This window comes from Patella vulgata, chromosome 1 (assembly GCF_932274485.2).
Source record: "Patella vulgata chromosome 1, xgPatVulg1.2, whole genome shotgun sequence".
NCBI classification, from domain to species: Eukaryota; Metazoa; Mollusca; class Gastropoda; family Patellidae; genus Patella; species Patella vulgata.
Window position 1 is genome coordinate 20,207,720 of NC_065879.2, and position 288,358 is coordinate 20,496,077.

A 288,358-nucleotide genomic window follows, 5' to 3' on the forward strand; every position below is an offset into this window, starting at 1 on the left:
AAATTGAACCATATGGTACGAAATTAATTCTACGGAATTATCTCTCTTATTATCTCTCTTCAAATCAAGTGTGAAACCTTGCTGTTTTATCACCATAATTAACCCACATGACACTTTCATGCGCCTAGAACATCGACAAGTATAAATTTCGTTATTATTATTATCATTATTAAATGACCCCCCCCCCCTCTCCCTCTCCCTCTCAACCATTTTGAACTGATTGCATTCTCTTGGTAATATTTCCTGTTCTTGTTGGGTCAACGCTATTCAAGGGTCTAAGGATACGCCATATCGAGTACAACTCACATATAATTTGGCGTGATTGTTCTTTGGACAACTGCGCATCGGTTGACTGACTTCGAATTCAAGATAGCTGTGAAAACTTTCAAAACTTCGTTTTACTTGTCCTTACTACGCTAGGATCTGGAAGAGTTGTTATATTACCCGCGTTCTGGTTACGGTGAGGGAATAGCCAATGAAACGGTCAGTTACGGCGATTTCTTGGCGTGCGATGAACGGAACTGTGGGTAAACCACTAGAAACTTCAACGCTAATTGATTAATCAACGTCTGACGTCATAGGGTCAAAAGCCGCTCGTACGACCTTCCAGTACAACCGGTCAGATCTTCATGTAGTGTAGGTCATCAAAAGTATAAAAAAAAACGAAACGAAATATAAATCTGTATTTTAATCAGATTGTGATTTAGGAGGGGTCACACTTGACCGATTACAATCTGAACGACAGACTAACCCTACCTGCAGAGAAGTGACTCTGACACAGTGAATAGCCATGATATCCATATGACGTTATCTAAACGTCACAGGTCATGAGGTCACATCAACAAACAAATGTAAACACCATCATTATGATTATTATCAACATTACAAGACATTACATTACATTGTAAACAATAACCTTATTGCAGCCTAAAGGACTGTATAATCCGTACAGAACGTGTTATCGCTTCTTCCAATGATTTTTCACAAAAATAACATCATCTACAACTCTAGATTTGACGTCGGCATATAGGCACTATTTTGTGCTTCGGTCGTGTCTATTTCAGATATACACAATCAATTCTGTTAATGTTTTTAGCGTGGGGATTGACTAAAAGTTAATTTATTTCAGTTCTAAACAAAAATTTAAAACTTTAACGCAATTTTAAAAAAATAGCCAAATTCTGGCTGGGATTACTGAGCAAAATGGCCATTCACTATATACATATGGTTGCTAAGTAATCCAGTTTTCTAATAACGGGTTTTATAATAAGTTATCACAATGTCAACCAAAATGGCCAGGGAAAGAGTCACAATTACAAAATTGGGGTCAGGTAAACTCACTCAATAGAAACGAAATGAAATTTGATTTAACGTCCTACTTTTCTACATCCACCGGGATAATAAAGACCGGCAGACCGGCATACACCATACAGTAAGCAATGAGGAACATTAATTCCCGGTCTGCAACACTATGGCCTATTTCGAATTCCAACTGTAATGGGTTCATTTCCTTGCACACCAGTTTGTCGTCCCATTCGTAAGACTAGACACCGTTCCTTGTCATGCCGTGGGTTGGATGACCGAATGGTTAGCGCGTGCGCGCTGTATTATAAGGTATGTCAGTGAGTCAACTGGCGTGGTTTCGATTCCCCGGTTGTACGTGACAAGAAGTAGGGTCGCCTGTCCAACCTCATGAGTTTTCTCCGTGTTCCGCCACTGCTAAAGACCCCTATGCGCAAGCGAATAATTTAAGTAAAATTGAACCATAAGTTAGTCCCCAAATGACCTACTTCGTGTCGAATGGACGTTAAACACCATTTCTCTTTCTCGGCCAACAGGTAGCGACCTCCTGGTTAGCGAGCCAAAGTCTTACTCACAGAGCCACCAGATCTCTCGTCGATTATACCCAGTATCCAAATAGCATCCGTTGGACGTCGAGGTGGGGGGGGGGGGGCTTTCTCATGATATATATAACGTATTGATGGAGATAGGAGTTTGCACTAAAGGGCATAGGCGCACGGACTCGATAAATGTTAGGGGGCAGAACCTGAAATGCCCCCAAAAAAATTCCGGTTACAGATGTCTAGGCCTCGCCCTCAAAGAAAATTTGACGGCCGCAAACGCGTTTTCTTGCTATTCCAGTCCCTGAATACAGCACTTGGTCTAATATAGCCAAACTTAGGTGGCCGACTCGAATTCTAAACAACCAATCAATCGTTTACAGTCCACGGAGAATACAGTAACTTCAGTGTGGTCCACTGCTTTAGGTGGCTCACCTGAATCCCAAACAACCAATCAATCGTCGCGGAGTATGGGGGGTCTCACGTTCCCCGAGAAAATTTTGAAAATTTAACCGCCGCAAATGCGTTTTTCTGCTGTTGTAGTCCGCTAGTTAGCACCTTTAAAGTTTTGAAAATTTAACCGCCGCAAATGCGTTTTTCTGCTGTTGTAGTCCGCTAGTTAGCACCTTTAAAGTTTCGAAATTGTAATTCCCTTTATAACAATATGAGTATCTCACAATTTTAGAAAAAAAAACTTCTAAAGCTTGCAGAATGCCACTGCCAGAATGGTTACCCTGTCACGAAAATTTTATCCCATCACTCCGATTCTCTATAAACTGCACTGGCTCCCAATTGTTGAAAGATGTAAAGTTAAAGTACTTTTTTTGAAATTGTCAATAATAAAGCCTCTGCATATCTAAACGAACTTGTATCGGTGAAACGTCCACTTGTATCAACTAGGTTTACAAAAGCGCGGTCTCTAGTTTACCGTCCCAAAAAAATCTAAAAATAAATTTTATGGTGATAGAATATATGGTCAATATGGAACCCTCCACCTCCTGAAATACGTTCAGAAACTAATATTGATGTTTTTAAATCCACAGTTAAAACAATCCTTTTTAAACGACATTTTATTCCTTCGGCCATGCACTAATATCTTGTTTATGTTACATTTAATTTTTAAAAATCTTTAAACGTACAATGAAATTTTCATCCATACATTAATTTGTGTTTTAAAAATTTACGGTTCATTGAATTTAATTTTTAAATATGCAATGTAATTGTTTTTAAAGGAATTTTTGTTTTTAATAATTATATTTTTATTATTATTATTATAAAGCGCGTTGAGATTTTATGCCATTTTTTATGCTGCTATGTAATGCGCTATATAAGAATAAACTATTATTATTATTATTCGAATCGTTTTGTAACCGAAATCACACTCTATGCCGACCTGAATTCCAAGCATCCTATCTGTGTGCAGAACGTGGACAATTTTTAATAGTCATGGTTCAATTTTATTTCAATAATTCGTTAGCCCGTAAGTGTCTTTAGAGGTCGAAGGAAACCGGAGGATCCAAAGAAAACAAACGAGGTTGTACAGGCGACTCTACTCCTTGTTACGTACAAGTGAGGAATCGAAACCACGTCATTTGACCCAATGACAGACCTTATGATCAAGCGCGCACGCGTTAACCATCCGGCCACCCAATCCCCCGGATAATAAAGTAACTTGGAAAATGAAATTAAAGTCCGAAATCCAACTGCTCTACTATCTTGACTATGAGAGAAACGTTGCCCGGCCTGTCAAAGGTTCTTTTACCCAATCCCCCGGATAATAAAGTAACTTGGAAAATGAAATTAAAGTCCGAAATCCAACTGCTCTACTATCTTGCCTATGAAAGAAACGTTGCCCGGCCTGTCAAAGGTTCTTTTACTTCCACGGCAATTTGTACACGACTGAACGACTAAACACTGTCCCTTGCCAGGGCCTCTGTGGGGGAAATCACATTGGTCAGCTATACTAAACTGCGCTGTTTGTATACAATTAGCTCCTCTTGAGAACAGACACTAAGCTAGTTGACCGAGATTTTAAGTTACATCGACGATTTTACTTTTAGTCGAAACCACATAGTATAGTTCGCGAATTTTGAGAAGTATTTATTTCGTTTCCATTTAACAAAATCGTAAAGGTTTATTTAGTCTGTGTATAACAGATGTGAACCGCATTACAACGCAGTATACCAATTGTTGGATATGGCGGCCATTTAGGGAATAGGTCTGTTCTCGAAGTAGATAGTTCTGTGAGCAGAAGGTGGACAATTTTTAAACGTCATCGTAGACTCGATTGTCTTTCCTAGCGAAAATTAGTGAGTCTTGCCACTGGTTGACGTAATCTATAGTAGTGAACTTTGATACCAATTATTTAATTCCAAGCCGTTTCTCACTTTGATATTAATTTATTTAGTAAAGAGAATGAGTTTCAGACGAGTTATTTGCCCCGGAGTCAGCCTTGCGAAAATTAGTGAGTATTGCTACTGGTTGACAGAATCTAGAGTAGTAAACTTTGATACCAATTATTTAATTCCAACCCATTTCTCACTTTGGTATTATTATATCTACTGAAAGAGATTGGGTTTCTGACCAGTTATTTGCCCCGGAAATTGAAATCAGACCAGTCACTTGATAATCTCCATTACCGAACATGGTGGCAACAGACTTTAGGGAGACAGATGGAGTTTAACCTCCACTTGGCACAGATCATTTTGGGACTAACATATGATTCAATAAATAATCTGCTTGTGCTTAGTGGTCTTTAGCAGTAGGAGGAAACCGGAGAACCTCGAGAAAACTCACCAGGTTGGACAGGCGACCCTACTCCTTGCCACATTCAAGGGGTAAATCGAAACCACGCCACTCGACCTGATAACAGATCTTATGATACAAAGCGCATGCATCAACCATTCAGCAACCCAACTCCCCTTACTGGGATAGGGCTAATGAAGACGGGTACATTCCACGAGAATAATTGCCTGGGCAGTGGCTCAACTGCCCATTGTTCATTACATCCAAAGAATTACATGTGCATGCTTTTCCTGCATCATTACCACAGGATGGGTGAGAGCAACGAGACTGGAAAACTGTTACAATCAGCATGCTCAATCCCTCCCGATCATAATGAAATTTAACGTTCTACTGTTCTGGATTGAACATGGGACCTTCTGATTAGGGAGACTTGGTGTGTTGCTGAGCCACCACAGCTCTCCTCCCCTACACAAACAAGTGGGGAACTATCTCTGTCAACATTGGACCTCATAGCCAGTGCCATTCAATCAAATAAGCCCCCACCTCAGCCCCCCACCCCTTAATATCAAAACTGGGACCTAGTATCTAGTGCCATACTAAAGACATTCAGCCCCACCTCAGCCCACTACACCACCCAAAACCACTGAATATAAACAAAGCCATGTTTCTATCAGACATAACATTTATTCTTTATCGTCTTTATGAAGTTTTCTGGAACCTCGTAATCTTCCTGTTCTTCTAGCAGCAATCAAACCAACCTAAAATACAACAATTAACATAAATTATCTCAAATAAATGCAAGCTATTTTTTACCCAACATGTTTTACAATTGACTCAGGCCATACAGGAAAAAAAATTCTGGTTCTGACAATCCTTTCAAAAAGATAGGTTGCCAGGCATCGAAATACACGCCCATAGCAGCTATATCGTCCGAGCAGTTGACAAGGGTTGTTGCATATTTATTCTTTTGTAGGTAATGGGTAAATGGGGGGCAATTACAAGACAATTTCATACAAATCGGATTATACTTTCCGTTGTTTGAGGGTTCACAAGGGTCTACAAACTGAAACAAGGGTCTTAATTCTAGAAGCAATTAACAAAAATTGCTGAAATTCAATAGGTTTTTTCGTTTCATTAATTTAAATGCTTATAAATTTCATACAGATCCAATAACTTTTGGCGGTTAGTGATGTATATACATTTCATGCAGATCAGATGATAACTTCTGGCATTAGAGCATTCAGAAGTTGCAACATAATGAAACAAGGGCAGAGATTAACAGAAATCATTGAAATTAAATAAGACTTCATTTCACTAAAGTAAACATATCAATTTTAAAACAATCAGATGATAAATGTAGTCTGCGGAGTGTTCACAAAAAATTGCGGACTGACGGCATATATGCCCACATGGCCATGTCAAAATCTAGCAAGTTTTTCATTTTAAGAAAAACACAAAATTATCACAAATGTATTATTTATTCAACATTTCAGAAAAACAAAAGAATTTGAAATAACGTCCGAATAATTCTGTGACATCAATCTACATTAACTCCTGTGAAAATGTCTTCAAATCCCCTGGTTTTATTATGTGGTATCAAAGTCTGCGCCCTCAATATCCCCGCAGAAAATATTTTCGGTCATTCTAACAGTCATATTTCTCGAGAAAGATAAGGCCCAATTATCAAGTAAATGAAATTAAATGGAGTTTAACGGTCTACTTTTCTGCACGGACTGGGCTAATAAAGACAGGCAATTATTAAAATAAGGGAGCCAACCCTTGCTAGAAATGTCAACCTACCTTTCTTCCTGGTGGAATATCACGTCTGACAGTGGATGGTTTACCAATATGTTGATGGTTACCACCTCCATGGGGATGTTCAACGGGCTGAAAAAACATAATCACCATATTATTCATAGTAAACTTGTGCCGTCTGTCTACAGTTAGCTCTGGTAGTCCACTAGTGAACAGACACTACGCTAGTTGACCAACATTATAAATATTAAAAAATTTAAAAAACACTGATAAAATAAACCGAATCTGTGCCAAACACCAGAAGGATTGCCTGATATTTGAATATTGTCTGAGTTGCCTTGATTATTATACACTAGCGGATGAGCTGGCGCTGCACAGGTTGTGCCAGGAACCGAAAATAGTATAACTCCAAAACCCGGAAGTGTCAGAGCTACACCAAATGTAAACCTTGATACAGCCCAAGTATAGCCGCCAGCCCTGAACAGACAAACGACAGTCACAATTTTTAATATAGATTGGCATACAATAAATGACACGAACATAAGATACCAAAATTCTGACAAACAGATGAGCTAATTTTATTTAAATATATAAAGGAAATGAGTTTTAACACTGTACAATTCTGCACCTACTGGGCTAATGATGAAAGGCATAGGAGGGAAATTGTTTGACCGGACACCTGTTCCAACTGTACAGGGTTCCTATACTGGGCCCTTATTCACGAAAACTTAAACTAAGTAACAAACAAAATTTTAAGAAATACTGCAACTTCATGGGATATATGCAAATTGATTTTACTGGTCAGCCAATCGAATTGCAGTATTTCTTAAAATTTTGATTGTATCTTAGTTTAACTTTTCGTGAATAAGGGCCCAGGGCTATACATACACACCAGTATGTATATGGGACCTCTTTTTCATCCCATCTGAAATACTAGACTGTTCTCTCCATAGGCATACGGAGAAATTTTTGACTGGGGGGGCGGTGGTGGTTGGTGCCCAAAAAATGTAGCTAGGTTCTTAGTATGTTACATAATAATAATAATAATAAATTAGCTGTTAAATTGGACACATTCAAGAACGCAATATTATATTATACAACTTTTACAAAGTACAATTGTGTTCCCAAATTTTCCCAGCATTTGGTGCCCAAAATGGGGGGGCGGCCGCCCCCCAGCCCAGACGCCTATGGTTCTCTCAGAGATGGTACCAATATGTACATGGGACCCCTTTTTCATCCCATCCGTAGGACTAAATTATTCCCTCTGAGAGATGGTACCTAATATGTACGCCAGACCTTTTTTATCCCATACGTGGGGCCTCTTTTTCATCCATCCAAATGACTACTGTTCCCCTCAGAGAGAGGGTATCAATATGTACAAGGGGGACCTCTTTTTCATCCCATCTGAATGACTAGACTGTTCCCTCCGAGACAGTAACAATATGTACATGGGACCTTTTTTATCCCATCCACAAGACTTGACTGTTCCCTCAGAGTGATGGTACCAATATGTACATGGGACTAACGATTTAGAAAACAGTGGAAAGGGGGGAAGGTCATAAGGGACTAACATATGTTTCAATTTTATTTCAAGAATTCTATTGCATGCAACACATTTTGTAACTGTTCAATCCGTTACTTACGTTCATAGCAACACCTCTAGTTCTAGGCCAGCTGTTTCTCTTGGCTTTATATTTATGATAAGCTCGTCCAGCTTTTAACATGGGTTTGTCAATTCGACCTCCCCCAGCAACAATACCTGTATAGAGAAAAAAGAAATGGGGTTTTATATCCACTCGATACAAACTGTCATTTTGGGACTAACAAGATTAAATTTTATTTACAGTGGAAGAAACGGGGATGATCCGGAGAAAACTCCCGAAGTTGGATAAGCGACCTCACGTACAAGCAGGAAATCAAAACATGACTTGACTCAATGACCGACTATAATCTAAAGCGCATGTGTTTAACAACTCGGCCACCCAACCACCCTTTTCAACACCCAAACACCCCTTCAATATCTGTAGACAAATGAAGACAGCCACAAGCCACACAGTGTGCAATGAGTGAAATTTTGCCCTGGACAGCTGTGATACCGCCTAATCTTATATCGAATTCCATGCCAACATGTACATGTGATATCGGTTTTTTTATCCAATCCGAATGACTAGACACACACTCTGTCCTGTAACATATCTTACAGGTCCTGTACTAAAACATCAATTACCACTCTATCCCACCTCTGTTTTAAGGCTATTTTTGAGACATTACCTACTATGTTGTTTTTTTTTTACTATGTGCTAATGGGAACGATCATTTGATTTGTCCGTGAACTAACAATACTCTAATAGCCTACCAACTTGACATTTATCACTTTCAGCATTTTTTGGAAGCAAGTATGTAATTCTCTCGTATTCCATAGTGTTACTCACCGACCATTGCTCTGCTGTTGGAATTAACTGTTTTTTTAGATCCGGATGGTAGTTTGACTCGGGATTTGTTTGTATCAGGGTTGTGTGACACGACGGTTGCGTAATTTCCAGATGCCTTTGCCAATCGTCCACGATCTCCTGGTTTCTGTTCTACAGCACAGACAACGGTACCTTCAGGCATGGCGCCAACAGGCAAAATGTTACCAATCTGAAGATTGGCTGAAAAACAAAATGGATAATGGATAATTCTAATAAACCTCTAATTTGTTAATGGGAGGCCAGAAAGGTTGTTGCATTGTGAATCTTTACAGAAATACAGTGTGGCTAATGAAGACGGGCATAGGACACAGTGTGCTAGGAGGAAAATTTTGCCTGGATAGTGGTGCCAAGGCCTACTAGTACATCAAATTACGCCAAGGGTTCTTTTATGTGCACGTCAATGTGTACATGGGACCTCAGGTTTTGTCCTATTTAGTTTAGTCACTTTACATATGTTTTTTCCGTCTATATTCAAAGATTCATAATGTAAGATTTAGATAAAGAGCTGACTGTTCTTGCTATATTTTTAAACAAAATATAATAAAAATGAATTTTTTTAAAATTTCAGTCACTTTATTCCGAGTTAAGTTACTGTATGAAATGTTTGCACTTTCTAATCCTCAAATTAGCTGTCACCATGAGTGCCACCACATTATCGATTAACATCGATACGACTTGCATTGTCTACTCCAATCAATATCTTAGCCATCCAATCGTCTAGAGAGTTGATTACGGCCTTGTCATGTGAATAAATGTCTAATCACTATATGATTAAAATTCTGATCTATTTTCCATTTAGTTTTTTTTTAATACTTTTGATGGCCTACACTACATGAAGATCTGACAAGTTGTACTCGAAGGTTGTCTCATGGGTCATACGCGTGGCTCTTGGCCCAATGACATCAGACATTGATTAATCAATCAGCACTGATGTTTCTAGTTGTTTATCCAGTTATGTACATGGCACGCAAAAGTTGCCGTAACTGACCGTTTCATCCTTCACGCCGGTAATATAACAACTCTTCCAGATCCTAGTGTAGTAAAGACAAGTAAAAAGAAATTTTGAACAATAAAAAACGAAATGAATAAGGATCTGTGTTTTAATCAGGTTGGTCTAATTTTCTGTCAAACATGCATTATGCAAGAGCTAAATCTGCTTATTACAAGTCTTTCTTTAGACTTTAGGCCTGAAATGTTATCTAAATTATCAATTAGACATTAATTAACTCATCCAGACCATAATAAACTCTCGATGTCAAGGCTAGCCTTCGATGTAGGCTGGATTAGATTCCTATATGCCGCGAACGGCCAAAGATAATTAAATCAGAAAAAGTGGATAATCGAGACTATGCTGTTTATATTAATGATTTTAGTAATGATAACCGAGACTATGCAAAAATTTCACCGGCTTCTTTCTCGGCTCATAGTGGATCAATTTCACTGAAATTTTCAGCAAATTACCTTTACACTATCTAGTTTAATTTTTAACTATTATAGCGAGAACTGCCATCTCTTTATCTTATCTCCCACAATGTATCTTTAAGAGCCTACCTTTCTTTCCACAATAGATATATTGTCCTGTGTACATGCCTTCAGCAGCAATAAATAGCTGGCTACTGAGACAGAACCTTCGGGGATCACGGAAAACAACTCTAGCTAATGGAGCTCCACGTCCTGAATCGTGGAGAATTTCCTGCAAAATATACAATAGTTCGCCTTTTTATTAATTTTTTTACAATCCACGTAGTTATCAAGTTTGGACAATCCCAGAAATAAGGGAAATTCTGTCTACACAGCGGCGCAGTGTGCTATGATGGAAATTTTACCCGGACAGTGGGACTATGGCTTACTCCTATATCAAATTCTAACTGCCAAGGGATCTTTTACGTATACTGCAATGTGTACAAGGGACCTCAGTTTGTTGTCCTTTGCCAACTGAAAGGGGAACCATGTCGGAAAATTCCGATAAACTTCCTCAGTCAACGAAGGGATCAAACATGGGATCTCCAGGTTATCAAACCAATGCCCTACTCACTCAACCACTGTGGCTCCCTTTTTTAGGTAAATCGCATTATAATATCTCTCCACCAAATAATAAAATATAATGTGCTTGAGGAAGCTTTAGAATAAAATCAGTGATTTTTACCCATAAAAATTATGTTCTGTTAATAAAAATGAACATACCTTAACAACACCCTTGATGTAGCCATTTCTTTCAGAATAGTCAACTGGTCTATGCATAGGCTTCCCCTTTCGTAATCGGGTAGAAGCGGTGAACACGCTTCCACGACCTTTTCTCTGGCCGCGAATTACACGAGGCATTTTGCTGTAAAACAAAGAGATGGATTTATTGTTTTAGTGCATAATTTCTCTAAGTCCTAAAGGGCCAAAATGAAAATGAATGGGGTTCAACATCCTGTTTTTCTTATAGCAGAGGTTCTTAAATTTGTGCGTTTCCCTATTTAGACTATTATTTTCTCACCAAAATGTTTCTTTACATTGTACTGGGAGTCACATGTTCCTGAAGCAATGACCGTGAATTTTACAACATCTAGACATTGCTAGACTGCTCTGTAATTCCCTAACTTTTAGCTACATTATCTCCCTTCAACGCAGACAGATCAGACGTTGTGACACAAACATACTCAAATCAAACATGGCAACCTCCAAGGAAACCTCGACATTGAACAAGGTACAACTCATTTATCACAGGTAGACATTTTAGAAAGAACAAGACTTGGTATGTGCAATGATTGAGGAATCTGATAGGCTCCCCGTCTAGGTCAGTAGCCAATCGAAATTAGTGCCGAAATATGCAGGGTATTATGTGAAGGGCTCGATAAGATGTACGGAGTTAAAAAGTGAGAAATTTTTGCACAAGGGAGACATTCCTCAGAACACCGGCCATGGTGAAATGACAAAATCTTGCGTTGATAAACGAGATAATGGTTTATTTTTAGGGACACTGACATGCACCGTGTGCTAGGGTTAGGGTTGGTCCCAAAATTCTGGCGTCATGTGCAATTCAAAGTGATTGACCCCGGCGACCAAGTTAAAGTGAGACCAAGCCTTCTATTAATGAAGGGAGTCAGGAACTGTTTAGCAGTAAAATTTACTGGAGAGTGAAAATGTTTTGACACAGAGTCAATAGATTAGGCCAGTTCCTCAAAGTACAGGACCAGTGCAACAACTACGACTCACGAGACTAACGTCAGTAACGACAACATTCACTTCTCAGAGCTGAACTACAGAGTTTGCCAAGCTCCATCCATGATGGGGATCCCAGTTATCACCACGAAGTTGTCTGTGGAAATTTCTAGAGATCCCTCTAACCTAATTTTGAACTAATAAAGAGACAGACATAACTAGCTACGTTATTTATTTTAAATGTCTACTTCTTCACAACAGAGTGGTCATGCTGTCGTATTTACGCCATTAGGGTATGGAACGTGCATTTATGAACCTAAAAACGAGACTAATTTGGGATTTTACACAGAAATCAGGCTCTTAGTGGACAGAGGATGAGATGAGCTTTATTTACTGACAGGTTTGAAAGGCGAGAAAGGAAGGATGTTGAAGATATCAATTGGATTTTATTTTGTTTTTATCGGGTCACGTCTCACCTCGGTGAAGTGTAAAGTAAAGAGGCCGGAAGTCACATTTACGTCAATGAACTAAAAATCAAAATCAGTATTTTGTTGATAAATCATGAAGTCCAGCCGCTTGAAGCTTCAAATAAAATAGAGGGTTAATCTTCGGAATATAGTGGTATTCATTATAATTCTAGACAAATTACAATTGGAAAATAAGTTTAGAATTTATTTTACGACAACCGTATTGTAAATATGGTGTTATCTCCCTTCAATTTAGTCGCGTTTCAACCAGACGCAATACAGACTCATCTTCGACTACCAGCTTTATACCGCAAGCGTAGTAATTAATTGAATGTTAACTTCGGTAGATTTTCTTTTGAAAATTCTCATTTTTGTATGCCATATTTTCGTATTTGCATAATGAATGATCTTTTACTGTTTGAATCTGTAAGATGAAAAGGTCAACCACTCTCATTAATTAGTGATCCCTTTTAGTTGCAATCATTTACATAAATGAGTAAATGTGTGCGTGTCTCTCTCTCTCTCTCTCCCTCCCCCCCTCCCTTTCGGAAATTCTGATAAGCGACGTAGCAAAGAATTCATTAAACGTATATCAGATCAAAAAGCAAAAGAAGCAACGATTCTTTAGAAAGAATAAAAGCCAAATAAAGAGGGGCAGTGAACTTTTATGGGGAGGCGGGGTGGGAGAGAGGGCTGCTCCCCCCGAATGGAGTGGGGTATGAGGGTCCTCACCCGGAAATTTTTGAAAATTGGATGGCCGCAAACGGGTTTTCCAGCCCAGAAAATCGTTCTCTAGCGAACTCTGAACAATGAACATGGTGACAAGACAAGGGCCACGGGAGTACAAAATAGGGCAGATAGATATCAGAACATAACCAATAATATCCAATGTATACATCATCTTTATTGTGTTTTCTTTATTTATTTTTTTTTATAAAAACAACTCTCACTGTGTAACTTTGTGAAGTCATAAAAATGTTTAACTGGTGTCGATGAACACAATTTGATTAAAACACACATCCTATTTCGTTTTGTTTTTTATACATGTAGTTCAAAATTTCTTTTGACTTGTCTTTACTATACAAGGATGTTGTTGTTTATTACAGAGTTAACGTCCAATACATTAAACATGATAATATGGACAGGTTGGTTTAATTGAATTATTAACACTTAAAGGGACAATAACACTCTTGCTGGCTTGACAGCTCCAGAAAATAAAAAATAGCCTTATTCTAACTACTAGATGTGTTAGTGTCCTACCTGTTGTGTAAATTATCCATTAAATCCTATTTTACTTGTCCAGAGGGTACAAAAATATTTTTAAATCCAAGTCACATTTGAAAAGCTTTACGTCAGGCTTTTCAAACCATTTAGTTGAATTTTTCTAATTTTTTAAATTAGGTGTGTTAAGATCAAATTTGTATCATCAATTAATTGGAATATTGTAAAATAGTACAATTTGTTGACCAGAATAAAGATTGGGACATATTATTCAGTTACAACAAGAGTGGTATTGAGCCTTTAAAGGATCTGGAAGAGTTGTTGTATAACCCGCGTCCTAGTTGATGCGAGGGATTAGCCAATGAAACGGTCTGTTGCAGCGAGTTCTTGGCGTGCAATGTACGGAACAGAGGGTAACCCACTAGAGACATCAACGTTGATTGGTTAATCAAATGTTTGACGTCATAGGGTCAAAAGCCACTCGTGTGACCTCTGACACTAGATCGGGGACCATCCTGCACATATGACAACATTTTGTGGGTTAGGGTTGTTCCAGGGTTAGGGTTAGCGCTAGCCCTGTTTCTATCTCGAGACTTTGGCGAAATCCGCAGGTCCTAACCCTTACCCAAACCCTAACCTACAAATACAATCCACATAATATGACGTCATAATATGTGCTAAAATGTGCAGGACCGTCGCCGATCTAGCCATAGAATATATAAAATAGACTATTTATATATTTCTGTGGATCTAGCGTAATACGTAGTAGACGCTATCGAAATTATAAAGAAACGAAACGAAATATAGATCTACGTATTTTATTTAGATTGCATTGAACCGTTATGATAATGAACTTCATTAACATTTGTAGGTGAATCGTCTACGGGTTCCCATCGTCTACCGCCTACTGTAGGTATTTTAGAACTGTGGTTGGCAACTTTTTTTTCGGCTGGCTACGGGTGTGCTAAAGACCCCTACGCGCAAGCGAATCTTTGAAATAAAATTGAACCATGTTTATAGTCCCGAAATGACCTAGTTCGTGTCGAGTGGACGTTAAACACATCTCGTTCTCTCATCGTGAACAGAGAGCAGGTTTTTAGGTTAACTATGGGCTTTCATTTAATTAACAACGGAAAACGTTGTTGTGTACGTTCCATTGGCCTCTACAAACGTTTTCCTTAAAAAACATGGGAAAATTTTGTTGCTTTTAATTTTATTTATTACAGGAATATGCTCTAAATTTGCACTTAAGTCTAAGTAGGACGTTAAACCCCATTTCATTTTATTTTTTGTACCTCTTCTGCTGAGGTTATTCTTGATTCGTGCTCTCTTTTTTTAAAACGTACATCATCTTGAAAAAATAAGGCACAGAAAAAAGTTTTAGATAGTTGGTTTCAACTCGATGAGAAGATTTTCAAATAATGAAAAAGAAATACGTATAATGCTGGTTGTCGACGATGCTTGTCTCGTCTGTCTCGCCATACCTACGGTCACGTGTTCAATTCTATTTATAAACGTGTTCTTTTGTCGAGCGGCGCACTGGCCTCCATATTTGTTCACACAAAACTAGTGTGAAAATTTTACTTGAATTTGTATGATGCCTAATGAATATAACCAAAATGGGAAGGGTCTAGAGCAGCAGGTCAGTATATCGAGCATCGACTCGACAAATATATTTTGTTAATTTTCCAGTAAAATGGTTACGTTAATAGTTTTTTTTCTGATCTTTTCGACGCTACCCGATTTGCTTTCGGCTTCAGTCTCGCAGTGGGTCTGCGGATTGAAAAACCACGAGGCCGACAGCCAGCCAGGCGAACTAACGACGAAGTAATGACCAAAATTTGACAAGAATTAGGATCGAAAAAAAGCATAATAATGTTGTTGGAATGATAGACATTCGCTGTTTTTTGTAATGTATTCTACCAGGTAGGGAAAAAAAAATATTTTCAAGAATGTGTTAAAAAAAATGAAACCGCTTTCTGTATCCTGGACTAGGCTAGCCTAGAGCCAGAGGTACATGATGAGTAAATCTATGCCTAAAAAATATAGCACTGTTCACGAATTAATGACAAAATTTTGACAACCATTAGGAACTAAAAATATCATAATAATGTTGTCACTATTTTTTGTATATTCTGGTAGAAAAAAAACACAAAAAAATATTTTCAAGAAGGTGGGTAGGAAAATGAAACCGCTTTCTGTAGCCTGAAAGTAGATCTATGCCAAAAAAATGTAGAACCAGTTCAGTTCACGGCTTTGAAATTTTTTTTATATTTTAAAGACATAGACAACTATATGATGACTATTATTTCAACTGTTGACATAGTAGTAGCCTACTCGTAGACCTGATGAATTTCATTTGCCTACAGGTAAAATTAAATGGGCGTTGCCACTGTAACCAACAAATTAAAAAAAAGGGGTGAATCATGGACTCTTAGTTATATTGAGGATTTACCATAGGTTTATTATTGTAGGGGAAACAAACAGAAATTTGTTTAATGGCATTTCGTAAATGAACAGAAATGAAATGGGGTTTTAAAAAATTGTCCTATCTTTCTACATTGACTGGTCTATTACATTAGCCTAATGAAGACAGGCATTTATGCGCCATGTATGCTTTTAGTTCGAGGGAGACTTTGCCTTGACGGCGGCACTGTGGCCTACTCTTATTTCGAATTCAAACTTTCAAGGGTTCATACCATCCGAATGACTATGCTTTGTCCCATTTCAGGAATTGAACTGGAAATACACAGGATTCAATTCTATAGAATACAAATTACAAATTAAAATAAGCAACTGTACAGTATTTCATGGAGTTGTGTTTAGCAGCAAATGGATGTCTCAGTATTCCATCAAGGGAATTTTTTTCTATGGTAGTGGATTTTAGGGGATTAATTGGCTTGTTACTGACCAAAATGTAATTTTAGGCCTTCAAGTTATACAGATCTATTAGAGAAATGTATCCACATTTAGTCGTAAAACTACAGATTGCTGGACACAACATAATTTTCTTTGCTATTTTCCATTGCCAGTGTTTTACCATGTCAGTTGGAGTGTCGCAAGACTACTTACTAAATATAAACCAATAGTAAACTATATACCACCATACATGTATCTCATTCGTGTGGAAAAACTAACATTTTTTGCATGTTTTCCACGAATGAACCCCGTTTTCCAAGCTAAACTCCATTTTCCACGATTAAACACCATTTTCTATGAATAAACTTGAGATAAAGGTTGCAACGATATCAAATTATTTTATCGCGATTAATCTCGATAACAGCTTTTGGAACTATCGCAATAAATAGCAGTATTGCGATTATGTATTTTATCATGATAATTCTCTTTTATTGCGATAATTTAATTTATATAATAATCACGATAATGGAATGTTCCTGACAATACACCATAAAAGTCACAATTTGTTTTCAACTTTTATTTTAACAATTCCAAATAAGTAGTTATAGTAGTAGTTTTTATAAACAAAATGTTATATTAACTCTTTCTGAGTATATAACTGTACGTTTGGTGTACATGTTAATATAAATCTATTTAGTTTTCTGTAAACTAAAACCTTTAGTCTTTATGAAGATACATGTATTAATCAACTGTTTGAAAATATCTGATTATTAATATATACAGAATTGCGTATTATTCACCAATGATTTGGGAATTTGAATATCCGATTATTCACACATAGAGAATTTCAATATCAGATTATTTACAGAGAATAGAATCAAATTATAATTTGGATTTCCGATCATTCACACAGAATCAAATTATTTGTGAATTTCAATAATGAAATAACATTAGCTACATTTGTTTGATAAACTAACTTAATCATCTCCATTTTCCCAAAAAATCGGAATGACCTGTATGTTTGATCCTTCCCTAGAATCTTGCGTGTTGGACATATTTATTACAATGTTAATGTCATTGGTTAAAAATAAAATTAATTCATAGACTGAAGCTATGATGATCCATGACGGCATGACAAGAAAGAAAATTGAAACATCCGGTGAGTTGAGCATTGACTAGATTGACCAGCCTCGAATATGTTAGCCTATTGGACAGTGTGATTGTACGTGTTTCCAATAAGCGTAGTTGTCTAAATACGAAAATATCAGCTAATATATACTTTCGATTGATATTGGTTTGTATGATTATAAAAATAAGCAACTAAAATTGTAAAACAAACCAAAACCACTTGAACGTATAAAAAATTATTCCAGTTGCTGAACACGAGCAGTCTGCACCATTAACTTTCAAACTCACTTGCCCTGCGGGCAAGTACAATGACAACGTTTACTTGCCCCAAAATTGAAATGGTCAATTGAAATAAAAAAGAACAAAACACATTTTTTATTAGATCATATATTTTGTTATTCATTAAGATAAAATGTTCAGCCTTTACAATCCTAAAGCTTCCAGTGATCGCATCTACAAATCGGTTATTTTTATTAGTTTTGATGCAGTAGGAACAGGTCATAGAAACAGAATCATTCTGAGACATTCTCCCTCTGGTTCACATTTAACCAGGGCCTCCCAATTAGCCAATGTTGTTTAAATTCACGTTTACGTGACACTGTTTCATACCTGCGCTTTGATTCTGCTATTACTTGAGCAACATCGTCACCGGATCCGCGTTTCTTATTATTCAATGTCTTGCCGGGCTGTGCCCCCTTCCACCCATCTTAACATCTTCCGACGACAAAGAGTGAAAGACAAACAACAGAAAACTGAAAAGTCAAGGAAAACCGTCAACAAAGGTCACATTTCCAAGGTCATAAATGTCAAAGCGGAAGTAGACAAGTATTAAATGGAATTGTCTCCCTTTGAGTAGAAACTGCGCTCCACCGCGTTTCCTCGATCTTTTACCAAACCCCAAACTTTAACAGTGTGAGCAACGGGGAAATGGATATTTTTAATTTTTTTTAGCGAAATTTTCACGTGTATTCTTCGTCAATGTACATTTGTATCTCATTCTATTAAAAAACAGTACTGTACCGGCGGGAAAGTCCCAATGAAAGTTTTACTTGTCCGCCGTAAATTTTACTTGTCCCGGGCAATTGGACAAGCACTAATGTCGCAGACTGCCCGAGTACGATTCGTTATAATATATGAGAAAAGAGATTGGATGATCAGTTATAACAGTTGCCTAGCATCTTCCGCCACACTGGAAATGAACTTGTCAGAGTTACTATCGATGAATGTTATTGATTTAAAATAACGTCTATTCTCCCGATAATCAGTGGTTTGGCGATTATTAGATTTATCGCGATAACTGAACAAATCTCCCAATATACCGGGGATGGCGATTATCTGATTTGGGGCGGGTACGATATTATAATTTAAAAAATAATCGCGATTATGCGGCATCCCCGGGGTATCGCTGCAACCTTACTTGAGATATTTTCAGAAAATGTCAATATCAGCTTTTATATATATGCCTGCATTAAAATGTGGTCATATATTGTTGTTGCCCCCAACCGTCGGATCTGGCGTCATTGCTTGTGGATGCTGTGGGCGTATGTTTCCTTGCCTGGCAAACTATCTTTATCACCTTTTAAACTTTTAGTCTTTCGACTCATTCTAGTCTATATTTTTGAGCAGAAAGACTAAACTTACGTCTGCTCACAGAGAAATGCGGAAATTGCTGATGTTGAAATCTACCTGTAGCAGGTAATGTTAACATTCGGGGTCGTTTTATGTAGAGCTAGGCGATACTTCGGTATTTCGATATAAAACCGTCACAAAAATAAACACCAAAAATACAGTCTTCAGAAAAATATAGAAAAACCGAACATACCGCGATATATCATGGTTTTGATTTTTCTGGGTGATGTTAAAACATACATTATGCAAGAGCTAAATCTTCCTATTGCAGGTCTTTCTTGAGGCTTGAAATGTTTTCTAAATTATTAATTTGACATTAATTAACTTATCCAGGCCATAATCAACTCTGGATGGCATCAGATTTCTCCGATATTAAATAGATTAGAATAGTTTAGCCATATTTTGATTTAAGATAAAAATGGAGGAGCGAGACTTGGCTTCGAACAACCAGTACGGTTGGGTGAAATTATTGCACATGTCTTGTCAAACCTTCAAAGGCTAATATCTTCATTCGCTATGGAGTAATTTGAATGAAATTTTCAAATTATCCATTTTACATTATCTATTTTCAAACTATTATAGCAAGAATGGCTAGCTATTTATCTAAATCTTACATAATGTATCTTTAACATAAATATTGAAAAAATGTTTTCCTCTTTATGTTTTTTACGATATTTTATTGCTTAATGACTAAATACTGTTATAATAAATAAATAGATAAACTCCCAAGTATTCATGCCAGGAAGTTTGCAAATGCTGATAAGTAGCTTTGTTTTCGTCACATGACTTCTCGCTCACTTATCCACCAGTTAGAATTATCCCTGTTTCTATTCAATTTCTATGCATCTTGACAAATTGATTATACTGATACTTTGATTTTACAAAGGAATCCTTGATTTTCAGATTGAAATAAATTTAGATAATGCCAATTATATATTGAGAGTTCCGGTAGATTGATTATCATGTCATGCATAGCAGTCTGTGATCCGAAAAATCGCAATTTGACTAAATCAATGGACACTTTTTGACAGTACTTATGTTTTATTGTTTAATTTAGTATCCTTGTATTGTAATCTTCATGTATATTGCATTTTCAAGAAGGTATATATGCTTGAATGAGAAAAAAAAGAGTTTGCAAGGGTAAATGAACAGCATCCAATCGTTCCCGTAGCTATAAAAATATGAACGGCAGAAAGAACACAAACTTTTTTAGGTTTTTGTGCCTCCTTCATATGTAAATATTTTTAATTTAAATAAAATATATTTTGAAAATTAAAATTGTAATAAACAACAACTTTAGCAAGTTTTCTTGGCTATATAGATCTATGTTTGAACCATCTTATTAAATTTTGTTTGTAAATTCGGTACTGTATTTTTGCTAAAAATAATATTGACTAGAAATAGTGATATTGACTAGAAAGTGTCGAGTGAATACTGCAGGAGTATTTCCAATTTTTTATGCATATTTATTTACAATTAAAAGGTGATAACTGAAAGTATTGACATTTTATAATCACTATCGCGATATGGTTCCAGGGATATCGCCCAACTCTAGTTCATGTTGACATACGGTCTGTCATTGAGTCAACTAGCGCGGCTTCGATTCCCCAGTTGTACGTGACAAGGAGTAGAGTCAAACCTCATGAGTTTTCTCCAGATCCTCTGGTTTCCTCCAATTCCTAAGGACCCCTACATGCAAGGAATTTGCTTAAATAAAATTGAACCATATGTTAATCCCAAAATGACCTAGTTTGTGTCGTGGATGTTAATCCCCATTTCTCTCTCTCTAATGACCAAGGTGGTCATGGTGATGGAAAAATAAATTGAATCCATTTTAAATATTTATCCCTGATTAAATTAGCTACACTGCATTGTTGGGTCCTACATGTATGTCCTGTTTGGACAAAAATTTTGATGTATGGCGATCTTGATAATATTGGTATTATGATTTTTCTGAAAGTGTAGCATATGTCAGACTATTTTAAACAATTTCCATTAAAACCCTCCAAGACTGGGGACAAGACTGGCATTTATCTCAAATTACTGTATGCCTACATATGCTATTTGAAACTAGAACAGAGGTGAGGAAAAATTTCTTTGGATCCATGAAATTATACCTGTTAAATGATCACATATCACATATAATTATATCCTTATCTTGGATCCAAAGTAGGCCCTACTTGTCCACACTCAGTGACCGCCCTAGACTCTTAAAACCTTTAGCCAAATTTTTAGCCAATTCAAAATTTTATTAGCCAATTCAGAAAGTTTTAGCCAAATATTTTATATCATTTTTATTCATATGTTTGTTAATTAAAAATGAAAATAAATGTGTGTGTGTGTTTGTTGTATTTTACGTCCGCTTCCACCGAGGTGATATCGCGGACAAAATAAATGTTTAATATGTACTTTTATTTTATGATCAGTAGTGGAATATCGCGTTTTATCAGTGAAATAAAAGTGTTATTCCACTGGCTAGTTGTTTTTACCTAAAATGATTGTAAAATCATAAAATAAATAGAACATTTGTCGTTTTGTCGTGAATAACATATTTTATTTCATCTCTAAGCAAGAAAACGTATATGTTTTCACTCATGCTACGCATTCGTGAAAATATAAGTTTTCTTGCTTCTCGATGAAATAAAATATGTTATTCACTCTAAAACGACAAATATCCTCTATATATAGTACACAAGAATATTATTTTATCTCCTTGTTCATGCAAAAGTTCACATTATTGAGAGAATGAATGCAGATAACAAAAAAATGTTTATAGGACGTACTTCACAGTCACATGATTTAATTTACTTCATCGTCATAACAGAAAAGACACGACGATTCTTTTTAAGACACCGCTGATTTGAAATTTATGTCCAGTCCATCCATTTTTATAAGCATGAGGTCATTGAGGGTTAGCTCGACGGTCTCGGTTAAAGGTCTAATTTTTGTCCACATGTTGATGAAGCCAACGAAGGACTTGCGTCCGAGATGACACGCTCACTCACGGAAGTAGATTCTGGACTAACAGTAGTCGTAGGAAGGAAAAAGGAATCTATCCTTATTTTGGGTTTACTAGTATTAGTTGTCATTAATGTGCGTTTTATTTATTTGCTGCGTAAGTAAAGAAAACTTGTAGTGAAGCGAATGTAAACAACGCAGTGCCACACAAAAGGGGCGTAACTGTGTTTTATAGTCTCCAGACTCGATCTTTCGGTCGTTTTAATGCGTAATATTGTAACATTGACTGATTTGCGACTTGTAAGATTGAGACTAGAGTAATTAATGTACTAAAAATAGACACTCCATCGAGTCGATCGAAAGAAGCGTTTGAGACGATTTCAAGTTTAATATTAGCAGATTTACGAAATAACACTCTCTAAAATTCATTCGCCAAATTTTTCGCCAGTATCATCACTTTATTCGCCAATAAAAATAATTGTCGCCATTGGCGAATTGGCGAATGTCTAGGGCGGTCACTGCACACTTAGTTAAGAGTTTTATAAAGAGTTGGCCATTCTTGCCATAATAATTCAAAAATAGACAATAAAGAAAGAAAATGTTGAAAATTTCAGTCAAATTACTTTGTTCTGAAAGGAATCGTCACTGTTGGAAGTTTGCACTAGAAATAGGCATCAATTGTGTCTATACCGTCTATGAGAATTGGCGATCGTTTGATTGATAGACGATAACTTACCCACATATTCTCGATTATCAAGTAACCTGCTCAATGGCTATCAAAGCCTAGCTTGGCAGGCCTTTCATCACCAGTTTCCGGTAGTGACATCAGTGACTAACAGTAAACTTTATCTTGGTCAGTCATTTATTGATTTAATTTTAAATGGACGACTGTTTAAATCCTAACTTTAACTGTATCCAAGCCATCCGTTGGTCTACAGAGTTCATATTGAGATTGTGTAAAGGGTTAATTAATAATTTCTATAACATCTGAAGCCTAAATAAAGACTTGCAATAGGCAGATTTAATTCTTGCATAATGTATGTTTAACATTGTTTACTCTACCAGTGCAAAAGACCCCTATGTGCAGCTAATTATTGAATCAAAGTGTTACATGTTAATGCCGAAATGACCTATTTGTTTACATTAAGAAGACCATTTTCATGCAAGTTTTATCACCAGGGTTGTCACCGAGTCGAGTAGCATTATTTTTGATATATCACGCTTGTATGTGACATGAAATAGGGTCGTCTGTCCAATCTCGTTTTTCTCTTGTTTCCTACCACTGGTAAAGACCTTTGATGAAATGAAATTGAACCATGTTATTGTTAGTCAGAAAATGACCTAGTTTGTGTCATGTCAATTGGGCGCCGAGGCCTCACTCTGTCTCTTATTTATACATGTATGAAATTAACATTTGATATTTTTTTGTAGTTTGCTGGTCTGGAAATCAACGGTGGTCGTCCGGGAGGAAGAGGACAAGGTAATTGGGGTGCACCACCACAATTTCCAGGACATAATAGTAAGTAAAGGACAAAACAAAAAATGGGGTTAAACCAGAATCTATTGACTAAATTTTTCTATCCTGTAGATATGCTAATGAAGATGGGGGCATTCCGCCATGATATACAGTGCGCCATGAGTGAAATTTTGCCCGGACAGCGGCACTAAGGCCTACTCGTGTCTTATATCAAATTCCAACTGCCAAGTGATCTTTTTTGTGCATGTCCGTGTGTACATGGGACCTCGTTTTTTTGTCCCATCTGAACGACTAGACAGCTATCCTTGTCAGGTCCTCTGTCCTGCACCACTGACAAGGGGAAAGCACACCGGAAAATCCTGATGAACTTTCTCTGCCAAGACCAGGATCGAAACCGCGACCTCCAGGCTAGCATCTTACCTACTTAGCCAGGAAATGTATTAGATTAATATAATTCGTTAATGATTATTTGTAGATGCCTACCGACCCAACAACAGATTTCCACCGGAGCAAATGATCTTTCTCCAACAAGGTGCTGTATAATTTATTATATTCACGCTACCATTTTATATTTTTTAGCAAAGTGCCAAGTATTAGAAATCATTTTAATAAAAAATTTTTTATTAAAATTGACTATTTAGAAAACTAGGGCCTTATTTAAAGGATGCAGCCATTTCATTGGATATGAGATAAAATCCTACAAAAATTTAAGATGTTGGCTAATGAAAGGGCTGAATTTCTAAAGCCTAGAGCAGACCAGCAATGGCCTGAGAAATCCTTTACTGTCCTGTCAATTTTAACACTATTTCATAACATCAAACTACTCTGTTTTCTTTACGTAGCCATTTACATACATAAGCCGTTTGAAAAAGCTGATTGATAAAAGAATTATTAAAATATAGGGATTTAGTGAAGTGGAACAATTTTTTCTAATGTTTAAACTTCATAGTTTTTTTAGCTGTTCTATTTTGACAGCTTTACTAAAATTTATTAATTTTGTATAATAAACTCCTTGGTATCGTATAAACTCTATATTGACCAGATCTTGTTTTGTGCGATTTTGATATCGCAGCCACATGAAGTTGACAATGAAAAATAATGAAAGCAGTATATAATACTAGGGCGTTTTTCTACCGATTGTCATTTGTGGGATCTAGAATCAGTATTTTGAAAGTTAGTCCTGATGCACCATTTTAGCACACAGTGGTTTAGTGGGTATGATGTTGGCCAAGAAAGTTCATCAGGATTTTCCTGCGTAGTTCCCTCTTGTCATTGGTGCAGGACAGAGGGCCTGGCAAGGGACTATGTATAGTCGTTCGGATGGGACAAAAAACCAAGGTCTCTTGTACACAGTGGTGTGCATGCAAAAGATCCCTTGGCAGCTGGAATTCGATACAAGAGTACACGTCCGTAGGCTGTAGAGCGCTGTCAGATCAAAATTTATCCCACAGCACACTGTATAGCATATGCTGGTCTTCATTAGCCCAGTAGGAGTAGGACATTTTGTGAAACCTAAAGATGGCTGTGTACCAAATACACCGGGAGCTGCATTAGTCAATGTTATTTCAGTTCATCATATCTTTGTAAATACAGAATTGAATTGAATCATTTTTGGACTGACATTCTTAAAGAGATTCAACTTTAACAATATTTTCTCTTGCAAGTGATTCCTTTGGCTTAAACGGGGCATCAGGACTATAATTACTAAATATTTTTATGTTTTCTTTTTCGTCAGTAATGTTGGTAAGTCAACCCTTCCATGTTTTCAGGTCCTCCTCAGAATGTTCAAAGATATGTTCCCCCTCACATGCGCAGTTCTGGAGGTCCTCCCCCACCCGGACCTCCCCAACAACCACCTATGTACAACCAAGGTCCCCCAGACAGTCACCGAGGAGGATGGGGTGGCAATGCAGGTAACATTGTTTTCTGTAAAAATAGGATGGGGTCAGTGATGACAATTTTTCTCATAGCATGAGGAAAATTGTGGTCGCTGAGCCCAATTCAATGCTTTATAATAATAATAATTTTTTATTACCTTACAGGAATTCTTAAACATAGACAAGAGATGGGAAATTTGATACAAAATAATAAATAGATATAAATGATTCATAATGCATGGATATATGTTAGCAAATCACAGCCTATTGCATTTCGTCAGATACTGCTTGATTTAGTGCTTTGGGGGATAAACGATGACTTTTTGTTTTGAATTTTGGCACTCTGTAGCGACCCCCTGAAGGTAGTAATTCATATTCGCTCTAAAGAAAATGCGTTTCATCAAAGGCTATTTTGTTGGCAACATTAAAGGACAATATTTGTGCCAGTCATTATCACATATGTGATAGAACTGGTTAAATACATTCCAAATATTATTTTATAACAGATCATTATCGTTTATCATATATATCACATATATGATAATGACTGGCACCAATATTGTCCTTTAAGTACAAATCTATTGAGTTGTGGTGTGCTGACCTTCTGAAATTTTGTTTGCCATGTTATTTACCAAAGTCAAGCTCCTTTTAGAATATGTTTGAACGAGAACTTTTAAAAATTTGAATTTTAAGTCTGTGACCCCCTCCATTAAAAGAAAAAAAAATAGATGAATTGATGCAGTATATTCCTTGCTACCAAACTTGAAGTAGATTCCTTTCGTGGACATAAGGCTTAAAACCTGAGTTTTGACACTCAAATTTAATTGGGTTTTTTGTTGATAGTGATATGAAGGACATTAACAAGCCTAAATCACTCTACAACTCGGGTATCATTTAGTTGTGTTTTAGCAGGAGTTTCTGTATAGTTTTTAAAAGCCATTGTTTATAACTGTTTAGTTTCTCAAAAGATGTTGAGTAATTAAGACTAATTAGTCAACAGGGCTGTCGGTAATTTTTCACGGTTGATTAACAGCACTGCTAATCAAAAAGACCAATTTTGCCAAATTTGATTAGCAAATTTAAAAATTGATTAGCAGTTTTTCATAAAACACCTAAATAACAAGATATTACTTGAATTCATAACAAATGATTAGATTTCATTCTTCTAATTTTTTTTTTAGCACTGCCACATATCGTTGTGACAGTTTGTGAATGTGATGTAGACTTTTGGTTAGGTCTTATTTCTGAAGCCACTACGTCATTGGTACTACTTGATTCCCTATTTCCAGCTTAATAGTCCCTATTCATAAAGTTATGTCCCTGTATTATATAATATAATAAATTGTGTCTTGGGTAGTTCGAGAAGAAAATGTCAAACGAAAAATTCAGTTTTGTTTATAAAATTTTATTTTACATTTTATACACCTTGAAAGTGTTGAGAAAGCCTTGTAGTCTTCAAAATGTGGATAATCTTTTGTGTCAATATCTAAAATGACAGGCATATTCATGATTCACAGTTACCGCGAATCAAAAACGTTAGATTTTAATTTTTGATTAGCAACGGACAAAATATGTATCGCAAACCAAACACTCATTATCTTATCTAGACAGACCATTTTAAACTATGGGACAGTAGAAACCCAATGGTTTTCTATGATTCTCACCAGATTTGAATAGTTTTCCAACAATGGCTTAAAATTATACATTAAATACAGAAACTCCTGCTAAAACAACACAACTAGAGTTATAGTGCCACACACCACATATATAACTCTTGATAATCTCAATATTTGCTATGGGTGTGTTTTTCATTTCCTGGCAATCTATTTTTGTTTTCTTTTGAGACTTTGTAGATTGACATTGTTAATACTGTAAAACAATTTGTCAGTCGGAACCTAATTGAGAATGTGGCCGGTTATTTAACATGGGCACGTTGGAACACAAGGTCTGTCTTTGAGTCAAGTGGCATGGTTTTGATTCACCACTTGACCGTGACAAGGAGTGGGGTCACCTGTTCAACCTCGTGGGTTTTCTCCGGGTTCTCCTGTTTCCTCTCACTGCTAAAGAACCATACACGCAAGCAGATTATTGAAATAAAATTGAACCGTATGTTATCCCCAAAATGACTTGTGTCGAGTGAACATTAAACCCCATTTCTCTGTCCCTCATTAGATGATCGAGACTATCTAGAAACGCAAATAATTAAAGACTTGTATATTTCTGTGATTTGTGACAAGTGACAAGTGCATTCTGAAGTATGTATATGGTCTTTCATCAAAAAGGATGTGGTAGCATAGGCTGCAATGATACAATATGCATCACGGTATAGACCTATTGATTATTGATTTTCAATTTCCAATAATTACTACCAGGGTTATGGCCCTTGATCACTTTGAAATATCTTGTGGACGACCGCTCTAGATGCTAAAGTTAATATAGGATTGGTCACTTGAAATTTATACACATAGTTTAAGGTCATGAGAGGAAGAAGCCTGTTGATTTTAATGATTTCCGATAACTGCCAGAGTTTTGACTCTTGATCACTCTGGAGGCCAAAGTTGATATCCGATTGACAGTGCTTAGGGTCATGAGGTGAAGAATCCAATTGATTTTCAGCGTTTTCTGACAATTACTGCCATAGATATGGCCCTTGATCTTGTGGACGCTTTAGAGGCTAAAGTTAATGTATGATTGACTTTATATTTAATACAGTGTTTAAGGTCACTAAACGATGAACCCTATCAATTTTCAACGATTTCCAATGATTATGGCAATTGATATTAAATGTTTTCTATGCTAAATATTAGAATAGGGCAGAACTAGAAACCAGATGGGTCATTGCTCGTAATTAGATTTTCGTGTGTAAATGTTTTCATTTCTGACAAAAGAAAGAAATATGCTACAACCCTTGTTGACTCCCCGGATGACTTAGCTGCTGTGGCTATGTGTTTTGTTGTATCTTTAATACAAAATATGGAGTATCGGAAGAAAACAGACAGTTAAATACGTCTGTAAGCGTGTTTATCGTACTATGAACAGTGGTATACTGTCATCACAGTATATCGTTGCATCCCTGGCAATGGCCAACATTCCTGGGTTTAAAGGTCAGATATGAAAATGAATATCGGTTAGTAATTTTTTTAACCGATTCACCTGTGGCCGGTTAACTGAGTAGCCATTTACATCTTTAATAAACTGCTTAAAGGAGCTATAGCTCTAACTCAGTATTTTCAATAATATTTGAAAACAAAAACACAAATTGAAATTCAATTTTAGCCCATGTTAATCAATATTGGTGTTCTTACCTTGTTAATATATGGGATCCGAATATAAATAATAATAATATGTCCATTTATATAGTGCCAAATCCACAAATCGGGCTCACTTTCAAAGTGTGTGATATATTTTGGACTAAAAATATAGACAAAACTAATTATGTCAAAAGTTTGGTTCAAATCCCTTTTCAAAATATTTTAATCACAAATTGCTACCCTATCCCAAGCTGTGAAAATCGATTTGAAGGAGCCTTGTATGTCACTTAACTTTATGGGACGGTCTATTTTTAGGTTGTATTTATCTTTACCAGCTGTCCATTTACCATAAATGTCGAAGCCTTGAATAAATTCTTGTATTATCCTCTGTGAACTTAATTTTTTGCTGTATATGTTTAAGTCTCTCACTGTTCTGACAATTGCCAACCATTCGATCACATATATCAAGCTCCCCCAACATCATTCGATCCGACACCAGCCATGAGTCTGCCAGTTGGTGATACCCTTACATTTTTGTCGTGTGTGCTCCTGGATTTCTTTCTGGGAAATTGTCCAGTAGGCTTAGGTGTCTCTACTTTCAATATATATATATGTCAAATATGCCATACTTTATTGGGAAATAACTACACTATAAATACTATTCGGGGGAATGCATCTTTAATTGATAACGAACGGTCTTTCTCCTCTGTTGTACAGGTGGCTATCCTGGAGGTTATCAGCCGCGTGGTGGTTACTCGGGTGGCTACAGCTCTGGACCCCCACGTAAGTTCCGTAGATATCTAGTTCTGTAGTAGTGAAGTCTTGATCGCTCCAGCCCAAATTGCAATGAATGTTACTCTGGATAAAAATCGTGCGATTTGCACCTACAGTGTCATGCCATACAGAGATTTCCATACGTCTAAGGATTGGTTGAGAGGAAATATGACCTTCACCTGCACTGTTTGACGCGACCGATTTCACTGAAAAGCTGGGAACTAACAATCATGCTAATTCTGCGACTCCGGGTGGATTTAGGCACTCTAGAAACAGGGGTTTCGAAAATAAGCTACAGAATTCCTGTTTCTGGGTTATCTATATGTTTATGTTACAAGGCTTAAGGGGATTTAGACATTTCCTAGATTAGCCAGTTACCATGGATACAATCAATGCTTATGTCCAAACCTATATTCATTGTAGTCAATGTGTGGACAGTTTGGTCTGAAGTGATCAAGACAAGTTATGTAGAGAATTATCTTCAATGCTTTTGTCTCTATTTTTCTGGGGCTTTGGGTGGCTGTATGGTGTAACGTGTCGCTGGAAGATTATGAGGTCTGTCGATAACCTGCTTGTCCATCCTTGTGGGTTTTCTCCAGGACCTCAGGTTTCCTCCCATGACTGTAAGATCCAAATAACACGCAAAAGATTACTGGGTCGCCTAGCCCCACCAAGAAAAATATACATAGAAATAGGTTTAACGTCCACTTGACACATACTATGTCATTTTGGGACTAACATATGGTTCAATTATATCCCAATTCGTTTACCCCTAGGCGACCTAGTAATCTTTTGCGTGTTATTTGGATCTTACAGTCTTGTCAGTGTGTGCTGTGATATGGTTTCGATACCTTTCTGTATGTGTCATGACAAGTTGGGACTGCTGTCTAACCTCATTCGCTTTCTCTTGGTTCTTCAATTTCTACGCGCTGTTGAATGTTCCCATACACTTTTAAAGCAAATTTTATTGTATAGTAATAGCTTAGTAGTAATGACATGCTGAATTACACCTGGAACGCGATCGTGACACACAGCAGAAAGTTTTTGCATTTCGTTTACCCAACGATTCACAATGCAACAATGTTTTTGGACTTGCCTGAAGACTCAGCTGCTGTGGGTTTATCATGTTGCATGGCAACTCAATCTTGTATGTGATGTCATTAACTATTGCAACATCACACATTGAAATTCTCTGTAATATCTTTGAAAACAATATAACGCTATGTTTATATATATATATATATATATATATATATATATATATATATATATATATATGTGTATGCTCACAGGACTAATTTAAAACTCATTTTACTATTGAAAAAAAAAATGTTGCCAATTGCATGGCTCTGATAACACTACCATAAATTTTAATTTTGAAGGTAGCTTAAATAAAATGCAACGTGGAAATATAATTTTTTTCATGAACACAAATTTTGTTGGGTTTATGATTTTTGCCTAAAATTAATGTTTGATCGTCCAGTACAGTTATCGCTGAAGAATTATAGTATGTGATGAACGTCACAAATTTTGGATGAAGATTTCCAATTACTGCCAATTCTTTAGTTACCTTGAAAAACGTTCTTGTGCAGTGACATTTGGTCACATGATAATTATTCCCTTTGTCGTAGAGGCTATTTATTAATATTTATGGACTTCTGTTGAAAGACTGCTTTTTTGGGTAGCAGATCTTTGTATGTTTTAGCTATGAATGGTTAAGAAGAGGTTGTTTTTAGCTATGAATGATAAATTAGTTTATAATTATAATAATAGAGGAGGTTATAGTAATTATGTTATTTTGTATTTTTTAGAAATGAACGGTAGAGGTTACAGGGGTTTGCCTAGAAAAATATTCATGCCGGACAGCAATCTTGGGGCAGGGGGTACTCGGGCGGGGAGGAGGGTTGGGTGCAGATCTGTCGCCCTTGGGAGAAAGTTATCTTTTTTTCTGATCAAAAAAGCGCTATTTCGTGACGTTTTGACGCAGTTTTGCCGTTTTATTAAATTAACTTTTTATGAAATCTCTGGTAATTTATAGTAAATGGAAATTGATTTGCCCATTTTTCGTTGAGAAATCCATACTATGAATGAAAATTATAGAGCTTTACCATGAGGAAATATTATGAATATCCAGTCTGATTTCTGAACATGTTTTCAATCATGACTTGCACTGCCAGAAGTAATGAATTCCGCGGAAAACATACGATACGAGGTCAGTTTGAGGTTAAAAGGAAAAAAATAAAGACAAACTTTGTCTTTATTTACAAGAAAATGGCATTAGGTGGAAATCTGCTTCCAGATATTTTTGCTGGGCAGAAAATATTGGTGCCACCCTATAACTTGTATAGCAGGCACATCCCTGAGGTTATAATAATTGTTATATTTTTTTTTAGAAATGAATGATAGAAGTTATAATAACTGTTATTTGATATTTTTTTTTTTAGAAATGAATGATAGAGGTTATAATAATTATAATAGGGGAGGTGGTAGAGGAGGTTATAATAACAGCTATGACAGCAGACGAGGCAGTGCTGGAGGTTACAGGTAAGTTATCAGACGATATTGGTTTTACTAACCTGGAGGTCCCATGTGTTATTCCACTTCGGGATGGAGAAGAGATGAGATCCCGTGTACACATTGACGTGCACGCTAAAGAATTCTTTGACATTTGGAATTCGAAATAAGAATAGACCGTAGCGATAAGAGGATACTGTCTTGTTTAATGCATGCAGGCTAGATTGTAAGGCCTGTCATTGAGTCAAGGGTCACCTGTCCAACCTTGTGGGTTTTCCGAATCCTCTGGTTTCCTCACACTGCTAAAGACACCTATATGGAAGTGAATTATTGCAATAAAATCCAACAATGTGTTAGTCCCGAGTTTGTGTTGAGTGGACGTTAAACCCCATTTCTCTCTGTCATTGAGTCAAATTTTGAGTGATTTTGAGTACCTGCTTGTACATGACAAAGAGTAAGCTGGCCTTTTCAACCTCTTGGATTGCCCCAGGGTCCTCCGGTTTTCTCACATTGCTAAAGACGACTTTTGCAAACGAATTATTGAAACAAAATTGAATTATAGGTTAGTCCCAAAATGACCTAATCTGAGAGATATACTGGTAATGAAAGGTACCATTTCTATTGGTGACAAAGTAAATTGGACCGAACTTGGGGTTAGGGTTAGGATTATAAGGGTTACGAGAGAGGTCATATAGACTATGCCTGTTCCTCAATCCCTTTCAATTTCTGAATAAAATATAGTTTTAAAAAAAAATGAAATAATAATTATATTCGGCAGCTATGTTGGATTCAACTTGGGTCCAGTTGTCTGCTGACCGTGTATCATTCAAAGCAGTTTGTAATCAAACAGTTGGAAATAAGAAAGAAAAGGCTATATTTCCACTGCCTGGGTAAAATTTCTCTCATAGCACACAACATTGTTTGCCCATCTTCATTAGCCTTTTAAAAATATTTTCAGTGATCGTGGTATGGGTAGATATGACAGACAAGGAAGTGCTCCTCCCCAACCACCAATGGGTGGAAGCAGATGGGACGCTTTAGCTGAAGAACCTGTAAGCCGTGAGAAGAAATGGGGTCACAACAGATGGGACAGTCGAGCCGACAGTGGTGACACCTGGTCTAACAGTGGATCTACAGTTATCGATTGGTCAACTCCCCTACCCAGAAACGAAAGATTAGAACAGTAAGTACATTTGATCTTTAAATTGTGAAGTTATAGCAAAATTTGAAATCTGTAATTGTCCATAGAGCAAACTTGCTAAGCTTCATCTCTACCTTAGTGAAGTTGACGAAGTCATAGACTTTACATATGCACACTTAGACGTGTGGTTGTATATTGTCATCGGCCCCATCCGTCTGTCGTCCACAAGTACTTGTAAACCTCTACAGACCATATTTATCATCTGACAACATCTTGTCAACATTCTTGAGGCAAAGTAGCCTATTTCATTTCAGCAAGTTCTTCTAAGAGTTATAGCCCTTGTGTGTGAACTTTTTGAATGATGAAATGACAAAATTATCATCTGATCTGTAGGACACTGATATATCAGTTTCTTGTATAAATGAGTAAAGATGCGTCAACCCATGTTAACTGCTTGAACAATTTATCTGCTGCAAGCATGTATTGTTAACTGGCAACCCATGTTTTCAAAGAGCATTGCACTGGAAACAAAAACAAGTCTCATATCAAGTGTATGGTTCAAAACCGTAAAACAAATAAAAAGAATTATTTGTGTGTAATATTTTTGTGTTTTTGTTTTTAGGGAATTATTTGGAGGTGGTAATACTGGTATAAATTTTGATAAATATGAAGACATACCAGTAGAGGCCAGTGGTGATAATCCACCTCAAAATATTGAAAACGTAAGTTTAATCTTTCAAATTGTTTGGGAATCTCTGAAGTTGTGAATCATTTTTATCAGATATAGTATGTTAAATTTCAACAATTAGTGTCTCAAAATTCAATTGTCAAAAAGAAAACCGGTCACAAATCCTTAGGACAAAATTTCCCTCATAGCATACTGCATGGTGTACTCCTGTCTTCATTAGCCCATTAAACACCATTTCATTTCTCCCACTCTGGTTTCCCATAACATTACTCCTATTCCTCTGGCTTCTCTTTAAGTTTTTTCATAACCATTAAATTTTATTGAATTCAGTTTGAAGATGCAAGTCTTGGAGAGATTATACGTAACAATATTGTACTGAGCAAATACCCGAAACCAACACCAGTACAGAAATATGCTATACCTATTGTATTAGGCAAGAGAGATTTAATGGCTTGTGCCCAGACAGGTAAGATGGTCGAATGGTTAGCATGTGTTTGTTGAATTATAAGGTGTGTCATTGAGTCAACTGGCGTGGTTTCGATTCCCTGGTTGTACGTGACAAGGAGTAGAGTCGCCTGTACTTGTGGGTTTTCTGCGGGTCCTCTGGTTTCCTCCCACTGCTAAAGACACCTGCGCACAAGCAAATTATTGAAATAAAATTGAACCATGTTAGTCCCAAAATGACCTAGATTGGGTTGGGTGGTCTAATAGTCCAACACATGGTTTAGATCATTAGGTCTGTCATTGAGTCAAATTGGGTGGTTTCAAGCCCCAGCTTGGAATTTGAAATAAAAGCGGGCAGTAGCTTTGTTGTCTGGGCAAATTTCCCCATAGTCTGTCTATATTAGCCCAGTCGGTGCCGAAAAGTAAGATGTTAAACCCCCATTTTATTTCTATTGCAACAAATTACTCATTTTTATATATTTTTTTGATTCAGGTTCGGGTAAAACTGCTGCTTTTCTGGTACCTATATTAAATTTACTGTACGAGACTGGACCAGGTGAGGCTCATGAGGCCGAACAAAGGCAATCACAAGTAAGTCATTTATACTCCACTAGCTGTGATAACCAGGATTGTTTTCAATTTAACGTAATAATCCATACTTGTCAATTTATCACTAATTATGTGCGCAGTTTTATCTCTATTTTAACATATTAGTCCATAACATAAACATCAATTTCATTACTAAAGACTATTAAGAATATCAAATCACTTTATTCTAATTGAAGTTATGAAGGTTTGAAGTTGACAAGTATCATTACTATGATATAAACTTCATATTTAGTCGTATATTGAAATGTTGTCCTATGTTGTCGCCTCTGTCCGGCGTCCATAATTGCTTGTAAACGCTCTAGAGGCTAAAGTTAATATCCGATTGACTTTAACTTTATACTAAGTGTTTAAGGTCACGAGGCGAAGAATCCTGTTGATTTTCAGTAATTACTGCCAGAGTTATGGCCCTTGATCACTTTGAAATATCTTGCGGCTTTAGAGACCATAGTTATCATCTGATTGATTTTATATTTATACACCGTGTTTAAGCCTATATATAATTGTTTTGATTGACTTCAGATTGATACAGAGTTTAAGGTCTTCAGATGAAGAAGTATAATGATTTTTGATAACTTGAACAGCTAAATCCATGATATATTGAATGTTTTGTAAAACAAATTCTAATGATTTTCTGTTAATTATTGAATGATTTGTTACTCTTAATCAGATTTTAGTGTATTATAAATGTTTCATTACCAACTAAAGTAAAAATATATGACAACTCTTGACTACCCGGACGATTTAGCTGCTGTGGACGTATGTTTCGTTGTCTGGAAACCTATCTTTAAAGGACGAGTAGGTTATAATCCATTCCATAAGGTTTTGAGGGCTACATGTGAATAGATGTCTAAATATTATAATTAACTTAACATTTGAAGCAGAAAAAAGATCTGCAATCGGCACATTTAGCTTTTACATAATGCATCATTAAAGATTTATGAAATATATTTTTCCCACTCAAGGGTAATATTTTAAAGATGCATTATGTAAGATATAAAGTTCTGGCTGTAATAGTTATATTAAATATGCATTATACAAGAAATAAAGAGATGACAGTTCTCTACATAATAGTTCCCAAATCGATAATGAAAATGAAATATCCTGGAAATTTCACTCAAATTACTTAATTCTGAGTGATGTTAGGGCTGTTTGGAGACTAACAGTCCAGATAGTTAAAATTCGTTGAAAATCAAGAGCATCCAATGGCATAAAGTTGATAATGACCTTGGCAAGTTAATAAATGTCTAATATAATAATTTATATAACATTTAAGGCCTAATGAAAGACTTGAAATCGGCAGATTTAGCTCTTGCATAATGTGTGTTTAATGTAAAAAAGATAGGTATGTTTTCAATATATTTTTAGGGAGGTCGATCATATGGAAGAAGAAAACAATACCCCAGTGCTTTAGTGTTAGCTCCGACCAGAGAATTGGCATCACAGATATATGATGAAGCAAGGAAGGTTCGTATAATAAGAAAGTTGTTGGGAGCCCCAGTGACTCCGTGACAAAGGGGCTTGCTCTTGCTCGCTTACCAATAGGTCTCTGGTTAATTCCTGGTCCTGGTATTGGCCGAGAAGGTTGCTTGAGACTTTCCAGCGTGGTTTCCCATTATCATTGCTTTGGGACTGAGTGTTTGTCGTTCGGATGGTATGGAAAACGATGTCCTGTATACACCCAACGCCCCCATCAAGAGTTTGTCCAGATTGCAGATGGCTCTGGCTTGTTTGACCATTTCAATTACAGTCAATGTTTTTTAAGGCGAGCGATCTCTCTCTCAAGTGCCTGCCGTGCACCTGAATGTCGACCAAGGGCAGGCATTTTCTCCCTCCCCTTATAACTGAAAATTGCTCCTTTACAAAGTCATTTGGGGTTTATTATCGTTTATGAAACCAGGAATGACTCCCCGACATGGAATTATTGATCTTCAGAACCATTTCTCATACACACAACTAATCACTCTCCTTAATATCAGATCGCTTTCTTTAATTTCTAAATCACTCTTAAACTGGAAGAACTTTTTTAGGGGAGCAATTTTTTTCAATTTGTTAATTAAGGGGAGCTTTTTTCGGTACTCCCCTAAAATACAAATAACGACGACTGCAATTACATCAAATGATTATAAGAATTTGTATTGAACTATTAAAATTGAAATTTATTTTAGATAATTATGTGTTTTATTTTATTAGTTTGCTTATCGATCAAGAGTTCGACCCTGTGTTGTATATGGTGGTGCTGATATCGGTGCCCAGATGAGAGATTTAGATCGAGGATGTCATTTATTGGTGGCTACTCCCGGTCGATTGGTCGATCTAATGGAACGAGGCAAAGTAGAAATGGAGCATTGTAGGTTGGTAAATCCCTGTATATTTTGAGGTAGTCGCGCTGTTTCAGTAAGATGCTGGCTCGTTAAATGGAGGTCCTGTATTTATTCCCGTGTTGATTGAAGGGAGCCACAGTGGCTAAGAGGCTGTCTTGCTAGCCTGGAGGTCGCGTGTTCGATCATTGCATTGGCCGAGAAAGTTCTTCAGAATTTTCCCGCGTGGTTTCACTCTTGTCAGTGGTGCATGACGGAGGGCCTAATAAGAACAGCTGTCGAGTCATTGAGACGAAAAACTGAGGTCCCATGTATACATTGGCATGCATGTAAAAGATCCCTTAGCAGTTGGATTTCGATATTAGAATAGGTGATAGTGTTGCTGCCCGGGCAAAATTTCCCTCATACACATTGTATGTTGTATGCCCGTCTTGATTTGCCCAGTCGGAGCAGAACAGTAGTACGTTAAACCTCATTTCATTTTGGCATGCATGTAAAATTTCCCTTGTAGCACATTGCGTCTTCATTAGCTCAATCGCTGGAGAAATATAGGACATTAAACTCCATTTCGTTTCATATCAAATTAAATTTTATTCATGTTTACAAAAGAATGGTCACGATATATTGTAACATCCCCATTTCATTTCAGATACCTGATGTTAGATGAAGCTGATAGAATGTTAGACATGGGTTTCGAACCTCAGATTCGAAGAATTGTAGAGAAAGACTCTATGCCTCCATGTGGTAAACGACAAACTCTCATGTTTTCAGCCACTTTCCCTAAAGAAATCCAGGTTCGATCATTTTGTCTTGTCTTGGGATAACTGATTTGAATTTTGTAATACAAACAAGGGTTGGGTTGCTTAATAGTTTTAACACTTGCGCTTTAAATTATACAGTCTGTCATTGAGTCAAGTGGCATGGTTTTGTTTTCTCGCCTGTACGTAACAAGGAGTAGTGACAATCGAACCTCGTGGGTTTTCTCCAGGTCTCCCCCTTTTATCCCACTGCTAAAGCCCCTACACAAACAAATTGGTGAAATATGAAGTAAAATTCACCTAATTCGTGTTGAGTGGACTCTCTCACACACATCATTGAGTATGACTTTGGCTAGCTATACTGGAGGTCCTGTGTTTTCGTTTCTGCATTGGCCGAGAAAGTTTATGGGGATTATTTGCCTGCGTGGTTCCTCCTTGTCAGTGGTGCAGGACTGAGGACCTGGCAAGAGACACTATATAGTCATTCGGATCGGACAGAAAACCAAGGTCCTGTGTACACATTGGCGTGCATGTAAAAGATCCCTTGGCAGTTGGAATTCCCTCATGCTACACTGTATGACGTATGCCTGTCATTAGCCCAGTTGAAGTAGAACGTTTAACTCCCATTTCATTTCTCTCATATCCCATTTCTTTCTATTGTTTTAGATTTTAGCTCGAGATTTTCTGGATAATTATATATTTTTGGCTGTTGGTCGTGTTGGTAGTACGAGTGAAAATATTACCCAGAAAGTTGTGTGGGTAGATGACAGTGAAAAAAGATCCTTCTTACTTGATTTGATCAACGCTGCAGGTAAGAATTTATTTACAACTCTTCTTTATCTACATAATAATAATAATGTACATTTATGATTGGACTCAATCCATCCATATTGCCTGGAAGATAATTTCTAATCCTAATAAGTAACAAAGAAATGGGTTTTTAGTTTGGATTTGAATACAGCTAATCTTCAATGGTATGTTACTCCAGACACTTGAAGGCTTTATCCCCATACAACCGATGTGGGCTTATTTTGTGAGTGAAGTGGACAATTTGGTTGATATTACTGAATGTGGTTCGTGAGGTAAGATGGGGAAAGATTTGGGCTTCTATAGGGAGGTGGGGGGGGGGGCTGTATCTTGTCAACTTCACTTATAACTTTGCTCAGAATAAAGTAATTTGACTGGCATTTTCAATCTATTTTTGAACTATTAAAGGAACAATGGTCAGTCATTTAAATAAATTTTACATAATGCATCTTTAATTTTCCTTATTCTAGGCCCAGAATCTTTGACCCTTGTATTTGTTGAAACTAAGAAAGGTGCTGACTCGTTAGAAGACTTTTTACAAAGAGAAGGATTCCCAGCAACAAGTATCCATGGTGATAGATCACAGAGAGAAAGAGAGGATGCTCTACGTGTATTTAGAAGTGGTGATCGACCAATCCTCGTTGCTACGGCCGTAAGTTCTCAAGATTTTTGGTTATAAATTTCATTAAAAGCAGTTGAAAGAAAGTAGCCCGTAGTGCCGTTGTCAAGGCAAAATTTTCCCCATATCACACTGTATCATGTGCACCTGTCTTAATTAGACCAGTTGGAACACAATTTTATTTCATTTTGAGTGAAGTCTGTATCACTACAGGCCCGGGATTGTAAAGTACAGTTTACCCTCTTATCTTCAATTGATGGCTTGATCTCACTTTAACTATCTTCAATTGATGGCTTGATCTCACTTTAACTCTGTACATCTTATCAAGGCCATCATGTAGTAGCCTGCTACTGTTCACAGGTCCGCCGTAAAGGTAATTGCAAAGCAGCGTATAAGCTTTGTCTAGATGTTGTAAAACTCATATGCTCTCATATACGTTTGTTAATCATTGTGTCTTGTGTAATTGTTTATATGTGGTTTACATTGATTTGATTTATTTACAGGTTGCTGCAAGAGGCTTAGATATCTCAAATGTACGTCACGTCATCAACTTTGATTTACCCAGTGATATCGAGGAATATGTTCATCGTATTGGACGTACTGGGCGAGTGGGAAATCTAGGTAATATATAGTTTGGATAATCAAGTCTTATGTAGTCTTCTGTTAATTTAAAGCATTAAAATGACTATTCTTGATAGTTTGTATTGTCAAGTCTTTATGTAGGCCTGCATGACATTTAAAACAATGACATGACTAATCCTGAACTAATAATGGTTACATGGTTTAAGGACTCAAAATGACCAAAGTATTGTTGAGATATGAAACCTCATTCAAGTCTAGGGACATAGCAACTAATTAACTTAATTAATACGTAGGCATTGAGTATGTGGTACATCAATATCAAGCCCATATAAAAACCCTTGGCAGTTACAAATTAACCGGGAGGGGGGTTGGGTGACCGAATGGTTAGCGTGCACAGGTTGTATCATAATGTCTGTCATTGAGTCAACTGACGTGGTTTCGATTCCCTGGTTGTACGTGACAGAGTAGAGTCGTCTGTCCAACCTTGTGGGTTTTCTTCGGGTCCTCTAGTTGCCTCCCACTGCTAAAAACCCTATGCGAAAGCGAATTGTTGAAATGAAAATTGAAGTATGTTAGACCCGAAATGATCTAGTCGGTGTCGAGCGGACGTTAATCCTCATATCTTTCTCTATAAATCAACCGAACAGTAGGACGTTAAACTCCCATTTCATTATAAATCAACCAAGTGCAGGTGAGACTCTGCAGTTCGGCCACTTCATTAACCTGCTTGGTTCAGAAAAATAGGTGGGCCCATGACATGTCACCAGAGTCGGTGCCTCTTGGAGGACCTGGCAAGGGAGACGAAGACCTGAGGTCACAAACCCTTGACAGTTGGAATTTGAAATAAGAGACGTAGGTCATAATTATATAATTTCCCTCATAGCACCCTGTTGCGTATGCTCGTCTTATTGGCCCAGTTGGAGCAAAACAGTAGAGCGTTAAATGTTAAACCCCATTTGATTTACTATTCGCAGGTTTGGCTACATCGTTTATAAATGAGAAAAACAAGAATATTGTTCGAGATTTATTGGATTTGTTAATGGAAGCTAATCAAGAAGTACCAGCTTGGTTAGAATCAATGGCCAATGATACGCGATCATCTACTACGTCCAAGAGAGGAGGCAGAAAGTAAGTTCAATACTACGTTACTTACGACTTATGTACACATTTCCACTCATTCTCGATCCCTGTGTTCGCTGTGAAAGTTCACTGGGATTTTCCAGCATAGTTGTCCCCCGCCTTTCGAAGAAAGCAGGGGACTATTAAAATGGGTTCGTCCGTCTGTCTGTCCGTCACACTTTTTGGGACACAATAACTCTCTTCCTAATTGAGCTAGAATGTTCAAACTTGGTGTATGTGTTTATTAGGTCAATGCCTTGATGGAGTTCGAAGATGAGCATTTTCCGCTTAGGGTAAGCAGAGATAAGCAATTTGATTGGTTGATGCTTTGGGACACGATAACTCTCTTCCTAATTGGGCTAGAATGTTCAAACTTGGTGTATGTGTTGATTAGGTCAATGCCTTGATGGAGTTCGAAGATGAGCATTTTCCGCTTAGGGTAAGCAGAGATAAGCAATTTGATTGGTTGATGCTTTGGGACACGATAACTTTTAATTGAGCTAGAATGTTCAAACTTGGTGTATGTGTTTATTAGGTCAATGCCTTGATGGAGTTCGAAGATGAGCATTTTCCGCTTAGGGTAAGCAGAGATAAGCAATTTGATTGGTTGATACTTTGGGGCACGATAACTCTCTTCCTAATTGAGCTAGAATGTTCAAACTTGGTGTATGTGTTGATTAGGTCAATGCCTTGATGGAGTTCGAAGATGAGCATTTTCCGCTTAGGGAAAGCAGAGATAAGCAATTTGATTAGATGAGCATTTTCCGCTTAGGGTAAGCAGAGATAAGCAATTTGATTGGTTGATACTTTGGGGCACGATAACTCTCTTCCTAATTGAGCTAGAATGTTCAAACTTGGTGTATGTGTTGATTAGGTCAATGCCTTGTTGGTTGATGCTTTAGGACAAGATAACTTTGATAGAGAGTGATGAAACTTAAGTGTATAGTTGATAATCAGTTTGATTGCTTGATACTTTAAAAAAAATAAATGTGCGATAAATTAATGTGTCATCTATTTATTTTGGTATTTTGGCGGGGGACATCAGCCTCACTGTTGGCTTGTTCATCCTTGTCCGTGGTGCAGGACCAAGGGCCTGGCAAGGGATAATGTAGTCAGTTGGTTTGTGTCCAGTCAACACCCCCCCCCCCCCTGCCTATGCCAAATCATTTTTGTGATGCACAATTCAGTTTGAAATGGCAGAATGTTGAACCCGATTTCCATTTTTTGATGGTTTACTTCATTCTTACAGATTTGGATCTGGTGGATTCGGAGCCAGAGATTACCGTCAACAAAACAAGGGACCAAAACCAGGCATGGGTATGGGAAATGGTGTGAAGAACCCAATGGGAGGAGGATACCCAGCTATAAACCCCTTTGCCAGCCAGTACGCTAATTACGGAGGATCTTACGGTGGTGCCTACAACAGTAATACACAGGGCACTGATTGGTGGGGCAACTAAAAGGTGGCAACCTTTGCCGTGACGATGGGGTTAAACGGATCACATCATCAGTGAATTAAAGGAAAGATTATTAATATTAAATGAAAGATTATTATAGAAAATAACCACCTTCCCATTTCTTGTTTAATGCTTTATGTTTTATGGTGCCTGGATTTTATTAGCATACAGTTGAAGGACCCAGAGTTTTGAGGTTTATTTTTTTTTTTGCTGTTTATATTTTATGGACTTTGATTGCGCGTAATTTCATTTATTGTCGATGTCTACATGCGAGGGACAATTCATTGAGTTATTTTATTACCATATACATATATATCATGTACATTGTTATTTTTGCGATCGATCGTTCGATGTAAAATACATCGAGCCTTTTCACGCGTATATATACATATATATATATATATACAAAAATCATTTCTATTTTATTATATTGATAATGTTGAATCTTAATATGAACCATAATATTCTCGACGAACAAAATACTGTAATACATGTATGCGAGGATCCAAGGCCGATGATTTTATATATGAAATTTGAAATCCTCCATTTTGTTTCCTCTGCGTATTATTTATATCATTTTACGTTCCTTTTTTTTCTAACGCTGCATAAAAACTATGTCTCGTATAAATAAATACAAACGTGTATATTATTTATGATATATTTAAATGATATTCAAATGTTTAAATATTTTTTTCTTGCAATATTTTGTCCCCATGTTTCATGTGCAATCGGTCAAATTTCACGTGTAATATGAAAACTTTGACGTATGTGTGTTGGTCAACGCATTGTGGTGACTAAGCGTGTACATTCGCATTAAATATGAAACTGGATGTACATGTCGGTCGTATGTAGACTACGCATGTACATTGAAATTGTATTAAATTTATGGATTGTAATGTTTATTTGAAAATTGAGTTATGTGCCAAATAATGACCCTGTTTGCATATATAACAGAGCCTGAATAACCAGACTGAACATTAGGGCGTGATGGGAAATGAGAGATTGCGTAATTCATTCCAAAATATTTGTACTAATTCGTAAATCTGTGTAACTTCTCACAGAAGTTTTTAAAATGTACTACTTCTGTGATAGCTGATTATTTTGGCAGGCGTTGAAGCCGTCTGCAATGTCTAGTCATGGTAAATGACGTTGAAATATATTGCAATCACAAACATCTCCTGTATCTTCTAACGCAAAAGATTGTGTCGAGATATATGATGGTGTTGGGTTTTACTCAGATAAATTATAATTCTAACTTACTCCAAGTTATAATTTTGTGTACAAATCAACTAATCTGTGCGATTTACTCCTTTAAAAATTGATATGTACAAATGTTAAAAAAAAATGAAAGGATATAATTTATTGTGCATTTTTAATATTGATGTGCACAAATGTAAAATATTCAAAATGGAGAAATTATATAATTTATGGTGCATTATCAACTTGTTTACACTGCCTGGGTTAAATCCAACTAACAAGTGATTGTAATGATATGATAGATCTGGTTAAAATTCCATTTAAATCTTAAGAAAAAATCCTCTGGGCTCCTCATCTGTTGCGTGTTTTCAGCTTGATTATAAGCTAAATAATTTACATTATTAATATGATCACCATCTTGGTTTAACCGTAGTCCCTATATGTATCCCTGTATCTCTCGACTCGAAACATATGTATGTATGCCTGGATAATTGTTCTGCCTTTGGCAATGTTATTTAACGCTTTATGGCCTGGGTTGCTAACACAGCCAATCAAAAGGGCTTGTTTGTTCCCACAGCCAATCAAATGGCCCAGTTTGCTAACACAGCCAATCGAAATACCTTGTTTGTATATCAGCAAATAGTGTTTAGACGATTCTGATTCAAGCATATCCTCCTGGCACCAGGTGGAGCTGTGTTAGATCAAATGAGATAACGATGTTACGGACCTCAGTTAGACCAAGATGCTTTATCTCGTGTGTAGATGTTATATTTAGAGTTAGCTTTGTGTCCCTATGCCGTCCTGTCATAAGATATTCTATGTAATATAATTGATGACGTGACCTGCCGTTAATACATAACGGCCCAACTGTCTCGTCAATTTTTGGTCTGAAATAAAATATTAATGAATATAGGAATTAAAAAAAAAAAATATGGATGCATTTTATCGACACTTAAATTTAAGTTAATTTCCTACAGAGGTCTGTCGATAATTTGCCTAGTTATTTTTATGCGTATCCTCGACAAATGCAACTTGCATTTATTGATTAGAAATGGAATACTGAATTAATACCCTGTTGAAAATTACATTAGCGGGATATTCCATTTAAAATTAGCCACGTGTACCGTATATGTATTTTTCTTAAATCTTCAACCAATTGTTTTTTTTTTCTTTTAAAAATTAAATATGAGAGACCCCTAATAATATAAATCATTTATATTGTGATCACTCTTTTTAAGCCTGACATGTCTGACCATTAATATTTTGATTATTCTTTTTGAAGACTGACATTGTCTAACCCTTACAGAGTATTTTTAAATGGAATATCCTTCACACATTCTTGTGTATTTTAAACATGATTGAACACAGGGTAAACTTTTATTGTGTATTATGGGACCAACAAATAAATTAAATCGTGGTTCCATTTTGGTTATGTTTATGTATTGTAGTCAAAAAATATAAGTGATGTAAAACTTAACCCTGTTGACTGTCCCAAGTGGGTGTTTGTGATCGGCATGTGAATGACGGAAATGTGGTGGTACGAAATTTGAAAATCTTAAATCAAGAACCATCACATTAGCACTTGTTGTTGCATGATAATTACTATCGCTCATATGTAGTATTAGAACAGAGTGTAACTAAAATTCTTAAGCATTGTTTAGGCCGCATAACATACAAATTATCCGTACAATTTAGTCATATTTAACTTGGGCCAATTGTCGATGAAAATTTTTGATTTTATTGTATTAGTTTTGTAATAATGAAGATATTTGGGTTTTGTTACGACAATTAATATAGTATTGAGTAATTTGAAGTGAAAACCAAAAAACGTTTAATGTTAATTATAGATATGATATACATGTATTGTGTAATTAAAATTAATAATGTATCGTTTAAAACAATTCTAGTCACTGTGTGTTCGGTCACTCATGGTGATTTCTCAATATTATTCATAAAATATGTATTAAATCGAAAAAAAGGAGTGCTAGTTGTCTGCCCTTGAACCTACTTGAATGTCACACTATTAATTTGGCCAGGAACAAAATCATTCTAAAACAAGAATAGATAAATAAATGAAAATTGAATCGAAGGCTGCATTGAAGTTGGTTCCCTTTCAAAGTGATGGGGGCAGACAGCTGCTCAGGTTTTTTCGAGTTGCATTTTAGTTTAGACTGTTTAAAAAAAAAGTCTTAATTATCTAACATGCTGCATTTTTTTATCCACAGTGAATCATTTTAACGGGGGTAACCAGACTTTTTGACATTCATCATTTTTTATCTTTATCAAGTGACCTTCTAAAGTTACATTGTTTTAAATCTGTTTGGTCGCTAGCGAGGATGTTGTTTGTCACTATTGACGACGGATGACGATTGTTCTAGCGACAGTATATGTATATTTTTTTATTTTACTCATTACCCAGGTAATGGGATTGGGTTATTATATATATTGTATCATTAATACATTAATTACATTTTGTCTTTCGAAGAGAAACAGAAAAGAATTTTTGTTTTTTTGTATGCATAAATGGTTTTGATTTATTTATAATTGAAACTTATTGAAATGAATCGGTTTAATATGTGAATGTCAAATTGTAAAATATCTCTCAAGAGTAAGTTTTAAAATAATACACCATGCAGCATTCTAGAATTTAATGATTAGTAAAATTGATTTATCTTAGACGTTTAATTTAAGGAATTATCATCCCAAGCCATGTAACCAAGCCAGTGCAACGAATTTTAAACTTAAATGAAGACAAAAGAGTTGGCAGTTTTAGTTTCGTATTTATCAAATATAATTCAATTTTATTTTTAAGATTAAGATTAAAATTTATTTAAGATTAATAATTAATAGGGCTAGAAAAAGACCCAAGGCCTTTTGAACTTATAGATGTACCTATATACTAACATTTTTTTTTTTTTTAAAAACATCTGTGTGGGGTTTGTTTTTTTTCTGTATGAAGATTAAATGCCATTCAGATGTAAATGGCTACCTGAAACCATCTTCATATTGTTATTGTAAAAGGCTGTATTTTGAAATATTTTCCCAAGATTGTTACACTAGTGAAAAAGGGGAAAATATGCTCTTAAATGCCGTGATTGTTGCTGCCCTTGAATAATGCGATTTTATTTTTTAAGATTACATGAAAGTCTCTTCAAAAATCTTATGGGGGACAGCTAATAAATTATGTTGTCCTTTATTCCATGACAATATGAAGGTGGTAAAAACCCTGTATTTACAGAATATAATTTAATTTAACTGATCTTCCATAAAAATAGATATAATGTACCCTGAACTCTGTATTATCAACCATTAAATGGAATTGTGTACTAATAGATCTGATTTATGCACATGCGTTATTGTTCATATCTTAATACTAAGAATTTGGATCAACACATTTCAATTCTAAATAGTAAGAATTTGGATTTTAATTCTAAATAGTACGAAATTGGATTTTTTTGTTTTGAATATTAAGATTTGAGTTGAATATACAGAGTCCATTAATTAAGGAAAAAAAACCTCTTTATTGATATATATATGTTGATCAAAACAGTTGGAGAGAATAGAATTGGTGAAAATAATATCAACCTCTAAATGTTCTTTTAATGGAATATTTCTGAGGTATTGACAATTTTTAGTTCTTGCCATCTAGGATGATTGATAAACATATTGTATTTGTGTTTTGTGAGCTCTTCCCATTAAAGCTAAAGCTGCAGAGTTCCCCTGCTGTGTGATCATTTCAAATTCAATGGATTAAATTTGCTCATAGGACAAATGATTAGGATATAATTTTAAATCACATTTTTTTTTGGAAACGTTCAAATAATGATTAGGATATAATTTTAGATTACATTTTTTTAAAACACAGTAAAAAAATTAATATTGATAAAATATTCAATTAAATTTTATTAACCACTTCAATAAACAAACACTGGAATTATTTTACTTTTGATTAAATCAAAAAAAAGACGGATTAACGCGCATATGTCAGTTTACGGTTGATGTTGAAATCCACGTGTGGTTGAACTCGGCCATTAAAACAAGTTTGATATAATACGTAAAACATTCCATACGCATTTTGTGCCAAGTCTTCATAATATCTTGTTTATAGTAATATCCCATTCTTCATCATTTTCATATAAACATATCGCAAAATAGTTGACAATTTCCGTGAAACTGTCATTAAGATTAATGCTGCCTTCAAATTACGAGTCTCCAATTTGAAAATATCATTCAAATTCTGTCCGGTTGTATTTTTTTCTTGTAAACTTGAAATTTTTTGATAACTTTCATATTCATATTTACATGAATTTGATTGGTCAATTAAAAAGGATAGAAAGGGTTGGGTGATAAATACAATCTTCTACTCGCCTTTTTTTTTGATATAAAAAATATCAACATTCGTCGATAAAGTAAAAAAAAAAAAAAAACTCGACAAAGCCTTGTTTTTTATTTCCATTATCTACTTGTGTTGATATTTTTTTTTATATAAAAAAAAGACTGGTAGGAGATTCTCTATTTATTGCACAGTTCAAACGTGTTTTTTTTACGATTTGGAAACCTGTTATTAAAAGGACAGGAGGATTGAACCTCGGCAGAAATAATCGGTGAAAATGCATAGAAATATAATACATAGTTTTTATTTTTATACGATGAATTAACGTAATTTTAATATTGTGCGTGGATTTGAAAGAATTCTTGTGATATTTTGAATCGGTGGTCAGGGCTCTTATCAGTCCAATGAACATCTTCTATTAAATTCTTAAACTATAAAATTGGATTTGAGCCAGATCGTGCTTTCTTCACAGCAAAAAATTAATAAAATTCTGTAATATTAAGTAGATTGTACGAAATGGAATCCAAGTAATTGTAAGTTGGATGTGCACAAAATGCAAAGGAATAATCATAATTTTTCATCTTTCCTGGTCAGGCTGTTAAATACATGATCAAGAAAATATGGTTAAACCAATCGCTGTGTTCAAAACGTGTCTTATATATGGTAAATACAAGTTTCTCACTTGGAAATAACGCACAAATTATGTTTGCTACCAGAAAATATAAGTATAGTGTTCAAATTTGGACACTCGTAATTATGGTTTATCAGAATTCGATTTGATCGCAGTTCTATGCACTATATTTTACAGTACATGTAGTTATTTTGAAAGCTAGAATACTCATTTGTCTGCATGAGCAATTTGGGTCCTTTATTTGTGTGTGAGTGTTGTGACATTGAATTCCTATTTATCGAATCAACAAAAGTGCTTTAAACAATTTTTTTTTTTTTTTTACGTATTGAATCTCTGTGTACTTAAAGTGATCTAAATGAAAACTAAACAGATATAGATTATTGTAGATATCCATTAAAATAAAAACAAAGAAATATTGTATAGAAGCTATTCAAAGTAAATGAAGGATTAACTCACCATTTTAGGTATACTCAGATGATATTTATCAAAATCATGTTAATTATAAACTCGGGGCAAAAATTTATCAGTATTTTTCTAGTCTTTATATTTTTTCTTATCGTAAATATTTAGTCTTTTTTCATACGAACCATTTGGTTTGTGGACATTAAAGTAAAACCACATTCAAAGGAAGAGGTTTATTAAGCAAGCCGTACGGTAGTGTCAATGCGGCATCCCAACACATTTCCCTCCATAATTGGATAAATTTGATGTATACAATGTCCTTAATTAAACAGAAACATGTTGTGAGAACTTTTTTATATATCGCTAGTTAGCATCGTCTGATGTCCTGCAGATGATCGTAAAATCAAAAGAAATATTTATATTCCTTCGCTCAATGTCACACACCAATACCGAGTGATTAGTCTATATAAAAATTTTTTTTTTTTTTTTTGTTTAAATCCACAAATAATGTTGAACTGTGATATTAACAAAGGATTATATACATATATATATATGTGTACATACATCTTGATACATGTGTATATATATATATCTTCTGTTCTGGTCTCATTGGCATTCTCGTCTTTTTTCTTTTTTTTTAAATTACACAGCTCTCACTTTTATGAGGGCTGTTTAAACTAAACTATCACTTAAAATCAGGGCTGTTTAAATTTAAACAACTATCACTTAAAATCAGGGATACTCTGCAAACATACTAATGGGATTTGCAATATTTTATATGGACATGCTCTAGTAATAGTTAAAAGGGGTTTGATTCTTATTTTAAAAAGATGGATGGGTATGGGGTAGATGACAGAATCTGGTCGCTGCTAAGTGCCACAACACAATATAAAAAGAGTTCACTCTCTTGGAACAGATTCTGAAATCTCTCCTATCTCTCTCATTTGTCCTGAACAAAGCATAACTAACTTTTAACCATTTTACATTCACTGTTTTCAAAATATGTATAGATTAATTTTCTTTAAGTCAGTTTGCATTATATGAAATGTTACAGAATCCTAAGTTCATTGTTATAATAATAATCCAAGTTGTCAAAACCACAATCTTGAATCTTTATAAAACGGGGGAAATTCATTAAATATCCAAGAACTCTTTTCCAAAATACTGAGTCCATTTCAGATTTTTGGTTAAAATGGCAAAATGATGGGTATACATCAATGCTTTAAATCAATACTTGATGCAAATATTATTTCATTCATCTGATACACCTTAAAAAAGAAAAAAAAAAAACCCAAACAAATGGTTTGAAAAGGGATCTGAATGAGCCTGTCATGTATTCTGAAAAAGATTTCTTGATATCTTACTAGAGCACGGGAGTGCCATAAATTAATTTTTTATTATTATGGGACGGCATTTGTATTTTTTCATATTAACTATTGTTTAGTTGTACAAATCGAACTACATACCTTGATGTGGCTTCTAATTGAACCGTATAAGTCTGCTTTCAAATATATGCCCAACCTCATAGCTTTCCTCCTACTGCTAAAGAAAATACCCTGAAGCACAAGCGAATTATTGAAATGAAATTTACTAAGTTAGCCCTGAAGTGACCTAGTTTATCTATTGCTTTCAGATATTATCAATTATTTGAGCTACAGAAAAATTGGCATAAATTATGTTAAATTAATCGGCCCTGTTTGATGTAGATATTTGTTTGGAGCAGGTCGGGTCAGTCTTAAAGAACCACATCATGGTATGACAGTTCATGTCAAAGTTCTAAAATAAAGATAACTGAAATTGGAGATTTGTGTTGTTTTGTTCAGGTTTGGGCGTGAAATGAAATGGGGTTTAACGCCCTACTACTACTACTGGGCCTACTACTACTGGGCTAAAGAAGACGGGCATACATTATACACTGTGCTATGATGGAAATTTGTCCCAGACAGCAGCGCTACAGCCTACTCTTATTATCCCGCTCCGAACAAAGTTAGGGATATTGAAATGGGGTCCATTCGTATCAATTTAGTTTTCAGAGCATATCTCATAAACCGTTATCTTTATGAAACTTTGTACACAAATCAACCTATTACAGTAGTTGCGCCTTTTGCTATTTAAGAATGTCTGGGATTTATATTTTTTTGTTTCCATGGAAACAAATTTAACTTAGTTTTTGGTGTAAAATTGTTTCCAGAGCATATCTCATGAACCGTTACCTTTTTTGAAACTTTGTACACACATCAAACTATTACAGTAGTTATGCCTAGCTTTTGGTGTACAATTTTGTTTCCCCCGAGCATATTTCGTAAACCATTCAAGATGTCTTTTTGAAGCTTTCCACACACATCAACCTATTACATTAGTTGTGCCTTTTGCAATTTAGGAACTTCTTGGATTTAGATTTTTTGTGTTTCCATGGAGATAAATTGACTTAGTTTTTGGTGTCCAATTTTGTTTCCGGAGTATATCTCATAAACCATTCAAGATATCTTCATGAAACTTTGTAGAAACATCAACCTGTGATGGTAACTGTGCCTTTTGCTAATTAGAAACTTCTTGGATTTGATCATTTTTGTTCCCATGGAAACAAATTTCTCTGTTGAATGATTTTTGAATTTTTACTACACATTTGACTTAGTTTTTGGTGTATAATTATTATTCTAGAGCACATCTCAGAAACTGTTCAAGATACCTTTATAACACTTTCACATACATCTACCTATTATTTTAATTTCCGATGACCGCCCTTCCCTCCTGATTTCGTTTCCGGAGAATATTTCATTATCTATTCAAAAAATCTATTTGAAACTTTGTACAAACATCGACCTATTATAAATAGTATTTTATTTTCTGATGTATAAGCTTATTGTTTAACACACAGCAGTTGATTGAGGTAGGCAAAGGTTGTGAAGACATTACAGGGAGCAGCGACCCTGCCTTGCCCAGCTACTGTGATCAGAGTATGAATCTTCTGACTAGTCCCCATGATATTTCGGTGGAGGTCGGGTGTTCGACCCTGCATTGGCCGAGAAAGTTCATCCAGATTTTTAGGCGTGGATCCCCTTTGTCAGTGATGTAGGATGGAGGGCCTGACAAGGACAGCTGTCTAGTCCTTCAGATGAGACAAAAAACCGAGGTCCCGTGTATACATTGGAATGCACGCAAAATATCCCTTGGCAGTTGGAATTCGATATAAGAGTAGGCGATAGTGCCGCTGCCCGGGCAAAATTTCCCTCATAGCACACTATGGTGTATGCCCGTCTTCATTAGCCCAGCATAGGAGCAGAACAGTAGGACGTGAAACCCCATTTCATTTCATTTCATTTGATATTCCGGGGGGTTGGACGGCTGAATGGTTAGCATGTGCGTGCTGCATCAGGAGGTCTGTCATTGAGTCAGCTGGCGTGGTTTCAAATCCCAGGTTGTATGTGACAAGGAGTAGGGTCGCCTGTCCAACCTCGTGGGTTTTCTCTGGTTTCCTCTCACTGCCAAAGACCCCTACGCGCAAGCAAATTATAGAAATAAAATTGAACCATGTGTTGGTCCCGAAATGACCTAGTTTGTGTCTAGTGGACTTAAACCCGATTTCTCTCTCTCCATTGATATTCCTAGAAGTTGATTTTCCTCATGTCTTCCAAACAAGCCAAAGGGTGCGGGATTGTGATGACTGGTCGTATTGAAACTGCCAAGGTTTCTTTTACGTGTACACAGGACCTTGGTTTGTTGTCACATCCAAATGACTACATGCTTTCCCTTGCCAGGCAAGGGAACAAACAACTTACTCACTGCGTGGGAGAAGGAGCTGGAGTTGTCTCTTCCTAAGTTTTGACAGATTAGTAAGTCTGGGGCAATAATCAATGAAGATATGGTCCGATACTTGTCAATTGAACTCAAGTTTCATCAAAATCAAATAAAATTGTGACAAGGAAGGCTCCTATACATATTTGCCATTTGAAATACAGGAATTCTAGCTATTTCATGATATGGGCAGCCATGAAACAACCTCTAATATACTTAAACAGGCATTATGTAAATGCTAAATCTGCTTATTGCAGTGCAGGGGTCTGTTTCACGAAATTTTAACTAAGATAAAATTCAAATTTTAGTAATTTGATTGGATAATATTAGATTGATTTTAGTGCTTAGCCAATCAAAATTAAAGTATCTACTAACATTTGGATTTTATCTTTAGTTAAGATTTCGAGAAACGGGGCCCAGGTCTTTCTTTAGACCTGAAATGTTATATAAACTATAATTAGACATTTATTAACATGAAAAAAAACTCTCAATGCCATCTTATCTGTCCAATTTTCATTAAATTTGAATCTGTTCAACATCTGTTGATGATAAAATGCAAAAATGGATAATCGAGACTTAATTATGGGGAGTGTGGTAACAACGACAATCAAGGCTACAAAGATTTTAAAATAAGTTTTTCTCAGGTTAGAGTGAAGGAATTTCACTGAAATTTTCAGCATATTCCAGGGGCGGATCCAGAGGGGGGGTTTGGGGGGTCCAAACCCCCCCCCCCTGCTCAGCTACATAAAAATTTTAAACTTTTTTTTGTGAGAAAAGTGTCATAATTGTGCTTTATCCTTTATCATCAGATGGTGCGACAGGATGGGCACTCAAAGCGCGAGATAATGATATATGTGATATCAAAATTAATCCTTTGCATCAATAATTATATTGAATCAAAATGTCATCGTATTAATTCATAATAAAAATTGACGTCAAACAGGATATATGTTGGATTTCTCTGTTTAAAAAGCTCCATGTGTATGTATATACGGCAAAATGACAATAGAGACCATTTATTTCTCAAAAAATTTCAAGCCCCTGTATTCTCTTTACATCAATCATTTAGTTTTTATATGCCCACATTGAAATGTGGTCGTATATTGTCGTCGCCCCTGTCCGTCGGTCCAGCGTCCACAATATACGACCACATTTCAATGTGGGCGTATAAAAACTAAATGATTGATGTAAAGAGAACACAGGGGCGGATCCAGGAATTTTTGCAGGAGGGGGTTTGCCAGGTTCCCGAGAAAATGTATCTCCCTCCTCCCCCCCCCCCTCGGCTTGAAATTTTTTGAGAAATAAATGGTCTCTATTTAGCTCTAGAGGCTAAAGTTAATATCCAATTGACTTTAAATTTATATACCGTGTTTAAGGCCATGAGACGAAGAAGCGATTTCGGATAATTACTGCCAGAGTTATGACCCTTGATCACTTCAAAAAATCTTGTGGACGCTCTAGAGGCTAAAGTTAATATCCGATTGACTTTAAATTTATACACAGTGTTTAAGGTCATGAGGCGAAGAAGCCTATTCATTTACAGCGATATCCGATTACTGCCTGAGTTAAGGCCCTTGATCACTTCAAAAATAATCTTGTGGACACTCTAGAGGCTAAAGTTATCATCCGATTGACTTCAGATTGATACACAGAGTTAAAGATCTTGATACGAACAAGTAAATTTTTATGACTTGAACAGCTAAATCCGTGATATTAAAAGTTTTGTATACTAAACATTAGCATGGGGCATAACTTTATAAAAACCAAACAAATTCTAATGGTTTTCTGATAATTACTTAATGAGTTGTTACTCTTAATCAGATTTTAATGTATTATAAATGTTTCATTACCGAAAAAAGTAAAAATATGCGACAACACTTGTTGACTGCCTGGACGATTTAGCTGCTGTGGGTGTATGTTTCGTTGCCTGGCAACCTATCTTTAGCTATTATAGTGAGAACTGTATCTAATCTTACATAATGCATCTTTAATTAGGCATTTATTAACATGACAAGACCATAATCAACCCCGAATGCCATCAGATGTCTCCAATTTTAAGTAGATTAGAATGAATGGTTCTGTCATTTAATGATTTAATTTAAAAAATGGAGAAGCGAGGCTAAGACTCAAATGACCAGTAGAGTGGTTATAATCAATGCACACATCGTCTTAATACTACAACCACTGATAACTTTGCTCAATATATTCATTTTGCATTATCTATTTTTGAAATATAATAGCAAGAACGACCAGCTCTTTATCAAAATCTTATACCCTGTTCAGATGCTTATTTTTAAACTAGTTCAAAATCTCCAGGCTTTTTAAGCCAAACCAGTTTAACTATTCTGACCTCTACGTATTTTTTATTCGGTTCTTGCACACATCTGCGTACTTTTTGTAACATTTTTCTGATATATAGAAAATATAAAATACTAGAATATGAAAAAACAGGGATTTACATGTATGTAAAATGCTCACATGTCGAATCAAAAATTTATCGATATTGAAATGGAAATTTTGCAGGTACACGCAACGGCATTATATTCTCAAATGGTATTACTTTAAAATACCTATGAATGGCATCCTCTCCCCACACAGAAATGAGAAACATAGGTTGCCAGGCAACAAAACATATGCCCACGAATGTAACTTACTGAGCATGTTTAAAGTGAAGACATGTCGCTAGTTGAGGTTTTTAAACTGGTTTATTTGCCCCACCTTTGCATTCAGATGACAAAGTTAAACTGGTTTAACGACCGCTGGTGTTTTTAAACCAGTCCAACTTAAACATGCCTTATGCAAGAAATTACACATAATTACTTCAGGGAATAAACCTATTTTACATGGGATACAACTCTTTATAGCATCTCTCGTCACTTTGAACCATTCAATGGAGTTACCACCCTTGAATCATGTCAAACCTCCGATTTTACATGGGAGATAACTCCCTTTGGAAATGAAATGAAATGAGTTTAACGTTCTACTGTTTTGCTCCTAAACTGGGCTAATGAAGACGGGCATACGACATACAGTGTGCTATGAGGGAAATTTTGCCCGGGCATCGGCGCTACGGCCTACTCTAATATCGAATTCCAACTGCCAAGGGATCTTTTACGTGCACGCCAATTTATACACGGGACCTCGTTTTTTTTTTGTCCCATCTGAACGACTAGACAGCTGTCCTTGTCAGGCCCGCGGTCGTGCATCACTGACAAGGGGAAATCACGTCGGAAAATCGGGATGAGCTTTCTCGCCCAATGCAGGGATCGAACACCCGACCTCCAGGCTAGCGAACTCCCTTTGGTATATAAGAGGCAGACCACCATTAATTTCCTCATTGACTTCAATGTTAATTCTGGCCTCTTTGCCCACCTCCAACTTTTCCCCAAATTTTCGTTGGGCTGAATGCTATTCACTACAGACAGAAGAAAAAATGGTCATGCCTTTGCACTAAAATTTGAGATACACAAACATGACGACTAAAAACATGACGAAGCATACCAAAAACAAACATGTAACTAGTTGTCGTACATATCACAGTAGCCAACCTGATAACCCTGTTATCCTTCCGCCTCAAAATCATGAATATTTACCAAAACCTGGCAGAAAATGTTAATTCAAACCCTCTTCGTCCATTCTAGACCAAAAAATCAACAAAAATGGGCATGCAAAAGGGGAGAAAAGAGACAGAGAGAGAATTGCTATAAATAAACAAACTACAATTTGTAGGTACCGAGATGGTGAAATTTAATAGTGGTCTGCCTCCATATCAGTAATTTTGGCATCATTCAATGGAATTACCTCCTTTATATCAAGTCAAACCGAAAGTTATACCATTTTGCATTATTCACTGTTGACAGGGGATTTTTGAATTATTTAGTTTTTTCCTAACACAATGATATGAATGCATAGTTCTGATAAATGCTGGTTAATTTTATCGAATGTTTTGATGATCTTCATAAAGTCAGGTGGATTTTCTGTTGATAGATGTGGACAAATTAGATCCATTTTGAAATCTGTGGTCAGGTGTGGCTTTAATTCATCAAATACTGTTGCAGGTGCAAAAACCTGAATGGAACTATTAGCAGATCTTGATCGTAAATCATGTATAGTATTAGACAATTCGTTCAGTGAAGAACTTCCAAAATCAATTACTTTAATTCTGTTAGACGTTACCAAATATCTAGGTGGCATATATGTTTTATAAAATACTAAATAATGGTCTGTGGGTTGTTTGGAAATTGCTACTTCATCGTTGGCTTCCAGGAGGGATGGAACAATGCCACCTTGATGCAAATATCCGTAGAATAATGTCATGAGCACATTGAAGACGATCCAAACACTCCATAACAACTTTCTTCCCTTCTTTGTTCCGAGAATTCCTGAAACTAGGACACAACCTACAGGAACAATTGGAATTAAAAATCTTGGTTCTTGATGTACAAAAATAGATAATAACAAAACAGGGGATATAAACACGATTGCCAGATACACAATCCTTATATCTGTCTTAAATTTCTCTCGAACAGCCGATAAAATCATGGAAATCACAGTGTAAAATATCGGCAGAATCAGAGGTCCTATTAATAATGGAAGATTCACCAAGATGTGCAGAAATCGGGAATGAAGTCCGTGTTTGGCTAAATTCTCACTTTTGGTATTGTATAACAGGAAATTGTACGGTGCAATGATTAAAGTAAAAAATAAATCTTTAAAACAATGGAACATCTGAATGAAATCATTGTTCATACATAATGATGACTCAGAAAAAATGTTTTTAATTGTATCCGGTCGATAATACTGCGTATCAACACCAACAAAGAAAGTGCAGGCAATTAGGACACCTAGTACTCCCATAATCGTAATTTTTAAAAGATGGTTGACGACAAATGGAAACGACATTGGCTTGATGAGTATTAAAAACCATAATGCTGCAGGTAAGAGAAGAAATAACAAGTATGTGGGTCTATTAAATATACCAACAGTTGTTAAGATTCCCATGAAAAAAACAGAACATTCTGATAATGGTTTCAAATGTGGATTTTGATCATTTTTGGATTTGCTTTCCTTACGTTTATTTTCTGGCACCACTGTGATTTTTAGAAGTACAATAAAAAATACGGCCAAGAGAACTGATTCCAATGAATTTGAAAAAGTTCTGGTCATGTACACGAGAGTAATGTACGAACTGGCATATATTTTCATTGCCAGGTTGGAATCGAACTCAAATGTTTTACTCATGACATGTACAGAATAATCAGTAATTAGAGACAGTACTGTCATCCAGATTCGTGGTAGTACCAACAGCCAATAGGAAGTGATGTTGATGTATGAATTGTCTTGGAGGTATTTTAACGCAACAAAAGGCAGTCCACCAATGATATATGGAAAAGAAATACTCCTCAGTGGCATGGTTGAATTAAACTCCCAAGCTCTAAATACATCTGTGTTCAGAATATCACCTAAAATTAGAAAATAATTTAGAATCTAAGCTGTCATAAATATCTGTGTTCAGAAAATCACTTGAAAGTAAATAAAATGAAATAGGGTTTAATGTCCTACTTAGTTGCAGCAACCAGCCTAATGAATGAAATGGGGTTTAATGTCCTACTTAGCTGCAGCAACCAGCCTAATGAATGAAATGGGGTTTAAATGTCCTACTACTGACTGGGCTAACGAAGATGGGCATGTGTCCTACAGTGTGCTACGGCTTACTCTTATATCGTATTCAAACTATCAAGGGTCCTTGATGGCGAGGCCCAAGATATATGACAGGAGGGTACCTGTCAGTGTGGTCTGTCGCAGCTGGCTCTATCTACATGTAGGGAAAGCAAGATCTTATTTTCTCACTGAAATGTCTTTACAGGCATTCACAGGGACTGACATGCCACCGTTTAGATGTAAAAAAAAATGCCCAATAAAATATATATGCAGGAAAGTATAAAAGTTTTGACAATTAAGACATGAAGCCAATACAACAGGCAGGTTCCTGAACGTACCGGTCGAGTATCGAGGATAAGAAGACTTATGTTCAGAACTAAACTAACGCAGAACATGGCCTTCAAGGTAATGTCACCATATAACAGTTTGGCATTTTCCCTTAGCCTTAGGCTTAACACTATTTGAAATTTCACTTCAGTTCAGCTTGCGTTAAAATTACGGTCCCCTAATAAATAAACTGATGACAAACAAACTGTGAAAATTAGTTCACCTGCTGCAATTTCGATAGTCTGAAAAAATTCATCAGGGTGGATATAACCAATCTGGGGTGAAAGCACCAACAGAAACCTCAAAATAATTAAAACAATTAACAAATTCCCCATGATTTCAGTCTGTGAAGAGGTTTAATTTTTTTCGGTGTGGTTGTTTACTTTATTTATTATTCAGAGTTATCCTCCGAGAATAGGGTCTACTCTCCAAACCGAACGGGCCGTGAACATTGGCAACACCATTCTTTTGGCTGTATTTCATTTTGAAGAGGTGTTTACAATATAATTTCTAGCATAAGCTAAAGTTTGCCTTTATTTCAAACCTCCTTGGGTTTTTCTTTTCTAAATAACCAAACAAGAATTTGAAACAGACACGTTGATTTGAGAGTATATATAGATGGCGTTGTTTTCTAATCTCACACAATAAAGCAAAAGTAAGAATCGCGAAAGTACAATTTGGCTGAAAGTGAATAATTAAAGATGTCCAAGTCGCTGAATTTGCGCAGTAAGGGCCAAACAGCGTCAGTTCAAATAAGCACATATAGAGATCAACACTTTAAGGTAAATATAATGGATGAAAAGACGTATGGGTATGGGATTAGCTACGAGAAGGTCGCTAAAAACCAAATAAAAACGTTGAGATATTTTTGATGAGTGATGCCATAGTAATTAGTATAGTTTCACCTGGCAATCTTAATTTCTTTATAAATGCATGTAACATCTTAAAAATAAGATAATTTTATACTATTGGGACTTATTAAACATAACCGTTCCAATGTTGCGACACAGCTTTTGCATAACTGCCAATATTATCGGTTAATAAGTTAATCAAACAGTGTAGCTACTGCCACCGGTACTACTGTACGTGCGTCGAATTACCCAATAACACCCAATAACTGCCCAATAACACCCAATAACTCCAAAATAACACCCAATAACACCAAAATAACAACCAATAACTACAAAATGTTGACTTTGGAAACACAAAATAACAATTTAGTTGAATCTAAGAAGCATCGCTGCTTTGTGTCCAAATCGGAGTTTCACGCTCACTCGTCTAAAGGGAGATAACTCGTATATGTGATTTTTGTTGACAAGAAATTAATAACACCCAATAACTGCCCAATAACACCCAATAACTGCCCAATAACACCAAATTGTTGACTTCGGAAATACAAAATAACAATTTAGTTGAATTTAAAAGCCTCGCAACATTGAGCCCAAATCAGAGTTTTACGCTCACTCTCCTGATTTTTGTTTACAAGAAATTAATGTATGCTTTCGTTGCAATTCGTTTTAATTATACATGGGCATCAAATATGGAATAACTATTTCAACCCCTCCATTGGTATCGTCAGGCGGTTGCAATAACAAAACGTTATTAGAGATGTCCCCGCTATAGTTTTTCATGAAATACAAATGAACTTCCAATAATTTAGCGCAAAAATGCGCTACCCGACGACATAACGATTAGTCTGTAAAGAAATTCTAATTAACTGCCAAACATTCTACGCACAAAGGCGCTACCTGACGAGATAACGAGATACTTGGCTGTTAATTTTAATTGCTTTACAAACCAATATTTTATTAAAACATACACATATTTAAAAATGTTTCATATGAAAATATTATAAAGATAATAAAATAATTAGTCTGTAAAGAAATTCTAATTAACTGCCAAACATTCTACGCACAAGGGCGCTACCTGACGAGGGCCAGGGTACCAAAAGATAGAGCGCCTCTAGTATTCCAAATTCCAACATAAAACCCTTTAAAATACATGATAATGAAAGAGACAAAAGGCTGATTATTCACAATTCTCGTATCATGAGCAATTCATCTCATAAAAAATTATTTTTAATTTGACCTTCAATACACCGATCTTCATCAAGAAAATAGAATAAGCTTTTTGAACGAGACAGTAGATTTAGAGACACGATTCTTGCAAGAGCTCATATTCAGGAGCAAGTGTTGACGAGGCACTATAATGAGACTATAATCGAGCGAAACAATAAATTCAGGTAATATTTTCACAATATCTATTTCGTCCATAGTCGATTGTTCGGAGAATTCTCAGACATTGTGGACCTAATCCAGGTTTTCAGATGTCGCAAGGTTGAAAACATTCATCATTAGGGCATGGGTATACATGTATACCCCAGAAAAGGGCAGGGTACCATTTGTATACCCTGGTACCCGGGTTCCGGTGCCCCTGCTTTCGTTGCAATGTAATGTATTGTAATTAGATATTGATTAATAGTTTATTAAAACAGTAATTATATGCATGAAACATATTATGGTAGATTATAGTGCAATAAACAATTTAATATTATAGCTATATTTATTTATTTATTTATAATTGCAAATTGTGTCGATTGTAACTTTCGGTCATCGACATCGTAACTTGTTTTGAAATAAATAAATTCTCATTCTCATGTTATCATAGTTTATTATGTTTGTTGGATGTGTGATTGTATGTGATTTGTTACCTTTTACAATGACAATTAACTAGTGAACGTTATCTATAGTATAGGTATACTATTTATGGCAGTGTATACAGGCGGATTGATAATCATAGCCGGCGTTTTGTAGTATCTACTTTCTCACAATCTGAATGGCACCAACGTTGACATACTTCACAATATAAGCTTTGAATATCGCGAGTTTCTTTCAAACATGATCCGCAAGGATACTCAACTTGGGGATTTTTCCTATCATGTATAATTAAAACGAATTGCAACGAAAGCAAACATTAATTTCTTGTAAACAAAAATCACATACACAAGTTATCTCCCTTTAGGCGAGTGAGCATAAAACTCTGATTTGGGCTCAACGTTGCAAGGCTTTTAAATTCAACTAAATTGTTATTTTGTATTTCCAAAGTCAACAATTTGGTGTTATTGGGCAGTTATTGAGCAGTTTTTGGGTGTTATTAATTTCTTGTCAACAAAAATCACATATACGAGTTATCTCCCTTCAGGCGAGTGAGCATGAAACTCCGATTTGGACACAAAGCAGCGATGCTTCTTAAATTCAACTAAATTGTTATTTTGTGTTTCCAAAGTCAACATTTTGTAGTTATTGGTTGTTATTTTGGAGTTATTGGGTGTTACTGGGCCGTTATTGGGTGTTGTTGGGCAGTTATTGGGTGTTATTGGACAGTTATTGGGTGTTATTGGGTAATTCGACGCGACCGTGCCTGGTCAGTGGTACATTCAATGATTCATAGTTGCGGTGCATTGCCATTACTCACATGTCTTTAATTGGGCATCTTGATTGGCTGTTCTACAATTTAGCCGTGCCTTCATGACATCAACGTGAGACCTCTTCTGTTCTGAAATGTTGGGCCAAGTTTGTAATGTTTCTATTTAAAAGATGATTTGTACCCGCGGCACAGGGTTATGGACAAAGAGTAGTTCTGCTCTGAACGTAAGTCTCATTACCTCACCCTGTATGTCAGGAACCGACCTATTGAATCCTTGTGGAAAATAAAATCGGCCCCAGTCAATTTTAAGGGCAACTTTTTACTGCTAAACGGTCGGGTGTCAGTCTCTGTGAATGCCTGAACAATGTAAAGGAACATTTTAGTGAGAAAATAAGACCTTGCTTACCTCGCTAGTGTCAGTATGTGCAACACAACATGCTGTTATAAATACGTCCCCTTCTGCTAAACGACTTGTTGGGCTCTACTATTTTTAAAAAAATTAACGACAAAATTTACCCTCAAACATTAAAGCTGAGTGAAGTGGTAGAAGTTGTGTTTTGTCATAAAGAAAATTTACCAATTTATAGAGCCACTTCTTCAATAACTCTGGTCTAAATGGATTACATGTTGTTAGGGCTGTTTCTAAAACCTGGATTAATGTTCAGCTGCTGTTACCTGATCAGAATAGAGGGGTGTGAAGTACTTAATTAGGGATTAGCCAATCAGTTGATTAATTACTCCTCGCCTCTTTTCTTGTAAATATCACTGTCAATAGCCTGTTGATTTTTCCTGCCAATTTTTCTACAAACAACACATTTATTACTAGTTGGAATTAATATTGTTTGGGCATTATGACCAAAATGTTTTGCCGTTATGACCAAAATGTATGGCCATTATATACGGCAGAACGCTGTAATGACCACAACCCTCGTCAGGTAGGATTATATGGTAACACGATTTACCCAAATCCACCCATTATTTCAACTCATATAATAATAATTTATGTCTACATTCATATTTGATTATATATACTGTTCTCTATGCTAAATTGGCATTTTTAATTTAAAATCGTAACGATTCTGTTTCAAAAATGTTCCTAAAAATGCAGTTTCCAAAGCAGCGATTTCGGGGTCTATAGATTTACCCAAAACAACCAGTATTTTGAATAAAACATTTTTATTGTTTTTTCTCTCTTTTTATATGCATGATGAATAATATTCTGTAAACCTTAGGCCCTACTCTTTTTTTTAATAGTTCCGGGAAAAAACCCTGAAATAAATGGGAGATCAAAGCAAGAAAGACTCTCATTGTTTTCGTTTGTCCCTTGGATACATATTTCAAACTTGCTTTGAAATCGAATTTTGAGAGGGAATTTTGACACAAAAACATTACAATTTTAATTTCAAAATGACAATTTAACATAAAGAACAGAACATGTATATTATCAAATATCGATAAATTATTGTGATATGAGTTAAATTATGGTGGAGTTGGTTACAACTTCCGTTGAGTGGATGTTGACCATCAATCTCATTTCTCTCGTTTATTTCTATACACAGGGAAGCCGAAACGATCAAGATCATCTCTTATTATTATCAACTACTCTGTATGTTGGTAATTTATCATTCTACACAACAGAAGAACAGATATTTGATTTATTTAGCCGAGCTGGTGACGTAAAGAGAGTTATAATGGGCCTAGATAAAGTCAGGAAAACACCATGTGGATTCTGCTTTGTTGAGTATCCTTTCAATGTTGACAAGTGATCAAATTTGGACGTGTCAGGTGCCTTTATAATGCAATTTGATTAAAACACAGATCCTATTTCGTTTCATTTTTTTATAGTTCAAAATTTCATTTTACTTGTCTTTTCTACACTAGGATCTGGAGGAGTTGTTATATAACCCGTGTTCAGGATGATGTGAGGGATTAGCCAATGAAACGGTTTGTTACAAAGAGTTTTTAGCACGGTACTATGGGTAACCCACTAGAAACATCACCGCTGATTAGTTAATCAAATGTCTGACATCATAGGGTTAAAAGCCGCTCATATAACCTTTGTACTTTAATCGGATTGTTTATAATGTTGACAAATCATCATCTGTTTGTCATCCATCCGGGGTGGGTGGGGGGTAGCAAGTGTGTTGGATCATCCGGTCTGTCATTGAGCCAAGTGGCACGGTGCCGATTCCCTGACAATGAGTAGACTCATCTGTCCAAACTCATAGATTTTCTCTGGGTATTCCGGTTCCCCCCACAGCTAAAGACCCCCTACTCACAAGCAAATTATTGCAATTAAATGAACCAAAATGACATACTTTGAGTCAAGTGGATGCTATACCGTATTCCTCTCTCTTTCTAAATTTGTCGTCCATCCACAATTTCTTGGAGTCTACAGGGATTTTGACAGACATCTTTCAGCTTTGCGGGGATGTTCAGTGGATCATATAAAAGGAAAAGCATTTAAAGTCCTCATGCTCCATTTGCATTTTCACTAAAATATCAAGTTTCTCACGGCTTAATACGCGATAAATACAAGGATGTAGCCAAGCCGGACGGCACTTTTTTTTGCCACTCAACACAAAGAAATAATCGAAGAAAGCCGCCCAGCCGTATTTAAACCCCTTCGTCCTTCTCTGTACACAAACTCAGCGCTCTGAATTTACCACGGCAAACGGCAAAGCCATGGTAAAAGCTGATGCAGACCATGTCTACCACGGCATAATTTATTTCTGTGTGCCGTAGTAGACCCTATCATCCCAAATTAGTTTAAAGAAAGAAGTATTGGTATTTTGTTTATTTATATTTTGAAGTTGTTTAGGTCTATTCATTTTACAGTTCTACGGTCTTTAAATTTGTATATTTGCCGTAAATGGGGCACCCAGACCAATGTTAAAGGTTTGGATGTCGTAAATGGTGTTGTAATTCGTGAGACACAAAAAAAACGTGTTTTAATTATCAATATCTACCTATTGTCATAATTCGTTGTACTCAAATAAAACACAAACACCATTTTAAGAATCGTATTAATTTTTAATCTCAAAGTAATCAATTTTAATTATGGTCACAAATTAGTAATAATTAATTAGCTCTTAAGTAGCATTAGTACAGCATTTCATGCTCTTAAGCAGTCATTTTGTGCAGTTAAACTCATAGAAATGTTGTTAGAAAGAAAAATAATCACGGACAAGACAATTTAATCAAATCCACTCAAACGTCATTTTGTGACTTAAAATTTGACCTTTGACCCTTGTCACCTTTGAACCACTCTTAAGCAAGGTTTGTTCAACTTTTGTCACTCTTAAGTGATATTTTTGGTTTCCTGATTTGGTTAGCTAGCTTTTAGGCTTTGTTTCAGTTATGGACTCTAAATTTTAATTATGGTCATTCATTAGTGACCTTTGACCTTAAGCAAAGTTTGTTCAACTTTTGTCGCTCTTAAGTGATATTTTTGGTTTCATGACTTGGTTAGCTAGCTTTTAGGCTTTGTTTCAGTTATGAACTTTAAATTTTAATTACGGTCACTAATTAGTGCTAATTAATTAAGCTCTTAAGTAGCATTAGCACAACATTGTATGCTCTTAAGTCATGCATTCTGTTTCTTAGTGTTATGTGTGAAACGCTTGCAAAAAAAATGTAGATGGACATTGAATTTTAACTCCCATTAAATATGGGAGGGTTAGGGGGAGTGCTCCCTGGTATATGCACAGGTTACAAAACTTAAGACTTGGCTTTCCAAAATGATCTAGGGGTAAAATATGTGTTGTAGACCTCAAACCTTTTGGACTCAATATTTTGATTAAATCTCACTGGGATCCCAGACTAATCTGATTAAATTTATTCCATACATTTCCGTTTATGTGTCAGACCCTCTAAACACTTTTAAGTTTTTTGATTATGCTTGATTGGCGCATGACATCACAGGGACTGCACGTCTTATCACTGTATACACACGAGGTGTTGATCGATGGCGCACTTCAATTAACCTGCAACAAACTAAACTTACCCAATCAACAATCTTAATCTCCTGACAACTAAAGTGTTAATTTGATTGATGAGATTAATAGAAGTTATTCTCATAAAAGTTATAATAAACAAAATGTAGATTACTAATGTATGGAAGTTAATGGACTATTCTCATTTTGATTTGTTCTAAATTATAGCACTGCTAGAGAAAATGTGAATATGTGTTGTTGATGTTTCGTTACGAAAAGAGTGCATTGCATGAGATAAATACGGATAAAACATATATTATTGTAGGTATAAAGTGAACTTACTCTAATATATTCTGATCAAATTGATACAGGATGATGGCTACAGGGACTGTCTTGGTTATGGCATTTATAAAACAAATTCCAAAGTTGAATTGCTCTTTTAAGCTGTGCCAATTTTTCGATTATTTCATATAAAAAAAATAAATTCTGTAGTTACAGGTTTTGTTTTATTAGGGGATTAAGTAATCAGTCAACCGTTAACGAATACACATCCCGAATTAACATTTCTAATATGCATTCGGTCACTGTGACTTCACTGGCGTTTGAGGAGAGTGTTTTCGATAATTGGCACATTCGTTTATTCACGACTTTGAGTGGGGATGGCTCATTGTGTATATAGTAACAACTGGCTATAAGTACATAGAATTCCCTTTGGCCATTTTATGAGCTCTTTAAATTTTTATTTTTGTTAACTTGTAAGATATTATTCACGAGAAGATGCAGAGAATGCTATAAGATACGTTAATGGTACGAGACTGGACGACAGAATTATAAGAACTGACTGGGATGCTGGATTTAAGGAAGGAAGACAATATGGTCGAGGCAAAAGTGGAGGGCAGGTAGGAGGTTATTTTATCTAAAGGGGGGGGGGGGGAGTTGAATGGCCGAATGGTTAGCATCCATGTGCGTGCTGTATCATAAGGTCTGTCATTGAGTCAACTGGCGTGGTTTTGATTCGCCAGTTGTCCAACCTTGTGTGTTTTCTCCAGGTCTTCCGGTTTCCTCCCACTGCTATAGACTCCTACGCGCAAGTGAATTATTGAATGCTTTGATGGAGTTCGATGATAAACATTGTCTGCTTAAGGTAAGCAGAGATAAGCAATCTGATTGGTTGATGCTTTGGGGCCCGATAACTTTGGTTTTAATTAGTGAGAGTGATGAAACTCCGAGTATAGATTCATAATATCATTACCGTGACTAAGTTCGATGATGAGAATTTTCTGCTTAGGCTAAGGAGCGATAAGCAATTTGATTGGTCAACACTTTGGAACATAACAACTCTGCTTTTAATTAAGGTAGAATGTTTAAACTTGATGTAGATGTTCATTAGGTGAATGTCTTGACTGAGTTCAATGATTAACATTTCGAGCTAAAGCTAAGCAGAGCTACATGTAAGCAATTTCATTAGTTGATGCTTTGTGACAAGATAACTTGATTCTATCTGATAGATATTGATGAAGCTTAGTACATGTATATAGTTGATAATCAGTTTGAATGCTTGATACTTTTGAAAAAAATAAATGTGCGATTAATTAATGTGTCATCTATTTATTTTGGGATTTCGATGGGGGACATTATTTTGTGAGGTTCAATACCCAACACAAGCATTATTTTGTGAGGTTAAATACCCCAGAACAGCATTATCTTATGAGGTTAAATACCCCCAAACCAGCATGAGACCAGAAAACGAAATGAAAGGAAATGGGGTTTACGTCTTACTGTTCTGCTCCGACTAGGCTAATGAAGATGGAAATTTTGCTCTGGCATCGGCACTATGGCCTACTCTTATATCGAATTCCAACTCCCAAGGGATCTTTTACGTGCATGCCAATGTATACGCGGGACCTCGTTTTTTTGTCCCACCCGAATGACTAGACAGCTGTCCTTGTCAGGCCCTCCGTACTGACAAGGGAAAGCCTTGTAGGAAAATCCAGATGAACTATTTTGGCCAATGCAGGGATCGAACACACCACCTCCAGGCTAGCGAGCCAGTGTCTTACCCACTTAGCTGCCGTGGCTCCCTGACCAGAAAACGAGCATGACGTTATCACAACTATCTTGGAATGTGATGTCCTCTCAAAAATCAAAGTCCGTCAATTGATGTGCAATTATCCAAGCTACAAGTTTGTTTAGTTTCATATCGATCATATACTTGAATAGACAGAGCCTAAGGCTTTATTCAAAGGGCATCCCTCCCTCCGACGCACCCCCGCCACATATTAACACCGAGATCCACTTGGAGGAGCACTTGGAGTGGGAGTTGCAGTGGCTCGGTATGTAACATGTTGTGTCATTAACTAAAAACAGAAGTCCCTTGCTCACATTGGCCGTTGTCCAGGCAAATTTTCTCCCATAGCACAATGTATGGCATATGCCCAATTGAATAAGCCCACAACCGTATGATGTTAAAACCCGTGTCATTTAAGCACTGGGACTCCAATTCCTGGTCCAAGAAGAAGTCATCGTCATATTTTCTAAACTCTTGATTGTTTCATCTGCTGTTATGTTTTACAGGTTCGTGATGAATACAGATCAGATTTTGATGAAGGAAGAGGAGGATACGGCAAGATCGTTTCAAATAAAATACGTACTCGAGATACGTGAAATTGGAAGATTCTGTATTATCAGTGTAAGACAGGATCGTGTTGAAGACATTTTAAAAATTCATTCATCGTGGACATGTGTTATTTGTGTATTTGTCATTGGTTCACATCAGGGCTCAGGTTTTAATCATGTTTGCCAGTCTTGACTGTTCGGCTGGAATATTTGTTTAATTTGTCTGTCAGTCTATTTAAATGTCATAAATTTATTTATTTTAAAGAATTGATGTTTAAATCACAATACACTATAACTCTGGTATCATTTAGTTGTACTGTTTTAGCAGGAGTTTCTGTTTTTATACGCCCACATTTTCATGTGGACGTATATAGTCGTCGCCACAATTTGTTTGTGGACAATCTACATGTCACAATTTTTATCCGATTTTGATGAAACTTGAAATATGGGTTTTTCTTGCAAAGATATTGGCATGTATCGGACAGCAGATTCATCGATTATGTCCCCTGATTGTACAAAAAAATCATGTTTTTAGCTTGTGGACACTCTGAGGTCACAATATTGATCTGATTAAGATGAAAGTTGAAATGTATGTTTTTAACCCAAAGATATTGGTTCTTTTCGATATTAGCGCATATCGGACTATAACTTCCTGGATTATGGCCCCTGATTGTACGAAAAATCATGTTTCTAGCTTGTGGACCCTATAGAGGTCACAGTTTTTATCCGATTTAAAATACCCTTCAAATATATCATCGTAACACCATAATGATGATTGAGTTCGAATTTTGTGAAAATCTGACCGAAACTGCTGGACAAAATGTCCGCGTATTGTACGCTGATAGTGTTTAAATAACATCAAATTAACATCAACCCATATTTAATTGAAACAGGTTTAATAAATATCAACATATAATATTAACAATTATATAAATAACATATTTAATAACAATAACATCTCTGGCAATAAGGGGGTACAGGAGTCCACTCATGGTCGAACCGAGCTGGGGCAACGCATGGCTAGACAGTAGAAATTTTTTGTTGCGAAACTGAAAAGTCAGCACCTGAGAGGAGCTGAAGGCCATGAGTCTGAGGCAGTTGTAAGTAGAACAACTGCGGAATCTGAGTAGGAGTAGTTCTCCTGTGAGAGTGACCTCTTTCACAATACATGATAACGCCAAGCAATATGAAAGTCAAGAAGTAAAAGTCGAGATGATCTACCACTGCTTCAGTGTAGCAGACGACAGGAACGAGAACGAAGCCAGAAATACGAACGAGTCTCTCGTGCCCTAATTGATAAAACTATGTAAGTACTAAGTGGTAACTCTACTATCCTTAGACATCATGAAGAGTAGACTGGGTCCTTAATTTGGTTATTTAAAATATAGTTAATAATAACTCAAACTTAAAGTATGTAATATCAAGGTTGTGGACCCTCTATAGAGGATCCGATTTTGATGAAACATAAAATATATGTTAAGATCTGAAAGATCTTGGTTCCTTTCAATATTCACACATATTGGTCATTGGACCGTAACTTCCTGGATCATGGCCCCTGATTGTAGGAAAATCGTGTTTTTAGTGTGTGAACCCTCTAGATGTCACAATTTTTATTCGATTTAAAAAAAACCATTTAATCGAACTGAAACTGCCTGATAAAATGGCCACTTCTTGTACGCAAATAGTGTAAAAGTATGTAATACCAAGTTTGTGGACCCGCTAGAGTTCACAATTTTTATCTGATTTTGATGAAACTTAAAAATATGTTTATATCCCGAAGATCTCGGTTCCTGTAGATATTCACACATATCAGACTGTAACTTTGTGGATTATGGACCCTGATTGTACAAAAAATCGCTTCTCTTTTTGAGCTTGTTCTCCGTCTGTCTCTTGCAATATGTGATCATATCTTGCATGGCAACCGCTTGTTAAACAACAGTAGGAACCCAATATTTTTTTATGAATATAAACGAATCTGAACAATTTGCTAACAGTGGTTTGAAACTAAACATTAGATACAGAAACTTCCAGTAAAACACACATCTACATGATACCCAAGTTATATTTAAGATGATAGTAATTGGCATTCTTTGAAACAAAATGTACCATAAATCTGATGTGAGAATTTGGCCAATAATTTGGCAATGAAAGCCCAAGTTCACACATTTTATCCCCATACAAACATTCATTTAAAATCTCAATAAAAGGAAATTTTATTAATACATGTATCTTTGTGTGATTTTTTTGGTGTGACGTTTTAAGCATCAACATTTTTATTTTCCCATGTTTTCATATGTTGTCGTTGCACCTGTCTGTCCAACAACAAATGGTTAGCACATACTCGCTATATCATAAGGTCTGTCATTGGGTCAACAGGTCACGATTTTTATCCGATAAGGTTATTTTATCTAATGGGGGGTTGGATAGCTCAATGGTTAGCACATGCGTGCTGTATCATAAGATCTATCATTGAGTCAACTGGCATGGTTTCGATTCTTTGGTTGTACGTGACAAATAATAGGGTCGACTGTGCCACCTCGTGGCTTTTCTCTGGGTCCTCCGGTTTCCTCCCACTGCCAAAGTCCCCTATGGGCAATTGAATTATTGAAATAAATTGGTTTGAAATAAACGGCCAGACAAAATGGCCCTCCTTGTACACAAATAGTGTAAAAGTATGCAATACCAAGATTGTGGATAGCATAGAAGTCACAATTGTTATCAGATTTTGATGAAACTTAAATTATACTCTTCAAAAAACGTAGGGGATATTGAAATGCAAATACCTATGCAGGTTGTGATCTGATAAATAGTCATGGACACTTGACATGCTTTGAGAGTGTGTTCACAGATGAAGAACTTATTGCCCCAACAGAACCACTGGGCTGCACTTGCAACACACAATAGCGCCATACATGTGGGAGGGGTTCATTGTCAAATTTGACACTTCAAGGAAGGGTTGATGAAAACTGCCGCGTGCTGGTTTATCTATCCATGTTTGCTTTCCTATCAGTTTTTGCGTAAGATTTACTGTTTAGCGTATCTTTGATTTAGTGTGTTACGTTTAATTTGATCGGGAGACGTGTTCGTCAACATCAACCGACAACACTGCAAGAATTGGCCGTGGCACTGCAAGAGAAGAGTGTCAGATTGCCTCAAATCGTGATTGGACGGTTGATTAGGAGCATGCCACGACGAATTGCTGAATGTCTGAGGATTGGTGGAGCAATTACCCATTATAAAGATAAAAATCAAAAATGTCCATTTTCACTTTTGATGGTGTATCTCTTTGCGGGTGAAATGGGGCCGTCAGATAAGCCGCCCATATGAACTGTTTATGTTCATGTGTAGGCAATTGGCTGGTTATTAACATACACTGGTTATCTCTAATAAAAACAGCAGTGCATTTCCGCAGTTTTGTATTGTTTCTGAATATCCCCTACTTTTTTTGAAGAGTATACATGTATCTGTTTATGTCCCAGAGATCTCGGTTCTTTTCGCTATTTGCGCATACCAGACCCTAACTTTTGGGTTTATGGCCCCTGATTGTACAATAAATCATGTTTTTTTGCTTACATATATTATATTACCATTCCACCACAATGAAGGTTGAATTCGAATTTCGAGAAAATCGAAATGAAACTGTTTTGTGTTTCTGGATCAAAGATGTTTCTCATAAACAGTGATTGAAAGTTGAGTAAATTCTTAACTTAAGGATACATTATAGGAGATTAGAAAAAGAGCTGGCAGTTTTCACTATAATAGTTAAAAACTAGATAATGTAAAGGGAATTCGCTGAAAGTTTCAGTCAATTTAATCCACTCTGAACCGAGAATTTAGCTATTGAATTTTAAGCCTAGCCTCGATCATCATTACTAAAGTCGGTACGATAAAAAATATAATCTCAATTATCCATTTTTTGATTTAATCATCGAATATCTGGTTTTAATCCAGTAAATATCGCAGGCTAGCGATGACATCGAGAGTGGATTATGGTCTGGATAAGTTAATTATAGACAGATTTAGCTCTGGCATAATGTATAGTCTGAGAATGCTTTGTGATTTCAGGGCCAGTTATATTGCCATGTCGCAGTTGGCTGTCCCAATAGACATGGATGTGGATAGGTATTTCATATATTTCCACGTAGAAGAGTTTATGGAGATAAACATACATTTTCCAAACAAAAAGTATAGCTGAACATTATTAAAAACGCACATAATCATTATATAACCTAATTCTATAAGAAAAGTCAAAATTAAAGATACACCAGATAAACACGCTATTAAAGATATTTAACTTGCATATGATTTTAAAAATAAGATTTTTTTTTATGCAGACGGGTAAATTGAAAAAAAAAAAAAAATAGAATAATATGTTGGGGGGGGAAAAAAACCTTTTGCCTTTTCGACTAATCAGAATCGAGGAAATTTCTGATTTGTGCTACAATATATGTTATGGGTGATATTAAACCGAACATTCCCAAACAATGGTCTACAATTTTAACTTATTAATTCTCAAACAAGGTGTACTCAGAATAGTCAAGCAATAACGGGGCATCTGTATACAAAGTCTCCGGATACGGTTATAGAATGAAATATTCCAATTTATGGTCTTAAAAAAAAGCGAAAACGAATACAAAATCATAAACAACCAGGATGGTTTAATTCAGAAATCAATAACGCTCGAAAAACGAGAAAAAATGATCATAACTACAATCTATGGCGAAACAAAACCAAAAATTTAATAAGTTCTAAGTCTAAATATATCAAAACTGCCATTCAAAAAACCTAACAATTTTTGTTTCTTTTCATTCATATGGTGTTTACTACCAGCCCTAAAATACATTAGTATCTGTTTTATAAAAATGTCTTGAAAAAATACTTTAAAAGGCCTGTAATCGTTCATGGTTCATCTGGCGCCGACGGGAATTGGCTTCCGCAGTTGTCCACGAGATTCCATTGGAGTATCGACGTGCTCAATGAAATGATCTAAACAAAACATATCCATTACTCTCAAATAGACATTATTTTAAATAAAATAATCCAAACAAAAATGAAAAATTCACCTAAAAGTGAGATTCGAACCACCAACCGCATGATTGACCCCGACCCACCCCCTCACCGAGTTGCTTATCCACTTATATACACTTATATACAATACCACATGGTACAAATGATGGCTATGGATATGATGAAAACGTATACAAGTCAAAAAATTTATTTCTCTAATTAAATTTGCAAAACAATGTACCACAAAAGCTTATTTTCAGCACTTTTCAATAAGCTCTATATTTTAAGTATGTTGCATTCCGGTCAATATTCTTACACCTATTCATAATACTATGTGCTTAGCTCTTCAAAACCATCCGAAGAAATTCTGCTTGCGACCATGAAAGAAAAAGTTACAATGTATATTTTTCTGTACTGCACTGACAATGTGAATATGGTGCCCTAAAAGAATTTCCCAAAAAATTGGTAGGGACTGATTTGTTTTTTTCAAATTGCACCATAGAATGCAACCTGGGAGATAAATACACATGTAAAAACCAAAATTCTACCCAGAAAATGACTATTTCCAGTACAGTCCTTTATAACGACATCAGGTTGTAAACACTTCAGCATGTCACTTCTTGGCCCTAGGGGGTGTCATACCATAAGTCTGATCAAAAACTTCCGCCCCCCCCCCCCATCCTAGCACCTATTGCGATTTTTGCCTGGTCTTCTCGCGGACAACTCTTAAATATCGTATAGCCCTTAAAGATAAATATATTCACTTTTAACTGCCTCAACAATCCAAATTCACCAGCCTGTCCCACGGAACTTATACATCCACACAAACCTTCCGGAAAGCTCAGATCATCAACACAAAATAAATTAATCTACCCCACGACCAGAACTCGTTTTGATGAACGAGCGTTTTAAGTACGGTACACATCTCCTTGTGAATGGAACAAACTGCCTTATGATGTAAAAGAACGCTCTAATATATCAGTTTTTAAATATAGATTAAAAACACATTTCTTCAGACGTGCATCGTTTGTAACTTACAATTAGTTTATACGTAAATGTGGATTCTGTGATAAATTTATCTCTATATTCGTTTACAAACTTATGAACAATAATAGGAAGTGGAAGCACCACAGAGCAGTATTACACATAGTCCGGTGGGTGAAGGTGGGGGTAATCGCCACCCGAGCTGTAAATTTACGAGACCATCTTTTTCTAGACCAGTTTTTTTGCGCAGATTCCGAATCTGGGTGGTGATCAGGCGTTTTCGGGGGCGTTTTCCAGATATGGGGGGGGGGGGTGTCCAATGTCTACAATTGGGGAAAATGTGATTATGTTGACATAAATGGTATAAATGATGATCATGTTATATATTAATAAAACATAAATTTCTAGAAATAACCATCTTTAAATAAGTGTTTGTGATGCCAATGGACAGCTGTTTTCTTTAGAGATGCACGGTCCTAGAAATTTATGTTTTATTAATATATAACATGATCATCATTTATTTATTTCCCCCGATTGTAGACAGTGGTCACCCTATATCTCGAACACGCCCCCTCAAACGCCTGATCACCACCCAGATTCAGAATCTACGAAAAAAAACAGGTGTAGAAAACTTGGTCTCATCATAAATTCACAGCTCGGGTGGCGATTCTCCCCCTTCAGCCACCGGACTAACACTAATATTATTTATTTAAATTGATATATGCTATAGTTTTTAACTAACTCCTTCCAAATTTGATGGGAATCATTGGGGGTCCTAATGAGAGGTCAAACCGTATGAACATCCAGCGTTCTTATATATTTCGTTCCAAAGTTATCCCCCTTTGGCCAAATCCGTGTGAGCTCGATAGTTTTTAACAGATAGGCCTACTCTTAAGTTTAGAAAGAAAGCATTGGGGTCATGAGAAGACGAACCCTGTCTATATTCAGCGTTATTCGACATCCCCCGCCACCCTTCCTTTGCATTGCCGAAAACCTTATGACCCTTTATAAAAGGCTACATATGGTTTTCAAATTTAGCGTGGAGCTATGGATATTCATATGGAGTTAAGCGATTGGTGTCAATGTTAACTCAGATGATATGAAATGGGGTGTAATTACGCCCGACTATTCTGTACCGACTGGGCTTATGCAGACGGGAGTTACGGCCGGCCTAGATCATATTTCTAATTCCAACTGATAGAAAACACACACAGAGCCTCCATCATTTTTATACGCCCACATTCTCATATGGACGTATATTGTCGTCGCCCATGTCCGTCCGTCCGTCCACAATTGTTTGTGAACACTCTACAGGTCAAAAATCTTATCCGATTTCAATGAAACTTGAAATATAGGTTAATCATCCTAAGATATCGGTTCCTTTCGATATTGGCATGTATCGGACTGTAACTTCATGGATTATGGTCCCTGATTGTACTAAAAGTCACGTTTTTAGCTTGTGAACACTGCAGAGGTTACAATTTTTATCCGATTTGTCGGTTTATAATCCACAGATCTGGAGGTTACAATCTTCATCTGATTTTGATTAAATCTGAAATGCATGTTTATAACCCAAATATCTTGGCTCCTTTCCATTTTCGTAACTTCCTGAATTATGGCCCCTGATTTAACGAAAAATCGCGTTTTTAGCTTGTGGTAGAGGTCACAATTATTATCCGATTTAAAACAAACGTTCAAATATATCACCGTTACACCGTAATGTTTGTTGAGTTCGAATTTCGTGAAAATCGGGCCAAAACTACCGGACAAAATGGCCGTCCCTCGTACGCAAATAGTGTAAACATCTGGTAATCAAGGTTGTGGACCCTCTAGAGGTCACAATTTTGATCGGATTTCGATGAAACTTGAAATACATGTTTATAACCCAAAGATATTGGCTCCTGTCGATATTCGCGCATATCGGATCGTAGCTTCCTGAGTTATGGCCCTTGATTGAACAAAAAATCACGTTTTTAGCTTGTGGTTCCTGTAGAGGTCACAATTTTTATCCGATTAAAAAAACCACGTGTGAATATATCACCATTACACACTAAGATCTTGGTTCCTTTTGATAATCGCGGATACCCGAACTTAACTACCTGGATTATGGCCCCTGATTGTTCGAAAAATCGCATTTTTAGCTTGCTGATTCTCTAGAGGTCACAATTTTTTTCCGATTTTAAAAACCGTTTAAATACATCACCATTCCACCATAATGAAGGTGAATTCTAATTTCGGGAAAATCGAAATGAAACTGCTTATAAAATGGCCGCTCTTTGTACGCAAATTGTGTAGAAGTGTGTAATACGAAGTTTGTGGACCCTCTAGAGGTCACAATTTTTATCCGATTTTGATGAAACTTAAAACATACCTTTATATCCCAAAGATATTTGCACTTTTGATATTTGCATATTTCAGACCATAACTTTCTGGATTATTGCCCTGATTGTACAAAAAATCGCGTTTGCTTTTAGCCTGTTCATTATCCATCTCTTGCAAAATGTGGGCATTCTGCCTGGCAGCCGCTGGTCTTAGTATACAACACATCTAAATTGACTCCCCCATATTGCAAATATAGGAATGTCAATTAATCTGACATATCAAATAATTATTTTAATATCGTCCGTATTCTAATTGATGTAATTATCAAAGATAACACTGGGAGATTTTAATATACTAGACAATTACACGGCAATTTAAAAAGCTATCTATTAAATGCTAAGGGGTGAGGTGACCAAATGGTTTAGTTTTCTGGATCTGCAGTTTGAGTTTGAGAACTGAATCCAACACAAATTAAAAATATGAACATAATTCCATCACGCAAAATGAAGTGCTGCACACATATATCCCCCCCCCCCCACACACACACCGGCTCGAACTCCTATGTTTTTCTCTGTCCGTTATATGTTACAGTTCAACTATCGAACAATTAATAATACAAAGAACAAAGATACAGAATATAGCCCTAATTACCCTTATTAATATCAAATTACTTGATTACCACGTAAGCTTATTTGGTGTATTTAACGTGTGATGAAATTTAGGCTTTTCATTTGAAACTGGACTTCCGAACAGACATGTCGACTCTATTTATTATTCTGTGGATGCTTCTACCATTCTATACGGAATCTATAGTATTTCCAGGACAAGGTAAACCATTTATTATCATTATATCATTCTATACGGTATCCATAGTAATCCCTAGACAAGGTAAACTATTTATTATTATTATACCATTCTATACGGAATCTATATTATTCCCTGGACAAGGTAAAACCCATTTATTGTTTTTTAGAATCCGATATTACTGCAGACGGGGCCCAGGACTGTATAATGAAATGTGCATAATAATTACTTCTCGCTCGGAATGTAACTTGTCGGTATAAGTCTAACGTTAGGTTACTAAACTTCTGGAAGATAGAAACTGCTACTTCTAGATCAGCAGCCCAGAGCATATTGGTCAAACGAACAAGGTATCAATAGCCAAGTACCGTAACATTTACTGTGTAACCTAACATATTCAGATATGGATGTCTGCCGGGGCCTGGTTGCTGCGTGCAGCCCTTGGAGCCCTAAACAAGGTTCCCAAAAAGTAAAGACTTGTCATGAAATCTAAGAATAATAAGAACCAGGCCTGAAATTTGAGAATAATAAAACCGGATTTGAAACCGGATTTTTTTTGCGTTTGTCGCACGTTTGGTTTGTTTTTTTGAATAACGTTTCAAATAATTCGAAATACAAATATTTCAGATGAAGGTCCCCTGATCGCCGTAACGGATTTTAAAGCATCCAAAATGGACATCTTTGACCCGTCTGGTGGAGTCAATGCTACTGTCATTGAAGAGATAAATTTAGAGTATGGACAAGCAGGTGCTTGTGGCATTGAGTTTAATTACAGAAGGAATATGATTTATTGGACTGATGTATACGATAAGAAAGTCTACAGGTAAAATAATACGCCAGGAAAGGGATGATGACCCAGGAAAGGGAGAATCGGTATATTCCTATTGCCTATGAATATATATCGCAATATCGTTGTGTTTTTTTTATAAAAATCTCTCGATAAAGTTCGTCCGTTCATGACCACAACGCTTCACAGAAAAAAAATCCATTAAAAATGATAACCTGTATTGCGTTTACAATGGCTGTGGTAAATTCGGAACGGAAGGTCGCGAAACACTGAATGGGGTTCATCCGCATGATTTTGAAAAATAACCGTTAAAACCATAGCCTCTATCGCGTTCACTGGGTGTTCGGAAAAGGAGACATGACCCTAGAACAGAAGATCGCTAAAAGCTGAATATCGATATAGTTTGTCCTCTAAAAAAAAGTCTCGGGTTCCTATTAAAATATGGACGGATGAAAATGTCTTACATTTCTTGGCATAACTTTTCTTCATTTGAGTTATGACTGGAAATTTTCTTTTAATTTTTCATGAAGTTTAAACTCTGGTGGTGGTGATCAAGAACAGAATATTATATTGGAAGGTGAACTGAGTTCACCGCAAGGTCTGGCGTATGATTGGATACATAATAATTTATACGTCAGTGACCTTGGACTAAATAAGATCTTGGTAATTAAACCAGAAACTGGAGCCCGGAAAACTTTATTATATGTATATGCAGTGGCCGATTTGGAATTGGATCCTAGAACAGGGTAACTATTTTATAGAAATCTGCAAAGTAACAAAACAACTAAAATACCCCTGCTATTCCTTGGGGATTGCCTGGCCGAATGGTACGTCATTGAATCAAGTGTCATGGACCTCTCTCTCTCTCTCTCTCTCTCTCTCTCTCTCTGTTTTTGAAAAAAATATTATAAGCACCAAAAGATTCAAAATGGGAACTTTTGTTAATCGTTTAACCGTTACAGCAACATCTCAAATACAAATACAAAAGGAGCAAACGACACATACATATTAAATCCAAACATTGATGTAAAAGGAAGAACATACGAAAGCCCGCCTCTTCTGTCAGGTTTGCCGGTATAATAGGGCGTGAGAATATCATATTAGTTTGGCTGAATCCATCCATTGTAATTTGTCAAAATGTTGATAAATTTGATTTTTACATTTTACTAGTTGGTTATATTGGATAGCTGGATGGGAAGATACAGCTATGTTGATGAAGTCAACATTGGACGGGCAGAACCAAGTTGTAATATCTTCTGACTTAGACAGACCAATGAGTTTATCTTTAGGTGAGATTCTGATTTGGAAATTCACATAAATGAAATCCAAGTACACGTAGTTTCTAATCCTGAATTCTATAAGTAGACCCAACTTCCCAAATCTAAGCCGTTTCATCTTCTGATTCTGAAATCCAAATCCCTGAACTGTATGTATATATATGCTGATTCTGAAATTTTTGCGATGCCGGGGACCACGGATTTAATCCTTGATTGCATGCCCACAAGACTCATGTACAAGGCCTGGTATTCAGATTATATTTGATAAAGAAAGACTTTTTAAATATTTAAAAACAGATGATATAAACTTTTTGTTTCAAATAGCTCTACAAGTGTAATACATATAGGGTGAGTGGTAGACAGATTCTGTATCTAATGTGTTGTATATTTTTATAGATTATGATGAACAGAAATTATATTGGACTGAAATATATCCTGTTAACCTTATTAAAAGCATTCGTGTCGATGGAGAAGGTCAAACTATAGTTCATCAACCAAGCTCAAGTTATCATTTTTCACCAATGTATATAACTGTAACAATGGTAGGACTCTTTAAGAATTATTATCGAAGGATTTTAAAGTTAATAAATATCGGAGCAGTGGCTGGTGCGACGCCGCCAGAAACTACAAAATGTACGTGCTAATAAATATTTTGACTTTCTTTAACCGTTTGACTTTGTTAATGAAGCATTATGTAATAGGTAAATCAGACTATCGCAGGTCTTTCTGTGGGCCGGACATGTTATATAAACTATTAATTAGACATTTATTAGCATGGAAAGACCTTAATCAAATCTCGATGCCATCTTATGTGTCGAAATTTCAATGGATTTGAACCCGATTTGCTGCTCAACGCTCATTGATGATTTCATCCAAAAATGGATATTCGAGACTTTTTGTTATCATACCAACTTTAGCATACAAATTATGACCGAGGCTAGGCCTAAAACTCAAACGCTAATATCTCGGTTCAGAGTGGAGCAATTTGAATGAAAATTTCAGCATATTCCATTTACATTATCTAGTTTTGAACTATTATAGCGAGAACTGTCAGCTCTTTATCTAATCTTCCGTAATGCTCCTTTAATTATTATTTCGACATTTATCAACAGGACAAGCCCGTGATCAACTCTCTAGAAAATCAGATGGCTGAGATATACAGTAGATTAAACAATATCTGTCATATTAAACATTCATTATGCAAGAGCAAAATCTGCTTATTACAATTCTTTCTTGAGGCCTGAAATGTTATCTAAATTATCAATTAAACATTAATTAACTTATCCAGACCATAATAAACTCTCGATGTCAAGGCTATCCTTCGATGTTGGCTGGATTAGATTCCTATATGCCGCTAACGGCTATTGATAATTAAATCAATAAAAGTGGATAATCGAGACTATGCTGTTTATATTAATGATTCTAGTAATGATGACCGAGACTATGCAAACATTTCACCCGCTTGTTTCTCGGCTCATAGTGGATCAATTTGACTGAAATTTTCAGCAAATTACCTTTACACTATCTAGTTTAATTTTTAACTATTATAGCGAGAACTGCCGTCTCTATATTTTATCTCACATAATGTATCTTTAATATGGACAATCGAGATTATCGTAGCAATAATACCGCGTGTATTAAATAGCTTTATTTACGCCCGCTTACACTGAAGTGGTATTGCTGACAATAATACCGAGACTACTAAAGCATAGCTCACATGTTTTGACACGGCCAGTCTCACTCTCCACACAAGTCTCGCTATCCAGCGGAAGACAACTCTGTTTGGGAGATTGGGCCAGTCTACGGTGCAGTACACACTCAAGTGACCCTTAAATCTTACGCACAGGTTTACTAAAATCCCCCCAGTAGACTGCCCGTATGGCGGGGTGTGAGCTAGACTTAACGCCATGTATTAACATAACTTCAAGAAATCATAACCTCGAATAAAGTAACTGAACTCAAATTTCAATATTTTCATAGCCTAATATAGCAAGAACGACCAGTCCATTATCTAAATCTAACATAATGCATCTTTAAGTATGGCTTTGTATGTTGAATAGTCAAAACGATTTGTTAATTTCCAGGACTATATCTACTGGACCCAAGGCTCAACACATAGAGTTCTCGGACGTTCGAAAAACAATGGCGGACAACCTACCAGGTACAAAAACTTAGAATCGCGTGGTGGGAGGAACATTCAGGAAAAGCCATTTTCGGGTATTCTTGCTATAGATCCACGAAAACAGAGAGAAAGTAAGAAACCTTCTTTTGATCATATTAAATGTAGTTTTGTCATACACTATAAATTTGATATCTTGTCATACATGCTGGACGCCATGTTGTATGAAAGGGTCTGTGTGGACACGCGATGCTGGGCATCATTCTGTACTAAAGGTTCTGTGTGAACATCATACTGTACCATAGTTTCTGTGAGGACAAATCATGCTGGGCATCATTTTGTATCATACGACGTAGGTTCTCTGTTGGCATACCATGCTGGACATCATTCTGTATCATATATTCTGTTTGGACACACCATGCTGGGCATCATCTGTATCATATGTTTTGTTTGGACACACCATGCTGGGCATCATTCTGTATCATATGTTTTGTGTGGACACACGATGTTGGGTATCATTCTGTATCAAAAGTTATATGTCAAATCCAATGTGTCTTTTTGCTAACATATTTGTTGTCCTTATGGTGATTGTCTAATAATGCGAATCCATCTCCATCGAAATTAAAAGCCTCACCTCAGTTTTTAGAACTAGACTACCTTTATTTCAGTTCAGTGTAGGCTAATCGCAGCTATTTACAGGATTTTTAAGTTGTTGTATATTGTAATTATATCTGTAATTGTTTTATAATAATAGGGCTGAGAAATAAAATTGTCTTTTTTTTATCACACATTTTGGCAGATAAAATATTCCAGTTGACCAAAAGAAATATGAACATTTTTTTTATATAAAAATTATTATCCATTTTGGCGGAAAAACCCGTGTGAGCCCTGATTATCTGTAATTATAAAACTTGTAAAATTACCGGTTGTAACAAATTAGTATATTCTATTTCCTTGTTAAACTCTATTTTTAATTTTTTTTTAGGTCCAAGCCTCTGTGGCGATAATAATGGTGGATGTTCCCATTTCTGTCTGCCATCATTGATACAATCTGTTACGTCATATAAATGCGCATGCCCAGATGGAATGAATTTAATGGATGATAACTCAACATGCTCAGCTGAAGTAACCCAAAAACCGAAGTCGAATTGGTTCGATACCCTATTTTCTTAGTTACAGAGAAATCTCGATTTAGCTTGATACCTTATTTTGTTAGTTACAATAAAGCGACTGTAGTCCCATGACTCGATCCACTATTTACATAGCTACAAGGAAGTTTCCATTTGACTTGATACCCCATTTCCTTAGCTACAATAAAGCGACCTTACCCTCGATAGCCTATTTTCTTAGCTATGACATGTTTGGAAATAAAGTGGTTGTCATACATAATATTATGTACAAACGAAATATAACCATTAAGTTTGAGACAGTTGTTGAAAAGGTTTCGAGTTAACAACAAACAGAATAAATACGTGTAGCTATGACAATTATAAGCTTGGCTTCTGACCCCCGATACCTGCATCTCCTCCTTTCATTACAAAATCTTCATAAGTGACTGGACCCGTGATTGATACCGAGCGGTAAGGGTTGTATTATGGAATGATTCATAGCCGGAATTGGGGTACTTGGAATTGTACAAATGCCGAGAAGTTAACTGTCTTGACGTGAGATAATAATCATCTATTCCATCTGAAACTACGTGTATATGTAAGAGTAGGCCGTAGTGTCTCTGTCTGGGAAAAATGTCACACATACTGTATGTCGTATATCTTCATTGAAATACAAATAGAGAAAATTGACGACAGGGCTCGAAATTTTCGACTGTCTACTGTTTTACAGGTGAATATGAGAGAGCTGGACAAAATTTTACTTACATTCATTTAATTGACTTCAAACCACAATACCGTACTCATATAAAACCCCGCATAGCTTATAATAGTCCCCTGACCGTACCTACTCACTATAAATAAAGACACTGCATATTGTAACTATAAAACTACCGTACTATGGATATCAAATATTTCAATGTTCATCTATAGTAATATTCAAATATTTCAATCTTATACACACGTTATCTATAGTAATATGGATATCAAATATTTCAAAGTTCTTCAAACAGTAGGTACAAAATCTATAGTACCGTAATATATGGGTTTCAAATATTTCAAAGTTCTTCAAACAGTAGATACATTATCTATAGTAATACGGGTTTCAAATATTTCAATGTTATACAAACATTATAAAAGACATTATGTGTATAGTAATATGGGTTTCAAATATTTCAATGTTATACAGACATTAAAGACCTTATAATATGGGTTTCAAATATTTCAATGTTAGACAAACATTAAAGATATTATTTATGGTAATATTGCTTGGCTCAATGTTATAGATACTGTAAATACACTACTATAGTATTATGGATAAGTAATATGGATATCAAATATTTCAATGTTGTTTGAACAGTAAATACATTATCTGCAGTAATATGGATATCAAATATTTCAATGTTATACAAACAGTATATGTAGATACATTGTCTATAGCATATGGGTATCAAACATTTCAATATTAAACACGCAGTAAATACATTTTCTATCATCAACATAGGTCATACAGTAAATACATTATCGCATATGTGTATCACATATTTCAATGTTTAAACAGTTAATACATTTTCTATAGTAATATCAACATCAAACATTTCAATGTTGTCTCAACAATAAATACATTGACTATTAATCCCGTCAATATAGCAAAAAATAACCCAAACCTAGAAAAAATTGCGGTTTAGGGTAAACAACTTCTGAACGGATTCCAAATAACATATCAAAATTGTAGATTCACGGGGCTACGAGAAAATTTATAATTGGCATACATCCAAGATGGCCTCCCCATGATTTTTTCCTGACAATATATCTGTGCACTATGATGTGCTCGCTTAATGGATGAAATAGCATGATCTGGGGCTAATATAGATGTCCGTTGCACGCGTTGAACAGGTGCGTGTTTAGTAGGGGTTAAATTAATTAAAAATCGCTCGGGGGGGGGGGGATTTTTTGGTGCTCGTTGAAGCAAGTGTTCGCTGATTAGGAGTGCACGCCCGAGCAAGTTCTACTGTATCACCATTGTAATTTTTGACTAGAAATAGGAGTCAACTCTCTCTTCACCGTTTCCGAGAATGGCCGATCGTTTGATTGACAGGCGTTAATTCCACCTACATAATCTCGATTATCAAGTAACGTTTTCAATGGCTGTGATACCGTTAGTCTATTCGGTTTGAGATGGGGTTGCAATTCGTATCACATTTATTTTTTACTACAAATTAAAAATAAGACTTTTAATATATAGATAAGAAGCCAAAGTTTGAAAGGAATGGACCAAATCAATGGGGCATAATTATAGCCGACTTCTTATTAGCCTGCGTGTACTCTTGTACTGTAACTGGTAGGCCTACGTAACTCCCGAAGCAGACTAATAATAGGAAACAGTGATCCAATGGGGCTGCAATTCAACTGGAGCGATGTTTATCAATTTCCATAATTTTTCTGTAAACGCAAGTGACAAAAGAGCGTATAATACCGACATCTAAACTCTTCATTTTAACCACAACTAAACATAATATCAAGGCATTATATATCGAACTTTCAATCAAATTGACTGACATGCGGCCTCGCTTCGTACACTCTATCATTTAGCCATGGATCGTATATAATAAGTTCTATGGTATAACGTCTTACTGTACAATACAAGTCTAATACTTTCATTTACGAGTTGTGTTGTTTTTTCGGTATTGTGAATGGTCTCTACTGACGCTGGGCAACGTACGAATCCGAATTGTCTTTGCGAGATTGGCCTATAGAATACTCCCCAACCCTGTTCTTTACTCGTGTAATTTCTGAAGATATTGTGGCTGCAACATAACTATGTTGGCTTTTAAAGATTTGGGTAAACACAACAACTGCGGGGGCAGTGTCTTAGAACAATGTCCCTCAAGTGACGGATTTTTAGATCATCGGATTCATTTTGGAGCGTGGGTTTCTTATTCGTCACTACCATCCTGGACCTGGTCTTGCACCCTTTGTTCGGCTATCTTATACACTTCTAGAATTAAGTACTTAACAGATTCAGGATTTTCTCGGCGGGCATACAGACTGCGGTTGGGCGATAATTACGTTTTCAGAAAGGAGGGTACAGCCGAGCTCTCAAGATTTAAGAATGCTAATAAAGGCGAGGCAGGACACCTCCGAAAAGTATCTCATTTTTTATCATAGAACATTGAGAATGGTGGTCGTATCATTAGCAGGACTCCCGACAAGTAATAAACATATAAGATACAACATGCTTGTATTCAAAGTAATAATTATTTACCGCAACAGAAATATAGACTACGAAGGAATAGCTGCAACTTAAAAAAAATAATCCTTATTGTCTCAGATCGTCATTTGAGTGATTGGGGAATTCCTAGGAAACTACAGTATTGTGAAAACTTAAAGGAGCTAAATCGCTAACATTTGGGACCTAGAAATTGACACAAGTGGGTCGCAACTCATATAATACTGTAATATGAATGTATATAAACTGATTTACATTCAATCGTTTCCGTTTTTACTCTAATTTCAAATCAGTTATGTTCCGTGAAATAAGGCAGCAGTCTCAATCGAATGCAAATTCCTAGCGTCTGGTTATTCCAGTCTACATGTCTAGCCTCGTTCCTCGAGTCTCTTGCTAGAACTGGGGCTGAAACGCATTATGGTACACGATTCGTGTACCAATGGTAAAATATTTATTTTGTCTTAAATATTGGATATCAGAAGCCCATCTTTTTCCGGTAAGATCACAACATCAATGTTGTTTTAAATTGACAAATAATTCGTGTTTTCAATGTTGAAGATTTTGGATGATATTGAGTTAGAGACTTAGCTACTTTAATCTCTAATTGTCGTGTCTCTTTAGAGGCGAAAATTTACAGGGAAATCACTTTTTCTCTGACAATTTATTTGAGACTTATTTTCGTATTATATCGCTCTCATTTTCCAACAAAGGTCATACTGTCTCCATACTGGTAGGATGTTAGTCATCAACGGACGCCCAGGTTCCCGGCCTATTTTCAAATTACAAGTGAATATTGACCTTACACAAGTGAATGCACAGTACATGAAAGACGATAGGTAACGCGTAAAAAGGTGTTCAAATATTCAGTCAATACAAAAACATAGCGGTAGATTTAAATTACTGTTTATTGTCCAGCTGAAATTACATATAAACCTACACTGGCTCTGCGTGATGAAAGTAAAAGGGGTATTGCCATTTTCAACAAGAAAATAACTTTATATAATATATATATCATCAAACTAAAACACAAATGACCCAAGTCATATTTGAAAATTGGTTACATTTTGAGCCTATGTAGCTTCCCGGTGGCAAATATATCTATAGAACATTCTAATTTGTTAGGTTTATCAAAAGGAATGGAATTGAGGATTCAAATAATATTTCTGTATTCAATGTTTGAATCCTTTGTAAAATGTGTTAAAATGACTCGGGTAATACTTCCTTTATGATGACATTCACAATAACTTTAGACACACCAAAATATCGAAGCACCAGCCTGTTATGGTGAAAGTACTTGCCGGAGCGTACGCCGAACGCCTAATGGATCTTGGAACGTGTACATCTCCGCGAAGAGTTAGAAGATTTGTATTACATATTAGCATACAATATGATTTGATAAGCGTAAATGTCTAAAGCGCTAGTGCCCCTTTAATATTGATATATATATATATATATATATATATATATATATATATATATATATATATATATATATATATATATACTGATCATGGTTATTTTGGTGATTATTATTACCCCAGATGACTAGTTTCAAGGCTATTAAATTGATTGTTTGGTCTGGAGATCAAGCTGTATTTACCAACTGATGTGCTGAGTTTCTGTATAAAATTGTCTGATCTGTGCCTCGTAATGCCAGAGTAATTTCTTCCATCATGAAAATCTTCATACTTCTTGCTATTGTGGGGTTTGTTTTAGTCTCCAGCAAACCATTTAGGGTAAGTAGACGTGCTGTTTATTAAGAAGGGGTTTGAACATTTTAAAGTAATTCCACATTCGCTTCACATAGGTAATCTAAACCAGATCACAGACCTACAAGACTAGTGCTACGTGGTTAGAACAATGAATCTTACAGTTTGGGTATCTTGGTTTACGCTGGCCCTAACCGCGCTACTTTTAAGAATTCTAGGACTGTGGGTGAACTTTAATACCCCGTATCTCGCTGCGCATTAGCAAGTTGGGAGGGGGGGGGGGCACTCGTTATTCAAATTGTATATTGTTATAACACGATCACTATTATTTTTTTATACGCCCACATTTTCATGTGAACGTATTATGCCGTCGCCCCTGTCCGTCCGGACGTCCGTCCGTCTACAATTTGTTAGTGGACACTCTACCTTATCCGATTTTGACGAAACTTGAAATATAGGTTTATCTCCAAAAGATCTCGACTGCTTTCGATATTGGCATGTATCGGATCGAAACTTCATGGATTATGGCCCCTGTTTGTACGAAAAATCACGTTTTTAGCTTGTGGACCCTATAGAGGTCACAATTTTTATCCAATTTTGTTGAAACTTGAAATGTAAGTTTATAACCCAAAGATCTCGGGTCCTTTCGATATTCGCGCATATCGGACAGTAACTTCCTGAATTATGGCCCCTGATTGTACGAAAAATCGCGTTTTAACTGGTGGACCCTATAGAGGTTACAATTTTTATCCGATTTTGTTGAAACTTGAAATGTAAGTTTATAACCCACAGATCTTGGTTCCTTTCGATATTCGCGCATATCGGACCGTAACTTCCTGAATTATGGCCCCTGATTGTACAAAAAATCGCGTTTTTAGCTTGTGGACACTATAGTGGTCATAATATTTATCCGATTTAAAAAGCCGTACTATTATATCACCGTTACACCCTAAGGACGACTGAGTTCGAATTTCGTGAAAATCAGCCCAAAATTGACAGACAAAATGGCTGCCGTTCGTTCTCAAATAGTGTAAAAATATGGTATATCAAGGTTGTGGACCCTATAGAGGTCACAATTTTTATCGGATTTTGTTGAAACTTGAAATGTAAGTTTATAACACAAAGATCTCAGTTCCTTTCGATATTTGCGCATATCGAATTGTAATTTCCTGAATTATGGCCCTTGATTGTAGGAAAAATCACTTTCTTGTTAGCTTGTTCTCTATCCATCTCTCGAAAATGTGGGCGTATCCTGCCTGGCAGCCGCTGGTTATTATCATGAACATTTTTATAGCACACAATTCACTAGGGTGCTCAGATGCGCTTTGCAAAACATATAAATTATCACACATTATAAATTATCACAGATATCACAGACAAAAATAAAATATAATCATAAATTATTTAGTAAACAATACATTATGAAGATATTATGAATAAAGGTATAAAACAATGAAATGAAATGAGAAATGAACTGGGGTTTAACGTCCTACTGTTCTGCTCCTATACTGGGCTAATGAAAACGGGCATGCGCCACACAGCGTGCAATGAGGGAAATTTTGCCGTGGCAGCGGCACTATGGTCTACTCTTATATCGAATTCCAACTACCAAGGGATCTTTTACGTGCACGCCAATGTATACACGGGTCCTCGGTTTTTCGTCCCATCCGAACGACTAGGCAGCTCTCCTTGTCAGGACCTCCATTCTGCACAACTGACAAGGGGAAACCACGCCGGAAAAATCCCGATTAACTTTCTCGCCCAATACAGAGATCGAACATGCGACCTCCAGGCTAGCGAGCCACCGTCCCACCCACTTAGCCACCGTGGGCACCGGTATAAAACAAGACAACATAAGTCAGTAAAATAAAATATATGTTTCATTTTGTATATTTCAGGAATCGAAAAGAGAGAAACGAGCAGGTACACCGAGAATTTCTTTGAAAACAGTATTTTGTCTTAAATATATTGTATTTTGTTGACTCCCATTTCTTCGAAAATAGATACACCTTTTTTCGAAGCAGAATATTGTATGTATTTACGCACGTATGGTTGCATACAACGGGGGCTCTTTCAGAGCGTTTTAAGGGCTCCGATGTAGTAAGGTAAATCCGGTTTCACCCTGAGCTTATGTGAATAATAACCGCATCGCGATTTCAGCGTAACATTTTGGCGCCATTGTTTATCGTTCTCCCACACAAAAAGTTGTTTGTACAAAGATAAATACGGTGGCTTCCAAGGGCTTAAACAAACCATCACCGCTATGGAAGCGTACATCGGGAAAACGACGAATCGTCCACGATAGATTGTCTGTTAGTAGCGCATACGAATTGGGTGGGTTAGAACATGACACGCTATGCAATTCGCCTCGTTATTTCAGTATTTCAAAATTGTAATTGGCTGCCTTTAGATTAAGTTGCAAGCCGATATGCTTCAGAGATATATGGCCGTGTAATGGAATTTTAAATAAGAACACGTATCCTTAGACCGGGAAATGAAATAGATGTTACGGAGCAACCGCCAGAATCCATCCCTACATTGCCATTTCATCATCACTATTTCTTTCAACAGTATGTTCTACAACAACTTACGATAAACCAGAAGGAAATATAGTATCCCATGGCGACTACGGACTTTACAACTACATGACCAATCAAGATTGCACATATATTATCAAAGTTGAATCTCCAAGCAAATTATTTCTAAACTTTCATCAGGTGGCTTTAGAAGGAGATAATCCCTCATGTCCTTATGATTATGTGAAAATTGTGTCAACAAACGAGATATTTTGTGGAGACGCAGCAAAGAATTTTGAATGTAAGTTTGTATACCCTTCATTTGCGGAAGTTAAAAATGTACGCTGATAGAAATACCTCTCGGCTTTATGTTCATGTACGTGGGCTGGGTTATAATATAGAGTTATATAAATTTGTCAAAAATTTTATAAATTTACCATGAGTTATTTAAATTGTCATGAGTTGGTTATGGAGAGAGAGAGGGGGGGGGGGGGGTAACGTCCATTCGACACAAACTAGGTCATTTCGGGACTAACATATGGTTCAAATTAATTTCAATTTTTTTTAGATGTGGGAGAAAACCGGGGGATTCGGAGATAACCCACGAGGTTGGACAGATAACCCTACTCCTTGTCACTATAACCGGGAAACGAATTGGTCATGGTCATGAGTAATATGACTTGTTTAGTTGCTCGGTTAAAAGAACTATGGTAAACGTGTTTAAATATTGACAAGTCGCCGATCCCCAGACTTCTTGAAATAGCGTTCTGTTATCTTTCCAAAAACCTAAATACAAAATACTTTTTTTTCAGTCGACAATATAGACAGTGATTTTACAATCAAATTTCATTCTGATAGCTCGGTCCAGTTTGGTGGATTCATTGCATCTTACAGAATAGAGCCACTGTGTAAGTTTCTTCCTAGAACAACTTATCATACAACTAACACATTTTTGTTGTGCTTTGGTATTCAAACCGCTGGGTTTTACCAATGGATTTTGTGCCCAGGGCTAATTTCTACCCAGTGAATGTTCTACCCAGTGAATTTAAGATCTAAGAGTTTTCAAACGTCGTAATTGTGAAGGCGTGTAAGATTAAATAAGTTTGTAGATGACTTTAATATAGTATGCTTAACTATGTGCAAAGGGTGGAATGGTTGGTTTTCATAAATTAGTAACACTATTGCTTCTTTAAAATAATGTGCGGTGTCATGCACGTCTAACTCTTTGTAGACCACCTAAAGATGCTTCTAATATATTATATTTATACCTCTTTCGTGTAGTTCAAGCAGCACCATTCATTGCGAATACTACAGCAAACATTACTACGTCATGGCCAAACTGGAACACCACTACCCCATGGCCGAACTGGAACAACACCGGGAACAGCACAGGAAATCACACTACATCGTGGCCTAGTTGGAACACTACTACATCATGGCCGAACTGGAACAACACAGGTAACAGCACGGGAAATACCACTGCATCATGGCCGAGTTGGAACACTACTACCCCATGGCCGAACTGGAACAACACCGGGAACAGCACGGGAAATACCACTGCATCATGGCCGAGTTGGAACACTACTACATCATGGCCGAACTGGAACAACACAGGCAACAGCACGGGAAATACCACTACATCATTGCCGAGTTGGAACACTACTACATCATGGCCGAATTGGAATAACACAGGCAACAGCACGGGAAATACCACTACATCATGGCCGAATTGGAACACCACTACCTCATGGCCAAGCTGGAACACTACCACGTCATGGCCAAGTTGGAACACTACCACGTCATGGCCCAACTGGAACATCACCGGGAACGGTACTTTCCCCTTAAAGAATTTTTCCACACTGATTAACATGTTAAATGGTACCTATGTAAACGTCTTGGTTCTCAATTACCAAGGCTACAATAACGTAGATTTGTAAACTAATGGAAGATATTAAAGTTAGTTACCAGAAAAAAACGTTTACTTTTTACTTCATCAATATCTAATACGCCTCCGGCAGTACGTGAATGGGGGTTAAAGGGAGGGAACACACTTTTCTAGATTCCAGGAATCGATAGATACCGATTGCCACAGATCACCATTCCCCATTGACCTTAATGTTAATTCTCGTCGCTTGGCCGGCTCTAACGTTTTCCCAAATTTTCGTTGGGTAGAAAACTTTCTACCACAGCATGTATGAGGCTCACCATGAAAAACTTGAGATACACAAGCTGGAAGTAGAGACAAATAAACATGCAATTTTACGCCCTACATTTCAACCTAACCAACCTATTAACCCTTGCATCCTTCTGCCTCAAAATCATGAATATTCACCAAAACCTGAGAAAATGTATATTCAACCCCTTTCTTCAATTCTACTTATATCAGACGAGGATGATATAAGAGGAAATCCATTACCAACTCCACCGGTGGAAAAACGAAAACGGTTAACAAAGCGAAATTCGGAAATTCTCCAAGTCCTGGAAAACCATGAATTAAAAAGACAAGGTGACACTGAAAAAATTCTTGAAGTCATGAATAAAGAACATCAGGAGGTTATGGAAATTGAAAGGAGAAGATTAGACTTGGAGCAATCGAAAATTGATATTTTTAAAAAGCTTATCGAAAAGTTTTAGGTTATAGATATTCCAATTCGAAACGAATAATGTTATTGATTTTTGTATCATTTATAGTTAATTTTACGTTAGACAGAGACTGTCCTGGTTGGAAACAGTTAATTTAGTTATTATCAAACGGAGGAACAACAACTGCGAGAATGGTCATCAATTTTAAAGGGACAATCCCACTCTCGCTGGGTTAAAAAAAATATTGCCTTACTTTTAAGTTTTAAATGTGTAGTACTAGTAGCCTACCTTCAGTTGAAATCATCCTATTAAATTCTATTTTACTAGTCCAAAAAATTTGAAAATATTTTAAATTTCAATTTTCAATTCTATAATAGGTACGTGCCGAATAGAAGTCCGGGTTTTTTTATACCGAATTAAGTAATAAAGTCCAGTCGTCGTTGCGAAAAATAGCCTTTATAGACGTAAATACACAAGATATAAACCAATCGTTATATTCTACTTTTGATTTTTGTACTAGTTTACGTTTTTATATTTTTAGATAATAAGTTAACCTTAAGTATTCCATTTTTTTAAAAAATAGGTTGATTCAAATGCAATGTATAGCACCAATAAATTGAAATATCTTATAATACTACAACTTATTAATGAAATATTCAAAATGAAGATTGGGACATTTTTATACAACCAGAGAGGGATTGTTCCTAAAAATTACTTGTATTACATGTATCTATGAAGTGCGACCATAAGAACAATTTACTTACGAGAAGACAGATTGTCTCTTTTAGTACTTTTGTTTACTACTATTAGGTATTACTATGCATTCTAGTTTTATGCATTTATTATTTTCTGTTAACTTAAATAGACATAGTCTGTTTATTTAAAAGTTTATTTATGTTATTAAAAAATAATAAAAAATTAAATTACATAAAAAGCAACAAGCTGATAGCATTGCGTTTTTGTTCACCATTTGGTTGAGGTGTATCGTCACCAAAATACTCGTTTTGATCACCAGCCTCTTCTTCAGCTAGACCTTCGTGCAGATCAGCGCTCACGATGTCGATCGCCATTGCCGCCAATTGCGATAAAAATATAATTTTGGCGATAAAATATTCAATCTGGCGAAATTTTTGGCGATAACATTTTCCTGTATGGCGATTCTTTTTTAACCATGGCAATACATTTTTCTTGCCACAAAGCTTTATTTCCACGCCGTGCATACACGTTACAGTATATTGCGCTTGGCTAAGCCAGTTATCAATCAATTAGGTGCCAATAATAGAGATATCTTTTGTCTTTTGATCAATCTCGGATTCTGAAGACATATATTATGTAAAGCAAAGCAACTAGTTATAAAATGAATGAGTCTATCATGATCCTGCATATCAATATATTTTAGTCGCCTAAACCGACCCTTTAGAAAACCAAAAGCATGCTCGATGGGTATACGCGTTGAACTATGTTTAAAGTTATAATTTTTCTTAATGTCTGACAAATTGCCAAAATCCTTGTAAGGCACCAAAACATGTTCTTCTAGAGCATAAGCTGAGTCCGCTAATAGATGACAATTGTCTGGAAATAACTTTCGACGAACGGTCATATCTTCCGAGTCTGTATATAGTGAAGAGTTTTGAAAAACTCTAGCACCATGTGCCGAGCCGGGCCATCCTGCATATACTGATGTATAAAAACCCTGCATGATCACATACAGCCATAACATTAATGCTATGAAACTTTTTCCTATTGATGTAGTTCTCCGGAAACTCTTTTGGTGCTTTAATGGGAACATGGGTTCCATCTAATGCCCCAATAACACTGGGAAATCCTCTTAACCTTTTAAATCCTTCAATTATTTCCTGTAGCCTGTCTCCAGATGGCCAACTTATCACTTTTAGCAAAACATGATCCACCACGATCTTTGATAAGTTACCAACAATCTTAAAAACGATAGCTTCACATACGCCAAACACATCTCCTATACGTACGAGTGGCAGTTGGCTTGACGCATAATACAAAAATATTAATAGTTGTTTTTCAGCAGAAATCGTTGATGAACGGTTGGATATAGTCAATGATGACATCAAATGTTGATTTTTCACATCGGAATCTCTATCTAAATTCTCCTGGGCTGTATTCATTTACAGTTTTTTCAATATATTCCTCGATCCTAGGTTTTCTTAGGACACTTTTTACATGTTTTGTCACTACAGTTTTCAAAAAAAAAATACTTGAACTTGTTGGACATAGGAGATCGTTTCTAACGGCAACCATTTTTCTTTTTTTGCGTAGATAACCTTCATTTGTCTTTAACAAGTCATCAATAATTAGCAGAGACAATTTTTTTTTCTGATCGGTGTCCGCGATGGCAGACATCTTACCAAATCGTAATTATCAAATTTCACATTTGTGGACCATAGCTAATCAAATCGAAATCATACCAAATCGTACTAGCAAATCAAAACCTAATCTAATGGACTCACAAATCGCCTCTGGTGTTGTTAATAGACATGAAGTATTGTAGGGTAGGTCTCTTTCGCGCATGCGATGTATAACATAAACGACCAGTCGGACTTCCTTTCAATACAGTTCTATGATTTGGCCTCGATCTAAAATTGCCGGGAGTATGACGTCAACGTAACGGTTAATCTCCGCTTACGACGCCATTTAAAAGTTTAATCAATCAATGAAATCCTGTTTAAATCCAAGTCGAATTCAAGCCATCCGTGGGTCTACAGAGTTAATATTGTGCTTGTTGTGTAAATAAAGATCTAATTTATAATTTCTATGACATCTGAAGCCTAAATAAAAACTTGCAATAATCAGATTTAGCTCTTGCATAATGTATGTTTAATGTCTAAAGAAGATCTGCAATAGACAGATTTAGCTCTTACATAATGTATGTTTAATGATTAATTCATTCTAAACTGGCCCTCAGACTTTTCTTGTATATTTCATTATCACAGTAAATGGAATGAAATGGGGTTTAATTTAACGTCTTTCTGTTTTGCTCCGACTGGACTAATAAAGGAGGGCATGCGCCTGGCGGCATACAATGTGCTATGAGGGATACAGTGTAAAAGATCCCTTGGCAGTTAGAATTTGACATAAGACTAAGCCATAGCGCCGCTGTTCGCGCAAATTTCCCTCATAGCACACTGCATGGCGTATGCCCGTCTTCATTAGCCAAGTCGGAGCAGAACAGTGTGACGTTAAACCCCAGTTCATTTCAATTCATTTCAAACGTGGAGACGGTTGAGGGATTGATTTTTTGACAGAATATGAACAATACAAATCGATTAATATAGTGCATACAATGAATATTCTTTTCGGAAACTAAGTTTCCAGACAACAAAATATAAATACGTCCCCAGCGGCTAAGTCGTCCGCGTTGTCCACAAGAGATGTCTCCTATTCTGTGCAACGTTAGTTATCACTGTAGTTTTGACAAGATGTGTGCATAGTGGGAACCAGGGCATTGGTATATTCGAGACTTAGCCTCGCTTTCCCATTTTTAAATTAAAATTTTAAATGGCGAACCGTTCTAATCTAGATAAAATCTCGAGTATCCAATGCCATCTAGAGTTGGTTATGGTCTAATTATTAGTTTATATAACATTTCGGGCCTAAAGAAAGACCTGCAATAGGCAGATTTAGCTCTTGCATAATGTATGTTTAACTATTGGCGTTCCTCAAGGGTCTGTTTTAGGTCACTTTATCTTTCTTATCTTTATCTTGCCAACTGGCTAGCTAGTAAAAAAACACTGTGTGCAACCAAGGATTTGCTGATGATGCTCAGATATAGGACTTTTTTTCTTGCTCATGGTAACCACAATTCTATGTAATTATCCCTAATGTAGCTGGGAAATTGTTTGTGGACATTCGAAAATGGATGTTGAACAATCAACTAAAACAAAACGATGATAAATCTGAATTTCTGGTAATATCAACTAGGGTGTAAGCACGTAATTTAATAAAAGCTGAGGTATCCTCCCAAAATCTCAAGTTAAAAACCTTGGATATCTAATGAATGATCATCTGCCTGCTGTATCTCAAATAAACAACATTATAAGCCGATTGCATTTCCAAATGAGGTCTGTTTACAAAATTAGAAATTACCCTAATCCGGGTGCTCGCAAAACTGTTATCAACGCCTTGGTCATTTCGCCCTATATCATACTGTATGGAGTATGCTCGTCTTGATTAGCCCATAATACATTTTCTAATATTATTGAATATTATTATCTCACTTTACTTGAATAACTGAATTTGTATATAAAGCAAGTAATTATACCTTATTTGAATATCATATGATGTATTTAAGATAATTAAAATATACTTTCATCATAAACCACAGTATGTCGATTTGTTTCATAATGTTGAATTTATATTGCTGTCATGTATACTGTGTTTACTTAATGGAATGTATAGTTTACAATTTTACATGACCTGGGAATGAAATCTGAAAATCAATGCCATCCGGTCAAGACGTCCAGGCGAAGGTGTTATCCCGCACGAGTACCGTAAGTCAGTTATTTCTACTGGGCCGTAGCGAAGCTTTAGTTAATAAACCTATAGTTATTGATAAATGCCTCAGCAGGAGTAAATGCAAGGAAATAAAATGGGGTTTAACTTCCTACTGTTCTGCACCAACTGAGCTAATGAAAACGGGGATGCGCTACAAAATGTACCGTAGTGATCTTTTACGTGCAAGCCAATGTGTACACTGAAACTCAGCTTTTCATATCATCCTAACGACTATACGTTGTCTCTTGCCAGGCCTTCCACCCTGCACCACTGCCAATGGGGAACCACGCTGGAAAATCCCGATGAATTATCTCGGCCAACACTATTATCGAACCCGGATCCTTCTGGTTAGCGAGTCAAATACTTTCCCACATCAAAACCATAAGATGCGGTATCTTGAAGTTGATTCCATATCAGCCGGACAGCGGCGCAAAAGCCTGCCTTTCCTAATTTCGAATTCCAGCTGTTAAAGGTGTTAAACGTGTTTACATGGCTGTCGTTGATCGCCTTCACTGTCAGGTCGTGCGTCCTCCACCACTGAAAAGCCTGATGAGCGAACACGAGACCTCTAAGTCAGCGAGCTAGCGGCGACTTTACCGGAATTTCAATTGTTCTATGATTGTCTTGTTTGACATTCATAATAATTATTTTTATAAACGTCGGTATTTTAAATGGTGTAAATTATAGTTATAACATCGCTTTTATAATACATTGAACAATCTCTATGTTAGAGGGTTAAGAGTGGCGAACGCAGGATATTTGGTAGGCGCATATCTGGACTCGAACACTCAATTACAAAAGCTACACCAGCCAACCAACAAAAAGCTACACCAGTACAACCAACAAAAGCTACACCAGCTCAACCAACAAAAGCTACACCAGCCCAACCAACGAAAAGCTACATTAACCCAACCAACAAAAGGCTACACTAGCTCAACCAACAAAAGCTACACCAGCCCAACCAACAAAAGCTACACCAGCCCAGCCAACAAAAGCTACACCAGCCCAGCCAACAAAAACTACACAACGCCAACCAACAAAATGTTCAAATACAAAAGTGTCATGGAAACAAAACATTTTATGGATATTTTATGCTGTTGTTTAGGGTGCGGACTCCTCGCCCCCCCCACCCACACACACACCCTGGATCCGCCGCCACAGTACACGAAGACAGAACATACAGTTAAATGTCATGGTAAATGTCGGAGTATTACAATAAACTATTTGCTGTATTCACTATGATGGTAAATTATTCCCTATATTAAACTACGGTGATACATTACTATATCCTATTCAGTTGAAACTAGACTTTAGCACAGACATGTCGACTCTACTTATTATTCTGTGGCTGATTTTACCATTCTATACGGACTGTATAGTATTCCCTAGACAAGGTAAACCATTTATTATTCTTATACCATTCTGTACGGTATCTATAGTATTCCCTAGACAAGGTAAACCATTTATTATTCTTATATCATTCTGTACGGTATCTATAGTATTCCCTGGACAAGGTAAACCATTTATTATTATTATACCTTTCTATACGGTATCTAACTCGCGTATTCTAGTATCAAATAGTAAAAAATTTATTTAGACTTGTCTGATACGATTAAAAACGCATAGACAATGAATGTTAGGGGGGTGGGGTTTAGGCCCAACGGGAATCAACATAGGCCCTCACCCGAAATTAATTAGACCCACGCCATTTTAAATAGGCCCTATTGTTTGGAGATCTGATTTTATTTTTTAAACGTAGGCCTACAATGTACGTTAAATCCTTGTAAGTTTTCGGTTATGTCTTGCTTAATATATTATATCCACGTGACGTCATTTATGGGCATATAAAGTTACATTACCAATATCAAACGACTTTGGCTTAAGAAAAAATATCTAGCAAAAGATCTTGCGCTAGTTTCCATGTAAACACCCCATCATGAGGAAATATTATCCTTGAAAATAGGTGTATGTACAGTTGGTTTCCGGTGACGTTTCTGCTGTCAAAGCATTTTGTACGACAAATTTCAATAGTTATAACTAATATTTTAATAATATTATAACCTCAGTAACGAATCCCGTTTTTAATGTTAGCAACTACCTTGGCTCTAACTTTAAAAACTAAATACGCCCTCCAGCAACTGCCGCCTCGGGCCTTGGTTGAGCTTAATCCGCCACTGTATGTGACAATGAGACGTGTTACTCGTCCTACGTCAACGGTTTTCCTCCGGTTCTCTCCAATTATTAAAGACACCAGCTAACAAGGAAAATGTTTACAAGTATGTTAGTCCTATACGATATGGATTATATTGTTTCTACCTTAATTTTCTTCTTGATAATAATAATATTGGTAGGATTAAAACACAGGTCCTATTTCGTTTCGTTCTTTGTAGTTCAAAATTTGATTTTACTTGTTTTTACTATACTAGGACCTGGAAGAGTTGTTATATATCCCGCGTTCTGGGTGATGTAAGTGATTAACCAATGAAATGGTCTGTAACGGCGAGTTTTTGGGTAAACAACTAGTAACGTCAACGCTGATTGATTAATCAAAGTCTGACGTCGTAAGGTCAAAAGTCGCTCGTATGACACCTGACGCGACCTTCCACTACAACCGCTCAGATCTTCATGTAGTGTAGGCCATCGAAAGTATAAAAAACGAAACAAAATATAGATCTGTATTTTAATCAGTTGGCAACATGACATCTGAAAATTTTATGTTTGTTGTACGTTGCTTTGCTTGTTGGGTTTTTTTTTCAAATAATTCAAAATGAAAATATTTCAGATGAAGGTCCTTTGATCGCCGTGCTGGATTTTAAAGCAACAAGAATAGATATCTTTGATCCATCTGGTGGAGTCAATGCTACTGTCATTGAAGAGATAAATTTGAAGGGTGGACGAGGCGGTGGGTCTACTGGTATAGATTTTAACTACAGAGGGAATATGATTTATTGGTCTGATTTATTTACAAGGGACGTTTATAGGTAAATGATAATCGTTTTACAATTCTTCCCTTTTGCCCGATAAAGGGAACTTTCAAAAGGAGTCGATTTTATACTGGTGACCGTGAATGTCCGAGAATATATAGCGGGTTACCAAGGACGAGTTTTAACAGAGAATGTGAACTTATCTTTTGCCGGGCTGAGACGTCACATTATACCTACCCCAATTTACATAAACAATTAGTCAATATGTCGCGCGTCACGTTAATGCCTTTTCCGCCAAAAATCGAATTTCTTATTTCTTCCTAGCTTATTTCAAACCTTTTAGCTTGAATTGTATCCGCCAGATCGTTTTCCGTAATGATTTCGTGCGTCCTTCAAAAGTCTTTTCCTAGAGACTGTTCCAGATGACGTTATCGATTGGATCCAAATCCCGGTACTGATGCGACCACTGATCTTTTTTTTATAACTGCCAACATATTTGGGTCAAGGGACAGAGAAACTAACTTCGTTACTTGATGTGTTCAAGAAAGTGAATCGTCAGAATGTTACAGAATAAACTCAAACTACAATACACGACCATTATATAGTTGATACCCATGCACGCGACTGAACCGTCAACATGATGAACTAGCCTCTATCGATATCTCAGTAATTTTTTTTCGATATAGCTTTTTTTTGTCCTCCACAGAATCCCACCGCAACCCTTAAAACAGCATTCGGTAATTTTTCGGGAAATACCCAGACCCTTTCTGAACAAAATGTCTCTATGAAATTAGCTATGGCACAATTACATCGATAGCCAATACTTTTTTTGTTTCGTAAATGTGCTAGGATGTGGGGATGGTACTTCACGGCGGTTCGCTTCGAAATTTCTCTATGAAATTAGCTATGGCACAATTACATCGATAGCCAATACTTTTTTTTGTTTCGTAAATGTGCTAGGATGTGGGGATGGTACTTCACGGCGGTTCGCTTCAAAATCTGCTGTCGGCAGTCATATTGGGTATGACATGTGATCGCCTATAGCCAATGAATTATGACTATTGGCAATTAAAATGGTTGCCCTCAGCTCTCTAAGCGAGCTCCCTTGGAAATTTTATTTTAATTTTTCATGAAGTTTAAAAACTGGTGGTGGTGATGAAGAACAGAAGGTTATATTGGAAGGTGGTTTGGGTTCCCCGGAAGGTCTGGCGTATGATTGGATACATAATAATTTATACGTCAGTGACTGGGAACTACATAAAATCATGGTAATCAACCCAGAAACTGGAGCCAGGAAAACATTATTAACTGATGTACATCGTGTTCGAGATTTAGAAGTGGATCCTAAAACTGGGTAACAACTTTATTTTATTTAATGAGCGTAGAGCTCTAGCTCAATATTATCCAGAGTCTCCGACATTACAAACATGAGTTATTGGTCCATTCAAATCAAAAGTAATGTTGTTATCTTACCGTGAAGATATAGTCTCCTGATATCTAGTATTTAGGACACTGAACAATTTCAAAACCAGTACTCTATACCCTCGATCGCGATTTGTAAAGAGCCCCCCCCCCCCACTACTGGCGAAATCTGAAGGTGGTTCACTCCCATTTCGACTACGTCCCATTTCGACTACACCCCATTTCGACTACAAATTTTATTACCCTCAAAATCCTGACCCCCAACTAATCAGCAATGAACTGCTCCGCCGATTAAAAGATGTAATTAAGGTAATGATAATTGTTAGCTTGTTTTCTTTAACAGCGAAGAAAAAATATCAATTCAGAGTACATTTTTGTTTTGAATATTTGTAATATTTGGAGATTACAATGAGTTTAATACTTCTTATCTTTATAAGATGATTTTTTTCAAATTTTGTACATTTATTTTTTAAGTTCACTATCATTTAGTCAAAATTTTTGTTATCTTATTAGAATTCCTTTATATCAAATATCAACAATAGAGGAAACTCCAAACATCACCAACTCCGATGAATTTCAATGATTACGTTACCAAAACATGGGTACATTACGACGTCAAATTTCCTGTTTGTTTATGGAAAATTTTTAAGACCGATGGACCCAGAAAAAATAACAACCTAGTAGGTTTCCACTCAAGAATGTATAGAACCCTACCACAGTCATCCCAAACTCTATAGATTCATTGACATAATTCGAAATATTGAGAAGTGAGACGATCTTGTTTTGTTACATATTTTATACAATTTCTATGTAAATTAATTTTCATTCTTTTTTTCTGTTTGTTTTGATATAATCTGTTAATCGCTGTAGCCTAAATGGGATGTTTAATGGAACAATCTATTTTAGCTATAGGGAGGGTATATAAGTAGGGATAATAAAACCACCAGGCCATATACTCTGTTGTCATAAGCTGTAGTCGAAATGGGACGTAGGCGAAATGGGAGGGTACCATTTAGACCTTACCTTGACGAATGAAAAGTTAAACCGTTTTTCCGATATAGACTGGATTAAAATTAACCAAGCGCGACCGATTGCCTTTCAGTGTAGACAAATCAAATACCGGTTCAAATCTGTGTCGCTAGAATTGAGTCATTTTGCGTGGTTCCGATTGCCCGGTTGCATGTGACAAGGAGTAGGGTCGCCTGTCCAACCTCCTGGGATTTCTCCGTGTGCTCCGGTTTCCTCCCACTGCTAAAGATCTCTACGCACAAGCGAATTATTGAAATAAAATTTAACCATATGTTAGTCCCGAAATGACCAAGTTTGTGTCGAGTAGACGTAAACTCTCTCTCTCCCCCCCTCTCTCTCTCTCTGTTGAGATGTTCAACAAACCCCAGGTGTTTATTATTAGTATAAATCTGTGATATTTTATGGAAGATACAAATTACCATATGTTAGTCTCAACATAATCAAAATGTTTTATTGATTAAATCTATTATTTAGAGATGGGGTGACTATATTATATATACAGTTATATATAGGTCCAATGGACAACCTTCGATCTCTGTTGTCCAAACGTTAATCTGAGTGGTAACACCCAGAGCCTTATATATAAGGGTCTGGTAACACCCATCACACCGCAAAAGGCACAGCCCTTACCATGATCTGAGAAGAGAGGGAGAGAGAAATGGGGTTTAACGTCCACTCGACACAAACTAGGTCATTTCGGGACTAACATGGAACAGAAATAATTTGTACGAAAATCAATTTGGGTTTTATAATAAATATGTAGGAAATCAAATCGGGTTTTACTCCTTACTCCAACCGCGGATAGTCTTTGAAATTTGTACAGTCTCAATTGGCATGTATTTTTAGTCATCTTCTGCTCACTAATTTTGCTGAATTTGTCCATTAGATTGTATCAGATGTCAAAATTTTAATCAGTTTCATTGTTATATTTTCCTAGTTGGTTATATTGGATAGCTGGATGGGAAGATACAGCTCTGTTAATGAAGTCAACATTAGACGGACAGAACCAAGTTGTTATATCTTCTGACTTAGAAAGACCAATGAGTTTATCTTTAGGTGAGATTCGGCGTCTGAAATTCACGTTACTAATATCAACGTAGTTTTAAATTTTGTCTGGCAGTTTTGGCCCGATTTTCACAAAATTCGAACTCAATGAACATTACGGTGTAACAGTGATATATTCGAAACTTTTTTTTTTAAATCGGATAATAATTGTGAAGGACAACAAGCTAAAAACATGATTTTTCATACAATCAGGGGCCATAATTCAGGAAGTTACTATCCGATATGCCCGAATATCGAAAGGAACCGGGTTATAAACATGCATTTCAAGTTTCATCCAAATCAGATCAAAATTGTGACCTCTACCACCCTTAGGGTGTAACGGTGATATACTAAAACGTTTTTCTAAATCGGATAACAATTATGACCTCGATAGGGTCCACAAGCAATAAAACGCGATTTTTCTTACAATCAGGGGCCATAAAAATCGGGAAGTTAAGGTCCGATATGGGCGAATATCGACAGGAACCAAGATCTTTGGGTTATCAACTTACATTTCAAGTTTCAACAAAATCGGATAAACATTGTGACCTCTATAGGGTCCACAAGCTAAAACGCGATTTTTCATACAATCAGGGGTCATAATCCATGAAGTTATGGTCCGATACATGGCAATATCGAAAGGAACCGAGATAAAAATTGTGACTTGTAGAGTGTCCACAAACAATTGTGGACGGACGGACAAGGGAGACGACAATATACGTCCACATGAAAATGTGGGCGTATAAAAACGTCCATTTTCACTTTTGACAGTGTATCTCTTTTCGAGTGAAATGGGGCCGTCAGATAAGCCGCCCATATGAACTGTTTATGTTCATGTGTAGGCAATTGGCCGGTTACTAAAATACACTGCTTACCTCTAATAAAAAGAGCAGTGCATTTCCGCAGTTTTGTATTGCTTCTGAATATCCCCTACTTTCTTTGAAGAGTATACATTACACGTGTTATATTTAAATATAAATGGTGTTCTGGCTTTATGGGACCCCAAGAACACATATTTGTTGTTAGTATACCCTGTCTCTAGCTCTACAAGTGTAATACATATAGAGTGACTGGTAGACAGATTCTGGTATCTAATGTGTTAGTAGTATACGCTGTCTCTGGTATCTAATGTATTAGTAGTATACGCTGTTAGTAGTATACGCTGTCTCTGGTATCTAATGTATTAGTAGTATACGCTGTCTCTACACATGTAATACATTTAGTGTTAGTGGTAGGCAGATTCTGGTATCTAATGTATTAGTAGTATACGCTGTCTCTACACATGATACATGTAATACATTTAGTGTGAGTGGTAGACAGATTCTGGTATCTGGTATTTATTGTATATATTTATAGATTATGATGAACAGAAATTATACTGGACTGAAGTATATTCTGTAAACCTGATTAAAAGTATTCGTGTCAATGGAGAAGGTCTGACAATAGTTCATCGTCCAGGCCTTCATTATCATTTTTCACCAAAGTACATAACAGTATCAAGGGTAGGTAACTTAAAATATGTATTATCACTGTCAACAAGGATTTATGGTGGACGAAGCGAATTATTGAAATGAAATTGAACCATATGTTAGTCCCTAAATGACCTACTTTGTGTCGAGTGGACGCTAGACCCCATTGCTCTGTCTGTTCAACTAGAATATAATTGCCTTCAATTATTTAAGTACATATTCGGCGATTTCAATCCCAAACTCTTGCAGCATTATATACAGGAAATAGTTCGGATATCAGCTTTTGGTGACAACTGCTTTCTGAGAGAAATCGTTTAGGCTAAAGCTTTGTGAGGTGAGCTGGGCGGTTAAACAGATTTACAACTTTGTCTCCGTTTGTAAATTTCCAATGATGTCAACTCGACCCTAGGAAAATTTATACAACGGGTTTTCGATTATCACCAATTAGCCCGGCAGCAGGTCCACAAACAAGGAAATATAGTCCACCCAATGTTTTTGAATGGAATATACATCTTCAATATGTGTTGATCCAGAATCCGGATTTAGCACCACCTGATGGTCGTATATGGAAAGAAAAAAAACCCCAAAGCTTATCACATCTGACGTGCTCCTTGATTTTCTCATATACGTTTTTCTATCAAGCAGGATACAGAATTTACTAGCATAAATTTAGATAAACTCAAAAATAAAATGTCTTTCATTCTCTCAACCTACTCAGCTACGTCAGAATCTCCCAAAAATTCTTAACCCTAACCCTAACCTAACAATCACGTGCCCTAACCATGTTTACATCTCGTGACACAGGTGGCCTTGTAAAATAGATTTAGCCGTCAAGAATTAGCCAAATTAATATAGATATGTAAGCAAATTGGACTCGACTTTAGTTGACTGTTGACTTAAACTGTACACAATTAGATGGATTTTACCGAAGTCAAATACATATAATTCGACACAAATCTGGAATATGCAAGATTGAGTTCGTGACCAACCGCCTGCACCAAAGAATACAAGTTTTAGCATCTAGGCAAAGTCGTTGAGACATGATAATGGACCGTCTGTCTCCTATATCTAATATTAAAACACCTTAATATTTTCCAGGATTATATCTACTGGACCCAAGGTTTAACATTTAGAGTTTTCGGACGTGAAAAAAATAATTCTAGAGAAATTACCAGATACAGAAACTTAGAAAAGTATGGTCGATGGGATATTCAGCAAAATATCTTTATGGGTATTCTTGCCATCGATCCAAGAAAACAGACAGATAGTAAGAATGTATTTTAACTGTAGTATTGATTGCACTACCCACCATGCTTGACGCTATTTTGTAGTAGCTTACTGACTACACGACAAACCATTTTTGACGCCATTTTATAGTAGCATAGACTACTGACTACACGACAAACCATGCTTGGTGCCATTCTATGTTAACCTACTGATTACACGACACACCATTATAGTTCCCTACTGACTTGATTAAAAGACAAACCATGCTAAACAACATTATCAACCCAATTGACATGTCAAATTGAGTTTCTTATTTGTTCAGAGTTATTAGGAGACTAACATTGATAATTCCTGTGAAGTCACGAGTATTTACCCCACTGATCAGCAGTGAATATTCCCTAGTCCGCTACCATCACTGATAGGAAATGACATCGATGCGACTTAATGAGCCCCAAATATTAACTTTTTTCCTTCTGCAAATTAAATTCTAGAACACCTTTTTAAGCACTAGAAAAAAAATAAAGATATTTCAAGTATATGTAAGTAAAAAATATTTCCTATTTTGTGTAAATGGTTATGTAAAATGAGTATAAAGGGCAGCATTCTTCTAGGACTAGTAACGTCTTATGTAAACAATGTACGCGCCATTAAGCCAATGATTGACGCCGCGTGATGTGACTTCATATGATAAATGAGTCATCTTTTACAGAGCTATTAGTCTTCGCAATACCTCTGTGAAACAAAATGAGTATTTGTATGTACGCATAAAACCTTTTTACTAGAGGAGATAACAAATCATTCCATTCTGTTGGTTAAACTCTATTTTAATTTTTTTTAGGTCCAAGTCTCTGTGGAGATAATAATGGTGGATGTTCCCATTTCTGTCTACCTTCGTTGATACAATCTATTCCGCCATATAAATGCGCGTGCCCAGATGGAATGAATTTAATGGACGACACCTCAACATGTTCAGATGAAATACCGATTTAACCCTTATGACGCGATGATATATATGTTCGCTTACTTACCAGAAAATAACATTAGCCATGACATTTCTAAAAATAATAATAAAAGCAATTTATATAGCGGGTGATTACTAACCATTTAGTTACGTATGCGTTTTCAAGTAAGGGTGGGGGGATGGTCGAATGGTTAGCGCGTGCGCGTTGTATCATAAGGTCTGTCATTGACTCAATTGGCGTGGCCTGTCCAACGTGGGGTTTTCTCGGGTCCTCCGGTTTCCTCCCACAGCGAATTATTGAAATAAAATTGAACCATATGTTAGTCCCGAGAAGACCTGGTTTGTGTCGAGTGGACGTTAAACCTTGTCACGTACAAGGGGGAAATTGAAACCATGCCACTTGACGCAATCCTAGACCTAATGATTTAACCTTTCGGCCACCCAAGTCACTGGATCTATTGTATATACATTTCATCTTATTGCCATAATTTTTCTATTGTCACCAAGTCATGCCTCCAACTCAGTATCAGTGAATTCAAGAAATGGGTGGAAACCCAGGTTTGCGATAGCACGCGGTTACATAATTCACGGACTCAAAAAGGAACTATTTTAACTTCGTGCAGAAATCAAATGTTGAGAAAAATGGGCAGTCAAAGAAAAGTAACTGATAGAATAATTCAAAATAAACACTGTTTTGTGGTAGGTTGATTTGTAAAAGTTGAAGTAAACGAGGAAATAATTTGACTTATTTGTACCCCTTATGGTACCTTTTTGATAGGTTATTCCTGTCAAATGATCACATGATATTTCTTTGGTAAAGTGGGACTTCGCAGCGCTCTTGAAGAGATAGTATCCCTAATTTTGGTGGAATAAAATGTCGTATCTAGTCAAATTGCTGTTACCTGGTTTATAAGATGAGATCCCAAACCCCCGGGCGTGTGTTTAGACACCAGCACATGCCACAAAAACAATGGAAGTCGAAGAGCGATTTTTGAAAAGACAGAAGATGATTGAACTATTAATAAACAAGGGGAATTACCCAGAACAGAATGGTGAAATTATTCAATTTAGACTATCAATGGGAAACAGATCCGGCCCAAACTGTTTTGGTTGGATTACTGATCAAGCAAAACAGGGCCCACTGTCACGCAAGCTTAAATCTCTGATAATCGAGTGTATAGCTTAAAATTATGACCTTAACTTAAGATAAGCCATATTTATCAAACTCATTTTCACAAGATTTCGAGTTACAATCGGTTTTAAGTTAAAAGGGCGTTAGGCAAGATTAGAAAAAAAAGCTGACAGGTCTCGCTATAATAGTTACAAAATAGATAATGAAAACAGACTATGCTATTTTAGGTTTCAAAGAATAGAAATTTAGCCCCTGGTGGCTCAGTGAGTAACGAGTTGGCTAGCTAACCTGCATATCTCGTGTTCGATCCCTGTAATGACCGAGACGGGACTTTCCGGCGTGGTTCCCCCATGTCATTGAAGCAGGAAGGAGGGCATCGCATAGTTCTTCGGGTGGTATGGAAAACCGAGGTCCCGTTTACTCATTGGTATGCACATAAAAGAACCCATGGCAGTTGGAATTCGAAATAAGAGTTGGCCGTGGTGCCGTTGACGGGCAAAATTTCTCTCATGGCACACTGTATGGCGTATGCCCGTCATCATTATCGCAGTCTGTGCAGAAAAGTTGGACGTTAAACCCCATTTCATTTCATTTCTCCCTAGATAGATTTTTTTATCATTACTAATATTATTATTATTTTAATATTTGATTTACATATATTTTGTTTTTACTTTTATTATTAGACTATCGGATGACCCCGCGTAGCACGGATATAGCCATGAACCGGAACTAGCATAACTCCAAAACCTGAAGTGGTAGTCCATCGCCACCAGGTCCATGCTACTCCCCGGTCCGAGCTACCACTATACACCAAATTTAAACCTCGGGACAGCCCTGGTGTAGCCGCCAACCCTGAACAGACAAACAGACAGGCAGACAAACGACAGTCACAAATATTAGTATACTAGCAGGATACCCGGCTTCGCTCGGGGGTCATAACTCCGAAACCGGAAGTGGTAGACTAACGCCACCTGGCCTATGATACTCCTCGGTCCGAGCTACCCCTATACCCAAAATTTCAGACTCTGCGCAGACCTAGTGTAGCCACGAACCCCGAACAGACCGGCTTCGCTCGGGGGTCATAACTCCGAAACCGGAAGTGGTAGACTAACGCCACCTGGCCCATGTTACTCCCCGGTCCGAGCTACCCCTATATCCCAAATTTCAGACTCTGGGCAGACCTAGTGTAGCCGCCAAACCCCGAACAGACAGACAAGCAGATACCCGTCTTCGCTCGGGGGTCATAACTCCGAAACCGGAAGAGGTAGACTAACGCCACCAGGCCTATGTTACTCCCCGGTCCGAGATACCCCTATACCCCAAATTGCAGACTCGGGGCAGACCTAGTGTAGCCGCCAACCCTGAACAGACCGGATTCGCTCGGCGGTCATAACTCCGAAACCGGAAGTGGTAGACTAACGCCACCTGGCCTATGTTACTCCCCGGTCCGAGCTACCCCTATACCCCAAATTTCAGACTCGGGGCAGACCTAGTGTGGCCGCCAAACCCGAACAGACAGACAGACAGACAGACAAACGACAGTCACAAATATATATATATATATAGAAGATAGAAGATTGTGTTAATGACATTTAGTAATCAGGGGCCATAATCCATGAAGTTACGGTCCGATACATGCCAATATCGAAAGGGACTGTACGCAAATTGTTAAAAGTATGTAATACGAAGGTTGTGGATCCTCTAGAGGTCACAGTTTTTATCCGATTTTGATGAAACTGAAAATATATGTTTATCTCATTCAATGTCGATATTTGCGCACTTCAGACCATAACTAATTGTTTTTAGCTTGTTCTCTATCAATCTCTTGCAAAATTTAGGCGTATCTAGCCTGGCAACCGCTGGTTACTGGAAGGCCATCAACAGCAAACATTCAAGAAAAAACTACGTGGGTGCATGACATGGTGATGGCTGATCAACGCTCAAGCAATCTTCTGTTTTATTGCTGAATCCCGAATCCCAAATAACGTGCTGGCTCGTTATTCGGGATTCGCCGACTTCTAATTTCGCGAGTCCCAGAATTCGTTTGCCAATCAAAACCGTCCGATGCTTAAGATGGCAAACAAAATGCCGACCTCCAACATTACTGAAGGTGTTGATTAGTATCATGACGTAGACTACTGGATTTTTTTTTATCCATGCAAGATAAAAATTTAGATCATCCAAAATGGCAACTTGAAGTTGGCACTTTATTCGTGATTCGAATAACGAATAACGAGCCAGCAAGATAATTGTGGTTCGGGATTCGCCATTAAAACAAACAGGTCTACCTTCCATCCGACCATTACTCGCTACCTCCGACCCCAGGGGTAAGTGAACGTCGGGTGGCCGACTAGTACGGAGACGGCAGCTTCTCAAGCGAGTAGAGTGCTGACTGGTTTGTTGGAGTGCACGGGGCGGTAAGTGAACGTTGGGTGACCGACTAGCAAGGAGACGACTGTTTGTCGAGCGAACAGGGTGTTGACTGGTTTGTTGGCGCGCACTGGACAGTCCTCTCCTGCACTCACCTGTTTTATTGTCGAATCCCGAATAACGAGGATATTTAGGATTCGGAAGTAAAACAGACTACCTTCCGGACCCGACCATTTCATCACGCTAGTAGGGTGCTGACTGGTTTGTTAGAGTGCACCGGACAGTCATCTACAGCAATCACCGGTTTTATTGCCGAATCCCGAATCGGCCACCCAATGAGAAAATGGACGGATGCAATATAGATCCTTCTGTTGTTTGTCTGCCTGTCTGTTTGTCTGTTCAGGGTTGGCGGCTACACCAGTGCTGTCCGGGGGGCTTAAATTTGGTGTATAGGGGTAGCTCGGACCGGGGAGTAGCATGGACCTGGTGGCGATGGACTACCACTTCAGGTTTCGGAGTTATGCTAGTTCCGGTTCATGGCTATATCCGTGCTACGCGGGGTCATCCGATAGTCTAATAATAAAAGTAAAAACAAAATATATGTAAATCAAATATTAGTTACCAGGGGCTAAATTTCTATTCTTTGAAACCTAAAATAGCATATTCTGTTTTCATTATCTATTTTCTAACTATTATAGCGAGACCTGTCAGCTTTTTTTCTAATCTTGCCTAACGCCCTTTTAACTTAAAACCGATTGTAACTCGAAATCTTGTGAAAATGAGTTTGATAAATATGGCTTATCTTAAGTTAAGGTCATAATTTTAAGCTATACACTCGATTATCATTGATTTAAGCTTTCGTGATTGTGGGCCCTGTTTTGCTTGATCAGTAATCCAACCAAAACAGTTTGGGCCGGATCTGTTTCCCATTGATAGTCTTAATTGAATAATTTCACCATTCTGTTCTGGGTAATTCCCCTTGTTTATTAAAGATACATTATGGGAGATTTTTATAGAGAGTTGCCCATTCTTGATATAACGGTTCAAAAGTGGATCTAACTGACGTATTTTCATCAGGTTGCCCCATACTTGATTTAATCAATTAGTGAAATCCTATTGAAATCCGAGCTGTAGTCGAGCCATCCGTAGGTCTACAGAGTTGATTTTGGGCTTGTTGTTTAAATAAAGATCTAATTTATAATTTCTATAACATCTGAAGCCTAATATAAGACTTGCAATAATTAGATTTAGCTCTTGCATAATGCATGTTTAATAGTTCAATCATCTTCTGTCTTTTCAAAAATCGCTCTTCGACTTCCATTGTTTTTGTGGCGTGTGCTGGTGTCTAAACACATGCCCGGGGGTTTGGGATCTCATCTTATAAACCAGGTAACAGCAATTTGACTAGATACGACATTTTATTCCACCAAAATTAGGGATACTATCTCTTCGAGAGCGCTGCGAAGTCCCACTTTACCATAGGAACAGGTCACATGACCAAAGAAATATCATGTGATCGTTTGACAGGAATAACCTATCAAAAAAGTACCATAAGGGGTACAAATAAGTCAAATTATTTCCTCGTTTACTTCAATTTTTACAAATCAACCTACCACAAAACAGCAGTGTTTATTTTGAATTATTTTATCAGTTACTTTTCTTTGACTGCCCATTTTTCTCAACATTTGATTTCTGCACGAAGTTAAAATAGTTCCTTTTTGAGTCCGTGAATTATGTAACCGCGTGCTATCGCAAACCAGGGTTTCCACCCATTTCTTGTTTTCACTGATACTGAGTTGGAGGCATGACTTGGTGACAATAGAAAAAATATGGCAATAAGATGAAATGTATATACAATAGATCCAGTGACTTGGGTGGCCGAAAGGTTAAATCATTAGGTCTATGATTGCGTCAAGTGGCATGGTTTCAATTTCCCCCTTGTGCGTGACAAGGATTAGGGTCGCCTGTCCAACATCGTGGGTTTTCTCCGGGTCCTCCGATTTTCCCCAACCGCTAAAGAACCCTACGCGCCAGCGAATTATTGACAACCCCATAAGACACAAGTCTTCTCGGGACTAACATATGGTTCAATTTTATTTCAATAATTCGCTGTGGGAGTAAACCGGAGGACCCGAGAAAAACCCACGTTGGACAGGCCACGCCAATTGAGTCAATGACAGACCTTATGGTACAACGCGCACGCGCTAACCATTCGACCATCCCCCCACCCTTACTTGAAAACGCATACGTAACTAAATGGTTAGTAATCATCCGCTATATAAATCGCTTTTATTATTATTTTTAGAAATGTCATGGCTAATGTTATTTTCTGGTAAGTAAGCGAACATATATATCATCGCGTCATAAGGGTTAAATCGGTATTTCATCTGAACATGTTGAGGTGTCGTCCATTAAATTCATTCCATCTGGGCACGCGCATTTATATGGCGGAATAGATTGTATCAACGAAGGTAGACAGAAATGGGAACATCCACCATTATTATCTCCACAGAGACTTGGACCTAAAAAAAATTAAAATAGAGTTTAACCAACAGAATGGAATGATTTGTTATCTCCTCTAGTAAAAAGGTTTTATGCGTACATACAAATACTCATTTTGTTTCACAGAGGTATTGCGAAGACTAATAGCTCTGTAAAAGATGACTCATTTATCATATGAAGTCACATCACGCGGCGTCAATCATTGGCTTAATGGCGCGTACATTGTTTACATAAGACGTTACTAGTCCTAGAAGAATGCTGCCCTTTATACTCATTTTACATAACCATTTACACAAAATAGGAAATATTTTTTACTTACATATACTTGAAACATCTTTATTTTTTTCTAGTGCTTAAAACGTGTTCTAGAATTTGCAGAAGGGAAAAAAGTTAATATTTGAGGCTCATTAAGTCGCATCGATGTCATTTCCTATCAGTGACTGTAGCGGACTAGGGAATATTCACTGCTGATCAGGGGGGTAAATACTCGTGACTTCACAGGAATTAGATCACAATTATTTTTTCTATTGATAACAATGTTAGTCTCCTAATAACTCTGAACAAATACGAAACCCAATTTGAAATGTCAATTGGTTTGATAATGTTGTTTAGCATGGTTTGTCTTGTAATCAAGTCAGTAGGGAACTAGAATGGTGTGTCGTGTAGGTTACCACAGAATGGCACCAAGCATGGTTTGTCGTGTAGTCAGTAGTCTCAAGCATGGTGGGTCGTGCAACCAATACTACAGTTAAAATACATTCTTACTATCTATCTGTCTGTTTTCTTGGATCGATGGCAAGAATACCCATAAAGATATTTTGCTGAATACCCCGTTGACCATACTTTTCTAAGTTTCTGTATCTGGTAATTTCTCTAGAATTATTTTTTTCACGTCCGAAAACTCTAAATGTTAAACCTTGGGTCCAGTAGATATAATCCTGAAAATATTGAGGTGTTTTAATATTAGACATAGGAGACAGGCGGTCCATTATCATGTCTCAACGACTTTGCCTAGATGCTAAAACTTGTATTCTTTGGTGCAGGCGGTTGGTCAGAAACTCAGTCTTGCATATTCCAGATTTGTCTGGAATAACAGGTATTTGTCTTCGGTAAAATCCATCTAATTGTGTACTGTTTAAGTCAACAGTCGACTAAAGTCGAGACCAATTTGCCTACATATCTATATTAATATGGCTAATTCTTGACGGCTAAATCTATTTCACAAGGCCACCTGTGTCACGAGATGTAAACATGGTTATGGCACGTGATTGTTAGGTTAGGGTTTGGGTTAAGAATTTGGGGGAGATTCTGACGTAGCTGAGTGGGTTGAGAGAATGAACGACATTTTATTTTTGGGTTTATCTAAATTCATGCTAGTAAATTCTGTATCCTGCTTGATAGAAAAACGTATATAAGAAAACCTAGACAATTAAGGACAAAACAAAGATTTGTAGCACGTCAGATGTGGTCAGCTTTGGGTTTTTTTCTTTCCATATCAGACCGTCAGGTAGTGCTAAATCCGGATTCTGAATCAACACATATTGAAGATGTATAATCCATTAAAAAACATTAGATGGACTATATTTCCAGGTTTATCTACCCGATGCCGGGCTAATTGGTGATAATCGAAAACCCGTTGAATAAATTTTCCTAGGGCCAAGTTGACATCATTGGAAATTTACAAACGGAGATAAAGTTGTAAATCTGTTTAACCGCCCCGCTCATCCCACAAAGCTTTCGCCTAAACGATTTCTCTCAGAAAGCAGTTGTCACCAAAAGCTGATATCCGAACTATTTATTCCTGTATATAACGCTGCAAAAGTTTTGGACTGAAATCGCCGAATATGTACTTATTATATTCTAGTTGAAAAGATAGAGCAGTAGGTCATTTAGAGACTAACCAATTTCATTTCAATAATTCGGTTGCGCGTGGACATTTTACCCCCCCCCCCCCCACCATGCATCCTTGTTGAAAGCGATAATACATATTATTTTAAGTTACCTACCCTTGATACTGTTATGTACTGTGGGGAAAAATGATAATGAAGGACTGGACGATGAACTATTGTCAGACCTTCTCCATTGACACCAATACTTTTAATCAGGTTTACAGAATATACTCCAGTCCAGTATAATTTCTGTTCATCATAATCTATAAATATATACAACACATTAGATACCAGAATCTGTCTACCACTCAGGCTATTATGTATTACACGTGTAGAGCTAGTGACAGCGTATACTACTAACATATTATATACCAGAATCTGCCAACCAATCACACTATATATGTTACACTTGACTTGTAGAGCTAGAGAATATATATACTAATATATAACACAATAGATACACGTATAGAGCTAGAGACAGTGTATACTAATAACTCATTAGATACCAGAATCTGTCTTATCACTCACACTGTATGTATTACACTGAATAATAATAATAATAATAATAATACATTCTTAATATAGAGCATTCTACAAATATAACATAAATATCACTAAAAATGCATGGCAAAGTCTCAACGCGCTTTACAGAGACATGGGTTATAAAAATATATATTATGATTTACTTGTAGAGCTAGAGACGGGGACATCTCACTGTGCCCCCTGCTATTGTTCTCATGGGGGGATTAATCAAGCAAGGGGATTATCGAATACAATGGTGTTAAAAGTATAGTCTGTTTTTTTTAAAACTACTAGGTTTAAACTAATTAACAACTTTATTCACAATAAATTTCATAAAAGTAACACCAATACATGTATCAAACATAAATCATAACCCTACTAAATGTGATATGGCGTCAGTATATTCAATTGCACTTTTTACTCCATTTAACAGTTTGATTTTTAGAACATTAAATAGATTCTTCTACTCTTTTATATTTTCATCTTTTAGGGGGCAATCGTCCCCCGTTATCCAATTGAACTATTGTATTTTCAGTAAAAGTCTGCTGGTGCTATTGGGTTTCGTATTTTTTACTCTGTACTTATACCCCAATTAACTAAATTTTAACCTCCTTGAAAATTAGGAATAAACCCTATGCGAACTTGAGCCATTTTAAAAGATATAATGTATTTGGGGGTGACAACTATCCTTATATAATGATAGTGAGTTTCTAATCATATATTTGATTCATTTATGAGTACTGTCTGAATGAAAGGTAGGTGAATAATATTTAAGATACTCGTTAACCGTTGACACGTGAACTTAACTTATATATTTTAATCATTAAAATAATTAAATTTTAACTAGGTGAACAGTACTAATAAGGATACAGTCTATAATCCTTTGTTTACTTAAATTTTCACACCACTACCCTATAACACCAGTTGATTGGGGGGCACAGTGAGATTAAACCCTAGAGACAGCGTACACTAATAATACATCATGTACACGTGTAGAGCTAAAGACAGCGTACACCTACTAATAATACATTAAATACCAGAGTCTGCCTACCACTCACACTATATGTATTACACGTGTAGAGACAGTGTATCCCAATAACACATTAGATACCAGAATCTGCCTACCACTCACACTATATGTATTACACGTGTAGAACTAGAGACAGTGTATACTAACAACAATTATGTGTTCTTGGGGTCCCATAAAGACAGAAAACCATTCGTATTTAAATATAACAAGTGTAAGTATATTACTCTAGACAGCGGATAAATGGCGTCCCAAGATAGAAAAGATGACGTCAATAGATAGAAAAGATGACGTCAATAGATAGAAAAGATGACGTCAATAAATCAATATAATAGGAACTTAAGTAATTTTGTGGCTGACGTAGCTCAAAATTTATTGCTTCGTTCGCTATATATAGCCACAGGTTGTATTTGGATTTCAGAATCTGGACCTACATGTACTTGGATTTCAGAAGCTGACACAACTTTGATATAAGTAACGTTGAGTTCAGAATTTAAAACTACGTTGATATCAGTAACGTGAATTTCAGACGCCGAATCTCAGACGCCGAATCTCACCTAAACTCATTGGTAGTTCTAAGTCAGAAGATATTTCAACTCGGTTCTGTCCATCCAATGTTGACTTCATTAACATGGCTGGATATTCCCATCCAGCTATCCAATATAACCAACTAGTAAAATATAACAACCAAACTGATTAAAAGTTTAGCAAAATTAATGAGCAGAAGATGACTAAAAATACATGTCAATTGAGACGGTACACAATTCAAAGACTATCCGCGGTTGGAGTAAAGAGTAAAGAGTGATTTCCTACACCTTTATTATAAAACCCGATTTGATTTTCGTACAAATTATTTCTGTTCTTTTCTCAGATCATGGTAAGGACTGTACCCTTTTTCGGTGTGATAGGTGTTACTACTCAGATTAACAAACACCTGGGGTTTGTTGAACATCTCTTTAGAGTTACCTAAAGGTAGTTTAGGAGAGAGAGAGAGAGAGAGAGAGAGAGAGAGAGTTTACGTCTACTCGACACAAACATGGTCATTTCGGGACTAACATATGGTTAAATTTTATTTCAATAATTCGCTTGCGCTTAAGGGTCTTTAGCAGTGGGCGGAAACCGGAGTACACGGAGAAAAGCCAGGAGGTTGGACAGGCGACCCTATTCCTTGTCACACACAACCGGTCAATCGAAACCACGCCAGTTGACTCAATTCTAGCGACACAGAGTTGAACCGGTACACCGGGATATTGTAGTCCTGTTTTTGCTTTAAAGGAGTTAAATCTCTGTTTTGGAACCCAAAATCGACGAAAATGGGTAAAAAGGGCACATATTAATATAAACTGATTTACATTCAATTGTTTTAAAACTTTTATTTATCGTAATTTTTAATCAGTTTTGTTCACTGAAATATTTGAGTTGTCTACATTGAAAGGCAATCGGTCGCGCTTGGTTAATTTTAATCCATTCTACTTCGGAAAACGGGTTACCTTTTCATTCGTCAAGGTAAGGTCTAAATATTAAGGCCACATGCAGATTTCGTCAGGGGGGGCCTCTTTACAAATCGCGATCGAGGGCATAGAGTACTGGTTTTGAAATTGTTCAGTGTCCTAAATACTAGATATCAGGAGACTATATCTTCACGGTAAGATAACAACATCACTGTTGATTTGAATGGACCAATAACTCATGTTTGTAATGTCGGAGACTCTGGATAATATTGAGCTAGAGCTTTACGCTCATTAAATAAAATTAAGTTGTTACCCAGTTTTAGGATCCACTTCTAAATCTCGAACACGATGTACATAAGTTAATGTTTTCCTGGCTCCAGTTTCTGGGTTGATTACTATGAGTTTATGTAGTTTACTGTCACTGACGTATAAATTATTATGTATCCAATCATACGCCAGACCTTCCGGGTAACCCAAACCACCTTCCAATATAACCTTCTGTTCTGGATCACCACCACCAGCTTTTAAACTTGATGAAAAATTAAATAAAATTTCCAAGGGAGCTCGCTTAGAGAGCTGAGGGCAACCATTTTAATTGCCAATAGTCATAATTCATTGGCTATAGGCGATCAGATGTCATACCCAATATGATTGCCGCCAACAGATTCCGAAGCGAGCCGCCTTGAAGTACCATCCCTACATCCTATCACATTTAAGAAACAAAAAAGTATTGGCTATCGATGTAATTGTGCCATAGCTGATTTCATAGAAAATCAAGGTTCAGAAAGGGTCAGGGTATTTCCCGAAAATTTACCGAATGCTGTTTTAAGGGTTGCGGTGGGATTCCGTGGAGGACAAAAAAATTAACCTAAATGGAGAAAAGCTATAAGGAAAAAAAACAATTACCGAGATAGAGGCTAGTTCATCATGTTGGCGGTTCAGTCGCGTGCATAGGTATCAACTATTTATATATAATGGTCGTGTATTGTAGTTTGAGTTTATTCTGTAACATACTGACGATTCACTCTCTTGAACACTTCAAGTAACGAAGTTAGTTTCTTTGTCTCTTGACCCAAATATTTTGACAGATATAAAAAAAAAGATGATTGGTCGCATCAGTACCGGGATTTGGATCCAATTTATTACGTCATCTGGAACAGTCTCTAGAAAAAGATTTTTGAAGGACGCACGAAACACTACGGAAAAAAATCTGGCGGATACAATTCGAGCTAAAAAAAAAAGGTTGGAAATAAGCTTAGAAGAAATATGAAATTCGATGTCTGGTGGAAAAGGCATTAACATGACGCGCGACATATTGACTACTTGTTTATTTAAATTGGGGTAGGTATGATGTGACTTCTCAGTCCGGCAAAAGATAAGTTGGCATTCTCTTTTAAAACTCGTCCTTGGTTAACGCTACTTGAGCTCTAGATCTGCAATTGGCAGAGAAGATGTCAACAGCCATATTGTATGGAATGTGAAATATTATAGGTAAAATACTTTTGAAATTATTTAAATGGTGTACTCGTTTCGTTCTTGGTAACTCGATATATTCTCGGATATGCAGGTTCCGGGTATAAAACCGACTCCCTTTGAAAGTTCCCTTTATCGGGCAAAAGGGAAGAATTGTAGCACGATTATCATTTACCTATAAACGTCCCTTGTATATAAATCAGACCAATAAATCATATTCCCTCTGTAGTTAAAATCTATACAAGTAGACCCACCGCCTCGTCGACCCTTCAAATTTATCTCTTCAATGACAGTAGCATTGACTCCACCAGATGGATCAAAAATATCCATTCTTTTTGCTTTAATATCCAGCACGGCGATCAAAGGACCTTCATCTGAAATATTTTCATTTTGAATTATTTGAAAAGTTATCAGCAACGCACAACAAACATGAAATTCTCAGATGTCATGTTGCCAACTCTTTAAAATACAGATCTATATTACGTTTCGTTTTTAATACTTTCTATGGCCTACACTACATGAAGATCTGGGCAGTTTACGTAGGACGAGGAACACGTCTCATTGTCACATACACGTGTCCGATTGAATATTTGATACTAGAATACGCGAGTTAGATACCGTATAGAATGGTATAATAATAATACATGATTAACCTTGTCTAGGGAATATTATACAGTCCGTATAGAAAGGTATAATAATAATAAATGGTTTATCTTGTCTAGGGAATACTATAAATACCGTACAGAATGGTATAATAATAATAAATGGTTTACCTTGTCTAGGGAATACTATACAGTCCGTATAGAATGGTAAAATCATCCACAGAATAATAAGTAGATTCGACATGACTGTGCTAAAGTCCAGTTTCAACTGAATAGGATATAGTAATGTATCACCGTAGTTTAATATAGGGAATAAATTACCATTGTAGTGAATACAGCATAAAGTAGCATAAAGTATTCATTTAATATTTTGTTTCCATGATACGTTTTTATTTGAGCATTTTGTTGGTTGGCCTGGTGTAGCTTTTGTTGGCTGGGCTGATGTAGCTTTTGTTGGTTGGGTTTGTGTAGCGTTTGTGGCTTGGGCTGATGTAGCTTTTGTTAGTTGAGCTGGTGTATCCTTTTGTCGGTTGGGTTGGTGTAACGTTTGTTGGTTGAGCTGGTGTAGCTTTTTGTTGGTTGGGCTAGTGTAGCTTTTGTTGGTTGGGCTTATGTAGTTTTTGTTGGTTGGGCTAATGTAGCGTTTTGTTGGTTGGGCTGGTGTGGCTTTTGTTGGTTGAGCTGGACCTGTAGCTTTTGTTGGTTGGTCTAGTGTAACTTTTGTTGGTTGGGCTAATGTAGCTTTTTGTTGGTTGGGCTGGTGTAACTTTTGAAATTGAGTGTTCGAGTCCTGGGGCCGATTCCTAGAAAATTCTTAAGCACGTTCTTGTGCTTACATTTAAGTAGACTTTGCATTTAAGTAAACTTACCTTATTTTGTGTTCCCAGAAAATTCTTAAGAACGTTCTTGTGCTTAGATTTTAAGTAGACTTCATTGTAAGCAAAAGAACGTTATTATGCGTTCCAAGAAAAAACTTAAGCACAACTTCGTTCTTAAACATAGTCAATCTAAGCACAAGTCCCAAGCAAGGTATACGGCTTGCTTACCAACCTTAGGTCTGTTTCTGCTTCAAAAAGATGGCTGACCGTAGAGTTATTCGACGGCATTTCCGACACCTTTGATACTAATTAAATTTCAAATTAAAATGCTATAGAAAATTTCGCTTCTAGGCCTACCCTGAAACCATTTTATTTATTTGCCAGGCTACAAACACACAGGCTACTTTAAGATCAGGCGCTCTCACAATTATTCACTTAGTTTGTATGTGTCTGCGTTTTTTATCTTGTGGCACATTTTATATGTGAATAGGGGACATGTCAAATGCATCGAAATGAACCATGTATAATATATATGACGTCAATGAAGCAGACGACAAATTTAAGACGTAATTCTCATACCAAAGTTGTTTTTATGACGTTAAAGAGCATCGTAGTCTCAGTTTATGGGAAACTTTACCAGTCACAATGTGCTTAGACTTATACTTGACTTGTGCTTTTGTAAGAATGTTCTTGAGAATTTTCTAGGGACGGTATTTTTATAAGTTTCTTACGTAAGAAAAAGTGAAGCATGACTTTGTGCTTGCTTTAAGAATTTTCTAGGAACCGGGCCCAGATATGCGCCTACCAAATATCCTGCGTTCGCCACTCTTAACCCTCTAACATAGAGATTGTTCAATGTAGTATAACAGCGATGTTATAACTATAATTTACACCATTTAAAATACCGACGTTTATAAAAATAATTATTATGAATGTCAAACAAGACAATCATAGAACAATTGAAATTCCGGTGTCGGTGAGTAAGGCGATCAACGACGGTCCTGTGTACACGTTGTGTGTATACTTTAAAGAACCTTTAACAGCTGGAATTCGAAATTATTTTAGTCCTTTGCGATATTAAGTTAGGCCTTCAAGATCCCCGCATCTTATGATTTTGATGTGAGTAAGAGTTTGACTCGCTAACCAGAAGGTTCCTGGTTCGATAATAGTGTTGGCCGAGATAATTCATCAGGATTTTCCATCGTGGTTCCCCTTTGTCTGTCGTTAGGATGGGACAAAAAGTCGAGGTCCAGTGTACATATTGGCTTGCACGTCAAAAGACCCTTGACAGTTGGAATTCGAAAAACGAGTAGGTCGTAATGGAGCTGTCCAGGAAAAGTGTCCCTACGGCACACATTGTGGCGTATGCCCGTTTTCATTAGCTCAGTCCAACCTCGTGGGTTTTCTCCGGGTCCTCCGGTTTCCTCCCACTGCTAAAGACCCCTACGGGCAAGCGAATTATTGAAATAAAATTAAAACCATATGTTGGTCCCGAAATGACCTGGTTTGTGTCGAGTGGACGTTAAACCCAATTCTCTCTCTCTCATTAGCTCAGTTGGTGCAGAACAGTGGGAAGTTAAACCCCATTTCATTTCCTTGCATTTACTGCTTCTGAGGCATTTATCAATAACTATAGGTTTATTAACTAAATAAAGCTTCGCCACGACCCAGTAGGAACAACTAACTTACGGTACTAGTGCGGGATAACACCTTCGCCTGGACGTCTTGACCGGATGGCATTGATTTTCAGATTTCATTCCCAGGTCATGTAAAATTGTAAACTATACATTCCGTTAAGTAAACACAGTATACATGACAGCAATATAAATTCAACATTATGAAACAAATCGACATACTGTGGTTTATGATGAAAGTATATTTTAGTTATGTTAAATACATCATATGATATTCAAATAAGGTATAATTACTTGCTTTATATACAAATTCAGTTATTCAAGTAAAGTGAGATAATAATATTCAATAATATTAGAAAATGAATTATGGTGAAATGAAATGGGGTTTAACGTCCTGCTGTTCTGCACCAACTGGGCTAATCAAGACGAGCATACGCCATACAGTAAGCTATAGGGCGAAATGACCAAGGCGTTGATAACAGTTTTGCGAGCACCCGGATTCGGATAATTCCTAATTTTGGAGACAGATCTCATTTGGAAATGCAATCGGTTTATGATGTTGTTTATTTGAGATACAGCAGACAGATGATCATTCATTAGATATCCAAGGTTTTTAACTTGAGATTTTGGGAGGATACCTCAGTTTCCAATCCGGATTCCATCAGCTTTTATTAATATACGTGCTTGCGCCTTAGTTGATATTAGTAGAAATTCAGATTTATCATCTGTTTTAGTTGTTTGTTCAACATCCATTTGCGAATGTCCACAAACAATTTCCCAGCTACGTTAGGGATAATATCATAGTATCGTGGTTACCAAGAGCAAGAAAAAAAGACCTATATTTGAGTATCATCGGTAAATCCTTGGTTGCACACAGTGTGTTTTCTTATTAGCTAGCCGATTGGCAAGATATAGATGAGATAGCACAAGGGACCTAACACAGACCCTTGAGGAACGCCAATAGTTAAACATACATTATGCAAGAGCTAAATCTGCCTATTGCAGGTCTTTTTTAGGCCTGAAATGTTATATACACTATTAATTAGACATTTATTAACAAAACAAGACCATAACCAACTCTAGATGGCATCAGATACTCGAGATTTTATCTAGATTAGAACGGTTCGTCATTTACAAATTTAATTTAAATATGAGAAAGCGAGGCTAGGTCTCGAATATAACGATGCCGTGGTTACCACTATACACACATCTTGTCAAAACTACAAACAGTGATAACTTGGCACAGAATGAAGTAATTTGAATGAAATTTTCAATATTTTAATTTTACATTAACCATTTTTGAGCTATTATAGTAAGAATGGTCAGCTCGTTATCTAAATCTTACATAATGTATCTTTAATGATTTAGGTTTGGAAACTGATCTATTGCATTGAATTTTCTGTGATCTGTTATGAAGGTACGATATGATCCATTGATCATCTTATATTGGCGGGAAATAGGATAATGTTGATATCAGTTATGATTATCCCATAGATTAGTGCTTTCTAGCACTGTACATATCTAAAGAGGTGTATAGGTTGCCATTTGGGTTAAGGACAATTCCTAAAATTGACGAGAAATGTGATAATGTTGGTATATACATGATGATCATTATATAGATCGGTAAAACATAAAATTTATAGTAATGTACAGCTCCAAATATGTGTATATGATGCTACTTGGACAACTGCTTGTATTTTGGGGGACAAAAATTTCAATTGTCGTGTAATTTACTTGTTTGACATTCAAAATAATTATTTTGATTAACGTCGGTATTTTAAATGGTGTAAATCACCAGGGTACTATATTGTTACAGGGATTTGAGTATCTTGAGAGTCTTGGACCATTCGGCCATCCGGCCCGCTTATCTCTGTCCAACTACCAAACACGATAAAGTATTAATAGCACACAGAAGATAGGTCTACAATGAAATATCACGGTTAATGTCAATTGTTGTCTATAATAAGTAAAATTACTCTGTGTGTGAAATAGCTTGCTTGATGTCTGTTTCCGCTCCGCCGACAATACGATGATACCTGTAACCTGGTTAGTTGTATTAGACTGGACTTTATTACAAACATGGCGACTCTAGTTATCATTCTGTGGACGATTTTACCATTATATACGGAGTGTATATTATTCCCTGGACAAGGTAAACCATTTATTGTTATTATACCATTCAAAACGGTATCTATAGTATTCCCTACACAAGGTAAACCATTTATTATTATTATACCATTCTGTACGGTATCTATAGTATTCCCTACACAAGGTAAACCATTTATTATTATTATACCATTCTGTACGGTATCTATAGTATTCCCTACACAAGGTAAACCATTTATTATTATTATACCATTCTATACGGTATCTATAGTATTCCCTACACAAGGTAAACCATTTATTATTCTTATACCATTCTATACGGACTGTATAGTATTCCCTAGACAAGGTAAACAATTTATTATTATTATACCTTTCTGTACGGTATCTATAGTATTCCCTACACAAGGTAAACCATTTATTGTTATTATACCATTCTATACGGACTGTACAGTATTCCCTAGACAAGGTAAACCATTTATTATTATTATACCATTCTATACGGAATCAATAGTATTCCCTGGACAAGGTAAACCATTTATTATTAATTAGAAGCCTGTACACCAAAGTTAACAGCCACAATTTCAAACTAGAACTACGATGCAGTAATGACGGTTTCATCGGTGCCACGTCACCCTTGAACTGATCCGACTGCCCGTATCAATGGAAACGTTAAACAGATTTCCACTTGAGCATTGTAAACGTGTAATAGAATGGACGCAGAATTACCCAATAAATCCAGCAATATCAGTTCCATTTATAGAACGAAGATTCGACATAATATTTGAATTGGATAACATAAATAACCAATTCGATTATCCTTTGCGTGACAGAAAATTGATTAAAATTTGAACAGAATTAACACTTTATAAAGCCTTATTACGATGCGAAAATAACTTGATTTCAATTTCACCCTTTGATATGCCCCTCTTTGATTATATACCCATCTGGAATTCTGAAATTTCGCTCTCTGCACGCCACTTCCTCAAACTCGGTGTGTGTCTGTCAGTGCGTGTGTGTGTGTGTGTGTGTGTGTTTGGGGGGGGGGGTCCTATTGGTAATGCGATAGCGAACTATGGAAGTAAAAGTGTTAGTCCCGAAATGACCTAGTTTGTGTCGAGTGGACGTTACCCCCTCCCTCTCTCTCTCTCTCTCTCTCTCTCACTCTCTCTCTCTCTCTCTCTCTCAAACTGTCCTGAAAATACGTGCTCTACATTAAGCTCGCTGTAACAACTGATTCAAGGCGACGAATCCAGCCATATTAAACAAACAACACAAAAACATATTTACAAAATACAATTGTAAAGATAAGAAGCAGTACCTTGATTAAGAGAATAATTTGACGGTTTTCCTTCTCGTAAATTGTTATCACCATACGACTTTAAATAAGGATTGTCCTTAAGAATGGTTTTAAGGAAAAGCTTTTTTTAAAAAAATAATTCCCTGCACTTAAGATGTTTATGCATATGGTCCTTGTACCGCTACAGGCCCCAAAATGAAAATAGCAGTGGGGGCTTACGGTCGGTCTTGCAATGTCCTGGTCTCCATCATTCACTTAACAGTCTGTACATGAAATCGTTAACATTTGAGCATAACTAGGTCATTGGCTAGTTTATCCAGCCTTTAATGTACGTAATAATGGAGGTATAATTTCCACGAATCATGATTTCACACTTTTCGTAATCGTAGTTTGTCGTGACGATTCATGTTCTAGTCCAAACGACTAGACACCCTCCTTGCCAAGCCCTCTGCCCTGCCCTCTGACAAGGGGGCACCCCGTATAATTTTCTCGGCCAACACCGCGGTCGAACCCCGGACATCTCAGTTAGTGAGCCAGCGCCCTACACACTGAGCCACCTTGGTCCCACAATATCAAACATTCTCAGAATTGTATGTTTGCTTTGCGTTTATTTTGTCCGGTGGAGTAAACTGTCAGATTATTCAAAATATAAATATTTCAGATGAAGGTCCTCTGATCGCCGTGTTGGATATTCTGGCAACAAAAATGGATATCTTTGATCCGTCTGGTGGAGTCAATGCTACTATCATTGAAGAGATAAATTTAGAGAATGGACAAGCAGGTGGTTCCTGTGGTATAGATTTTAATTACAGAGGGAATATGATTTATTGGACTGATGTATACGCTAAGAAAGTCTACAGGTACAAATAATCGGACCCATTCATTTGATTTCATATGCGTTGTATATTTCTTGCAGTGTGTGTGTGTGTGTGTGTGTGTGTGTGGGGGGGGGGGGGTTCGAATGGTTAACGCGTGTGGGTTTGATAATAAGCTCTGTCATTGAGTCAAGTGGCGTGGTTTAGAATCCGCGCTTATACGTGCTGAGGAGTAGGGTTGCCTGTCCAACCTCGTGGGTTTTCTCCGGGTTTTCCGGTTAGTTCCAAATGCTTAAGACCCCTGCACGCAAGTGAATTATTGAAATAAAATTGAACATGTGTTTGTCCCAAAATGACCTGGTTTGTGTCTGTGTAGTTGTCTTGTTCGCGGGTTTGTTTGCGTGTAGTGAAATCCTACAGCATTTACTATTATATCTGGCCATATGTAGTCTCCGATTATCGTGGACGATTGTAGTCTATTTTATTTAGTCATTAAATGGTTATAACTTATTAAATGCAGCATGACCGTCTTCTAGTGTGGACACTAATGTAAGACTTTTAATAGGGGCCACGTTGACTCAGTGAGTACGGCGTTCGCTCGCAAACCTGGAGGTCCCGTGTTCGTTCCCTGTGTTGACCGAGAAAGTTCATGGGACAACGTAGAGTCGTTGGGATGGGACAACGTTTCGGTATAATTTGTACCCAGTTCATTACCGATAGTATAACTAGACATTTTTTTTCTATCAAGTTTAAAGGCTGGTGATGAAGAACAGGAGGTTATATTGGAAGGTGGTTTGGGTTCCCCGGAAGGTCTGGCGTATGATTGGATACATAATAATTTATACGTCAGTGACTGGGAACTACATAAAATCATGGTAATCAACCCAGAAACTGGAGTCAGGAAAACATTATTAACTGATGTACATCGTGTTCGAGATTTGGAAGTGGATCCTAGAACAGGGTAACAACTTTATCTTCTTTATATCTTCAAATTAACAGAACGACTAGGCATACCTAACCTCGTGGGTTTTATCTTCAAAACAGCAATACGAAGTAGGATGGGATGCTTAACCTCGTGGGTTTATCTTCAAAAGAGCAAAATAAAAGTAGGATGACATGCCTAACCTCGTGGGTTTTATATTTAAAACAGCAATACGACTAAAATAAAAGTAGGGTGGCATGCCTACTGTCGTGCGTGCACGCACGTGCTGTATCTTACGGCCTGTCATTGATTCAACTGGCGTGTTTTCGAATCCCCGGTTATACTTGACAAGGAGTAGGGTCGCCTGTCCAACCTCGTGGGTTTTTTCCGGGTCCTCCGGTTTCCTCCCACTGCTAAAGTGGACGTTAAACCCCATTTTTCTCTCTCTCTCTGCTTTGAGGGTATGTTCACATATGAAGAACTTATCGCCCCAACAGAACCACTGAGCTTCACATGCGACACGCAATAGCGCCATACACGTGGGAGGGGTTTATTGTCAAACTTGACACCTCAAGGAAGGGTTGATGAAAACTACAGCCTGCTGGTTTATCCTATCCATGTTTTCTTTCCTATCGGTTCTTGCATAAGCTTTACTGTTTAGCGTATCTTTGCTTTAGTGTGTTACGTTTAATTTGATCGGGAGAAATGTTCGTCGACGTCAACCGACAACACTGCAAGAATTTGCCGTGGCACTGCAAGAGGGGTTGATTAGGAGCATGCCACGACGAATTGCTGAATGTCTGAGGATTGGAGGAGCAATTACTCATTATTAAGACAAACATAAAAAACGTCCATTTTCACTTCTGACGGTGTATCTCTTTGAGAGTGAAATGGGGCCGTCAAATAAGCCGCCCATATGAACTGTTTATGTTCATGTTAAGGCAATTGGCCTGTTATTAACATACACTGGTTACCTCTAATAAAACCAGCAGTGCAATTCCGCAGTTTTGTATTGTTTCTGAATATCCCCTACTTTTTTGAAGAGTATATAATATGCACGGAAATCAAATATGGTTTACCCAAATCCAGGACCGACTAATTAGTGAGTCAGTATCTTACTAAGATACCAGATTGTATACAGTCTCAGTTGACGTGTAACACTATCGATCATGTGTAGTAATATGGAGGGAAAGAATTTGTGCTTTGAAACATCTATGTAAAATAATATTAGGGTTTTGATTAATTATTCTCCATTGTCAAAATATTAGCTATGGTATAAGTTAAATTCTGAAACGCAAATTAAAATTGGCTATGAATATTGTGACAATAACAAGACATGGGGTGGGTCTAAAGACAAGAATGCAGAAATATGATGGCTAGAACAATAGCGTTATCTTTCATATTATTGATTCTAACTTCATAACCACAAATATGGAAAGTATATGCCGGTTATTTTGATACGTTAACTGAGCTACAGATTAATGAGCATGTTGGTCATTCACATTTTTCTTTGTTATAAAACATATATCATATTTGTTGACCAAATAAGGTAACAATCCCTGGCGATGTTCAGTTTGGGGTGCATGTCCTTTCCATATTTAGAACGTAGTTGTTATCAGTCTTTAGATTAACACCTCAAACAAAGGAATAGGCACCTATAAAATAGGGTGGGGATATAGCATTCGGCAGAGCTCACTCCGCCGGTCATACCAGCCATTTAGTTATTTGAGACTAGGAAGAATTGTAACACTTCCAGTTTGTAGTAATAAAGCATTTAAGAAAAGAACCTGAACTGTAGTTGTAGCTTAGTCACGGAAGAAAACACAGCGTGAAGATTGAATATTGAAGATTTAACATCTGATAGTACTACACATGTTGATCCTATCTTTGACTTCACGTTGTGTTCTTTTTAAATATTGACATTCGGGAAACCCATGTTGTTCTAACTATGTGTTCATTTAACAGTATAACCAGAAACTACAAGTTTTTAATGTCTACGCAAATTTGAATGAAATATCTTTCAACTGGAATGATGTCTCCCTCATCCTGGGGTCAAAGCCGGCCGATGTGTGAACCAACGTTAAGATCTCTCCATCGTCGCGGAATGATGCCTGAGAATTCTAAGCCCAATCCGTGCTGGCCACGAAAGTTCTTCGGATTGTGTACTCATTCGTCCTTTGTTGTTTCATTTCGTTGACTTCGCCCATTAGATTGTATACGGTGTCCGACTGTTAATAAATTTGATTGTTATATTTTACTAGTTGGTTATACTGGATATCTGGTTGGGATGAAACAGCTCTGTTGATGAAGTCAACATTGGACGGACAGAACCAAGTTGTAATATCTTCCGACTTAAGAAGGCCAATGAGTTTATCTTTGGGTGAGATTCGGCGTCATAAATTCACATTATTGATATCAACGTAATTTTAAATTCTGAACTCAGCGTTACTTGTGTCAGTTTCTGAAATCCAAGTACATGTAGCTCTAGATTCTAAAATCCAAATACAACCTATAACTATACATAGCGACCGAAGCAATACATTTTGAGCTAAGTCAGCCACAAAATTATTTAAGTTCCTATTATGTAGTAGTTATTAGCACACTTTCCGAGGTGTATCGGTGAATATCAGGACAGTTTTGGTCGAGGGGCCCAGCCGAGGCGGAGCCGAGGCAGCTCCCGACCAAAACTGTCCTGATATTCACCGATACACCGAGGAAAGGTGCTAATAAGTTACTTACATCACATTTCTATCGAGTATTGTGAAGCAAAATGTGAAAAATAGTATTTATTATCGAGTCGTTTCAACCGAAAAGTGACAAATACTTTCTGTTCTTTCATTATTTATCCCTTTCTGAGCCTCACGTTACATTTCATGGTAGAATGATTTCGTAGTGGAGAGACGACCTGAGTAATATTTACACGTGCGTCTTGCTATGATACTCTGAGCGTAAAACAATCACGTGTTTGTTTAGACCACATCGTCAGAACAACTTGTCTATGGCGCAGAGGACTGCGATATTATTAAATGTAGTGTAAAGGAAATGCGAAACGTGAGTCATTCCTGGTGAAAGTATGCATCGGCGGATGGTTCTTCCGTTGAAATTTATTTGTAATAAGGTTTATGACTTTCTAGGCGTTTTTTTTCATCCTGCTTATTTTCAATGCCTGTGAAGTGTCCAGCAAGAGAACTGCGCCTTCTATCATCACAATTAATTAAAATAATTATTCAATATTCTAATTTATATATTTTGCATATTAATATAAATCAAACCAAATTATGAAATAGATGCCAATTGGTATGTATAATAATTGATTTTTGTAATATGTTCTTATGTTAATTTAATGTCATATGTATATGTTTTTGTTTTGTTACTATGATTTTGAATAGTTGTTTCATGTACATTGTATAGAACCGTCGTTATCAATTGCGATCTGGGTCGGACTAAACGTCCGCTACATATTGCTTGATAGGTATTTCAAACGGTATAAAAGTATCCGTGTATCAGAAATGAACAGTACTCTTTCTGTACAGTTCTGATACACGGATACTTTTAGGCATGTATTGCAAATAAACAGGACAGTTTTATCAAAGGTTGCCAGTGGCAACGAGTAGAAGTGGGATGTAAATTATATTTAAATATATTTTCTATCTTAGAACGCAAGTCATCCGCTGTATAGATTAATATACATCACACTTATTATATTTTAATACGAATGGTGTTCTGGCTTTATGGGGTCCCAAGAACACATAATTGTTGTTAGTGTACGCTGTCTCTATACGTGTTTTACATATAGTGTAAGTAGTAGACAGATTTTGGTATCTAATGTATTATTAGTATACGCTGTCTCTACACATGTAATACATTTAGTGTGAGTGGTAGACAGGTTCTGGTATCTAATGTATACTCTTCAAAAAAAGTAGGGGATATTCAGAAACAATACAAAACTGCGGAAATGCACTGCTGTTTTTATTAGAGGTAACCAGTGTATGTTAATAACAGGCCAATTGCCTACACATATGAACATAAACAGTTCATATGGGCGGCCTATCTGACGGCCCCATTTCACCCGCAAAGAGCTACACTGTCAAAAGTGAAAATGGACGTTTTTTGATTTTTGTCTTAATAATGAGTAATTGCTCCACCAATCCTCAGACATTCAGCAATTCGTCGTGGCATGCTCCTAATCAACCGTCCAATCACGATTTGGAGCAATCTGACCCACTCCTCTTGCAGTGCCACGGCCAATTCTTGCAGTGTTGTCGCTTGACGTTAACGTCGACGAACATGTCTCCCGATCAAATTAAACGTAACACACTAAAGTAAGATACACTAAACAGTAAATCTTATGCAAGAACCGATAGGAAAGCAAACATGGATAGATAAACCAGCACGCGGCCGTTTTCATCAACCCTTCCTTGAAGTGTCAAATTTGACAATGAACCCTTCCCACGTGTATGGCGCTATTGCGTGTCGCATGTGCAGCTCAGTGGTTCTGTTGGGGCGATAAGTTCTTCATCTGTGAACATACTCTCAAAGCATGTCAAATGTCCATGACTATTTATCATATCGCAACCTGCTAGGTATTTGCATTTCAATATCCCCTACTTCTTTTTTTTGAAGAGTATATTATTAGTATACCCTGTCTCTAGCTCTACAAGTGTCAAGCATATAGTGTGAGTGTTAGACAGATTCTGGTTTCTAATGTGTTGTATATTATTTATAGATTATGATGAACTGAAATTATATTGGACTGAAATATATCCTGTAAACTCGATTAAAAGTATTCGTGTCGATGGAGAAGGCCAGACCATAGTTCATCAACTAGGCTCACATTTTTGGTTCTCGCCAAAATATATAACTGTAACAAAGGTAGGTTTGTTAAACAGTGTATAATTATTAGGACCCTTTTAACGCAAGGGCGGACCCGATGAGCAGTTGTCCAGGGTCCATGTGTATATGGGCCCCTGGGCAGCTGCCCATCTTGTCCGCTAATCTATGTATTTTATATCTTGCTGTCAATAAATATATTTGTGCTTTTTTCATTTCACATGTTATATTTTGCAAACGTGTTAGCTTTGTATTGTTGTGAGGCGTACACGAACCATAAAATATATGTTTAATTTTATCGATTGTCTCATTAATGATTTATATAACTTTAAATATATTCTCTTTTCATTATTTATTTCTAAACTATTATAGCGATATCTGTCAGGCGGGTAGGCTACCTGAGCTACAACAAAAGGTCTGCCACTGAGTAATGTGGCATGGTTTCGATCCCACGCGTTTACGTCTGAAGACGCAGTGTCGCCTGCTCAACCTCGTGGGTTTTCCATAGGACCTCCGATTTTCTCACTGTTAAAGAAAGACCCCAACAAGAAAGCGAATTATAGAATTAAACTTGTGTCGAGTGGACATTAAACTCTCTCTCTCTCCCCCCCCCTCTCTCTCTCTCTCTCCTCTACACTCAAGATTTAGGTAGTAACTTCGTGGGTTAGAGACCACGTTGATACGTGATAATTGGCCTTGTTATGTCTAATGTTCAAAGAATTTCTATTTCCCAGGATTATATCTACTGGACTCAAGGTATAACATTTACAGTTTTCGGACGAGCCAAAAACAATTCTGGAGAAGTTATCCTATACAGAAATTTATTAAAGTATGGTCGATGGGATCTACAGAAAAATAAATTTATGGGGATCCTTGCCATAGATCCAAGAAAACAGACAATAAGTAAGAAGCTGTACATTTGTTTATTCCGTTAACTGTAGTAGCTAATATCCCCGTCAGACAGGTATGGCGTCATTACCGCGCTTCTGCGACCGTACAGCAACCAGAAAACTCAAAAGGTCGCCGGCAAACGTGCGAACACAACGTGCGAGAAAATGTCCCAAAAATTGACAAACTTCAAAAAAAAAAGTCGTGTTCTTACCGCCACCTGTGCGATTATACCGCGTTCTCATAGCGCGCCCGTCAGACATCTCCGCGCTTATGGCGTTTCTATTGAGATCTAATGGGATGGCAACGGCGATCATCGGCGAACCCGCGGCGCTCTAACCACCTTCATAGGGTTCTTACCACACGTCTTCCACGTGTATCGCGATTGCAAGTGCGTTTCTACCACGTGATCACGGCAACTATATAAGCTGATCAGATTTTTGGAAATTTCAAGATGACGACGTACACACTGATGTATGAACTTTGAATCGCCTGTTTTTAAAGCAAGTCACACAAGGACAGTATTGTCGCTATAGGAGCGTAATGCAAGCTTGATAACCGCGTCATGGTCGTATTAAGAAGTCCAGAAACGCAGCAACAGTGGTAAAATCATCGTAACATCGCCATGACAACGCCATAAGGACCCCGAACGCTTGGTGGGGTCGTGGCATACACGCGAGGGTCGTGGTGAAGACACCATGAAGTCGACGTTGCAAATGTTACTATTTTCGCAGCGTCTTTGCCACGTGTATACTGCGCGTGCTCCACGTTCATGGAGATGTTACCACGCTTGTCTCGCGATCTTCGCGACCCCACAGCTTTCCAGGTCAGATCGCGTTGGCGGCCATGGAGACCACAGCACGATATCTGGCGTTTCCACCACGCTTTTACCACGTTTATGGCGATCTTGACGCGCCGTCAGTCCAACATTGTGGGTATTCTCCGGGTTCTCCGGTTTCCTCCCACTGCTAAAAGACCCCTATGCGCGCGCGGTTTCTATTCCCCGGTTGTGCATGACAAGAAATAGGGTCGCTTGCGCATCCTCGTGGGTTTTCTTCGGGTCCTCCAGTTTCCTCTCACTACTAAAGACCCCTACGTGCAAGTGAATTATTGAAATAAAATTGAACCATATGTTAGTCCAGAAATGACCTAGTTTGTATCGAGTGGACGTTACACCCCATCGGTGATATAAGCGACCAAGCAAATATTTACTGTGCATTAGTTTGCGACAAACCATTCTAGTTTACTAACTTACAAGACAAACCATAGCATGGTAGTAACCTACTGACTGCGCGACAAACCATTCTAGTAGTAGCGCAATGACTGTGCGACAAACCATTTTCGTAGCCTAATGACTGCGATACAAATCATGCTAGTAGCCTAATGACAAACCATTCTACTAGCCCAATGAAACCTCGACAAACCATTATAGTAGCCCAATGACTGTGCGACAAACCATTCTCGTAGCCTAATGACTGCGAGATAAATCATGCTAGTAGCCTAATGACAAACCATTCTACTAGCCTACTGACTGCGCGACAAACCATTCTAGTAGTAGCGCAATGACTGTGCGACAAACCATTTTCGTAGCCTAAAGACTGCGAGACAAAACATGCTAGTAGCCTAATGACAAACCATTCTACTAGCCTAATGACTGTGGGAAAAACCATTCTATTAGCCCAATGTCTGTGCGACAAATCATTGTCGTAGCCTAATGACTGTGCAACAAACCATGGTAGTAGCCTAATGACTGCGCGACAAATCATTATCGTAGCCTTATGATTGCGCGACAAACTCTCCTAGACAATAACCGCAGCCGAAATTAAATTTCAAACTGAGAATCTTATTTGTGCGTAGTCATTCAGAGGTTAAACATGGACGTCAATAATTGTGGTCTAATTTCTACAGATTCGCTTGTTTTTCTGAAATTTATATCTGTACTCATAAAAACTGTAAAATTGAATCGGGGGAGATAATAAATTGTTATATTCTACTCTATTTTAAATTTGTAGGCGTGTGTGGAGATAATAATGGTGGATGCTCCCATTTTTGTCTTCCGACATTGATATTGTCTGTTCCGCCATATAACTGCGCATGTCCAGATGGAATGGATTTAATGAATGACAATTCAACCTGTTCAGGTGGAATGAACTCAGTGGATGGTAACTCAACATCTTCAGGCGAAATGAACTCAATGAATATTAACTCAACATCTTCCAGTGGAATGAATTTAATGGATGGCAACGCAACATCTTCAGACGGGGTGAACTTAATGGATGACAACCCAACATCTTTAGATGAAGAAATGAACGTAATGGATGACAACTCAACAGCTGAAATACAAATTTGACCTTTGACCCCATGCCTCGGTTCACTCGGCATCGGTTTGTCTTAGTTACAAGATAGCGACCTTATTCATGACATTTAGGCAAATAAAATGGTAGGCATACATGTATAGGCAATACTGTACCCAGCAGACTCAATGGGACCTAATAATGTAGGCATACATGTATAGGCAATACTGTACCCAGCAGACCCAATGGGGCCTAATAATGATATAAATAATAAGTAAGAAAATTATGTAAATAAATGTAACCAAATCGAAGATTTATTTAGGTCTTAAATGCTATCTAAATTATTAATTAGATATTAATTAACTTATTAAGACCATAATCAACTCTCCATGCTTGCGATATTTAGTGGATTGGAATACGTTTTGTGATGAATTATCCGATTTAACGTAAAAATGGATAATCGAGACTGTGTTTATTATCGTATCAACGGTAGTAATGACGATCCAGGCTAGCCTAAATCTAATCGCTAATATCTCGGTTCAGAGTGAAGTAATTTGATTGAAATTTTCAGCATATTCTGTTTTCATTATCTATTTTTTAACTATTATAGTGAGAACTGTCAGATCTATATCTAATCTTATCTAATACCCCTTTAAAGAAGGTCAAAATAAAATATTTATATGACGATATATTGCTTAAAGAATGTAAACATTTTTTAAATTTAGGTCAAATAAAGTCTTGCGATACGATGTGTTATTTAGATCAGGAAAAGTATTAATAAGATGTGTTAATTTAGGTCAAATAAAGTTATGAAGTATTATCTAGGTCAAATAAATTTTGTGATACATGTTATTTAGGTCAAAGTATTGTTAGGTCAAAGTATTGATGCGATGTGTTATTTGGGTCAATGAAGTTTTGTGATAAGTTTTGTTATACGATGTGTTATTTAGGTCAAATAAAGTATCGATGCGATGTGTTATTTAAATCAAAAAAGTATTGACACGATGTGTTATTTAGGTCAAATAAAGTATAAATACGATGTGTTATTTAGGTCAGATAAAGTTTTGAAACTGCAATATCCATCATTTATTTACCCTTCTTTACGGTTCTTGTAAAACTACACTTGCCTGACAATTCTTGTTTTCGTGTAACATGTAAAATGTACTCCTATTTCGAACTGCCAGTGTGTAAACAGGGGCTCGTTATTTGCTGGACCCGAAAAGTTAGAGTATATTTGAAACCAGAATCAAGCTGTCGCACATCATTATATTGTCACCCAATAGCACTATCATACCCATAGTGAGATGTCACACCACCATTCATGTCCATTCCAGGAATATCAATAAAGCTGGCGTTAAATATACTAGACCAGTCGGTTGGGGAGAAATTTCTAACGGTTGGGGAAACGGTTCTAACGTTTGGGGAAACGGTTCTAACGTTTGGGGAGGAGTTTAAACAGGTTGCAATGTGATCAGGTCGGAAAGGGAGATGATTAGACTGGTTGCGAAGGGGATCAGAATGATTGGGGAGAAGATCAACTGGTTGGAGATCAGCTGCTTAGGGAGAAGATCAGCTGGTTCGAGGGGAGGTCGGCTGGCTGGGAAGAAGGTCGGCTTGTTGGAGAGATCAACTGGTAGGGGAGGAGATCAGCTGGTTGGGGAAAGATCAGCTGGTTGCGGAGGAATGAATGAATCAAACGGAGTTTTATGGCACGTTAGCTCTTACCGGGTTATATTGTGCCAAACATATGGTGATTTGCACGAGATAAAATAGATATAAATATCACAGTAAATATAAATTAAAAACAAATATCACTAACGTTTTACAGTATAGACCCAAATAATAAATTCTGTAATGACTGGCAAGGTATGCATTTCGATCTTAAAGTAGCTAAGTCTCTCACTCAATATCATTCAAAGTCTTCGACATTGAAAACACGAATTATTTCTCAATTAAATCAACATTGGAGTTGTGATTTTACCCGGAAAAGATGGGCTTCTGATATTCAATATTTAAGACAAAATAAACAATTTACCATTGGTACACGAATCGTGTACCATAATGCCTTTCAGTGTCATTTGTAACAAGGGACCCGAAGAACTAGGCTAGACACATTCCACAAGTCATGTCAAACGGTGACGGCATATTCTTAGCTGGAGAGGATGCGCAATAAATACTATCAGTGTAGACTGGAATACCCAGACGCTAGAGATTGCCATTCGATTGAGACTTCTGGCGTATTTCACCGAACATAATTGATTGGAAATTACAGTAAAAACATACACGATTGAATGTAAATCAGTTTATATACATTCATACTACATTATTATATACGTTGCGACCCATTTGTCTCAATTTCTAGGTCTCAAATATTAGCGATTTAGCTCCCTTAAGTCATTGAAATACTTGCACTTAATCAAAATTGAGCGTTACTGTCAAAGGAACTTGACAATGTTCACATTCTCGTTGAGGTTCTCGTTTGAATTGACAAAGTATGACCTGTGCGAGAGCGACACAAAACAACTTCAGCCCTCCTTTTGGACCTATAAGAGTTGCGCCAATCTCCAAGGAGAGGATTAATGTAAGTGTGGTATTCTTTGGCTATAAGACGTGCAACTATAGCAATTGAATTGGAAGTTTAGACCCCTGAACAATTTACTAGTGTAAACCTGACCATATTGGTTAATATGGACTAAATGAAATGAATTGGGGTTTAACGTCCTATTGTTCTGTTCCGACTGGACTAATGAAAACGGACATACCCCATACGTTGTGCTATGAGGGAATTTCAACTGCCATGGGATTTTTTACGTGCACGCCAATATGTACATGGGACCTCGGTTTTTGCCCTTTCGAACGACTATATAACGATCATAAAAAAAAGACAATAATTGCAATGTCAGTTGGTGACAAGAAGAAAGAACGGCTACAGTGTAATAGATTGTGTAGCTAACACAACAGTTGTATGAAGGGGTGGGTAGTTTTTAAACAATTATTAAAATTCTTCAAATATGACAAGAAGTGGGATGGGGTATATAGTAATAAAATAAAATTGTGTCGCTAACATGATATTCCACACCTAACAGTGAACGGATATAGTGTAATGTCGCCAATATGATATCCCACACCCAACAGTGAACGGATATAGTGTAATGTAGTCAATATGATAACCCATACGGTTAGTGCTAAATGATAAGGTCACGAGATGTAAACAAGGCTCGCACTAATCCCAATCCTTAAAACTAACCTTGGACTTACCACTTATGCTTACCCTACCCCTAACCTACATTATTTACATCTCAGCGACCTTGGCAAAAATTAAGCTGGCCTTAACAAATAGATTTAGCCATCCCACACCCAGCAGTTACCGGATATAATGTTGTTAATATGACATCTCATAGTGAACGGATATAGTGTACTGTTAATATGACATACTATAGTGGATGGATAGTGTACTGTTGATATGATTTCCCATAGTGAAAGGATGTAGTGTTACGTCACGGATATGGTTGTATTTCACTATTATCTTTCAAAAGTTTGCTTCAAATCGCTCTAAAAACTTTTTAAACGCAAGAAGACTAATCCATGCCACACGAATCTGTGTTTAGCTTCCTTGTTTGAGGGAGAATCTAATTCAACTTATATTTGTCGTTACTGGCTGTCCATGTACCATAAATATCGACGCTTTATTCTTGGATTATTAGATCAACGTGTAAGGTGGGCTCCTTACGTCACGTCACTCGAGGAGACATACTGTCATTTACTTACACACCCATATCTGTGTCCCGTGGGTGTTTTTCAGGGAATCCAGTACTTGTCTAGTAAAAATGGGTTTCTCTTTTTTCTGTTATTACCAAATATGACATACGGTACTATTTTGGGAAGTAACTACCCAATAATAACTATCATGGGAATGTATCTTTAAAAAGAACCAACATTTTTCTAAGCATTTTATTAACAAATACTAAGCTTTAACAATGGCACATTTTCATCCCAGAACAGCAAAGGGATTACTTAAAGAAACTCCCCCTTCATCGCCCTCTTCATCATCATCATCATCATCGTCATCATCACCATCATCCCCCGCCTCTGCATCACTATTATTGGTTGCCACCTGTATATTGTCAGAATCCGAGGAATAATCGTCGGCGTTGTGATTAGATCTTGCCTGTAGTTTTATACTGTCCTCGTGGTCTTCCCAATATTCTGATAAAATTTTTAAATAAATATAAGCCAAGTATATACAGACACAAGATACATACACAGTGAAATGAGGTTTAACGTCCTACTTTTCTGCACCGACTGGGCTAAATGAAATGGGGTTTAACGTCCTACTGTTCTGCTCCTATACTGGGCTTATGAAGACGGGCATATGCCATACAGTGTGCTTTAAGGGAAATTTTACCCGGGCAGCACACTATCGCCTATTCTTATATCGAATTCCAACTGCCAGGGGATCTATTACGTGCATTCCAATATATACACAGAACCTCTGTTTTTCGTCTCATCCGAAGCTGACTGGAAATGAAATGGGGTTTAACATCCTACTGTTTTGCTCCTAAACTGGGCTAATGAAGACGGGCATACGCCATACAGTGTGCTATGAGGGAAATTTTGCCCGGGCAGCGGCACTACGGCATACTCTTATATCGAATTCAAACGGCCAAGGGATCTTTTACGTTCATGCCAATATGTACACGGGACTTGGTTTTTCGCCATCCAACGACTAGACAGCTGTCCTTGTCAGGTCCTCCGTCCTGCATCACTGACAAGGGGAAACCACGCTGGAAAATCTGGATGAACTTTCTCGGCCAATGCAGGGATCGAACACTCGACCTCCAGGCTAGCGAGCCAGTGCCTTAGCCATGTGATCCTCCGGAAGCCGACTGGGCTAAAGAAGACGGACATACGCCATACAGTGTAATACGGCCTACTCCAATCTCAGTGGTATTGAACTATTTTGACTCCAGAAAGTAGACATAGTACATGGATAATGAAACAGATTTTAAGAGTAAAGGCCATTTTACACGATCCTACTTTTGTTCAAGAACATCATCCAACATTTGTAGGATGATGTTCAAGGTCATGAGGCGTCCACGAACATGTCAATTTACACCATACAACATTTAGTGAACATGTTCAAGATTGTTGATGGATTTTGGAGGGAAACTTCACTGTTCCATCATGGATTCCCACAGAAGGTTGGTTTCCATTGGAGCAATTAGCAATCAATCAATCAATCAGTTAGATTTAAAAGACAATTAGATTGCCCCATTATATATTATATGTTAATCTTAATCTCAAGGTGACAAGTGTCAAACCAAATAGTAAATTCTAATGGCCTTTAAGTATCTCATCATTTTATGGTATTGGTTACTTAATATAGAAAAAAATGTTCCATTTTGTTTTAAAGTCATGCTGAATAATTTCCCAGTCATACATTGTTTATTGACAAACTATTTATATTAATTACGAACTTTATCAAATTACTTGAAATTAAATGTAGTTACAGTTACAACAACAGTTTTTATCAGCACCGCCCTTGATGTAATATTTTATAAAAATGACGATTGATACAGAAAAATCAAATATTGTGGACTGATTAAGACTTTTTACTACTTGAAATAAAATGTAGTTACAGTTATAACAACAGTTTTTGTCACCACTGCCCCTCTCTTTAAACTTTATTTTTGCCTTCTGATATTTTATAGAAATCACAATTCAAACAGAAAAATCTATTATTGTGAATCGAAGATTATTTTGAGCCCAATTTTCTTGGTGCTTCATGGTAGAAAAAAATGAGGTTGTCTGTAAAAAAGGTTTTTCTTTATATAGTCAAAAAGTAATGGGTAATGGTAATTAATTACATTGCTACAAATGAGAAAGTAATTGTCATGTGACCCAATACACCACGTGACCCAGAGAAGCATTCTCATTGGTTCAAGGCCTTGAACACTGTCCTACCATGTTCAAATTAATGTGCATGCTCGAACACCATCCAACATGTTCAAGCTTGTCCAAGCTTGTTCACAGTTGTTCAAATTCCCATACACACGATAGGACATTTTCCTGCGAACATCATCCTACAAATGTTGGATAATGTTCTTGAACAAAAGTAGGATCGTGTAAAATGCTTTAGGATATTATAGATAATCTCCTACGAGTCTTTTTTGATATCAAAACATATCAACACAAGTCCATAAAGTAGGAGATTTTATTTATCACCCAATCCTTTCTTATCCAGGGTAAGAGCTAAATCTTGGTATTACAGGTTTTATTTTAGCTTCAAATGTTATATAAATAATTTTTTAGACAGTTACTCAAGAGCCCTATAAGCAATCCTCTAGACGATCCGATGGTGAAGATTTAATCAAATCGAAATATGATTGCCATTTAATGATTTAATTAAAAAAAGGAGGCACGAGACTGAGGTTCGATTAAAAAGTAACGTTGCTACGACAATAAACAATCTATGCGACAGTGATAACTTGGCTAATAATAAAGTAATTTGAATACGATTTTCAACATATTCCCTTTTCATTATCTATTTTTGAACTATTATATTGAGAAATATCAGCCCTATATCTTACATAATACATCTTTAATGCAACTAATGTTGAGAGTAAAACTAAAAGACTGCTGTACCTTTATTATCTGTATAGCCCGGTGGTCTAAAACAGAGTTGTATTCTACCATCAACTGTAATTCTCAACAAATGATTGGCCGCTCGACTTATATCAGGTCTTGCAGCTTTTGATGTGTAAAATCTACGTTTCTCAGCCCAGGCTGTTTATGAAAACAAAACAAAACAAGTTTTTATTAAATCACTGGAATATAATTTGATTAAACACACTCAATTTCCCGCAGAGTGAGTTTGATGGGGGGATTTCTCGGTGGATAGGATGCATTCATATTTAAGAGTAAATTGTGCTGCTGGGGGAGGGGGGTCAAATGGATAATGTGTACGCGTTGCATCATAATGTCTGTCATTGAGTCAATTGGCGTGGTTTCTATTCCCCACTTGTACATGACAAGCCTGTGGGTTTTCTCCTGGTCCTCCGGTTCCCTTCCACTGCTAAGACTCCTGCGCACAAGCGAATTATTGAAATAAAATTGAACCATGTTAGTACCGAAGGCGAAATGACCTAGTTGGTGCCGAAATGACCTAGTGGACATTAATATCTCTCTGTCTCTCTGTGTCTGTGTGTGTGTGTGTCTCTCAACAGAGATTGCTAAGTATATCCAAATCCCTGTAACAATATAGTACCCTGGTGATTTACACCATTAAAAATACCGACATCATCAAAATAATTATTTTGAATGTCAAACAAGTCAATTACACGACAATTGAAATTCTTGTCCCCCAAAATACAAGCAGTTGTCCAATTTGTATCATATACACATATTTAGAACTGTACATTGCTATAAATTTTATGTTTTACCGATCTATAAAATGATCATCATGTATATACCAACATTATCACATTTCTCGTAAATTTTAGGAATTGTCCTTAACCCGCAAGACTATACAGTTGTCCAAAGGGCAACCTATACACCTCTTTAGATATGTACAGTGCTAGAAAGCACTAATATATGGGATAATCATAACTGATATCAACATTATCCTATTTTCTGCCAATTTTAGGCATGGATCACATTTCCCGCCAATTTTAGCCCCTCCACGCACAACACCACCACAAAGCAAACCAGAAACCAGTTGCCCAAGGACATTCTATATACTAACTATGTAAGAGATCCACAGTGCTAGAAATTAATGTTTTACTAATCTATAAGGTGATCTCTCTCTTGCTTGCTCATATGATCTAAAGTGCCTAAATGTTAAGACCAACCTCCTGGGTTTTCTCCGGGTCCTCCCACTGCTAAAGACCCCTATGCGCAAGTGAATTATGGAAAGAAAATTGAACCATATGTTAGTCCCGAAATGACCTAGTTTGTGTCGAGTGGATCTCTCTCTCTCTCTCTCTCTCTCTCCTCTCTCTCTCTCTCTCTCTCTCTCTCTCTGTGTATCTCTATCTCTCTCTCTCTCTCTCTCTCTCTCTCTCTCTCACGCACACATGTTAAGACTACCCAACCACCCATAGCATTTGATTCTAGGGCAGAACAACATCTACCTTCACATATATAAACAGCTGACCATTCTAATGTTTTCTGTTCGATATCTTTCTCATATTCTGGATGCACCAATCGCAATAAAGCTGGAAGATCAATTCGCTGTGCCAGGTAACCAATGGGAGTGTATGGATCACGAACTTGAGCTATAGGATAAATACCGGCTAGAATCTGCAACAAGATCATAAATCTTGTTAAAAATGCATTTAGTAAGATTTTTACAAAAGGCTAACGGTTCTTACTATAATAGTTAGGAAATAGATACATGTAGCAAAAAATGAATATATTTACAATTTCATACAAATTCCTTTATTCGGAACAAATTTATGGGTGTTGGAAGATGTAGCGTAGATTGTTTATTATCATAGTAACGGTACTGGAGAAATGAGACTAAGTCTCAATTATCCATTTTATCGTTAAATTTCTAAATCACACGGATATTCTAATCTATAATCCATTTAAATCTCGGCCATCCGGTGGTCTAGCTAGTTGATTATAGGCTTGTCGTGTTAATAAATGTCTAAATAATAATTAATAAAACATTTGAACCCAAATAAAGACCTGCAACTTAAGAGTAAAATTTAGGTCTTTACATACTGCATCTTTAACGATGTGAAGATTCAATATAAAGGAGAAGTGGTATCAGGTGGTTCATTATGTCCCAGGTTTGTTAAAACAAAATGATGTATTAATAATTTATAGTCTCATTGTGTCATTTAAGCACAATAGGGATCCCTTGTAAACTACAATATTATTAAAGGGGAATCTCCAACGATGGGAATAATGTTTCAATAATGGTTCATTTCCATTCAGTATTTACAGATATGTTGGATTGAAACAGAAATGATCGACCTATTATAAATCTGGTTGAATCCAAGCCAGAAGATTATCTAGTGTTAGTATTTTAATTTTGTTTTCTTAATTAAATGTTAAAAAATCAATCCGAGACCTGAGTACATATTAGCGTGTATTAAGCCGTCAGAAATTCGATATTTCAGCAAAAAATGCAAATCATGAATCGTTTTTTTTGTTAGGATTGTGGATGAATCACGTGGAAAGACGGCCCCTATAACAGATAATTTGAGACACAATGTGAGGCTAAGACAGGCATAATGTCTGTCATCTAGTCCAGGACCATTCAGTGTTTTTGTTTTAATACAATAAATAACCAGAAACAAAATTAAATATATTATGTCAATAGCTTGATAAATCTATACATGTACAAGTATTGAAATGCTATGCTACGGCCTTCTCTTATAACAAATTCCATCTGCCAAGGGGTCTTTTACATGTGCGCCAATGTGAACACTGGCCCTCGGTTTTTCGCCCCATCCAAACGACTTTACGTTGTGCCTTGCAAGACCCTCTGTACGGTCTTACTCACTAAGCCACAGTGGTTCCCACATGTAATAAGTAGCAGTAAATCTATATATCTGTCTTATGAACTTCAACTTTATCTGTCATTTTATCAGATATAACTAAAATCGTTCTTTCCTAGTCTAAATTAACCCTTTATCACTTGATACATGTTAATATTGACTACCCCTAGTTCCTTGAAGTAAAGTGATATATTAATACTAGTACACTCCCTGGACACACCGAAACAGTCTAAAGTCTTAGAAAGCCTCAAACCACCGGAGATATGTGAATAGATTTCTGTATTATAGGACCATTTACTAGTTCTTGTGTGCACAGATGCGCGGTTTGGACCGGTCAAAGAGCAGTTTAGGGTTAAAAGGGTTAATTGCATTAGCAGATGAAAAGTGGGTATCAATATTTAAAACTTACCTGAAGAGATTTTTCGACTAATGAAGGAAAAACAAGACCGGGACAATCACATAGTTTAACGGTAGGAGTGAGAAAAATAGTCTGAAAGTGCTTCGTATGACCTGGTGTTTTCGACACACTCACAACCTAAAAACGGAATAGAAAATTGAGAAAGCATCAAATAAATGTAACTGCAAAAGTGTCTGGATCCCAGGAGACATAGCAATTAATCTGAGCATTAATTCCAGAAGCAAAAAGATCTGGAGAAAAGAATTTATTACAAATCTTGTTAAATATGGATTCATTAAGTTTCCACTCTGTTGAGTTGGAAAAAACTTGAGACAAACTATACGTTCATGAAATAAACTACCATTGAGAATACTATTCCAAGGACCAAATACATTTAAAGATAGCAGCTCAAAGTCGTAACATGCCGTCGAATATTTTTTCCTCTCCTATTTAGATTAACAAAAAATAAGATCTGAAAAGTGTTTTTGAGATAGATAAGGTTGATGTTCATGAATGAATTTTGCTGAGAGGCCAATCAACATTTTCTGTATTCAAATTTAACAAAAACAAGAGGTAAAATTTTGCCAGGACAGCGGCACTACGGCCTACTCATATCAAATTCCAACTGTCAAGGGATCTTTTACGTGCACACCAATGTGTACATGGGACCTTAGTTTTTTGTCCGATCCAATTGACTATACATTGTCCCTCTGTCCCATGACAGAAAATCCCCATGAACTTTCTCAGCCAAAGTAGGGATCGAACACGGAACGTCCAGGTTAGCGAGACAACGTCTTACTCACTGCCCTATTTAAGCTCTCTAAGAGGTAGAAGGTGTGTACCTAGTAACTGATACGATTAAAAGGAAAAATCTAGCTTAGGTACCATGAAGTCAACTGCAAACTATCACCATCAAGAAAGTCATTCAGGAGACAACCATTGTGAAGACTTTCTTCTATTAGTGTTTAACACCCGGTTCCACCGTTTGTGATATTGCAGACAAGTAATCTGATTTTATTATGCTTAGTGCACATGCAGGGGTCTTTCCTGTGGAAGGATTTTGAGTGAAGCCTGCATCAGTAGACACTTGGTCGCTTATGGCTCCACAATAACTTGCACCCCAAAAAATAGGTTATTTTAAAAACATAACTTACCTTTTTCCCCATAAGGCCATTAATCAACGAGGACTTCCCAACATTAGGATAACCTGAACGTATAATTTTTTTTAAAATCAAAAAATAATTAAGAGAAAGGTTCAACTGGTTTTTTTTATCAGTGGGTGGAAACCAACGGGGCAGAGAAATCCCATGAAGATGCGCATGCGGCCCTGCTCTTTGTCAGCTACACACGTGGTGTTCTTTTTTTAAAAGAATCGATGACCAATTCAACATCATCGTAACCTTACACTTTACACAGATCTCTTCAATACTATATATTTACACACATTATCTTAACTTGGGATTCTACAACAAAACAAAGACATGACAAGAACATACGAGCATTTATACAACGTACCTATATACAACCTATAGTCAGAACACCAGGAGAACGTACCTATACAACCTATAGATAGAACACTAGGAGAATGTATCTATACAACCTATAGTTAGAACGTACCTATACAACCTATGGTTAAAACACCAGGAGAACGTAGCTATACAACCAATAGTTAGAACACCAGGAGAACGTACCTATAAAACCTATACTTAGAACACCTGGAGAACGTACCTATACAACCTATAGTTAGAACACCTGGAGAACGTACCTATACAACCTATAGTTAGAACACCATCTTTATAAAGTTCATGTTGTACATAGCTATAATCAGGTTTCTCTGTAACAGTTTCAGGATCATTTTCTTCATCTGACAATTCGGGTGCTGCTGCATCAGATAAATCAGTTTCTATTTTTGATTTCCATTCACGTAAATCAACTGAAAAAAAAAAAAAAAAATTATTGCGACTAAAACAGCAAGTACTCTCGGTATGAAGTGGCATTGGTACGCTTCTGCTTTGGCATCACTTGCTCATTGGGATTGTTTTAACAGATCTGAGTTAATTCACAGAAGTATACAGGAGCTGATCCACGAGCAAACCAAACCCTGTCCCATCAGCAGTTCTAATTAATATCATGAAGGCAATATTACCTTACAAACTCACCTCGAAGAATATTATTTGAAAATAATTCTAGATTTATCATCAAAGCATATAAAAATATTGAATACCTTTTCCTTGTACAATGTCATCACAAGCTTGCCATAATTCACGAGGACCCAACGCATCATATTTAATATGTTTCTTTCGTTTGTGAACTGAAAGTAGAAGACAAGTATTATAAGGAACCAGGAGACATCATGACCTCCATCTTGGAATAGTTAAAGTCTTTGAACATTATTAAAGGGACCTGGACCGGAGAATGACATCATTGTCGCCATCTTGGAATATTTAAAGTCTTTGAACATTATTTGGGACAAGTCAAAAAATGGTTTAATTCCATATAGTATTTACACAGATAATATGATGAATTGAAAATTTGCTAGCACCACATAATAAGATGGACCTCTGCTACATCCGATTGAATCCTGGCATGAGAGATTATCAACTGTTCATATTCTGTTTTTGTTTTTTTTTTTAAATTAAATGTTACGTGCAAATAATTAATTTGTGTACATTTTTACATGGATTAAGTAATCAAAAATTTGTTATTTGGGGAAAAATGGAACTGGCACAGAATTTAAAGACCTACCTTTAGAGCCTGAAGCCATATCACTGATATTATCAAATTTTTGGAAGGAGGAGAAACAAACAATGTATAACTTTGGGAATTTTTTTATAAGATATTCTCTCCATGCTATGACCAGTCCAGGTGGTGCCAGATCAACTTTATTCAGGACAAGAATCAATGGTTTACTCAGTTCCTCCGTTACATGATGATATAATGCTGGCGAAAAATTCAACATCTGCGAAAAAATAAAAACAACAATATTAGGCCCCACCAGTTTGTTTTCCTGTTCTTTAGGAACACCTGTAAACACTTCCTTCTTATTTCTTTGGGAAAAATATTACTTAAAAACCCAAAGGATGTGTTTTAAAGGAGCTAAATCGCTAACATTTGGGAGCTATTAATTGACACAAAAGCATATAATAATGTAATATGAATGTATATAAATTGATTTACATTCAATCGTTTCTGTTTTACTGTAATTTCTAATCAGTTCTGTTCAGCGAAATAAGTCTCAATTAAATGGCAATCTCTAGCGTCTGGTTATTCCAGTCTTCACTGATAGTATTTATAGCGCATGCTCTCCAGAAAAGAATATGACGTCACCGTTTGACATGACTTGTGGAATATGTCTAGCCCCGTTCTTCGAGTCCCTTGTTACAAATGGTGCTGAAACGCATTATGGGTTCATCCATGGGGTATTCACATATTCAAATTATTTGCCCTTGATTGTAACTTTATTCTATGAACCAATCAAAAAATAGTTTCCAAACCAGTCTTAGCCTCATTGTTTATGTTCACAACAATATGGTGCTTTGTTTGCCGTAACCAGATGAGAGTTATTTCCCTTCACCAACTTCCTTTGTATTTAATGATTTCTTTGATTGGTCGATAAAAATAGCACAGTCATCTAGGGCAGATAATTTGAATAACCCAGGGGTTGGTAGAGGGGAACGGAATGAGACCACTGGGGATACGGTACATGACACATGTTCTGTTCAGCAGGGAACTACTCCATCTTCCTACGTGAATGGAAATAAAGTTACTAACCGGATGTCTTATATCAGATATTAGTAGCAAGATGTCAGACATTTCTAAAACACGCCATAACTGTCTCCACGTCTCTAGATTCAACTCAAAATAACTCAAATCTTCTATTTTAAAATTCTCAAATAATTTATCTACGTAGTCCTGTAAAATATTGAGTATCATAATGTACAACAATTTATCTACATAGTCCTGTAAAATAATAAATATCATAATGTACGGCAAAGTACAAGCAAATGGTCCTGTGATGATGCATCATAAGAAAAGAATTGGGGTTTACTTTTACGTGCACGCCAGACCTTCCTGACCATTGCATACTTTAAGGGTATTATGGTGATACTTTCAAGACATGTTTGTGAGTAAAAAAGCCAAGTATGTAAATTATCTGAGGTGAGAGAGCTAGAGAAATGGGGTTTAACATACACATGACACAAACCAGGTCATTTCGGTACTAACATATGGTTTAATTTTATTTCAATAATTCGCTTGCGCATAGGGGTCTTTAGCAGTGGGAGAAAACCCACGAGGTAGGACAGGTGACCCTACTCCACATCACGTACAACTGGGGAATCAAAACCACTTTAGTTAAAACAATGACAGACAATATGATACAACGTGCATGCACAAACAATTTGGCCATCCAACCCCCCTAAATTATCGAAGGTAGAGGGGTAAGTCGATGCAGGGGCAGTGACAGGGGCCTATATATAACATAATTTATTAAATAAAATGCTTTATTGTTCTCTTTGCAAGGCAAAATAAATAAAATTTTATAAACTGATTCTAAAATAGTAGAATATTTTTGTTAACAGGCCTGGGGTGCCTTTCTACCTCTGGGTGCATATTTTCTAAGAAAGTGGGAACATAATTATTTCTATATCTATTACTTGACAGGTTGTCAAATCACTACTATACAATCTAGCTCTTAAAAAAACATTCATGTAAAATTGGAAATAATTTCTACTCGCTGATGGTATTTGGAATTTGTATCATTTCTTTTTACTGGATAACTACAGGTAAGTCTACACAATGAAAAAGATAGTTGACTCGATTGCCAAAGTCCATGGTTAAACAGATAAGGATAATGAAGCCTGGTCGAGCAAGACTTTTCAAACCTGCACACGTGACAATTACACCTTAAAAGTCAACGTTGGATTTAAAAAGAAAATGATATATTTGCCAATTTCTCATCTGACACAAGTGAATTATAGGATTTAGGATTATGATCTAACACTGTATGAACATTACCTTGAATATTTTTTCCTCTCTAATTTCTAGTTGATGTTTAGTAAGTTTATAATCCCAGGCTGGTCGTGTTGGTATATCTGGTGTAGAACCAGGCTTATATAACACATCCATATCCACTTCTAAACATTTCTATAAATATACACCAAACAAAATAACATATCTAAACATTTCTACAAATATACACAAAACTAAATAACATATCTAAACTTTTTCTACAAATATACACCCAATAAAATAACATATCCATAGATGGGGTCTAACCTCCACCTGACACAAACTAGGTCATTTAAGGACTAACATATGGTTCAATTTTATGTCAATAATTCGCGTGCGCATAGGGGTCTTTATTTAGCAGTGGGAGGAAACCTGAAGATCCAAGAAAAAGAGAGAGGGAGAGAGAAATGAAGTTTAACATCCACTCGACACAAACTATGTCATTTTGGGACTAACATATACTTCAATTTCATGTCAATAATTCATTTGCGCAAAGGGGTCTTTAGCAGTGGGAGGAAACCAGAGTACCCTGAGAAAATCCATAAGGTCGAACAGGCGACCATACTACTTGTCACGAACAACCCGGGAATCGAAACCACTCCATTACAGACCTTATGATACAACAGACACACACTAACTATTCACCCTCCCACCCTTTCTGGTATTTTGAGATTTACATACTAAACATAATAAATACATATAACCATAACATGGAACACAATTACTATTTTACTTAAAGCGATGTTTCTTTGAGGGTTTTCTCAACATTATAAAGCAAATGATCATAAGTTTAAAATTACCTCAGGTAACCTTGTAAATGGTTGCATTGCTTCTTTCTTTCTTTGTTTAATAATTTCGTTACTCTCTTTATAGAACTGAAGTCGATATCTGAATAAAAAAATATACATGAGCTTTTCTCGGCAAACACTGGGAGCGAACCCGCAACCTCCAGGTTAGTGAGCCAGAGTCTTACTCCCTTAGTCATCAGGGCTCCTGGGATTAAAACAGTGCCAATCAACTCAAGGTAAGACCTAAAACACATGTTACACCACCAAACCCCAGTTATCTAAAGCTAATAAACTACAAAACACCTAATTTTCTGATAAAACAATCAACAAAGAATCTAATCTTATTTCGAATTCCAACTTTCAAGGGTTATTTTACTTGTACACCAACATGTAGACAGGGACTAGACACTATTCCTTGCCAGGTCCTCTGTCCTACACCACTGACAAGGGGAAAACTATGCTGGAAAATCATGGGGAATTTTCTAGGCCAACATCAGGATTGAGTAATTGACCTCCTGGTTAGTGAGCCAGAACCACATCAGAATAAGAGTCTGAGTGATGATTGACTCTAGTCAACAAGAAAATCATTTGCTACTCCAACAAATTAACATGACCATGGATCTGTCACAAATTTTAAAGATACATTATGGGAGATTAGATAAAGAGCTGGTAGTTCTCACTATAATAGTTGAAAACTAGATAATGTAAAGGGAATTTGATGAAAATTGATCTACTCTGAACAGAGATTTTAGCAATTGAATTTTCGGCCAATCCTCGATCATCCTTACTAAAGTCGGTACGATAAAAAACATAGTCTCGAATATCCATTTCATGCTTAAATCATGAATGAGAGTTGAGCAGTAAATCGGATCCTAATCCAGTAAATATTGCAGACTAGTGATGACATCGAGAGTTGATTATGGTCTGGATAAGTTAATTAATGTCTAATTAATAATTTAGATAACATTTCAGGTCTAAAGAAAGACACGCAATAGACAGATTTAGCTCTTGCATAATGTATGTTTAAATCAATTTATGTTCCATACCTATGGGGATCTTGTCGTTTATCAATATCTGTTGCTTGTGAATCTGGTTTTGGTTTGTGGTGTTTTCCGCGACGGTGTCTGCCATCCTCATCGTCATCAGAACCTTCTTCTACATTTAAAAAAAACACTGGTTAATCTTCATGGCCACGTAGAAGCGGGGAATCGAAACCACACCAGTTGACTCAATGACAGACCTTAAACCATTCGGCCACCCAATTCCCACAAATGGTCAGTCTTCTTAAATCAGTGCTTCTCGTTGTATTTGTGGATGTTCAGACTTATTCAGGTGTGATTGCCTATGATCCATTCTCAGTACCAGCCTTACTGAGAAAGTTTTCGCCATTTGATATTGGCAACCGAGGAATTCCAGGCAATTTTTTTAAAAAAAGTAGTTGTAAATGTACAGAACAATTATCAAAGAGTAAATTAAAGTAATCATGAAAAAATGTAGCATCCATCAAGTTATAAGATATGACTTAATCTGTTTGTAATCTCATGATGACCTGGATATCTACTGTCTCATAAATGCAATGTAATAAATTCAATAATGACTGGCTCTTGTGACAAGTTTCTTATGAAACATTTGTTAACCCCCATGTAGAATAGTAGTTGAATTAGATGACGATACACTACGGCTCAGTAGATTTAGACTGTTTGGGCTGACCTGACATACATATGCCATACAGTGTGCACACAGTGTGCTATGAAAACAATTTGGGCCATTCAGTTAGGGAGCTCTGGTGACATTGGCTCACCAACCTGGAGGTCCCGGTGTTGGTCGAAACTTCAGCTGGATTTCCCGGTGTGATTCCCCCTTGTCAGAAGTGCAGGATGGAGGGCCTGGCAAGGATCAACATATACATGTATATAAATATATATATTCATTGGATATGATGAAAAACTGAGGTCCTGTGTAGACATTAACTCGCACATAAATGATCTCTTGACAGTTTGAATTCTGTTAAGGGGAAAAGCCTGGGGAATCCATGACCACTCTGACCAAAGACCACACGGACCAAACAAAAAGACAAATCGGACCATACAAAAATACTACTCAGACCAAACAAAAAGACCACTCGGACCAATAATAAAATGTTATTTTAATAAATTAATAATTGTGTTTGTTTTAATATTACTACTCGGACCAATAATAAAGTGTTGTTTTAATAAATTGATAATTGTGTTTGTAAGTTAAAACAACGATAACTGAGTAGTGATTAATTTGTATGTATGGAACTAAGTATGTTACAAATAGTGAAGAGTGGAACACTGAAATCTTAATATTTTCGAGTGAGGTTTTACCTTTATTTCACCTCTATTTCAATTGGTTTATTATATGTTAAGCTATGTAAAGTACAGTTTGGGGTCAGTGTAAATTGGAAATTTAACGAAGTTATAGGGCAGTATACATGTAGCAAGACAGAAGACATCAGTAGTGGGCCCATTTCAGGTAAAGTGGTCCATCATAGGCCAGTGGAACTATTTCTACCGTGTTACATGCTGATCAAATTGATGAAGCACATCAAAGAAAAACAATTGAATTGTTGATGTATATGGAGATGGTCCGAGTAGCAAAGATAAATACTGGTCCGAGTGGTCTTACAATTAATTGGTCTGAGTGGTCTTTTGGTTTGGTCCGAGTAGTCTTTTGGGTTGGTCCGAGTGGTCCCTCTTTTGATCCGACTGGTCTTTTTTTTGGGTCCGAGTGGTCTTTGGTCTGAGTGGTCTGGATACCAGCCTGGGGAACCGAACATCAACATGTCTCGGTCAAAACAGGGATCGTGAAATGGTGCCTTATTAATTCATTGAGCCACCACGGCTATCAAAACATTTTATTTTAGCGAACTGGGGGTAGTCACTATCATTTACATGTACTAGGTACCGGCAAAGGATTAAACTCTTTGAAAAATGATGATAAACCTGTTCGGTGTTTCTTTTCTTGCATCTGTTTTTTCTTCTGTTTCCCACTAAACGGCTTCTTTCTTGGCATCCTGACTAGAAAACGGTTTTAACGTCACACAAGAAAATTGTCAGTACGTATAACTTGCTTACGATGCAGATATCTCCTTACACCTGCCTATTATCTTAAGATATTTTTCTAGAACATTCAACTTTTATGCAGAAGTAAAATTTATGGGCGCAGACATGTTGTCATTACGCAGCACAAATTAAGAGTTATCTCCGCATAAGCTTGGCTTTAAAATGAAAAATAAAGTTAAGAATCACTTCAAGTAATTTTTTTTATTGACTAACACATATTTAGTATATTTCTGCGAAACTCAGAACTTGTAATAATTCAATAAGACGTGGTTTTGAATAAAATATCATGTATTAATTTGAAGTGAGTAGTGTGCGGGACTGCTTTGTTTACTTGAAGTGAACATGGCGACGAAAACACCTGTTAAATTTGACAAGAATGGTTTAGTTTGAATCCATCATCGTAAATTGTTGTCTGCCACTATGGAGTTTGATTTTAACGTGAATCCCCTTCTTGCAGACATAATCACCAAATTAGATAACCGATTGATGCCAAGTCGAAATGGACAGGGCAGGTAATTTATGGATTCTATTTATTAAATCTCATTTGTTTGTTTATTATACTAATCAATAATTGTGACATCATCTATACATGTACATGTACATCGATCATAATTATGATGATACCACATCGATGATAACACAATGACAATCTGTCTGGGATGATCTTATGTTCTTGCTGCTTTCTCTCTTTCAATCATGATGTTTTTGCTAGGCCTATAAATAAAAGTCATCCTCATAGAAAGTAATAATAATAACCACTAGCTGATCGATGAAGGGCGATTAACCTGAAACGCGTACTAGAATATAACTTTTCAACCAGCCACACAGTGTTGTCCAGTTTGTTGCTGGGGATTTTATTATTTTTGGGGTTATTTACACGGATTGGTTCCTGCTTATCCCCGGATGCATCACTGAGATCCAAACTTGTCAGCACTGTTTAAGGGAATCTTCCGCCCTCCTAATCTTATCGAGTGTGGGGGTTTTATCGTCTCCTACTTGGTTTTTTATTTTTACTCATAGAAAGTTCTTGTGATTGGTCTGATTAACCCATTTTGCTTGAATATGAATTAAATCTCTTGTCCAAAATTACTGTTTTCAGACCTGTATGATCAAGACTTCAATGAAAATTGTCCAATGAAATTCCACAGAAATCGTATTATGTTTGAAATTGTTGAGATGAGTGGTTTCGTGCTTTGTGGGTCTACTTATAGTGTTAATAATAATAATAATCATGTCAAGCTTGTCGGTACGGGTTATGGATATGTTCTTGACTATTTTATTATTAAACTAAATATTCAGATCTTATAATCATCTAGAGATACTGAAACTAAATGCGGGGGGTTGGATGGCCGAAAGGTTAGCACGCGCGTGCTGTATCATACGGTCTGTCATGAGTCAACTGGCGGGGTTTTGATTCCCCGGTTGTACGTGACAAGGAGTAGGGTCCCCTGTCCAACCTCGTGGGTTTTCTCCGTGTCCTCCGGTTTCCTCCCACTGCTAAAGACCCCTTCGCGCAAGCGAATGATTGAAATAAAATTGAACCATGTGTTACATGTATTCCCGAAATGACCTAGTTTGTGTCGAGTGGACGTTAAACCCCATTTCTCTCTCTCTCTCTCTGAAACTAAATATGAAACTTTTAGAAATGAAACCATGGACCGTATATAGATGGACAGGCAACGAGTCCCGTTGGTTGGATTCTCTGCCGCTCGCGTCGCGCGAGACACAACAAGATCTCAATGTCAACGGCAAATCAAGCGACATTGCAGGATTTTATACAGAATAATTCCTTAGAATTTACGTTATTCTTATAGTTACACGGTAATGCTTCAACCCGATAAGTATTCCTATCCGGTAGTGACAAATTTCTTCAGTTTAGAACTTTGAAATTTCAAAATGCAGTTTTTGAAAATTGTGAAATAATCGATTTCAATTTTTTCGTAGTTTTTGTAAGCATGTTGGTTTTGCTTAATACTCCAAATTCCCATATGTATGAAGGATTTTAAAATTATGAAAAAAAAGTTCAGGTATAATACTGTCCAGAATGAGGATTAATTCTGCAGAAGTAGAAATTAAAAGAGTGTTTTAGTAGGTTTGTTTTTAACGAAAACTCAACATGTTTTTTTCGGATTCACATTGGCGCGTCTGAAGTAAACAAAGACGATGTGTTGATACATTTACACCCCAATCATCAGTTAGTAGTCTATCTATGTGTCGGTTGCAAAAAAAAGAGTAGGAAGATTAATAAAAATGTTATGAATTGATTTCTGTTTCTTTGCTTTTAAACTTAAATACTGGTAATTGCGCGAGGGGAGGTAATTTTATTTTAGTCATAATTGTCAGGTCTGTTTTTTTGCCGTGGCACAGAATTCTAAAGGCTTCGCGGGTGTTGCCTGTCCATCTATACACAGTCCATGACGAAACCTAGTTACTAATTGGTGTAGGAATACGAATATATTCTACTATGGGATGAAATGCCTCCTTTCCAACACTCATGCTGTTGATGGCCATTTCCACCAATTATGATAAAGATATAATTTGGCGATAAAATATTCAATCTGGTGAAATTTTTATTGATAGTGTTGGATTAGTGTTGATAGGTGTTTATCGTAAGAGTAGTGATAATATAATCAAGAGAAAAAAGATATTTTTATCTCTTTTTTTGGCAAAAACAATATATGGTGAATAAATTCAAATGAAAAATTGGTGGAAAAAAATGGAACCCAGAGTGAGCACCGCTCCTTTCTATGTGCAGCTCTATCCCCATTAAACATCTGTGTATTACAACACTGTTTGAAATTGAAATTTTAAAAAATAAAGTCAGAAATTACACAAGTGTCTAATTATAGAACCAGCCCATTAAAATTGCTGACTCAAGCATCTGTATTTCACTCCTTCTGCCACAACAACACTAGTCTGTTCTTTTGTATTTTCCCGTTTGAACAACTTGCGGGAATTAATAAAACATCAATATATATATAAACTGCAGCGCGTACAAAATAAGGCAGTGCAGATCGTAACACAAACTTCTTTGAGAGACAGTATCACCCCTGTACTTAGGTCACTTCACTGACTTCCAGTTCAAGCGAGAATTGACTTCAGATTGATGTCTCTTACATATCAATGTGTGTACTTTGTAATGCCATCTTATATGAGAGAATTTGTTGTACGTTACATTACATGCCATCAAAAAATCTAAGTTCAAGTACTAAGAACAACCTTGTTGTCCCAAAATATAGAATCAGCTCCTTTGGTTTTGTTGCTGTTAATTTGTGGAACTCGCTACCTGAAAATCTTCGATCCAGTCCATCATTAGACTCCTTTAAATCCAAATTTAAAACATACTTATTTGAGAAATATTTGCAAGAGTGATTGTGTTTTTTTGTAGCGCTATGAGCATGACTACATGTGGAATTAGCACGATATAAATGGACTTCTTCTTATTATTATTTATTATTATGTACAAATTGACTGCAGTTGACCAGGGTAGACTATAAAATTGTTATTATTTTCTATACATAGCCATGTTAATATATGAAGTTCCCTGCATTACACCCAAACATGTATGTTACTTGATTTGTGTACTTGTATTGCCAATATTTCAGAAATGGAGCATTACAGTTGCGACAACAGTTATATGAAGTTCTGGATAAAATGGGTGAAGCCTCTGCTAGAGTAAGTAAAGAAATGGGTTTTGGAGAGAGAGAAAGAAATAGGATTTAACATTCACTCTACACAAACTAGATAATTTCGGGACGTACATATGGTTCAATTTTATATCATAAGATCTGTGATTGATTCAAGTGATATGGTTTTGATAACTTTTGATTATGCATTACAAGGAGTACTGGTGTCACCTCTCCAACCATATGGGTTTTCTATGGGTCCTCCGGTTTCCTGAGTTACTGAAATAAAATTTTACCATATATTAAACCTAAAATGACATTAGTTTGTGTCAAGTGGACATTGAACTCTATTTCTCCTTCTACTAGTGAGTAGTGTCGGGAGAATTCATTGTGGTTTGCATGATAGCTGTGGTCATATTCTGCACACAGAGATCCATCTACTTCATACTTCGAGAATAAATCTCTGTCCTGAATGTAAGCCACATCCAGAAATTAGTATATTGTTTGATTTCGTCTAATAGTTTGGATGCAGCTATGGCGGGTGTGGCGCCAGGCAGGGTAAGCTTACTCTTCCGGACACCTGTTACCACTGTTTGTCGTATATTTTGTACACGGTGAACAGTCCATATGCTGATTACACTATTTTGCCATATTACACTATTTTGCCTATACCGTTTTTTTAGGACTTCGAATTTTGTCTAATGGTTTGGATTGTTTGTACTTGGTTTTATTTTATTTGTAATGCGATTCTACTGCGTTTAACACCTGGCATATACACACAGACTAAAAAAACCCTATTTAATTCCATTAAATTGAAGCAGAATATACTTTTCTCAAAATTCTCAATGTATACTTTGTGTTTTCGACTAAAATCGTCAATGTAAGGCTTAAAATGTCAGGCAACTAGCTTAGTGTCTGTTTAGTATGCAGTGGTCAATTCCCGATGTAGTATCCTGTCATGAAGATACATTAATTATTGTCTTTTATAGGCTGACATTTTCATGTGGATGTATATTGTTGTCGCCCCTGTCCGTCCATCCACAATTTGTTTGTGGACACTCTACAGGTCACAATTTTTATTTGATTCTGACAAAACTTGAAAAATAGGTTTATCTCACAAAGGTCGTGGTTCCTTTCGATATTGCCATGTATCGAATTGTAACTTTATGGGTTATGGCCCTGATTGTACGAAAAATCATATTTTTTAAAGCTTGTGCTCTATCCATCTTTTGCAAAATTTGGGCGTATCTTGCCTTGCAAAGGCTTGTTCCATAATATACATATAGTTATTGTTGTTAACCCCTTAACTGCGTAGGCATTATATAACGTCCTGGACAACTTCCACTCACCGTGTGTGGGACGTAATATACAGTGTAACGTCCTGGAGGTATTTTCCCCAACCTATTCTTCGAACACAATCTCACCATGTGTAAGACGTTATATTACGCCTGGTCGAGGAAATCTAATTGAAGGGAGACAACTCTATTTACTGTTAGTTTTAATATGGTTTAAGACCACTAAAATTTGTATTCAGGAAAAAATAGGCCCAAATATGACGTTTTTCGGCAAATTAATTACGCAATAGGGGGTAGTTAACGTCAAATTAATTACACAGTTAAGGGGTTAAGCTATAGCTTTGTTTTAGGCTCAAGGTTTGCGTGGTGCCATTACAAGTGGAAGAAAAATGGAATTATCAGATCATAAACTTTACATAATGAAAGATCCAGAAGGCTCCAGGTAAGCTAGATAATAATGGTATTTATTTTTACCTCTTTCCTCGGTTATTCCCTGGGTGGAAGTCTAGGTCATATTGGTATTTATTTGATCTCTTTTCATGTTTATTACTTGGGAGCGTAAAAAAGCTCTTATTCGACTTATTGTATTCCTTTTTTTTTTTATTTCCCACGCTTGTAAGCTAGATCATGTAGGGTTTGGGTAACCTAGTGCTCTAACGTGTGTGCTAACGTTAAACACCATTCCATTTGTTTCTGAGGGAGGTTGGATGGCCGAATGGTTAGGGTGTGCACGTTGTATCATAAAGTTTGTCATTGAGTCATCAGCTGGCGTGGTTTCGTTTCCCCGGTTGTACGTGACAAGAAGTAGGTTGCTTGTCCAAGCTCGTGGGTTTTCTCCGGGTCCTCTGGTTTCCTCCCACTAATAAAGACCCATACGCGCAAGTGAATTATTGAAATAAAATTGAACCATGTTATTTCCGAAATGACCTAGTTTGTGTCTAGTGGACGTTAAATCCCATTTCTCTCTCTTATTTGTTTCTGGAAGACATTTCATCTAACACGACTGCGGTCGAAAGCTTTGCCTGTTGCCTACGATCTGCTTACTCTTCTTTATTTCTTGCACACTTTCCCACTATCATACATCATCCATTACTATTATTAAACTCAATTAGCATAATAAATAGAGTTACCTCCCATTAACCATTAATTGCTGTAAAACAGTCCAACATTGATTTTTTGGCTGAGTTTAACTAATAAATGATCTGGGCCTTCATAAGTCATGGCCTAACGCATTCACCAGGTCGTGAGGTCATGCTGGTTAATTTGATACCACATATCTGGGGGTTAGGCGTGCCGACGAAGCGAGATGGGCTGACATACACGTATGTACACACTTTGATTTATTTATGTATATAGATTAAAGTCTGCTTTCTTTTATTGTCAGTGGTAGAGGGGCTGTCATAGGGTTTTTAAAGACAGGAAAGAAGAAATTATTTGTTTATGATTATAATGGACATCACCATGAGATGGAGCCACTGTGTGTTCTAGATTTCTACGTTCATGAATCTCGACAACGGATGGGTTGTGGAAAGAGATTATTTGAGTATATGTTAAAGGTATATATACAAGTTATAATCTTTCTTTTTTGATTATTTCCATAAATATTCATAATTTTTTTAATGTGGGATTGATTTTCTATCATGGCTGAAACATTTAGACACATTGTGATTACCTATAATATTTTTTTAATTTGAATCAAAAGCCTATACATATTGGCATTACATTTTCATTTTTATACGCCCACATTGAAATGTGGTTGTATATTGTCGTCACCCCCGCTGGTCTGTCTGGCGTCCAAATTTATACCACCAAACCGTATGTATTTGGTTTGTGTTTCCTGTTTCTATTGATTGGAAGTTTCACAATTGCTTGTGGACGCTCTAGAGGCTGAAGTTAATATCCGATTGACTTCAAATTTATACACAATATTTAAGGTCATGAGATGTAGAAGCCTATTCATTTTCAACAATTTCTGATTATTACTTCCTGAGTTATGGCTCTTGAGCACTTTGAAATATATTGTGGATGTTCTGGACGCTAAAGTTAATTTCCGATTGACTTTAAATTTATACAAAGTGTTTAAGGTCATGAGACGAAGTAGTCTATTGTTTTTCAACGATTTCTGATAATTTCTGCCAGTGTTTTTGCCCCTTAATCACTTTGAAAAATATTATGGATGCTTTAGTGGCTAATATTAATATGCGATTGGCTTTATTTTTAAACAGTGTTTAAGGTCATGAGATGAAGACACCGGTCAATTTTCAACGATTTCCGATGATTATGGCAATTGATATTAAATGTTTTGTATGGTAAATTTAGAATAGAACAGAACTAAAAGTTAAATGGGTTGTTACATGTACTTGTAATCAGATTTTAGTGTGTTGTAAATGTTTTCATTTCTGACTAAAGAAAAGATATGCGACAACCCATGTTGACTACCAGAACGACTTAGTTGCTCTTGGTGTATGTTTCGTTGTCTGGCAACCTATCTTTGCGAATATAAACTCATAGCAACAAGTAATGATCGGTGCCATGCACAAAGTACAGTATACTTACTGTATATAGAACACCTGATACCACTGATAGTGATTTTATATTTTTCAGTGTGAGAATGTGGTACCTTGTCATCTGGCTATAGATCGACCCTCCATTAAATTTTCATCATTTTTACGCAAACATTATAATCTTAAAAAACAGATACCTCAGACCAATAATTTTGTAGTTTACGATGGTTTCTTAGATCAACCAGGTAAAGAATTAATTTATTGACTTTTGTACCTTGGTGACTCAGTGAGTATGCTGTTGACTTCTTAACTTGGAGGTCCCGTGTTCGATCCCTACGTTGGTCGAGAAAGTTCATCAGGATTTTCCGACGTGGTTACCCCTTCTCGGTGGTGCAGGACACAGGGTCTGGTAAGGGACAACTTATAATCGTTTAGATAGGATGAAAAAACCAAGGTCCCACGTGCAGATTGAAGTGCACATATAGATCCTTTGGTTGTTGGAATTTGATATTAGAGTTAAGTGTAGTGGCGCTGTCCTGGCAAAATTTCTCTCATAGCAATCTGCATGGCGCATGCCCGTCTTCATTAGCCTATTAACAGAAGTACCTTAAACCTCATCTCATTTCGTTTCACCTTGATAAATTTCAATTCGCGGCTTGTACGTTACAAGGAATAGAGTCACCTGTTCAACTTCGTTGGTTTTCTCCAAGTTCACCGGTTTCAAAGTCTGGTGACGTGGTTTTGTCATAAGGTATGTCATTTTGATTCCCAGCTTGTACGTGACAAGGAGTATAGTCACCTGTTCAACCTAATTGATTGATGAAGAGTAGTCGGAACTGCCACTGTCAAGGCAATATCTCCCGCATAGCATGCTTTAAGGCATATTCTCTTCTTCATTATCAAGGATTGTATAGAAAAATGATATGATAAACTCCATTTTATTTTATTTCCAGCCATGTTTCTCACTTAAAATGGTTAATTTCTATTTTTTGTTACATTCATTTATTTATATTCTTGTTAGATGCTGGTAGAAGAAGAAATGGTAATAGAGCATATACAAGTTATCCATTCAATGGTAAGAATTAAACATAGTTTATACAAGTTACCAATTTAATGGTAAGAATTAAACACAGTTTATACAAGTTACCAATTTAATGGTAAGAATTAAAAATATTTGATGAAATTTGGTCAGCAGCAGATAGACCTGTCAATAGATTGCTGTGAATATCGCTCTACTGCAAGCTAGTACTTTCCTACCATGTGTTCTAACAAAGTGTTCTTTTAATTTTTCCACGAAAACTAAGGGATGCAACTCTTTTTATAAAAAAAGAAAAATTATGACTTTCTGTTAATAACATCTTTTGAGGATCGACCATTGTAAAGCATAACAGCAATAGTTATCAATATATTTTACAGTTAATTAAAGGGACATTATCGGAGATTAGATAAAGAGCTGGTAGTTCTCGCTATAATAGTTAAAAACTAGATAATGTAAAGGGAATTTGCTGAAAATTTCAGTCAGGTTAATCCACCCAGAACCGAGTATTTACTGATTGAATTTTGGGCCTAGCCTCGATGATCATTACTAAATTCGGTACGATAAAAAACATAATCTCGATTATCCATTTCATGATTAAATCATGATTGTAATCCGGTAAATATCGCAGGCTAGCATTGATTATTGTTTGGATAAGTTAATTGATGTCTAATTAATAATTTAAATAACATTTCAAGCCTAAGGAAAGATCTGCAATAGGCAGATTTAGCGCTTGCATAATGTATGTTTAAGCTGATTATTGACAAGGGATCCAATATAACTTACATAACATAAACAAATAGCACTATTTTTACGGCAACATTTTCTTTTTTGCTAATTTTTAATGGAAGACAAGAAAAACTATGTAAATTAGATTAATTTTGAATCCAAGATAACAAAATATCTAACAGATTCTGAATTACGTGGAGTGCTCAGTATATTATGCAATGTCTTGCTCGAGACCATTAAACAACTATCCTACACATGCATTTCATCTAGTATAAATATAAATAATGGTATGCCATTACCAAAGGATGTGAAGTCACATCTGTATTTTAATCTAGGTAGTGAACGGTAATTTTTATGTTTTCTTCTGGTGGTCTTCCTGATGCCAAGAGTGTCACCAAAGGGTGCAATGAGGAACAAGTGATAGTTATGGATTTTTAAAATCGTGTTTGCTAGCTGTTCCCTCAAGTGTTCAGTATTATTGTATTATCATATTTGACATTATTTATTTCATTTCATTTATAATATGTGTATTATGTCAAAGGCAATAATGTATATTTTATATATTTATCATTGTGTATTTATCGATGACTAATTAAACTAATTATCGAAATATTTACTAAAAATTTTTTAAGTCAAATCTAGCATTTCTTAATTTTATATATTTATTGTGTGTTTATATGCTATCTATAATTTATTACTAATTAAACTAACTAATTATTGAAAAATTTAATAATATTTATGTAGTAAAATGTAGCATATTTCTTTATAAGCCTTGGAAGTGGGAATTTATGTGCTTTTGAAACTAATTATCTAAAGAAAATTAAAAAAATTTTGTGTTGTGGTCAAATGTATGATTTCTTAATCACCCTTTGAAGTGTAATTTACATGCTTTTGAAATCTACTACCGTACCAAATCATTGTTTGTATGGCCTTTTTTCACTATCCTGCCGGGTCTGGCCAACAGTGCCTAGTCATTTGGATGGGATGGAAAACCAAGGTCGGGTATACACATTGGCAGGCACATTAAAGAACCCTTGACAATTGGAATTGAACACAGATTAGAAGGAAATATATCTGCATGGGAAAAATCTCCCTCATAGCACACTGTATGGCGTATTCCCATCTTCATTATCCCAGTTGGTGCAGAAAAGTAGGACGTTAAACCCCATCCCGTAAGTCAACTCAGCACTTTCTTTGTCAGGCACGAATCTAACTTCTGTACAAAAAAAATCAAACAGCAAGAGGTGTTTTTGTTTTTTATTGGGATGTAATTAAACTTCCCCAGTATGAGAAGTGGTATTAGATGCTCCTGAAAGAGTAAACATAATTGTAGTTGTATAATGTTGCTGATTATTGCTGTAACTGTTTAAATTATCCTTAAGGTTATGAAGAAAATAGTTGCTATGGTTACAGAAACAGAGGAGGCAACCCTGATGGACCCCTGAATGGATATAATGTAAATCGTCCCCCGTCTGGTTCAAACAGACAAAACTATAACAGACCGCCCTCCGGCAAAAATTCTTACAATAGAGCGAAAAATCAAGTTCACCCAGAAAATCAAAATATTGAATCAAACTCTTACGATCGTCCTCCATCACATACACGACCTCCATCAGGTCGAAATAGGTCAGTTGTTCAACCCGAAGGTCAAGGTCAGGTCAGGAGTCGACCTTCATCTGGTAACCAAGGTTACAGACCCTCATCAGGAAATAAAATAACTCTAGATGTAAGTAGATGTATTTTATTTTTTGTTTTTTAAAATTAAAACCTACGGCTTCAATCACCTCCAGAAGAGTGGGTGGCTGAATAGTTTAATGCTTTAGATACTAAGGTTTGTCATTGATGCAAGTGGCATGATTTCAATTTCCTGTTTATACATGTATGTGACACATGCGAGGTGATTTCCGTTTTACAGTGGTTCAGGAGGGAAGGCCTAGCAAAGAACAGTGTCTAGTCATTTGAATGGTACGAAAAACTAAGGCCCTGTGTTCACATGGGGTGCACATAAAAGAACCCAGACGTGTTCCCTTTGTCAGTTATACAGAATGGAGAACCTGACAAGGAACAGTGTCACATTGTTCGAGTGGGACGGTTAAAGATACATTAGTTAAAGAGTTTAATAAAGAGTTGGTCATTCTTGCTATAATAATTCAAAAATAGATGATGAAAAAAAGAAAATATTGAAAATTTCATTCAAATTACTTCATTCTCAGCTAAGTTATCATTGTTTGTAGTTTTGACAAGATGCGTGCACAGTGGTAACCAGGTAAATTTTTAAATGGCGAACCGTTTTAATCTAGTTAAAATCTCTGATGCCATCGAGATTATGGTCTTGTTTTGTTAATAAATGTCTAATTAATAATTTAGATAACATGTCAGACCTAAAGAAAGACTGCAATAGGCAGATTTAGCTCTTGCATAATATATATTTAACTGAGGTCTAGTGTACAAGCTGGGGGTACACCTAAAACAAACATTGAGTAAATGACACTGTCCAGTCAAAATTGCCCTGGATGGAGCAGAAAAGTACTACATTAAATTGGGTATATCCAAGCAGTTATATCTGACGATTGTGTTCTTTATCCAGGCAGTATTGAAAAGTGGGTATTTATTCGTTTATTTATCTTATTCATTTTTTTTAGGCTTTAAAACAGTTGAATTTAGGACCTAGATCTAAAACATCTTTACCCAATACTCCACCACAACAACAGCAGTAAGTTTATATGTTACTAGAATTAGATAACTCTTGTTAATCTAATACCCCACCACAACAACCGAAACTGCCAGACAAAATGGCCGCTCCCTGTACGCAAATACGTAGTGTTAAAGTATATCAAAGGTGTGGACCCCTCTAGAGGTCACAATTTTGATCCAATTTTGATGAAACTTAAAACGTGTTTATGTTCCAAAGATCTTGGTACTTTTTGATATTCGCGCATATCGGACCGTAACTTCCTGGATTATAGCCCCTGATTGTATGCAAAAATCGCGATTTTAGCTTGTGGACCCTCTATAGGTCACAATTTTAAAAATCAATGTTACACCCTGATGACAATTGAGTTTGAATTTTGTAAAAAATCAGACTGAAACAGACTGACAAAATGGCCGCTAGAGGTCACAATTTTTGTCCAATTTTGATGAAACTTAAAATATATGTTTATATTCTAAAGATCTTGGTTCCTTTTATTATTAACGCATATCGGATTGTAACTTCCTGGATTATGTCCCCTGATTATACAAAAAGTTCCTCTAGAGGTCACAATTTATCTGATTTTAAAATATGCTTATATATATCAGTGTTACAACCTAATGCTGCTTGAGTTTGAATTTCATGAATATCAGACCGAAACTGCTGCACAAATTGGCCGCTCCTTGTACGCAAATAATGTAAAAGTATGTAATACAAGGTTGTGGACCCTCTAAAGGTCAGAATTTTTATCTGATTTTGATGAAACTTAAAAATATGTTTATATTCCAGAGATTTCAATACCTTTTGATATTCATGCATATCGGACCATAACTTCCTGGATTATGTCCCCTGATTGTACAAAAACATCTCTTATTTTTTAGCTTGTTTTCTGTCCATCTCTTGCAAAATGGATTTTCCAGTGTGGTTCCCTCTTGTCAGAAAATAACGAACTCCCGTGTACACACTAGTGCACGTAAAAGAACCCTTGACAGATGGAATTCAAAATAAGAGTAGGCCGTAGTGCCGCTGTCAAGACAAAATTATCCTCATAGTATGGTGTATGCCCGTCTTCATTAGCCCAGTCAGTGTAGGATGTTAATGTTTTTATTTGCCCATTTAGTTTCATTCCATTTATTTTCAGACATTTAATGATAGATATGAATAATTTACGAAACAATGATTCTGGAGTAGCTGGTATTAATATGGTATATAGACGACAACCCCCATCACCTCAACCCCTTCACAGACCCAACTCGCAAAATACCAGACCCTCATATCAAACACCAACCAGACCAGACAGTCAGGAACGACCACCGCCATATAGAGGTAATGAAATTGTCCACAATTATGAATTTGAGTAAGAAAGGTCATAATTTTAAATCAGATTTTTATTTCATTGAATTTTTAGACTTGATTGACAGAAAGCGAAAACACAGTTGTCCAGACCTTACTGACCTTACACGTATTATATTCTGTATACTACATATTATAGGTTCATAAAACTGTATTTGAATTTTCACTATTTTCTTAAATCAGGTTGAAAACATTAGATGTCTACGGAGAAAAAATATCTCTAAGATCAATATTTTATTGATTGTTGATTTTGTAAGAAAGAGAGGGAGAGAAATGGGGTGTAACGTCCACTCGACACAAACCAGGTTATTTTGGGACTAACACATGGTTCAATTTTATTTCAATAATTATCTTGCATGTAGGGGGTCTTTATCAGTGGGAGGAAACCAAAGGGCTCGTAGAAAACCCACGAGGTTGGACAGGCAACCCTACTCCTTGTCACGTACAACTGGGAAATCGAAACCAATTCTGTTGACTCAATGACGACCTTATGATACAACGCACTCATGCTAACCATTCGGCCATCCACTCCCCCTGTTGATTTTGAAAGAGATCAATATTGTTGATTTTGAAAGAGATCAATATTGTTGATTTTGGGAGAGATCAATATTTTATTGATTGTTGATTTTGGGAGAGATCAATATTTTTATGATTTGATGATTTTGTTTTATACAGTAAATAATCCGTCCCAGGTCAGTCCTCAACAGATAAATCTACACCAGGAATATCTTGGACATGGTGGACATCTCAAAGTTAATCCTGTTACTGGTGAAAAGATAACCTCAAGGTAAACAGTGGTTTAAAATAAAATAACATTAATAATATATCTCTTCCCTAGATTTTACTTCAGTGTGTCAGTTTTTGACATATTCTTTTGGGATTTTTTTTAAGATTACAATGATATTTATTTCAAAGAATATGACATCTGAAGTTGATGTATTTTTGAGTGTTTTACACATCAAATCTATAAATGTTATTTTATTTATTTTGTTTTAAGGATAAAGGCTTTCAAATTCTAAGTTTATGTTATGTAAAATTAACTGACATGTAAATTATACTGTCAGTCAATCAAGGCTGATAAATATGGCTGAACGTAGAGGCCTGGTCTCTTCATGTTCATGCATAGCCAAGACAGATAATGTGTCCTGGCTGGGGTTCCATAAACAACATGTCTTGTCTGGTGTTCCATATACAAGGACTGGGTGATATCGATAAGCAAGTCATAAAAAGAATATGCCGCATGTATCTACATGCCCCATACGTGAATATACATTCAAATGTATTAAACTGATTTAGATGCAAACGCTCATTTACGGGTCTTTTTTATTGATATCGAAAGAACCTCCATTTTTGTATCACGTGATTTTAATTACCTCCCCTTGTGAACTAGAATTTGATTCGTGTTAAACACCGAAAGTCATTGACAACAATGCAATGTATTTCAATCATTCGATCTTAATCGGCTCATTATTGCCGGCTTCAGTCGGTCCATGTTTGAAAAAATCCTACTTATAAAACAATGAATCGTAGAACAGGTTAATCATTATAACTTGTGGCTACGAAATACGATACGATGATAGTCACCATACCTTAGTCAGAATCTGGGTCATTAGCACATTTAACGGTAGTTTTGATAATCCGGAAAATAATAATTGGATTACACATTTGATGGTTTTACTGACCAGTTGTTAGTTAAATTTAAATAGTCATTCGATATAAACCCCAGATAGAACACTGAATATCCTGAGAAACACACCGAATATCCTGAGAAACAGTCATTTCCCGAATCCCGATGACACGTGACATGCATTGGTTGGAATTAGGTCAATCATTATAAACCAGCGATACTAGATTTAGATCTAAGTGTCGTTTACCGTGATGATTATTTTTGATACACATGCTGACAGAGGCTTACTCTTTAAAATATTGTCGTTATTATGGACGTCTATTAATAGTCGTACAGAATTTTATTTTAAACCAATTTTAATTATGGTTGTCACCATTACCATTAGTAAGCTACATTACGTGAATTAAATATGGAAAATTATTTTCCTTTCAGTCAGTGTTCAGTGTTTGAGTAGACTTGATTTTTTGGTTTATGTTCTAAGTATGTATAATATATAACTGAAAGCAAAACCGTAGACGAGTAATGACTTTCTCATTAAAAAAAAAAAAAAAATACAAGGCCGCCCTCCCGCCCCAACAATTTTCAACAATAGCCAAATTTTATTTTGCACCATCCTCTAGCCAGAAATGAGGTAAAAAAAAAAATAACCCGCCCTCCCCCCCTATAGTTTCAGCTGTCAGTTGCCCGAGAAACAAGACATTTATTTTGTGTAGCCTTACAATTTAATCAGCTGGTTCAAACATAGATCTGTATATAGCCATGAAGACTTGCTACAACCATACAATTGTGATGTGGCTGCATTCTCATAATAGCGTCGTTCAAAGACATTCAACAAACCTTGGCAGTCTCGGGTACCCATCCTAGCATTAAATTTAGTCAAGCAATGTAAGCATTTAATAACAGAAGTACATAGCAAACAACATACAGTTTCTTGAGATTAAACACTCTTTACGGGCGTTTTCATGGGCGCCGCCATTGAAAGTAGTTCCAATTCAGCAGAATTCGTCATATAGCCAAGGTTAGATGTAGGGTATTAAAGTCTGCTGAGGTGTGCCGAATGACTGTGTCTTGTGGGGGTCAATATAAACCTTGATAATGTATCCTGTGGGGTTCCATATAAAACTTGATAAAGATCTTTGCAGTTTTAAGCAAAGAAGAGCAACCAGAAACACAGATGCCAGGGCACTATTATCTCCCCCTTCACATGTCAGGGCACTATTATCTCCCCCTTCACATGTCAGGGCACTATTATCTCCCAATTCACATGCCAGGGCACTATTATCTCCCCCTTTACATTTTACACAAAGATTAATCGCAGGAAATAAAAAAAACGGTGTTTGTTAAACTTAAAATGAATGGCAAGTTTTTCATGGCAGTCAAGGAATGGAGAGCTAGGAATTATGGTATAAAGAGAGATAACTCTACACCATGTTAGCAATGGCTAAGACAGTGGTTGACACTCTGTGATAATAAATTATAATTGATTGTAATTTTTTCTTTTGTGATATATAGTTTCAACTAAAAATAATTTATGTGTGTCAAAAAGATAAAATTGGGTGTATAAAATTTATTTGTATGTTGATTTCAGTTTACCAAAGATAAATGGGTGTGATAATAAAACTGTTGCCGTTAGTAACCCCCCTCCATTAATATCATGGCAGACGACACAACAGACAGCACATCAAGATATCTCCTGGACTGTTGGAAATATTCAACACAATCGTGGAAGACATTATCAGTCTCGATTATGGTGAACGATAGAATGATAAATACATTTTACTTTTTAATTAGTGAGAAATCATGTTGAATATGTTTATTTATTGTGTTGATATAACACCAGTGTATTCACTAGATGAAAACACCGGTATTACAGTGCTGATATAACACAGGTGTTTTCACTGGACAATAACACCAGCACTATGTTGAATGGATCCAGTTAACAGAAAGGAAAATTTGAATGAAATTTGAGAAAAGAAATGAAGATTTCTGATTTTTAAGTGACCTGACCAATATGTTAGTTTTATCACATTTTCCAGACATACCTAGACTAAAGATCTTATATCATGCACGCACATGTGATGGCCTGTTAATGCATACATATTTTACAACAATTTAAAGTGTAACGACTTGTAACAGATATTTAAATTATGGTAGTTTAATTCCAGCCACCTGTTATCCAACAGACATGTTCGCAATTTGCTCTAGATGTGCTTCATTGGCAATGTCCTCAGCACCAGATATACCTATTGGCCTGGTAAGCTGAAGTCTGGCAGTGAAATCTAGGCGCCTCCAGCCAAGGTGTTTGCTATTTTTGACACTCTCATAAGCCTTATTTACAGGCACTCTAGTCTTAAACAACTGCCATCATATCATCCTTGGGTTACCTCAGTTGTTTAAAACACACTTTCATCTTCCTCTAAATCTCTATTCTTCAGCACCTAGAAATGGACATGGATGGGTCGCAATGCATATAATAATGTAATATGAATGTATATAAACTGATTTACATGCTATCGTTTCTGTTTTTCTATCATTTCTAATCAGTTATGTTCCAAATTGAATGGCAGTCTTTGGTGTCTGGTTATTCCAGTCTGCCCCGGTAGTATTCTCCTGTGGGATAACCTTTGGCCATGTTCATCTTGTTCATCGAGTTGCTAAATACAAATTGAGTTACAGACTTGACTCCTTTAAATGTCCAAAGTATTGTTTTGAGGAGACAAAACCCCATTCTATTCCATTCATTAAAACTGATTGTTGTACACTTTTATCAACTGTGATATCTCTGTCATGTACTATGTTTATTTATTATGTAAAATCACCATAATTATATTGTTAATATCAATTTATAGAAATATTATTTAGGATATAAAATAAAAGATTTAAAAACTGGGACTGGTAATTTGTATTTTGCTTATAAATTCATGGCCTTATATAAGGTCCAAGGTGAATTAAATATGCATCATGTAAGATTTACATACAGAGCTGACAGTTCTCGCTATAATAGTTAAAAAATACGATAATGAAAAGGGAATATAATGAAAATTGCAGTCAAATTATTTTATTCTGAGTGAAGTTATTACTGTTTAACGTTTTGATAAAAAATAAGGTCGTCTCTCGATGTTTATTGCTACCATTGTTACAATAATAATCAAAGTCTCGATTATCCATTTTTATAATGTTTCAATCTATTAAAATTCAGGGACATACAACTGACTAGAGAGTTGGTAATGGGCTTGTCATGTGATTACATGTTTGAATAATAATTTTTATATCATTTGGGCCCTGCAATGGGTCAATGTAGCTCTGATATAATGCATGTAATAATGCTATATTATTCAAACACCAGCAGGATGCCAGGCTTTGCATTCCTCCTGGTTGTCTATTTGTATTTTTATTATTATCTTAGCACTCGTGCAGGTGTACGCTCTTGCAGTGATGGAAAATGCGACCGAAAGCCAGAGTTCGAAGCTTGACACTGTACCCCTCCACTGGACATTCCAACCCACCCCCAATTGACCAGACACATGTTTACCTGATTGGTCACTTGTTACCATGGATTCAAACACCATGTACTAATAGGGGCACTCGAGGGGAGGACTAATGCTGCATACCAGAAATTTAGGAACACAAGACATCCTGACGTCAATGAACCAGTTTATCTGCAGGACACTTAATTAACTCAAGTTTTATGTCAAAACCATACAGACCCCCATTGTCTTTATAAATTACAATATTCTATCCATATCGACACTAAACAGAATTTTTTTTTTTCAAAGAACTTGAATAAGGTCTGTCATTGAGTCAAGTGGCGTGGATTTGATTTCCCGATTGAACGTGACAAGGAGTGGGGTCGCCTGTGTAACCTTGTGGGTTTTCTCCTGTTTGCTCCGACTGCTAAAGACAACCATGCGCAAGTGAATTATTGAAATAACATTGTACCATATTTTAGTCCCGAAAAGTGGAGGGGACGTTAAACCCCAGGAGAATCACACTACACGTAAAACAAAATCGATAAGACAAACCCGCAGCCACAAAAATTGCAGAGATTGCAAGAAATAGCAAATATCAAATCAAGTGAAAAGACTAGTCACTCATCACAGAACTCAATTCTGTTTTTTTCATGAATGATTTTTAAACAAATTATACATCTTTGTGTCAATTTGATCTTGAGTAAGAATCCTACCATCCGAAAGTCCTGCTGTCATGTTGCTTTCTATAGTTCTAAGTCGTCTTAATTTGGGTGTATTGTGGGCAATGACCCCCTCAACGTCACTAGACATCATTTCAAGGGAGACGCCCCCATAATGTCCATAACAACAGTCGTCGACCCTTCGTTTGTCATCCAAACACCGTCTTAAAATCTTCTGTTTACTAACCGTTTTTCGTAAAGATGATAAATCGTTCTGGAATTTTAATTCTGATTCCCGTTGCCGTTTGTCGAGGTAGCTGACATAAGAATCTTGACTGTTTTTTAGAAGACTATTTGCGATAAATAAAAACTTTCTATTTGTGCTAATTTTTTGTTTGATTGCTTTTAGACAAACGTCATCCATTTTAAACAATTTATTTTCAAAGCTTTGATTTTTTTATGTAACGAAAGCCATTTTATTGTATCCAACCTCGTTGGTTTTCTCCGGGTCCTCTCGTTTCCTCCCACTTCCCTTGTTAGTGATGTAGGATGGAGGGCTTGGCAAGGGACGACGTCTAGTCATTCGGATCGAACGAACAATCGTGGTACTGGGTGCACGTAAAATAAACTGTAGCAGTTGGAATTCAAAGAAGGGTGATCAAAATGTATTTCAGCATACTTCTCTTTGTACATTTTTCACTTAAGTTATTTTTAAAAACTAATAATAGGCTACATTTGTCCGAATTGGTGGGTGTGTTGAACTGTGATTCACGCACTGGTCATCAATGTGTGTTTACTATTTCAAGAACACCTGATACCACTTCTCATCGTATAATCACAAAATTCACAGCTTCTTTTTACAATTACTAGCATTCTATAACAGTATCCCAGACGCCACTTCCTATAGTAACATTCACAGAAGTCACTTCCTATAGTAACATTCACAGAAGTCAATTCCTATAAGTCACTTCCTATAGTAACATTCACAGAAGTCACTTCCTATAGTAACATTCACAGAATGCACTTGTACACATCCTAAAATAATGTTCCAAGATGACATACGCATTTTATAACAATATTCTAAAGTCACTCATATCCTATAATATTTCATAAGTGGTCTATATCATTTTGATATTTTACACCGAGATATCTGCAATATTTACTGAGTAGTTGTCGCCGTATTAGAAGATGACTCGTGTGTGCTACTTATAATAATTGTTAGCCTCCATCTGATGATTTTATACCTAACTCTCTAACAATATCACCTGTATGTAAAAAGCTTTCACACATCTATTATATTTAACTCTCAGGGTACCAAGCTTCTCTCTATATTTAGTATTAGATTTTCATGTTATTTATATGAAAACTTTGTTAAACATTGTCACGAATCAAACTACCGTAGTCAATCAAATTAAAGCGTCTACGCAGTCGGATGAGACAAAAAAAACGGGGTTCACCCGTGTACTCATTGTCGGACAGTTGAAATCCGACGACGAGTAAACGCAACAACCCCGTCATAGTTTCTCTAATAGTACACTGTATGCCCTTCTTCATTAACCCGGTTGGTGCAGAAAATAAGACGCTAAACCCCATTTCATTTTAAATTGATTACACGCATTGTTGTTGAAAAACAGTACGTTAAGCCCCATTTTAAATTGATTACACGCATTGTTGTTGAAAAACAGTACGTTAAGCCCCATTTTAAATTGATTACACGTATTGTTGTTGAAAAACAGTACGTTAAGTCCCATTTTAAATTGATTACACGCATTGTTGTTGAAAAACAGTACGTTAAGCCCCATTTTAAATTGATTACACGCATTGTCGTTGAAAAACAATACGTTAAGCCCCATTTTAAATTGATTACACGCATTGTCGTTGAAAAACAATACGTTAAACCCTATTTTAAATGGATTACACGCATTGTTTTTGAGAAGGGAATGGATGTTATAGGAGTAGATATAGGCGTGAAGGGGCCGCGAAATTACATGTCGCCAAGTGCGCAAACAAGTACGCAGCTGTCATGGAATTTTGTCGTCATATCAAAAATCGAATTCAGTCAATCGATGCGTAATTGCCCAAGGAACACGCAGGCCAAATGTGTCGATCATAATTGAATTGGTGGAGTCATATGCTTTTTTTTTAAAAAGAGCGTCGCCCCCCCCCCCAAGAAGTCGAACAACACAACCAGAACAACACCACCAACAATCAGAACAGCAACACCACCAACAACCAGAACAACACCACTAACAACCAGGACATGGTGACTAGCACTTGGTCCAAAATATCTCTTTGGTATAGCTTCAAAATAAATAAAATGAATTGAATTGGGATTAAACGTGCCTATTGAAGACGGACCACTGATTCATGCTCTGGTAAGAATTGCTTTTCGGCTTTAAATAATTGAGTTTACAAGCTCTAGTGAGATTTGTTTTTCCGTGTTAAATAATTTAGTTCAGTACGGTTCCACCAGTTGTATTATCTGTCTTATAATAACTCCCCATCATATAGTGTGCCTCTATAAACCAGTTCCTCAATAATAAACTCCCATCATAGCGTGTCTATAATTACTACCCAATAATAAAACACATTTTATCAATACTTTTATAATTAAGGTAAAGAACTGAGATCCATCACAGTTGAAAGACCTGCTTGATTACAAGTTGTTGGTTTATTGATTTGATATTAAAGTCGGTTATCATTTTTTACAAGTATAGCGTCTATTTTTATAACGTAATTACATCTTGTATTATACCCCAATAGCTACATTACACACCAATATCTGTATCCAATAATTATTATATTTTCTTATATTCCAATAGTTCCATCCGTGTAAAAACCTTTAAAACAAGAGGTGAACGTAAACACTCATGGGCTCAAGTAGGGCTGGATAAAGCTTGCATGGGGACCCTGGCTGAAACGTCACAACAGTGAAAAGGGGGCATATTCTGGTCATTGTCCATCACACCAACACCGATTCAATTTGTATGTCAGTATGGTAGATATATATGTATTTATTTGGCATAATCATATAACATAATAAATGACATATTTATTTTCATGAATTTAAGGTAATGTGCATTTCGCTTTGCGCGAATTAGAATGCCTTCAACACAAGCCCACTAATCCTTCGTCATATATAAGTGACAGGGGGGGGTTAGATAGTCAAATGGTTAGCACGTGCGTGCTGTATCATAAAGCCTGTCATTATGTCAACTGGCGTTGTTTCGAATCCCCGGTTGTACGTGACAAGGAGTAGGGTCACCTGTCCAACATCGTGGGTTTTCTCCGAGTCCTCTGGTTTCCTCCCACTGCTAAAGGACCCTACGCGCAAGCAAATTATTGAAATAAAATTAAACCATATGTTAGTCCCGAAATGACCTAGTTTGTGTCGAGTGGACGTTAAACCCCATTTCTCTCTCTATATATATAAGAGACAACCAAACATCTACAAAAATAACGTAAAAAAGACACAGAACCTATTTTAACGTGCTCTCGTGAATGAAAACCGTGCTCTATGAAATAAAAAGACAGGCTCTCAGAAAATTTCAGTTTGGGCAAAAGGGCGCGCCAGGTATCACTGAAAAGATGCCCATCATTGTACCAAATCCATATTTTTTGGAAACTTCGAATCTGAGTTATGATTGGTAATCGTTTTGTCGCTATACCAATCTCTCCCAGTCTCCCATAAAACTCGAGCTTGCTAGAATTTGCCTGGTCTCCGCCATCATCTATGAAAATTTTATTTCTCGACGTTTTACTGGCATGAGTTTCCAAAACCAGGGGGGGGGGGGGGGAGAAAAAACCCCGGACCCCCTAGAATTAACGTTGCCGGAGTGACGTGCTCGTGAAAATATCCTTAAAATAGGCCCTGCTGAGAGAGAGAGAGTTTAACGTCCACTCGACACAAACTAGGTCATTTTGGAACTAACATATGGTTCAATTTTATTTCCATTATTCGCTTGCGCGTAGGGGTCTTTAGTAGTGGAAGGTAACTGGAGGATCTGGAGAAAACCCACGAGGTTAGGCAGGCGACCCTACTCCTTGTCACGTACAACCGGGGACTCAATGACAGTTGACTCAATGACAGACTTTATGGTACAGCGCGCACGTGCAAACCATTCTGCCATCCAACCCCCTACTTTCAATGGGCTACACTACATGAAGATCTGACAAGTTGTACTCGAAGGTCGTGTCAGATATCGTACAAGCGGCTTTTGACCCTATGACGTTAGACACTGATTAATCAATTAGTGTTGGCGTTTCTAGTGATTTACCCACAGTTCCGTGAAAAAAAGTCGCCGTAACAAACTGTTTCATTGGCTTATACCTCACTTCAACCAAAACGCCAGTTATATATCCTAGTACAGTAAAGACAAATAAAACAAAATTTTGAACTATAAAAAACGAAACGAAATAGAATCTGTGATTTAATAAGATTGTGTTTTCATACAAGCAATCTGCAGGTGATAGTTCAAGGATTGAGATTCCTCTCTGTGTCCACATTCTCAGACACTTTGTCACCAGCATTTTGTAAGTTCATATGATTTTTTTTTAGCTTATACTGATTACTTTAACAATTTCTCCAGGAGAGATTGCTTGCCGCCACACATACAGTAAATAGTGTATAATTTTAGAGTGAGCAATTTTGTTGGAATACCAAACTCCATATTAAATATGATGTCAATTTCCTCTGCAATGAGGGCAATTAAAAATCAGGTACAATTTGTCTTAAGAAAAACATCTGTGTGCATTACCGGTAGGCGGACTTAACCTGACCCGAACTTGTCCATCCAATAACTAAACAGATGTCTATTGAGAGAGAGAAATGAGAACTAACATATTATATGGTACAATTTTATTTCAAAAATCCTCTTGCGCATAGGGTTCTTTACCTCTGGTTTCCTTCCAGAGGACCCCAAGGAAACCCACGAAGAAGACCTTAGGATCTAGAACACATATTGCCTATGGACACAAAACTAGGACCTGGTTTAAAGGAAACAAAATATTTTATTATTTTTCCTTGTGGGTAAATATCAGTGTTTAACAGAACAATGTTTATCTAAAGTTTGTTTTATCTGAATAAGGTTGGCATCTGTTCGAACTGATTTTGGATCGAAATGAGTTTTAGTCGCTTTGTAACCATCTGACTTTAATAACTGCACTAGAGTCGTTACCCTGAAATAATAAAACAGAAAGATATAATACTGTATATTGACATATGTATATAAGGGATAGGAGTGGGAGGGAAGGGAGTGGAGGGGAGTAGATGGTGGGAGGGGTTATGCTAGTCCGATAATCGTACTCTTTGCCACCTAAAGACCTATGTCTGAAACTATTCTACTTCGACTCAATGCAAGACCTTTTGTTTTGTTTGTTTACTCAATGAAATGGTCTGTTTTGATCAGCTTTACTCCGGTGTATACTGAATTATGTGAGACATCTATATATAGAGCATAGAACAAACCAACCCACAGATTGACCATACTCTCTTTATATGTGGCCAGCCAGACAGAAAAACGAGAGACAGGGTTTAATGTCCACTCGACACAAACTAGGTCATTTTGGGACTAACATATGGTTCAATAATTTTCTTTAGCAGTGGGAGGAAACAGAAGGACTCAGTGAAAACCCACAAGGTTGGACAGGCGACTTTACTCCTTGTCACATACAACATGAGAATTGAAAACATGCCATTTGACTCAATGATTTCACGCGCACACACTAAACCACTCGAACACCCAACCCCCCACAGAGAAAAGCAAACTAAACTTACTTTGGTAATTTCGTATGACTAACTTTCCATCGATGTGTGTTGTAATAGAAAGGCAGAAACGAGTGACTCCATAAATCAGTTTCTTCAATATTATTAACATTAGCACGTTTCAAACGTTTGGCTGGTTGATCTGGACAATCTTCATGTAGTCTCTTTTCACCAGCAGATTTCTCATGGACACTTTCCGATTGATTATCAGAAACTTCCGATGTTTTATTGCCGCACTTTTCATCACTTAAATTATCACTAAATTCCTCTCTTTTTAAGTCTAAACTCTCTTTGTTTGGATTATTAAGATTTTCATCTAGTAAATTAGAGTTATTTTCTCCTGTTGCTATGATACAACCAGCTTCCTCCATCATGGTATCCAATAGTAACATTGTTTTAGCACTTAGATCACTCTCTTGAGCACTGGATTTTATCTTGGACAGGAATGTTGGGTTAAATATGGGTCCAGACCTGATAAAAAAAGAGGAGGGGTGAAATAAAATAATATCACATACAGCTCCTACCATTAAATCAGGCCCTTTTTTTAAACTATATCTTTTCCCTGACTAATGAAAAATTGACCCACCGCATTATGATAAAAATAATGAGACAGAAGGGACAATAGAGATTATGTCAAGTGAAAATCACACACTATTTTAAAAATAACATTAAGCTATGACTAACTATAATATCTAAAGTCATATCTAAAGTCTGTATGTCCATGTTCGTAAGCGAGATTATCAAATAACTGGTCTGATTCTGATTTCTAACTCTTGGGCAAATAACTCGTCTGAAACCAATTTTCTAACCAAGGTGAGAAACCGGTTGGACTAAAATGATTGGGATCAAAGTTCACTACTCTAGATTCCGTGAACCAGTGGCAATACTCACTAATTTTCGCTAGGTAGACAATCAAGTCTACGATGACGTTTAAAAATTGTCCACATAACTTAAGAGGGTCACATGGATAATTTTAAAACGTCATCGTAGACTAGTGTGACTCAACCATTACGAACATGGACGTAACAGACTTTAGACATTATACTTAGTTAATCTACAAAACACCTGATAATGATTTGTGGCCAGTTCGTTGTGTGCAGAGCACTGTAAGTACATACCAAAGGCAACATAACTCTACAGAGTAAGTACTTACCAAAGGGGACCTAACTCTACAGCTGTTTTACCAGGTTTCTCTGAGTTACATTTACAAGGTAGTAGGTTATAAGGGTTTTCTAAAATAAAACATTGATTTATAAGAAGATAATGAACCACTCAAGGTCTAACTTAAGGCTGCATTTTGAAACTCTGCAGATATATATTACGAGCTTAAATATTGCCAAATATTTACAGATAATTAGAATTACTCTACTGACAGGTTTCTACATATAAAGAGAAAAGGGGTTTTCTGCTCCACCCGGGCTAGTGAAGATGGAGCTATGAGGGAGATTGTGCTTGGACAGCAGCTGTATGGTCTACTCTTATTTCAAATTCCAATGGAGCTTTTAGAGGCGTGTCAATGTGTATACAGGACCTTGTTTTTTTTCATCTCATATGAATGACTTGTTCCTGCACCACTGACAAGGGGAAATCCCACTGGATTTGTTCCTATCGTCTGCAGAGATAGCAACTTTCACAAGATTGTAGTTTGCAGGGGATTTTTAATTTCTTAAATGACGATCACAGATTTTAAGACCACAAAATGTTTTAATATAACCCTCTCAGATTACTGAAGACATTATCCTGTATTGTCAAGATAACGGGTGTTTATTTTAATAAAGTGGGGGGGGGGGGTCAAATGGTTTAATGTGTAAGGGTTAGATCATAAGATCTGTCATTGAGTTGAATGGCACGGTTTTCAATTCAAAGCTAGTACGTGACTAGGAATAGGGTTGCCTGTCCAACCTCATGGATTTTCTCAGGGCCTCTGGTTTCGTTCCTCTACTAAATAAAGACTACGTGCAAGTGAATTATTGATATGAAATTTTATCATATGTCAGCCCCGAAATGACCTAGTTTATTAATGACCTAGTGGAGGTTAAACCCCATTTCTCTATCTTCATAAATGAAATAAAATGGGTTTTAACATCCTACTGTTCTGCTCCGACTGGGCTAATGAAAGGTGGCATATGCCATACAGTGTGTTATGACGGAAATTTTGCCCTGACAGTGGAACTATGAATTTAATAAAATAAATAATGCACCTATGGGAGCTTTCTGTTTAGGTAGAAACACCCTCTCTTCACAGAATCGACAGTGTAGTAACCATCGTAACCTCTGATTGGCTTTATCAGCTAAATGAGGTCCACGATGGGATTTAACACTTATCAGTAGAAAATCATCCATAGACATCGTATACAACACCTCTATACCCTTATTACATTTAGATGCTGACCTGTAATATATAGACAACACATTATTACATTTAGACGCTGACCTGTAATATATAGACAACACATTTATTACATTTAGATGCTGACCTGTAATATACAGACAGCACATTTATTACATTTAGACGCTGACCTGTAATATTAGACAACACATTTATTACATTTAGACATTGAAACTAAATGTATTTTGACTTGTATGCAGGACAATGTCCGTCATCCTCTTAGGTTGACCTGTAATATATACACAACCACTGTACATGTTGACAGACATTACTGATAAATACATTTATTACTGAACCACAGTATTGGTTGATAAAAGACTAGAGAATCCTAATTGAACTTGATCAGTAACGAACAGTAATCGTAGTCAACACAATTGAGTCTTGGGCTTTTCTAGTTCAATTAATAGATATTACTGAACCAATTTACGTTTTTTTTTTACTTTTGTTATTGATGGGGAAGTTTTTTTTTTTTTAGATTTGTAGTTCATGGGGAAAGTTTTTTTTTTACTTGTGTAGTTGATGGGGAGGGTTTAATTTTACATATGTAGTTCATGGGGATATTTTTGTTTTACATTTGTAGTTGATTAGGAATTTTTTTTTACAATTGTAGTTGATGTTAATGAGGAAGCTTTTTTACAGTTGTGTGTAGAATTAGGGTATACTGAGATATATTTGTTTACCTTGCTAATTGTCCGATTAAATTTGCTTACCTTGCTAATTGTCCGATTATAACTCTGGCTGCTAGTTCCTTTATATAATCGGTTTTAATAACAGAGGTGGAATAATATCGGTCTACTACATGATGGGAACGAGCAAACATGGAAATATCTGGAACAACGAGACACAGGATCCCCAGGTGACGCAGATTAAAAAACACAGAATCTATAAAACTTGAACAACTCTTGTGTGGGTCTAAATATCTACAAAAATAACAATACACATACATGTAATATTTTTGGAAAAACAGCTACTTATTTATTTGGGCGACGTTTCGAAGAGTATTCTCTCAACGTTATCAAGCTAATACAGTAATACAAGAATAATGAGATCAATATATACAGAAAACTGTAACAACAATTCATGAAACCATACAGGACAACAACAAGATCAAAGGGGTTTATTCTACAAAAACTAATTAAGTGTGAAGAGTATTGTATCTATCATCATAGCTACCTAATTGCTTAACTATACTCAATGGCTACTCTTCACACTTAATTAGTTTTTGTAGAATGTAATATTTTAATAAACTCAGTGAATATTAATTCCTTTTTAATAATAGTTAGACTAGGACATCACTTAGCAATGATACTGTCGTCATTCACTGAGACTGCATGCTTCACTTTGATGTCATTAAGACTATACTGGGGCCACCAGTGGTGCAGGACGGGGCCTGACAGGGAACAGCAGATCTAGTTGTTTGGATGGGACAAAAATAAAAACAAAACTGAACAATGCACATAATACTTTAATCAACTCAGAGGCGACGGAGTCTAGTGGTTTAATGTGTGAACACAAAATCACAAGGTCTGTCATTTAGTTAAGTGACGTGTTTTCGATACAATTATGAACCAAAATGAACCAATTTTAAGTTTATACGGTACGTTACTTATCACAGTACAATACGTACATGCATCGCGGTATGGACCTCACGATATGATACACATCACGGTACGATATGATACTTATCACAGTATTGACCTATTTTTTTTCCAAATAAAAACAAGTACATGAAACCCTCATTTCATGTACTTACTGGGGGGTTGGGTGGCTGAATGGTTAATGGGTGCGCGTTGTATCAGAACGTCTGTCACTAAGTCAAGTGGCGTGGTTTCGATTCCACAGTTGTATGTGACCAGGAGTGGGGTTGCCTGTCCAACCTTGTGGGTTTCTCCGGTTTCATCTGTTTCCTCCCATTGCCAAAGACCTCTACGCGCAAGCGAATTATTGAAATAAAATTGAACCATATGTTAGTCCCAAAATGACCTACATGTAGTTTATTTCGAGTGAACGTTGAACTCCATTTCTCTCTCATATACTTACATAAAATCAAATGACTCCATATGAAGAAGAACATTAGCTCGACATTGACAGACTTGTATCTCTGTGTTTTGTTGATCTGTGAATGGTGTTCCGGGCGTTCTGTTAAAATCTAATAATAGATCTGTTGTCGTTAATTCATTCTCCTCACAATTTTCTTTCAACCTATCTAACTGGTCGGATACAGTAGCAGTCACATGGATGCGTTCTTTAAAATATTTCTTCCACTGAATAGCAGCCAAACCTTAAAGAAAAGCGGTTGTTGTAGATTCTGTATGTCATGTTACATTATTTTGGAAATTGATAAAACATTAGGGATGCTAGCAAAGTTATCGACAACTAAGGTTGGGCGATATACAGGTTTTATGGTACATGTATATCGTAATAAAATCATTGGGGATTTTATCAAATCAGACTTATTTTAAAATATCGAAAAACCAGTATATCGTGATAACCAAATTTATCACAATATGATAATTATCGTGTCCCAATATTGATGATAGTACATATCACCTCTAACATTCTATTGATAGAATTAAATTCATCAGTAAAAATAACATTATTACGTACCAGCTGGTCTAGGGTAAATCTTCATCATGGTGTCTACCGACGTTAGCAACAATAATTTGACATCAAGTAACGGTTTTCGGCCCAAGTATTCAAAATTTGACTTCTTAAGACACTCTTATAAATTATCCCAAATATTTTTTATTATTTCATTATCACCCAACCCTATCGAAAACATATGAAAAACTTACTATTTTCAGGTACAACTGGTTAACAAAAATATTTTATTTCACAAAAACAAAGAAAATTATGAAAACTGCTTGTCAGTTTTAATTTTATAAGAATTAAAATATTCACCTGATGATGCGAGAGCTTCAACACAACACATTTTGATATTAGATTGTTTAGCAGCAATATTTAATGTTGCTAATGTCAGCTCTCTGTAAATATTTTTCAATTAAAAAAATTATTATTATTGCATGCTTCTATAGCGCAGAACTGACAAATAAAAGTGCTTATATTAGATTGCCTAGCAACAATATTTAAAGTTGCTATATGAAGCCGTAGTGGCTCAGTGAGCAAAGACACTGGCTTAGGATTTTCCGGCGGAAGGCCTGGCAAGAATAGTGTCTAGTCGTTTCGATGGGATAAAAAAAATGAGGTCCTGTGTACACATACATGTAAGAGCCGTTGACAGTTAGAATCCAAATAAGAGTAGATCGAAGCACTACTGGCCCACTGCCTGGGCAGAAGTGCCCTCATAGGAAACTTTGGCTCCAAAATTTTAAAAAAAGCTACAGTAAGTACCATCGTACGTAACTAACGTACGAAAATTAATTGGTGGCTAGCTTTTTTTGCTCAGTAATCCCAGCCAGAATTTGGCTATTTTCTAAATTTGCGTTAAAGTTTAAAATATTTGTTTTAGAACTGAAACACATTAACTATTAGTCAATCCCAACGCTAAAAACATCAACAGAATTGATTGTGTATATCTGAAATAGACCCGACCGACGCACAAAATAGTGCAATATGGCGGCCTCTATGAACAACCCTCGCAGACGCTGTCATTAAAGACAACGTCAATTCTATGAGTTGTAGATGTTATTTTTGTGAAAAATCATTGGAAGAAGAGAGAACATGTTGGGACTGTACGAATTATATAGTCTTTATGGGTGCAACGGACACAATGCTGAAGATAAACCTATTGTTTACAATGTTGACCTCTTGACGCCAATGTCATGATCTGTGATGTGTAGATCACGTGATATGGATATCATGGCTACTAACTGTATCTGAGATACTTCTCCGCAGGTAGCGTGTCTCAGATGTTCAGAATGTAAGTAACATGTCACTCATATTTCTCTAAGTCACACATTATCCATATGTAGGTACACAAACACACTGTTAAGCATGTTTGTGTACCTACATATATGGAAAATTGTTATTTTGATTCATATGAATATCATAACATAATACAATTTTATTTCTTCGACATTAGCGTCACTAAATATTCTTGTGGATCGCCTGAATCTGCTTTAGGTCTGTGACTCGAAGATTAATGCAATTCCATAATAAGAAATGACGCTGATTCTGTCAAGTAAAATATACATCCGAAATTATGCTTTAAATTTAATATAAAGGCTAATGACTCGGTGGTTGAAAAAAGTGCAGAATTCAGATCACAAAATATCCATAATTAATAAATTGAATATCTATTAATAATCATGTGTAGAGGACAGCTGGAAGTCAAGTACATCTCGACTAATTTACACTAAAAATTATATTTATAAAATACTCTTAGAACCAGATTATTTTCTTTTGTTAAATTGTGCGCTAAATTATACATAAATTTAATTTTGGACATTGTTCAATGTTTAAATTTCAATTCGAGTCACAATATTACTGTGGTATTGTCAGGTCACATAAAATGTGACTTGCAGCATACATGTCTAATATATTCAGTGTGTTCATACTGCTGTAAACTCAAACAAATGAAAACAATCGTAGTGTATATGTGAAATAAATGAAATGGGTTTAACATCCTACAATTCCGCACCGACGAGGGACGTGTGAAATACATTATTTTAAAAATGGTTCTGAATTGACTTATAACTTTGCGAGTAACTGTATGACAGAGTCCTGTGTAAACAATGCAAATGGTAGCTTTCCAAAGGTTTTATTCGTAGTTAATTCTTTCATCACAACCATTTTGGAATAAATAAATATATGTGACTTGTTATTGAGTATTGTGAATTGAGTATTGTCAATCCGAAAAAATCAAAAATATGGTAAAACTGGACACTGGGCGCTATTGCACATTCGTATCTCTAGCTGAAATTGTGTGTTACTGATATCACGACTAGTCCCCCATTGGCATAGATGCGAAAGTGCAATAGCACCATAAAATTGTTATTTACTAATTCAGATCAATGTTGAACTTTGAGACTGGATGTGACTATGTCAATGTCATGCATGCGACGGATGTCGGCTGTTTCGTAACCTGGCTGTTTCGAACTTAGTTCATTCGTACCTCACATGAGCTGTTTCGTACCTTGGTTAATTGCAAAAGAATTTGAGCTGTTTCGTAACTTCACTAATTTCAACTTTTACATGCACTTAACCTTAGCCCTCCTCCTTTTGCACCCGTGCTTGGGACCGGCGTTGGCGGGGTTAAAGTTGTTTTTGTTTTTCTGTTTCTACTGCTGGCGGAATTAAAATTGTGCTTTTATTTTCTTCTATTCTATTGTGCTGTTATTTTCTGCTTGGAGGGAAAGTCTATAGGAGGCAACAGGAGCGACAGTTGGCCCGTTCACAAAGCACACCTTCTTAACAGGGTAGCCTACTGGCTGAAATTCGGTTCTGGGCTTATCCCTCCGACAGGTTAGCAGCCATTTTTTTTTTTATAAAGTTCCTGTTTCAGCCATTTTTATAAAATTCTCGTGGTGGTTGGATATTATTACGAATCAATCTGAGGTACGATTGGATATTAAATCGTCATATGTTCCACCTTTATTTCAACAAAAAGGAGAAAAAGGTACGAATCAATCTGAGGTACGAAGTAATGGTATGAACTGAGGTACGAATGAACTAAGTACGAAACAGACAGGTTACGAAACGCTCTGGACCCCATGCGACACGTTGTAGTACTAGTAGTAGAATAACACGACCGAAGGAAAATATGATATTGATGTATTGTTCATACCTACATATGGCCATTTTAGGATTGTGTAATTTAGATTTCTCTGATGGAGTTTTTCCATAATCATTTCTTACACGGACACTCTTTTCAGTTATAAAACTTCTCTCAATGTTAGAAGAAGTTGGCTTCACAGACTCGTTTCTTTCCATGGGCGCAGACATCTTGCAAAGGGGAACAACTCTAAAGTTTTAGTCCAGATTTACAGGCATTCATAAATTTTTGGACGGAGAGCAGAAGAGCAACGTCAGATTGTCAATTATTATTGACGAAACACCTTGGCATATAAATGAAATAGCCCATCCTCTGCCCCAACAAGACTAACGAAGAAGGGCATATGTCATACAGGTGCTACCGTCTACTCTAAAGTAGAATTACAACTGCCAAAAGTTTGTTTGCATGCGTGTAGGCCCCTACACAGGATCTCGGTTTTTTCGTTCCATCCAAGCGACTAGGCCTAACCGTTTCACTTAATAGACGCTTTGTCCTGCATCACTGACAAAGGATCGAACATGGAACCTCCAGGTTAGCGAGCCAACGCCTTTCCCACTGAGACACCCTCTACCCCAAGACGTATCGTCACATCATAATACAAAATCAACATAGAAAATGCAATGAAATCAAGTTCGGATTTAGATAAAGAAGGGCCCTAGGCTATTTCAATTATGAGCCCCGATTCCCAACCTCCACAACTAGGGGAAGATGTGTTTTAAAGCAGTGTTTTAAAAGCACTCAAGGGCTTAAGGTCCAATCTGTCCGACATTGAATGAAATCAAAACCAAAGAGAAAAGGGGTTTAACGTTCTACTGTTCTGCTCCGACATGGGCTAATGAAGATGGGCGTACGCCATACTGTGTGCTATTTGGGAAATATTTTTCCCTTTCCCTGGGAAATATTTTTCCCGGACAGCGGCGCTACGGCAGCGGCGCTACGGCGTACTCTTAAATCGAATTCCAGCTGTCCCTTGTCAATCCCTCCGTCTTGCACCACTGCCAAGGGGGAATCACGCCGGAAAATCTCGATGAACTTTTTCGAACAACGCAGGGAATCTCCAGGTTAGCGAGCCAACGTCTAACCCACTGAGCCACAAAACCAAAGAGATCTAGTCAGTTTCAGTAAATGTTGAGATAAGTAAAAAGATTTTATCGCCCAGGGACCTGTTTCACGAAATTTTAACTAAGATAAAATCCAAATTTTAGTGATTTGATTGGATAATATTAGATTGATTTTAGTGCTTAGCCAATCAAATTTGAAGTATCCTCTAAAATTTGGATTTTATCTTTAGTTAAAATATTGAGAAACAGGGCCCTGTACATAAAAGTAGATCGTTTCAACGGTATTACAAATTATTTGTCAGACATTTCTCCGGTATACTGTATCAAGTCTTCTATCAATAAATGAAATGAAATGAAATGGGGTTTAACGTCCTACTGTTCTGCTCATATACTAGAAACTACACAATATAATACACAATATATCATACAATAAAATTATGCTAAAAGATATACCGTCATCTATATGCAGGACGAAATTAACCTAGTCATTGCGGGACTTATTTAAGAAAAAGGCGTAGGGTCCGGATAGATTCCATTTGATTCATTTTGAGGTCTATTCTGGGCGACTAACACTAGTTACATGAAATAGAAATATTGAACTTTTTTTTGTATTGGAATACGAGTTTCAAGCTTCAATCAAGGTACGCATCCCAGCCAGGTCTTTTAGAGACACTTACTAATAAAAGACGATATGAGGAACCTTTAGCCAAAAAAAAAAAGTCGATCAAGTTACGAACCCCAGTCAATCTCTCGGTCTCCAATGGAACGCTTAATCTTTTACTCAACCCAAAGTGTGTGTGTGTGGGATGGTGTGGGTGTGGGTGTGTGTGTGTGTGTCCCCCTTTTTGTGCTCCCTAGATCCAAATAGTAATCAGTTTGTACTATTCCTAAATCCAGACTTGGAGAAAGAGTGGAATAAAATACCGAAAACTGTCCAGAATAGTCCCAATATATCAACTTTCACGAAACGTTTAAAAAACAGAATATTTTCGAGTTAATTATCAAAATTAAATCTATTTTATATTGTGACACTACAGGTAGCTAGGGTTACGTCGTGAAGTCCTATCCTTCGTCACGACACTAAAAATATCCCGATGTGACACTCTGATCAATTATGAATTAACTTTGACTTCCACGTTGTGTATATAATCAATTTACTCTGGGACACTGTGTTTTTATAACTATGTTTATATATCAAATACCGGAAACTACAACATCTATGATATAGTACATTAGGGGTTATTATAATATCTACTGCCTGAGTTTAAAAAGCCTAGAACTCAGACTTAACGACTGAAACACTACATGTTGTCTCTATCCTGGTCTACGATATCACCCTTAGTGGAAGTGGACGTTGAACGCCAGGACCGACCGACCGCCTCTAAGCCGAGGAGGCTGCGAGTTTAGCTTCTAAGAACCCTGCATGATGTCTGAATGATGTCTGAAGGGAAATTTAACCTCGCTCTTTCTTATATAGAAACTATAGATGTGCCCGCTATTATATAGGCCGGAACAATTAACATTTTTGGATAAGTGTTTCGTATGGGCACCGTTTTACGAAAACATTATTCTATTTAATTGGACTAATCTGTACACGAGATGACTGGACGATAGTACCCTACTTTCAGCAATTGGTGGTGGCAGATGTCTGTGAGTTAGTCTAAGAAACTTGAATCATGCAAAATACCTACTTAGTCTATTTCTCGTTGTCACTCATTTGTTTACCCACTTCAATATATTAAACAGAGCACCTTTCGTAGAACTAAAATAAACCCTATAGTATTACAATATTTTGTGTTTGAAACGCATCAAGTTTGTTAGACCGGTGGCTCAGTGAGCGTGGGTGTCCATCAAATGGGCACAAGACCAGACCCAACTTTTCTATAGTAAAATTTTGCGTAGAATGCTTGTAGAATTAGTTGTAAAACTAATTCGGAGAGATTTTGATTTGACAGTTTTTACAGTTTTTTGAAACAGGTTTCGAAGTGTTTTTGTTCTGTTATGCAAGATCTTTTTCGACGTTCCAAAGTAAAAGTTCGGTGCTAGGACCACCTAAAGATACATATTAAATGTTCCTATTTTTAATTAGAACAGGTTTCGCTTTAGTTTTTATATTTTACGCCGACATTTATTGTTTTAAATCTTCCTAGTGCTAAAACGGAAAATTTAACCATCCATTCAAAAAGGTAATTTAATGTCATAAGGTAGAGAACACGAGAAAAATAGAAATAGTCCGTACATTCTCATGTTTTTATTAAGTATAGAATTAATAGAAACAAGGGAATGTACGGACTATTTCTATTTTTCTCGTGTTCTCTTCTTATGTAATAACATTCAGTTATCCTCTTACAGTCCCATATAACAACTTTTGGTCTTCGACGGAATTATTAGTGAGCAGAAATTCGCCCATGTATCTGTTATCACTCATCACTTCAGTCAGTTATATAGAGGGATAACTCGTGTTTTCCTTTTGCGTTCGTCACTTCCGATTGTTGAAACTTTGATTACGCATCTATCGTAGCAATGATCTCTGTGTTAAAATTCGTCCATATATCTGTTATCACTCGTCACTTCAGTCAGTTATATAGAGGGACAGCTCGTGTTTTCCTTTTGCGTTCGTCACTTCCGATTGTTGGAACTTTGATTACGCATCTATTGTAGTAATGATCTCTGTGTTAAAATTATATTTGGAACGTGTTTAACCAGTCCTATCACATATGTGATAATGACTGACACCAGTATTGTCCTTTAATTTTACCGGGAGTTTCTTCCATTGGATGGGTGCTGTCACTGTAAAAGTCCTATCACCACAAGACACTTTCAAATGTTTTTGGAACGACATTGTCTTGTTTTGATGTTGATCGAGTTGTTCTTTCTCCCCTTTTGATCTGTAGATCACTTAGGTAATCAGGAGCTAAACCATGGATGCACTTGTAGGTGAGGAGGATTATCATATATATCCATGCATATTCTTTACTTTGTATTTCAATAATATATTGTATTTGTTTCTATTTTATTTCTTAAAGGAGCTAAGTCGCTAATATTTGGGACCTAGAAATTGACACAAATGGGTCGGAACGCATACAATAATGTAATATGAATGTATATAAATTGATTTACATTCAATCGTTTCTGATTTTACTGTAATTTCTAATCAGTTAGGTTCGACGACATACGCCAGTATTCTCAATCGAATTTCAATCTCTAGCTTCTGGTTATTCCAGTCTACACCGATAGTATTTATTGGGCATGCTCTCCAGATAAGAATATAGCGTCACCGTTTGACATGACTTGTGGAATATGCCTAGCCTCGTTTTCCGAGTCCCTTATTACACATAGCGCTGAAACGTATTATGGTACACGATTCGTGTACCAATTGTAAAATGTTATTTTTTCTTATATATTGGATATCAGAAGGCCATCTTTTCCGGGTAAGATCACAACATCAATGCTGATTTAAACCGACAAATAAATCGTGTTTTCAATGTCGAAGATTTTGGATGATATTGAGTTAGAGACTTAGCTACTTTAATGTACGGAAATATTATTTTTCGAGACTGAATAAATTGATTACAAAAACAATGACCCAAATCTCTCGAAAAAACAAACTATACCTCAGCTTATGCACGACTTTCAATACTTAATAGACATAGAACAGAAACAACTGAAAATATACTACTAAAAGTTATTGAAGTGACGGATTATACATAAGCTTTGAAAAGTTGTCCATTATACCATAAATTTAAAACCATGGGTCATAAATCCCACGGAAATAGGACAGTATCTTATATACATATAGAGGATATTTGTCGTTTTGTCGTGAATAACATATTTTATTTCATCGAGAAGCTTACAATCATTTTAGGTAAAAACAACATGGACTACTGCTAGCCAGTGGAATAACACTTTTATTTCACTGATAAAACGCGGTATTCCACTACTGATCATAAAATAAAACGGGATACAAAGTAAATATTCCCACACCACAGGTAAATCATCGGACATCACTACACTGGTTAACAACCTAAAAGCATGCCAAATTGTCCGTGCCAAATTCCAAGAGAATCTATTTGCTGAATTTGTCTGGTGACGGGGTGGTGGCTATATATGCGGGGAATGGTTAATAAATGAAATGACCTGGGGTTTAACACCCTACTGTTCTGCTCCGACTGGGCTAACGAAGACAGGAATGATTAATCGGCAATTGTCATTTTTTTGGTCATTATGGCCAACTGTTTGGCCGTTATGACCAAAGTAGGGCCGTTTTGACCAAATTGGATATTTGCCGTTATGGCATAAGGCCGTTATGACCACATCCCTGTATAGCTACAATTTTTAACCGTGAAAATTCTTATCTGCGTCTGTAATTGATACACTATTCGAGGCTTTGAGAAAGTAAAATTTGGTTCAATTGCAAAATTTTCAACACATATCATCACAGTTTGCATGGAAATAAGTAATTATGTTACAAATAGTCAAGAGTGGAACACTGATATCATAATCTTATCTTGCCGAACAGTTGTTTTCTGTATTTTCGAGTGACATGACACCCCGTGGTTCGGCGGCCAATTTCGCATAGCAGTTGGGTTTAATCAAATCATATAATTAATTATACGGTAAGGTTTCACCTTTATTTCAATGGGAATTGGTTTATTACATGTTAAGCTTTGTGCAGTACAGTTTGGGGTCAGTGTAATTGGAAATTAAGGGAGTTATAGGTCAGTAACTTTTTTTAGTCAATTTACTACAAAACTTGCCCAAAGGAAGGCCTTGGGAAGGCCCACTACTGTAACTGGAGCAAGAGAGAAGACATCAATAGTGGAACCATTTGTAATCTCTGCAAACCGATATTTTCTCATGGGCCCTCTTGACTCTGAGCCGGACGTGGGTGTGCGCCTATATAATGGGCCGTATTTAAATCATTTACCCTTTTGTCATGACACCTCTTTATTGGGCGTCAGACGTGCGTTCATGCCTAGTAGGCCGTATTTAAATCGTGTATTCTTTTGTCACGGTACATTTTTACTAGGTGCCGGACGTGGGTGCACCGGTTATCAAAGCACTAAAAATAACGTGCATTGGTGTTTTGACGTCTTTAGTGGTTACTTGACGACTGATAAACAGAGTATGTCTCTTTGACCTCCATTCATAACCAACCATTAACACTAATATTTATATTATAATCATATAAACAAATATACAATGCACTACATTTATTTATGGCTAGTTGGTGAAAGGGACTACTTTAAAATCGAATAAAACCCTCGATTTAACGCCCTGCTATTCCTACGTCTTTGGTAATAGACTATTTTTATTGCACAGTATAATCCCTGATAATTTCTAAACTAATTGTTAAATAATTACTTTTAAAGTGGCCTCCCTTTACAGATACAAACAATTAACATATGAACACACTAGATTTTTGGACATACATTTCAGTCCAGTTAACGTAAAGCCCTTCATTAAAATAGTCGCAAAATTTCAACTCACAGGATAAATTTCTAATTAAACCTAGATTTTATGATTTTCTGGGATTTTACACAAACAAAAAGATTATATACAGGATTATCCAGTTTTATCCAAGATTATTTTTTGTGATGAAGAAATTGACATTATGGTTTAGTTTTATTTTATTTAGTTTACAGACAAACGGTGAGTACTATATGATAATGATAATTCGCTCACCCCTGTCCCCGGAACGGCAAATGCCCCTTTGCCCCAAAAATGTTTTTCGCGCACCAGCAATGAGATTGACCATCCTTCTCGCTTCTACTCATCATCGATTTTAACAATTGATATGTGTTCGAGCATTGATTGCTTAGGAAAGGGGGAGATCCCACCTCGTGCTCGTCTCCGGTTAGTGATTGGAGATTTGACTTCGGATTCGCACAGTTTGCTTCTGTTCATAAAAATCGTATGGACGAAGTAGTTATAGAGTTCATTGCTAGCTCACAGCAGCGCAAAATACACTTCAGTTAAGTACACGCTGCCGAACTTTGTCATGATACGTTTTTATATTTTTGAATATATCCGGGGAAATTGTATAAAAAGGATTCGATATTTTTGTTCGATATGCTACGTCGAAGTGAATCGAATCGGTTATTGATTCTGGGGATCTTGAGTTGTATTTTGATCTGATAAATTTTAACTGGTAACCTGTCAGAAGACGCCAGATTTCTGCACCCGTTTCTCAAAAAACCCAGGGGGTTGGGGGGGGGAGTATATATGGATAAGAAATATTTCCTGATTATATGAATGTATAGGGACTACATAAAATAGTACGCGAAGGCGTAAAATAAGTAGAATGCCCCAATTCTGCTCAGATCAGTTTGGGTTATTACGTCCGATCAGGACCCTCTTATCGGAGGGGGGTGATGGGGGGCGGGGGGGTCATATGCCCGAGAGAGGCACTTCTTGGGGGACGGCAAATTATCTAAGTGCATACCACATAGCCACCTAAGTGCGCCAAAAAGCCTCGTGAGGGCCCTGTGTCCGATGTAAACAAAGCACGCGCTATAGTTTCGGCATGATGTGAAGTCACACTTAAACCTATACTGCCCTGGGCCCTGTTTCACAAAAACTTAAATCTCCTTAAAATCGTCTACTACTAAAATTCCATCCTAACTTAAGATAGATGCGTTTCACAAAACGATTATAAGCATTTTAGATAAAATCCACTAAAATAATGTTGTTACTTAAAATTGTATCTTAACTTAAAATAGTGGCGTTTCACAAAACTATTTTAGGGACAATTTATATTAAAATCAATTTTAACTTAGGACAGCCGTCACCCTCTCCTAACTTAAAATCACGACATTAACAAACATTGATTAGAGCTACGTTGTTAGATCTATTGCGACATTTAGATATATTTGGAATAATGATAATATTGCCTATGGCCCGGGTCATATCATTCACAAAAATAATTTTCATTCAATTTCTTTTCAATGCATGGGGAATATAGCTGCGGCCCACCCGTTTATTTTATTGTAAGGTAATATAAGCAATTAGATGACACCTCAATTTAAAACCCCAAGAACAAAAACCTCCTAAAAACCTCAGTAAACAAAACTCTTTGTTACTATTTTATATATTACCATATGATTCAAGTATAAATTATACTATTTTCAAATAATTAATAGACAAAAAACAAACAAAAAAAACACAAAAAAAACCCTACAGAAATAAAAAAAAATCTAAACTCACTTCATAGGTAATGTCTATAAAAAATATCTTTGTAGGCCTACAATTGTTTAAAATGGTTCAATTCTATTTCAATAATTCGTTTGCGCGTAGGGGTCTTTAGTAGTGGGAGGAAACAGGAGGACCTGGAAAAAACCCAAAGGATGGACAGGCGACCCTACTCCCTGTTGTTACGTATAACCGGGGAATCGAAACCCCACCAGTCCTATAATACTTGACACGCCATATGCAAAGTATTTATGGTTTTGGGGTTATGATGATTTATATAGGAGCCAATATAGGGACAAATCATTTTAATTTAGTAAAATAGATAGGAGTGTGGCACTTTGGCATTTTCAAAGTATTATTGAAAGGGTCCATGGGACTGACATTTCAAATCTAGACATCGGAACATTGGCTATTTCGTGTATTAGTTTAAAAGTTCAAGGCCAACCCGCACTGATACATTTCAAAACGAATAATACGCAATAAACTTATTCATTTTATCTTTCTACGACTGTCTGACCATGTGCAGACATTGCTACAACCTATGAAACTCTCCTCATTGGTATTGTAACGGAATTGTGCACTGTGCGGGCGCAAGCAATTTTAACTAAAATCTATTAAAATTGCATTTTACGTTACAATCGATCTTCGTGAAACGCATAAAATTTAAAATTTCATTTTGATTTTAGTTAAAATCTATTTTAGTGATTTTAGTTTAAGTTTTTGTGAAACAGGACCCAGGCTCATGAATTAAAAAGTCAGTCATCTTGTACAGAGAAGGGTTTCGCGTTACAGCTATAAAACGGATTGGAAATAGTAGGAAGCATATTCTGCAACACACATCACATGAGAAGACTCGAGTTGAGTAATTTGGTACAACAGGAAATACCCTAACTCTAACCATAACCCACATAACATCTCGCGACTTTGACAAAAATCTGAAGTGGGCTTCACTTTTAGAAATTACCCTAGTGAAGATAAGTAAAATGAAATTTTGAACTAAATTATGAACTCAGATTGTTGCGAGGAGTAAGTCCCCATTACCAAACCACTAATTTGCACCTTTTCGCTTTGGATTTATTCTTTGGTTGATGACAGTACACGATCAGACTCTTTTCAATTTCAGAAGTAACAGCTGTAGCTCCATCATGCCCCATTCCATTATTTGACGTTTCTGTTGCTACAACGGAAGCGATAGATTATGTTGTAGCTGATTTAGGATGTAGTGATGCTGATCCTGGAGATGTTCTGACCTACACGTTTATAAAAGGCAACACTGATAATCAGTATAAAGTAGAAAATGGACAACTGAAGTTAGCTCAGGCGGTTATAAAACAAATAATATACGAGTTTCAGGTAAGTATCTAAATTATGTCATAAAAAGTAGGTAAGGCGGCTATAAATTAAATACCACACGAGTTCTTATGAAAGCTCCGTTTATTGCCACGAGCTATAGGCATACCATTAATATACTTCTGAATACGATAAGATGCGATCATATTTGGGAGAGAGAGAGAGAGAGAGAGAGAGAGAGAGAGAGCGAAGATTTTTCCACTCGACACATACTAGGGCATTTAGCCGTCTGTGTGTGTGTGTGGGTGGGTGTGTGTGTGTGGTGGGGGGGGGGGGGCGGAGATCCCACTTCGTGTCACGTACGAACTTGGAATCAAAACAACGCCTCTTGACCCAATGACATAATACATCTAACTATGACAGCAAACAAAAGTTGATCATACAATTATAACATATGGTGTTGGTCGTTTATGGATGTACAGAATTATGCAATATCAGCTTACAATGTTATGCAATAAAAGTCCATAAACTTCGAAAAGGTATAATTGTTATATAGAGCTACAATGTGAAATCCTACTATATAATACGGCCAAACTGCTCTGTAAAGTGAGTCATTGCTTTTTGTGACTGACACTACCGTTAGAAGCCGCGGTGGCTCGGTGGGTAAGAAAGTCCCTCCGAATTCTCCAGCGTGTTACTCCCTTGTCAGTGGTAAAGGACGGAGGGTCTTGCAAGGAATGGTGTCTAGTGGTTCGGATGGGAAGAAAAATCGAGATACCGTGTACACATTCGAAATAAGAGTAAGACGTAATGCTGCAGTTCGTACAAAATTTCCTCAATAGCTCCACCATGTTGGCGTATTACCAAGTAGGTGCAAATGACGTTACACCCAATTTCATTTTATTTCATTTCATGTCATTTCATTTCGACATTATTATTAGATTAATAATAGAAAATAAATGTAGGTGTTATGAATTAAATCCGTAAACTATAATACAACTAATTGCTTTGACCTCTGACCAGTTTACATGTAAATAACACAGAAAATACTGACACACAATGGAATCATAATGGAAAAATAATAACTTAATAAATAATATATTTATATCCACGCAACATGTTCAAAGCGCCGAAACATTGAGCGAGAGATAAATTTAATACGATGCAACACCCACTTAACACTAACTAGTTCGTTCCCGTATATCGTAATTTTCTTTAGGGGTTTGTAAGGAAACCAGATGATCACGGGGTGTAACGGGCTACATCCATAACGATCGACATGCCTTGCGACTCTACGTACGAAAATCAACATTTATTAGTTACCGCATACTACACCACCCACTCACCAAACAAACATGATTTTACTTTTAACAGGTGAGCTAGGTAGTAGTTGACTCAGGAACCAGAAGGTCCGGGGTTCGATTTCAGTGTCGGTCCGAATATTTCCACTATAATATCCCCTTGTTAATGGTGCAGGGCGGAGAGCTTGGCAAGGCCGGTGTCTAGTCGTTCGGGTAGGACGTAAAAATGAGGTCATGTGTTCACATTGGAGTGTGCGTAAAATGAAAAGTAGATCGTAGTGCAGCTCTATGGACACAATTTCTGCCATTGCACACTGTATGGCGTACACCCGTCTTCATTAACCCAGTCGGTGAAGACAATTAGGATGTTAAACTCTGTGTTGCGGACGATGTTAAAAACGAAGGCCCATTCTAAAAAACGATGTTTTTTATTCGATGACATACATTACAATTATATCGATGGACGATGAAATGTGGAAGCGTGCTATCCGTTCTTTCTCTCTCGAAGCTCTTCACCCTCAGAGGTACGATGGGATATATGCTGTGTTTGACACCTGATCGAAAAATGTGATCTCGAATGGCTGCGCTCTAATACCATATCGATCACGTAATATCATTTTAAACATATCCCCCTCCTTGGTGTGACTAACATCAAAAGCGAAAAAACAGATAACCTACATATTATGAACAAAATAATCACAAAAGTTCTATAGTTAATGTCAAGTCTCGAACAGTTTTTAAACAATGAACGATGTTTCGATGCATTTCACTAAAATTTCACGAATTTACCGATTGAACACAATATACACGAATGAACACGATATACATTTTTTTTTATTTTATATTTTATTCCATAAAACGCACACTATGGACTCTATAAAACGCACACTATAAACTCCATAAAACGCACACTATGGATACATATTTTCTAAAAACACAGGTTTACACTATAATATTACACATCTAATGGACACAAATGACTTATAGATCGCCTGTAGATTTTTTCTCCAATTTTCACATCCACAACGCGAACGTGATTATCGACACCTTCATACACTTTGATTATTCGACCTAAAGGCCATTTTCCACGCGGCGATTGGGGATCCACAACTATCGCGATATCTCCTTCCTGGAAATCTCTATGAGTACGATTCCATTTTTTACGAGAATTGAGCATTGGTAATAATTCGCGTAACCAACGCTGCCAGAAATGTTTTACCAATTCCTGAACTCTGCGCCATCGTTTTCGTGGATTGAAACGACAACTGTCAACCGACTCCGGTGCCAATTGACCACTAACTTGTCCGTATATAAAATGATTTGGGGTCAATACAGGGTCATCTAACGCGTCATCACCCTGGTAACACAGTGGTCTAGAATTTATCAGACCTTCAGCTTTTGTAAAAGCTGTGATTAGTTCTTCGTCGCTTACGTCAGCATCACGAGTTATGGCTTTGATAGCCCGTTTCGCAGACTTTATCATGGCTTCGAAGACTCCACCGAAATGTGGCGATAACGGAGGATTAAACTTCCATTCGATAGCATTGTTCGCCATTGAAGTACCAATTCGAGTTTGGTCTAAGGCGCGTAACAAATCGCTTAATTCTCGTTCTGCACTAATAAAGTTCGACCCATTATCTGACAATACGGTTAAAGGTTTGCCTCGGCGATTTGTAAACCGGGAAAACGCGCACAAAAACGATTCTGTGTCCATACTCCACGCCATCTCCAAATGACAAGCGCGGCTAGATAAACACGTAAATAAACACAAGTATCTCTTGAATCTAGTTTTACCCCTACCGTGCTTGGTATAGAAAGGTCCCGCATAGTCAACACCAACCCTTGCGAACGCACGTAGTGGAGATCCAAGACGATATGCAGGCAAAGGTGCCATAACTTGTTCGGCAGGCTTCTTGCGACGTCTGACGCACTCATTACAAGCGGACTTGACAGATTTTACGAGACAACGAGCACGAATAATCCAAAATGCAGTCCGTAAAAGCGACAATGTGTGTGAAACACCGATGTCGTGGTTGCCATCCTCGTGACAAGCCGATACGATAAGACGCGATACATAGCTATCTCCCGGCAATATAACGGGGAATTTCGCATCATACGATAAATGTTCTGACTTGCCGATTCTTCCATCGACGCGAAGTACTCCATTGTTATCTAAACAGGGATGTACTGTTAACAGTTTTGAACTCTTAGGAATAGACTCTCCCTTAAAAATTGCGTTAATCTCATCACTAAATGCAGTAGCTTGAGCAAATTTATACCAAAATCTTCTAGAGTGATCAATTTCTTCAGAACTTAGAGTTTTTGATAGGATGCGCGAATTAGAGTTTCTTGAATTGTTTACAAACCGAAGCACCCACGAAGTTATTCTTAAAAGTTTAGACCACTTAGAAAAACGTGACGGTGCTAATCTTCCGAAGTCTTCTATGCGTGGAAAAGTTAGAAAAGTATCCGAGACATTAGATCGAACTTCAGTCAAAGCTGTATCAACTGAAGCTGGTATCTCGATTTTTGGCCAATGTGACGATTCTTGCGAAAGAAACGATGGGCCATACCACCATGCGTCACTGTGGGCTAAGTCGGCTGCGGTCATGCCGCGCGTAGCTAAATCAGCACTGTTTAAATTTGTCGGTACAAAACGCCATTGACTAGGTTCAGTTAGTTGGTGAATCTCACCCACACGATGTCCAACAAACGGTTTGTAATTCCTTGATTCACCCTTTATCCAATATAACACGTTCTGTGAATCGCACCAAAAAGTTACTAATTTCATCGAAATATTTAATACTTCACGAACAGTTAAGCTTAAGCGAACTCCTAAAATTGCTCCACATAGTTCTAACTTTGGAATAGAAATTGTTTTTAAAGGAGCTACCCTCGTTTTTGCAACTATTAAATTAGAAGTGACTGAGCCATCTTCATACTCGCTCCTAAGGTAACAACAAGCTGCGAATGCCTTTTCTGAAGCATCGACGAATACATGTATAGTCTTGTTTACAATGCGCGATCCGTCGTTTACTAAACACCTCGATACTTCGACATTTGCTAATAAAGAAAGTTCTTTGAACCAATTAGTCCAATTAAAGGCAAGATCACCGGGTAACTCGTCGTCCCAGTCTAATCCACGTACCCATGTCTTTTGTATACCTAATTTTGCGCGTATGGTGAACGGAGCGACTAGGTTAAGTGGGTCGAAAAGAGTGGCTGTTCTACTCACAACCACTCTCTTAGTAAGAACTATGTCCGATGGTTCCGTGATTTCAAAAGTGAAAGTGTCTGTTTCTGCCTTCCATAAAACACCTAGAGTTTTTACGGATGGTAAATTATTATCGTCCAATGAGAGGCGATTTACACGATCCGAAACAGGAATGTCTGCCAACACTTCTGTCTTGTTGGACAGCCATTTGCGAATCTTGAAACCCGCACTATCTAATAAACCGGTTACCTCGTGGCGCAATTGAATAGCTTCCGAGATGGACTCGACACTATCCAGAAGGTCGTCCACGTACATGGAATTCAAAACCGAGTTAGTACCATTTGGGTATACATGACTATTTCGATTGCAATGTTCTCGAAGCACTGCTTGGGACAAGTATGGTGACGATGTATTCCCAAAGACTAGTCTATTGTATTCATAAATTTTAACAGGTTTATAATTGTCCAAATCTCGCCACAAGAATCTGTGATATTGGTGGTCCTCTTTGCGAAGCCCAATTCTCAAAAACATCTCACTTATGTCAGAGGCAATGGCGACTGGCTTGCTACGGAAGCGGAGGAGAACGTCAAAAAGTTCACGCTGAAGTTTTGGTCCAGCGTTAATACAGTCATTCAAAGCGACATTGTTAGTTGGCGCTGCAGCGTCCATTACAATTCTCACTTTCGTCGTCGATTTGTCATTTCTAACGACTGCAAAATGCGGAAGATACCACGACGGTTCACTATGCGAGTCAACCAGAGAAACGTATCCTTTTCGTATATGATCACGAATTGTTTCACAATACTGTTCAGCAACCTCGGGTCGTTTAGCTAACGAATGTTCTAGTTTGTATAGACGATTTAACGCACTTGGATAATTCGACTGAAGTTCATGTCGATTCGATTTCCAAGGAACGCCAACGATATAACGATTAACGGATTCATCGAAACGCAAAGTGTCCTGTGTAGATTGGATTGCCTCTTCCTCGGCCTTAGTAAAGTTCTGTGATTCAAGCCGAACGCCTGCGTTCTCGATCTCCCAATAATTACGAAGTAATGTATCTGTATCCGATTCAGTTTTCACGAAATACGCGAAATGAGCGAAATTGTTTGTATTAGGTCGAAATGGAGTTAAGCGGGCGACTGGCTCACTTGAGAGACCTGCTATCTCCGTGATAGCTCGATGAATACCAGGAACATTAAGACCTATCAAAACATCAACACGAGTGTTCTCAATTTGCGGAAACGGTATTCCCTGCAAATGCGGCCAAAATCGCGCTTGTTTATTCCAATCAACTGTGCGCAAGTCTCCGGTAACGTTTTTAACGGTAAATGCGCCGAACGAAACACATGTTCGGTAATCAAGACTACAAAGTTCTGCGACTACATATGTGGAGTTTAATGCGCTCGATTTTCCACCTAAGACATTGACATTCAAGTCCGACACTTCACCCCGTAAACCTAACTCTGCAGCTGCGCATTCGTTTATATAACTGTCTGTTGAGCAGTCATCCATTAAAGCGTTGCAACGAATTGATCTGTTGGCGCTTCGAATAACGATAGGAACAACTCTCATTACTAAGGCAGTGGCTTTTCTAACTTGCGTGTGCGTATGCCTAGACGATATAAATTCTGCAGACGGCGAAGGTTGAGATGTGGGCGATCTATAAATTGCTGGTAGGTGGTTGGAACCAAGCGAGGGCGTGTCTGAATCCCCCGATCCCCCTCCGTGCAACAAGAAGTGATGAGTACGTGTACACCCATCAAATTTACACTGTTGACAGTTATTACACTGATTACCTCTATGATTTGCACTAAGACACCGAAAACATAAACGTTTCTCTTTGGCTTTCGACCAACGTTCGTGAACGGACAAGGACCGAAAGTACGCACAATTGATTACACCAGGTTCGTGACTATGAGTACAGAGTTCACACGATTTCGGATTATCATTTGTTCTAGCATTTGTAGCAAAAGTTTTCGATCTATCATTGTGATATCTAGATCTAGTATGCGAAAAATTGTCAGCTTTATTGCTCGATGAAAACGATGAGGATGAAGTCGAAAATCCTTCAACCTCTTCCTTAGATTCTACTCGATATTTGATTTCTTTCGAAAGCCATTCGTGAAATGTTACAACAGATTCTGGTTTGCGTTCTAAAGTGGCCCAACGTTTATATTGAGCAACATTGTTCGAAGATATTCTCGATCGGGCAACACAAAAGAACATGGAGTTGGGTCCAAACTCTTCAGTTCGGCCACTTTCGCGAAGCGATAAAATACAAAGTTCTAAATTGTCTACAAATTCTTCAAATTTCTTTAGATCATTAAAATTGACATTTTTAACGTTCATGATCGATTCCAAATGAATGAGAACGGCGCGACGGTCACCACCGAATTTGTCCTCAAGCCGATTAAGGGCTGCATCGTACCCAGTTTCGGAAGCCGGAAAGCCTTCAATTGATTTTAATGCCTCACCAGTTAAGTGTTGTCTAAGTTGGAGCATTTTGTAAGCTTTAGAAGACGATGTATTATTAATACATTCTCGAAATGCATCTATGAATGGCGCGTATTCTCTCTTATTGCCAGAGAACTTTCCTATCGACACCCTACCTAATTGCCTATACATATCTCTATCTATTTGTGTAAAATTTGAAACCTGTGGAGATTGTTGATAACTTTCACCATTACCATCTGTATTAACACCATTACTATCTGTATTAACACCATTACCATCTGTATTAGCACCATTATTATCTGTATTAACACCATTACTATCTTGTTGAGGAGATTCGGTTGGATTTCTCGCTCTGGACTTCGTTGAACTAACTGTGGGCTGAAGCCGGACTGTTTCAGCTGGTGAAATTGCCTCCCTTGATTGACGTCTACACAACCAATCTGTAGCTCTCGACAATAATTCTGAGATGCTCGAATCATCTTGAACAGCGTCGAGTTCTGCTTCGAATTCAAGATTCTCATCACAGAGACTGTTGAGAATATCAATAGCAGCATCTTGATGTCGTAATATAGCATCAACAGCATTTCTAATTTGTTGCTCTTGTTTTTCACCGGCACAAAGTAGGCTGGTCAGCAAAAGCTTCGATTTTGTCAATTGAGATTTACAAACTCTCTTCTTGCTGCGCAATGCAGCAACTGTTGCTTGATTATCGTTTCCGTCAACAGGTTGATCGGCAGATTTATCCGTTGTGGTCTGGTTGTTTACTTGATCAGGGTTATCTCCCATCTTGGCCACGCTTTCGTCTATTTTCTACTTTTCAAACTTCGATAAAACTAATAGAAAATACATTACGAACCACGACTCTGGCTACCATATGTTGCGGACGATGTTAAAAACGAAGGCCCATTCTAAAAAACGATGTTTTTTATTCGATGACATACATTACAATTATATCGATGGACGATGAAATGTGGAAGCGTGCTATCCGTTCTTTCTCTCTCGAAGCTCTTCACCCTCAGAGGTACGATGGGATATATGCTGTGTTTGACACCTGATCGAAAAATGTGATCTCGAATGGCTGCGCTCTAATACCATATCGATCACGTAATATCATTTTAAACACTCTGTTTAATTTAATTTCATTATTTTTTACAGCTAGAGATTAGCGTATCAGACGGCGACGCTAGCGTAATAGTGAATGTTAAAGTTACGTTAACCAGCACCAATGATTTTACTCCAACTGCGTCATGGTCGCCATCACCTGTTTCGATCGACGAAACAACAGCGATTGGAACCCTAATTAGTACATGCACTATGGCTGATGGCGATTCTGTTAAAGGAACACTGGCAGGACAAGTTAGAATTGATTTCAAATCACCAAGTAAGTATTCTCAAACAGGCAAAGGTTTCCATGTTTCCCTATAAAGAGTATTCGATTATAGTAACTATAATTTCAAACGATTGCTGCATACATGTAGTATGTGTAGGTAAATGTTTCACGTTTTCCGGGGTTCAGCTTATAAGGGTCCACTGCACTGAACAGTCTGAGCAGTTTGCGAGTGCCACATAGGAGTGAAGTTTTAATTATAACGAGTTTAATTTCAAACGATTGCCGCATATTATGTAGTGTTCATTTGTTCATGTGAATATGTGCATGTTATATTCTATCATGTCCCCGGTTTACCACCTTCATAAGAAGGCTTGACCTCACTTTAACTTATCAAGCCCTTCTCGAAATACCCTGCATATTTCATTACTAATTTCGATTGCCTACTGACCATTCTGGTGATCTCTCGATCTCTCAGATTTCTTCCTTGATGGAAAATATCATCGCGAATACTAGTAACGATTAGATATTGTAAAACTCGCGATCGTTGCTTCAGGAACATGCAGGTTCACAAAACCCAGTGGTGTGTAGAGGTCTGGGGATGGCTAGGGCCAACTCACCGGTTGCCCCCCCCCCCCCCGAGACTTAATTATAATGGTGAGAAAGGGATCGTTTTAAATTTGTAAAAATAGAAGATGAAATAAAGGTGTTTTTTTTTAAAAAATTTCATATGGCAGCTTGCGCCAAACAGTAAACAGCGATCAGTTCAAATAAAAAAGCCAATAAACCCACTTAATTTCACGCTTTGATTACCCCTTCACGCCAATGACAAAACTTACTAATAACTTATTCAGAGGATGGTAATGGGAAATTCCCAGTCGACATACGCTGTATATTTACAACCATTCTCTAAAGTTAAAAGATAATATCGCAATGTTCATCTTATATAGTCCGGCACAACTAGCAAGGGGAAACCACTCCGGAAAATCCGAGGAACGGTCCCCGCCAGATACCGGGACATTCAGTTTAGCGAGCCGCAGCCTTACCCCCTGAGCACTGCGCCTACAAAACCCAGATGCGTTAATGTGCCTTTTTGTATTAAACAGCCATAACGGCAGCAGCCAAATGGCTATTGGACAGTCATTCCGGTCAGTTGTTTACAAACGAGGCCTTGGATGTTGATACGAGATCAGGTTATACCTTAAACATGGTGGTGACAGACCTGGACCCTAATAATCCTAGGACCGTAGATACCAGTATCAGAATAATAATAAAAAGAGTGTTAGACAACAGACCGGTTTGTATATTTATATTAATTAACTATATTGTTCCGAGCAGACACAACTTTAAATATGCTGCGACGAATTAGTAATGTAAACGAAAATACGAATTAGGATCTGCATTGGTCTCTGGCTTGACATAAATCGCATTTTGGGCCCTTGTAACCTTTTAAGATAACATTTGGGAGATAGACACCGACTATTTAGAATTTATATGGCTGCTGTTGCTCATTTGATACCGCTTAAATCATTAGAGGCCGAGATCGCCCCAAGAGGTTTAGAGGACCGTTATACTCCTTCGACGCCACTTTTCGGCCAGTCAGAATCTACGACATTTCAATTTTAGGCTACAGTCACCAATATAGATTTAATTTGAATCTTCTTAGTTAAAACAATTGTCCATATCTACCCAACTTAGTAGTAATGCCCCCGTCAGACCAGGGTGGCACCCCTACTGCGCTGCTGCGACCAGAAAATTGACAAGGTCGCCGGCAAACGTTAACACAACGCGATAAAATGTCCCCAAAAATTACAAACTCGTTCTCACAGCTTTCCAGGTCAGATCGCAGAACCTTGGCATTTGTTTTGATCATGTTTAAAACAAACCCCGTGACTCGGCGATCATTGGCATCCATGGAGACCACAGCACGATATCAGCCGTTTCGACCACGCTTGTACCACGCTTAAAGCGACTTCAAATAATTCAGAACAACTGTGCCAGAATCATCACAAGAACAGCAAAACGTCAACATATAAAATCTGTCCTTAAATCGCTTCACTGGTTACCAATAGAGGCTCGTATAAACTTTAAAATCTTAACACTGGTCTACAAGTCTGAGCATGATTCAGCTACATCCTATATCACAGATCTTATGCAGCCTTATGTACCAAACCGACCACTCCGTTCACAGAATAATCTATCACTTGTTGTACCTTCAACTAAATTAAAATCTTTTGGTGATAAAGCCTTCAGTGTATATGGTCTACGACTATGGAATGACTTACCTGACAAAATAAAGTGTTCAGAAACAGTTGCTCAATTTTGATCTAGACTTAAGACGCATATGTTCACGATGTATTATCCACAGAAGCCATTAACTTACAGCGCTTAGAGCATGCTCATGGATGGATTAAGCGCTATATAAATGTACATTATTATTATTATTATTATGGTAATCTTGACGCCCTCTGAGACCATTTTTCCATCGTCGTAGCAGCGCAGTAAGGACGCCATCCCGGTCTGACCACGGTGTATTATGTTTAAAACACACCATCATCATCCTTTAATCGAGCAGATGGGGATGGGGAAGGTCTCATAAGTGAAATAGTCTAGGACAGTGATTCTCAACCAGTGGCCAGATGTGCCGCTAATTTTTCATGTGTTCAAAGATGTGCCGTTGGAAAAAGAAGGTTGAGAACCACTGGTTTAGGGCTTCTCGTCACCTAAAATCCGGTGCCGCGGTGACTCAGTGTGTAAGACACTGTCTTCCTAACCCGGAGGTCCCGTGTTTGCTCCCGGTGTTGGCTTGTGAAATTTATCGGAATTGTACGGCGTGGTTACCAATTATAAGTGGTGCCGGACGGAGTGCCTGGCCACAACAGTGTCTACTCGTTCAGTTGATACGAAAACACAGGTCCCATGTACAAATTGGCATGCACGTAAAAGAACCCCTGACAGTTGGAATTCGATTAATATAAGAGTAGGCGGTAGCGCCGCTGTCCGGACAAAGTTTCCCTAATAGCACACTGTATGGCGTATGTCCGTCTTCATTAGTCCAGTTGGTGCCAAAAGATAGGAAGCTGGACCTCATTTCATTTCATTCGTTTATTAAGACATGTCCAGTATATCTAATGGTAATACCAGTGTTAAAGGAAGCGACCGTAGGAACGGTATTAACTACGCTTACTTGTACTGATGTTGATGCTGATGCTGATGCTGGTACAGATCCAGCTGGTGTTGTTTCCTACGAACTAGACGGTATGTACATTTCATATATAAATATATAACACAAGAATACAACACATATTAATATATTTGGAGGAAATGGTGTATTTTCTAGATGACATATAACTATATTCCTTGACCCTGAAAATGTAGACTTGGACATCAAGATTGGGACCCTAAGTCGGTAAGATATAGGTTTTTGCATAGCTTAAATCTTGAAGATCCAAGATGTCCACAAGCTAGCAGTAAGTAGCATTTGTGGAAATCTGGCTCCTTTGTTCACATCCATCTCAAAAATACTCCTAAGCTACCTGACTAATACCTTTACGATGCCCACAAAATGTCCTCTAACAGGAAACTATGATCAGTTAAAACCACCACAGTCTCACGCTTTGCAATATTCCGCATGAATCTCTGGTTCGCCTGTCGTCTGGGTCACAAACATACGTCACAAATAGATACTGTAAACGCAATCGATAGAATAAACGCGTCCCGGGTTTCCTTATATTCGCCATTTAAAAGAGAACACTCCTGTCTTCAAGTCGTTTTGTCAACAACAATTTAGTTTTCTTATCGTTTCTCCGCAAAGGCACTAAGAGCATCCACAAGAACATTACTCAAACCAGTTGCCATTTTGCTCTTGTTCTACCAACACCGAGATCTAACCCCGGGTCGCCTGGTTAGTGAACCAATGTTTCTAGACAGGTCGAGCTCTAGCTGGCCGGTCACCTCTGGCTTGTTGGGGGTTGGGATCACCAAGTGATCTAGAGTGTCGCGCTTCGATCTTCAGCTGGACGTTCACCTCTGGCTTCCGGTCATGTACTCGACCCCTGGTGTGAGCGTTTGTGACTTGAAAACAGAGCCGCCTTCTCAACATCGTGGGCTTACTCCGTGTACCCCTGTTTCCTCTCACAGGAAAAACACGTGCGCGTGCGCTAAGCATAGTGATGAAATATGAGAACTTGTCTGCGATATCACGCTCGCTGGAAGCGGACGTTAAACACCAATACTAGAAGAACAAGAATCTGTGTTTCTATTGTTATTGATGCTATTGTAATTCCTAAATTAAAAAATTTCAGACACTAACGATGCTACGGCTAACACTTTATTTCAAATCAATTCTGCATCTGGATCACTGGAGCTGAAGTCGACAATAACCAGTCCGACAATCCCGTTCTATGAAGTAATGATAAGAGTAAAAGATGGCGGTTCACCTATTCGATTTACTAAAGTTTTAGTACGAGTTGTCGTTACTGACGTACCACAAGATGGCACACAACCGGCTACTAGATATCCAACAGGTGATTATATATATATCATATACTAGTGATCATACTGTTACAGGCATTACTATAATTATATCGTTGTTGTTATAGAAGTAGCATGATTCACTTCCACATTTCAATTCTACGAGTATTTTAATAGTACGTGCAGGAGGACCGCGCTACACAAACAAAACCCATCAGACAAACCTGCCGTCAAGACACACAAACTACAAATTCTAACTGGGCCCACAAACCCGCCTTTAGCTGCATTACGAACATTGATTTGTCGGGTAAGCGGTTGAAAGGTGTCATTCAAGTGCTGACGAGAATGGTGGTCTACAAGACATTCGTTTGCAGAATATAATACTCTCTCTCAACCAGTCACTAAACGGTTTATTACGTCACCAATCTGCTTTGTTTAAGGAACTCACAGAACTGTTCAAATTCGTAAATTTTGTCAATTCGGAACGTTCGAACAAGGATCAGTGTTTTAATCATGATTACCTGCTTTTACCTTGTGTGCCCCATATTGTCAGCCTGATTTATATTTACAGATTATACCATGCCTGTATCAATGTCTAGGGAAATAAATGATACTACATCCGCCCCACCATTACCCGTACCAGGTATATATCTTTATATACTAGTTATTAATTAAACTTATATCTATACAGGGCCGTAACTAGCTCAGAGCAACGAGGGGGCGGGAAATGTTCTCAGGGGTGCAGTAAATTTGACGGACAATGTATATCTGTGGTCGACAATTGGCAAACTTTTTGCAGACCCCCCCCCCCTCGTTAGTTACGGGCCTGTATCTATATATACTAGATATTAAACTTTTATCGTTATATACTAGTTATTAATCTTATATCTATATATACTAGTTATTAAACTTATATCTATAAATACTCGTTATTAAACTTATATCTATATATACTAGTTATTAAACTTATATCTATATATACTCGTTATTAAACTTATATCTATATATACTAGTTATTAAACTTATATCTATAAATACTAGTTATTAAACTTATATCTTTATGTATATATATACTAGTTATTAAACTTATATCTATATATATATATATATCTCTCTCTCTCTCTCTCTCTCTATATATATATATATATATATATATATATACTAGTTATTAAACTTATATCTTTATATTAGTTATATTAAACTTATATCTATATATACTAGTTATTAAACTTATATCTCTATACTAGTCATTAAACTTATATCTATATATACTAGTTATTAAACTTCTATCTATAAATACTAGTTATTAAATCTATATCTATATATACTCGTTATTAAACTTATATCTATATATACTCGTTATTAAACTTATATCTATATATACTAGTTATTAAACTTATATCTATAAATACTCGTTATTAAACTTATATCTATATATACTAGTTATTAAACTTATATCTATAAATACTAGTTATTAAACTTATATCTATAAATACTAGTAATAGTTGATACTAGACCCCGTCGTAATTAAATAGAGCCACACAGACTCTAGTGGATAGGGCGCTGGCTCGTTTGCCAGGAGACCACGGATGGGACAAAAAACCAATGTCTCGGGTACACATTGGCGTGCACGCAAAAGATCCCTTCATACCAGGAATTCGATATACGAGTAGGCTGCCCGGGCAAAATTTCCCTCATAGTACACTGTATGGTATATGCCCGTCTTTATAGGTCATAGTCTATAAAGATGCATTACGCAAGAGCAAAATCTGCCATATCTTCACTAAATGTTTGAATGGAAAATCTATCGCTATTTCTTGTCAAAACTTCAAATATTCATAAGTGCGCGCAGGATATAGTAATTTAACGAAAGTAATTAATAGAGGCCCGTTCTCCATGTTCGTGTTTTAGCCGGAGAAAACGTAGGTCTAATGAAGTTCTAATGTGGCCGTTTCCATGTAACCGGCGAAAAAGCGCGGAAAAAAGTACATGGAAAACGGGCCCACACTATTATGGCAAGAAAAGCCCGTTGTTTATCGAAATCCTACTTAATGCATCTTTAAAAATTGAAATAGAGTTTAACACCCTACTGTCCTGCTCCAACTGGGTTAATGAAAATTTTGTCCAGTCAGCGGCGCTACGGCCTAATCGTATAATAAATGCCAACTGCCCAGGGATCTTTTATATGAACGACAATGTGTATACACAGGACCTCTGATCTTTAAGACACACATGATGTAAATATTACTTTCAGGCATAAATGGATTACCATATTGTCCACGGTATGGCGTAACAGCCCAAGTACCAGAATCTGTGGTTCCCGGTGATCTAGCCTATAACCTAGACTGTGTTGACCCTGATGGGGACACCCTTGAGTATAAAATAATTAAGGGAGATCCATTTACAAAGTTTAAAATGGAGGGAGAATTAATGAAATTAAATAAAGGACTGAATGCAGATTCCAGAAATAGCTTTCATGTGAGTTACAGTTTAGCGTTTATTATACGTCCATATTCATAATGTGGACGTATATTGCCGTCGCCTCTGTTTGTGTATGTGTGTGTGGGTGTGTGTGTGCGTGTGTCTGTCTGTCTGTCGCCTGCAGGTCGGGTGTTCGATCCCTGCATTGGCCGAGAAAGTTCATCGAGATTTTCCGGCGTGGTCCCCCCATGCCAGTGATGCAGGACGGAGGGCCTGACAAGGACAGGTGTCTAGTCGTTCGGATAGGATGAAAAATCGAGGTCCGTATACACATTGGCGTGCACGTAAAAGATCCCTTGACAGATGGAATTCGATATAAGAGTAGGCCGTAATGCCGCTGTCCGGGCAAAGTTTCCCTCATAGCACACTGTATGGTGTATGCCCGTCTTCATTAGTCCAGTTCGGAGCAGAACAGTAGGACGTTAAATCCCATTTCATTTCATTCCATTTCGTGTCTGTGTGTCGCCTACAGGCCGCAGTTCTTAATCGATTGTCTTGAAACCTGCTCATACTTATTCCTTATGCTCTAAGGATGACCTCTATTATTTTTGGTGCATACCCGAGCACCTGGGACAAAGCCACGCCGCAATTCTAAACAGACCCTTTTAAAACTTTGTATACCTATTCCTTACACCCTAAGGATGATCCCTGTTGTTTTTTTGGTAAATGCCCGACTTGAGGGGCAGAGCCACACCCAGTTTTGTCTTTGTGTGTCTGTGTGTTGCCCACAGGCCACAATTCTTAATGGATCGTCTTGGACGACAACTATTGATGTTGGTGCATGTCCCGACCCCCTGGAGCAGAGCCACGTCCAACTTTTGTGTTTATCGTATAAAAGCCGCAATTCTGAATTGGAACTTGAAACTTGGCATATGTATTTCTTATAGCCTAAGGGCGGCAACTATTGATTTTGGTGCAGGTCTCGCGCCCCAGGGGCAGAGCCAAGCCCAATTTCTGTGTTTAACGCGCGAAGGCCACAGTTCTGAATTGAATATCTTGGAAATTGGTATAGTTATTCCTTATACCGTAAGGACGGCAACTATTGATTTTGGTGCATGATTACCGCCCCCACCTTTTGTGCGATGCCACACCCACTTTTTGTTAATATTTTGTCTGCAAATGATATATGGGCTGCAATTCTGAATGGATCATCTTGGAACTTGTCTTATTTATTCCTTATACTGTAAGGATAGCAACTATTTATTGTCCCGACTCCAAGGGGTGTGGTACCACACCAACTTTTTTGTTAATTTTTGTCTGTAGATACTCTACAGGTTGCTATAATTACCAGATTTTGTTCAAATTAAGCAAATCAATCATTTCAATAACAGGGTGGTACCTATTTATATTGTTCCATATCCAACCCCTAGGGACAGAGCCCCACCCAATTTTTGTATTTGTCGTCAAAAGACTGCAATTCTGAATGGATCTTCTTGGAACTTTGTACATTTATTCCTTATACCGTAATGACAGCAACTATTTATTTTGGTGCATGCTCTGACCACCTGGTCACACCCACTTTTTTTGGTTAATATTTAGTCTCTAAATTTGACAAACATACTCAACGCTTAGCCTTCTTTGCCTCTTGTTATATTACAGTCATTGCAGCTATTTCATATTTCATTTTTATACGCCCACATTTTCATGTGGACGTATATTGTCGTCGCCCCTGTCGGTCCGTCCGTCCGTCCACAATTGTTTGTGAACAGTCTACAGGTCACAATTTTTATCCGATTTCAATGAAACTTGAAATATAGGTTTATCACTCTAAGATCTCGGTTCCTTTCGATATTGACATCTATCGGACCGTAACTTCATGGATTATGGCCCCTGATTGTACGAAAAATCACGTTTTTGGCTTGTGAACACTGTAGAGGTCACAATTTTTATCCGATTTTGTTGAAACTTGAAATGTAAGTTTATAACCCAAAGATCTCGGTTACTTTCGATATTCGCGCATATCGAACTGTAACTTCCTGAATTATGGCCCCTGATTGTACGTAAAAACGCGTTTTTTGGCTTGTGGACCCTATAGAGGTCATAATTTTTATCCGATTTAAAAAACCGTATTATTATATCACCGTTAAACCCTAAGGACGGCTGAGTTCGAATTTCGTGAAAATAGGCCCAAAACTGACAGACAAAATGGTCGCCGTTCGTTCTCAAATAGCGTAAAAATATGGTATATCAAGGTTGTGGACCCTATAGAGGTCACAATTTTTATCCGATTTTGTTGAAACTTGATATATAAGTTTATAACACAAAGATCTCGGTTCCTTTCGATATTCTCGCATATCGGATTGTAACGTCATGAATTATGGCCCCTGGTTGAACGCAAAAACGCGTTTTTTGGCTTGTGGACCTTATAGAGGTCATAATTTTTATCCGATTTAAAAAACCGTGTTAATATATCACCGTTACACCCTAAGGACGGCTGAGTTCGAATTTCGTGAAAATCGGCCCAAAACTGACAGACAAAATGGCCGCCCTTCGTTCTCAAATAGCGTAAAAATATGGTATATCAAGGTTGTGGACCCTATGGAGGTCACAATTTTTATCCGATTTTGTTGAAACTTGAAATGTTTGTTTATAACAGAAAGATCTTGGTTCCTGTCGATATTCGCGCACATCAAACCGTAACTTCATGAATTATGGCCCCTTATTGTATGACAAATCGCGTTTTTAGCTTGTGGACCATATAGAGGTCATAATTTTTATCCGATTTAAAAAAACGTTTTATTATATCACCATTAAACCCTAAGGACGGTTGAGTTCGAATTTCGTGAAAATCAGCCCAAAACTGACAGACAAAACGGCCGCCGTTCGTTCTCAAATAGCGTAAAAATATGGTATATCAAGGTTGTGGACCCTATAGAGGTCACAATTTTTATCCGATTTTGTTGAAACTTGAAATGTAAGTTTATAACCCAAAGATCTCGGTTCCTTTCGATATTCGCGCATATCGAATTGTAATTTCCTGAATTATGGCCCTTGATTGTAGGAAAAATCACTTTCGTTTAGCTTGTTTTCTATCCATCTCTCGAAAATGTGGGCGTATACTGCCTGGCAGCCGCTGGTCTTCATTTTAAAAGTACCATATCAATCAAAGCAGGAATGTGGACGTATATTGCAGCGTTAACGATGCTCTTGTTGAAATTCTATGCGGATTATCGCATTTTTTTTTGACGTTCCAATTGATGACGTCAACCGGTAGACTATCGCCATCTAGAAACTTCACCTAGGAGACGACTTCCGTCAAGATCGCATTATTGGGTATTTATGGTAAATCATTGCTTTGTCTTTCATTTTGAGTGAAGCCTGTATCATTACTGAGTCCCGGATACATTCACTTCATTGGATATATGTTGTTTAATGCCTGTTTGTCTTTTCGGTTTTGTTTGTGTGTAATGCGGTCCGTGTATTTGTTTTTGTGTAAATTTTGTGTGGTGCAGTCCCCCTGCACTTACTATTAGTTCTTAATTCATAGTCCTTAATTCTTATTTCTTTATTTGCTGTCGTATTTCGACAATCGTATACTAAAATTAACATTTGTATCTTAAAATCAATAATTGTTTTACAAATCAGACATTTGCCATATCAGATTTGTAAATTAATATAAATCTATAAGAATAAGAATTAAATACTATGAATTAAAAAAGAACACTGAATAAAAAGTTGTTTGGTCTTGCATTTACTCCGGCACTTACTAACTATAAAATTGTTTTACATAACTTACCTGTCACCTAATTGTTACTATAAAGTTGTTTTATCCGTGTCGCCTGTTGTTATTATTCGGTTGTTTTAAATAACTTATCCGTGTCGCCTATTTTTATGACATGGTTGTGTTACATAACTTATCCGTGTCTCCTTTTGTTATTATTTGGTTGTTTTACATAACTTATCCGTGTCGCCTTTTGTTAGTATTTGGTTGATTTTATAACTTAAACGTGTCCCTTTTGTTATTATATGGTTGTTTTACATAACTTACCTGTGTTATTATACAATTTATTTTTATGTTTAGTCCATCCGTTCTTTATTCCTCGCTTTGAACCAAGACTTGTCTGCAGGTAACACGTCTATGGGCGATTAATTTTTATTTCCACTGTTTTAGGTACGAATAACTGCCACTGATGATAGTACTATGGCATTTATTTCCACGGTAACAGTAGCTATACGTATTACCAATATCAACGACAACGCCCCACTAATCGCTGGTTTGCCCGCAACCATTGAAGTCAGCGAGAATAAACCATTTGGTGCCGTGTATAGTATTTGTACTGTCACTGATAAGGACTCCGCCCTGGAATTATCAGGACAAACCAGGGTACGATGGGAAACTTCAGGTAGGCCAATAAATCATTCTGTAATGATATATAAATATTTAATGACCCGAAAATTGAACCTTATGGTACACAGTTTATACCAACAAATCATTCTGTGACAATGAAAGGAATCGGTTAAAGTTAAAAGCTGGGTTTTGGCTAGTTTAACCTAGTGGTCTAGAATGCCGCGCTTGGTGCTCTTGCCGGCGGATCACCTCTGGTTTGCGATGGTGATTTCAATCCCTGGTGTGAGCGTATGTGGTTTGAGATTGGTTCGCCTTATTAACCTCGGGGGTTTACCTCGGGTACTCCGGTTTCCCCCCACAGTAAAGAACCCTGCGCGTGCGCTAAGCATAAACAAATAAGACGAATCGTCTGCGTTACCACCTTAAACAGAAGAAGATTAACAATATCTGATATACTAAATGACCAAAAAATTGAACCTTGCGGTACACCATTTATAACGTTTTAAATGCCCTTTTTCGTATTTATCTTTAAAAACATGTCCTTTTAATAAGCAAAAGTACAAAATAAGGGCACAAAACCTACCCATGTGTCATCCAATTTTAGGATATTCTTTTTTAATATTTATTTATTCCAGACGATTTTAACAACTGGCTATTAAACATATCCCCGTGTCACACCATTTTAGGATATAAATTTACTCATTCCAGATGATTCTAACAACTGGCTTTTGGACGCTGTAACCTGCACGATGTATGTAAATACCGATTTAGATTGATGAACAAAGGCCCCAAGGCATATCCTTGTGTCACACCATTTTAGGATATATATTTATTTATTTCAGATGACTCTAGCAAGTGGCTGTTGGATGGTGTAACCTGTACGATGTATGTAAATACAGAGCTGGACTATGAGACGAAAAGTAGTTACGTTTTAACATTGTTGGCGTACGATCTGGATCCAACAACATCGTTCACCAGTACCGCGAGTTTAACTATAAACATAAAAGATGAGAATGACAACGCTCCGGTAAGTGGTATTTGTGAATTGGAATACAACACAAAAGCTATTACATAGGTAGCTATCCCCTCCCAAGCCCACTCTCTCTGTCCTGCATCCAGCATTCAGCATTATACTCTAACCAGTACTTAAACTATAAACTTAAATGTAGAGAATTAACGCCCCCCCCCCTGGTACAATTTTAATTCAATAATTCGCTTGCACGTAGGGGTCTTTAATTAGCAGAGTACCCTGAGAAAACCCACGATGTTGGACAGGCGACACTGCTCCTGGTCGTGTACCAGCTGGGTATTAAGACCACACCACTTGACTCCATGACAGAACGTATCATCTAAAGCGCACGCGTTAAACCATTCGGCCCCCAAGCCCCCCCCCCCCTTGTTTATTAAGATTGGATAACATATGATTAGACTGATGAAAAATTGATGACTGGATGTTTGAATCACGGTCAGCTAACATTGCCGTGTAATATTGTTTTGGCTTTCTATAGGTATGTTCTAATAGCTCTGCTGTAGACTTACAGGAAAGTTCTGGTGTTGGTGCTGCCGTGGCCACGATTACTTGTACTGACGCTGATAGTGGAGTGAATAAACAAGTTTCTTTCGCGATGGACAGTGAGTTTTTATTATGTCTCTAAAAGTTTTGGTGACTAAATCATTTTGTGTACACAGAGTTGCTTTCTATTTGGTTCGGCCTCAACGAGTCATTGCCAGGATTGCCCCCACCCAAACCCCCACCCCTACCCCCTCTTTGGGACTGAAAAAATATTCCGCTGTTCTAAACACACTTGATCTTGGGGAATCCAAATACAATTAAAATAGGTTTATGCTACAATGTACGCCTTCACAGGTAAACAACAACGTTTTGGTAAACCAGGTTTATCACATTTGCCAGAACATTGACCCACTGTTGTCCGTCTAGGTGAACAAATTTATCTTGCATTGCTACACCCAGGACCAGCATTAATCTTGCATGGAGCCCTTAACTGATATGCCACTGATGGCTGTGCATCAACAGTGAAAAGGGGGTATATTCTAGTCATTGTCTGTCGCAACTTGTTTGTCAGTATGGTAGTTAGATTGATTAACTAGTTTAACACAAACATATAAAACAAAATAAATAACATCTTAAAATCATAAATTATATGCTTTATATTTTACAAAATTACCACTAATAATTAGAGGTATCTTTTATAGCTTTATAGCACCAACTGGACACGAAGACCTTCGTTTGATACCCCTATCGCTCCATGAAATGGGGTGTGGGGTGGGAGCGAGTGATTAGCGTTTGCGTTGTATCATAAGGTCTGTCTAACCTCGTTGGCTCCTCTGGTTCCCCCCCCCACTGCTCCCCCGTCTCTCTCTCTATCTCCTCCTCCCTCTCCCTCTCCCTCTCCCCCCTCTGTCTCTCCAATAAATTGGTGCAGAAAAGTAGGCCTGTTAACTCAATTTCTTTTCTCTGTAATTATACCATATGGAAACTTTCAGGTACCAACGCTGCTGTGGTTGCATCAACATTTCAAGTCGATTCTACATCAGGACAGGTTACTCTAGCCGCTGTATTAAACTTTGATCAACAAACATCACATGAAGTTAAAATTCTAGCAACTGATGGTGGTAGTCCAAAGCTGAGTTTTACATCAACAATACAAGTTACTGTTATAGAAACGAATGACGCACCGGTAACATAAATCTATACGTCAGGGATGTTTGTTATTTTCGAACTAAGGATATTTTCTACCCAGTAACTGGAGTGTCGTTCACACGACAGTGTATGATTGCTGTTTCTAGACCATTTTCGTATATTAGGAGGTCACACAGCTAACCAATTTTTGTTGTAACATGTCTTTTTATCTGGCTTCAAATCCATAATCAACTCCCAGATGGCTATTAAAGGCGCATTATGTAAGATTAGTTAAAGAGCCGACAGTTCATGTTGTAATAGTTAAAACATAGACAATGAAAAGGGAATATGTTGAAAATTCCTGACAAATTCTAGCCTCAATTGTCATTACTACCGTTGTTAACCATTTTTAAATTAATCATTAAATAGTCAAATCTTTCTAATCTACTTCAAATCGGAGCCATCCGATGACATCGAGCGTTAATTGTGGTCTTGTCATGTTGATTAATGTCTAATTAAAAATTTATATAACATTTGAAGCCAAAAGAAAGACATGCAATAGGCCGATTTATCTCTTACATGATGTATGTACAGGTAATTGAATACGGTTAAAATGGAGAATCGACTTCGTTTATTGTCGTAACAATGGTATATTTTTCCATTATCTATATTTAAACTATGTTAGCAAGAACGACCAGCTGTTTATCTAATGCCTGGGTATTTTGTCAGGAATCTGGGACATTTTGGGGGAGAAAGGAGGGATCTGGAAAGTTGTGTTCACGGTAAACATATTGAATGGGAAAACCCGGTGCTTGGTGTCTATATCTATAGAGTTTATTTTCCTCTGTTTTATATTTTTGTAGGTGTGTCCTGTCAGTACATCAGTAACTTTACCAGACACCTCTACAGTAGGAACAAATGTATCAACCATTACTTGTACAGATAATAACGCAGGGGCCAAGGGACAGATTACTTACCAAATGGACGGTAAATTGTTCTTTCACTTTGTTTTCACACCAACTAAACATTAAACATATATTTTTAGCATCGCGTTATTTAAAACTTAAAATTATTCCAAGTTGGTGTCAGTAAAATTCGAACACATTTTATACCGCTTCTATTTTCCTGGAGATTGAGGGCGGGGGGGGGGGGTCTCTTGATCGATTAGCTATAGGTAGTGCAAGACAGTGTATGGACATTAATTCGAGCACATGTATTTACCACTTATATTTTTGCAGAGGTGGGAGGAGGTGGGGATTGGGGGGAAGATCCCTCGATCGATCTAGCTATGAGTAGTGCAATAGACAGTGTTTGGTCACTAATTCGAACACGTTTTATACCACTTATATTTTTGGGAAGTGGGGAGGGGGTCGATTTAGCTATAGAGCAAGAGACAGTGTATTTTCACTAATTTGAATTTCTTGAGGGGGTGGGGCGGTCTAATAGCTTTACATACAATAAGGATCGGTGGCCTTTGTCGGTTAAGTTTTGTTCTAGCCTAGGTAGTGACGAGCGCGAAGCTTGGTTTATTTGATCTTTCTGAAACACCCGATACTACTTCTTATCCGAGACGTTGTGAAGTTCCTGCACGAGTCAACAATCTTGCTGATCACTCTTGTTGAACAATCTTGTTGATATTATGGTAATTAACCACTAAATTTGATTTCCAATAGGGTACAATCTCTCTTTCTCTCTCTCTCTCTCTCTCTCTCTCTCTCTCTCTCTCTCTCTCTCTCTCCTCAATGAATTGGTGTGAAGGAAAGTAGGCCGGTTAACTCCATTTCTTTTCTCTGTAATTATACCATGTGGAAACTTTCAGCTACCAACGCTGTTGTGGTTGCATCAACTTTTCAAGTCGATTCTACATCAGGACAGGTTACTCTAGCCGCTGTATTAAACTATGATCAACAAACATCACATGAAGTTAAAATTCTAGCTTCTGATGGTGGTAGTCCAAGTTTGAGTTCTACATCAACAATACAAGTTACTGTGGCTGAGACCAATGAACCCCCGGTATGTATCTTTCAGTTTTTGCTATTCTTTATCAATTGTTTTATTGTGATCTCGGAAAAAAACGTCCTGCATTTTCAACGTATTTCATTTTCATTACGGCAATTGTCAGCTCTTTATCTAAGTCTTACATAATACATATTTAATAGTAATTTAGAAGATAAAGACAAAGATTATTGTTAAATATATTTGAAATTATTACAAACATAAAAAAATGCATTGCTAGAGAGATGAATGTTGCCATGACAGCAATATTCCGTCCTCTCTTCGTTAAATATTTCGTTGTTTCGTCCGAATATGTTTACTTTTTCGGGTGGCGCAACGATAGCTATGTGAGTAAAACATTGGCTTGCTAGCCTGGAGGTCGCCTCAGGTTCGCTCCCGGTGTTGGCCGAGAAAATTCCTCTGGATATTCGGGCGTGGTTTCCCCTGACAAGGACAACTACTGTCTAGTCGTTCGGTGGGACGAAAAACCGAGACCATGTGTACACATTGGCGTGCACGTAAAAGATCCCTTGATAGTTGAAATTCGATATAAGAGTAGGTTGTAGCGCCGATGTTCGGACAAAATTTCCCTCATAGCACACTGTATGGTGTATGCCCGTCTTCGTTAATCCTGCCGGAGCAGAACAGTAGGACGTTAAACCCATGTCATCTCAATTCACTTTTTAAGGTATATCATCCCAGTACACAGATCACTTTATTATTTCCGTCTTCATCAACCCAGTCGGTGTAGTTACGTTACATTTTATTTAATATATACGTGATATATTTTTGCAGGTGTGTCCGGTCAGTACATCAGTAACTTTACCAGAAGCCTCTACTGTAGGAACAACTGTATCAACCATTACTTGTACCGACGCCGACACAGGAGCAAACGGGCAGATTTCCTATCAAATCGACGGTAAACTATTTTATTTTATCAATTTTAGGTTAATTCGAAATTATGTTGGGAGCGACAATGGGCAACGTATAGTTGTTAGTTGGTGCCACCCACAGACAGACATATATGATCACCAACAGGAACTGAGTCTTTCTGTGACCAGACTCAAAGAACAAGCCTTTATATGTGACCACCAGGAACTGATCTTTATGTGTGACCACCAGGGACTAGTGTTTATATGTTGTCACCAGGGATTGGCCTTTGTGTGTGACCACCAGGATCTAGTCTTTATCTGTAATCACTGGGATATAGTCTTTAGCAGTGACCACCAGGATCTAGTCTCTATCTGTGACCAACAGGACCTAGTCTGTATCTATGACAACCAGGATATAGTCTTTATCTGTGACCACCAGGATCTGGTGTTTATCTGTGACCACCAGGATCTGGTGTTTATCTGTGACCACCAGGATCTAGTCTTTATCTGCGACAACCAAGATCTAATCTTATCTGGAACCAATAGGACCAAGTCTTTATCTGTGAAAACCAGGATCGAGTCCTTATCTGTGACCACCCCCGGAGTCTAGTCTTTATCTGTGACCACCACCAAGAACAAGTCTTTATCTGTGACCACCAGGATCTAGTCTGTATACCATTCATATCTTAAAATGATTTCTTTTATCTTCTTTCAGCTACCAACGCTGCTGTGGTTGTATCAACTTTTCAAGTCGATTCTACATCAGGACAGGTTACTCTAGCCGCTGTATTAAACTATGATCAACAAACATCACATGAAGTTAAAATTATAGCTTCTGATGGTGGTAGTCCAAGTTTGAGTTCTACATCAACAATACAAGTTACTGTGGCTGAGACCAATGAACCCCCGGTATGTATCTTTCAGTTTTTGCTATTCTTTATCAATTGTTTTATTGTGATCTCGGAAAAAAACGTCCTGCATTTTTCAGTCCTGGACGTCTATTGCATTGGTAGCTTTGGTTTAAACGAGTTGGTTTAAACACATTTTATTACCACAAAGTAAAAGGATTGTGGACAAAAGTTACATAAACTTACAAAAACACCCGTTCCATCATAAGTACATGAAATTATTCAAGATAACAAAAGGTGCAAAAATAAGAAAAGAATTAAAATGGTGCTGATTAATAATTTTGAGATGGACATGTTACAGAATATATATAAAGAAATGCGACATTTTGCGTTCATCACTTGAGATGGGGTACGACATCATGAATCTTAAACGTGTTCTTTGTAAATTTTGTGGCCGTCTTGAATAATAGGGTTAAATCCGGATATGAACGCTCGACAGCACCCCGACACTGTATTCTATGATAATTTCCCTTTTCAGAATTGTCCTTCCAGTACTTTGACTACAGGTGTAGAAGAATCCACCACTGTAGGGACTGCTGTTCTTACTGTGAGCTGTACAGATTCTAATTCCGGCGCTAATGGTCAAGTTTCTTATACAATAGATGGTTAGTTTAAGCTAATTTATTCGTTGAATTGTCAATTTATTTTAGGCCGCTGCTAATTTGTTTTAGCTGAATGGTAATGCATCTTAGCTGGATTCAAATTCATTTTCGCAAAATGCTTAGTTTAAGTGATTGCTTATTTTTTTCTGCTGAATGCCAATTCGTTTCAACTGAATGCTACTTCGTTTCCGCTGAATGCCTGTTCGCTTTGACCAAATGCCAATTCTACTCCGCTGGATGCCAATTCGTTTCAACTAGATACAAATTCATTTTCGCAGAATGTTTATTTTAAGTGATGGAAATTCGTTTCACCTTAAATTTAATTCGTTTAGTAATAGTGCTCATCCCGTTAAGATGATGCCATTCCATTTTAAGTGATTGATCATTTTAATTCCTTGTTAGTTTCTATTTAGTCGATGGTTTTAGTTCAGGTTAGTTGAAGTATTTTTGCATGTCGAGTTACACGATCATGTATATTTATAAATGAAATGAAGTTGGGCTTAACTTCCTAATGATTTGCCCCGACTAGGCTAATGATGACGGTGTATATTAATAAAATGACCACCAAATGGGTATATTCACTTTCTTTCAGGTACAAGCACATTTGAAGTTGGATCAACATCAGGAATTATTACACTAAAGTCTGTACTAAATTATGATCAACAAACATCTCATCAATTTAAGATTATAGCTGCTGATGGTGGTAGTCCTAGTCTCAGTTCTACATTAAATATAGATATTAGTGTTGTGAAGACTAATGAAGCCCCGGTATGTACATTGTTCATGTATTTAAGAGAGAGAGAGAGAGAGAGAGAGAGAGTTTGAAAAGATTAAGAGAGAGGGAGAGAAATGAGGTTTAACGTCCACTCGACACAAACTAGGTCATTTCGGGACTAACCTATGGTATAATTTTATTTCAATAATTCGCTTGCGCATAGGGGTCTTTAGCAGTGGGAGGAAACCGGGGGCCCCGGAGAAAACCCACGAGGTTGGACAGGCGACCATACTCCTTGTCACGTACAACCGGGGATTCGAAACCACGCCAGTCGACTCAATGACAGACTTTATGATACTGCGTGCGCACGCTAACCATTCAGCCATCCAACCCCCCGAAAAGATTAAGACAAACATGTTAAAGATATATTGTTTATAAGGCATTTTATGATCGGAATAACATTCAAATAACACGAACACATTTTTATACTTAAATAAATACTTACTCCCGGTGTTTTGTATGATGTTATCGTTTACTGTGTGCTTGATAACGACAAGAGTATACTTGTTGAAACGTTGCACTATTAAAATTGCTAGTGATTGTTATCCATAAAGTTGTGTTCGTGTTTTTTCAATATTAAAGATGCAAAGCTAAATCAGCCTATTGCAGATCTTTATTGTGACCTTCAATGTTAACTAAATTATTAATTAGAGATGACAAGCCCATAATCATCGCAATATCAGTAACAATAATAATCGAGGCTACAATATTCTTCAAACGGTCATAACTTCGCTCAGAATGTAATTTGACATTTTCAACGTATTTCATTTTCATTACGGCAATTGTCAGCTCTTTATCTAAGTCTTACATAATACATCTATAATAGTAATTTAGAAGATAAAGACAAAGATGATTGTTAAATATATTTGAAATTATTACAAACATAAAAAAATGCATTGCTAGAGAGATGAATGTTGCCATGACAGCAATATTCCGTCCTCTCTTCGTTAAATATTTCGTTGTTTCGTCCGAATATGTTTACTTTTTCGGGTGGCGCAACGATAGCTATGGGAGTAAAACGTTGGCTTGCTAGCCTGGAGGTCGCCTCAGGTTCGCTCCCGGTGTTGGCCGAGAAAATTCCTCTGGATATTCCGGCGTGGTTTCCCCTGACAAGGACAACTACTGTCTAGTCGTTCGGTGGGACGAAAAACCGAGACCATGTGTACACATTGGCGTGCACGTAAAAGATCCCTTGATAGTTGAAATTCGATATAAGAGTAGGTAGTAGCGCCGATTTTCGGACAAAATTTCCCTCATAGCACACTGTATGGTGTATGCCCGTCTTCGTTAATCCTGCCGGAGCAGAACAGTAGGACGTTAAACCCATGTCATCTCAATTCACTTTTTAAGGTATATCATCCCAGTACACAGATCACTTTATTATTTCCGTCTTCATCAACCCAGTCGGTGTAGTTACGTTACATTTTATTTAATATATACGTGATATATTTTTGCAGGTGTGTCCGGTCAGTACATCAGTAACTTTACCAGAAGCCTCTACTGTAGGAACAACTGTATCAACCATTACTTGTACCGACGCCGACACAGGAGCAAACGGGCAGATTTCCTATCAAATCGACGGTAAACTATTTTATTTTATCAATTTTAGGTTTAATTCGAAATTATGTTGGGAGCGACAATGGGCAACGTATAGTTGTTAGTTGGTGCCACCCACAGACAGACATATATGATCACCAACAGGAACTGAGTCTTTCTGTGACCAGACTCAAAGAACAAGCCTTTATATGTGACCACCAGGAACTGATCTTTATGTGTGACCACCAGGGACTAGTGTTTATATGTTGTCACCAGGAACTGGCCTTTGTGTGTGACCACAAGAATCTAGTCTTTATCTGTAATCACTGGGATATAGTCTTTATCAGTGACCACCAGGATCTAGTCTTTATCTGTAATCACTGGGATATAGTCTTTATCAGTGACCACCAGGATCTAGTCTTTATGTGTGACCAACAGGACCTAGTCTTTATCTATGACAACCAGAATATAGTCTTTATCTGTGAAAACCAGGATCGAGTCCTTATCTGTGACCACCCCCGGAGTCTAGTCTTTATCTGTGACCACCACCAAGAACAAGTCTTTATCTGTGACCACCAGGATCTAGTCTGTATACCATTCATATCTTAAAATGATTTATTTTATCTTCTTTCAGCTACCAACGCTGCTGTGGTTGTATCAACATTTCAAGTCGATTCTACATCAGGACAGGTTACTCTAGCAGCTGTATTAAACTATGATCAACAAACATCCCATGAAGTTAAAATTCTAGCAACTGATGGTGGTAGTCCAAGTTTGAGTTCTACATCAACAATACAAGTTACTGTCCAGCGAGGTATTTCACAATTAGATCTTTATTCCCTGTACATTTTAAGCCCAAGTATAATGTATTCATAGCTTGCGACCAGCCAACATTTTCAGCAAAATGTGGAATATGCAATGCACCTAGGGTCGGTTGTACAAAATGCGGGGTCCAATTTGGGAGGCCCGAAGTTACAGGATATGAATACATTGCAGGATATGAATAACTTTAACTAGACCTATATTCATTCATATTTAAAGTCAACTGTGCTTTACTTCACAACTAGTAATCGACTGATACCTGCAGCCACATTTCCTGGATTTTGTTAAGTTGGTGAGCTACGGGGCCCCTGTCTAGTGCGAGGCCAAATTTGGGGAAATTGGTTAAATGTGCCAAAATCCGGCCCTAAATGCATTAGAGCACACATGGAGTAAACACTTTAATGAACCTACAGCAAATAATGCAGTCGTGGTGGCTCCGTGAGTAAGATGGTGAATGACTTATCTAGAGGTACCGGGTTCATTAAATTCATCGGGGTTCTTCAGGGGAGGGCCTGGAAAGGAACGGCGTATTCCTTCGGATGATACGAATAACCGAGGTCCCGTACTGATGTGGACGTATACGAACACTTGTTAGTTGAACTACAATGATTCGTTGAATGAAATGCCGCTTCCCGAGCTTAATGTCTCTCAAAACATCTGCATGGCGTATGTCCGTCTGTATTAACATGCTTGGTGCGGAAAGGTAAGACATACATGTATTTAATTTTGTTGTCTTTACCGGAACCAGAAAAAATCGACACCAACATGATCATATCACTTCAAACGATATATAGCTATTATTTGAAACAAATTGACCTGCTGGCAAATGGGATTGTGAGAAAGGGGAATATGGGAGTGTTATTTAAATGAATGAATGACGTATATAAAATACGTAATAAAACGTGGATAGTTACTTCATATATACGGCATAAATGCACAATATCAGTGAATCAATAGGCCGTAAATTGTATTACAATACAAAGTTGTCTTTTTTAAAGAAAAGAGCCATTGAATACGTATAATTTTGACAGCTGTATTGAAGAAGTAAGTAATTGTTAAACGCTTCCATTCATTCCAAACCAAATGTACAGTATGCGCAATAACGAACTGAGCTAATCGATCAATATATTCGCTGTCAAAATGTACAATCGAACCATTTTGACGGGTTTTGATTAGGAATTAATTGATATGGCAAGTTGACAAAGTTTAAGGTCACCTAAGCCGACAGTAATGAGATATATTTTTAAGTGCTGTTTGATGACGGGTAAAGAATAATAAGGTATTAAAGAGGAGTCATTGGCTCTACTGGCCTAAATATTATTTACTGTCTATAACATATTTTACTAGTCAAAATCTGACTACTCAATATTGTCATTGAACAAGAAAGATCAATATATCTCCTTATAAATTCTCAGTTCATTAAGAGAGAGAGAAATGGGGTTTAACGTCCACTCGACACAAACTAGGTCATTTCGGGAGTAACATGGTTTAATTTTATTTCAATAATTCGCTTGCGCGTAGGGGTCTTTAGCAGTGGGAGGAAACCGGAGGACCCGGAGAAAACCCACGAGGTTACACAGGCGACCCTATTCCTTGTCACGTACAACTGGGGATTCGAAACCACGCCAGTTGACTCAATGACAGACCTTATGATACAGCGCGCACGTGCTATCCATTCGGCCATCCACCCCCCCCCCCCCACCTCAGTTCATAAAGGTTACCAACGCATTGGTTGGCCGAATGGTTTAACGTGTGCCTGTAAGATTATAAGGTCTGTCAGTAAGGCAAGAGGCGTGGTTTCCATTCCCCGCTTGTACGTGACAAGGAGTATGGCCACTTGTCCATCCTTGTGGGTTTTCGCAGAGTTCTGCGGCTTTATGCGCAAGCGAATAATTGCCATAAAAACCGAACTGTATATATAGCGTTCTTCCTAACCGAGTGGACATTTTTCGCTCTCTCTCTCTCTCTCTCTCTCTCTCTCTTCTCACTGTTTCTTTCGCTCCCCCGTCTCTCGCTATCTGTCCCTCACTTTTATTAGAGTAACGGGTAAATTTCGAGAACAGATCCTGTCCAACAAAAAAACGACAAATCCGTCCTGGATGTTAAGTATAATCAATGTAAAATCTAAAAATAACAATAATTAGTGTAGGTTTAATAGAGAACCCACATGGCGCCTTTTTACTTGCCCTGTCTTTTGGATATTTATAAATCTTCTCGAACGTTACGGTCATCCAGTGACAACGTTTTAATAACGGAAAAAAGGGCCAACCTTTCAAGTTATGGAGAGCGATCGTTTTCGTTTCAAGCACAATGCAGTGATTATTTGTTTCCTTTTAGTATGAACACGTGTACCTCTTTAACAACTTTTAAATTTAAACTTAAAACCTTTTTATTCCAAAAGGCATTTAATTGTTGAATTTATTTTAAATCGCCCCCTAATGTGTATCTGTTCTTATATATTGGTATTTAACACATAGGTATTCATACTTTACTGTTTTCATAGATATCTATATTTTATTGGTTTGACTGATTTTATAGACATTTATTTATTTTTCCTTATTTTATAGATATTTATATCATATATATATATGTTTATTATAATTTTTTTTAATTTATTTTTTACTGATTTTAATAGTTATTTATTTATTTTTGTACTGATTTTATAGATTTTATTGATATTTATTTATTTTTTTACTGTTTCTATAGATATTATTTATTTTTTATTTTTACTGATTTTTATATTTTCTAGTCATGTATTTATTGTAAAGCGCATCTGAACACGTATGTGAAAGATAGCTCTATAAAAGTGTATAATAATAATAATAATAATAATAATATCTTTAACATCACATTTAGTGAAGTACGTACTTAACCGCTATTAATTTGAAGTCTAATAGGTGCTAAATTAAACATATTCTAAAATTAAATGCACTAACCCTTTTTTGTTAAGCTAATTCTTAGAATTCAAAAGACACATGACTTTTGACGAAATTAATAAATTAAAAGACTAAGTGCAATCCTACCCCTAATCCTAACCCTATCTCTAACCCCGTGTGTAGTGAGCAATATAAATTGCATAGATAATCCCTTAATTTCAAAAGAAGCATATGCCTTTAAATCAAATTAATAAATTGAACGATTAATTGCCTTTAGGTGTTTGTATTGAATATGATTATATATCGGTTGGAGTTCTTTTCAGATGGGTTTTTCATTTTTATCATTGAAAAAAGTCTTTGATCGTACGTTTCTTTTATAAATGACATGACATAATTTTAATAAAGGAGGCGTGTGGCCATGTCTGCTAACAACACATCAAAGCAGGTAAATCGTTTCAATGGCATTAAGAAATAAAAAAAGAAAGACACAGGTAACAATTCCACGGACTTACGTACACGTACATCGACCCCGTTCGCTGTCTAATATACATGGCACATGGAATGCTCCAATCTCTATGTATTTACTGAATGAGGTTTCAATTACGCTAATACGTATTATTATTATCATTACCACAGAAAACAGTGATTTTTATACCCCCACATTTTCACGTGGACGTATTATGCCGTCGCCCCTGTCCGTCCGTCTTGTCTCGTTTCGATATTCGTGCATATCGGAATGTAACTTCCTGATTATTATGGCCCTTGATTGTCCGAAACATCACGTTTTTAGCTTGTGGTCTCACTAGATTTCACAATTTTTATCATTAAACAATCTCAAATCACCGAATTTACAAACACTGGCCTAAAGGAATCCGTGATATCTGTAAAGTCGTCTTCAATGCTTCAAGTTGAACGAAATGATGATTGAATTCATTATAAATAACAGACTGGGATGGTTAAACGCAACCATAAAATTATAAACACTTTTGGGGTCGAAATATGTAATTGTAAAACACAAATTATGTATTCTATAACCTTGGAGTACCTGGGTAGGTGAGCCACGTGGCCCGTGCGTAATCTGTAACTAGTAGATATTAGGTATTGGCTATTAGCTGTTACTTGTTTTGTGTATATGATTTTACAAGATCTATTTCCTTTTAAATAACGATTTTATATATTGAAATGGTTTCCCTTATTGATTATTGGTTAATTACTTGTTACTTGTTTTGTTTATTTTATTCATTTCCTTTTAAATGGATATTTTATATATTTACATGACTCTCTATTAATTATTGTTAAAATTAGTTGCTATTTGTTTTTGTATATAAATGAAATGAAATGGGGTTTAACGTCCTACTGTTCTGCTTATAAACCTTCTGTATATTATCAATCTGGTTAAAACACAGATCCTATTTCGTTTCGTTTTTATAGTTCAAAATTTCGTTTTACTTGTCTTGTAGGCCATCGAAAATACAACAAAACGAAACGAAATATGGATCTGTATTTTAATCAGATTGGTATATTATATTCATCGTCATGAGCTTGATAACGTTGAGATAACACTCAACGAAACGTCGCTTTAATTTAAATAGTAATTGTGTTCTATATTCTATTTTTTATGTGTGTTTATTAGTAGATAAGGTATATTTTTTGTAGATCACCCACATGATATCTTAGTTTCAAGCAACATTACAACCTATGGAACTATTTCAAATATGTATTGTAAGCGTGAAATGACTGATTTCACAAACTGTGTGTAACCTCTTGTATATGTGATTTCTGTCGCTTACAGTAGATACAAACTCATTGATATTATGTCTAGGAGGGGATTTTACCTATAAGAGAACATAAACTATTATAATATTATATGATTAATAAAATATCTATCGTCCTTTTACTTATAATAACTAGCTTACACTGTGCTTAACCCCTATTATATCCCTATTCAAAAACCTAAACAGAATTCAATACATATATATTATTGTAGAATCCGTTTGTAGGAGATCTAGTCAACCCTTATACATAACTAACAATAACTGTAGCTATAACTCCATTGTATTAGAGCTTCATATTACCATTTTCCCACTCAGTCTTTCACTTCTAGGCCCAGTTATACGGATTAAACGATAATCTAACGTAATCGCGTTTAGAGTGTTTCAAATCTCTTAAATTGATACAAAAAAACTTTTTTAAGAAAGGAAGATTTAGGGATTAGGTGTTGAAACTATTTATTGTGATGAAGAACGTTATCTTGTGCTTTGGTTTAATTTCGATTTTATTTTTAACCAAAGGTAAGTTTTATAATTTAGAATGTTTGGGTGGCCATTTTTGATGTGCTCACAAAATGGCGTTCCACGGTCACAGTTTGTTATTCGCGTTTTGTGTTTTTATTTGTGTAGTTTTAATGATTTTACATGTTTTATTTTTATACAAAGATATTTTGTTTCTCATATTATTTTGCATGTATAAATGTGTTAAGTTAGGTTGAAAATTTTCTGAAATTGATTGGATCAAAAGCTCGTTTTTCCATCTATTTTGTGAAAATATTTCATTAGGGAGACCGTAAATCAAATAGTATATATTTCGTTTTTTCGGACTGTATCAGTATTGTGCTTGAAACCGACAAGAGAATCATTATAGAAACGTAGCTCCGATTAAAATACAGTAATTGTTTTCCATAGAACTTCTGTGTTTATTTCAATGTGTTCAATTAATTAAATGCCGTTCAAACAGACATAGACACGTAGCCTGTTTGAAACCCCCAATGTAACAAAATATACGAAAAGCGAGTTTGATTTCTGAATATTTAACATTTACGTTATACAAGGAGATGTCATATTACCAGCCTCGTTCTAACTTATTATTAATCAATTTTGAACAAAAACCAAATTCGTTTTATTTACTGGCATGTTTTGTCTCCTACAAATGCTGTATTTTTGGTATTCATTACTAGGATATATGATTTTGAATATTTAACCATCGAAAAAAAACCGATCAGTCTGAATGAAATCAAATGTTTAAGTGACATTATGGGGGATTAGATAAAGAGTTGACAGTTGTTGCTATAATACTTAAAAATAGATAATTTAAAGGGAATATGATGAAAATTATTTCAATCTGAACCTAGATATTAGTAATAAAATTATGACCAGCCTCGATCGTCATTACTACCATTGTTACTATATTAAACAATGTCTTTTACGGTTAATCATCAACCGCCGTTGAACCGTTCAAACCTGTTGAAAATCGGATCCATCAGATGGCTTCGAAAGTTGATTATAGTCTTATCGTGTTAATATATGCCTACCTAATAGTTTATATAACATTTAAGGCCTGACATATTGTTTTATATTGACATCTGATACGCTCGTATATTTGTCTTAAGGTCGGAGTTTAAGATGTCATGAATCTTTTAATTATTGCGTATTGTGGTGAATTATTGTGTATATATATATATATATATATATATATATATATATAACTATATATACGAGTGGTTTAGTTGGATCATGGACCGTGTTGGATGGACAGGCAACGCCCACGAAGCCTTTAGAATTCTGTGCCGCGGCAAAAGAGAGACCTGACAATCGTGACTAAATTAAATTAGCTCCCCTCGCGCAAGTATTAAGTTTAAAAGCAAAGAAACAGAAATCAATTCATAATATTTTTTTTATTAATCTTGCTACTCTTTTTTTTTAAACCCATACATAGATAGACTACTAACTGATGATTGGGGTGCATATATATTAGCACATCGTCTTTGTTTACTTCGGACGCGCCTATGTGAATCCGAAAAAAAAAACGTCGAGTTTTCTTAAAAACAAATCTACTAAAACAATCTTTTAATTTTTACTTCTGCACAATTAATCATCATTCCGGACAGTTTTATACCTGAACTTTATTTTCATAACTTTAAAATCCTTCATACATACGGGAATTTGGAGTATTAAGCAAAACCAAAATGCTTACAAAACCTATGAAAATATTGAAATCGATAATTTCACAATTTTCAACTGCTGCATTTGGAAATTTCAAAGTTTCAAACTGGACAAATTCGTCACTACCGGATAGGAATACTTATCAGGTTGAAAAATTACCGTGTAACTATAAGAATACCGTAAATTCCAAGGAGGAGTTCGAGAAATTAATCAGTATAAAATCCCGCAATGTCAAAAATCACATCGCTTGATTTGCCGTTGACACTGAGATCTCCCGTGTCTCGCGCGAGCGGCAGAGAATCCAACAAACGGGACTCGTTGTCTGTCCATCTATACACGGTCCACCGTTGGATCAAAATGGCTGTTATGAGGTTATTTTTCCGGGCCGAAGATCGCGAGGATAGGAAGTTGATTAAAATTAGATGACAATGTAGTATAAAATCAGAAAGCAAGTGAATTTGGAATTTAATAACTTTAAATAGCTCAATGATTATTTTATTTATGAAGTAAGCGAGAGAGAGAGAAATGGGGATTAAGATCTTTTCGACATAAACTAGGTAATGTCGGGACTAACATATGGTTCAATTTTATTTCTATGATTTGCTTGCGCGTAGGTGTCTTTAGCATGTGGATGGAAATCAGAGGACTCGGAGAAAGCCCACAAGTTAAACCCTTGAATGAAGTAAAGTAACGCAACTAAATAAAAATAGACAAAATACGGGCAATTTTGTTTTTGTATAGCACTTTATTTTTATATAGAACCTTAATGTGACGGGAGTGCCCTCAGAGAATATAACATAACATAAATTGGTGATACATAAAGCTATTAATACTTCCTACATAGTGTATTATAGAAATCGTATTTACAGCTATTGTAATACATATACAGTATAATACACACTGAGAGAGAGAGAGAGAGAGAGAGAGAGAGAGAGAGAGTTTGGGTACCTACTAACTACTACTACTAACATGGGCTCAGAGCGTTTTAACCTGCGATAGAGCATAGTGTCCCAACATTTGTTCTGATAACTTGTACATTGCTCAACAGGAACATTTCACCATCACAGCTGCGTCTCTACGACCTCGTCATATAAATGACACTGGAAAGGGTTATTTTACGTCTCCACGACCTCGTCATAAAATTGACATTGGGAAGGATTCTTTTGCGTGTTCCTTGATGTGTAAACTGGTGAAGCTAGGATTTTGGACGCTCTGAATGTATGAATCTTTAACTGTTTAGTAGGGAATCTACTGCTTTAACCACTCAATTACCATGACGTCAACATAATGACAGCGCAGCACTGGCGTTATTGTTTCAAATTCCCGCGGGGGGGGGGGGGCGAATGGTTAGCACGTACGCGCTGTTTCATATCAATGAGTCAACTGGTGAGGTTTAGAATCCCTGGTTGTGCGTGACAAGGAGTAGAGTCGCTTGTCCAACCTCGTGGGTTTTCTCCGGGTCCTCCGGTTTTCCGCCACTGCTAAAGACCCCTACGCGCAAGCGAATTATTGAAATAAAATTAAACCATATGTTAGTCCCAAAATGACCTAGTTTGAGTGGACGTTAAACCCCATTTCTCTCCCTCTTTCCGCTCTCTCTCTCTCTCTCTCTCCCTCTCTCAAATTCCCGCTTGTAAGTAACAAGTGGTAGGGTCGTCTGTCCAACCTCCTGAGTTTCCCCCGGGTCCTCTGCCCCCTCCCCTCATTGCTAAAGACGCCTACGCGCAATCGAATTAAAGAAATAAAATTGAACCCGAAATGACTTGTGTCGAGTGGACGTTAAGTCCCATTTCTTTCTCACACAGATGAAGAAGTGATAGGGATAGTTCAAATTGCAAATTTGGACAGACTTTATTCATACTAAAGGGACATACAGTTCATTGACTCAATGACAGACGTTAGAGCACCCACCCGGCGGCCACCCAAACACCCCTGTTTCTTCTGTACCTTAGTAAACAAACCATATAGGTCTATAACGGTGTTTATATTCTTCCACAATAGAAAGCTGGTACAAATCGTTTTGATCGTTAACCCGGTTGGAATTGTGTTTACATGTTTATAGGTTTACTTAATAAAAGGACATGTTATAGTATAATAAATAAAAAATAATTTGTTTTTTTTATATATATCATAGAAAGGTCAACTGTAACGATTAATTTATTTGTAATGTTTACAAAAGATATGTTTGTCGTTTAATATATTTCTATCACGGTGTCCGGGAACATTGACCATGACATTGACTCGGTAACTCAGTGACAAGATTTTCGAAAATAATTCTAATGGGATTTATGCAAGCGATCAAATTACCTCTAGAGCGGCGGTTGAATTGTTTTATATCATATTTAATTTGTAAATCACGCCGTCATCACGGATACTTTAATTAAACCGGAAATGCACACCACATAAGCTACATGTACACACCACTGTCAAACCCAAACTGTTTTCCAGTGGTAATGCGAACGCGTTCTGTGACCACCGCTCAGTATGGCTGATCTTTAAGGTCTCGTCCAGTAAAGTTTTACAGGTGACCCCCCATCATATGGCGTCGGTAACACATACTTTGTTTACATCTGACTTAGTAATACAAACTTGTCTGAACAGAATGGGCACCTTTGACCCATTTTACACCTCCGCAAGCTATTTATGTCCCAATTCACTCTATACAGGATATACTTCCAACACCTTCTTTCTAGTTCTTAGAAATTTAAAAAATTGTTTAAGAATTTAATTTGCAGACTGAAAACAAAACTAATAATAAAAAGAGTCAAATAATTCTACCCGATGTCACCACTCTCGGTGAATTTGGCGGCGAAGCGAATATTTACTACCGATCAGTTTGGGACAAAACTATAAACCCCTTAAACTTGCCTTAATCGCATATTCCACAAATTTGTGTTTGCAGTTTCCACTCGTTTCTAAAGATTTTAAAATATGTAACCGAAATTTAGAAACATAAACAAAAGTTAACTCTACTTTCTGGATGGATGTCCGGAAACACAAAGCCGTGTGTGAATTACAGCTTGATATATTTCCATCGTTCGACAAATAATTTAATTGGGATAAACGTATATGCAATTTCTCACTTCAATTTGAATTATCCCCCAAACTTCGTTTCTCGGAATGATTTGTAACTACAGTATGAGTGTATAGACGTCCCAAATAAATTAAAATGTGTAGAAAAGTAAGATGACTCAATTCCAATATGACAGTCTGCCATGATGACTAACTACTTTATTTATTAAAAATGTTCTTCCTGGGTCTAGTCTTCCCAATTTAAAGGGATGTGACTAGAAATACAAAATCTGCAGAGTCATGACAAATAAACATCATAATGACCAATAAACTTCGTAGCAAATACACTTCATGGTGAAAACTCGTCTTGACTTACATACGTCGTGATCAATAAACGCCATGATCAATAAACGCCATGACCAATAACCCCCAAGACCAATAAACGTCATGACTCATAAACGCCATGACCAATAAACGTCACGACCAGTAAACGTCATGACCAATAAACGTCATGACCAATAAACGTCATGACCAATAAATTGTAGTTGTTTTCAAGCAACGCTCGCCCAATGTGTCTAGGTGGATCAAAACGTGGATTTATGATGATTAAGAAAGTAAATATTGAGTTATATTTAACAGTGACAATTGGTGTTGAAAAACTCACATTTGGATTGTTTGGGTTCTCGTCTATGATGACCATTTAAATAGATATATAAATGGAATCAATATAGCATGACGTTTATTGACACATTACTTCCTGTTACTTCTCGTGTGATAATGATGCCCAGCAATGTAGCATGACGTTAAACACACATTATGCAAAAGCTAAATCTACCTATAGCAAGTCTTTCTTTTGGCCGGAAATGTTATCTAAATTATTAATTAGAAATTAATTAACGTTTCTAGACCATAATCAACTCCCGATGCTATCGCTAGCCTGCGATATTTAGCGGACTGGAATTCATTTTTTGAAAAATAATTAAACGTAAAAATGGATAATTGAGATTTTGTTTTTATTGTAGCGACTTTAGCAATGATGATTGAGGCCAGCCTAAAATTCAAAAGCTAATATCTCAACTCTGAGTGGGGCAATTTGACTGAAATGTTCAACATATTCTATTTACGTTATCTATTATTTAACTATTATTGCGAGGAATGTCAACTCTTTATATAATCTCTCATAATGCCCTTAGTCCCGAAATGACCTAGTTTGTGTCGAGTGGACGTTAAACCCCATCTCTCTCTCTCTCTCTCTCTCTCTCTCTCTCTCTCCCATAATGCCCCTTTAACTACACGTTACTTCATGCTAGTTCTCGTATATTAATGATGTCCTGCAACATAGCATGACGTTTATTAACACGTCACTTTCTGTTATTTCTAATCTCGCCTGTTGGTAATGTAAACATCTAACCATGTCATCTATTTCAGCTGTGGTTAATGCTGCGCCACCAACATGTACACCAGCAATTTCTGTAAACATAACGGTGACAGAACCCATAGACACGTTGATAGCAGATTTGAATTGCTCTGATCCGGACCCAGGAGATTCCGTAACTTTAAGCTTTCAAAGTGGCAACACGGATACACAGTTCAAAATAAGTGGAGGAAATATTCTGTTAGCTAAAACCTTTACAGAGCAAGTTACATATAAATATGTGGTAAGTAGTTAGCTATACATCTCATTTCAACCCTATCTGCATACATAGAATGGACTGTCTACTTGGAGAATACTCTGATTATTCTTCGAGGATGCCCAAACTATACTTCTAGAATGCCCAAACTATACTTCTAGAATGCTCTGACTACTTCGAGATTGCCCTGACTATACTTCGAGAATGTTATACTATACTTCAAGACTGCTTTGAGAATTCTTCTAGAATGGACTGTCTATACATCGAGAATGCTCTGACTATACTGCGAGAATGCTCTGGATGGGAGAGTCACGGTGGCTCAGTGACCATAACGTTGACTCGCAAACCTGGAGGCGTCGTTGGTCGAAAAAGATCATCTGTATTTTCCGGCTTGTCAGTGGTGTAGGGAAGGGACAATGTATAGTCTTTCAGATAGGACGAAAACCCGAGTACTCTGTACACATTAGTGTGCACGTAAAAGATCCCTTGGCAATTTGAATTCGAAATAATAGTAGGTCGTAGCGCTGTCCGGGCAAAATTTCCTTTATAGCACACTGCATGGTGTATACCCGTCTCAATTAGTCAATTCGGAGCACAGCATGGTTTTGACTAAAATCGTCCATTTAATAATTCAAAAGTGTCGGCCAACTAGTCTAGTGACAAAGTTAAAACATTTAGTTTAAAAATGAATTAAGAAATTTTACTTAGCTTTTTATTGTTTTTCTCCTTCCATACTGTTGCCTACTTTGTTTCATTTAGTCATGACGTGTATAAAACCGCATTTTAAACAAGCACGATCGTATTATGGACCAGGAACTGACCATGTTGATGGATGAAATCTAATTCACGAAATAGATGCAGAATTGTTCAAATAACAAGCATGCCAATTTTCATGTCGGTCGGGATTGAATAGCATCATACAAAGAAGAAGAAAAAGAAGATGAGTAGCGGTTAGCGAGCAGTTCCTGGTCCTAAAATACAAATATTTTATGGTTTGTTATTGTTGATATTGGTCTTAATCTGGTGCTTATTTCAAAATCATAAATAGAAAGTCCGGTGATTGATAACATCTCTCAATATTTCAGATGGTCATCCTTGCTACTGACACCAACAGCGAGACGGCAACAGTTTCACTGACGGTAGAGGTTGTTAATGTAAATAACAACCCACCTGTAATCACTGGATTACCAACAACTGCTATCAACGTCCTGGAATCAGATCCCATAGGAAAACTCATAACAACATGTACACATTCCGACCTAGACCCTAGCAACACTTTAGCTGGACAAACCAGAGTTGGCATTTCTAAACCATGTAAGTTTTACTCACGCACAAATCATATAGCCCCCCCCCCCCCAACCAACACACTCGCCATCTTTATAAACCAAGTACATTTTTTTTAAATCGGACGTAAGTTTTTTTTTTAGATTCCACCTAATCTATCTATATTTAAGCCATATAGTTTGAAATCATGTAGCCCCGCCCCCTCATATTGTAAATCCCCGCATAAATCATGTGCCCCTCCCCACTCTTATCTTTATAAGCTATACAAGTTTCATATCCGCCACACCCGCCTCCCCAACCCCTCTCTATATTTCAAAACCATATAAATCGAGCATAAATTGATTTTTTTTTGTCTTTTGTTTAACCCTCTGTTGTCCGAAAAAGTTCATTGGATATTTCCTGCGTAATTTCCCCCTTGTCAGTGGTGCAGGACAGACAGGGGACAGAGGGCCTGACAATGGACAACGTCAGAATGGACGAAAAACCTAGTTCCCATGTACACATTGGCGTGCACGTAAAATAACTCTTGGCAGTTGGAATTCGATATAAGAGAAGACTGTAGCGCCGCTGGCATGGTAAAATTTCCCTCATATCACACTGTATGGCATATGCCCCAGCTTCATTAGCCCAGTCGGAGATGAACAATAGGACGTTAAACCCCATTTCATTTCATTTGATTTATTTCAGTTGGAGCTGCAGCCCGGAAATGGGTGATAGACAGTCAATCATGTGAGCTATACATCAACACATTATTGGATTATGAAACTACTAAAGAGTATAAAGTGGATATATTAGTCTGGGACCTGGATCCTCACAATCCACGAACGACAACTCAACAAATAACCATTAATGTTCAAGATGTGAATGATAATCCACCGGTAGGTAAACACGACAGAGGGAACCTAGGATTGGCTGGCAAATGGCATTCAAGAAACGTAACTCTTATTAAAAATACAGTATTTGTTTTCCATAGAACTATTGTGTTTGATTTATTATATTCAAATTTCAGAGTTGTACGGAATATTTATTGGTTGCGCCGACGTTGTCAACAACGACGATAGGTGCGTCAATAACTAACATCAACTGTTCAGATCCAGATGTTGGTAACAGCGGCCTGGTGTCATTCCAACTCGACGGTAGGTAAACTTATTTTAATGTAAGATTTAGATAAAGAGCTGACAGTTCTGGCTATAATAGCTATATTAAAGGTGCATTTTGTAATATTTTGATAAAGAGCTGGCAGTTCTCGCTACAATAGTTATGTTAAAGGTGCATTTTGTAATATTTAGATAAAGAGCTGACGTCTCTCGCTATAATAGTTCAAAAATAGATATTGAAAATTTCATTCAAATTACTTTATTCTGAGCGAAGATTTGGCTGTTTGAAGATCTAGCTCTTGCATAAAGCATCTTTACTGTATTTCATAAGAATGCTGTAGATTGCAATGGGAGCCGTGGAGGCTCGGTAAGTAAGACGTTTGCTGGCTAACGTTGAATTCCCGTGTTCGATGAAAGTATTGTCCTAGAAAATTCAGTGATGCAGGGCGGGGTCCTGACAAGGGCAGTGCATAAAAACAGGGTCCTGTGTAGACTTTGGCGTGCGCCTAAAAGAACCCTTGACAGTTGGAACTGAATTGATGTCCAGGCAAGATTTCTGTCATATCGCAGTGTATAGCGATTTTGGTAAAGAAAAGTAGGACGTTAAACTCCAATTAATTCATTCATTCATTCATTTATCCTGTTTGTCATTTGTAAACGGGATTGACCTTTAGCATGGAACATTTGGCCGTTGCAATGGCAAAATCCACTACTATTTTAGGATTTTGTATTGATTAAAGTATATTTCAAGTTGATTGCCCTTTCAGAGTGATGGTAATTTATTTTATTGACTTTTCATAATTTCAGTTTCAAACAGTGCTACTGTTATCAATCTCTTTGATGTCGATAATACTGGAAAACTAACGCTGAAGTCAGCAATAACCGGTACCATGCCATTCTATGAAGTACTGATTAGAGTCCAAGATGCTGGTTCACCAAGTCTATTTACTCTAGTTTTGATACGAGTTGTCATTACTGACGTACCACAAGATGGCGTACAACCAGATAGTGCTTTCACAGGAGGTAAGACACCGTTTGAAATGTTCCAGAGTATGTCGTGTTTACGGTGTGAACTAGTAGCGCCGTCATCATGTTGTGTGTTTTACAGCAATGAGGGTGGCTCGGTAAGTAAGACGTTGGCGCGCTAACCTGAAAATCCCGTGTTCGGTGGGAAGGAAAGCCGAGGTCCAGTGTACACTTTGGCGTGCATTTAAAAGAACCCCTAAGTGTTGAAATAGTAGGCCGTAGCGCCACCGTCCGGGTCAAATTTCTATCATAGCACAATGTATGGCGCTTGCCCGTTTTCAATAGCCCAGTCGGTGCAAAACAGTAGGACTTTTCAAAATTTAGAAAACATAGGAATGCTACCTTGTGAAATGCCGTTTATTATAGGCACAAACAACGGCGACAAAATTCACGTTCGCCATCCACGAACGCAAACATTTTAACGATATGGCAAACATTGTCTAATTCATTTAATAACTCAGCCCTCAGATGCTCTATAGGTTCATTATGGGCTTGACATAAATGTCGAATTAATAGTTTATATAACATTTGATTAAGCCACAAAACGGCCCGCAATAGACAGATTTAGTTCATACATAATGCATCTGTAATGTTTATATTTAGAGTATTTCTACAGTGTCATATAATATATTATATACCTCAAACGGTTATATTAAGAGTAGTGTCATATTATATACCAAAACGGTTATATTTAGAGTAGTGTTAGAGTGTCATATGATATTATAAAATTCAAACGATTATATTTAGAGTAATATTATATTATATTATATTTTAGATTGTTTGACATTAATCGTTATATTAAGATTATATGATATGAACCGTTATATTTTAAATTATATGATATAAACGGTTGTATTTAGATTATATGATATAAAAGGTTGTATATTATATAAACGGTTATATTTTAGAGTATATTATATAAACCGTTATATTATTTTGATTATATAAACCGTTATATTATTCAGATTATATGATATAAACGGTTATATTTTAGATTATATTATATAAACCGTTATATTAGATTATATAATATGAACCGTTATATTAGATTATATAATATGAACCGTTATATTAGATTATATAATATGAACCGTTATATTATTTAGATTATATGATATAAACCGTTATATTTTAGTATTACCGCCACCATCACCTGAACTACCTACTCCTTTAGATACCAGAAATAAACCTGCTTTACCTCCAACAGGTAAATGAAAAACATTATCATTCCTCTCGTTTCTGACCATCGTCTCATCTGTCTTCCTGTAAATTATGTTCTCGTCTTTTTATATCACGTAACCGCGGTGGCTGAATGAGTAAAACGATGGCTCGCTAGTCTGCAGATCTGGAATTCGCTCCCGGAGAAAGGTCCTCGTGATTTTTCAGCGAGGTTACCTTATCTGTGATGCAGGACGGTGGTCCCAACAAGCAAACCTGTCTTGTTGTTTGAATGGTACGAAAATCCAAGGTCCCGTGAGAGATGGGGTTTAACGTCCACTCGGTTGGGAAGAACGCTAGATGGAAGACGGTCTAGCACAAATGACGTCATAATGTGAATTGTGGGTTAGGGTAAGGTTTAGGGCTAGGCCTAGTGTTAGGTTTAGAGCTAGCCCTGTTTACATCTTGAGACCTTGACGAAATCTGCAGCAATAACCCTAACCCACAATCCACTTATGACGACGTCATATGTACTAGACCGTCTCCGATCTAGCGTTCCCCTGAGGTTGGACAGGCGACCCTAACCCTTGTCACGTACAACTGTGGAATTGAAACTACGCCACTTAACCCTATGACAGACCTTATGATTTCAAGCGCCCTATTTAGTTGGAAAAATGTGAATATAAACTATAAATACTGATGGTTTCAGGAGCTGCCAACATACCAGTCTGTGCCTTGTATGGTTTAAATATTGTTATACCAGAAACTACGGCAGTTGGTGAGACATTGTATAATTTAGGATGTACTGATCCAGATGGCGACACTTTAACCTATTCTATAGATAAAGGAGATGGCTACAGTAAATTCGATGTTTCTACCGGATCACTGAAAGTCATAAAAGAATTTAACGCGGATTTTACATTTAAATTTTCGGTAAGTAAAAGCAGAAATTGGGAGAGATGCACATAGTATTAACGGATCTGTGCACGGCCCCGGTTTCAGGTCCCGACTGAGCAATTTCAACCGGATTTTCCGAGATGGGCGCCCTTTGTATTTTGCAGGACGCAGGCCCCATCGTATGGGAAACCAAACAGCTCTTTATTAAATGTTCTTAATTCTTAGTTTTTAATTCATAGTCCTTAATTCTTATTTCTTCATTTGTTGTCGTATTTCGACATTTGTACACTAAAACTAACATTTGTATTTTAAAATCAATATTTGTTTCACAAATCAGACATTTGCCATATCACATTGTCATATCATATAAAGATAAAATTTATTTTAATGAATCAAAAAAATAAATCTGCATTTACATTTCATCATAGACATACAACGAAAAACAAATCTCGAACATAGAGAACTTGAAAATAGAGGTGTCGTGCACATCTGTCGAGGAAGCTCATTCCATAAATATGCACCATAAACTGGTAAAGAGTATTTTCCTTACAATTTATTATATCTGGGAACCGAAAGCAATGTTTTGCCAGAGAGGAGTAGTGAATGAAAAAAGTTCACGCATTCTGCTTTGGTCCTATCAGAACAACCTAACGTGTAGTAGGGATTATTGCTCTTTTTTTGTTACAGCTGTATATCACAGTCACCGACGACAGTCCTAGTAAATTAAGTACGATGATTATCATTGGCCTGTTTGTCACCAATGCTAACGATAATACACCAGTCATAAAGAATCTACCATCCATTATTGAAGTCAGTGAAGCGAAACCATTCGGTGCTGTGATCAACAAATGTATTATAAATGACAAGGACAACAAACATGGCGACCTACCGGGACAAACTCGGGTCGGATTGGCTAATCCAAGTAAGTCAATTGAATTCTTTATTTCATTAAGACCCGTTTTCCATGTACGCGTTTTCGGGGCGTTTCCGCGCGAATTTTCGCCAACGAAAAAGTCAGTCTTATGGAATTATAACACGGCCGTTTCCATGTAGCGAGCTAAAATCCCCGAAAACGCCAACATGGGTTTAAAGGCGCTAAATCGCTAATATTTGGGACCTAGAAATTGACACAAATAGATCACAACGCATATAATAATTTAATATGAATGTATCTAAACTGATTTAATTTCAATCTATTCCGTTGTTTACCCTAATTTCAAATCAGTTATGTTCAGCGAAATACGCGAGAAGTCTCAATCGAATGACAATCTCTAGCGTCAGGTTATTCCAGTCTACACTGATAGTATTTATTGCGCATGTTCTCCAGATAAAAATATGGCGTCACCGTTTGACATGCCTTGTGGAATATGTTTAGCCTCGTTCTTCGAGTCCCTTGTTACAAATGGTACTGAAACCCATTATGGTACACGATTCGTGTACTAATGTACACATTGGCGTGCACGTGAAAAAATCCCTTGGCAGTTGGAATTCGATATAATAGTGACAATATTTCCCTCATAGCCCACTGTATGATGTATGCTCATCTCCATTAGCCCAGTCGGAGTAGAATAATAATAATAAACCCCATTTCATTTCATTTCATTTTGCCATTGTAGATGACGCTGTAACGAAGAATTTCCTGATAGACAGTGTATCGTGTAATCTCTACGTTAATACTGAACTGGACTTCGAGACTACACCTAGTTATGTATTAACTCTGCTTGCCTGGGATCTTGATCAAACCGTCCCAAAAACTGCTACCAGTACGTTTACCGTAATTGTAACAGATGCCAACGATAACGCACCGGTATGTAATAACACCTTTCTTTTATCCGCCCATCTTATTATATCGACCACTTAACAACATTTTTTTGCCATCCAACTTGTTATAACGACCACGACCTTTAATCTATACGAAGCTGTTATAGCGACCACCAAAACCCAGCTTCACACACAATCCTTCCAGCTTGTTACATCGACCAGTTTCGGACTAACTTGTTATAACGGCCACCTGACTTCACCTACCACCCATCCAACTATTTATAACCAAACCAGTTATTGATTTGTTTTTATGTCGCTAAATGCCACTTAAAGAGTTTTTTATTATCCGTTTAACTTGTTTTAACGACCACCGAGCTACACATGTCACTTAACCAACCTGTTATAACGACCACTCAATTACACTTTTATCCAACCAACTTATTATAACGATCACTCAACTTATTATAACGATCACTCAACTTCACCTAGCATCCAACCAACTTATTATAACGACAACTCGATTTCACCTTGTATCAAACCAACTTATTATAACGACCACACAACTTCAGCCAGCATTCACTCAACGGTCATTCAGATGTTAAAAATCAGTAAAAGAAGCAAACCGTATGTCGTATCCACTGACATTTGGTTTATATACTTAAAGGACAATATTGGTGCCAGTCAATATCACATATGTGATAGAACTGGTTAAACAGGTTCCAAATATTATTTTATCACAGAGATCATTGCTACGATAGATGCGTAATCAATGCTTCAACAATCGGAAGTGACGAACGCAAAAGGAAAACATGAGTTATCCCTCTATATAACTGACTGAAGTCTTGATTATCCATTTATTGATTTAATTATTTTTTCAAAAAATGTATTCCAATCCGCTAAATATCGCAGGCTAGCGATGACATCGTGGGTTGAATATGGTCTGGGTAAGAAAACTAATGTCTAGTTAATAAATTAGATAACATTTCAGGCCCAAAGACAGTTCTGCAATAGGCAGATTTGGCTCTTGCATAATGTATGTTTCAAAAAATGAATTCCAATCCGTTAAATATCGCAGGCTAACAATAGCATCGGGAGTTGATTATGGTCTGGAAACATTAATTAATGTCTTATTAATAATTTAGATAACATTTCAGGCCCAAAGACAGTTCTGCAATAGGCAGATTTGGCTCTTGCATAATGTATGTTATCGATTAGGCCTATTGATCAGTCACCCGTCTCCAACCTATGCGAGACGAAGTCCTGTCACGATATCAATCCCGAATTTATCTCTTTAAATTGAAACAGGTTTGTCAAGCAACATATCCCGCCACTCTCGCAGAAGACGCCGCCATCGACACCCTTGTGAAAACTGTTGTGTGTACTGATGCCGATACCGGGGATAACCAGAAAGTGTATTTTAAAATGGACGGTCAGTTTGTAGTTTTTTTGTATTTGGTAGAATTTGAGAGAGAGAGAGAGAGAGAGAGAGAGAGAGAGAGAGAGAGATAGGTACCTACTAACTAGAACATGGGCTCCTGGGATAGAGAAGTTAGAAGGAAATAAATGGAGTTAACTTCATTTGTTTTGATCACCCGTACATTGCTCAACAGGAACATTTCACCATCACAGTGGCGTTTCTACGACCTACTGAAAAAGCTTCGTTTACGTCTCCACGACCTCGTCATTAAATTGACTCTGGAAAAGGTTCCTTTTTGACGTGTTCATTGATGTGTAAACTGGGAAAAGAGGATTTTGGACGCTCTGAATGTATGACATGAAATGCAATGGGGTTTAACGTCCTACATTTCGTCACCAATCAGGCTAATTTAGACGGGCATACATCATACAGATTACTACGAGGGTCAATTTCCCTGACAGCGGCGATACCGGCTAGTCTTATTAACTTCCATCTGCCAAGGGTTCTAATATGTGCAGGCTAGTGTGTACACGGGACCTCGGTTTTTTGTCCCATTCGAACGACTTTACGTAGTCCTTTGCCAGACCCTTTTTTCTGCATCACATACAAGGGGGAACAACATCGGGAAATCCCGATGAACTTTCTTGGATCGAACACAAGACCCCTGTCTTACCTCATGTAGCCTCCTTATTACATGGCGGTGGTGTAGGGGGTTTCTTTTTACGAAAACGTCTATCAGCTGTTACGATTAATGTATAGTCGTTATGGTGGGACGACATAAACGATTCTAACAATGTATTATTTCTATATTTACAGAAAGTAACACGGCTCTGGTGAAGGCAAGTTTTGATGTAAGTGGCACGAGGGGTGATGTAACACTACAGGCTAGTTTAGATTACGAAACGCAGACTTCCCACGAGGTTAAAATTATCGCGTACGATGGTGGTAGTCCAAGTCTCAGTTTTACATCAACTATACAAGTTACTGTAACGGACGTGAATGACGGAACAGCAACACAGACATATTGTAAGTTGAATATTTGGGTAAGGGTTAGTACCCGTAGTATTCCGTTTTAGATTGGCCCGAAATCTGTGGGATAGATCATGTCGACCAATTGAGGAGAGTCTCACTGTGTAAGTCACGGGTGTCGTGTTCAGGGCTGATGTGTAGGTCTCGGTTTCACAAAACATTCTCAGACGTAAGTTAAGAATTAACTGCCAATCACTGTTTATCAGAAATATCTTTAATCCAGAAATTTGCAGATAGTTTCTTATTGGTGTATTTGATACATTAAAACAACAAACGTTTTATAAATGGCTATATTTTAGTTGAAATAAGGCGAAGAATTTTGAGTAAGTTCTTAACTTAAGATTCAGAATGTTTTGTGAAACCGAGGCCCGTACACCATTAATTTACCCATTCACTTTAATGTTAAATCTCTTCTCTTTGTCCGGCTCTAACCTTTTCCCACATATTCGTGGGGTGAATGCCCTCTACCACAAATTGAAATCTTGAGATACACACACCGGAAGAAGTATACTTGTAAGCAAGCAACTGTCGGTCCTACATTTCAACGTAACCAATCTCTTAACTATCTTATCCTTCCGCCTCAGAATCATCACTATTGGCCAACATTGGCATACATTGTATATTCAAATCCCTTTCGTTGATTCTACACCAAAAACGTTAACAAAAAATCGCCATGAAAAAGGGGAAAGGGGGAGAAAGACTATTAATAGGGGTTGCACTAGATTTAGTAGGAATTATTAGTGGCCCGCGTCCAACAATCGGTACACCTCGGTACCCTACATCGAATCCTCCGGATAAATCTATTTGTTAGGGTAGGCATTGGGAATAGGTCCAGGGTTCTACATTTTGAGAACTACTTTCTAAAAGCGGCAACTCTTTCTAACAGTAAACCAGCAGCCACGTCGCATTGCCGCCGAGTAATATTGAGTCGTGTGGAACATGCTAGAGTCGATTTGTAGCATATCTGACTCACGGTAAATGTTTGACACTGGTTGAGCATTATGTTTATAATTATAATCTCACTTAGCCACTGAGTCTATCACCCAGAAATTTATAGGCATAATGAACCATACTAACCTACTGTAGGAGACTCTAATTAACAGAGACTCTATATTATGATTCCCGTCTTCGAAAATGGTCTTCCAGTTATAAGATCACTTTACGAGACAAGCCCTTCCTCATCTCCAAATGACCGAGTTACGTGGTGTTCTCGTAACTCAATTTGTATTGGTATTATCAAATATGTAAATATATATTACAGCCGCTCCTACATACACGTCTAAACCGGATGTGGTGGTCAATCTCGAACAACTGGGTCCTGGTGGAGCAGCCAGTTATAAGTTTACTTGTGCTTTCCCCCTGGATACAAATCCTCTCCACTACCTGGTCAAGTGGTTTATTGATGGTTACCCAGTCTATTCAACTCCCAGGATACCCAATACAGCAGATGTTCAGGATCTGACGAAACTAACAGAGGCTAAGCTAGCGGAGCTTGGGGTCACAACTGTCGGGTTCAGTGTAAGTATACAAGTCAACATTCTGCTTTATAGAACTGACAAGGAGTAGGGTCACCTGTCCAACCTCGTGGGATTTCGCCGAATCCTCCGGTTTCTTCCCACTGCTAAAGACCCCTACTCGCAAGCGAATGTATTATTGAAATAAAATTGAACCATATGTTTGTGTCGAGTGGACGTTTAATCCCATTCCCTCTCTTAGATATGTTTAGCTATGTTTGAACAATTAACTGGTCCTCAAGCACTCCTCATCATGTTGTTGTTCTTCTTCTACGATCGACATGAAGCTTGGCATGCTTGTTCCTTGGACAATAACGCGTCGATTGACATAGACCCTACTTTTGATACGAAGTCACAATTTCAAGATGGCTGCGATGACGTCATACATAGTACTACGATGGTATTTGTTAATTGCCATGTTGTATATTGACGTTAAATATCAGATACAAATAAAATGAAATGGGGTTTAACATCCTACTTTCCTACATCAATCGGGCTAAAGAAGACTGTGCTATGGGGGACATTTTGCCAGAACAGCTGATTTTCTGCCTGCTCTTTTTTCGAATTTTTACGTGCACGCCAACATGTACACAAAACCTCGGATTTTCGTCCTATCTGAAAGACCAGACACTGTAGTGCACCGCTGTCAAGGGGAAACCGCGCCTAAAATTCCCTAGGAATTTCCTCCGTCATCACCACCATCAAACCCGGCCTTAGGCCTACTCACCGAGTCACCGCAAACCCCTTCTTCAAATAGAAGATTTATTGTCTCCCATCTAGTGTAGGCCAACATTTCAAATTTGTATTTGTTCATTTGTAGATCAAGTGTGAATTCCGTGCCAGTTTTGATATCAATTCGTTTTTAGGTGGCAATTCAACCAGTGATGACAAATTCATCGGAATCAAGGTAACACATTTGGGATACTCCTCTTTAAAGATCATTCATGAATGAGCTAAATCTGCCTTTTGCAGGGCTTTTTTCTGACTGCAAATGTTAAATAAACTTTTATCTATACATTTATTCAAATAACAAGCTCATAATTAAAGTAGCTAAGTCTATAACTCAATATCATCCAAAGTCTTCGACAATGAAAACACGAATTATTTGTCAATTTAAACCAAAATTGATGTTGTGATCTTACCGGGAAAAGATGAGCTTCTGATATCCAATATTTAAGACAAAAAAACCCCAAAACAAACGTTTTACCATCGGTACACGAATCGTGTACCATAATGCGTTTCATCGCCATTTGTAACAAGGGACTCGAAGAACGACGCTAGACATATTCCACGAGTCATGTCTAACGGTGACAATAAAATAAAACCAAGTACGAACAATCCAAACCATAAGACAGAATTCGAAGTCCTAAAAAACGTTATAGGCAAAATAGTGTATTCAAGCAAAATAGTGTAATCAGCAAATGGACTGCTCCTCGTGTACAAAATACACGACAAACAGTGGTAACAGGTGTCCGGAAGAGTAAGCTTACCCTGCCTGGCGCCACACCCGCCATAGCTGCATCCAAACTATTAGGCGAAATGTCGGTAAAATAGCGTGATTGGCCAATGAACTATCGGTATGCAAAATGCACGCGATGAACTGTGTTAACGATGTAGTAGACATTATCAGGGTGATAGTAATAGTATACGTGTCAATTAAATATATCTAGAATAAAAGCCGAGAGAGACACGTTATATTTACCAATCAAATCAATATGACGGCCATAAAACATATTCTTATTTGAAGACTTGCGTGTTGATTTTTCAATAATTATTGATTTTGATGATTACTTATTTTGTTGATTACTGATTTTAATTATGATTATTGAATTTTATTATAATTATTGATTTTTTGATCATTGATTTTGATTATTAATTTTTAATAATCAGATTATTGATTTTGATGATCTGTTTTTCTTCAGGTATTGACTAAGACCGTTAATATTAAACAAGGAGAAGAAGGTGTTATACAGATCCAGGCTACAGCACCTATTGGTTGTCAGACTGGTGGATGTAGCTATCCTCTATATACTTATATAGAACAGAATGGATTTGGCTGTTCTCTAAAAACATCACCCACAGAATCATGTGGCGTCAATATACCAGCCGCTAGCTACAGTGATGTTTATGAAGTCAAGGTGAAAGGGGGGATAACCTATCAATACGGCCGTGGAATTTCAACATCGATCCTCAAGCTACGTGCACCGGAAGTATTCGCTGATCATCCTATCTGGTCTAATTATGTCCTGGATGACGTCACGGTAAGTCATTGTAACTTTTTACTCAACATCGACCAGACAATTATTAATTTATGGCGGGGACAAATTGACGGCGCGTTATCATGGTTCATCCACTCCCAGTAGGCCGTGCATATCATATTGGATGGGCTGGCCCATTTGGTCGACCGCGGTCATCTCGGGCTTGTGGTCGCGGTTTTGATACCCTGTGTGAGCGTGGGTCGAGCCTTGTCAACCTCGTGTGTTTATTTTGTGTACTTGTGTGTTTAACCTGTGTACTTCGGTTTTCTCACACAGACAGAACACATATTTGCACATGCGCCGACTATAAAGGATTGCGATGTCACCTTCGGTGGAATCGGACGTTAAACCCGGTGAACAATAAACACCAACACATTCATTATATGATAGACGGTGGTATTGAAGGCCCAATCTCTTAGAGAAGTAATTTAGCGACCTAAAGTCTAAACATGACATATTATTTGTTGTTCTTTTCTCGCTAAAGGTGAATATTGAACAGAACACGGCCTTGATTGAAGGCTCGAAATGTGCAGCCTTCGTTGATCCTCGAATTGTGACCTTTGATAGAGGGTAAGTTATAACAATATTAGATAGAGGTCATCATTAATTACAAAATTTTAAAGATGACATTTTGATAGAGTCTGATAGACGATAGTTACTAATTACAGAGCACGATAGACACTAGTTACTAATAACAAAGTAAGACGATCGTTACTAATTACAGAGTGTGACGATCGTTACTAATTACAGAGTCTGACGATAGTTACTAATTACAGAGCATGGTAAACAATAGTTACTAATTACAGAGCCTGACGATAGTTACTAATTACAGAACCTGAAGATAGTTGCTAATTACATATTTTGATAGGAGGCATTTACTAATACAGAGTTTGATAGACAGAAATGAAATGAAATGGGGTTTAACGTCCTACTGTTCTGCTCCTAAACTGTTCTAATGAAGACGGGCATACGCCATACAGTGTGCTATAAGGGAAATTTTGCCCGGGCAGCGGCACTACGGCCTACTCTTATATCGAATTCCAACTGCCAAGGGATCTTTTACGTGCACGCCAATGTGTACACGGGACCTCGGTTTTTCGTCCCATCCGAACGACTAGACAGCTGTCAGGCCCTCCGTCCTCCATCACTGACAAGGGAAAACCACGCTGGAAAATCTGGATGAACTTTCTCGGCCAATGCAGGGATCGAACACCCGACTTCCAGGCTAGCGAGCCAGCGTCTTACCCACTTAGCCACGTGATCTCCCTGTTTGATAGACGATAGTTACTAATTACATATTCTTATAGATGATAGTTACTAATTACAGATTTTGATAGGAGGCATTTACTTATTACCGAGTTTGGTAAACGATATTTAATATTTACAGAGTTTTATAGACAATAGTTTATAATTTACAGACACCGGGGATAAGTACTAATTACAGAATCTGACGATAGTTACTAATTACAGAGTATGACGATAGTTAATAATTACAGAGTCTGACGATAGTTACTAATTACCTAGTCTGATAGATGTTAATTACTGATGGGCTACGTTTAACGCTAACTTTTGTTTACAGCATTTGGTTATTTGTTTACTAACTGAGGAGAGGGTAACGATTAACCAGTACATTTAATAGAGAGATATTATAGATTTATTACTAATATAATATTTAAATGGCCACAAAATGTTAATTATAAGGCAACGGGTCAATTTTTAATATGAATAACAGGAATTTGTTGATTGTAACTTTGTTTTTCCGTTGGTTTATAGTACCGTCTTGTAATTGATATGTAATTGATAACTATGCAGTAAATATCTGTTTGTGTTGCGTTTGTTTTGATTGATATCGTGTTTGTCATCAATTTCAGATTACTAGATTTACAAGTTATGGGAACTTACACTCTATATAAGCGTGGGGATCAAGAGGTAGGGCACAGTCTTTCACTCCCTAACATTGAAGAATACAATTAAAACCCCTCCAACTGTTTTGAATTCAGATGTATTCAAACATAGTTGTATATATTATAGATTTAGATCAAGGCGTATCAATGTGATGTTGGCTGTAATGAATGGCGTGTATGTGGTGTATTAACACGTGGTTATGTTGATCGTAATGCATGGTGTGAATGTGGTGTATTAACACGTGGTTATGGGATCTTAATGCATGGTGTATGTGCTGTATTAACACGTGGTTATGTTGATCGTAATGCATGGTGTGTATTGGTCTATATATTAACACGTGGTTATGTTGACCGTAATGCATAACGTGTATGTATATATATGTTATGTTGACGGTATGCCGTGTATGTGTATATATTAACACGTTGTTTTAATTATATTTTAGATTCAGATCCAGACGTATCAATGTGATGCTGATCTTAGTGCATGGTGTGTATGTGGTGTAGCTATACGTGCTGGTCGAGATGTTTATCTCATGAACAAATGTGGACTGGAATTCCATGACCTCAGATACTCATACTGTGAAGAGACTTCCAGTGATGTGCTCAAAGTTGAAAAATTTGAAACCTTGTATCAGGTATTTGTATATTTCCATCGAATATTTTATATTAACAAGCCAACAGTGAGGCTGGTGTTCCCAGCCGGAATCCCAAAATGAATATAAAGAGAGGGAGAGGGGGGAAGAAATGAGGTTTAATGTCCGCTCGACACAAACTAGGTCATTTCGGGACTAACATATGGTTCAATTTTATTTCAATAATTCGCTTGCGCGTAGGGGCATTTAGCAGTGACAGGAAACGGAGCACCCGGAGGTTGGACAGGCGACCCTACTCCTTGTCACGTACATCAGGTGAATCGAAACCACGCCAGTTGACTCAATGACAAATCTTATGATACAACGTGCATGTGCTAACCATTCGGTCATCCAACTCCTAAAAATGAATAGATGGCACATATTAATTAATTGGACAGGCGAATTTAGTGATTGGATTTTGGACCTAGCCTCGATCATCGTTACTGAAGTCGGTACGGTAAAAACATAGTCTCGATTATCTACTTTTTGATTTAATCATCAATGAGCGTTAAGGAGCAAATCGGGTTCTAATCCAGTAAATATCGCAGGCTAGCTATGACATCTAGAGTTGATTATGATCTGGATTAGTTAATTAATGTCTAATTAATAATTCAGATAACATTTCAGACCCAAAGAAAGACCTGCAATTGGCAGATTAAGCTCTTGCATAATGTATGTTTAATTAGAACCAAAGTTATCGTTTCCCAAAGTATCAACTAAGCAAAGTGCTTATCTGATTTTTATCTGTGCTTAGCCTGAGCAGAAAATGTTCATCTTCGACCTCCATCATTGCATTCACCTAATAAACACCTGCACCAACTTTAAAATGCTACCTTAAAGGCTAAATACCACTCTTGTTGTAACTGAATAATATATCCCAATCTTTATTCTGATCAACAAATTGTACCATTTTACAATATTCCAATTAATTGGTGATATAAATTTCATCTTAACACACCTGATTTAAAAAATTCTAAAAATTCAACTAAATGATTTGAAAAGCCTAACGTAAACCATTTCAAATGTGACTTGGATTTTAAAATATTTTCGAACCCTCTGGACAAGTAAAACAGACAGGGCCCAGACAAAACCCTCCCCGTCACGTACAATCTTGACATCAAAACCACGCCACTTGACTCAACGACAGACCTTATGATCTAACAAAATACAACATAAACACAGGCGCAGGTATACTGGTGGTATGACGATGTAAGGTAGATGGATTATAACATATTATTTCAAAGATAAACACTTGTTTCAAATTTGCATCAACGGGGATATTGAAGAAGGACTTGCTCCATGTAGTCTTTTAAGTGATAAGAAATTATTGCAAAATTTTTTCAGCATAAAAAATAAAAAAACCCAAAATATTAGCATTAGTAAATTTGTTAAGATACACAAAACATGATAGACTGTTTGAGAAAATATCCGAACGGGTATCGCCCCATTTAAAATTGTAAACCCTCTTGCCTGACCGTGGGTATTCATTTTACATCATATACGACTCGTTGAGAAAATATCCAAAACAATTTGTACTATATCGGGGGTTGGGTATCGTCTCATTAGACCCCATCTCCTCCCTGCCCAGCATCTGTATCCACCACTGTACCTGTTAGCCTAATTGATTTCTCTATAATTGCAGGTATATCTACCCACCGGTACACGAGTCAAGGTGTTTATGAGACCAGATAATATGAACGTATTTATTTATCCTTCTGTCATGGATATTGGTGTATCACGTGGTTTGTGTGGTAATTTGTCTGGTAACTCTAAAGATGATCTCATTCTTAGAAATGGAGTCCAATCTGTGGAAACAGTCTCGCGTGCCAGATTTGAACCCGCTCCTGCTTTCTTCAACTCATGGAGGTATGTCATACCTTGTTATTAAATATTCAATGATTTTGTCGAAAATGGAGTTTAACGTCCTACTATTTTGCACCATCTGGGATAATGAAGACGGGAAATTTTCCCTGCACGACAATTGAATTCCAATTGTCAAGTTTTTTTTAGCGTGAACTACAAAGTGTCCACGGGACCAGGGTTATTTGTGTCATCCGAACGATTATACACGTTTCTGTAGCGCTATAGAAGACAGTTTATTATTATTATTCGAGGTCGCGGTGGCTCAGTGAGTGAGACACTGGCTCGTTATCCAGGATGTCTCGGATTCGTTCCCGGAATAGGTCGAGAAAATTCCACAGGTGCAGGACGGAGGGCAAGGAGAGTATCTAGCCGTTCGGATGGGCCAAAACCGAGGTCCACTGCACACTGTGGTGTGCAGGTAAAAGACCCCTTGACCGCTGGAATTCGAAATTAGAGCAAACTTTAGAGCCACTGTCCCAGCAAAATACCCCTCATTCAAAGTACACTTTATGGCATATGCACATCTCATTAGCCCAGCAGACAGAACAGAAAGTGGGGGGGAGGACGTTAAATCCTATTTCATTTCATATTATTATTATTATTATTATTTTGAATGTGTCTTGAGGTGAAAGTTGATTATTATTGTTATTATTTATATTATTATTATTATCTTTATATTTATATTCAGTGTGGCTTCAGGTGATAGTTTATAATTATTATTACTATTTCAGTGTGTTTTCAGGTGATAGTTTATCATTATTATTACTATGTCAGTGTGTCTTCAGGTGATAGTTTATCATTATTATTACTATTTCAGTACATCTACGGATGATAGTTTATTATTATTATTACTATTTTAGCGTCTCAGCAGGTGACAGTTTATTCGCAGAGAACTATGGCAGTCTGACTGGTTACACGGGAGGAGCGTTCGCCTATAATCCCGACTCTTACCAATGTCAACCACTAACTACCCCCGTGACAGGACAAACTGGTCCTGTCAGTAGTACAGCTTGTAATCTATTCTCTAACGTTAACCGGGTTGTCAGGGACGAACTGTATATTCCCGTCGAGAAAAGGAATTGCGGGTCTGGTGGTAGTGCGCGAAAAAAGAGATCGGCACCAATTTATACTGGCGAGGAGAATAGTGAAAAGATAACGTTGTCCAGGCGTAAACGGGTAAGTTTTGTACTTTGAGAAGACTCAAGTTTTGTCAGCCTCGGATCCAAGAATATCCAAGCGTGTTTGTGTGGTATTATTTTGATTGTTCTTAAATTGGCGGAGGTTGAGGCTTTTTTAATAGGCATCGCCCCCAAAAGCAACACGGAATGAAAATGAAATGAAATGGGGTTTAAGGTCCCACTGTTATGCTCCTACTGGACTTATGAAGACGGACATTCGCCATGTAGTGTGCTAGGATGGAAATATTGCCCGTGCAACGACGCTACTGCCTACTTTTATTTCGAATTCCAACTGTCACGGGTTCTTTTAGGTGCACACCAATGTGCACACGGGACCCCGGCTTTTCGTCCCATGCGAACGACTTTAAGTTGTCCTTTCCCATGCCCTCTGCCCTGCACCAATGTCAAGGGCGAACCACGCAAGGAAATCCCGCTGAATTTTCTCGACCAACCCCGGGACCGAACACGGAGCCTACATGTTCGTGAGCCAATGTCTTACTCGCCGAGCCACCGCGGCTCCCTACAGACAGAACCATGTGTTTTACTTATTATTGTTTTCTTCTTCTTCCTGCAGAATGTGGAGTGGAAGAATGGCTGGACACTCGAATCTACTGAGAAATATTGTAATGAGCTGTTTAATACGTCGTCTATGGTGTCCCTATGTAAAGATCTTTCATTGGTTGATGTATATAGTGCTAAGGTTGCATGTATCATGGATATTCAGGTATTAGCACATCCGTTCTAATTATAACCATACCGACAATATATTCACTGTGTATACAACATTACACTAACCATAAAGCCGATATATCTATCTCTCGACATGATTATAATTCAATCGCCGTGGATTTTAAAGACAGGGTGGTGTTGGGTTCACAGACAGTATACGTCAGAACAGTTTAACTTTCTATGGCCTACACTATATGAAGATCTGACAAGTTGTACTCGGAGATCGTGTCAGTGGTCGTACGAGCGGCTTTTGACCCTATGACTTCAGAAATTGATTAATCAATCAGCGTTGGCGTTTACCCACAGATCGGTGCATGACACGCCATGAAGTCGCCGTAACAGACTGTTTCATTGGCTTATCCCTCATTTTAACCAAAACGCAGATAATATAACAACTCTTCCAGATCCTAGTGTAGTAAAGACAAGTAAAACGAAATTTTGAACTATAAAAATCAGATTGATTGATGGTCTACATGTATCTTAGTCGACATATAAGTGATCATGAACATAAAAATGAATAAGCTGTGTCCATGCACATGCCATCGTTTACCTTCAAAGGACGGTCGATAATTTATTTGGAAGTAGTAAAGACAAACTATTCAAACACGTGTGTTGCTGTTGCTAAGATACAAACATTTATAGTTAATGTAAGCATGCGCAGTGGGCACGTACAGCTGGAGCCCGGATCCATTCATTTGATTTTATTATTGTTTATTGTTTCCATATTTCTGAAGCAATGGATCGAGAAATCCCCGGCCATTGTTGGATTGACTTCTGACACTTGGGCTTTTGCGGGAGCGTGTTAAACAGCAACATGACAGCCCTTAGTTTAATCTCGGGTCTTCCCTGAAACTTTGGACAATGTTTTAAGGTATTCAAACCGTGAAAGTATTGTTCGTCTCCAAACAGTATTGGTTACATTGTATCTGTTTTGATAGCCTCGTTTGTCACGCAATTAGTTTTTCTGCAATATTCTGCTATGCACTGGTTAATAGGCGTAAATTTCGTGAGGCATGACGTAACGTTATGTAAATATATTTGGTCCAATTTGGAACGCTGTTTAAAGCCTAATGAAATTGTTGCGCAGTTAGCTTTTGGCTGTTAATCGGACTATTGACCAGTCATAATTTTGAACAGAAATTTGCTTCCATTACAGCAGTGTTAAGTGGGATTTGGTCTAATCATAGGAAACACTGCGAGGAGTATGATTGTTTGGGGTGTCTGTGTCTATTGTGTCCTGTCCTTTTATGTCAGTAGTTTCCAACCTCTTGTTGGTTGCGACCCTATTTCAGAAACCACCATCTGTTCTCGACCCCTTGAAGAACAAAGTCACCTTTTACTATGAAACATCATCATTATTTATAGATCCAAAGGTTGTAATGAGAGACTGAGGAAACAAATCGTAAGCGTGAGAGAGGAAAGACGATTGGCAGTGTGACATGAGGTGTAGAGATCAGAGATTTATATGCGTTTCATGAAAACACCATTTTTAAAAAAAACTTTCAGAATAGTCCACCACGACCCGACGAAAGGTGTTCTGAGATCCCAGGAATTATGCGTTGTGTGCCCAAACCCCCGCAATTACAATTACAATTACAATTATGGTTGGTTTATAATGGATGTAGTATATTTAGTATACGGTATTTGCATATGCTATTTTTGAAACTCTGATGGTACCCTCTTACATGTTTTTCAGTTAACTGGCAACAACACGTTCTCTCTAGCTGCCATGAGCAGTATCAGAAGTCAGTGTGTCCATGAACTCAACTCTAATGAAACGTTCTTTGTTCCTGCTATCCCGGGTCAACCACCTATTTATGACCTCATCTCTGCTGTCACGTGTCCAGGAGAATGTACTCAGCAAGGTTCCTGTATTGATGGTAAATAACAAATACTTGAATAAGTTTGAAGACGGAAATATTTCAGTATGAATGTTGATGCCTTGTGTTGGTCAGTTTTGTTGTTAACAGTGATGCTTGTTTTAAAATAATATACGAGGTGTACGGGATAATGAAAAACACAACACAATTTGTACACACTTTTTGTCGACAGGTGTTCTCCTTATCGTTATCAAGAAGACAAAAAAGAAAATAATAAAGAAGGCAGGCATACCCCATATAGTGTGCTATCAACAGAATTTTGAGTTTTCTGCTTTGTCTTCATCGAATTCCCAATGTCATGGGTTCTTTTAAGTGCACGCCAGTGTGTTCACGCGACCTCGGGTCTTTCGTCCCATATAGACGATTTGGTGATCGTCCATGCCATCCTCTCTGTCCTGCACCGCTGACCAGGGGAACAACATCATTGGTGTTAATCTTGTGGTCGACACCAGGATCCAATCCGGTTTTTCCTGGTTAGTGAGCCAGTGCCTTACGCACTGAGCTAGCGCGGTCCCGTTACTAATCAATATTCCTGTGCTGCGCCAGTCATTCGCTCATCCGTTATTGAAATAATTTGTATGATATTGCGCTATCATTGATCTATCAAAATATTATAACAGTCAGCTTACTCAGTCACGGTATCAGAAATGAAATGGGGTTTAACGTCCTACTGTTCTGCTCCGATGGGACTAAGGAAGACGGGCATACGCCATTCAGTGTGCTATGAGGGAAAATTTGTCTGGCCAGCGGTACTATGGCCTAGTCTTATATCGAATTCCAACTGCCAAAAGGGGATCTTTTAATGCACGCCAATATATATAAGTTCCCTCGGTTTTTCGCAGCATCCGAACTACTAGACAGCTGTCCTTGTCAAGCCCTCCGTCCTGCACCACTGATAAGGGGAAACCACCCCGGAAAATCACGATGAAGGTATAAGGCAAAGTCGACTAACATAATCACAGTACCAGGAAAAGTCGGCTAATATAGTCATGGTATCACTCAAAGTCGGCTAACACAGTCACGGTATCAAGTAAAGTCGGTAACACAGTCACGGTATCAAGCAAAGTCGGCTAACATAGTCACGGTATCAGACTTAAGTCCAGATATTTTTCGATGTGACGTCTCGCTATTTGTTTTCTCAAAACCACTTTTGTGAAGATCACATTATTTCAATTATGTAAATATTTTCCAGGTATTTGTGAGTGTTATGGAGGATTTGGTGGTGTTGACTGTTCGGTTGATATTCGTACCAAACCGCTACTGGTCAAACTCCACAATGGTGGCCATTGTGATTTAAAGGGAGACAATTGTACGGAAGTAACAGCTTTTGGTGAAACTTTTGTTCAAACACCCAAAACCAGTTGTAAAGCCACATATTTTGAGGTAAAGTATACTCAAATAAAACGAAATGGGGTTTAACGTCTTACTTGTATACGCCAACCGGGTTAATGAAGACCGGTGTGCGCTATGCAGTGGGCTACGACCTATTCCAACTGCCAGGGGTTCTTTTACGTGTATGCCACCGTGTAAACAGAACATAGGTTTGTTCTATCACCCGTAAGACTGGACGCTAATCCTTGACAGGCCCTCCATTCCACAAAACTGATAATCCGAAGGAGGGAGAAAGAGCTAGAAATGGGGTTTAACGTCCACTCGACATAAACTAGGTCATTTCGGGACTAACATATGGTTTAATTTATTTCAATAATTCGCTTGTGCGTAGGTGTCTTTAGCAGTGGGAGGAAACCGGAGGACCCAGAGAAAACCCACGAGGTTGGACAGGCAACCCTACTCCTTGTCACGTACAACCGGGGATTAGAAACCACGCTAGTTGACTCAATGACAGGCCTTATGATACAGCACGCACGTGCTAACCATTCGAACATTCAACCCCCCATAATCCGAATGAACCTGCTAAGCCAACACCGGGATCGTACCCGGACCCCCTGGTTAGTGAGCTAGCATCAGACTCACTGACCCACCCAAAATAAAACGGAATACATAAGTCGAAAAATAAATGAAAGGTAATGTTTGTATAAATGAAACGAAATGTTTGTATAAATGAAACGAAATGTTTGTATAAATGAAACGAAATGTTTGTATAAATGGAACGAAATGTTTAAACTGCTAGTTGTGTTGTTGTATTACAGAAAAGAGAAACGGGTGAAATGGAAATATCAGTGGGCGTGGCTACCGCACCGTACCTAGAGAGTATCAGCGAAGCTGTTTGTCAAGTACCGGAGCGACCAGCTCTATCGTCTAAACCTAATCCCCACGAGTTTATCACTGGTTATTTGATCTCGTTCAGTAATGATGGTAGCACCTACAGTAAACCTAACTATATGGCCATATATAACTCAGATTGTCAACAATGTGATGTCACATCTGATGGTGTAAATTGTACTTTCAAGGTAATCTGTTCACATTAACAGGATTTATGACAGCTCTAGGTCGTTATTGACGGGGTTTATTAGTCTTAGATCGTTATTGACAGGATTTATTAAGTCTTAGGCCGTTATTGACAGGGTTTATTAAAGTATTAGGTCGTTATAGACAAGGATTATTTAAATCCATGATCTTATTCGAAAACACATTACAAATATTCATTCAGTTTCCATTTAATAAAATTGAAAATGTTTATGTAATCTGTGGTGTGAAAGATTTAGAACTACATTACAAAAAGATAATTTTTGAATAAGGTGGCCATACACGGCAGAGATCTATTCCTAAAGTATGCAGATCTCTGTGTACAGAATGGAACACACAACTCACATTAATTTATGTATTGCCCAATGAAACATGTTTTAATTTTATTATTATTTTATTTGATTAGACACCTTCATGCATATCTGGTGGCCAGTGTTATAGTGATGGAGCTGAATATCAACACAATTCATGCTATACTTGTGCAGCTAACATCACCCACCGAGCATGGGTGCGCAAAGATCGTAAGTACAACGTCATAGATTCAATGTTGTCGTCTAAAATGTCTTTTGAACTGTTTCATAGAGCAATAATAATATACCCCAGTTGGTATAAACTTTTTACACAACATGGTAATAAACGATAGATTTCGATGAATTATCATGACCTCATCACATTCTCTCTGAGGACCGTTTGACGTCAATAACGGTTTGGCCTGTGAAATTTCAGAATGACTAATAAGACAAGGTCTTCTGGAAGGTGTAACAAACCTCACAGCGCGTACTAGCCTGGCATCGAAACCCAAACACATGCTAACCTTATAATCTGAAACACATGCGTTAGATCAAAGTCTACCTCCGCTCTCCACGCTCTTTGTATAATGACGACTCAGAAGTGGTTTAAGGAAGCAACATAATAACAATCCTATCGGGGCATTTAGTGACAATAAAGAGCAATAAACTATAACGCATACGTATTTATTTTGGCGACGTTTCGAAGAGTATTCTCTCAACATTAGCAATCTAATAATAAAAATAAAATGTTAGACAAATATATTATACAGAAAAAATTATAACAACAAAACTGAAACGATACATAACAATTAAACATGCATTATACAAGAGCTAAATCTACCTATTGCAGGTCTTTCTTTGGGTCTGAAATGTAATCTAAATTATTAGACATGAATTAACTGATCCAGGCCATAATTAACTATCGATGCCATCGTTAGCCTACGATCCTTAGTGGATTTGAATACATTTTGTGATGGAGAAGTTAACGTATAAATGGATAATCCAGACTTTGTTAATTATACAACCAACGTTAGTAATGATGATCGGGCTAGCCGAAAATTCAATCGGTTATATCTTGGTTCAGAGTGAAGCAATTTGGCTGACATTTTCAGCATTTTCTGTTTTCATTATCTATGTTTTAACTATTATAGCGAGAACTACCAGCTCTTTATCTAATCTTAGCTAATGCCCCTTTAACTCGTAGTATATCCAATTAAATGTTATTAATTCAGGAAAAGAAAAATAATTACTGACAAATTGATTGATTTTGTTAATTGTAGTTGAAGAATGTGAAGAGGAAGAAGAGGAGTCCATGTTGTGGGTTATTGGAGCTGTAGCTGGTGTTCTTATATCTGTCGCTTTAATGGCGGTTATTATATATCTCATCAAAAGGTAAGTAGAAATACGATTTTGAGCATGTATTTTATGGGTGGATTATAGCGCATTATAAACATATTATTATTATTTTTAAAATACAGAAATATAAAGAAAACACCCCATTTTTAAAGTAAGGCAATAAACCCATATAGGGAACAAACCCCTATTTTAGAAATATAAGGCAATAACCCATAATATAAGGAAGCCATTGTCTGCGATATCACCTCGGTGGAAGCGGACGTAAAATACAACTAACTCTCACACACACAATATAAGGCAATTAACCCATATAAGGGAATAAACCAATATTTTAGAAATATAAGGGAATAAACCCATATTTTAGAAATATAAGGCAATCAACCCATATTTTAGAAGTATAAGGCAGTGAACCCGTACTTTAGAAATATAAGGCAATAAACCCATGTTTTAGAAATATAAGGCATTAAAACCCATATATTAGATATATAAGGCAATAAACCCGTAATATGTTTTGTATTTGCCTTACAGAAAGAACAAGATTTCAGCATCAAGAACATTACTTGATCCAGAAGGAAAGTCAGCCGGGAATTACAAAAAAACAGACGCTTTTGAACACAAAACAGCTATTTAAATGTATTATTTAATAAGTAGTCTAATTAGTCGTGTATTTTAATTTGTGTGTTTTATTCCGCAAGTGCCATGAAAACTATATATCTTCAATCCTATCCTTCCACTCGTTCGCCTACCGTTAGTGGTCAGTTGGTCACTATAGCATGTGATGTGTTTCAATCTTTGTGTTTTATTCCGCAAGTGCCATAACAATGTATATTTTCCATATTGTGCTTTTTACTCGTCGATCACGTATATTTAACCCCTTCTCTTAAAGTTGCATTATGTAATATTGAGCTGGTCGTACTTGCTATAAAAGTTTAAAAAGAGATAATGAAAAATCAATATATTGTAAATGTCAATCCAATTACTTTATTTTGAATAAGTTGTGATTGTTAAGTACCACTCCTACGATAATAAACAAATTCTCACTTATCCATTTTTACCGTAAATTATCAAATGGCGCAGGAGTTCTAATCCATTCAATATCCAGGCCATCAAATGAGCTGAGTTGAGTATTGGCTTGTCGTGTGAAGAAATGTCTAATTAATAATTTTATGACATTTGAAGCCTTAAAAAGAACCTGCAATAGGCAAATTTAACTCTTACATAATGCACCTTTAAGCTCAATATCAATTTTGCACCTATTCAAAAACACAAATTTTAATGTGTAGCCTACCCAGCTCGCCGACGAGGTTTTTTATTACGTCCCCTTTTATATACACATTTAAAATACCCCTGCTTTGTAGTATTTTTTTTATCCCAACCTGTGTAAATAATATTAGTATTCAACTAGTGAATTTATAATATTTAATTCATTGAATGTGTTCATAAATAGTCTAGATTTAATTTGACTTTTTACAAACTGCAGCTGTTAAGATTTTAAATTTAAACCCTGAATATTTTTTTTTTTTGAAAAAAAGATTAAAAACAACCCCACAATTTCATTTTATTAATTTTTTAAAAAAAACCCCCAACCTTTCTATGTAGGCCTATGTAAAAAATGTTAACAAAATTCAATTCGGAAATAGACAACAGACCCGCTTTATGAATTTGTATTTTTTTTTTACCCGGTTTCTAAATATTGGTTTAATGCCATAAAACCACTACAGATTTATCACTCGCATCTAGCTTTTGTTTTATAAACTGCTAATAAAAAATAAGTTTAGTTATTCTCGTGTTTTGTTTTATTGAATTTGAAATGAAATAGGGTTTAACGACCTACTGTTCTGCACCGACTAGGCTAATGAAGGCGAGCATACGCCATACAGTATTGCTATGAGGAAAGTTTTGCCCGGCCAGCAGCACCAAGACTTAGGCCTACTCTTGTATCCAATTCTGACTGTTAAGAGGTTTTTTTTTACGTGCCCGCCCTGCACCACAGACAAGAGGGATGTTTCTCGATCAACACCGCGATCGAACAAGGGGCCAGAAATGAGGTTTAACGTCCACTCAACACGGACTAGATCATGGTTCAATTTTAACTTTTCAATAATTCGCTTGCGCTTAGTGGTCTTTAGCATTGTTGGGAGGAAACCGGAGGACCTGGAGAAAACCCACGAGGTTGGACAGGCGATCCCTACCCCTTGTGACGCATAACACATTGAAAGACCTTATGATACAATGCGCACGCGTTAATCATTCGCCCCCACCCCCCGCCCTCCAGGTTATTCACTTAGTGAACCAAAGTCTCCGCGGCTTCCTTATCGAATTTGAAGATTAGAAATGAATGAAATAGAACTATTGCATACGGCAAAAAATTAATAATAAGGCTATTGGCATAGGTATTTAAAGGTAATTCCATCTTTCACAGTGTGGTGCGCACAATTTGATAGACAAGAGTAGCCTACCCCACGAACGCCTTGACAACGAATGCAGAAGTCACCAAGAGTTAGCCCCCTTTCTATTATTATTAGACGTCATTGCCATTGTTAGCTCGAGAGCAAACGATACGGCACGACTTTAAGTTTATTAAAGAAATTATACTTATAATACAAATAGAAGCCTTGAAAATCTAAATAAGTCTTTGGTTGACTTCATATTTGAGGTAAGTATTTATTTTTGCTATCATTGTTTAAGTGGATGATTTATTAGACGTCCAGGTATAAGCACAGTTGAAATCAGGCCTAACTTGGGGATAGCTTAAGTCCACTTTTCCCCGATACTTGCACCGAAAAGGAAAACGATGGCCCTGACCTTAACATAAAAGGTTTCATTAATCATTTGATCCAAAGTGTCCATAATAAACCCACGAGGACTGAATTTGAAACTTTATTCCGAAACGTAACGTCCCGTTAGGCCTACTGTCAGTGAGTGATAAAAAAAGATCGTGTGGACCGGAACTTGGAACTGGAGTGGAAGGCCTAGTTTAGTACTGGGTCTTGGCCGACTTTGGAAACGATCTTGAGTCTGATCTACAGTTACATTGAATGGACTTCTTTTCTTTTCATTTGAGAAGATATTTACAGCCAGTAACGCTTACGGCTGACAGAAGAATCCATTCATTTTATTTGATTATTTGTTGTTTATATTAAATTATATTTATTGATTGCAATTTCTATATCGGTTGTGTCTTGTCGCAGCTTTGTTATTTTGTATCGGTTTTGTTTGAGTGCCGTGTAGTCTTCCTTCCCCCCCCCCCCTGCACTTAGTGACTTACTCTCAAATCTATCGGAAAGGTCAGAAAGAGTCAGTGTGCGGACTAACACAGGCCTACCAATTGACTTGATACGGCGACTACAATTATTTTTTTTTTTTCAATACACTATTGACTAGACGGTGTAGACCAAAAGTACTACATGTACCTCCTCTTCCCACGGGAGACTTTTAGGCTACACTAATGACTAATCATTGATCAGCCTCCGGCTCTGTCGGGATCCCCCCCCCCCCCCCGTAGTCCTTCCTAATGTCTACTATTAATTTAAATATATGCTTTCAGTATGAGCGAGAAAAACAAAAATAATATTCACAGAAATAATTTATGGGATTGTAAATTCAAACCACTTGATGTATTAACTGAGAACGACGAGACACTTTCTTCTCCACCACCAGAATTTACAGGTAGGCCTATCTTAATTTAGCTCCCGTGTATTTGTTTTTGTGTAAATTTTGTGTGGTGCAGTCCCCCCTGCACTTACTATTAGAGAAACGGGTTTAGTAACTGGTGAAGGGGGGATAACTGCATTTAATAAAAAAAATGGTGCTATTGATACCTAAACGAGTCAAACTGTAGAATCCAATGCAAGAATTCAACAAATCTATCAACAGTTATCGGTGGGTTTGTCATATGCGCGAATTTAATTTAAAAACAGGCTTTGTCCGAAATTGTCAGGACCTTAAAGGGACAATAACACTCTTGCTGGCTTGACAGCTCCAGAAAATAAAAAAATAGCCTTATTCTAAGTACTAGATGTGTTAGTGTCCTACCTGTTGTGTAACTTATCCATTATTAAATCCTATTTTACTTGTCCAAAGGGTTCAAAAATATTTTTAAATCCAAGTCACATTTGAAAAGCTTTACGTCAGGCTTTTCAAATCATTTGGTTGAATTTTTCCAATTTTTTAAATTAGGTGTGTTAAGATGAAATTTGTATCATCAATTAATTGGAATATTGTAAAATAGTACAATTTGTTGACCAGAATAAAGATTGGGACATATTATTCAGTTACAACAAGAGTGGTATTGAGCCTTTTAAAAATAAATCAAACAAATGAAATGATAGGGGGTTTAACGTCCAATTTTTGCACTAACCGTGATAGAGTATGAAATGTTGCAAATTTTGTACAGGCAGCTAGCTTTTCGTCTAACTTTCCATCAAATGCGATGTGGTCGTTATGTGCACACCGACGAATACACCGATGGACCTCTGTCGAACCCGTGACTTCTTGGAACTATAGTAAGACAGCAAATTACCCACTCTGTCACCGTTCCCCTTCCATAGATTTAAAAAAATTGATGCCAAGAAACTCGGCTAACAACCAAAAGGCTAGATGAATTATCCAATACTAAATACTATCAAATACCACATAGCCTTCTACATCATTATGAAAAACTAACACAGTGGTTGAATTATAGAAAAACATTTTTTTTGGGTTTAGTTCATGCGCGGACATTTATACGATAAATTAGAAAATTCTATTTATGGTATCAGTACCCGAAGGCCCCAACATCTTAAAAACTAGCCAAGTATTACTCAATTGTAACCCAGTACTACAAAATAAACGACATCTGTACACAGGTCGGCTTGCGAAATTCGCTATAAGCTTACAAAAGATACCTAATTAAGGAAATGCCTGAATATAAAACTGCTTTTACTCCTTTAAAATGGGCTTCAAACATTAAACTTAAAACAAAAAACATGTAGAAATACACAAGTAATTAATCTCTTGCTTTGATTAATGTTGAGTTACTCTTTAAACTTTCTATTAATTTAAATCGACATTATGCAACATACTTCCTTCAAGATTGTTTTTCATTCAATACATTTGTATTTGCCAAATGTTAATGTTTCACGAATATGGCCGTTCTTTCTAACACTGGTATATAGCTTTCTACAATGTTCTGAACGAAACTGGAGACGCGATGGCTTAGTGAGTAAGACGTTGGCTCACTAACCTGAAGGTCCCGTGTTCGATCCCTATGTTGGCTGAGAAAGTTCATCGGGATTTTCGGGCAAGATCCCCCTTGACAGTGGTGCAGGACGGAGGGCCTGACAAGGGACAAGGTATAGTCGTTTGGATGGGAAAAAAACAAAGGTCCCGTGTTCATATTGGTGTGCACGTAAAAGAAAAAATATTGAGATGGCATTGGACAAGAATGATTTTAACATAAGCTATATAATTCCACCAAGTTTCAGTTTTATTAGTTGTTTATCTACCAAGTTCAATCGGCTCTTAAATTAGTACAAACTATAATTCTACCAAATTTCAGATTTTTAGCTGCTGATCTACCGGGTTCAATCGACTCTAAAATACGATAATTGACATAGATTGACCCAAAACATAGATTTTTAAAAAATCGAAAAAATATCGAGATGGCATGGGACAAAAATGGCTTTATTATGTTGGTTGGAGCCATTAGTAGTACCGTACAGTACAAACTATAATTACACTAAGTTTCAGATTTTTAGGTTCTCATCTACCGGGTTCTTTCGGCTCTCAAATATGATGCAATTTTCGAAAATTTGTGTCTGGAACCATATTCGAGGCCAATTGTCTGGGAATGTGATGAAAACTGATGCGTTTTCATATGTTTCTTATGTAGTCCTACCGACAATCTCTGGATAGGCCAAAATTTGGGTCTATATCTATTACTTTGTAACTCCTGGAGCACTACAAAATCCAGAAAATATACAATTACACCATTTTTTTCGGTTTTTATGGCCAAGTAGCATGCGAACCCTACCACTCACCTGCGATCTGATTGCAGATTCGTAATCTACTCAAACAGTTTTATAAGGCTACTAAATTTGAGCTGTATATCTTCACTAGGAAGGGGGTAAAAACAAGATTTCTTAAACTCGAGTAACTCATGACACTCAAATGCCCGTATCCCAGTCAATTTTCAAGCTACAGACCACAAATTTTGCACAGTTTCTATTTTTACATGTACAATAACACATATTTTTTCTAGATTTTTTCGAGGGGGTCGATTTCCCAAATATCTGAAAATGCATCTTAATAGTTACATACTGTATTTTTAACATCAGAAGATGACTTTTTAATTTTACGATTCGTTTTCTCTTTTCCAGAAAATGATTTCTTTCAATCTGAAGAATGGATGAACGATTCTGGCATTGATTTTATTCTCGATCACGGTGAGTTAAGCCTCGTCCAATTATTATTAAAACAATTATTTAGAAAGTAAAGTTTTAGCTGGGATTTTTGTCCCACCCGAACGACTATAGAAAACATAAGGCTTGTTGCGCATTGACCTTCAAACTGACACTCACTAAGCACAGTCACGAGGCTGCGGTAATGGTAATGGAATGTAATCATTACATTTTTTAAGTAATGGCAAGCACTGGGCAAAAATGTCGGGGTATCAGTAACTGGCAACCCGACTGTTCATTGTCTGCTAGCTGAGCGTTTTTCTGGGGCGCCTGTTATCCTTGTCGAATGGTTAGGTGTTTTGGGGGAGGGGGAACAGTGACGGGTTAAAACTACAAAAAACAACTCTGCAATAAAACGACTGAAAAAGAAGTTGGTAGAAAATAATGCAAGAATGTACATAGGCTTAAATATGTTTGGCAACTGGACAGTATATGCAAGTAGCGACAAATACATTCTGAAAATGGACTTTCCCTCAATCATGTTACATGACAAACATGGCTTCTATAAATAGATTTTTTATATCTTTGGGGTATTTCCTCGCAAATACATTGTTTTGAGAGGGATTTGATGCAAAATTTATAATGTTTGATAGATTAATTAGTTTGAATATGTTTTCAGTCCAAATATATCATCATATCACACAGTTTGTACACGGGAGGGCATATTTAAAATGTCTCCTTCAACACTCTTCAGTACTGAATGATTAGGCCGTCTTTATGTTTCACTATTTTTATGCAGATCCGCTATGTGTTTTTTTTTAATCTATACACCATCCCGTTAATGAAGCGACTGCATGTCGATTATTAAATACACATTCCCAACCCTAGGAACAACGTCGAGTCGTTCAGTACAAGAACCATTGGCAGTGGGGAGTCAATTCGAAAGAGAGAGAAATGGGTTTAACGTCCACTCGTGACAAATTAGGTCATTTCGGGACTAACACATGGTTCAATTTTATTTCAATAATTCGCTTGCGCGTAGGGGTCTTTAGCAGTGGGAGGAAACCGGAGGACCCGTAGAAAACCCACGAGGTTGGACAGGCGACCCTACTCCTTGTCACGTACAAGTAGGGAATCGAAACCCCGCCAGTTGACTCAATGACAGACCTTGATATAGCGCGCATGTGCTAAAAATTCGGCCATCTAGCCCCCCCCCCCGAGTCAATTCGAAATAAGAGTAGGCCACCGCGCAGCTATTTGTGAATATTTTTCCCTCGTGGCACACTGCGTGGCATATTACTGATTATTACTGTCTTCATTAGCCAACGTGGAGCAGAAACATCGGATGTTAAAGGACAATATTGGTGCCAGTCATTATCACATATGTGATAGAGCTGGTTAAACACATTCCAAATATAATTTTAACACAGAGATCATTGCTACGATAGCTGAGTAATACAGGTTTCCTGAATCGGAAGTGACGAACTCCAAATGAAAACGCGAGTCATACCTCTATATAACTGCCTGATGTGACGAGTGATAACAGATACACGGCCGAATTTCTGCTCACTAATAATTATTTCCAAGACCAAAAGCTGTTATACGGGACTGTAAGAGGATACCTGACAATTCAATAAAGTAATTGAATGTCATTACATAAGAGAACACGAGAAAAATAGAAATAGTCCGTACACTACCCTTGTTTATATTCATTCTATACCTTATATAAAAACATGGTAATGCACGGACTTTTTCTGTTTTTCTTTCGTGTTCTCTTATCTAGTGGCAGTCAATTTTTATGAATTGTCAGATATCCTCTCACAGTCTCACACAACTTTTGGTCTTGGAAGAAATTATTAGTGAGCAGAAATTCGGCCGTGTATCTGTTATCACTCGTCACATCGCAGTCAGCTATATAGAGGTACGACTCGTGTTTTCTTCTGGCGTTCGTCATTTCCGATTCAGGAAACCTGTATTACTCAGCTATCGTAGCAATGATCTCTGTGTTAAAATTATATTTGGAACGTGTTTAATTAGTTCTATCACATATGTGATAATGACTGATACCAATATTGTCCTTTAAACTCAATTTTGTTTCTTCAACACAAACACTTTGAAAATCAGTTCAATGCATTTCAAACGATGTTTTTCTACTTTTGATCTCTATTCTAATGGATCTATTTAAAATAAATTTCAAGAGAAATGAGTTTACTACAATTAACCCGTCTTTTGATGTCGTAAGGTCTACATAATTATAAATTAATTAACCGTTATGGAATAATGACTTTACAGGGAACACGAGAACTCTAACAACTATTTGTACCTCGGTTACACTAGATGTCGTATTTGTAAGTGCAGGAGAACCACACTACACACGAACAAAACCGATAAGACAAACTGGTGTTCTAGACAAAATGAAATGAAATGAAATGGAGTTTAACGTCCTACTGTTCTGCTCCTAACCTGGGCTAATGAAGACGGGCATACGCCATACAGTGTGCTATGAGGGAAATTTTGCCCGGACAGCGGCACTACGGTCTACTCTTATATCGAATTCCAACTGCCAAGGGATCTTTTACGTGCACGCCAATGTGTACACGGGACCTCGGTTTTTCGTCCCATCCGAACGACTAGACAGCTTTCTTTGTCAGCCCCTCCGTCCTGCATCACTGACAAGGGAGAACCACGCCGGAAAATCTGGATGAACTTTCTCAGCCAATGCAGGGATCGAACATCCGGTGTTCTAGACAAACTACACAGACATTTCAATCAATTAACAGCAAATATCAAATCTAGTGAATGGATCCGGCATTCGGTGCGCTGTACAGTTCCGGGCCGGTAATAATACAGGCTTCACGCAAAATCTAAAACAGAACAATGATTTATTTACAAGAAAGACGCAATATCGATGTTCTATATGATATTATACAATATTTGAACAGGTTTCACGTCCTGTTCACACCCCTCGTTGGAGCCTAGCGCATAATGAGAGAGACCTATTCAATATTAAGACATATTTCGTATCTAACCTTTGGGCGGTAGCTTGTCCCTCGAGTCCCTGCTTTTGAAATTTTATCTTATCAGCGTGGCGCGAAATTTCTTCTGTCCACTTGAATGATTCAATTATATTTTGAATACGTAACTAGACCCAACTGGGAAATATGGTCATCATAACCAGAATAAATATTGATATTTATATATCCAAAAATATTAGCACAACCGTAAAGATGCGAGAGAGAGAGAGAGAGAGAGAGAGAGAGAGAGAGATGTACAGTATAAATTATATTGTTTTTATTACAGAGCCGTTATTGTGTAATCTAGAAGAAGATGTACAGTATTATATTGAAGATATAAAAGAACATATGAAATATTTAAACAGTATTAACATCAGTCTTAAATCACAACTCAAATACCAAACACAGTAAGTATATTATATTTAACACACGAAACATGGCTTAAAATCAAATGAAATGGGGTTTAATGTCCTACTGTTCTGCCCCGGGGGATGGGCATACGCCATAGAGTGTTATGACTATTATGAGGGACAATTTGCCCAGACAGCGGCACTACGGCCTGCTCTTATATCGAATTCCAACTGCCAAGGGATCTTTAACGTGCACGCAAGTGTGTACAATGTCAAAAAGAGTTAAATTTATATTGTTTTTTTATTAGCTAATTCGTAAGTTTAAAAATATGTCCTGTTGGCTCTTTTCCTTTCCAAATAGAGCAAGTTTAGGTAATCCGTTAAATTAAAAAATTTGACCGTGGCCCTACCCCACCTCTACTGGCACTGTACAGAGTATTTATACCAACGACATAACTGTAGTCGTTGGGGATTAGAAGGCTGTATGCAGTTACTGACTTTTTATTCTCAAATGAATACATTTGTATATATTTTCAGGTTCTCTGACAATATAGAGAGAAAATACGAAGAGAGTATCAACCTGAATAACTCGTTGGGTGCGTTTATGGACGAACTGAAGGACGAGATCCAGTCGAATAAACAAAGATCCGAGAGGTTTCAGATAGAGAACGTCATCCTACGGAAAGAGATACGGATTCTGAAAGAAGCTCTTGATAAACTGACTGGTGGAGTTAATTCAACCGATGACCCCCGATCTTTATTGGGAAATAACCCAACATGCAGCTACAAACGGTTAAAATTTGAAGAGAGAACAACTCTCTCAAGTGAATCAATTCTGGAGCGCAAGAATAAATCGCTGGATTCAGATCCGGATTCAGCTAAAACTATTGGTAAGCTATCTCTGGAAGCAACCCCATTCTTCGATAAACCAGATTTAAACCCATCTGATAATGATTTCCACAAAGATTCTATGATAATGGATGATCACGATTCTCATAAATGGTTTTTTGTTGAAGTCGACGGCAGCGCAAAAGACACTAAGATAACAAGAACCAACTCCTGCACAAATCTTGCTGATTCAGGAAACGGTGAAGAAGGAGATGTTGAGATAGACAAAAAGAACTCTTCCATAGATCTTGCTGCTGATGATGATAATAATGCTGCTGGTGTAGATGCATATGTCGATGCTGTTGGTGCTGATGATGTAGATATACATGTAGATACTGGTGCTGCTGCTGTTGATGATAATGCTGCTGCTTTTGATGATAATGCTGCTGCTGTTGATGATAATGCTACTGCTAGTGATGATAATGCTGTTGATGTAGATGCAGATACCGATGTTGCAGCTGCTGCTGATGTAGACGTAGATACTGCTGCTGCTGATGTTGCTGCTGCTGATGATGTTGATGTCGATGATGCAGATGCCGATGCTATAGAAACGGTGCCATCAGATGATGGTGCTTCATTTAGAGAAACTTTAGGTCACATTGTAGTACATTCAGCTGATACCAGAGGATATCTAGTCAACACAACGGATAATACGAACGAAGAGAAAAAAGTGAATGAAAGTGAGGAAGAAACAGAAGGGAAAAACTCAGAAGAAGAAGATCTCGCAGATAAACTAGAACGAAATAAGTCTTGTACGGACATATCTGCAACTGCAAAAGACTTTGGAGTAGTAGACCATGTGGTAAATGAAACTTCCAGTGGGAAACTAGATTTATATTTGAACGAATTAGAGGTTAGTGATGACGAAGAGGATTCGGTAGAAGAAATTAAATTAGAACGGAAGAAATCGTGCATGGACCTTGCTGCTGCTGCTGCTGCTGAAGACGGTTGTCAATTAAAAACATTTTCACTACATATTTCAGAATCGATATCCGATCATAACTTAGATGAAATTCAAACCAGTCAGGGTGACATAACTACAGAGCAAGAACATAAGGTGGCTATTGTAAGTGGAATATCGCAAACAGTTTCTGACGCGGTGCATTTTAACAGTGCCCCCAAAATTCATGTCATTGCCCAGTCCGTTCATGTCACAAAGATCACATCTGATGCATCAAACATCACTGATAAAGATAATAGCAACTTGTTCTCTGAAGTAGCTATTGCAACAGATACTAACGCAGTTCAAAAACACGACCCTACTTCGTCGAAATTACCAGAAGAAATACATAGTAACAAGGCTGTTATCAATGGCGATACACAAAAACAAAATACTCGTCAGAAGAAGTCTGTACTCAAAGCACCAAAGTCTTTAACAAATGATGCCACCTTTATGCCACGTTGTGGTCTCGATCAAGTATCGGATTCAAGCACGAAGGTTAGGAAGGACCATAGTCTAAAGCCATTTACAAGATCCTCATCACTATTCTTGAGATCTGTTAAGTCACAAGAAATCTCACCAGAAAAGTTACCAAATAAGAAACAAGCAATGCCACCGCTGTTAAAACCTCATCCACCCACAGATCTTTTAGCTTCATCAATAACGTCTTCCGAATTCAAACTTTTATCCAAAGCTTCACTCGGTAAAATGCTGCCCCTAAAGCTACCATCTGTTGTTCATATGCCAGTTCATCCACCTCTTTCTCCGATTAGATCGCCTAGAAAAACACAGAAAAGATTTTTAAAACTGGCTAAATCGACTGGGTTACTGCCTTCCGATTTGCCCAATTGTATTCCCATCGCTGCAAAGTCTTCAAGAGAGTTTCGACCAGCTGCGGTGAAAAGAGGTCAAGGAATTCGTTTGCACATCCCGGATGAAGAAGCGTACACTAAAATAAAACGATGTCAGCGAGCAACTGTCTTTTCCAAAGCATCATCACGGACTCTTGAATCAAACATTGGACCAAGTGCTCCTGACGGTGGCAATGAACGCAATTCTGATGTTACAGTTGCGAAAGCGAAAAATGGTGAATCTGCCACAGAAATCTCACGAAAGAAATCAACGAGTTTGAAAAGTGAATTGACTCGACAAAGGAGCAGCTTTATTTTACCGATTCACAGTCTCGATAAAATTCCACTACCAAAGATCCCCAGTACACCAGGCGAAACAAAGAACAGTACACCCAAACAGATGCGACTTCCCAAGTTGAATATCCCTCTAAAGTTGAAAACTATAAAATCACCAACCCCGCCTATGGAAGAACAGTTTGTTAAAGGACCTATGAAAGTGTTTGCGAATCTTGCAGCCAGTCGAACCACTGAATTAAAAGGTAATCCTATCTCTGATCGAAGTAGAAGTGTGCCGTGTATAGTTGACCTTAACTTGCCTTTTAGAACTCTTACTAAACGCTACTAATATGCGTGTATATGCATGCGCTGTAACATAAGATACGTTAAAATACAGCTGTGACGTTATCCTTTGATATTGATAGTGCAGGCATTGTGTCTATCATACATTATTTATACAAGATAGACAAACATTTTTGTTAGTTATAGAGAAATTTACAAGTGGGATAGTCCATATGTAGTTTAAGTTGTGTAAAAAGGAATCTACCGAGACATTGCGTAATATATCGATAGAAGACTCGGGGTAATGTCCACGTGCAGTATCAATATATTACGCAATATCTCACACATAATATATTCACTTAATATATGGACTTTTATTTTACTGTGCAGTGGTATTGACAATAAATGAATAAATGAACGAATTTACTGTGCGGTGGTAATGAAAATGAATGAATGAATGAACGAATGAATGAATAAATCCTTTCAGTAATGATTTATAATACAGTCTTATTACAAATGTGATAGGTTGCCGTAAGATAGCTGAGCTTATCACTGGCCTGAGGAAATCAAATCTGCTAATACGAAATGGAAAAAAATCGTTTCATTGGCATTGAGTAATTGAAGTGGAAATACACAGGGCTCGATTCTATGGATACATTTACTATTTATTACTGAGCAACGTTTCAACTAGTCTTTATGGATTTTAGTGGAAATGTCGATCAGAAAGAAGTTAACAGTAAATGTATCTGTATTACACCCCTGTATTACCGCGTTTTAAATTAAATTTGTCCATCTTTTACTACCGCGTTTTAAATTAAAGATGTCCTTTTACTACCGCGTTTTAAATTAGTGATGTCCTTCTTTTACTACCGCGTTTTAAATTAAAGATGTCCTTTTACTACCACGTTTTAAATTAGAGATGTCCTTCTTTTACTGCCGCGTTTTAAATTAAAGATGTCCTTTTACCACCACGTTTTAAATTAGAGACGCTCTTGCTTTTATTGTATTTGAAGAACATCTCTACTAAAACATTTATTACAAGATAGTATTGTAGCTCCAGTAATTCACCAGGATAGGATGGGATAGGAGATAGAATGATAGGATATGATAGGAGATAAGATAGGATAAGATATGAGGTAGAATAAGATAAGATAAGATAACATATGAGATAGAATAGGATAGGATAGGATAAGGTAAGACAGGAGATAGGATAGGATATATGTTTGTTGTTTAGTACTTGTAATGTCTGTATTTATAGTGTTTTGTCCACGGGTTAAGTTATTAGGGGACATTCCCCTGACAACTATAACGTAATATCATATTTAAAATGTATCAAATAGAAGTTGAAATGTATATATTATATGTATGTTATTAAGTACGTGCAATATCTCTGTATATTGTATGTCTTATCCACGAGTTAAGACATAAGGTGATGACATAACCCTGATAATTATAACGTAATATAATTTTTAAAATGTTGAATCTACTTTAAACATACAAAGATATAAAGCGTTGGCTTTGTGATAATTTATACTTAATGTGAAATATTAAAATATTCCTGTATTATGCTATTTATTTTTTTAATTATTTATATTTCTTATATGAAATCTATATTTTTTCTAATTATTTATATTTCTTATGAAATCTATATTTTACCGATTTGTTAATACTATACAATTGTTTATAATAAATATATTTTTTTATTTATTCCTTTGTGTTTATGCCGTATTCACAGATATATTGCACAATTCAGGGTGGTAAATTTAAGTTTCCTGGTGAGGGTGGGGACGGGCACACCAGAATGTTACGCCACATAACTTTCCAGCCAGATTTCCCTTTGTGAGTTTTGGAGGTTAAATGCTTGTAGTGTTTTGGATGGTACGATAACCGCAAGTCTCGTGTTGGAAATAGAGTTAAGAGCACAATTTCCCTCATTAGCACACTGCTTGGCGTAAGCCCGTTTTTATCAGCCGTGTCGTGTTAGAAAAGAAGGATGTTAAACCCCATTTTATTTCATTTTGCATTTATTGGGTGATATACAGTAATACCCCTGTTTGTTGATAATTCGCCAAGTCCGAGTATAGCTAAAGTTGTAAGCTGTTTTTATTATTTTGATGGTGTTGATTATGTGTAATGCCGATAAAGTAACGGCAACTAGAAAGCTTTATCGATCACGATACCACTGTCTCTATGTCATCTCTACCCTGAGTAAATGAGTGATTATTGGGAGACTGATAAGACCGTAAAGATACCGTAATAAAGGTCAAATGGAGGAAGGGAAAGAGGGGATAACTCTGATCGTTTGATGTGTAATTAGTTTGTAAAGTTTACGAGGAGATGAGTGACGTTTGATAAGGTCAAGGCCTGTGTTTAATTCTTTGAAACTAGTGATTATATGGGAACATGTCTGAGTCCCCTATTGTCGGTTGCTGAACCTGGTTTTATGAAATGTCACGGTCAATATCGTTTATGCCTGGGGGTTGAGATGGCTGAAGTCAATATCGTTTATGCCTGGTGTTTGGAGAGGGTTGGGTGGCCAATTGTTTTAACGCGTGTGCGTAAGTTCATAAGGTCTGTCATTGATTCTATTGGCATGGTTTCGATACCCCGCCTGTAAGCCTACTTGGCAAGGAGTAGAGTCGGCTTGTCCAGCATCATGGGTTTACCTAGGGTCCCCCAGTTCCCTCCCACAGCTGAAGACCTCTTGGCTCATGCAAATTATTAAAATAAAATTGAACCAAATGCTAGTCCCGGAATGACCTAGTTGGTGTCACGTTACCCCTCCCCCTCTCTTTCTCTCTCTCCTCTATCTCTCTCTTGCTTAGGGTTTGAAATGGCCGAAGTCGATATCGTTTGATATTCCTGAAGCAATGGCCCCAGAAATCCCTCTCTATAGCCATTGCTGTACTGAGACTGAAACTTGAGTATTTGACGGAGCGTGTCCATTCTCTTAGTCCAATCAAATCTCTCCCGAGTAAAAAATGTTCATGACTTGTTAGTGCTGATTTCAAGAAAAATTTTACCCTTGGATGCATTGATAGTCACATCGGTAAATTTGGCCGTCGATGAAACTCGCCATTGAAGCGAAAATTCTTTAACACTCAAATTTTCGATATAAATTCTATAAGTATAAACATGTCTATTTGTCCCAATGATTACTGCCTACCTTTAGATAATATTCGATAATATTTATCTAGTGGTGTAGACCTCATACACTGACTATTAACCTTCTAAAAAAACAAACATACAACCACAAAAATTATGCTTTTTAATTTACGTTCACCCCCCCCCCCCCCCAACACACCCACACTCAAATCAAAAAAGAAAAAGAAAAAGAAACAACTCCCCATAAAACCCATGCTTTGTAATTTAGAAATGTAAGGGAGAAAATATAGGCTTCTAAGACAGTAACGATCCACCAGGAAAGTTTCTGTAATATAAAAGTTTGAGTAATGATGGTTTAAACATGTGCGTTATATTATAATGTTTGTCAATGAGTCAAGTGGCGTGGTTTCAATTCCCGCTTGTACGTGACAAGGAGTAGGGTCGCCTCTTCAACCCAGTGGGTTTTCTCCGTTTCCTATGGTTTCCTCCCACTGCAATATTTACAAGCTAGGCCACATAGCATTTTTTCAAAGCACGGATTTTTTTTTTATCCAGAGGAGCGATCGTATCTGTATGTGCGTGTGGGGCGGGAGGGGCGGGGGGTCGTGTGCCATGAAGATCTATATGAAATTTTTCAAGCCCAGCGTTTTTTTGTCAATGGTAACCTAAGCCCAATCCTCTCGAGTTTGTGACAGCTTGAGATCATTCAACCCCCCCCCCCCCGCCAGAACACATACCCGTATATATTCCTCAGGTTAACGGAAATGATAGATTTAAAACGGCCTTTTATTTTACTTATATACCTTCAATCTGTTCACAGAGATATTGCGAGATCTTTATAAGTTCAAATGACTCCTACATGTGACGTCACATCACAAGGCGCCGATTATTGGCTCAATGGCGCGTGCATTATTTACTTCAAACAACTTTATTGATTTTTCTAATACTTCAAAAATGCTCTAGAATTTAATTTACAGAAAGAAAAAAGTTAACAGTGCGAGCTACTGCTGATCAGTTTAATATTCCTTTTAAAGATTCAACTTTCACAATAGTGTAGTTAGAAAGGGATTTATAATCCCTGGAGACTCAGAGATGGTTCAATATTACATCAATAATCCGCTTGCACGTGGGGATATTTAGCACTGGGAGGAAAATGGAACGAAGAAGACACATCAGGTTGGACAGGCGAAGAATCCGTGGAATAGCGAACAAATACTTTAAACCCCGGTTGTTGATTTGGGTGTAATTTCTATATACATGCAGCTACAGGGTCTAGAGGTAGTAATTATTTGTCTATCAGTTAGAGAATGATCAAAATATCTCGGCCTTTTGTATTGGATAATAAATGATAGACAGGTCACATCAAGTCTATAAATGTAATCAGCAATCTGATTGGTTATTAGATTATAGTTTCTATTATCATGCCAATATCAAAACACGCACATTGTAACCAGTGGTGCGAGGTCTTACCACTTACTTAACATCTTGCCTCAAGGGATAGTATTAAATTTATAAATAATCCATTCACCATTTATCAGATTCATGTTTTATATTCTCTATAGACTCTGATTTAGCAAGTTCTTCAAGATTTCTGTATCCCCTTGAACATGACACATCGGCGAAATGGTGTCGGGGGAAATCATTCTAAACCTACCTTTCGTAAATAACTTTCCTAGTGCTTTAATTTTTGACAGATATATCTTTTCATATTTTCTGTATTTTAGTTAGTTCTGTATCCTATAACATGTGAGAAAATGCGCCGAGGGAAATGTGTCTAACCCTAACCCGTCGTCAATAACAAAGAATTCATTAATTCCCGAGTGCTTTAATTTTCGGACTAACGTGATTTATCTGTACAGTTGCAGTGAGCATAGATAGATAATGGTTAGATCTATTTGATAAGGCCAACTTCTAGTTTAGTCAAAGATCACGAGATGTAAACAGGGCAAGCGCTAATCCCAAATACTTAAACCTAACCCTGGACCTAGCCCTAATGCTTATCCTAACCCTAACCCTAACCTACAATCTCGCCAACAATCACGTGCCCTAACCTTACTTACATAAATTTCAGCGACCTTGACGAAAATTGAACTGACCTTAAGATTTAGCCATAGATTAGATTTTATTTATATTGGATGGAAATTTGGCGAATAAATCATTCAAACTTTGGTGATCTTCGCCAGTTGGTAGAATGGTAGAATTAATTCTCAGCTTGACTATATAGCCCAGAGATTTGCTGTAAAATTGTCAATTTATTAATAAGATCGCGGGAGTCGCGGTGGCTCAGTTAGTGAGGTGCTGGCTGGCTAACCTGGTCTTAACTTAAGTTAATACTTTACTCAGAATGGTTCTCCTTACTTTAACTAAAACCTTTATCAAACGTTTGTGTTTCTGGATCAAAGATATTTCTTATAAACAGTGATTAAAAGCTGAGTAAATTCTTAAGTCTTAGAATGCTTTGTGAAGTCGGGGCCTGGTCCTGGGCTGCGGAGAAGTTCCTCAGGATTGTTCAGCGGGGATTCTCCTTGTGAGTGGTGCAGAACGGAAGGCATGGCAAGGAACAGCGTATAGTCGTTCGGATGGTACGAAAAACCAAGGTTCCGTTAACACATTACCGTACGTGTAAAAGTAACCTTGACAGTTGGCATTCGATATAAGAGTAGGCAAAACGTCCCTCATAGCACACTGTACCCCGGGTGGAGCAGAACAACGGGATGTTAAACCCCAGTTCATTTCGTTAAGATCTCAGCTATCAATCTGTCTCTTAGAAATACATGTCTTAAGAGTCGTACCAATTACAGCCTATACTTGAGACCAGCCAACGGCTGTGAACAATACTAGACCAGCTCCTTTTAATCCTTTACCATCTCTTACATTTCTTTGTATCGAATGGACCCGTCTAACCCCCGTCACCAGCCAACTACCTCGAGCCCTCTGCCACTATGTATTTACTACACATGTTTTAGTTATTTCGGGCGACCTCAAAAGCAGCTGGCCAAGTACAAAGTGGTTGTGGAACAATCGAGACAGTGAATAATACAGTATTAGTAATGGCCTGTGTAAAATAAGCAGTTGTCAATGTGACGTACAGATAATCTCAGTAGGTTCCGATTGATGCCGTCAGTAGATATAGCCGGAAGTGTTAAACTCTAGTTAAATAACGTGTTTCATCTAAAATTAGAAGGTACTCGAGACATATAAATAACTATCCTATATAATCGATTCGAGCCAGTATTCAGAAAACAAAGCCACCACATTCATTGTAATACCTTATCATCGATCTCTTCAAAATGAAATGAACGGGGTTTAACGTCCCAATTAATGCTCTGTATCGACTGGGCTATTGATGACGTGTTCTCGGACAGTAGCATTACGGCCTACGGTTATTTCGAATTCTAACTGCCAAGTTTCATATACGTGCACGCCAACGTGTACACTAGTTTTTCGTCCTACCATGACGATTAGACACTGTTCGTTGTCAGGTTTTTTCGTCCTGCATCACCGAAAAGAAACTTTCTCGGTCACGGGACCGCCAGGTTAGCGAGCCAACGTCTTACTCTCTGACCATTCGACAACCCGATCCCCTGTGTTACAATAAATGAAACGTGGTTTACCGTCTTACTGTTCTGCTCCGACTGGGCTAATAGAGGTTGGGAACTACATGTTAGAATCAAAGATGAAATATAATTATTAAGACATAATAAAAATTATCGCCCAGACTTGCTTTGCCTCTTACTTGACATGAAACAATAAACAAAATCTAGCTAAACTTTCCGTGTCTCAGTAACTTTAAAAATAACCTCGTAGATGTGTTGTCGAGGGTTCAGGGCCCTTTTTACTATAGACCCCTATATTTTGCCATGGTAATGGGAAGCTAGAATTCTTTATGGGTATATTTATTGATAACTGTCCAGGGGCATATAGCCTGATGTAATAAGTAGCTATTATAGTTCAAACCTTGCCATGTGTAAATGTAGAGTATCTCTAAAACCAGACATACCTCTAGTACAACAACCTTGCCACGTTTAAGTTTAGACTAGCTCTCCTACCAGAAACTACTCTGGCACAGAAATTGATGCTAATTCAATTAAAACATGCAGATAATTGCTATTATAAATAGTGGCCTGGCTTTCTGGATATTGATCATTTCATTATCTGCCGTTTAAATATTTATGTTCCAAGACGAGATATAAGACCATAAGTTTATTATGCTAGGTCAGTATCTCCCAGGTAACTAATTGACATAACATACGATATGTATAATGGTTGCTAGGTCAATATCTCCCAGGTAGCTAATTGACACAACATTCGATATGTATAATGGTTGCTAGGCCAATATCTCCCAGGTAGCTAATTGACACAACATTCGATATGTATAATGGTTGCTAGGTCAATATATCCCAGGTAGCTAATTGACACAACATTCGATGTGTATAATGGTTGCTAGGTCAATATCTCCCAGGTAGCTAATTGACACAACATTCGATGTGTATAATGGTTGCTAGGTCAATATCTCCCAGGTAGCTAATTGACACAACATTCGATGTGTATAATGGTTGCTAGGTCAATATCTCCCAGGTAGCTAATTGACACAACATTCGATGTGTATAATGGTTGCTAGGTCAATATCTCCAAGGTAGCTAATGACACAAAATTCGGTGTGTATATTGGTTGCTAGGTCAATATCTCCCAGGTGGCTAATGACAAAACATTCGGCGTGTTTAATGGTTGCTCGGTCAATAGATAGCTAATGACACAACATTCGGTGTGTATAATGATTGCTCGGTCAATATCTCCCAGGTGCCTTATGGCAAACTATTCGGTAAGTATAATGTACCATAAATTACTCGTTTACATTGATATTTCTGAAATATGGGCTGATCTATTTAGCTGTATTGAACAATGGAGTCGATGGCAACTGGATTGAAGATAACATTGGAATCACCAACCCAGTGCTTTATACATACAAGTATAACAACTATCTGTTCAGACCAGAAGTGGTATCTGATGTTCTAAATCAGACACGGACCCTTTGATTTAAAACAAGGAATGAGTCCATTGGTATAAAACGAGACACGAGCATATTGGTTTAAAACATGGAACGAGGTCACTGGTTTCAAACGTGGAACGATGCCTTTGGTTTATAATGAGGAACGAGGAATAATCTCATTGATTTAAAACGAGGAATGATCTCATTGGTTTAAAACGAGGAATGAGTCAGTTGGTTTAAAACGAAGAATGAGCCCATTGGTTTAAAACGAGATACGAGCCAATTTGTTGGTTCGGAACACAACATGAGCCTATCTACTGTTTGGAAGGCAACACCACCCTGTCAGTTTGTGTAAAATGATATACGGGCCCATCGACTGGCTTAAAACGGGATACAAGCCCTTCGGTTGGATTAAAACGGGCACATCAGTTGGATTAAAACAAAATACGGGCGCATCGGTTTGTTTAAAACGAGACGCCGCCACAATAGTTGGATGAAAATCCATTGGTTGTAAAATTTAAAACGTGCAACAGAAATTCGTCTTGCACTAGCTTTAAGCGGTAATCGACGTTGTTTTTTGGGAAAAATCATTGGCAATCATTATGGAAAACTCCCTCGGTAAACTGATTTGGAAACAGGCCAACATCTGATAAAATAGTACATTATAATAAGATAGTAATAACTACAGACTAACAATGCGAACAGAGTAGCTGTAGTGTTGTTCTGTCAACCATTACGAGTATCCAGTAGAAAAAAATCCGATGACAAACGAGAACTGGGTTCAGTTCTTGTTTCAGTACAAGAGCTTTAAAGGGCCAATCCCGATAATATTTTGGAGAATAAAACTGCTTAATTTTGTGTTAAAATCCCTTAAAATCCTCTACCTTAGGGTCGGGCAACTAACTCAATATCTGTGATATATTTTCAAACAACTTAAACCTGCCAGTCTTCATCTGGAAATTGAGACTGGTGTCCCAAGCTGTATTATGCGGTGTCTGGATAAAACCAGGCTTTAATTTTATAAAAATTATGTGTAGGTGAAATTTACCTTTCGTTATCAACTACAACACATGGGCCATTCATTGTATAGACCTCTAAAGGAACGGGAATCAATTATCAGGTTACGTGTCCGGATAAGCAGTTTTGACGTTCACGCCCAAACGACTTAATATTTTGAGCTGAAACTTTGAGACAAGGTAATTACACCATTACTCTATATTTTGGCGCTGAAATATTATATGTACTCAGACTTTTATTTTTGAGACTCTGTTCAATTCGGAATAGTCCCTTTAAGGACTGGGTCCAGTTTTTACTTCAATACACAATCTGATTAAAATACAGATCTATATTTCGTTTGTTATTTTTTATACTTTCGATGGCCTACACTACATGAAGATCTGACCGGTTGTAGCGATAGGTCGCGTCAGAGGTCATACGAGCGACTTCTGACCGTATGACGTCCGACATTTGATTAACCAATAAGCATTGATTTTACTAGTGGATTACCCACAGTTCCGTGCAAAACACGCCTAAAGCTCGCCGCAACAGACCGTTTCATTGGCTAATTCCTCGCACGTCAATGATAACAACTCTTCCAGATCCTAGTGTAGTAAAGACAAGTAAAACGAAATTTTGAACTATAAAAACGAAACGAAATAGGATCTGGGTTTTAATCAGATTGCTTCAATACAAGAGTTGTATGAGGGAACCAGTTGTGCGTGTTCATTACAATAATAAATGAAATGATGACCGCTGTTTGAGCATGGCGCCTTTAAATATATCCCTATGTCAGATTTATATTAATGAGCCTTCGAGTTAATCAATCTATTAATCGATAATTTCTAACCAGTCATGTTGTTTTACTGAGAAACCTGGGTATCATAATCAAATCAGAAGACTTTATCTTCAACAGTTCACTTTTCGCCATTATACTTCTGTTGAGGAAGATGGGTTGGTATGTTTTTGCGGCAAGATGATTATTTACTGATTAAGCCGTATCTCAATTATTTGGTGGGTTGACCAAATGTTTGGAAAATAAGAACAACGATAACCATGATTTCTAGATAATTTAATGACATTTTTAATAAAATCTTATCATATTGGCTATAGTATTTATTTGGAACCCAAAGTACTCCCCTTTTACATTTAACGAGCATGCAACATGCTAGCACGGGGGTCACTAAAAACACACTTTTTCACAAAAAGGAGCCACCAAAAACGAGGCCCTATCAAAGGCCAGCTTAGACATATGCCTGAGGGGCCCAGACCCAGAGTCACGCGGTTTAGGGGCCCAGCGGTTCATGGCAAAAAGAGAAAAAATTAAAATTCCAGATGAAATTTTCACGGTAATCTATCTAGCGGCGCGAGGGCGGAGACTGAGCTATCCCTCAACCTTCTCGGTGAAATTCCACTCGGTGATCGGTCTAGGCTTCTAGACTGGTATGCCATTCGGAACTGAATAGATTTCGTATGTGATCAGATATTATGTAATTATTCTTGTATTACAGACCGTTTAACTGTGTGTTACACATGCGTGCCGTTCGAAAGGATATGAAATTATAATCTTTTCGTCGCGTTACGGTTAGGGACCCCGCGATTATAGTCAGGCCTAGGGCCCCGCCCCGGTTAAGCTGGG

General features: G+C 37.1%; 12 protein-coding genes and 2 long non-coding RNA genes across 19 annotated transcripts; 8 read left to right on the forward strand and 6 right to left on the reverse strand.

Moving 5' to 3' along the window:
* Positions 1 to 5,250: 5,250 nt before the first annotated feature.
* On the reverse strand, positions 5,251 to 12,526 carry LOC126828291 (60S ribosomal protein L8). Its single transcript, XM_050557983.2, has 7 exons — positions 12,436 to 12,526; positions 10,997 to 11,138; positions 10,364 to 10,505; positions 8,774 to 8,992; positions 7,985 to 8,100; positions 6,387 to 6,473; positions 5,251 to 5,344 (listed from the first exon to the last, which is right to left on the reverse strand). The coding sequence occupies exons 2-7, from the start codon at positions 11,132 to 11,134 to the stop codon at positions 5,270 to 5,272; spliced, it is 777 nt and encodes a 258-aa protein (XP_050413940.1). The 5' UTR covers positions 11,135 to 11,138; positions 12,436 to 12,526; the 3' UTR covers positions 5,251 to 5,269.
* Positions 12,527 to 15,168: 2,642 nt separating this feature from the next.
* Positions 15,169 to 51,021, forward strand: LOC126828189 (ATP-dependent RNA helicase DDX3Y). 2 transcript variants are annotated; one of them, XM_050557803.2, is made up of 18 exons: positions 15,169 to 15,289; positions 23,653 to 23,740; positions 24,174 to 24,230; positions 25,468 to 25,611; positions 29,544 to 29,609; positions 32,045 to 32,144; positions 33,073 to 33,297; positions 33,878 to 33,977; positions 34,274 to 34,409; positions 34,881 to 34,978; positions 36,362 to 36,460; positions 37,187 to 37,347; positions 37,964 to 38,108; positions 38,739 to 38,883; positions 39,350 to 39,531; positions 40,002 to 40,119; positions 41,055 to 41,208; positions 42,449 to 51,021. In XM_050557803.2, the coding sequence occupies exons 1-18, from the start codon at positions 15,242 to 15,244 to the stop codon at positions 42,657 to 42,659; spliced, it is 2,277 nt and encodes a 758-aa protein (XP_050413760.1). In that variant the 5' UTR covers positions 15,169 to 15,241; the 3' UTR covers positions 42,660 to 51,021. The 2 variants fall into 2 exon arrangements, with proteins under 2 accessions (XP_050413760.1, XP_050413768.1); XM_050557811.2 differs by lacking the exon at positions 29,544 to 29,609.
* Positions 51,022 to 56,736: 5,715 nt separating this feature from the next.
* On the reverse strand, positions 56,737 to 59,395 carry LOC126828202 (GPI mannosyltransferase 4). Its single transcript, XM_050557832.2, has 2 exons — positions 59,226 to 59,395; positions 56,737 to 58,476 (listed from the first exon to the last, which is right to left on the reverse strand). The coding sequence occupies exons 1-2, from the start codon at positions 59,335 to 59,337 to the stop codon at positions 56,891 to 56,893; spliced, it is 1,698 nt and encodes a 565-aa protein (XP_050413789.1). The 5' UTR covers positions 59,338 to 59,395; the 3' UTR covers positions 56,737 to 56,890.
* Positions 59,396 to 59,625: 230 nt separating this feature from the next.
* LOC126828207 (nuclear cap-binding protein subunit 2) lies at positions 59,626 to 71,201 on the forward strand. The gene is made up of 4 exons (XM_050557845.2): positions 59,626 to 59,784; positions 63,988 to 64,169; positions 67,124 to 67,262; positions 68,938 to 71,201. The coding sequence occupies exons 1-4, from the start codon at positions 59,704 to 59,706 to the stop codon at positions 69,025 to 69,027; spliced, it is 492 nt and encodes a 163-aa protein (XP_050413802.1). The 5' UTR covers positions 59,626 to 59,703; the 3' UTR covers positions 69,028 to 71,201.
* Positions 71,202 to 78,028: 6,827 nt separating this feature from the next.
* Positions 78,029 to 83,612, forward strand: LOC126819152 (low-density lipoprotein receptor-related protein 6). Its single transcript, XM_050547023.2, has 7 exons — positions 78,029 to 78,120; positions 78,721 to 78,916; positions 79,411 to 79,626; positions 80,051 to 80,169; positions 80,554 to 80,699; positions 82,242 to 82,410; positions 83,262 to 83,612. The coding sequence occupies exons 1-7, from the start codon at positions 78,048 to 78,050 to the stop codon at positions 83,447 to 83,449; spliced, it is 1,107 nt and encodes a 368-aa protein (XP_050402980.2). The 5' UTR covers positions 78,029 to 78,047; the 3' UTR covers positions 83,450 to 83,612.
* Positions 83,613 to 88,278: 4,666 nt separating this feature from the next.
* Positions 88,279 to 92,797, forward strand: LOC126819133 (probable ATP-dependent RNA helicase ddx42). The gene is made up of 5 exons (XM_050547021.2): positions 88,279 to 88,347; positions 90,219 to 90,243; positions 90,892 to 91,137; positions 91,649 to 91,744; positions 92,118 to 92,797. The coding sequence occupies exons 1-5, from the start codon at positions 88,285 to 88,287 to the stop codon at positions 92,771 to 92,773; spliced, it is 1,086 nt and encodes a 361-aa protein (XP_050402978.2). The 5' UTR covers positions 88,279 to 88,284; the 3' UTR covers positions 92,774 to 92,797.
* Positions 92,798 to 99,187: 6,390 nt separating this feature from the next.
* LOC126819070 (low-density lipoprotein receptor-related protein 4) lies at positions 99,188 to 108,767 on the forward strand. 2 transcript variants are annotated; one of them, XM_050546981.2, is made up of 7 exons: positions 99,188 to 99,337; positions 100,726 to 100,924; positions 102,003 to 102,221; positions 104,256 to 104,374; positions 105,719 to 105,864; positions 106,930 to 107,098; positions 107,897 to 108,767. In XM_050546981.2, exons 1-7 carry the CDS (start codon positions 99,265 to 99,267, stop codon positions 108,046 to 108,048), a joined length of 1,077 nt encoding a protein of 358 aa, XP_050402938.2. In that variant the 5' UTR covers positions 99,188 to 99,264; the 3' UTR covers positions 108,049 to 108,767. The 2 variants fall into 2 exon arrangements, 1 of the variants encoding a protein (XP_050402938.2); XR_008789388.1 differs by lacking the exon at positions 99,188 to 99,337 and adding an exon at positions 99,378 to 99,397.
* A 4,186-nt stretch (positions 108,768 to 112,953) lies between these two features.
* Positions 112,954 to 116,153, reverse strand: LOC126819161 (uncharacterized). Its single transcript, XR_007679533.2, has 3 exons — positions 116,030 to 116,153; positions 114,789 to 114,961; positions 112,954 to 114,043 (listed from the first exon to the last, which is right to left on the reverse strand). It is a non-coding gene; the product is annotated as an uncharacterized LOC126819161 (long non-coding RNA).
* A 1,880-nt stretch (positions 116,154 to 118,033) lies between these two features.
* Positions 118,034 to 120,682, reverse strand: LOC126819165 (uncharacterized). The gene is made up of 3 exons (XR_007679535.2): positions 120,561 to 120,682; positions 119,226 to 119,441; positions 118,034 to 118,131 (listed from the first exon to the last, which is right to left on the reverse strand). It is a non-coding gene; the product is annotated as an uncharacterized LOC126819165 (long non-coding RNA).
* Positions 120,683 to 125,481: 4,799 nt separating this feature from the next.
* LOC130010532 (low-density lipoprotein receptor-related protein 4-like) lies at positions 125,482 to 137,613 on the forward strand. Its single transcript, XM_056102385.1, has 7 exons — positions 125,482 to 125,591; positions 127,504 to 127,702; positions 128,406 to 128,618; positions 130,841 to 130,959; positions 133,306 to 133,451; positions 134,144 to 134,312; positions 136,310 to 137,613. The coding sequence occupies exons 1-7, from the start codon at positions 125,519 to 125,521 to the stop codon at positions 136,645 to 136,647; spliced, it is 1,257 nt and encodes a 418-aa protein (XP_055958360.1). The 5' UTR covers positions 125,482 to 125,518; the 3' UTR covers positions 136,648 to 137,613.
* A 2,913-nt stretch (positions 137,614 to 140,526) lies between these two features.
* Positions 140,527 to 155,509, reverse strand: LOC126822834 (guanine nucleotide-binding protein-like 1). Its single transcript, XM_050551832.2, has 13 exons — positions 155,262 to 155,509; positions 153,342 to 153,450; positions 152,308 to 152,395; positions 151,514 to 151,642; positions 150,269 to 150,409; positions 149,243 to 149,456; positions 148,722 to 148,808; positions 148,263 to 148,430; positions 147,652 to 147,704; positions 146,510 to 146,635; positions 144,724 to 144,892; positions 143,237 to 143,377; positions 140,527 to 140,797 (listed from the first exon to the last, which is right to left on the reverse strand). Exons 1-13 carry the CDS (start codon positions 155,329 to 155,331, stop codon positions 140,580 to 140,582), a joined length of 1,713 nt encoding a protein of 570 aa, XP_050407789.2. The 5' UTR covers positions 155,332 to 155,509; the 3' UTR covers positions 140,527 to 140,579.
* A 195-nt stretch (positions 155,510 to 155,704) lies between these two features.
* LOC126814415 (alpha-tubulin N-acetyltransferase) lies at positions 155,705 to 173,129 on the forward strand. Of its 3 annotated transcripts, XR_007677609.2 has the most exons (12): positions 155,705 to 155,893; positions 158,987 to 159,056; positions 160,653 to 160,744; positions 161,687 to 161,858; positions 162,907 to 163,051; positions 163,828 to 163,881; positions 165,954 to 166,297; positions 167,214 to 167,284; positions 168,402 to 168,586; positions 169,289 to 169,400; positions 171,829 to 172,504; positions 172,539 to 173,129. XR_007677609.2 is itself a non-coding variant. In XM_050539520.2 (11 exons), exons 1-11 carry the CDS (start codon positions 155,802 to 155,804, stop codon positions 171,992 to 171,994), a joined length of 1,503 nt encoding a protein of 500 aa, XP_050395477.2. In that variant the 5' UTR covers positions 155,705 to 155,801; the 3' UTR covers positions 171,995 to 173,129. The 3 variants fall into 3 exon arrangements, 2 of the variants coding, with proteins under 2 accessions (XP_050395477.2, XP_055957519.1); XM_050539520.2 differs by having other exon boundaries at positions 171,829 to 173,129; XM_056101544.1 differs by lacking the exons at positions 165,954 to 166,297; positions 167,214 to 167,284; positions 168,402 to 168,586; ... (1 more) ...; positions 171,829 to 172,504; positions 172,539 to 173,129 and adding an exon at positions 164,907 to 165,105.
* Positions 173,130 to 179,210: 6,081 nt separating this feature from the next.
* On the reverse strand, positions 179,211 to 183,214 carry LOC126814404 (TRMT1-like protein). The gene is made up of 5 exons (XM_056101545.1): positions 183,203 to 183,214; positions 182,335 to 182,525; positions 181,287 to 181,365; positions 180,146 to 180,604; positions 179,211 to 179,547 (listed from the first exon to the last, which is right to left on the reverse strand). The coding sequence occupies exons 2-5, from the start codon at positions 182,480 to 182,482 to the stop codon at positions 179,406 to 179,408; spliced, it is 828 nt and encodes a 275-aa protein (XP_055957520.1). The 5' UTR covers positions 182,483 to 182,525; positions 183,203 to 183,214; the 3' UTR covers positions 179,211 to 179,405.
* A 38,603-nt stretch (positions 183,215 to 221,817) lies between these two features.
* LOC126816364 (uncharacterized) lies at positions 221,818 to 266,428 on the forward strand. Of its 2 annotated transcripts, XM_056100746.1 has the most exons (33): positions 221,818 to 221,993; positions 222,771 to 222,894; positions 223,563 to 223,756; positions 224,234 to 224,360; positions 224,950 to 225,125; positions 226,590 to 226,713; positions 227,303 to 227,482; positions 238,745 to 238,974; positions 240,033 to 240,261; positions 240,919 to 241,109; positions 241,241 to 241,367; positions 242,136 to 242,351; positions 243,490 to 243,561; positions 244,222 to 244,445; positions 245,097 to 245,331; positions 246,026 to 246,216; positions 247,476 to 247,599; positions 248,404 to 248,613; positions 249,878 to 250,134; positions 250,951 to 251,037; positions 252,053 to 252,391; positions 252,873 to 252,958; positions 254,260 to 254,317; positions 254,736 to 254,927; positions 256,567 to 256,790; positions 257,648 to 257,963; positions 258,540 to 258,689; positions 260,391 to 260,574; positions 261,767 to 261,957; positions 262,725 to 262,985; positions 263,408 to 263,522; positions 264,572 to 264,683; positions 265,176 to 266,428. In XM_056100746.1, the coding sequence occupies exons 9-33, from the start codon at positions 240,033 to 240,035 to the stop codon at positions 265,276 to 265,278; spliced, it is 4,494 nt and encodes a 1,497-aa protein (XP_055956721.1). In that variant the 5' UTR covers positions 221,818 to 221,993; positions 222,771 to 222,894; positions 223,563 to 223,756; positions 224,234 to 224,360; positions 224,950 to 225,125; positions 226,590 to 226,713; positions 227,303 to 227,482; positions 238,745 to 238,974; the 3' UTR covers positions 265,279 to 266,428. The 2 variants fall into 2 exon arrangements, with proteins under 2 accessions (XP_055956721.1, XP_050398788.2); XM_050542831.2 differs by lacking the exons at positions 221,818 to 221,993; positions 222,771 to 222,894; positions 223,563 to 223,756; ... (2 more) ...; positions 226,590 to 226,713; positions 227,303 to 227,482 and adding an exon at positions 232,476 to 232,657.
* Positions 266,429 to 288,358: the final 21,930 nt, after the last annotated feature.

Excerpts from the sequence above, each read along its gene's own strand:
- LOC126828291 (XM_050557983.2), bottom strand. The coding sequence starts at position 11,134 with ATGCCTCGTGTAATTCGCGGCCAGAGAAAAGGTCGTGGAAGCGTGTTC. Across the intron at positions 10,506-10,996 it reads ACATCAAGGGTGTTGTTAAG|GAAATTCTCCACGATTCAGG; the intron begins GTATGTTCATTT and ends TATATTTTGCAG. Across the intron at positions 8,993-10,363 it reads TATCTATTGTGGAAAGAAAG|CCAATCTTCAGATTGGTAAC; the intron begins GTAGGCTCTTAA and ends TTTGTTTTTCAG.
- LOC126828189 (XM_050557803.2), top strand. The coding sequence starts at position 15,242 with ATGATGCCTAATGAATATAACCAAAATGGGAAGGGTCTAGAGCAGCAG. Across the intron at positions 24,231-25,467 it reads AATGATCTTTCTCCAACAAG|GTCCTCCTCAGAATGTTCAA; the intron begins GTGCTGTATAAT and ends CCATGTTTTCAG. Across the intron at positions 38,109-38,738 it reads CTTTCCCTAAAGAAATCCAG|ATTTTAGCTCGAGATTTTCT; the intron begins GTTCGATCATTT and ends CTATTGTTTTAG.
- LOC126828202 (XM_050557832.2), bottom strand. The coding sequence starts at position 59,337 with ATGGGGAATTTGTTAATTGTTTTAATTATTTTGAGGTTTCTGTTGGTG. Across the intron at positions 58,477-59,225 it reads GACTATCGAAATTGCAGCAG|GTGATATTCTGAACACAGAT; the intron begins GTGAACTAATTT and ends TTCTAATTTTAG.
- LOC126828207 (XM_050557845.2), top strand. The coding sequence starts at position 59,704 with ATGTCCAAGTCGCTGAATTTGCGCAGTAAGGGCCAAACAGCGTCAGTT. Across the intron at positions 59,785-63,987 it reads ATAGAGATCAACACTTTAAG|GGAAGCCGAAACGATCAAGA; the intron begins GTAAATATAATG and ends TTCTATACACAG. Across the intron at positions 67,263-68,937 it reads GAGGCAAAAGTGGAGGGCAG|GTTCGTGATGAATACAGATC; the intron begins GTAGGAGGTTAT and ends TATGTTTTACAG.
- LOC126819152 (XM_050547023.2), top strand. The coding sequence starts at position 78,048 with ATGTCGACTCTATTTATTATTCTGTGGATGCTTCTACCATTCTATACG. Across the intron at positions 78,121-78,720 it reads TATAGTATTTCCAGGACAAG|ATGAAGGTCCCCTGATCGCC; the intron begins GTAAACCATTTA and ends CAAATATTTCAG. Across the intron at positions 80,700-82,241 it reads TGTATATAACTGTAACAATG|GACTATATCTACTGGACCCA; the intron begins GTAGGACTCTTT and ends GTTAATTTCCAG.
- LOC126819133 (XM_050547021.2), top strand. The coding sequence starts at position 88,285 with ATGAAAATCTTCATACTTCTTGCTATTGTGGGGTTTGTTTTAGTCTCC. Across the intron at positions 88,348-90,218 it reads TCTCCAGCAAACCATTTAGG|GAATCGAAAAGAGAGAAACG; the intron begins GTAAGTAGACGT and ends TGTATATTTCAG. Across the intron at positions 91,138-91,648 it reads CGCAGCAAAGAATTTTGAAT|TCGACAATATAGACAGTGAT; the intron begins GTAAGTTTGTAT and ends CTTTTTTTTCAG.
- LOC126819070 (XM_050546981.2), top strand. The coding sequence starts at position 99,265 with ATGTCGACTCTACTTATTATTCTGTGGCTGATTTTACCATTCTATACG. Across the intron at positions 105,865-106,929 it reads AGTACATAACAGTATCAAGG|GATTATATCTACTGGACCCA; the intron begins GTAGGTAACTTA and ends AATATTTTCCAG. Across the intron at positions 107,099-107,896 it reads TCCAAGAAAACAGACAGATA|GTCCAAGTCTCTGTGGAGAT; the intron begins GTAAGAATGTAT and ends AATTTTTTTTAG.
- LOC130010532 (XM_056102385.1), top strand. The coding sequence starts at position 125,519 with ATGGCGACTCTAGTTATCATTCTGTGGACGATTTTACCATTATATACG. Across the intron at positions 125,592-127,503 it reads TATATTATTCCCTGGACAAG|ATGAAGGTCCTCTGATCGCC; the intron begins GTAAACCATTTA and ends TAAATATTTCAG. Across the intron at positions 133,452-134,143 it reads AATATATAACTGTAACAAAG|GATTATATCTACTGGACTCA; the intron begins GTAGGTTTGTTA and ends TCTATTTCCCAG.
- LOC126822834 (XM_050551832.2), bottom strand. The coding sequence starts at position 155,331 with ATGCCAAGAAAGAAGCCGTTTAGTGGGAAACAGAAGAAAAAACAGATG. Across the intron at positions 153,451-155,261 it reads AGAAAAGAAACACCGAACAG|AAGAAGGTTCTGATGACGAT; the intron begins GTTTATCATCAT and ends TTTTAAATGTAG. Across the intron at positions 144,893-146,509 it reads TAGTCGAAAAATCTCTTCAG|ATTCTAGCCGGTATTTATCC; the intron begins GTAAGTTTTAAA and ends ATCTTGTTGCAG.
- LOC126814415 (XM_050539520.2), top strand. The coding sequence starts at position 155,802 with ATGGAGTTTGATTTTAACGTGAATCCCCTTCTTGCAGACATAATCACC. Across the intron at positions 155,894-158,986 it reads AGTCGAAATGGACAGGGCAG|AAATGGAGCATTACAGTTGC; the intron begins GTAATTTATGGA and ends CCAATATTTCAG. Across the intron at positions 163,052-163,827 it reads TGGTTTCTTAGATCAACCAG|ATGCTGGTAGAAGAAGAAAT; the intron begins GTAAAGAATTAA and ends TATTCTTGTTAG.
- LOC126814404 (XM_056101545.1), bottom strand. The coding sequence starts at position 182,482 with ATGTCTATGGATGATTTTCTACTGATAAGTGTTAAATCCCATCGTGGA. Across the intron at positions 180,605-181,286 it reads GTAGAGTTAGGTCCCCTTTG|GTCTGGACCCATATTTAACC; the intron begins GTAAGTACTTAC and ends TTTTTTTATCAG. Across the intron at positions 179,548-180,145 it reads AGTCATACGAAATTACCAAA|GGTAACGACTCTAGTGCAGT; the intron begins GTAAGTTTAGTT and ends TTATTATTTCAG.
- LOC126816364 (XM_050542831.2), top strand. The coding sequence starts at position 232,603 with ATGAAGAACGTTATCTTGTGCTTTGGTTTAATTTCGATTTTATTTTTA. Across the intron at positions 241,110-241,240 it reads ATGTGAATGATAATCCACCG|AGTTGTACGGAATATTTATT; the intron begins GTAGGTAAACAC and ends TTCAAATTTCAG. Across the intron at positions 258,690-260,390 it reads CATGTATCATGGATATTCAG|TTAACTGGCAACAACACGTT; the intron begins GTATTAGCACAT and ends CATGTTTTTCAG.